General features: G+C 44.0%; 1 protein-coding gene across 1 annotated transcript; it reads left to right on the forward strand.

Annotated features, from left to right (window-relative positions):
• Window positions 1-462: 462 nt before the first annotated feature.
• DNAJB14 (DnaJ heat shock protein family (Hsp40) member B14) lies at window positions 463-183,776 on the forward strand. The gene is made up of 8 exons (XM_069230231.1): window positions 463-732; window positions 48,616-48,790; window positions 58,868-59,013; window positions 73,195-73,380; window positions 139,865-139,962; window positions 141,259-141,368; window positions 143,144-143,316; window positions 182,274-183,776. The coding sequence occupies exons 1-8, from the start codon at window positions 600-602 to the stop codon at window positions 182,396-182,398; spliced, it is 1,146 nt and encodes a 381-aa protein (XP_069086332.1). The 5' UTR covers window positions 463-599; the 3' UTR covers window positions 182,399-183,776.
• The last annotated feature ends 88,688 nt before the right edge of the window (window positions 183,777-272,464 follow it).

Genomic DNA, 272,464 nt, shown 5'->3' on the forward strand with positions numbered 1-272,464 from the left:
TTCCACAGAATGTTGATAAAATACTGAGAAACACCAAGTTTTTTGCAATAAAAGAAGGGAACCAACTGTAACTGCTAGATAGAGTCAATTGGCATCCCGTAGTGAACGAATTTCTTACTGATATAATACATTACGCTGTACCGATACATAGGTTGTGTTTGTCACACACACGTCATTTAGAATTATTTCACAGTCTGCGCTATAAATTAAAAACCTGAGGTATTTTGTGTTTTGATTTATGATATTAGCCATGCGTATGCATCGAAACTGAACGGCGTGCACTGCAAAATGTGTCCTTTATTACTGTAACTTGTAGGAAGGACGAAAGAGAAGGCTAGGGCTGACTGTGATGCCTCCAAATAAAACGATTGTTTTCTCCACACACAAGCTCTGTGCGTGCGGCCGTCTGCAAATATCCGGGGCGGGGCCCTCCGCGCCCCTCCTCCGGGGTTCAGGCGAGGATCTCTTCCTGCCCGCTCCCTCCCCCTCCGTTACTGGGCTGGCTCACTCTGACAGCCGTCTTCAGCCCTAGGAGGAGAAGGCAGCCGGCCCTGGCGACAGCAGGATGGGCAGCTAGGCAGCAGGACGGCCGCGGGAGGATGGAAGGCAACCGGGACGAGGCGGAGCGCTGCCTGCGCATCGCCCGGGAGGCGCTGGAGGCCGGGGAGCGAGAGCGGGCGCTGCGCTTCCTGAACAAGGCCGAAAAGCTCTACCCGACCCAGGCAGCCAAAGGTGAGAGGGGGCCCCGCTCCCGGGAAGGCCGAGATGGAGAGGATAAGTGTTGTTAAAACCACGGGCAGTTACGTGTTCCCTTACCAAAGAACGGCGTGATTGTGGGTGCCTTTTTCACGAGGGGGAGGATTATGTAGGGCCAACGTCGACCTCCCCACTAATAGGTATCTTTAAAACATTTAGACATCCAGGCTCTCTTAGTTTCAAAGAAATATAATTCTCTGCCCAGATAATAGTCGCAAAATTAGGTCTGTGGAAAAAAATGTGTGTGTGTGTATATATATATATATATATATATATGTTTTTTAAAGGACGTAAACCCTCGCCGACACAAGATGCCATGCTTTGTAGCAATGTCCCTTAGCCAGCACCAACCGGTACTAGACAGGCTCATCCGGAACTCTTGAGCTTGTGTCCTTTGGATGTGTGAAGCCTTGTGAGAAGACTTAAATTCATATTGAGTAAGGGAAAGGTCACAGTTGTATTTAACATAAACCCTTCTACAAGGTTAAAATGTGAGACGCAGGATGGAGTATATGCTTTTTATGGCATCCGGGGTAGCGGTATACGTCCGAGGTACTCACTGGGGCAGCAGCACTAGTGTCTACCCTACACGTACACCGCTGCAGTACAGTACTTAAAATCTGCATCATGTATACAGCCATTACAACACCTGCAGTGTTGGTACATTCAGCAAGTGTACAAACATTATGATAGCAACAGCATTTTTTGCAGCAGGTGTAAAGAGCATGACAGCGGCAGTATTATTCTGCATCTTATGTGTACATATTGTTGTAAGGATAGCTCCACGAGGTGTAGAAATTATGACTGTAGCAGTCCTGCTTCCACCAGGGACTGTAATACATGAATATGGAGCATGATCCTATGTGTGTCCGCGCGTGCACCTTCGCAGACCGTCACCATGTGCTGTATTGGAAAAATTAAATGCACTGTACCTATTGCATGTTTGACCCGGCGGCCACTGCTGTAATACAGCATAAGATTAGAAGTGTGATGTTCCTTCATTTGCATGGTGCTATGCTTTCATGCAAATTAGGGAATGTCTCCTTAGGATTGAGCGGATCCAAAATGTGCACTTAATCAATCCATATTACAAATGAGGCTGCATTAGTTTTGATGGCCTATTCTGTAGTACCATGACCAACGATGTTACAATGGTTTGAAGACTGTTAAGTGGTAAAGAGTTTCACTTTGGAAGGTGCATGTCCTTATGGATGCGATAATGGATTTAGTTGAGCTGGGACATGCTAGGAGACTATCCATTTTTTATAAAGACACAACTGTTAATCTTAGTGTTAGGCTGTCCTTGCATTCTCAAGTGGTCCATTTCTCTGTCAGGGTGTTTAAGAACCACACCAGAAAGATTATACCGGAACTTCAGGTGTAGCTCATATGTTTCTTTCTCTCTCTGTACATTTCGCATCATTTCATGCAGAGTAGGCACTAGGATAGGGATCCTGAGATTAGACCCAGGGTTCACTGTCCTGATGAATTTCTGAGCTCAGGCTTTTGTAAGGGGAAATACATGTTGACCAATATAACAACATGGAGAATTTTCAGTAACACGTGTTTTAGCAGTATGAGAGGGTCATGATAATAAAATTACATATAACCTCCCACTGCACAATTTTTTAACAGTTGCCCCTCCCCCACCCCCGGTCAAAAAGTAGTTTATTTACTCTCAGTAAACAACTTCTACAAGAGTTCGAGGAGAGCCTGCCTCTGACAAAAAAATCATGTCTTCACCGGATAGCAGCACAGTAATGAAGCATGATAGCAAGTGTGGGTAAGGGTTACACCTTTCTTAGAGTAGATCCATTGTCACATCCTCAAAGGTCTGTCTAAGATGACATATTTTCGTGTAACAGTCCACATACAGTGGTAACATTTGTGGATATGAAACTTGTCTCGGCGGGGTTTACCACAATTTACAATTGAATTGCCTCTTAGCCCTTTTTCTGTTCTAGAGACCCTTCTGTTGCACTGAAGCGCATCAGGGGTCAATAGTAAAGGTGTAGATACTGTAGCACTACTGCCTGCATCTGACATACAGGAACAGTGTGACCGCAGAACTACTACCTGTATAAGATACAGACAGTGTAAGACGGCAGTATTGCCTGCACTAGAAGGTGAGTTATATTGTGATCACAGCAGTACTGTGTGCAAAACATGCTCATCTTCATGGCTGGTACCTAGAGGTCACAGATGGTGGAAATTACATGTGCCATTTCTTAGTATGAGTTACTATTTCTCATACATCATCATGCAGCATTTATCGGTGCTCATTCCCCCAGAATGAAGACATAATTTCGCTGGATGTAGGTTTACGTGTTCCATTTTCACAGAACAATTGCTTTTGTGGTTCCATTTGTTATGGATGAGGAATTATTGATCCTGTTTCCAATGTGATTTTCTTTTCTCCAGGATGGCGGGTTATGTGTGCCTGTTTCACAAGGTAAAGGTTTGCATGTTTCCAATTTGCCAGGAAGGGATGCTAGCGGTGTTAAATAATACAATTGCACAGGACGGCTGAGTTACTTGTTCACATATGGATATAAGGGTTATGCATCTCATTTCACTGGATTAGGGGCCATGTTTTCTGTCTCCCAGTACGTGGTTACATTTTCCCTGTTAGTCACCCATTCACACTCCGGATGGAGTAAGCTGCACGTTTCCCTTCTGAGAGGTGTTCAGTGTTTATTTTTTTCTGGGTCTATAGCTGCGCGTGGGGAGCTGTGGTTGATGACGGAAAGAAGAGCGAGGTTGAAAGAGGAAGAGGTTAGATAATGACTGTTTGACAGGGAAGCTCAGTTTAAGCCAAAGGTGGTCTAGGGCAAAGGAGAGAGAGAGAGCAAGCAGATGGTTAGAAAGGCCGAGGTAATGAAAGAGGAGAGTTTAAATTGAAGTAGTGTGAGCTGTGTTCAGAGGAAGGAAAGAAGACTTCAGATGGAGACCTAGGCGCTTCTGTGAAGGATGAATAGTTTTGAGGCGGTTCAACTGAGGCTGAAGGAGAGAAATAAGAGTTGGGTTTAAGGAGGGAGAAAGTTTGAAAGGAGGGCTGGGGTAAAGGTGGTTGTAGTGAGTTGGAGTGCACCATATGTATGATAGAAGCTGTTAAGCTAGGGTGGAAGGACGGAACTGGGAACTAAAATGAATTGGGAGAATCGAGTTAAGGTGACAGCATTGAAATCGGGCAGGGTTTTGTACAACCTGCCCGGGAAGAGGTTTGTTGCGCCGATTGTTTGCTTATTTTTCTCCTGCCCGTTCATGAAAAGTTTATCTAGGTTTTTGATTTCCATTCTCGTATATGTAGCAGTGGCTTTATAATGGCATAAACAGAACTACATGACTCACACTGCAAACCAAATAACATTCCCTGGATGAGCTGCTCACACAATGAGCTGGGAAACCTCTGTATCTAGTTGTGAGCTTTGGTACTCAGAGGGTCTGACCCAGCTATCTTGTCAGCTGTTCTCAGAGCTCTAGATAGCTTTACACATGAGGGGAGGAAAAAAGGAGGTATTGGACATCCTGAGATTGGTTTTGTTTATGCCTTTGTAAATGCACACAAAACGGTTGTTAAACCTTGCAACGCCCAGCTTGCACTCTTGAGTGCATCATCACCCTGGAGAGTCTCTAGTTTGAAAGAGCCACTGTGTGAGGAGAAACTCTGACGTGAGGTGCTTCACGGCTGTATGTATCTCATTACTCCGTGTTTAACAGCCCCTTCATACGTTGGGAGTAAGAGTAGGTGTAGAAGGAGTGAAAGAGATGGTACACCAATGTACTATGAACATCCCCTTCACCAGCTACTTCCACAAATATACCTTAAGGTAAAAATCGGGAGTCCTCCACGTAAACTAGGAGTATTGCATGTATGCTTGAGTGAGCTTTAAGCAATTTGAGTTTTAAACAGTGCTACTTGCATATGGATATTAACATTCTCTGTTGTTCGCAGCGTCTGATAAGTTCTTTGTAACGTGATCTTTAAACCGCATCAATTTTAACCAGTTACTGCCCAATGAGTTCTAGCTTTCGCCATTTCCCACGAGTGTAAAAATTCCTCGGGGAGGCCGTCCTTCTGTGTTCCAGCTCCCTTTTACCTCCACAACCTGCTGATGATAATGTTTGCAATACTGCACTGATTTTGCCCTCATGTTTGTCTTGCAAGTTAATAGGTACGCAATTAGCACAACCCCGAACCACACACAGAAGGAGCAAATCAGAAACAACACGAGTGGACAGTTACCAACAACAAAACCTCTCTTAAAAGCTGCACACCAAACTTGACCTTCCCAGAACGAGGTTCACATGTTTCAGCATTGCCACCAGACCCCAGAATTTTCATTATTGTCATGTCTATCACTGTGCTGGTTTCCCTCCTCTTAAATTGGAAGAGTGAGTCAGATGCTGCCAGCATTGTATTCCAAGACCAAGGGATAAATAAGATACTGAAAATCCGTTCTCAGGACTTACTTTAATCGCTAGAGTTGAGTTCTTGAGGGGAAAACACGTAAGATGCCTGTGAGTGAGTGGCTCTTGTCTTTGCCAGCCACTGTCTTTTCTTCAGCCACCAAAATTTACTACTGGATATCTGGCCTTCAGTATAGAATACTGCTAGAGGAGTGCTGTTTCCTCGCAACCAGAGATATTCTGTAGGGTTGTTACGTTATCATTCACAAAGGGAGCACTGGACTATTTGGCATGCTAATTCCTATTAGCCTGTACGGGTACAGTCATCGAAAAAAGTGTAAAGTTACTCTTTCACCAGAGGTCATGAGTAGTGCAAGTGTGCACACGGTGTGATCTTATTTATTTATAGTGCCTGCAGGACCCACACATTTATTTGTGTGTTCGCCTTCACTATAAAACTGGCGACAAGTCACAGCGCTGGCATGCTTTACATGTTTGCCAAGACTTGTGCCACTCTCACAATGGGAGGTGACAAAGGAGCAGTACCTCACCTGTGTTGTCCTTAACTTAAGCCAGTCGCGTATTACTTACTAGTTTTTAATAATCAGGATTCACTCTCTTCCTTCCCGGGGCTACCATTGAGGCCGAAGCGCCTTGAGAATTACTTCAGTGCTGCAAAGAAGAGCGACCCTGCCAAGAGAAGATCACTGCTGCTGCATTTTGTTCATCGAATTATCTGCCAAAAACTGGTACTGTGGTGATTACTGAGTGGCTAGATTGTGTAGTTTCTGCCAAAGTTGCCAGCCTTGATAGTTCTTTCACATTCTTCCTCTTTCATGAGGTGTATTCGTTTAGCACTAGACAATAATACAGAGATAAAATAAAATGGGGCATGCCTACTGCTTTTGTTACTAATTACCATGCTTGCCCTTTCGGTATCCTTTTTCTCATTCAACAGCATCTCTGCCTGGTACATGTCATTGTATGGATTACTGGGCCTTCTCTGATTAACCTCCTTTTTTGTTAAGGTGGTTAGTCCTTACTGTAATTCTAAATTGCTGAAAATCTCTCATGGACTGTCGCCCATCACCCTGCCAGTCGCTTCATCCCATAACACGATAACCATAACTCAGTGGTCATCACACCCTACATGACAACACTTTTCATATAATCACAAAAAGAAAAAAAACACCCTCCCAATATCGCACCCTACACAATGTAGTTTACTGTTCTTGTGTGCTGTTCTTGTGGGTAAGTGCTTCAGCACCCCACAAAGGGATGGTAAGTACTGGACAAATGCTACAGTACCGTGTGGTACCCAAGTCAACATGCATTTCAACCCCTGAAGAGCCAAGCGGCACTAAAATGAGCCCGAGGACCCCTTTCAGAGGAGGCTCAAAAACCCTGCCCGACATAGATGCTGATTTCTGTGACATCGTCATAGAGGGCTGCATCACCACACATTTTCACCAGCTTGCTTTAGGAACCTGGGCAGTGGAGGGTACTACCTCAGCCTTCGAGTGCAGCCTTTTTTGCCTTCCATGCAAGCCTGTCTAGAAGGCAGGGGACAACCATGGTGTCTGGGATACAGAGTAGTACAGTTTCTGTGTGGCGTATCACTGTACAGGAAGTTCACCAGTGGTGAGGTGACCTGCCCCATGCTGATTTTGCATTCGTTATTGGTGGTAAACAATGTGTTCAAGCTCTTTTCTGCTCACTGAGGTGTAACATGAGACACTTTAGGGCTGTGCTCTCATTCATGAGGTTATGCAACCTCAGTGAACTGAAAACCACCTCCTTGCATGAGTACAACAGTGCCTTCCAGCACGCGAGCTCCCTGAATGGAAACCTAGCAGATTTGAAGGCCGATACGGCCTTGCAAAACAGTTTGCTAGTTTTCTACTGCAAGATTTTCAAAACTTGACTTGAGTGTGTTGAAGTAACGAACGTTTTCGCACAAGTTAATTTGAAGTTTATAAATGGATTACCGGAAATGGATTCCCTTAGCAGCCCTGGTAAGTGACACGCTGTGTTGTGCTTTAGCATCCGGTTGCCAGTGCCAAGGGAAAGTGATGTGCGGATAGAACGGAGCATTTGTACTCCCCGCCTCATCCTCGACATACCCCGCAGCAGCCACATCTCCGCACACCTGAGACATCTGCATTGGCTCCCAGTCAGCAAAAGGATCACCTTCCGACTTCTCACTGTAGGAAAGTACCATCTTGCCTGGCATGTTACCCCCATTTTTCACTGTATATATGTTGTTTTAGTTGTATGTGTCACTGGGACCCTGGTAACCCAGGGCCCCAGTGCTCATAAGTGTGCCTGAATGTGTTACCTGTGTAGTGACTAACTGTCTCACTGAGGCTCTGCTAATCAGAACCTCAGTGGTTATGCTCTCTCATTTCTTTCCAAATTGTCACTGACAGGCTAGTGACCATTTTTACCAATTTACATTGGCTTACTGGAACACCCTTATAATTCCCTAGTATATGGTACTGAGGTACCCAGGGTATTGGGGTTCCAGGAGATCCCTATGGGCTGCAGCATTTCTTTTGCCACCCATAGGGAGCTCTGACAATTCTTACACAGGCCTGCCACTGCAGCCTGAGTGAAATAACGTCCACGTTATTTCACAGCCATTTTACACTGCACTCAAGTAACTTATAAGTCACCTATATGTCTAACCTTTACCTGGTAAAGGTTAGGTGCAAAGTTACTTAGTGTGAGGGCACCCTGGCACTAGCCAAGGTGCCCCCACAATGTTCAGAGCCAATTCCCTGAACTTTGTGAGTGCGGGGACACCATTACACGCGTGCACTACATATAGGTCACTACCTATATGTAGCTTCACCATGGTAACTCCGAATATGGCCATGTAACATGTCTATGATCATGGAATTGCCCCCTCTATTCCATCCTGGCATAGTTGGCACAATCCCATGATCACAGTGGTCTGTAGCACAGACCCTGGTACTGCCAAACTGCCCTTCCTGGGGTTTCACTGCAGCTGCTGCTGCTGCCAACCCCTCAGACAGGCAGCTGCCCTCCTGGGGTCCAGCCAGGCCTGGCCCAGGATGGCAGAACAAAGAACTTCCTCTGAGAGAGGGTGTGACACCCTCTCCCTTTGGAAAATGGTGTGAAGGCAGGGGAGGAGTAGCCTCCCCCAGCCTCTGGAAATGCTTTGTTGGGCACAGAGGTGCCCAATTCTGCATAAGCCAGTCTACACCGGTTCAGGGACCCCTTAGCCCCTGCTCTGGCGCGAAACTGGACAAAGGAAAGGGGAGTGACCACTCCCCCGACCTGCACCTCCCCTGGGAGGTGTCCAGAGCTCCTCCAGTGTGCTCCAGACCTCTGCCATCTTGGAAACAGAGGTGCTGCTGGCACACTGGACTGCTCTGAGTGGCCAGTGCCACCAGGTGACGTCAGAGACTCCTGCTGATAGGCTCCTTCAGGTGTTAGTAGCCTATCCTCTCTCCTAGGTAGCCAAACCCTCTTTTCTGGCTATTTAGGGTCTCTGTCTCTGGGGAAACTTCAGATAACGAATGCATGAGCTCAGCCGAGTTCCTCTGCATCTCTCTCTTCACCTTCTGATAAGGAAACGACCGCTGACCGCGCTGGAAGCCTGCAAACCTGCAACATAGTAGCAAAGACGACTACTGCAACTCTGTAACGCTGATCCTGCCGCCTTCTCGACTGTTTTCCTACTTGTGCATGCTGTGGGGGTAGCCTGCCTCCTCTCTGCACCAGAAGCTCCGAAGAAATCTCCCGTGGGTCGACGGAATCTTCCCCCTGCAACCGCAGGCACCAAAAAGCTGCATTACCGGTCCCTTGGGTCTCCTCTCAGCACGACGAGCGAGGTCCCTCGAATCCAGCGACGCTGTCCAAGTGACCCCCACAGTCCAGTGACTCTTCAGCCCAAGTTTGGTGGAGGTAAGTCCTTGCCTCACCTCGCTGGGCTGCATTGCTGGGAACCGCGACTTTGCAGCTACTCCGGCCCCTGTGCACTTCCGGCGGAAATCCTTTGTGCACAGCCAAGCCTGGGTCCACGGCACTCTAACCTGCATTGCACGACTTTCTAAGTTGGTCTCCGGCGACGTGGGACTCCTTTGTGCAACTTCGGCGAGCACCGTTTCACGCATCCTCGTAGTGCCTGTTTCTGGCACTTCTCCGGGTGCTACCTGCTTCAGTGAGGGCTCTTTGTCTTGCTCGACGTCCCCTCTCTCTTCAGGTCCAATTTGCGACCTCCTGGTCCCTCCTGGGCCCCAGCAGCGTCCAAAAACGCCAAACGCACGATTTGCGTGTAGCAAGGCTTGTTGGCATCCTTCCGGCGGAAAAACACTTCTGCACGACTCTCCAAGGCGAGAGGGATCCGTCCACCAAAGGGGAAGTCTCTAGCCCTTTTCGTTCCTGCAGAAACCTCAGCTTCTTCTGTCCAGTCGAAGCTTCTTTGCACCCGCAGCTGGCATTTCCTGGGCATCTGCCCATCTCCGACTTGCTTGTGACTTTTGGACTTGGTCCCCTTGTTCCACAGGTACCCTAGATTGGAAATCCACAGTTGTTGCATTGCTGGTTTGTGTCTTTCCTGCATTATTCCTCTAACACGACTATTTTGTCCTTAGGGGAACTTTAGTGCACTTTGCACTCACTTTTCAGGGTCTTGGGGAGGGTTATTTTTCTAACTCTCACTATTTTCTAATAGTCCCAGCGACCCTCTACAAGGTCACATAGGTTTGGGGTCCATTCGTGGTTCGCATTGCACTTTTGGAGTATATGGTTTGTGTTGCCCCTATCCCTATGTTTCCCCATTGCATCCTATTGTAACTATACATTGTTTGCACTGTTTTCTAAGACTATACTGCATATTTTTGCTATTGTGTATATATATCTTGTGTATATTTCCTATCCTCTCACTGAGGGTACACTCTAAGATACTTTGGCATATTGTCATAAAAATAAAGTACCTTTATTTTTAGTATAACTGTGTATTGTGTTTTCTTATGATATTGTGCATATGACACTAGGTGGTACTGTAGTAGCTTCACACGTCTCCTAGTTCAGCCTAAGCTGCTCTGCTAAGCTACCATTATCTATCAGCCTAAGCTGCTAGACACCCTATACACTAATAAGGGATAACTGGGCCTGGTGCAAGGTGCAAGTACCCCTTGGTACTCACTACAAGCCAGTCCAGCCTCCTACATTGGTTGTGCAGTGGTGGGATAAGTGCTTGAGACTACTTACCACTCTTGTCATTGTACTTTTCATAAGAGAAAAATATACAAAACATGGTCAGTGTATATACACATAGCCAAAAAGTTTTGCATTTCCTCTTTTCACTCTTTTCTAAGTGCTGAAAAGTACTCCTAAACTTTCAAAAAGTTCTTAAAAGTTTAAAAAGTTTTTTTTCTGTCTTTCCAAAAAGTTCTGAAAACTTTTGTCTCTTTCTCTATCACTTTAACTCTCTCTAAAAAATGTCTGGCACAGGCCAAAGTGTTGATCTGTCCAAACTTGCATATGACAACCTTAGCTGGAAAAGAGCAAGGAGTCTCTGTATAGAGAGAGGTTTGAGTGTAGGGAAGAATCCTGCCTTAGAACTATTAATTAATATGCTTAGAGAACAGGATAAGGCCATAGGTGCTCCATCTGTTGAAAAAGTACCTAATAGTTCCCAATCAGATTCAGGGACTCCCCCAGGAAAAGATTCAGGAAAGAAACTTCCTAGCCTGCCCATTACTAGACAATCTAGCATATATGGTAATGATGATGAGCCACACCATAGAAATAGTGTTGTCTCACATCATAGCAAAAGCATTTATTCTCACCATACTGGTAGTAATGTTTCTGTAAACCAAGCTGTTAAGTTGGCCTCTGTAAGGGACAGGTCTCCTTCTGTTCATTCCCATCATAGCTCTGTTTCTAGAAATGTCCCTCCCACCAACCCTGATGACAGAATGTTAGAGAGGGAACTCAATAAGTTGAGGGTGGAACACACCAGACTGAAGCTTAAAAAGCAACAGCTGGATTTGGATAGACAGTCTTTTGAATTAGAGAAGGAAAGACAGAAGTTGGGTTTAGATACCCATGGTGGCAGCAGCAGTATTCCCCATAGTCATCCTGCAAAGAGCATGATTCCAGGAATCTGCACAAGATAGTTCCCCCTTATAAGGAGGGGGATGACATTAACAAGTGGTTTGCTGCACTTGAGAGGGCCTGTGTTGTACAGGATGTCCCTCAAAGGCAGTGGGCTGCTATCCTATGGCTATCATTTAGTGGAAAAGGTAGGGATAGGCTCCTTACTGTGAAAGAAAATGATGCTAATAATTTCCAAGTTCTTAAGAATGCACTCCTGGATGGTTATGGCTTAACCACTGAACAGTACAGGATAAAGTTCAGAGAGACCAAAAAGGAGTCTTCACAAGACTGGGTTGATTTCATTGACCATTCAGTGAAGGCCTTGGAGGGGTGGTTACATGGCAGTAAAGTTACTGATTATGACAGCCTGTATAACTTGATCCTGAGAGAGCATATTCTTAATAATTGTGTGTCTGATTTGTTGCACCAGTACTTGGTAGACTCTGATCTGACCTCTCCCCAAGAATTGGGAAAGAAGGCAGACAAATGGGTCAGAACAAGAGTGAACAGAAAAGTTCATACAGGGGGTGACAAAGATGGCAACAAAAAGAAGGATGGTAAGTCTTCTGACAAGGGTGGGGACAAATCTAAAAATGAGTCTTCATCAGGCCCACAAAAACACTCTGGTGGGGTTGGTGGGTCCAAATCCTCCTTTAATCAGAACAAGGAAAAGAAACCATGGTGCTATTTATGTAAAATAAAAGGCCATTGGACAACAGATCCCAGTTGTCCAAAGAAAGGCACCACAGCTCCTACCACTACAACCCCTACTGCTACACCTAGTGTCCCTACTAATAGCAGTGGTGGTGGGAGCAAACCTACTAATAGCCAATCCAAGGGAGTAGCTCGGCTCACTTTTGGTAATTTAGTTGGGGTTGGTCTGATTAGGGAGACCACAGAGGCTACTTTAGTCTCTGAAGGGGCTATTGATTTAGCCACTTTGGTTGCTTGCCCCCATAACTTGGAGAAGTACAAGCAACTAACCCTAATAAATGGTGTTGAGGTCCAGGCCTACAGGGACACAGGTGCCAGTGTCACAATGGTGATTGAGAAACTGGTGCACCCGGAACAACACATACTTGGACACCAGTACCAAGTAACCGATGCTCACAACATAACACAAAGCCACCCCATGGCTGTTGTAAATCTCAACTGGGGGGGGTAACTGGTCCAAAGAAAGTTGTGGTAGCTTCAGATTTACCTGTAGACTGTCTATTAGGGAATGATTTGGAGACATCAGCTTGGTCAGATGTGGAGTTGGAGGCCCATGCAGCAATGCTGGGCATTCCAGGGCATATTTTTGCTTTGACAAGGGCTCAGGCCAAAAAGCAAAAAGGACAGGGAAGCTTGGATCCTGGAACAATGGACCAAGTGCTCCCTAAAGCTAGGGCTAGTAGAAGCAAACCACTTCCTACTATCCTTCCCTCTACAGTGGATTCTACTTCTGAGGAAGAAGAATTCCCTCCCTGTGCAGAACCTACACCAGAGGAGCTGGAAGCAGACACTGCTGAGCTTTTGGGTAAAGGGGGGCCTGCCAGAGAGGAGCTGAGTGTGGCACAGCAAACCTGTCCCACATTAGAGTGTCTCAGACAGCAAGCTGTCAAACAGGCTAATGGGGATGTCAGTGACTCTCACAGAGTTTACTGGGAGGACAACCTCTTGTACACTGAGCATAGGGATCCTAAACCTGGAGCTGCCAGGAGATTAGTGATCCCTCAGGAGTACAGAAAGTTCCTCCTAACACTGGCACATGACATTCCCTTAGCTGGGCATCTAGGACAAATGAAAACTTGGGACAGACTTGTTCCCCTGTTTCATTGGCCTAGGATGGCTGAGGACACAAAATAATTTTGCAAGTCCTGTGAAACCTGTCAAGCCAGTGGCAAGACAGGTGGCACCCCTGTGGTTGGGGTTCCCTTTGAAAGGGTAGGGGTTGACATAGTTGCCCCCCTTGACCCTCCTACTGCTTCAGGCAATAGGTTTATCTTGGTGGTAGTGGACCATGCCACAAGATATCCTGAAGCAATTCCTTTAAGGACCACTACAGCTCCTGCAGTGGCAAAGGCCCTCCTGGGAATATTTTCCAGGGTGGGCTTCCCAAAGGAAGTAGTATCAGACAGAGGAAGCAATTTCATGTCTGCATACTTAAAGGCCATGTGGAAGGAGTGTGGTGTAACGTACAAGTTCACAACACCCTATCATCCACAAACAAATGGACTGGTGGAGAGATTTAATAAAACTCTCAAAGGCATGATTATGGGTCTCCCTGAAAAACTCCGCGGGAGATGGGATATCCTCCTACCATGCCTCCTTTTTGCCTACAGGGAGGTACCCCAGAAAGGAGTGGGCTTCAGCCCCTTTGAACTTCTTTTTGGACACCCTGTTAGGGGTCCACTCACACTTGTAAAGGAGGGTTGGGAACAACCTTTAAAAGCTCCTAAGCAGGATATTGTGGATTATGTACTTGGCCTCAGATCAAGGATGGCTGAGTACATGAAAAAGGCCAGTAAAAACCTTCAGGCCAGCCAAGAGCTCCAGAAGCAATGGCATGATCAGAAGGCTGTTTTGGTTCAGTACCAACCAGGGCAGAAAGTGTGGGTCTTGGAGCCTGTGGCCCCAAGAGCACTCCAAGATAAATGGAGTGGACCCCACACAATTGTTGAAAAGAAGGGTGAAGTCACCTACTTGGTTGACTTAGGCACTGCCAGGAGTCCCCTTAGGGTGCTCCATGTCAACCGCCTGAAACCCTACTATGACAGGGCTGATCTCACCCTGCTCATGGCAACTGATGAGGGACAGGAAGAAGACAGTGATCCTCTACCTGATCTCTTCTCTTCCACAGAACAAGATGCTCTTGTGGAAGGTGTAGTTTTGGCTGATTGTCTTACTGCTGAGCAGAAAGACAATTGCATAAATCTCCTAGGACAATTTTCAGAACTCTTCTCTACTGTGCCAGGCACCACTTCTTGGTGTGAGCACACTATAGATACTGGAGACAGTTTACCTGTCAAAAGTAAGATCTATAGGCAGCCTGACCATGTCAGGGACTGCCTAAAGCAAGAAGTTCAGAAAATGTTGGAACTAGGAGTGGTTGAGCACTCTGACAGTCCATGAGCTTCTCCTGTGGTACTGGTACCAAAACCCAATTCTAAAGATGGAAAGAAGGAAATGGGGTTTTGTGTAGACTATAGAGGTCTCAACTTGGTAACCAAAACTGATGCTCACCCTATACCCAGGGCAGATGAGCTCATAGATACACTGGCATCTGCCAAGTATCTAAGCACTTTTGATTTGACTGCAGGGTATTGGCAGATCAAATGGTCAGAAGATGCTAAACCTAAGACTGCATTTTCTACCATTGGAGGACATTACCAGTTTACTGTAATGCCTTTTGGTTTGAAAAATGCACCTGCCACTTTTCAGAGGTTGGTGAACACAGTCCTGCAAGGGCTGGAAGCTTTCAGTGCAGCATATTTGGACGATATAGCTGTCTTTAGCTCCAGCTGGGATGATCACCTGGTCCACCTATGGAAAGTTTTGGAGGCTCTGCAAAAGGCAGGCCTCACTATCAAGGCTTCAAAGTGCCAGATAGGGCAGGGTAAGGTGGTTTATCTGGGACACCTTGTTGGTGGGGAACAGATTGCACCACTTCAGGGGAAAATCCAAACTATTATTGATTGGGTTCCCCCTACCACTCAGACTCAGGTGAGAGCCTTCCTAGGCCTCACTGGGTATTACAGGAGGTTCATTAAGAACTATGGCTCCATTGCAGCCCCTCTTAATGACCTCACATCCAAGAAAATGCCTAAAAAGGTATTATGGACAGCAAGCTGTCAGAAAGCTTTTGAGGAGCTGAAGCAGGCCATGTGCTCTGCACCTGTCCTGAAAAGCCCTTGTTACTCTAAAAAATTCTATGTCCAGACTGATGCATCTGAATTAGGAGTAGGGGCAGTCCTATCAGAACTTAATTCTGAGGGCCAGGATCAACCTGTTGCTTTTATTAGTAGGAGGTTGACCCCTAGAGAAAAGCGTTGGTCTGCCATTGAGAGGGAGGCCTTTGCTGTGGTCTGGGCTCTGAAGAAGTTGAGGCCATACCTGTTTGGCACTCACTTCATTGTTCAGACAGACCACAAACCTCTACTTTGGCTAAAACAAATGAAAGGTGAAAATCCTAAATTGTTGAGGTGGTCCATATCCCTACAGGGAATGGACTATACAGTGGAACATAGACCTGGGAGTAGCCACTCCAATGCAGATGGACTCTCCAGATATTTCCACTTAGACAATGAAGACTCATCAGGTCATGGCTAGTCTTATTGTCCTTCATTTGGGGGGGGGGGGGGTTGTGTAGGAAAGTACCATCTTGCCTGGCATGTTACCCCCATTTTTCACTGTATATATGTTGTTTTAGTTGTATGTGTCACTGGGACCCTGGTAACCCAGGGCCCCAGTGCTCATAAGTGTGCCTGAATGTGTTACCTGTGTAGTGACTAACTGTCTCACTGAGGCTCTGCTAATCAGAACCTCAGTGGTTATGCTCTCTCATTTCTTTCCAAATTGTCACTGACAGGCTAGTGACCATTTTTACCAATTTACATTGGCTTACTGGAACACCCTTATAATTCCCTAGTATATGGTACTGAGGTACCCAGGGTATTGGGGTTCCAGGAGATCCCTATGGGCTGCAGCATTTCTTTTGCCACCCATAGGGAGCTCTGACAATTCTTACACAGGCCTGCCACTGCAGCCTGAGTGAAATAACGTCCACGTTATTTCACAGCCATTTTACACTGCACTCAAGTAACTTATAAGTCACCTATATGTCTAACCTTTACCTGGTAAAGGTTAGGTGCAAAGTTACTTAGTGTGAGGGCACCCTGGCACTAGCCAAGGTGCCCCCACATTGTTCAGAGCCAATTCCCTGAACTTTGTGAGTGCGGGGACACCATTACACGCGTGCACTACATATAGGTCACTACCTATATGTAGCTTCACCATGGTAACTCCGAATATGGCCATGTAACATGTCTATGATCATGGAATTGCCCCCTCTATGCCATCCTGGCATAGTTGGCACAATCCCATGATCACAGTGGTCTGTAGCACAGACCCTGGTACTGCCAAACTGCCCTTCCTGGGGTTTCACTGCAGCTGCTGCTGCTGCCAACCCCTCAGACAGGCAGCTGCCCTCCTGGGGTCCAGCCAGGCCTGGCCCAGGATGGCAGAACAAAGAACTTCCTCTGAGAGAGGGTGTGACACCCTCTCCCTTTGGAAAATGGTGTGAAGGCAGGGGAGGAGTAGCCTCCCCCAGCCTCTGGAAATGCTTTGTTGGGCACAGAGGGGCCCAATTCTGCATAAGCCAGTCTACACCGGTTCAGGGACCCCTTAGCCCCTGCTCTGGCGTGAAACTGGACAAAGGAAAGGGGAGTGACCACTCCCCTGACCTGCACCTCCCGTGGGAGGTGTCCAGAGCTCCTCCAGTGTGCTCCAGACCTCTGCCATCTTGGAAACAGAGGTGCTGCTGGCACACTGGACTGCTCTGAGTGGCCAGTGCCACCAGGTGACGTCAGAGACTCCTGCTGATAGGCTCCTTCAGGTGTTAATAGCCTATCCTCTCTCCTAGGTAGCCAAACCCTCTTTTCTGGCTATTTAGGGTCTCTGTCTCTGGGGAAACTTCAGATAACGAATGCATGAGCTCAGCCGAGTTCCTCTGCATCTCTCCCTTCACCTTCTGATAAGGAAACGACCGCTGACCGCGCTGGAAGCCTGCAAACCTGCAACATAGTAGCAAAGACGACTACTGCAACTCTGTAATGCTGATTCTGCCGCCTTCTCGACTGTTTTCCTGCTTGTGCATGCTGTGGGGGTAGCCTGCCTCCTCTCTGCACCAGAAGCTCCGAAGAAATCTCCCGTGGGTCGACGGAATCTTCCCCCTGCAACCGCAGGCACCAAAAAGCTGCATTACCGGTCCCTTGGGTCTCCTCTCAGCACGACGAGCGAGGTCCCTCGAATCCAGCGACGCTGTCCAAGTGACCCCCACAGTCCAGTGACTCTTCAGCCCAAGTTTGGTGGAGGTAAGTCCTTGCCTCACCTCGCTGGGCTGCATTGCTGGGAACCGCGACTTTGCAGCTACTCCGGCCCCTGTGCACTTCCGGCGGAAATCCTTTGTGCACAGCCAAGCCTGGGTCCACGGCACTCTAACCTGCATTGCACGACTTTCTAAGTTGGTCTCCGGCGACGTGGGACTCCTTTGTGCAACTTCGGCGAGCACCGTTTCACGCATCCTCGTAGTGCCTGTTTCTGGCACTTCTCCGGGTGCTACCTGCTTCAGTGAGGGCTCTTTGTCTTGCTCGACGTCCCCTCTCTCTTCAGGTCCAATTTGCGACCTCCTGGTCCCTCCTGGGCCCCAGCAGCGTTCAAAAACGCCAAACGTACGATTTGCGTGTAGCAAGGCTTGTTGGCATCCTTCCGGCGGGAAAACACTTCTGCACGACTCTCCAAGGCGAGAGGGATCCGTCCACCAAAGGGGAAGTCTCTAGCCCTTTTCGTTCCTGCAGAAACCTCAGCTTCTTCTGTCCAGTCGAAGCTTCTTTGCACCCGCAGCTGGCATTTCCTGGGCATCTGCCCATCTCCGACTTGCTTGTGACTTTTGGACTTGGTCCCCTTGTTCCACAGGTACCCTAGATTGGAAATCCACAGTTGTTGCATTGCTGGTTTGTGTCTTTCCTGCATTATTCCTCTAACACGACTATTTTGTCCTTAGGGGAACTTTAGTGCACTTTGCACTCACTTTTCAGGGTCTTGGGGAGGGTTATTTTTCTAACTCTCACTATTTTCTAATAGTCCCAGCGACCCTCTACAAGGTCACATAGGTTTGGGGTCCATTCGTGGTTCGCATTGCACTTTTGGAGTATATGGTTTGTGTTGCCCCTATCCCTATGTTTCCCCATTGCATCCTATTGTAACTATACATTGTTTGCACTGTTTTCTAAGACTATACTGCATATTTTTGCTATTGTGTATATATATCTTGTGTATATTTCCTATCCTCTCACTGAGGGTACACTCTAAGATACTTTGGCATATTGTCATAAAAATAAAGTACCTTTATTTTTAGTATAACTGTGTATTGTGTTTTCTTATGATATTGTGCATATGACACTAGGTGGTACTGTAGTAGCTTCACACGTCTCCTAGTTCAGCCTAAGCTGCTCTGCTAAGCTACCATTATCTATCAGCCTAAGCTGCTAGACACCCTATACACTAATAAGGGATAACTGGGCCTGGTGCAAGGTGCAAGTACCCCTTGGTACTCACTACAAGCCAGTCCAGCCTCCTACACTCACCCACGCACACAAAGCCCTCCATGACATGGGACCGGAATACCTCCACAGACGCCTCAGCTTCTACGTCCCCACCCGCCTCCTCCGCTCCTCTGGCCTCGCACTCGCTGCTGTCCCTCGCATCCGCCGCTCCACGGCGGGTGGGAGATCTTTCTCCTTCCTGGCGGCCAAGACCTGGAACTCCCTCCCCACCAGCCTCAGGACCACCCAGGACCACTCCGCTTTCCGGAGACTCCTAAAGACCTGGCTGTTCGAGCAGCGATAACCCCCCTTTTTCCCCTAGCGCCTTGAGACCCGCACGGGTGAGTAGCGCGCTTTATAAATGTTAATGATTTGATTTGATTTGTGATCGGGTTTATTTGTGGTGTTAATTACCATGTCTGCCTGTTACACAGTGCCACTACTAGGTAACGAAAACACCAAGGATGTGCAGCAACCATGCACAGGTTGACCTAGATGGTACTTTCTGCTCAAACCATCCCGCAACTCGGCTCAGTAGCCTTTACAACATATCCGTACCCCTGAGTCATTGTTGATGGCCTTTGACAACTGACAGTCTGTCCTTTGACTCCGCAGTATAGCCTTCTTTATTTGTTAAAGTTGCAAGATTTCTTTTTTTCATAATCAGAAGCGGAGGGAAGATCAGTGGATATTCACTAAGTTGTTGTTATTTAATTATTACATTTCTTCTTTTTATGTTAAAGGAGCAGGAGGTGTTTTCTAGCAAAAGCTCGTCTCGAATTCAGTTTTCCATTCGGTGGCTTCCGATTCCTCCTTCTCTGTGGTGCTTTTTGGTAGAATCTTTGGTATGTTGGAGAGGAGTACAGATTTCTGTTTCAAGGAAGACTCATTACTATTGGACTACAGTAAAGACAAGGACTTGATTCTGGCCAATTCTTACGATATTGGTAGTCACACACCATTCCTTTAGCATACTCTGTAACATTCACACTGATTCTCTTGCTTGCCTTGTGATCAGATGGAGAAATAGAAAAACAAGCATTTGTAATGCAATGGGTCTCACGTTTGCTCGAGTTGGAGCTATTAGCACTGTAAATTCATATCTGGACTTTTGTTGTCACATAAATTGAAAAAGTTGACAAAGCACCATGACTGCCATGAGCCTGACCACGAAGGAGAGACACAAAAGGAAAAAGAAGTTTACTCGCAGTCAAACGTATTGGCAAATGTGCAGTTAGCCGTGTAACGGGGTCGATGGCCAAGACGTTAACAAAACTGCTCCAAGGATGGACAAACGCAAAGCATTTACCAGTGTTAACAAAGGATTTTTGAAAGGCAAGCCCATGAGCCAGTGATAGTGATGGGCGTGCGGTGGGTGTGGTTAAAAGCCCACAGAGATTACAACACATCAGGGTGCTTGTGCGCTCGACCTAAAGGCACTATGATGTAGCCAGCACTAATGTGCTCTTTTTAAAAAGAAAGCATATGAGCGCTGGCTGCTTAACAGCCGTTTTTGAAACATTAGTTTTAGCTGTATTGTCATTGCCAAACAGGAGCGTCTCTCCACTGAAAAAATGCCCCAGAGTAGCTGAAAAATAAAATAATAAAACTTATTTGTTACCATTTTATTTTTCAGCAACCCATCCTGAACAGAGTGTCATGATGGGGCAATTGCTGCTGAGTGGTAGTAGGGAGCTGTGCACTATATTTAAAGTGTGCATGTCCCTTTGGCCAGCCGTCTTGCGATGGCCATTCTGACATGCACGTTTTAAACTTCTGTAACCCTGCTGTCTTAACACAACTGGGTTAGAGAAAGCACAGGCCTCCAGGGCTCTTACGAGTGCTGAGGGAGGCCACTCCCTCCAATCCTGGCACTTCTCTTATGCTGTTTATTAGCATGAGAGCAGCTTCAGAATTGAGTACAGCAATTACCTAGGTCTGGATCTTTGAAGACAGGAGACACTGGAGCAGGTAGGACGTTGTGGCAAGTGAAGAAGGTAAGTGCCTTTAAAAAAAAAATATATATATTATTATGTTAATGCTGCCCCACCACTCTGTATATGGCAGCCGCCACTGTTGCCAAGGCCAGTAGCTCTTAACAGATAAACTTATTGGTTTTGACAATGCTTGTTTTAAATATCTCACAGTGTTCAGGAACGTCGATAAGTGTCGGGTATTAAAATAATAACTACTCGACATGAATTATGTGACGTTGTTTAGAAGAATTGGTGCTTAAGGCAACAAGAATTTACAATAATGCTTTTCGATGACTGCATTGGCACAGCAAACGTTATTTTTCCAGAATTGCTTAAGTTCACTTGTTTTTTCATGCATCATATAAGGTTTTGTCACACACAGTTTTTCCTGTTCCGTTGTGGAGCAAGCTGTTACTGCGTTCATCCCTGCCACATAAACAGAATACAGAACGTTAATGCACGATGGAAACATATATTTTGGGCTATTGCTCAGTCTCCTCTCCCTAGGCGATGCAACATGCGTGATTCTTTGCGACTAGGGAGAGCATGCAACACTGCAAAATTCATGAAAGATTTGACCCCCCTCATCAATCCTACTCTTATTTATTATCCGTATCCTCGCTCTTTAAAAATGCCTCGCAATCCAGCTCTCCTGTTTCCATAAATCGCTACCACGGTGGCAGCTGACTGATGAAACCTATAGCACTCTGTGATTTGACAGTTTGCTTTTTATGCCTTAAAAAATATTCCAAAGTATTTTCCCTTTCATGATATCCCAAGTGCCAGGCCGAAGGAAAAGGGGCAGCTTTGATTTATCTTGCTTATTTGTTGCTCCCCCAGCTAACTTTATGGCTTGTTGATTTCCTGCAGAAAATAGTTACTTAAATTAAAAATGTTTCAAATTGGCGTTTTGATGCAACATACTTCAGTCAGTTTTAATTCCCTTGATAAATTCCACAGGCATTAGGTTGAATGTGTTAAATATTTCTGAAAATGAGGTGACCATTGTGATCTGTTTCTCTGATGGTTCATCACAACCTCTCTAAATTTGATTTTCTTTAGGCCAGGCTAGCTTATAAACGAATGTCTGCCGCCCGGAAATATTGTGCAGATTTTTTTAAAAACGCAAATAAGTAAACAGCTGAATCCTTGCCGAAATTCTCCTTATTTTGCAGGACTTTTTCCTGTGCTGTCACCTGGTTGTCACCTAATGAAGCCCAGTTAATCTGGATGGGTAAGGGTCAGCAGGAATAAAGACTTGCTGCAAGGATTCTGGTAAATAGCTTAATTCAATGATGAACCTGCACGTTTCAGGATCTTTCCCAGTTTTGTTATTCATTTTTTAGGTCTCACCTGAGAAAGCTCCTTGCAACATCTTTCGCTAACTTTAACTTTAGAGCCACCTATTACTTAACATTAGTTGGCTTCATCATCACTCTAATTTCCTTGCTTTGCATTGGTCAGCGCATGCTGATTTTACTTCTCTTTGTGTGTTTGTCTTTTCGACGTGGCATAGACTAATTCTGACTAATGACTTTATTAGTGTTCTTCTGCTGCTCACTCCCTGATTGAGGCTATTTGACACCGCAGCAATTTACTTAGTTAATTTTTAAAAGCTTGGGGGTGATACTACAGTGATGGTCTTATTTTATATTTAATATACTCTGTTCATTTTCCAAATGCCATCTTTGCTACAACATTGTTTTTTAGCTGTTTTAGAGTGACACTGCACCCACAGACTTATTTATTGTTTAAAACACTTCCTTTTTTTGAAAGTGCAGTTTCTGTTTTTTATTAAAGCAGTCCGTGCATGTGCAAGTTCTTGTCAGCTGTGCCTCTTCTCGAAGCTAACACTGTAGCCACATACCATGCTATATAATGACGAACCGCGCCATACCACGCAATGACAGGACTCACCATACTATACCATCTCGTACAATGATAGGTCATACTGTACAATGCAGTAACAGGCGTAACTATACCATACCATCCCTTACATTGATTGGCCATACCTTACCCTATATGGCATACTGTACAATACAGGTCATGGGCCATAACATCCTTCACAATCACCGGCGATACCATACCGCACAATAACAGGATATAAAATACCACACTATACAATGACAGACCATACCGTAAATGACCTACCATACCATCACACACAATGACAAGCCATATAATGCCATAACGTACCATTCTATTCAATGACCAACCATACCATACTATACATTACCCATATCCTAGTGTGCCATACCATGCTATGCTATACTATGCAACAGTATTTCTCAAACTGTGGGCCATGACCCACTGGTGTGCCACAAACTGATTTTTGGTGGGTCGCTAAAGTCCAGGTCTATATGTAAGTAATAGTTAAAATGACAAGCCGTGTTTGTGCACCACTACAAAGGAGCTGGACAATGTCCCTAAGTTCAGTTTAAAAAAAACTTGCTAGTATTCCAAAGAAAGGCTGGTTGAACCTGCCAGTACTTGTTGCTGCTGTTTTTTAAAACTTTACAAAGCAATTTCAACAGAGAATGTGCTCAGTATAAGTGATCATACACAACTACATCACATATGTATGACTTTCAGAACTGATTTGAGAAATATGGATGAAAGGTGCCAACTTTAGATCTGGGTAGCCATATTTGAGTCCTGGTGTTGTCTCAACATCCCTTGATCCCTGGACAAATCAAGTAATCTCCTATGCTTACATTAAAAATGAAACTGACCTTGTGTAATGCAATCTGGTGCTCATGTAAAGTGCTGTTATGCCGTTGGCCAGTGTTCATGCTACATAAAACTCCTATATTAATCCTAAAATGCACACTGGGCTTGGTTTTAACACAAAAAGTGAAAAATGGATATGAGACCATACCCCATACTCTGCTAAAGATTGTGTTTCTCAAAATTTCTAAGATCATTTGTATCAACAGCAAGATTTTTCAGAAGCTTTGTAAGTGTAGTGAACGGGTGCCATACCCCACCAAAAGTGTTCATTTCAAGACTCTAGTGAAAACCAATACTTTGGCCACAGCCCGATATCAAAGAGGATGGACCAGGTTGTGACGTTTACAAACAGTTGCTGTTATTACATTATAAAAATCATCCCGCCTCATCTCTATTAAAGCAAGGGGGATCGCAAGAGTTTTTCGTTAAACACATTGGGTGGTGGTTCTAAAAAGTTTCGGAAGTGCTGTTAAGCAGCATAACAAAAAATTAACACCAATTGATCTCGTACAGGTGCGACCTATTGGCTTTGCCATTGCTTGTTTAGTTTAACCCTGGCTATCATTCTCATCCTACTAAGGCGAACAGAGGCCTCAGTCTGCTTGCCCCATATTAGGCCTTTAAGTGCATCCCAATGGGCACTCTTATGAGTTTCAAATGGATAATTTTTTGTTATAGTGTTCAGTCCTTTGCCTTATATGTCTTGCTATTCCTGTTGCACAGGGGTGCCATAGAGTTTGAACAGTGATCCACAGCTGTCCATCAGAATGACCTGGTTTGGGGAAAAAAGTTCTGTAGGAATATTCTCAGTGTAAAGGAGAGAGGGAATATAACATCTGACCCTGTAAGTTCATGGGGGTACCTCAACTCGTCTGTCTGCCTAGTTGATAAATGAGGGCCTTCAAAGCCAGTCATGTAAAATAATAACTTATAGCGAATTAAGTATTAAGGATAAACTTACTATTCAACTCGGAGAGTCTTTAAAAATCTAACATACCTATGTCTTTGCTTGAAACTGCCCGAATGATTTTACTTTAATTTTGGTCCAAGCTAAACTGTAATTGAGAAAAACAGAACTAAGCCTCTAGTTGGTTACGTTAGGGGCCCCAGTCACATATCCTCTTTAGATAAGGTGACATACTTTTCTTAAATAGCTAGAAGCACGCAGTATGATGACTAGTTCACAAGTGAAAATCTGGCACTATTAATGTACAGTGTCAGCTAAACGAAATACAGACCAACATCAAAGAAGGAACCTAAGACACAGTGCACTCCCTATTTTTCCTCTTCATCTTGAATTCTCTCGTAGAAACACTAGCAAAGGTCTATATTTGGTTCAGTGTAGTGGACGCATCTTTTACCTGTCTTTCTTACTCTTTCCTTGCTTTCCATAACTATGTCCTACATTCCTCTCCTGTCTTTTTTGTCAAAGTAGATGTCTGTTTCCTGAGTTCCTCCACCTGGATTACGTTTGTCTATAACATATTTTTAGGGCCAGTATGGGGTATAGGTATTTGAGTCTTCTTGTTTGCCAAATATTCTTTAGTACATGGCCGAGGTGACATGAAAATCTCTTACATAATTGGACTATGGGTTGAGCCTGTCTTAAAATCAACTGAGGTGGACTGAACTCCGTTTTTTGGTGATTCACTGATTAAATAATTGTCAAGCCTCACACAGTTGTTATGGTGGCACCCTCAACAGTGAAAAACAGAAATAACCAACAAATGAAGAATACTGGCCTAGTGGTCACAGGGACACTCTCAGAACTATCCTTGTAAGAATTCCTACCAAAATACAATCTGCCTAAAAAAACACTGTGTTATCTTTGGCTTGGCAAGGATGTTTGTGAGAAACCCTCATCCTGTAACTTCATTTTGGTCTTTAACTTAAGCTTACACTCGGTATAAGAGAAAGTGATTAAGGTGGAAAAGTCCCTCGTTAAAGAAAGTTTTTGTTTAAGGTCCTGATGCCATAAATTAAAAAGAATTCAGATGAACAAGATTTCAAAAAGACGTTGCTGGTGATCCAATATTTCCTTATTTATTAAGTTATGAAGAAAAACGAGATATTTCCAGAAAGAAGGTACATCAATAAATGAATCCAGAGGAGAGACAAAGGAGTCAGCCAACACATGTTTCGCCCCTACCAGGCACGTAAGCCGGGGCTTTCTCAAGGCTGAAAGGAGAAGGAAACAAAAACCAACTAAGAATAATATAATATTTGATGAGAAGAGTGATTAGAATAACACCACACCGAAAGGTGAGAAATTGCCAGAATACGTGCGATGGTTTAGTATTCTCAGTTACAAGTGAATCCCAAAAAGACAATGCTGAGGAACATTATTGAAAAAGGATAAAAAATAGAAAATATGTAAAAATAAGCGAAAAAAAAAGTGGAAAAAAATCAATCCAAGGCTTAAGATGTTTCTAAGCTCTTAAAACTAATAAAGATAAATTAATATAGAGTTGTGAGTATGTGAATGGATTAGTAAGGTCTAAGAGAGTCGTGATAAACGTGACCTGAAAGTGAGAAACAGTTGATTTTATAAATTAGTAAACAGTAAATGTAGAGTAAACGATACGGACCATAAATTCCGATATGATTCCAATGATTAAGATAATAATGTGAATAAATTGATATATTTAACGTGAAGAAGGGGGAGTGAAAGAGAATGTGCGAGAAAATGGTTAAAAAGGTAATAAGATGAGACAAAAAACCAGAGGGGTGTGATATAAGATCAAACATACCCTTTGGATAGTATTCAGCATTGTAATACAGTTGTACATGATTAGAAATGTTCTTAATCTGCAAAGGATATATACAACAAACATATAACTTGTGCCATAGGTATGAGCATGAAAAAACATGAATGATATAATCTATATAACAATTGATAACTGACCATCTACCTTGAAAGATTAAATGTAGGGAAAAGGAAAAAGTATAACATGCCAATGTGGTAAGAATAAAAAGGAAAATAGGTGACTCGAAGGAACAGGTATTTAATTTGAGAAAGGTAAATGATATATATGTAATTTAGTGATGGTTGAAGAACGGGGCTCCTATAGTTCAAGCTACCAAAATCCCGTACTAGTAAGCAAAGTGACTGCAGAATTCGGCAGTTAAACAAGGATGCAAAGTATTAATACTAATATTATTAGTACAATAAAGTAGAAAGTTGGTGCATGAAGTGCAACCAACAGGCTCACCGAAAAAGGGCATCAGATTGCGAGACATCGCGTCAGTCTCCTGTGAAAAACGGGACGGGCGCGAGAGCGTCAGCATGTGTATTTATACATTGTGCCGAGCACTGAGAGAAACGGAAAGTCCTACCTCGATGGTGTAGGCGTGGTATGGAAAAAGAAAAGGGACTGCCTCGGACACAGATGGGTAGCGCCATCTTAGGCCAAAGGCAAAAGGAGCCGCCATCTTAAAGTGAAAAACGGTCCATATTGAAAATAGAGTTGGGGACAGAAAATGGAAAGTGATGGATAACAAAAGGAATTATAGGCATGAAGGTAGAGGAGGAAATATAAAGATTAATAAAGATGTAAGATAAAGAGATAAATAAAAGTAAAAATAAGGCTGAAAAATAAGGAAGTAAAATAGAGAGATAAATATAGAAAGATAGAAATAAGGCTGAAAAATAACGATAGAAATAAATATAAATATTAAAAATAATAAAAAATAAATAATAAATAAATAATAAAAATAATAAAAAAATAATAAAAGGAGAGAAAGGCTTCCTTGTAATTGTGCAAGTAACCTGAAAAAGGGATTTAAGGTATTATGAGTCACTAGTAAATTAAATTGAGAATTAACCATGTCAAGAAAAACAGTGGGCACACTAACCCGACTAACATAGTAATCAACAATAATATATAGAACCTTACTTATGAGTGTAAAGAAGAGGCATTAATAATCAAGACTAAACAAGTTAAAGTAAATACTGTGCAGATTACATTAGCCAGAAGTGCCACTCATGATCTTTATTAAGTCCATTGTTCACTGTGTCATGCTTGATTATAAGACGACTTTCTTCCTGACGTAAACGTACTAGTATGTTACCACCTCTTGGGGATGATGTAATCCGTCGGAGTCCACAGAAAGTAAAAGTACGTTGGTGAGAGTGAAATTCCATAAAGTGTTCAACTAGTGGAGCTTTTGAATCCAACTTCTGTATATTCCGATAGTGTTCTTGGATTCTAATTTTTAAGAAACAGGTGGTACTGCCAATATAGGCTAAATTACATGGGCACCAGATAGCATAGACAACATGGGAGCTATCACAGTTAATAAAATCATGATTGTGATGAGTTAGGTTGTTGATAGTGACGAATTTGAATTTAGAAAGACCCAGCTTAAAGACTGAACATTTACTGCAGGTATAGAAACCTTTTGGTTTGGATGGCAGAAAGGTAGAAGCTGGCTTCTCTTGGAAAAAAGATGAGCATAATTTGTTGCGGAGGTTAGGGGCCCGTCTGAAGCCAATTTGAGGATGATCAGTAATGTATTGATTAACGGAAGGATTGTTCAATAACAGGTACCAGTATTTCCTCAGTAATTTTCGAATGCGATGATGGCCATTATGATACACTGTAATGAACCGGATAACTTGATTTCTGCCGGTCTGTTGAGATTTATTGAGCAACTGATTGCGATGCATGTCTCATGTTTTTCCTCATATTATTAAGTGAGTTACGGTTGAAGCCCCTGAATGTAAGTCTCTCTGTCGTTTCAGAAGAAATAGCATCATAGTCAGAGATATTAGTGCAGTTGAGTCTGGCTCTTCTAAATTCACCTTTAGGGATATTACGGATAGTGCTAGAAGGATGACAACTAGTAGCATGAAGGATTGAATTAGCTGCTGTAGTCTTCCTGAAGAACTTGGTCTGAAGTTTGTTGTCACTCATTATAAGAACCTCGCACCCACTAAGGAGGAAGCCAAAAACTGATCTGCAGGAGTCCATCACTTTGCCTCCAGCAGAGTGTGCATATAGTATGATACACCCCAAAACTATTCAGTGCATTAAACGCTTTACATGAATTTGCAACATTTGTAAGTTCCACCAACTCTCCCACCAATTTGCTTTTGTTTACTCCTGTCAAGAAAATTTGACTTTTACAATGATGTAAATTACAGAGAAATGGTTGATGGATGAAATGATTGAATTCATTTAAGCCTCTGGTAATCACTCTTGGGAGCATTCCAGTCCATTGATTTTGGCTAATGTGGGCCACTACAGGTGGGACCAACTTATGCAAATCAGTCTTGCCCGCTCCCCAAACGAAATACTTTTTAGCTTGACCTGCTAGGTCCCGCACACTCTGAATGGGTACAAAACAACCTAAATCAATTTTGGCCTTTTGGACCACATCACAGAGCGTAGTGAACTCTACATCCAAGTCTGAGTATACTCTTTCTAGTTAAGGAAACTCACCCAGACAACACATAAGATGATGGATAGAATGCTTGAACTAATCTTCTCCAGTCATGATCAAGTTGACTGCACTCTGGTCCGTTTTTTTTTTTTTTTAAGCTCATCTGTCATTACAGAAGGAAATAACCATATGAAACATGTACCTTTTGTAAGTTTGATGTTGTTTTTAACTTTTCTCTGTAGAGTATGCCAGGAAAATTAAACTCTGTTTGAATTCCGGATTGGGAGGATGGTTGTGATAAGTTGAAAACAATCAGCAAGCCTTTACACCAAGCTAAATCTAGCCCTTAGAAATAATGCCAGCAAATGAAGTCGGGTCAAATGAGGCAAGCATCAATTTAGCTGTGAATGCTGACAAGAATGGGTCAGTCTCTAAAGCATATATTAGATTGTTTAGCTTAGCTCTGATGACTGTCAGATGTCTTTGGTTGCCCCTTTCTCGCTAAACTGTACCCTTATGTAGTTGTACTCATCCCTTCGCTTAGTCGCATTATTTTCAAAGTAGTGATGTTTCTGTCTCTCAGCACTCCTCCCGAACAATACCATTTTTGATTTAGAAGTGTTCACAACCAGTTTGTCGCCGCTGTATATTGCAAAAAAGCCTCAGACTTATTGCTGTATTATCTGATGTGGTTTGCTGATCTGGTACCACTTCTTGGTCTGTGCGAGGTCCTTCGCAGGGGCATGGTAATTGGTTTTTGTGATTTGTTGTGAAGATATTTCTATAATCATTGACTTTTGTCAGGCCATCCAGTGAATTAGGATGGCAGTTGCTCATCCCGTCTGCCTTCTGATTTGTGATTTTCTCTGTTTTTTTGTGTGCCTCAAAGGTACTAATCTGCATAAGAGCCTATTTTACTGCACCACCAATTAGGTGTTATTTTGATACATAATCTGGATCACATACTCGTAAGAGAGATTAAACACACTTTTTTAGTCTTATCAAGTCACTAATGTTTTCATTTCTTTGATAAAATAGTACTTTATTGGTTTCTGCACCGACCACCCTGTGGCCTTTTGTCATGCCCATTGCATTTTAACATGTCTCTTCTGCAGGGGCTATTTAGAATATTAGAATAACTTAAATAAAATAAATGATATTTGCAGTGAATCCATGTTCATTTGTCTATATTCTTCTTAACCATTGTATTATCTGATTTAATGAATGGTTACTAGTTATGAGTTGGTGTCCTAACATATTTTTTGTGTGCCCTTCATATTACATACCCCCTGTACCGTTCATAATTGCAAAATAAATCTATTTTCAACTCTGTTGGTCTACTTGACCAATTAGCCCATCCTTTCAAAATTGTTCTTACAGGAAACCATTCTGCCTTGTTACTTAACCATTTATAGGGTTCGCCTGCTCAGAGCTGTGCTTGCAAAGTGTTTTGTATTTATGAAAAAAACCTTAAAAGGGGCTTAGAACCTGTCCCCATACTTACCCAGGGGCGTGGAATTTATTAAAATATCTACTTGTCCAGGGTACAGGTTGCTTCTCAAATCTACTTGTCCTGTAAAAAGATCTACTTGTCCCTTTGGTGCCATGTAGTGTGGCGACAAATTATGGCAGCAATCTCATTATGTAAGAGCTCTGATAATAGCCTCTCTGATTATGCCCGGGCTACTACCATAGTAGGGCTTGAATACTTGCAGTTTCAATCCCTACTGTAGCAATTTCCTTATTTTGCCACCTTTCTGCAGATCTGCATACTGGGGCTGGAAGAAGCAGTAAGCAATAGTTCCAGGGCTGGAATGCCTTTGAGTCTGCAAACCTACTAACCTGCATGTCTTAAAGATTTTCACCAGCTTCTCTCTAATATTTTCCCATAATAAGAAAGGTTGGACATTTACTCCGGACAATGGCAGAATTAGAACTTCTTCCAGGGTTGGGAAGAAAGTGGCCGGAGGGAAAATGAACTTGCAAATGCCCAATAGATTTTCACATGAGCAAATCTACACATGCGTATTAACCCATGCTAAAATACAGTTCACAAATATTTTATAGGGGTACGACATATACCAAGGGTGCACTTTTGTGACTTTCTTTAAGAATTTGGGGCCACATGTAGGTAGCTTCAGATTTGCGACCCGCAAATTGCGAGTCGCAAATCCGAATGTAGGATGGTGTCCCTGACACCATCTGTGATTCGCAAGGGCTTCGCAAATGCTCACCTAGTGAATAATCATGAGGTGGGTCGCAATTTGCGACCCCCTTGCGAATAGCGGCCCTCACAGGGATGGTGGCCTGCTGGAGACAGAAGACCACCATGTCTGTGACTGCTTCCTTAAAGGAAAACGAGATGCATTACAAAAACGAAAAATGAAACGTTTTCGTTTCATTTTTTCAGAGTAGGCAGTGGTCCGCAGGTCCGCAGGACCACTGCTTGCTCTGAAAAAATGGTTATGTTTACAGTGACATTCACAGTGGGGAAGGGGTCCCATGGGGACCCCTTCCCTTTTGCGAAAGTGTTAGCACCCATTTGAAATGGGTGCAAACTGCGATTGGTTTGCGCCCGCGTTCGCGGTCACAAAACAATCCTACATTGCACTGCGAGTCGCAATTAGGAAGGGAACACCCCTTCCTAATTGCGAGTGGCAAACCCGTTTTGCGATTCGGTAACCAGGTTACTGAATCGCAAAACTGGGTTTGTGCATCGCAATGTGCTTTTTGCACGTCGCAAACAGCAAAAGTCGCTGTTTGCGACATGCAAAAAGCTACCTACATGTGGGTCTTGGTCCCTAATTAGGTCTGGTGTTAACAAAGACATTTTGTTTTTATTAAACTTCTATTTCTCTCTCTTTCGGCTGGCTTTACTGTGAGTGATCGCATTCTGCTCTTCCACAAGGAGCATATTGGCACACAAAGTAGTTTTGTTCAGTGTCAGGAACTACAGTGGCAATCAGTGACGTAACAAAACTGGAGGGTGCCCCTTTTCAAAGAACATGGAGGAGCCCCCTCTCCAGACTCACTCAGGGCAGGTGCTGTGCTGAAGGGGACCACTGGAGGGCGGCTGCGGGGCCTTTGTTATGCCACTGGTGGCAACGTGTGCTTTTAGAGTTCAAAAACTTTGGGGGGGGGGGGGGGGGGTTTGCCAGTGTTTGTTACAATGTTGAGGGCCTGGTAGCTCCCACAACAATAAAGTGTTACAAAAGCCATGTCAAAACAAGACACGCATTGATGAAACTAAAAGACTTCTAAAAATATGTCAGACCAGTTGGCTTTGTCAGTGTTTGTTTATTTTCATGCTTCCCATATTCGTGTTGAAAATGGTTACACTGATTTTCCATTAGAAATATTTTTGGGAAATACTAGCATGCATCAACACATTTTACTAAATGACACTTCATTTGCATCTAATCAGAGAGCATTCTGGGAGCATTATACTTAGCCACATAGCCTAAACTTTTCAAACATGTGTATACACGTTTTTTTTTTTTTTGTACTGGAACCAACGTCAGTAGTGAAGTGTGACCTTAAAACATTTTATTTACAGCACTCACCCTAATAATGAAGGCTTTCAAATAATGAACCATAAATACAAGTTCGAACAGCATTATTTTTTGGAAACACATTACCTCAACTACAGAGAGTTCCACTCTCTGTAAACAGGCAGCCAAAGGGTTTGTGCTGCAGAGGGTTGGGCCTACTTGTCCCAAGGACAAAGTAAACACAAAAACTTGTTGCCCTTGACCCCAAACAAGGTGTCCCGGGCGTCGGGCAATAGGAATTCCACATCCCTGACTTACCATTTGGCCACGCACATTTTCTGGCTTCCCATAGGTCATTAGCTTCGGGGTCATGTCATAAAGATGTACTTCTGCTTTCTTGAGCAGCTTTGACTTGGTGCATAGACAAAGTACAGTTTCTGACTGGTAGCCAGCGGTTGGCAGCCAATGTCCTTTCACAGCTGCACGCTTCTCAAGGTACTACCTTTTTTTTTTTATCACTTTCTATCACTTGGCGGGCTGTCTGAGCAGTGGGTGGCGCCAAGGGAGATGTTACTTAGGCACTGGGCCTGAAGCATAATTTTCTCTCTTTATAATGTCTCCCTCTTTTATATCACTGCTTACTGCAAGTGGGACATGTGCACGTTCTTCACCGTAGTATTGCTCAGTGAGCTGAAAGATCACCAAGAACAATATTTTGTTATTGATTCTGCCATGTTCGCAATACTTATGTGGGTTGTGTGGGCAGCTAAAGGAAAATCCTGCTTAACTGAAAGCACTGAGGCCAAGGCCGCTCAAGGCATGTGCGAGTGCGTCAAGAATCATGTTCCTGTGTAACTTGTCGACTCCTTGGTGGTCACTGTACACTTCTGATGCTAGGAGAGGTACATGCACAGTGCGCGGGGTGATTTGAGAACCAGGAAGCAGTGAGTGTCCAGAAAGGAGGCTTAGAATGGGTTGTCACCCAAGCTCGGGAAGACACTTCTTTTTCAATTACTTTCTAGCACTCATAGCCATCTGAGTGGTGGGTAACAACAAGAGACATGTTATATTCTATCTGGGCACAGGACCTGCTGCATAATTTTCTCTCTTGATAATGGCTACTGCTTCTTTATCACTGCTTCACTGCAAGTAGGATATGTGCACCTTTCTCATTTGAGGACTGCTTAGTGAACTGGAAGATCACCAAGAACAATATTTTATTAGTTATGCAATGTTCGCAATGCGTATTGGGGTTGTGGAGGGCAGCTACAGGAAATTCCTCCTAAACTGAAAACACCTAGGCCAAAGCCGCTCAAGGCACGTGTACGAGTGCAGCAAGAATCATGTGCCTATGTAACTTGTCAACTCCTTGCTGGTCACTGTACACTTCCAACACTAGGAAAGGTACATGCACAGTGAGTGTGGTGATTTGAGAAGCAGGAAAAAGTGAGTTTCCGGATTGAGGGCTTAGAAGGGGCTGTCTGTCACTCAGGCTGGTGAATACACATTTTTTTCCATTCCTTCCTAGAACTCCGGGCTGTCTGAAAGGAGGGTAACACCAAGGGAGAAGTTACTTTAACTCTCCGCACCAGGCCTGCTGCATAATTTTCTCTATAATGGCTCCCTCTTCTGTATCACTCCTTCACTGCGAGTGGGATATGTGCACCTGCCTCACTGGATGATTGCTCAGTAAGCCGAAAGATCACCCAGAGCAATGATTTGTCATTAGTTTTGCCATGTTCGCAATACTTTGTGGGTTGTGTGGGGTAGCTGAAGGAAAATCCCGCAAAACTGAAAGATCCCAGGCCAGGCTGCTCGAGGCATGTGTACAAGCGCAGCAAGAATCATGTGCCCGAGTAACTTTTCAGCTCCTTGGTGGTCACTGTACACGTCTGATGCTAGGAGATACATGCACAATGAGTGCCGTGATGGAAAACCAGAAGACAGTGAGTGTCCTTAGAGGCGGCTTTGAAGGGACTGTCACCCAGGCTGGTGAAGACACATCTTGAGTGACTTATAAGCTCTTTGGTGGTCACAGTGAACTCACTGTATTTCCTGTACTCCATATTCTGTCCCTCCCACTTCCTTTTCACTCTTTCCCACTCTTGCTTAACTGCTCTTCAGTGACGAAGAAGCAGGAAATAGTGTGTGTCCAGAGTGGAGCGTAAGGAATAGGAAGGGGTGTCCGCAAGGTTGCTGAAGACACCTCTTGAGTGGCACATCAGCCACTTGGCAGTCGTTTTCATTAAGTACACATCCCACGCTAGGAGAGGCACATGCAAATTGAGTACAGTGATGGAGAAACAAGGAATAGTGTATCTGGAATTGAGTGTGAGGAATAGTAAGCAGAAGTCACCTAGGCTGGTCACTTGTCCGGTCTGTTTATATGCGAGCGTCGTACCCGGTGCAGCATTCACACTGTGCAGTGATGAAGGAGTATAATATGTGTGTTTGGATTGGGAGATCAGGAAAGGGCCACCACTGAGGCTGGTGAAGACCCTTCTTGAGTGACTTGTCAGGTCGATGGTGACCACTTGCACTCTCTGTACACACACTTCTCACAAGGCATGGCACTCCACCCTGCACACCCTGGAGAGGATGAAGCGCAGCGTTCAAAGCAACCGCCCAGGGGGCTGGAGATCCAGGTTTGAGTCTCTGGGTCGGCACAACATCCTGTGATTCTGGGCAAATCACATAATCTCCCCATGCCCACGGACAGTGCTTTGAGACAATCAAAGGGTGATACGCTGCGCTATATGAATCTACGTTTCATTTTGTTTCGCCCTGGATTCCCTTCCACAGTTGTTGCTTTTTTTCCCCCTAGAGATTCCGTTTTTTTGGATTGTTGCCTAAAGCCCACATGCGCTGTCACCTACAGGGTTCATGCTCCAACACTTAGGCCCTCCCTCCTGCTGTCCATTTCCCTCATCCCTGCCCTCCTACCACTGTATGTTTCCCTTGCCCCCTCCCTCTTCCCGCTGTTCCTTGCTTGTTTCCTCAACTCCCCTACCCTCCTGCCTGTGGTGCTTGGCCCACCACCACTATGCAGTGTTTGTACACATATTGCACAGCAGCGTGGGCTGCAGTGCAACATGGCTTATAGGAAGAAGAAAAAGAGATATGCCACATTCAACACTGGCTGTGCAGCATGTCTATAAACCAAAACCACCAGATTTATCATAAACTGAACCCATTGGCTTTCCCAGTGCTTGTTCCCCACTGCATTGTCCAGTGGGTGCTGAATCTTAGCTTAATGTTCCTCAGTAGGACTTTCTCTAATTTCAAGTAAGTTGGTCCTGTTGCTCAAAATGTTCTCCAATTTTTTTTGTTCTCTTCCCCCCCCCGCCATTATCGCTATAGCATCAGTCTTATCCGCATTCCTGGTTACAATATTTGGATTTGCTTTCACGTGTTTTAATGTACACAGTTAATTTTGTACTAGTTTAAATCTTTTATCAAATTTCTCATAATTCAGCGGTGTACATTCTTTCACGACAATAGTTAAAAAAAAATCCGTTGTTTTCTAACCTATTGGTGCATTTAATTCTGGTTTATTTTTGTGTGAAGTTCATATATTTTGTTTCTGCTGAATTATTCCCCATTCCGGTTTATTTTCAAAAACGTGTGAAATTGTACCTGTGCTTTAAGTTTTGATGTGTTGCATATTTGGGTAAACGTGGTTCCTTCCTGTAATACTCCTTCATCTAGTTTAGTGTATGATTTAATATTTTAATCACTGTTGTTTTCTTGAGCATATGCTTTTCCCCTTTTCCTGTGTTTTCGGTCTTTTTGTTTGATGGCCTACTACTAAAATGTTTTCTGTTATTGTGGTTTTGTTACTGCTGATATTGACTTATTTAAAGATGTATCTTCAGAAGGATCTGAGATGGGTTCCTTTTCAACTAACAGTGTGTTATCCTCTGAACCTGAGGTTTTGATTGTTCAGTCCTGTCTTTTTGTTCATTTTTTATAGTGTTAGTTTATTATTCTCCATTTTGCATATGCTTTGATCCAGTTATAGGCTTAATATTTTTAGGTCTGGAGTGACAGCACAGCTGTTGTGTGGCCTTATGCAGACAGCAGAAAGAGCTTTCGGAAGCACTACTCTATTGGTTGTCTTGAGTACAGCATTTGATTGGGGAGAAATGATGTGTTTCAGCTGAAAACGAGTGCTTTTGTTGCTATTTTTGTCTTTTGGGAAAGTTTATGCTCCGTACAGCAGTACTGAATTGGTTATAGTGATAAGCTAATGATCAAGGCTATAGGTCTAACCTGTTTACTGTGAATGGTTATAACAATAACAGGACACGTAAAGAGTTTTTATTGTGAAAAGCTTATGCTAAATCCAAATGTTATTTGTGGGTGGCTTACTGTTATTCTTTTTTTAAAGCCGGTTGTCATATGAATTACCATACCACAGTAGGTAAGGGTTTTGGTTACCCCCGATAAACCCGGGGGATAGAAGATTTTCCCTCTGACCATTCTTACAAGGCCCTCTTGAGGGGTTATATTTTGTTTTGCCAACTGGAATGTTGTATATATTTGTAATTGTATGACATTGGGCTGGATGGTCGCCATATCGAATGCTTATGTTCAGTATATTAAGGCCTGAATTGGTTCTAGTGGCGAGCTAATGAGAGAACCTGTGTGACTGATTTGTTCACTAGAAAACAATATGTCCAATACCATAGGCCTGACCTGCTTATTGTGAAAAGTCATGAAAACAGCACTATGTAAATTGAATTTGTTGAGAAAACAGTTTGTTAAAGTCACTAACCCTATATGGGTGGATTGGTGTTAAAGGCTGTAGGCAGGTGTTATGTGACATAGACTCTCACTTTTACAGATTACCATAGTTGGCAAGGTTTTTGGTTTTGGTTGCCACTTGTGGCAAACCGTGGGGAGTAGAAGATGTGCATCATGAGAATTCTTGTTGGGTTCTTTAATGTTAATTTTTCTTCCTTTATAGGATCCCTTTAATTTTGCTCTTCCCCCTTTTTTTTTTTTTTTTTTTTTTTTTTTTTTTTACAGTGCTTCCTACCTGTCAGATTGATTGTTATTCATTTAATCTGCAGTGCACTCTCTCGCACTTGGCTATTTCTTCAGGTTCGGACTGCTGTTAGCCCAAGTGTATCATTGTTTTTTTGTCCCAGAACAATAAGCCAGTTGTTTCTAAATGTGGCAGCCATGTTGGAACTTCAAAAAAGTACATACAGTAACATTGAAAGACTGCCAGTCGCTGCAGTGTTTAAATTTATTTTTTACTATTCAACATGTTTACATAAAGCATGGTTTCGTTTTTATATTTTTGTTTTAATTTACCTTGCATACGCTTGTTATGTTTAGGTATATTTTATTGTGGATTTAGGAGTGCAGAGAGGAGAAATAGTAGTGAGGGCCTAAGTTCACTAGTGACTAAAGAGCTGCTTTCAAGTTAAAGCCAGACCTATTGACATTGCAGGCGCTTGGTATAACCTGTGATCTCACTTTTAAATGTATAAATTCTCTTTTTTTTTTTATGGTAAGAGTCCGTTTTCCTATTAATGCTATTCAATGTCAGTTTAAATAGTTCTGCCACAATTTGGGAAGGAAGTAGTTCCTTAAATCTGATTTCATATACTATACTGAGTAACGGTTTGAATGATCTTCAGAGGTGAGTAAAATGTGGTCCTGTAATCGTTTGCTGAGCATTTTATACAATTTCTGTTAAGAATTCTTTGATTTCCTACAGTGATAATTTTAATACGATGGGAGGACTCTCTAAGGCGGTGTTTATCATGTTGAATAAGAGATGAATCTTTTTTTATTCTTTCTGGTATAGTAGTCTAATTGTTTCCATTTATGTTCTGGATTTTAAAGAAGTTATGATTTACAACCTCTTACCAACAATATTATATATCCTGTCTGTTCTTGTATGAGATGTGGGGGTTTACTGTCAGGGAGACCTCTTAAGTCTCCAGGAGACGTGATGATTGGAGCAATCTGTATTTGACCGGAACTTGTGAATGAAACAAATCAAATCAAATCAAATCATTAACATTTATAAAGCGCGCTACTCACCCGTGCGGGTCTCAAGGCGCTAGGGGGGAAAGGGGGGGTTATCGCTGCTCGAACAGCCAAGTCTTTAGGAGTCTCCGGAAAGCGGAGTGGTCCTGGGTGGTCCTGAGGCTGGTGGGGAGGGAGTTCCAGGTCTTGGCCGCCAGGAAGGAGAAAGATCTCCCACCCGCCGTGGAGCGGCGGGTGCGAGGGACGGCAGCAAGTGCGAGGCCAGCGGAGCGGAGGGGGCGGGTGGGGACGTAGAAGCTGAGGCGTCTGTTGAGGTATTCCGGTCCCTTGTTGTGGAGGGCTTTGTGTGCGTGGGTGAGAAGACGGAAGGTGATCCTTTTGCTGACTGGGAGCCAATGCAGGTGTCTCAGGTGTGCGGAGATGTGGCTGTTGCGGGGTACGTCGAGGATGAGGCGGGCCGAGGCGTTTTGGATGCGTTGCAGGCGGTTTTGGAGTTTGGCGGTGGTCCCGGTGTAGAGGGTGTTGCCGTAGTCCAGGCGACTCGTGACAAGGGCGTGGGTCACGGTTTTTCTGGTGTCGGCGGGGATCCAGCGGAAGATCTTGCGGAGCATGCGGAGAGTGAGGAAGCAGGCGGAGGACACGGCGTTGACTTGCTTGGTCATGGTGAGAAGAGGGTCCAAGATGAAGCCGAGGTTGCGGGCGTGGTCTGCGGGGGTCGGTGCGGTGCCGAGGGCCGTGGGCCACCAGGAGTCGTCCCAGGCGGACGGGGTGTTGCCGAGGATGAGGACTTCCGTTTTTTCAGAGTTCAGCTTTAGGCGGCTGAGCCTCATCCAATCTGCGACAGTATGATAATTAATCATCCAATGCTCTTAATGCTTTGTGATTTTCATTGATTCATTCACCCACCTTTTTTTCCAAATCACCAATTTACCAACATTACTGTCTCAGCAGTTGGACCAAGCATTCCCATATTTGATTCACTGGGGTTCCTCGTCAGTTTTTCACAATTTTGCATAGCAAAACTGTAAAAAAACAAGAAAACGGTGCAAATTAGACTCAGAGCAAAAAGGCCTAGGGAATAAGAGAACCATAATTACAATGTCACATTTGGCTTTTAATAGACATGCACTGTGCATTACATGACTATTGGGTAATATGTTTATCTATCTACATTTCCGCATGAAGACTTTTGGAAACCTTTTCTTAGTTCTCTGTTCGAAAATCAGGCAATCCTGGCTTCCTCTCTCCCAAAGGTTTTCAGTTTTAGTGGATAACTATGAATGCTGTAAGTGTAGGCCCATAATAAAAATATAAAGTCATAGCGAAAAATAATCTTCCCTTGCCGTTTCAGGAAATTCGTGTGGTGTTACCTGGATCTGAGCACAGGGAATTTGTCTTGCTAGAGAGGGATTGCCAGTCGTTGCTTGCTCTGTCATCATAGTCCCATCGGTTACAGAAACGCTGCAGCTATAGAAATAAACGACCTTGTCACAGTTAGTAAAAAATAAACTGTAATTGGTATCCAGGCTGACAACTTTTAATTGGTCACAAATAAGTTTGTCCGAACCATTCTCTTTCGTGCATATGTGAAAATAATAAACCACTTGCAAACAGTAACCTTAGTCACCCGTGTGGCTGTTAACACATCTATTATTAGTATTTATAAAGTGTTATTTTGCTTACAAGGATAATCTAAGGGATTAAAGGGTGAACACAATTTAAAAGAGAAAGCCTGCAACATAAAAACAGTATGCTTCAAATTCATGTTTCAACAGGGTGAGGAAAGAGGTTGGTGTACACTGAAATTGAGTCGATTGGCAAAAAGAGGAAACGTTAGTCTGGACAGGGACTTCTAGATTTGAGCAGACGTATTCTTTTCTGATTGTACACTCTTTCTTTTGGTTAGCAAAGTAATACTGAAAAATACCCGAAGCAAAACCAGTTCAGGAGTGAAGAAGCAAATGTATTTTTGGAAACTGGTCAATGACTGCCTTTTATGCAGATTTACATTCAAAGTCAGATTTAAGTGGTATAGTGAGTAAATTGGATTTATTGATAAATTGTAGGTTATTTGTACTTCACAGAGAATCTCTTGCTCGTGTGTTCTCTTTCGTGTAATAAATACTTTACATATATAAAACTGGGGTAGATTCTGCTTTAAATTCTGATATAGCATGCAAAGCTACCAGGGCTACTGAGAGGATGAGTCTCTATGGAGCTCCAGCTTTAGAACCCCATATGACCAAGGTTGGAAGGTGGGCAGCCTGCAGGAATCTTCTATGCTACAGGGGATAGGAGTGCCTCCTGCAGTCCACTTCCGAGAGGAAGAGCAGAAAACATGCACTGCAGAAACAGAGTGGCATGAGCTGTGGAGATGAGCGGCCTGGCCCAGAGAGGATCAGGTAATTGAGGGATGAGGAGGTCTCGCCTAATCCACTGATGGAGTAGGATAAGGCCATACTTCAGAGGTGAAAAAAATAATGCCTTCCCAGCAGCCAGTAGCTAGATATAAACAACTTTTTTGGAGGCGAGGCCTAACTGGCGTCAAGGTTCGATGGCAGTCTACACCAGGGGTTTGATGATTAGCCTCACAGCACCCCGGACACTAGGTGTACGGTGTCCATGCAAAAACACATTGTTTTTCTGTTTGATCTACTCTGGCTCGATGTGAATTTTGGTCTGTATTCCTCCAAAGGAGGTTACGTCAAAAAGGAAAAAGAAGTTTATCTTCCCATGACCACTGTCACCGAAGGGAGATGCCAGTGGCTAAGGTATAGAAATTGTAGTTGAGTACAAACAAAGAAGGGCTGATATGTCGGGAGTGTTTAGAGAAAAGTTGGCCCTGTGTACTGTACTCCCATCATAATACCAAAAACCCAAAAGTACACAGTTCCAACCAATAGACTAGTACAAATGTAAACAGTAAGTAATAGAGCCTATGAGTCTGCCAAATGGTGACATGCTTCATCATCGGGCTTTTGCTCCTCGTCAGGCCGGCACTGCAATGCCTGATGGGCCCTTCGTGGGGGCTCTTTGCCGGATTATAGCAATACTTTTTAAGCGTGTAGCAGGTGCAGGACAAGGAAAGTTGAAATTAATTCCAGTCTCCTAAATCGTTGCAGACTGCACAGTGGTTGGATCTAGAGTACCCGGTACCCCATTTTTAGGTCAAAGCCTATTAGTTCTTTAAAAGACACTGTAGGCAGGTTTGCAAAGTGAAACTTTGCGTACAGAAGCTTTGAATGAATTGTGCAGTCCAATCAACATTTAATTGATGGTTCGGAAGTAGCTTGAGAGGAAATGTTCTGTGAAAAGGCCACTTTTGGGTATCACAAATTGTACTGTGACCTTTTCCAAAGCGGGAAATCTCAGGTAGCTGTGGGGAATTGAGACTGCTGACAACTTGAGGCTAAGCCACCAATATTCATGACCTCAAATGAAACAGCGCCGAGCAGATAAAACATCTCGTGCTTTGGTTCAAAAACAAATGTTATGGTTTACTTAACTCTGCCACCATTCTGTAAATGCACCTATTCTATGGGTTGCTGTTGGTAACATTTTTGTAACTGTTTATGACCCTTGGAGTATTCAAGAAGACTCTTTAGTAGTCTTCATTAACGACTAAGGAGGAGAACCATCAGAATAGACTGATGGGTCTCCTTTGCAGGGAACCATTGCATAAACCTATCGAACTGTAATGTGCAGTGCCCCGGGTTGCATTCAGGATTTAAGGAACAGTTGGGAGGGCGATCTGGACACACTGGCGAAAGATTGGAGAGGGGCATGCGTGGTCACCTATGAGCAGACCATCTGTGGTATACTGTGACTTATATAACTTTACAGGTTGCTCAGAACTATGCACACGCCATCACCTGAGTGCAGTACATGCCTTGAAGAAGTTGACAGCTTCTTTCATATGGTTTGGGATTTCCCCATAAATCAGATCGAGTGGCACATCGCACAAATTCTGACTTACATGCAAAAAATGACCTGTATTATGTAGTGCTATGCTCCTGGTAATGCTGCCGGAAATGGGATGATGTAGTGCCGAAAGGATCCTGGTGGGTATGCTGTGTTTATTTGCTGGAAGCGACATGATGGTCTGACGCAGCCCCTCCAAGAATACCTTAGAGGCATGGACAGATTTTCACATATGGAAGAGACTATGGAAAACCTGTAGCTATTCTCACAAACACCAAAACATATGGCGCCATTGGTGGGACTACTTTCCCATAGTCACATCCTAGATCGGATACACCGGGAACAATTGTAAATACTTAAGTCTTTATTGACTATACAAAATGAATATTCTGTAGTTTGCCATACCATGCAGCTCTGTATGTGTCCTCCTGTTCTGCAGCATACTTTATAACAATGAAGAATGTATAAAAAAAATTAGCTGCGGACTTAAACGACAGGGTTAATTAAAAAAAACTCAAAATATGGAGAATATGGCATTTCTTTCCTGCGGAATTAAAACTCGTTAGGTATTTTGTTTCTTGCAGTTTTGTAAAATGCAAACAAGGCCAAACCAGGCACCAAGAGTGCCTTATAGAGAAGTATCGTAACAAAACAAGTATACGTTGCATAGCATCAAAAGACATAAGGCGTAATGATTACAATATTGGGACCTATATGCATGAAACAACTGAACACATTGTTTTGCATAATAGCAAAGATTTGCATAAGAACACATTTTAGTGTTAGAAGCGAAATGTAGCACTAAATAGCAAGACTATATAATGATTAACAAAAAATAAGTCATAGATTGAGAAAGAGAAAAACAGAAGTAGATGATTATAGACGAGGAGTATAAAAATAGATTCTGTATCAAAAGTGGAATGAGAAACATTTTGGTTCATTTTTCAATTGAATGGTAGAATGATGTGGTCCGCTGAGGACAGGGTGCAGTGCGACATCTTAGGAGCACTCCTGGAGAAGGACTGACCTAGGGTGCTCTGCTTTTAGGTCGAGCGTAAGTGTACGACCTCTTGTATATTTTTATGTATACTTCTTCTGTGGACTTCCAGTTATTTAATTTGTTAGTTTCAGTGTCATTGACAAATCCTTGCTTGCAAGTGGTCAGTTATGCCTCTTTGGCCCTCCTTCATCTGTGTGGGAACAGGGACCAACTACTGTATAATTATGCTTTGTCTTGATTATCTATTCTGTAGGGGACTTTTTTTTTTTTTTGTACTTTGTTACCTGCTCCTGTCCAGGGAAGCTTCCATTTTCAATTGCACAGCATTCTTCCTCTGAGCTTATCTGTAAACAAGGCTATAAATCAGGCTGTTCTCTCAGTCACATTCGGTCTTTGTGGGCTCTCTGCACAGTGTCTCAGCTGCCTTGCTCCCCCCTTCCTTGGCTTGGATTTTCTTTACCCAGTGTGCTGAGAGCAAGGGCTTGAGGATCACTTGTAATTGCTTAGAGCCTAGGCACCCAGCTCTACCAGGGCTCCACAATCCTTAGAGACAGTGCCTGCTTTTCCTCCATACTGGGATCCCACTCGCAGCTCCTTCAGTGCACCTCTGTTCACACACTCCAAGCCCTCAACCATGCCAGTGCCTGGAACCCGACACACGCTGTCTGCCAGAGCACCTCAGTTCTTGAAGTCAGTACACTGCTGCTCCAGTACTGGGACCTCAGAAGCAGCTCCATCAGTGCACCCCAGTTCACACACTCCAAGCCCTCAGCTGTGCCAGGCCAGGAACCCCACACATGCTGTCTTCCAGGGCACCTCAGTTCTTGCAGTCAGTACACTCTCCTGCTCCAGTACTGGGACCTTGGGCTCTGCTCCATCAGTACATCTCAGTTCACACACTACGAGTCCTCATCGGTCCCAGAACCCCACACACACTGTCCGTCAGAGCCCCTCAGTTCTTACAGACAGGACCCTCTGCTGTTCCAATACTAAGACTTCGGGCGCAGCTCCATTACTACACCTCAGTTCTATCTCGGCGAGGTCACTTCCTTTCGGGTACTAGGATCCTGCTCACATACAGTTCCATTACAGCAACTCAATTCTAATATTCAGTCCCACTGGCAAGCCAATACTGGACCCAAAAGAGTAAAACACAGCTCAGCCAGTGCACCTCAAGTCTAACACCCGCCACTGTGTATGGGGAACCATCACAGCTCGGCTATAACCCATCAATTCTAACATTCAGTGCACATTTCTTCTCGGTGCTAAGGCTCACACACATACCCTTCAGGACTCCTCGCTTCTGTGGTTCAGAGACAATACCACCCCCATACTTGGGCCAGACTGCAGTTTCACCAGGACACCTCCAGGCTTACATTCGGCGACACAGGCACACCAATACTAGGTTCCAGACAATGCTCCATTAACATACCTCACTTCTGACCTTGTGTGCCTGTTACTATTCCAGAAATGCAGCCCACATATAACTGTCAGTGCACCTCAACCCTTACCTGCATGCCCCGTTATTCCAATACCAGAAATTACATGGCGCCTACATTTCTCTATCCTCACCCCCCTGCCTTTCTGTTATTCCAGCACTGGGCTGCGACACAACTGCGTCTATACCCCCCAATCCTGATCTGAAGCTCCCCAATATTGCTGTATTGGGGTTCACATACAACTCTGCTAATGCACCTCCTGCTATTCTGCAGTGTCCCCTGCTGAACCTCACTCTGACTTCTGTTTGAGGATCTGAAGGAGCCAATTAAATCTATTCTTAGCTGCCATCTTTATTTTGTTTTTTTTCCTTTACTCTGTTTTCTGTGTTTCCTTTCTCCCCCACTTAGCTCTTTCCACCTCTTAAAATCGACACGTTAACAGTGTTGCTCTTTCTTTCAACTGTTTATTTCTATTCCTCTCCCTTTTTTAAAATGTCCATCTTCCTCTTGCTACCGCCTCTTTCAAACTCACAAAAACACGGTTATTTCTTTCCTTGTTTCTTGTCTTTTTTTTTTTCTCTTCATCATGCATTCATTCTTTCACTAGTTTTTTTTTTTCTCTTCCCCTCATTCTTTCTTTGTCTTTTTTTATTTGCTCTTTCCTTTGTCTCGGTATGCGTTATTTCCCTTTTCCTTTTTTCTTTTTTTTTTTTTTTTTTGATCTTCCTTCCTTTCTCTGGTTTTTATCTTATATTTATCAGTCAATTCAGGTTTTACAAAAAAAATCCTTTTTCCCATCTGTATGTGGAAGCCACAAGTTACTTGTCTGGACCTAAGTGTCAAAGTGGTTTTCCCATTCTGTGTCTGTGGGGAAGGTGTCAGTACATACATGCCCTTGTTCTTTCACTGCTTGTTTCCCTCTCAATCTCTCTTTTTTCTCTAATGTTAATTTTTCTCTTTCTTTTCACACTTCTTTCATTATTTTTTCCTCTTTCATTCGCTAGCTTCCTTCCCTTTTTTCTTTTGTCTCATACGTTTGCTCCATTTCTTCTTAGTTGTGTTTACATTTTCTCTTTCTTTCTTTCCCTTTCTTTTATTTCTTTGCGACCCCTTCTCTTTCTCTCTTTTGTCTGTTTTATTCCTTTTGCTTCTCTTTTTCTGCCCCGCCTGCTTTCTCTCCTAAGACATAGTTAACAATAGAGCATTAGGTGCAGTGGCACTAGGGTCCAGAGACCCATGAACGGCATTCAACTCTGCTGCTGTATTTTTCTGCCAAAATTGCAGTCAACCATTTTCCTTTCTTACTCCAAGGCCCATGACACATTACGATGCCATTTATCCTTTCCATCTTTACTCCCGACTCCCTCTTTCCTTTCACCCTCCAATCCGTCCCAAATGATATTTGTTTTATGTTTTGAGCATTACACTCTAGTGCCAAAAGTTAATTTTTGATAAAGGTTTATATGATAATTGTATACATTTTAAGATGGAGGAAAAAGGCAAACGAAAGTGATTGTTAAATGCTGGGCCACTGGAATAATATGTGAGGAGAAGACAAAATTATGAGGCAGGGTTGACCACTTTATGTGGCAAGAAAAGTCCAGTTATGAATTTAGAACGCCAATAGCTCTAACTCAAGAAAATGTGAGACCTATTGCATTGCAAATGCTTATTTTAAAACTGTGTCTCCTGAAGAGAAGGCTCCCAGCTGTGTAATATGCGGGTATCGCTATATAAATAAAGTGAATTTCTGAGTTGCATACGGGCGTAGACATAAGGCGATATGTGTAAGACAGCCAATTATGTACATCTATCTTGCTTTGTACAGAACCCATTGTAACGTGGTGATAGTGAAGAAACCAATGTGTTAATGTCTTACCTTCGCTCCTTTATCTCCACTCCCTTCTCTTCATTAACCCTTCCCATTGCCTTTTTTCCCCTTTCTCAAGAACCCGATAACACTTCCAAGAACAAGACCTAGAAATCGTTATACCTATGGTGTCATGGAAAAAGAGCTAGAGAACCACAAATGAAACCCAAGAACTAGTAGTCTGATAATTGTTCAACAGCGACCACATGTAATGGGGAAATGAAAAACAAAGAATTCAATAATCTGGGAACGTTGCTGGAGACATTCGTTGAAAGTTTGGGTTTTCACGCAAAGAAAATATTTACCCTTATTTTTGTGGTCACACCCACCCCGTGGCCCCACCCCACCCCTTTTGCAGGAATTTTGTGGAGGGAACCTAGAAGGCATGATGGGGATGCTTGCACAGTAGGTGAGCAATGACCTGGGAGGGGGATGAAAGGAGAGGGGGGGCTTCAGAGCTGTATGTGGGGAGTGCATGCTTCTGGTTTCTGTGATGATAGGTAAAAGTAATTGTTAAATGTAGTGCTAGCGCGCCTGGTCCTTAGTAAGTAAACTTACAAGGGGATGCGTATAGGTCGATGAACCTTTTGAATCGCATGGAGTATCCTAATCATGCAGTGAATACTGAACCAATAATCAACATCAATAGATCAATATCAATCACTTAAGGAACCAAAAAGAATACCATATTAATCCGAAATAAGCATCACTCATGGAAAAAGGTTAACAAGTTGTATTCTCTATAGATTACAATTCTAATCAAAAGTTAATTTTTGCTTGTATTAATCAATCTTTATTAATGCATCAAAGAAAACAGTATTCTCCAAAGAAAATCATAAGCAACAATGCAGATCATAAGACAATGATTATCAACATTAATGGAATAATTTAGCAAATCAATTTGTCAGTCATTTGACACCGTCAACGTCTCCCCTGTCAGACTACCTAACCAAGATTAGCAGCAGCACGTGGGTCTTCATGCAAAAACAATTTAGATAAAACATTAATTTGGAAAAATCTATCTAAAGTGAGAAAATCTATTCAGAAACAGCGCAGTTGGCACCTAAAAGAAAAGGCACAAATTTGTCAGTCACATTTTCATAGCTACCTATCCAGGATGGATCAGCAACGAGTCAGTCTTCGTCCCCAGGTCATCAGTGGTCAGCTAAGTATCAGACTCACATAGTATAAGCCCAATTATCAGCACTTCGGACAGCGTCTCCTGACTTCATCAACTTTCTCCTCGCAGTCCTGATTTCGCTCCCCTTGTCATAACTTTTTATTAGGGTCTCCTAGTTTGTCCCACTAATTGCTAATTGGTCCGTCTGTCGGAAGTTATGACTCTAACCTATAGTTTTTATTTACCAAATCTCTATTTCTGCATAGGCTTCAGGCCCCATAAATTTGATTGGTGATGATAACATAATCCGTGTCTTCAGGTAACAAAGTTGTTGCATACATAGTCTTTAGTCAGTGCCTCTATTGTTCAAGTCCTGAGAAAGTACATTTAGCCTACACTACACATAATTGTATCAAATTGTCTTCATCATCTCCTGTCTGAGGGTACATTGCAGAATGTTCGAGCAGAGCCGTCTGAACTCGTAACTTGAAGAAAGGACCTTGAACTGTTCAAAGTCCTTTCAAAGCTTTTCGAAGTCTCCACGTTATGAGCAAGCAGGGCCTAGCAAAACCAGGCCTTTAGTCCGGCTAATGAAAGAATATGAATTTACATAAAACATATGTTATACATGTAGTTATGATATATTAATATGTTTTATATAGATCTTCTCATTATTTAGCATCTGTTAATACTTATGGTGACCACTCCCCGTGGGCACATTTTCGATTTATACAAGTTATTTTCTAATATTAATTTCTCTACACATTTTTCTCAATAATCACACATTAATCATTAGAAATTTCTTGAATTAGCATATCTGCTCCATCAGTAGTTATTGACTATTACTCTGATTGAGAGATTGTTATTTGAAAAGGAAACCTCGAAAACATAAATAATTTTATAAAGCTACATTTCTGAGCATATAACCTCATGCTTGACGCCCGTGTAGACGAATAAATAAAAACAAGAGAACACAAACTCGCTGTTTGACTTTAAATCATTTTCTGAGATTTGTTGTTTTGTGTTTGGAATGACGTAATGTCTTTTTTTTCTTTTTCTTGTGATTCTTTTGCAGTGTTGTTGGACGCAATTACAAAAAACGGAAGTGCTACTGGGAATGGCCCTTACTGTCGAAAACCGCCCAGTGGCTGTGAGCAAACCCAGCATAGTAGCGGAAAGTCTGACAATGCGTCAGCCGCTGGGGAAACTGGGAAGAGCTACATGAAAGAGCAGCTGGACGGAGTCACTAGGTATGTGTTTCTGTAGGACTTGGTATCGGCCATCCTTGTCCATCCTTGTTCATCGTTAAAACCCTTTGCTGCCAGGCCTTTTCCCCCTTTGCTGCCAGGCCTTTTCCCCCTTTGCTGCCAGGCCTTTTCCCCCTTTGCTGCCAGGCCTTTTCCCCCTTTGCTGCCAGGCCTTTTCCCCATTTGCTGCCAGGCCTTTTCCCCATTTGCTGCCAGGCCTTTTCCCCATTTGCTGCCAGGCCTTTTCCCGACTATTTGGGGCAGGGTGCGCTTAGGCCCTCATAACTTTTTGTCCGCATAAGCTACCCCCGCCAAATTTGCGTCCTTTTTTTCCAACATCCTAGGGATTCTAGAGGTACCCAGACTTTGTGCGTTCCCTTGAAGAAGACCAATAAATTAGCCAAAATACAGTGAACATCTTGTTTTTTTAAAAAAAAGAATGGGAATAAAGGGCTGCAGAAGAAGGGTTGTGTTTTTTTCCCCCTGAAATTGCCATCAACAAAGGGTTTGCAGTTCTAAAATCACCAGTTTCCCAGCTTTCAGGAACAGGCAGACTTGAATCAGAAAACCCCATTTTTCAACACAATTTTGCCATTTTACTGGGACATACGATTTATTTGTGCTTTCAGCCTCCTTCCAGTCAGTGACAGAAATGGGTGTGAAACCAATGCTGGATCCCAGAAACCTAAACTTTCTGAAAAGTAGACAGAATTCTGAATTCAGCAATGGGTAATTTGTGTAGATCCTACAAGGGTTTCCTTCAGAAAATAACAACTGAAATAAAAAATATTGAAATTGAGGTAAAAAAAGACATTTTTCTCTACAATTTACTCTATCTTTTTCCTGCAATGTCAGATTTTTTTAAAGCAATATACCGTTACGTCTGCTGGACTCATCTGGTTGCGGGGATATATAGGGCTTGTAGGTTCATCAAGAACCCTAGCTACCCAGAGCCAATAAATGAGCTGCACCTTGCAATGGGTTTTCATTCTATACCGGGTATACAGCATTTCATTTGCTGAAATATAAAGAGTAAAAAATAGGTATCAAGAAAACCTTGGTATTTCCAAAATGGGCACAAGATAAGGTGTTGAGAAGCAGTGGTTATTTGCACATCTCTGAATTCTGGAGTGCCCATACTAGCATGTGAATTACAGGGCATTTCTCAAATAGACGTCTTTTTTACACACTGTCTTACATTTGGAAGGAAAAAATGTTGAGAAAGACCAGGGGAAATAACACTTGTTTTGCTATTCTATGTTCCCCCAAGTCTCCCGATAAAAATGGTACCTCACTTGTGTGGGTAGGGCCAGTGCCCGCAACAGGAAATGCCCCAAAAGACTATCTGGACACATCAAAACTATCAAATAGAAAATACCTGTTTTTGCGGGGGGAGGGCACCTGCGTTTTTGGTCGTGGGCTCAGCAGCCACCTAGGGAAACTTACTAAACCCAGACATTTCTGAAAACTAGACACCTGAGGGAGTCCAGGGAGGTGTGACTTGCGTAGATCCCCCAATGTTTTCTTACCCAGAATCCTCAGCAAACCTTAAATTTAGCTAAAAAATCAAATTTCCCACATTTCTGTGTGGGATCACCGCACCAGGACAAATTTCCTACCACCTAACGTTCCCCTCAGTGTCCCGGTAAAAATGATACCTCACTTGTGTAGGTGGGCCAAATGTTTTTGACAGGGAAGAGACAAAAACACGTCGAAATTGAGGGGGAACTAAAGTCGGTCCAAAAGGGCAGTTTGAAAAAACTCATTTTTAGGCTGACAAGTGCAGCAGAAATGTTATCGGTATAGATGAGACAATGCTGGGTGGTAGGAATTTTGCGGATTCCTGCAGATTCCGGAAGGTTCCATCACAAAAATGTGGGAAAAATATGTGCTTTCCAACAAAGTTGCAGTTTGCAGGGCATTGTGGGTAAGGAAATGGTGCGGAGTGCATGTGAAGCACACCACTCTGGAATCAACTAGATGTTTAGTTTTCAGATGTGTCTAGGTCTTGTGAAGTTTTCTACATGGCAGCGTTTCAAAGTAAAAAAAAAAAAAGTGCAGCCCTCACCATTCCAAGTGGGACGTTTTTGAGAGTTACCAAGCTCTCATGGCCCAAATGTAAAACAAAAACCAGAAATAATCAAATGTCCTCTTGCTTGCCATGGGATAAGATGTTTTGCTGAAAGACTGTTAGCCCCTTCAGTGTGGGTGGGGGCATAACCAGGCCCAAACTGGTTGGTAACCACCACCCCACTATTTTTTTTTTTATATATTTTTTTTATTCCCTGGCATCTAGTAGACTTTCCCAAAAATATTTTACCCTCCCTGGGGAGTGCCCCCCCCCCCCCCCCCCCTTTGGGGAAGAACGGCCTAATTATATTAGGCCGATCTCCCCCAAGGTGGGGCGGGCAGAAATGGCCTAAAAATAATTTGCTCCACTTATGCGCAAGCACGAAAAACTAATAATCCCTGGTGTCTAGTGGTTTCTGCCCCCCCACCTGGCAGAAATGGCCTAATAATAATTTGCCCCCCTCTGGGGCGACCCTTGCCCAAGGGGTTGCTCCCAAAACATAACATAATTTTAAAAAACAATAAATCAAATTATCCCTGGTGTCTAGTGGATTTCTACCCCCCCCGGGGGCAGATCGGCAGATATGGCCTAGAAATAATCTGCCCCCCAGGGCCCGGCCCCCTTATTTTATATAACAAAAAAAAATAAGTCTAGTGGGCATTTCTGCTGCCCTATCAGCAGAAATGCTCAGAGAGACATGAAAGGAGAGGAAAGGCCTTTCCTATCCTTTCATGCCTCTCTGCCCCCTCCACGTGATCGGAGGAGAAATGCTTTTGCATTTCTCCTTCGATCGGCGCTGGAAGCTTAGCTTCCAACGTCAGGGGGGGGGGGGGTCAGGATGACCGTTGGGCTGTTTGTGAATTCTTGCTAAACAGTCACACGTGGTGGTGGTGGGTTAGAAGGAGAGAGAGGGAACACACACACACTCTATCTGAGATAAGCCTGACTGCTAGCAGGAGGTTTATTAGCTGTGTGACTCTTACCCTGACTAGAGTGAGGGTCCCTACTTGAACAAGGCGCAGACCACTGACAACTAGAAACCCCATTTCTAGCAGCACTTTACTTGTTTCAGTCGTCGATGAGCAGGTACACTGTATCTGTTGGATGGCTTCAACTTGTTGCAGGTTGAAGTGATTCATGCACACACATTTTAAGCAGAAGGAATCTCTGCTGTGAGGGGTGGAAGAAATGTGTAAGTCAGAATTAACCATAACAAATGATTAAACTAACTGAGCAAAAGCCCCTCTATGAATATTCTAAGTGATTTTTCAGAATAAAAAATAGTCTAGCTAGGGAAAATGCAGCAGTTTGAAAAGACCTAAAAATGAATTTAAAGTAATCCAATCAAAATGAAACAATATGAGAACAACCAGATGAGAACATTTAAAAAAAACAAAAAAAACAAAAATCCCTGCTGGCTACATGTTGAGCTGCTTATTATATAAAAAAAAAAAGGCTAAAACCAATTGTTCGAGGCATGTGTAGCTGTAGATACACATGCTTAGCGTGCACCTGGCAACTAGGTTTGACCCGGATGTGTGAAAGTTCGAGTGACTCCTCCTCTTAGTGATAATGCGCATGGGCAAAGACTCCATTGTTAGATTGTTTTCTTTTCCCCCCATCATGTTCGGACATGTTCCTGATCTCTCTTTGGTTCCTAATACACTATAACCCTCGCCAGTGCTGTTTTCAATCGAGATTTACTTTTCTGCATATCGTGTTTCAATCGCTCGGCGAGTCGATGCACTTCGACCGCAGCCCCTGCAGGGCGTGGCCCTTCCGGGCTTTCAAATTCACTTTACACCAGGTCCTCCACAGAATACCCTGCTGGTAATGGAACAGACACCTTTCTGTTGCTGCACTCTCTGCCATGCCAAATATCCACAGACTGACTCCCACCAGGTCTGTAACCTGCGTTTGTCACCAGAACACTGGAAGGTGGATTGCCAACCTTGTTGCTCATTCCGCTAGAAGAAAACACTCTGAGACTGTCGGGCACGCCAGATCGAGATGCAGCAGAGGAGCACCGAGGACTATCCAGACCTCTTTGGGCATGAAGATGTTGGTGAAGAAGAACACCATCCAGAAGCCTTGGTAACGAAAGAAGAGGCGTTCTCCATTGAGGGCACCTGAATTTGAAATAACTGTCGTACTGGAGGCTCAAACAATGTGTACTGTACACCCTGTCCCTCAGCCTCATGTTGAACATTAAAAAAAAAAATGTCATCTCTTGATCGAGAGGCCTCCGGACTTCCACTGTCTCTTGCCCATGGTCAGTACTGAGCGACTGATTAAGACACCTGACCCTTCAACTGGGTGCCAAAACACCAGCTGAAGCCTTTGACACCAACAACACTGGCACCCACTTGCCCACCCATTCAGAGCTGACCGTCCACATACACTGCTTCGATGCTGAGTGGAATTTCGGAACCAAAATACAAATACCTCTCGGATCCAAAAACTTCGAGCCCGACTCCTAAAAAGCCCAACTAAAAAAACAGTGGAGCCTGTCCTTCATAAATTATAGGATAAATTAGACGCTCAACAACAAAAGATACAGCTTCAGGCTTAGACTGAATGTATCCTCACAAGGCCGTCAGCTCGAATACTGCCATCATCCAAAAGACAGCTGTCTTTCAAAAGGCACTTGATTCACCTACTCCACCAAAAAGGAAGAAATTGGACAATACCTTTAGTCCTTTTCCTCTTTCACGCCCCTCACTGCCTCCCCTTCCACCTCTACTACCACCACCACTTTACTCACCATCTCCACTTCAGTCTTTTGGAGATCACCTAGAAATCACCTTAGGGATCCCCTGGTAACAGTACAGGTGGACACGATTCACAGGGTGACACTTTTGGGAAACCACCACATAATGACCCCTATGACAGCTATGATGTAGATCCTCCAGGGGACAAGGATCCCTGCAAGTCCTTTCACTCCTGATGATCCAACAGGAGCTCATAAGTAGGGCTGCTACCTTTCCTGATCTGGAGCCCACGAGGAAACCCCAGTAGAGGATTTCCATTTTGAAACCCTGTCATCTACCCATAGGGGCACTCAGTACTTACCTACACTTAAAGGCATGTTGCGCCTAACAGACAACATTTTCAAAGACCCTGCTAGAATAATCACACCCAGGTGGATAAAAAAATATAAAGCCTCTTCATCAAGTCCCATATAAATTAGAGGACAGTTATCATCATACTGGCTAGTCATCACCACCGCTTGTAATAGAGCTAATTCACAAGCGAGTGGTGATGCCCCACCTGAGAGTAAGCTCATTGAAGCAAACCATTAGCGTATCGGCAACTCAATGGGCTTGCTTGACAGATATGACTGTGCTCACTGGGACAGAATGGAGGAGCTCCTCCAGCATCTTCCCGATAAGTACAGAAAAAGGGGACAAGAACTTGTTGCAGAGAGAAAACAGATATCCATACGTTGGATAACTGGTATCCATACGTTGAGCCCTCAATGCTGCCAGCACTGCTGCAACAAGAGGAAATAATGCCTGCATTGACAGGGAACATCTCTTTGGATCTCATGTAGACGAAGCCCTTGAGAAAATGAAAAAAGGGACAATGAAACAGCAAAATCCATTGGGGCCTTCCGAACACCTACACCTCAAGGCTAGTTTTGCCACTCCAGCTATCGTGAGGGTTCCAAAACCACTACTTTAGAAGCCTCCACCTCCTACCAACATAGTCAGAATCACTATTTCTATGCCAGAGGTTACAGTAGAGGGTCTTACAGGGACAACAATGCCAAGGGTAGAGGCAAAGGCGATTCCCCATGCAATGGAACACTCACAACAAAATCATGACTTCCCTAACCTTCCCCTTTACCATGCAACACCTGTCGGGGGTCGTTTACAGAACTTTCTACCCACATGGCAGTCGATAATATCAGACCAGTTGGTGTTGGACATTATCCAACATGGCTGCTGTCTGAAGCTCGTTACCACACCTCCCAGCATTCCACCTCACACCCACAGGTTATCATTGGAACATCAGATACTGCTCAGACAGGAAGTTGAAGCTTTTGTTTTCCAAGAAGCTCTAGAACCCATCCCTCCTCACAATCAAGGGTCAGGAGGATACTCCCTATACTTCCTAATCCCCAAAAAGGACATCTCATTCTGGATTTACACCATTAACCACTAATCCTGTCAGAGCACTTTCATATGGTCACACTCCAAGATGTGATCTCACTCCTTTAACAAGTCACCTTTCTCGCAGCTCTCCTTCTAAAGGACACCTATTTTCACATTTTAATATACACCCAGCTCATCGCAAATACCTAAGCTTTGTCATAGCAGGAAAACACTAGCAATTGAAAGTACTGCCCTTCGGGGTCACTGCTTTGCCTTGTGTGTTCACCAAGTGCCCAGCAGTAGTTGCGGCACATCTGCGCAGACAAAACCTCTATGTATTCCTTTGTCTGGATGACTGTCTCATAAAAGCTATTACTCATCATCTATGTCAGCAACTCACTTAAGCTACCACAGATCTCTTCCATCGATTTGGCTTCAGCGTCAATGTAACCAAATCTCGCCTTCAAACTCAACAAATTCAGCCGTATCTGGGTGCTGTCCTGAACTCACAACTAGTGTTAGCTTATCCCAATACCGCAATAATTCAAAATTGTCAAACATTAATATCCTGTTTTCAAATTAGTTACCAGCTCCCAGTAAGAACAGTCATGCGCCTACTAGGCATGATGGCTTCCTGTATTGCCATAGTACCCCCATGCTCGCCTTCAGATGCGTCCGTTACAGGAATGCCTAGTGTAACAGTGGTCTCAGTCACAGTTCACTTGGAAGATGTAGTGTTGATAAAGAGCTGCACACATCACTCTGCAGAGGTGGAACACCGACAACCTGTTAAAGGAGCGGCCTTTTCTAGACCCTGTTACCCACATCACTCTGACAATAGATGCATACCTCACAAGCTGGGGTTCACACTTACAAAACCTCACAGTTCAGGGTATTTGGGATTGAAAGCACCAGACATCAACTACCTAGAGTGTCAAGCTGTTTTCCTAGCATTGAAAGCGTTCCTATTTCACCTGATCGGCAAAGTTGTCCTAGTCTGGATAGACAATACAACAACCATATGCTATCTTCACAAATAGCGGGAGGACATTTGCCAAAGGTCTCACACCTGTCTCAGACCATTTGGTGCTTGGTTTACATCACAACATTCATCTGTTGGTGGAACACTTTCCGGGAACAGAAAACGGTTTTGCTGAAATCCACAGCAGGATGCAGCATAAGTCCACGAATGGGAACTTGACCCCCAAGTCCTCTGCACTTACTTCCAGAAATGGGGATTTTCACAAATAGATCTGTGTGTAACTGCAGTCAATGCCAAATGCCTACACTTTGCCTCCAGGTTCTCACACCCACTATCCAAAGGTAGATGTAGTGTAGTGAACAGAAGTTCCCCAACAGGCTAGACCTTCTCACTCAGAACCATGGAGAAAATGGGGAACCCAGATCCCAAAGCACTCAACCTGGCAAGATGGCTCCTGAAGTCATAGAATTCGGCTACCTCAATTTCCACCTGAATGTATGACCCTTCTCAAAGAAGTACATACACCTACCACAAGGGCATGCTGCACTACTAAATGAAGAAGATATGTTTGTTATTGTTACAATAAACAAATTGTCCATTAATTGTCACTATACAAAATATTATTTGTTACCTGCTGTATTTACATCTCTCTAGACTTGCTTTCACATCCATACGATTACATCTCGCTGCAGTAAGTGCCTGTCAACAAAAAAAAAATAACTGTCTTTTTTCATAGTACCACTCACTAAATCCTTCATGAGAAAGGCTTAAAAGAGTGGTTCCACCACGGGTTCCCCCTGCACCTCTCTGGAATTATAACATTGTTCTCACAAGACTCATGAGTCCTTCATTCGAACCCCTAGGTAACTGCTGCCCCCTCCCCCAAATTCTCTCCTGGAAGGTGGCTTTGATGTGTTAATGAGCTCCAGGCATTAACCTTAGAAGAACCCTTCTTCCAGCTTCACAGGGTGGTCCTTTGCACCAGTTTCAAATGCCTTCCTATGTTCATCTCCCAATTTCATCTGTCAGCCATTTGAGTTGGCAGTTTTCTTTCCACTACCAGACTCGGTTGCAGAGAGAGCTCTCCATAGAAAAGATGTCAAAAGAGCCCTCATGCACTGCATCGACAGAACTGAAACTTTTAGGAAAACAAAACAACTTTTTGTTGCATTTTTACATCCACAGAAAGGAAAGCCTATTTTCAAATCCGGCATCACCAGATGGATAGTTAAATGCATTCAAAAGTGTTACGTTACAGCCAAAAGACTTTTACCTACACCCCTAGAGTGCACTCTACTTGAAAAATAGGGGTTTCTAAGGCTTTCCTGGGCAACATCTCACTAGCTGGCATATCAAAGCAGCTACATGATCTACTCCTCACACTTTCACAAAGCATTATTGTGTGAATGTTCCAGCACGCCAACAATCTGATGTAGGATTGGCAGTGCTATGTACACTTTTTCAAACAACTGCAACGCCCACGTGTTAGCCACCGCTTTGGGGACTACTGGTTTACAGTCTATAAAAAGCAAGTGTATCTACAGTGACGCGTGCCTCGATTATGTTACTTATCCTGTAAGCATTTGTTCATGCCAATGATTGCTGTAGATTCACTTACACCCACCCTCCTCCCTGGACACCTGTGGGCATTGCAGTTTCCTTTACCTTTTCTATATGCATGGACATCTCTATCCAAGACCTGCTTGACACTCCATTCTCATCTGCATATGGGAAATAAATCTAACAATGGAGTCGATGCCCACGCTCATTACCACCAAGAAGAGGTGTCACTCATGACTCGAAAGACTTCTTCAAAGAAAAACAGATTGCACACATCCTGATCCAACACTAGATGGCAGGAGTAAGCAAAGCATGTGAATCTACAGCGCTACATGCCACAAACAGGTGCTTACAGAGCAGGTAACATAATCCCTCTTTTGAGTTTGCCTCACCCTCCGCCCACCTGCTACACAAGTTGCTTTAACACTGCAAGTACTGCATACAACAATGCTGTCCATGTCTGGGTCGTAGCACTTATTAGACAAAATTCACGCACCTTTCCAAGTGCCTGTTGGCTGTCCTCTAGGTTGTGCTTGAATCTTAATTTGTGGTGCAAGTTCATGTGTCTGGGCATATTTATTGTCAAATAATTCTGACGCTCCCTGTCTGATTGAAATTTGAAATATGACTGCTGGGTTCTCATGTATTTGCTGTCTCATCCAGTTGCAATAACTGTCTTGCCATATTTTTTTTTTTATTGGGAGAACCACAAATACTGCATACCTCCTTTCGAGCTGTTGAGGAGGTCTTGTAATTCTTTCAAATGACAGCAACCTATTTATTCGGGTCCTTGTGGGATTTCTTTTTCTTTCGGCCAAATACGGCTCCAGTACAACTTACAGTGGTTTCAAATTATGCCAATTTGTGGACTACAAGTCAAGCTCTGCTCTAAGTGGAATTTTCCCCTCTCCCCTCTTCCTTAGCCCCCACCTCTCAGTGCTCCTGAGTATTATGAGAAGTGGTTCTCAATCCTTAGATTTAATGTATTTGTACGTGGCCCTTAGCTGAGCCCCATTTATGGTTACCTGCAGCCATATATTTTATGGTTGAAGAGGCTGTTTGGGTTCAGCGACTCTTAAATTCCTTATGTAGTTTTACTGTTTATTGAACATTGTTGTTTAAATCAGTATTTTAGTTCACAATAAATTGGCTATCACATGTAACTGTCTGGCATTAATGAATTTAAAGATACACCTTTAGGATCTGAATGCGCTTCCCTACAATATAAGCATAATATAATATATTTGTTCACTGTGGATGGGTTAATGCTGGAATTTGTTGTTACGTTGGGTAATCAGTAATGTTGTTGTGCTTTCACTGAGCGCTCACTCTAAAGTGTCAACTTGTTGTTCTTCGTTTCTGCTTTATAGAATAAAAAAGTGCAAAAATTATTATGAGGTACTTGGCGTCAGCACTGATGCTGGGGAAGAAGACTTGAAGAAGGCCTATCGAAAGCTCGCCCTGAAGTTTCATCCAGATAAAAACCAAGCACCAGGAGCAACCGAAGCATTTAAAAGTAAGTGAAAGGCACAAGTGAACTTGTGAACATGCAAGTGTGCAGGGTAAAAATTTGCATGTTTTTAAGCATACATTGCAATCAACAATATTGTGTGCCAAACCTGTCTCCTGGGTAACCGTTTGGCCTCCATAGTCTATTGTTAACCAGCTGGAATTACTATTTCATGTTGTTTGTTGACCAAAAGACAACATGTCCTGAAAAGATGACACTGTGCAGAAAAAAATAAAATGGGTTTGATTTTGTGTATTGCTGGAACATTGTGGATTCAAAAGTTTAATTTTTGAGGGAGATGAGAAGCATTCACCATGTTCGTTTAGATGCTAATTGCCTTGGAGACTGGCTTCAGAGGTTGCTATCCTATAAATTAAGACACAAGCAGAAGCTATGGATATTCACCTTTTTATGGAAAAAGCCCACGTTTTACCTACGATTACGTCCATAAAAACTTTAAAATGCCATTATCTAAAGAGAGTATCAGTTTCAACCATGACCATAACCAAAGACTTCTCAAATATTTTTGATCTATCAAAAATGAAGGTACAGTGGATGTTTTCAGCTTATTTATCTAGGCGTGCTATTCCAATAGTTCAGTGTTAGTCAGCGCTTACGCTAATAGTTTAATGTTAGTCATTCCATAAGCCTCCTCATTTATCCAAGATGGTCAAATCTGTGCCACTGACAACCACAAAGAGGTTTGTGAACATCTTTGAGAGATCTATCTTTTACTGGCAATATCACGTTTAATGTGTCTGAGTGTTTTGGTGCCATCAACTTAATTTTATTTTTTGTTTGTTTTTTTGTTAAGGACTTCCATATTTGTGTTTTTTTTTTTTCCTCTGGAAAAGCAACAACTTTTTTTGTCTTTGCTTCAGTTAATGTTTTCAGGAGCAATACCCCAAAAGCTTAGTCAATATTAGCACCATTTTTGGCACCTAATTTTTCTCTTGTCAAAGATCTTTTTCTGTGTAAAACATGTAACGTCAGTCTTGAAAAACAACTTGTCCAGCCTCAACCCTGATCTAACATCGAACGTCAAGAAATACACAGCTATGATTACATCTTTCAGTAGAAGGCAATAAACCATTTCTGTATTCCGTTGTTTTAGAGCGATGTTAAAGTTACCATTTGTAGCTAAGATCTTGTAAGAGAAGTTGTCTGTTAGCTGCCTGGTTCATCGTACTACCCCGCGTAGGGTCTTGCATAAATTAGAACAGAATCTTTGTGGCTCCCAGTGGACTCTGTGTCAGTTGGAATAGAATGTAATGAAAGCTTGGTTTAGAATGTTGGAGTTCACAGGTACATGCAGAAGAATAAAGATGTTTGATTTACAGCTCTGTGTGTGGTCTAGTCATTGGTCTACTTAGGCTGGTGAAGATTCTACAACCGGCGATGAGATAGGGGATGAGTAACTCAAAGAAGAAAGTGCTCTCCTGGAGAGTTTGCCATGGTCCAAGTAAACTGCTTGTGCGGGCCACGTGTGCCTTCGTTTAAGTGCCCAGTCAATGGTTGACGTTTGTGGACGCAAAGGGCAACTCAAGCCGGTGTGAAGCACAAGAATGGAAAGAAAGCTTCCCTAAGAAGAATATACATTGTTAGTCAAGAAGCTATATAACCAAGATCATACAAAAAGTTACTGCGCTACCACATAAAATAAAGTTAATAATTGTAAGGAGCGTTAAGCTAGAGGTGGTTTCAGCCAGGTTTACAAAGTGCAGTTAAAGACCATTATTCGATACCAAATAGCGTTGGAAGGCAGAGATCAACCAGGTGAAAGAAAATACAAACTGAAGTGTAAAAATAAAATAAAAAACAAATAGATGACTTACCAAGCTCTTTAAAGAGTCATTGTGCCACAGCACTCACCTAAGTGGCTCACGGAGAGCTCCAGGATGTGCTTACAGAGCTGCCCATACCCGAAGCAGTTGCTCATCAAGCTGCCAAGTGCTGGTCAGAACAACTTCATAGGTCTTTTAAGAGCTAAGCATTAATGGCAAAAGTTGGTTCTGTGAAGCTTGAAAATGGCAGCTCAGAAAGAAAATACCATTCCAATTAATATTAGGGTCGATCCTGAGGGGCACATGTCAAAAGACTTTGAAGAGGGCTAGCACAAACATGATCATCTTACAGATTGAGGGAGCATGCTACTCTCAACGTCAGTAAGTTCCCCACTGCTCTATAGTATTGCCGCCTTCCTGAAACCACCACCACCACCATTATTCAATACTGCCAAAAAGCAAAATATTGACCAAAGATGAACTGCCTGTATAGAGACATTTGAAGATTTACTTGATGCACATGAAGTGACTTACAACAGAAAGATTATCAAATATCTCACAAATCTTGCTGGTGATGGTGTGAGAGAAGTCATAAAGAAAATGCCAAGAACTGACAAAGTCGTCACATAGTCATCAGATTAAGTTTGCGTTGAATCTCAAGTTCACTCCAGTACCAAGTGTCAATTCAATTTCAAAGAAGCTTTATTGCGGCTACAAGAGCCAAAAAAGCGCGAGCAGTAATAAATACAAATAAATGCACATAATAAAATAAAATTGCAGGTAAATATGGTGATAAAAGGGAGTAAAACATAAATAAAAATTAAAATGGAATAAAAATGAGATATAATAAAATGGAATGAAATTAGATGAAATGAAATGAAATGCACTGTGCAGGATGTTGGGACAGTCTTATTTGGAGTCTTTGTCCAGGAGAGTTTTCCCTCTAATAAGCCAACTAGCTCAGAGGAATTTGTCGATAGCGATCACTAGCGTTGGCCTGGTGTCTGATCTAAGGATTCGCAGAGCTAGCGCAGAGCAGCGTGCTCCCAGTAGTCTGCATGCCGGGGCCAGCCATTTCCTACGGGGGGCAGTATACGCGGGGCATGCAAAAAGGAGGTGAGGGAGATTCTCGACGGGGGCTTTGCAAGCAGGGCATGCAGTGGATTCGTTGTGTGACCAGCTGCTGGTGAAAAGTCTTACAGATTGAGGGAGCATGCTACTCTCAACGTCAGTAAGTTCCCCACTGCTCTATAGTATTGCCGCCTTCCTGAAACCACCACCACCACCACCATTATTCAATACTGCCAAAAAGCAAAATATTGACCAAAGATGAACTGCCTGTATAGAGACATTTGAAGATTTACTTGATGCACATGAAGTGACTTACAACTGAAAGATTATCAAATATCTCACAAATCTTGCTGGTGATGGTGTGAGAGAAGTCATAAAGAAAATGCCAAGAACTGATAAAGTCGTCACATAGTCATCAGATTAAGTTTGCGTTGAATCTCAAGTTCACTCCAGTACCAAGTGTCAATTATGAACGATACATTTTCAGTTAAAAACGTCAGAGTTAGTGAAATATTTGAATTTGTGGAAAGACTCAACACACATCAAACACTGTAATCTCAATGAATTTAACAATGAAGAAGCCATGTGGCTTAGAGTGATTGATAGATGCTTGTCCGATTCATTCAGATTACGAATGCTTAGGGAAACATTTAGTATGGAGGGAGTGTTGATGGCTGCCAGAGCTGAGGTACGTACTGAAAAACAAGCTCCTTACATAGGCCTGGGAGTGCCCTGAATGACTCAGTCATGAGTGTGAAAAGTAATTCCAAACAAAAGATTGAAGAACAAGTGATGGCCTCACGTAAGAAGAAGTTGGGTTTCAGATGTGGACTTTTGTTTCAGTACGAAGGAAAGTGTCCCGCCATTGGACAGATATGCAAAGGCTGTGGTAAAGGATGTGTCTCATGGAGCTAAAGCAAAATGGTCGCCAGAACGTTCCAGAAGCAACATTTGACCCAAACCACAAGGCCAAGAGCCGACATCAGTTGAGACAAATAGATACTAAACAAAGTTGATTGTCATCTAAATGACTGTCAAACAATTCTTCCGCCTCAAATAAGCAAAAGTGGAGAAAGTGATTGTGCCATGTTGAAGTGTACCTCAGAAAAACGTGCACATGTAGAACCGGTCGCATTTGAAGAAAAATGGCAGTCAAAGAAAAGTCGACATGTCAAAGCAACAAAACCATACAGTCACTGTCCAAAGATTACATTGAAAATGAACGGATGTTCAGTAGTTTTTGTTTTTTATTGATAGTGGTGCTTCGATAAATATAATGCCTGAAGAGAATTACAATGAACTGTCTCCATTACTGCGACTGATGCCATCGAAAAACACAGTGTGTATTTGAACTGCATCAACACCCATGAAGAGTCGAGGCTCATTTGTGGCAACAGTGAATCATGAGAAAACACAGATACAAGCACCGATCCATGTGCTTCAAGGCACAGTGGCAAGTGCCTGTTTGCTCTGTTTCAACACAGCTGCTGACATGGGACTAATTTCTGTGAATTACAACATGAATGCTCATTACAAAATTGTAAGTCAATTACCTTTGTTGTTTAATGGTTTAGGAAAGTTAAAGACTATGAAAGTAAAACTGTATATTGATGAGAATGACTGTCCTGTTTCTCCGAGACATAGACGGGTTCTATTTATTTACAAGAAGCTGTTGAAAAAGAACTTGAATTGTTACGCAAGCATGATATTATTGAGCTTTCCACTAATCCAACACCAGGGGTCTCTCCCCTAGTAGGGGTGCCTCAAAAGGACCGTGAAGGAGCTGTGTGGATATGGGTTGACATGCACCAGGCAAATAAAGCATTTCAACAAAAATGACATCTAGGTTCACACTTTGCTGACATGACAACACAATTCAATGGTGTCAAGGTCTTCTCCCAGTTTGATTTGAATAAAGGCTATCATCAGTTGGAACTTGAAGAAAGTTGCAGGTACATTACATCCTTTCCTACACATGTTGGGTTGTTTCGATATAAAAGACTAGGGGCCTTTAGAGTTTGGTGGAGGAATTACTCCGTCACAACAGTGACGGATATCCTGTCTGCTGAAATATAAATCCCATTACATAATGGGATTTATATTTCGGCGGATGGTATATCTGACATCGTTGTGATGTAGTAACCCCTCTGCCAAGCTCTAAATCAGGCTCTTAGTTTTGGTGTGTCATCAGCTGCAGACCTTTAAAAAAAAAAAAAAAAAAAAAAAAATTTCATTCAACGTGTCCTACAACCTTTTGTGAATGTTTAATTTTAGTGATGTCCTACTAAATTTAAAGCGATGCACAGAAGAAGCGCAATAGTGCTCTCACACAAATATGCCAGTTACTCAGTAATGCAGGTTTGACTTTGAATTCAGACAAGTGTGAGTTCAATAAGGCAAAACTGAAATTCTTTGGTGATATCTTTTCTGATGGGGGCATTACGCCAGACCCTGCAAAAGTACAAGCTTTGACAAATGCTGAACCCCACAAGATGTTTCTTTTGCATGTTCTTTTCTTGAAATGGCCAGTTACTGTTGAAGGTACATAAACGACTTTTCCACTGTTATTGCTCCATTACAAAAGTTAACAAACAAAAATGTTTTGCTTCAATGGTCAAAATAACATGAGAAAAGTTTCAAGAGACTCAAACATGCCATTGAAAGTGCTGTGGAAATTGCGTACTTTAATCCAAAGCTTCATAGACAGATTGTGATCAGCATTAGCCCAGTTGGTTTAGGTACTGTATTTGCACAGCATAGCGGATGCCCAAATGCTAGACTGCATTTTGTGGCCTATGGTAGTAGAAATTTGTCTCAAACGGAACATGCTTACTCTCAGCCTGAGAAACAATGTTTGGCTGTGGTATTGGCTTGTTAACACTCCCATGTGTTCCTGTATGGAAAACCGTTTATGCTGGTGACTGATCATCAAGCTTACCTGACCATCTTTGGCAATCCAAAAACCAAGATGTCTCCTCAAATTTATTAATGGAGATTGAGATTGCATGAGCACACTTACACAGTTGTGCATCATCCAGGAAAGGATCAGAATCCTGCTGACTGCTTTACAAGAGTGCCTATAAAAGGTCATGGTACTCCATCCAAGTCTGCTGAGGGCCTACATCAATTTCATTGTCAGTTCAAGTACACCAGCTACTGTATTGTTATCCCAGATTGTCACTACCACGGGCATGATAGTGACCTGCTGAAGTTACAAAATATAATTACTCATCAGTCGTGGAACAAACACATTTGACTCAGTAATGATGGAGGATATCAGAAATACAAAAATGTCAAAGATGAATTGTCCATAACTGGGGGTCAAGGATTCTGATTCTGGAGAGTGTGCGACAAGGAGTGATTGAAGTAGCTCAGGAAGGACATTATGGTATTATTGCCAGAAAGAAAGTTCTCTGAGACAAAGTTTGGATTCCATACTTAAATGAAAGAGTTGAAAAGGTACCCAAGGCTTGCCATATATGCAATTGCCTGTCAACCAAAGTTAATCAGCATTCTTTGAATATGTCAGAACTCCCTAAACATTCCTGGGAGAACATAACCATCTATATTTTTGGTCCACCTGATAATGGACATCATCTAATGGGGATTGAAGATGAATACTCATTTTTTCCTTTGGTTGAAGATCTCTCATCCACGACTCATGAATGAGTAATCCGAAAACTTGATGGCATCTTTGCAACGTGGGGCATACCAGTCATGGTAAAGTCTGGCAGTGGTTGTCCCTTCAACAGTAAAGATTTTAAAGAATTTTTGGAGCATCTGAACATAAAGCATCAAAAGGTTATACCTTTTTGGCTACCGGCCTGCCGACTTGTTGAGCGTTTTATGAGTACACTAAAGAAAGCATTGCAGCGTGCAGCTCTTGAGAAGCTCAATTTGAAAACCGTATTGAATTCTACTCTTCAAATGTATAGTTCAACACCCCACTCAAACACAGTGACAACCAAGTTTCCCCACTGGACTACCGAGAGGGATAAAAATGAAAACATGATACGTACAAGGGACTTGGTTAACAAACAGAAAATGAAAGTTTGTGCAGAAAAGAGGCGACATGCAAAAGACATCTCATTCAGAAAAGGAGACTTGGTGATCGCTAGACAAATATGCAGAAGAAAATGTGATGCTCCATATGAGGCTGAGCCTTTTCAAGTGGTGTCTATAGAAGAACACATGTTGACTGTCCAGCACGTTTGGAAGTCCACTACTGGAGACTCTTGCCACTTTAGGCCAGAGTTGAGAGCAAGACTGACTCTGAAAACTCAGTGACTGTTGCTGAGCCTTTACCATCTTCAACAATCCATGACCCTGAAGATGACAGTCTACAGGTTCCAGTAACCAGATCAAGTTGGATGATCAAAGCACCAAGAAGATTAATTGAAGAGATATAATTGTGTAAATATTTATATTTAATGATTTTCTAAAACTGTAATTTTTCATTTAACGGAGGGGGAGATAAAGTGATTTGCATGATTTAGAATGGAACCTTTCTGGTTCGCAGCAGATTCCTTATCAGTGTGATGTAATTGCTAGAATAGAATACAATGAAAGCTTAGTTTCCAGTGGAGTTCACAAGTACACGCAGATGAATAAAGACGTGCGATTTACAGCTGTGTGTGTGGCCTAGTCATTGGCAGGTACAGCGACTGGAGAAGGCGGTACACCCTGGACAGTGCACAGAATCATTTTAAAGTCTTGTATAGGTGGTGGCTAATGTGTAGGAATATCTGGCGGTTCAATGTTTTATTCAGATTTGGAACAACAGATTACTCTTTTTCAAATGGAACATTTTCATTTGGGCTGATTTGGAGGGTGTTGGCAGAAGGTTGATGATTTCCGTTTTGAAAGACAACACAGATGGTTGGACCGGAAGCATTTTTGTCACCTCTTTTTAATAGTTTTGTCACTGTTAGAGTGCACGTTCCCACTATTGATGGCGGCCCTTTTGCATTGTCCCTTTTATTAGATGGTCCAACCAGACTTCAAAATAGCTCTCCTGAAGTTACACAAAAGCTGCAATATTGTGAGACTGCCGGCATGCGATCAGGCCATCCACACATCCTCCATTGTGTGATACATCTGTAGCTGCAGTAGCTGGAGTGTCCTATTAACACATTTTAATTTGTAGCTACTGGTTGTCAACAAAACTGACATCAGCAGCCCTGTTTTACAAAAACACTGAAGAGTGGATGCATTCTGTATGTATTCTATATGATGTGTTGACATCCTTCTTAGCAGTACCATGCTTTGAAAAGCAAGAATGTTTTATTTTGATGGCAAAACTTTGTGATTTCTGAGATCCATTTTTGAAAACTTTACATGTTTATTAGACTTTATTAAACATGCTAACAGTGAAATATTTGTCAGCTGGCTTGAAAATGAGCCACCTTATTGAAATCTGATCTGTTTGCTATATCAAGCTCTGAACGATAAATTAAAGAGACTCTTACTCTGGACACTAGTTAAAATCGGAGAACAATTGTGTGGTATTTTTCTACTGTACTAGGTCACAACTGCCGAATTGCTACATTTTAGTGTTTGGTTTCTGGCAGTATAACTATACCACTGAGGTAGCTGGTGTTGTGAGGATTTTTGTGCCAGGCGTAAACTCCCGGCACCCTGGTATCTAACATGTACCAGTTGCTTGAAACTACAGGGAGTTGTAGCAAACAAGGAACACTTCCAGTTCAAAGTCCTACTCTACCTTCTAAGAACCCCATCTCCAAAAGTATGGGCCTGGTGGTGTCTCATGTCTGAAGAAATGAATCTTCATCTTTGTGCTAAACTGCAGTTATTGAGGCAATGTATGGCAAGTTTCCCAAAAAACAGTGACAATCATGGAATTTTTAGGCTTAAAATCAACTGAGACAAATTAATTTCCATCCAGACATGTCCACTACGAAAATTTTATTAAGTGGTTTGACCAATTGTATTTGACCTCAGATTAGCCGCTTTGTGCATTTTCACAGCACCCAATGAAATGTTGCAATAGCAACCTCTGCAGGAGTGTGCACAGGACCAGTGTCGTATGTGCTCAGTAAATATGTTACACAAATTGATAGTGTTGATGAGAGGTTGCAGTGTTCCCTCTATTGAGTTGAGTCCATAATAAAAGAAGTGGCATTCCTCAACCCCTTCCATCTTTTACCATATTGCCATTCTCCCTGCTTTAGAATTAGGAGTCCATTTCAGAGAATTGCTAGTTTGGGGATGTGGTACTGAAAACAGTCGCCATATCACACAAACATGTTAGAACTGAGAGGCAATCACTGGTCCTTAAATCCTTTTGTCCAGCGCTAAAAGACAGCTCTGTTCTGAACGAATGGACCCAATGGCTGTGTGCTACTTGAAAATGTAGCGAAAAATGAGATTGAGGTCTTTCTACCAGGAGACGCAGGCTTTGTCCAAAAGCCTTTCCTCCACTGCAGTACATCTCTTGGGAATGCAGCACCAACAAGTAGATACCATAAGCAGAATCATCATTCCTCCTTCTTGACTAAGGGCCATAACTCAGAGTTTGGCAGACAGTTTACTCTGTTATGAAAGTGGCAGATATCCCGTCCGCCATATTACAAGTGCATTATAGCCTGTGGGAGTTGCAATACTGCAGAAAGCATGTCAGTATCCTTTAGATGAAATATCCCAAGCACCAAATTCTAAATATGGCCAGAAGTTTCCAGCCGCTTTATAAAAATCTCATCTGGACCCAGTAGGACAGGAATGTATTTTTGATGGTTTGATCAAAGACCTTTCTCCTTTCTCTATGCTTTTCCACTGATCCTACTGGTCTTAAAAGTGATAACTGAATGAAGACTGGACAGCAGTGATGTTCGTTGCACCAAAGAGATCTCTGAAGTGGCGATTTTGTTTCTTCGTCAGATAGCTGGTCCTATATAAAGTCTTAATGCTTTTGAGCCCCAAAACATATTGGCAGTCGAAGCTTTTTGTGAGTGTTGTATTTAGTGCCAAGCTGGTATAAAGCATCATACTGCTGTACATGGATTGAGCAGCTGAGGGAAAGTTGATGGGGTCAAAGATTTGTTAAGGGAAATTAGAGGTGTCCGAGTCAGCAAAAAGAAGGGGAAGGAGGAGAATTGGGCTACAGCAATTTGAGGGGTCCTGTGACTGAACTGTGACAATGTAACGCAGGGTTCCTTGAAATTATAGATTTTCAGTAACTTCACGAAGTGAAGAAGAGAAAACATTTGCAAACAGATTTGTGTCTTCCGTTTTCAAATAATAAAGGCCATACAGACTTTTACGAATTAAAACAAAAAAAAGGGTTATTTCATAAAGTTTTCTGGGATCTCACAAATACGCTGAGCGATTTAGTGTTCATAAATTCAATCATGATTTTTCTAATAGAGAAACAGGATATAGAAGTATATGGCCTTTGCTCACATATGAGTCCTTTCTGTGCGTATGCAGGTAGCATGACAGTCTGCTTCTGTTTTTTCATTTGATAGTGCTGATGGAAGCCGAACACACTTCAGAGTCAAAATGACTTGAGAGCTACTGTGGCTTTATTATTTCTCTCCAACCCTTGCAGTGCACTGCTGATCATGTTTGTGTGTTGGGGAGAGGAATAGCATGCCAAGCTTACTGAAACCACCAGATGTCCACTGACCCTGGCTGAGAAGAATAAAGCACAAGATACAGATTGCTTTTTCCTTTTAAAATTTGTGTCCTCTCCCCAGACTTTTTTGCCACTCAACCCACCAGACCTATTGTGTGACCAGAATTTTTCCTTTTGCGCCCACTCCTTCAAGATAAAGTAAGCATGAATGAGGGCCTGTATGGAGTCTGGTTGACAGTGTGTGGCAGAGAGTATATGCAACCCGGATGAAGTTGTGCGTAGCCTTGCTAACCATGGTGATTGGTTGAGTTACCCCTAAGATCGTCCCTCAGCCCCACACTGTTCAACATCTATATGACCCCCCCGGCAGACATTGTCGGATCCCACGATATCAACATCATATTCTACACAGATGATAGACAGCTCATCCTCTTGCTCACCCAAAACCAGCCCACCTCCAGGACTAACTTCAGTGACGCCATGACCAACCTAGCCAACGGGATGAAATCGATCTGACTCAAACTCAACTCTAACAAAACAGAAGTCCCAGTCTTTGGTAGAAACACATCCATCTTGGACCACAGCTAGTGGCCATCTGAACTTGGACCACCCCTACACCTACAGACCAGGCACGCAACTTGCTATCAACCTTGACAGCGAACTGACTATTGAGTGACAAATCAACGCAGTAGCCGCCTCCTGCTTCCTCACCTCCACCGCATGCTAAGCAGAATCTTCAGATGGATCCCATTCAACTCCAGGAAAACTGTCCAAAGGCCCTTATCACCAGCCCCCTCTACTACTGCAACACACTCTACTCCAGCATCTTCACCCAACTCCTCAAAAGACTCCACACCATACAGAGCGCAGCAGCCCTACTCATCCTAGACTTCCCCAAACTTGCCCACAACACCTCTCACCTCAGATCTCTATTGGCTCCCAATCGAGAAGAGATGCCAGTTCAAGATCCTGATGCACACCTACAAGGCCCTGCACGACCAAGGACCAGCCTACATCAACTACTGACTGAACTTCCGTCCTCCTGCAGACCTCTACGCTCCTCCTCGCTAGCCCTCGCACGCACACCCCGAATCCGCTGCTCCTTCTCCTACATCGCCGCCATGGCCTGGGACAACTTGCCCCTTCACCTCTGCACAGCACCTTCACAATAGACTTCAGGAAGAAACTCAAAACTTGGCTCTTCGACGGAGACCTCTGACCCCAGCACCTAGATACCCCCAGGGGAGATAGTGCTGCGCTCTACAAATGATTGAGTTTGTGCCAAACTTGTATGGTGCTAAATGGAGGCTGGATGGTCTTTAATAGAATGCACGTGGTTTATTTAGAATGCATGTAGATATTAAATCGGTTGCAGGCTCAGTTATAATTATCCATGTAGCATAATAGTGTGTGCTTCTTAATGTTGATTACGTCTCTTATACTATGTTGAGTAGGCTGTAATGTTAAATGAGGTACCTTATAGCAAAGAGAAAATACCTAGTAGTGCTTATAAGTAGTAATGAATACCACTGGGCAAGGATAGACGGGAAAAATATTGTCCATAGTTTTTAAGCTAGTGTATAAACTAGGACTCGTATATGAGCAGTGAAGGATCCAACATGTTTCCTATCTTAGTTATATGTGAATACAAGGTAAATGTATTGTGAAATATGCACCCCAGGGAAGGTTGTTTCTTACCAAGGTTTCCCGGGTTACCAAGGGAGTGCAGTGGAAATTCCTGCAGACTCTCAGATAGCTGCTCTTGTCACCAGGTGACTCTGCATGGCCACCAGACATAAGTGGGACTTCAGTATGATCATGCCTGCACAACCATGATGGTGTCCACTTCTCCATAACCATTCTTTTGTCACTCCTGTAATCAAGGGAAATTACTGCTGGTGACAGTGGCGTGAGAATGGCAGGCAGTGGCTGAGATTAAGCAGTGGATCAGCCTATGTTTAAATCAATGCCTTTGTTTCTTGAAGGTAAGGGACTCCAATCCCAATGAGATAGGTTGAGTGTCTGCTGCAGTGATCTGGGCATAATCTGCAGGTCAGAGATCCAAATGCCAGCAAGATATTGTTTACATTTATTACGTGTAAGTGTGTCTGAGTTTGTCTCTCACCACAGGATTAATTTAGTTTTGTGTTTGCTACTTAATGTAGCATGAACCTGGGCACCTCCTTTTACAGGGATTGTTTTTCTGTAAGAGTAAACATCTCACAATTAAGTTGTTAAACATCTCACAATTAAGTTGTTAAACATATACCAGAATATAGTGTGGGAGAGTCTGTGTGTGGTGCACTTGTGTGTGTATGTGTAAGGGACGGGAAGTGGTGCAAAATAAATATATTAAATATTCAAAGGGTTGTCTTCATTGCTGCTGCTCCCATGTGAAATCTGACCAACATTGCCAAACCTGAACCAGACTACCAACTGTCAAACACTAACTCCTAGTCTCCTGTTGCCATGTCTGTGTGTTCAGTCTAGATCTTTGTTCAAAGAACATTGATGGATAGAGGCTGGAGAACAGCTGGAGAAGTAAGAGGGCTAAATAAAGAAAGGTTGTTTAACCATTGAATGAAAGTGAGATTGAGATGATGTTGACAGAAGGAAAGGCATTGGAGAAGATGAGGTTAGAAGTACTTAGTAACTAAGACCCCAATTACGAGTGCCCTGTTAAATTCTGATATGTTACTGAACATATCGTGATTGCCCCGTTCCTTATATGTTTTCCTCCTGTAAATTCCGACAGGCTAAAGCTTCAGAAATGTACCCTGTAAGTTCTAATACATAGGAAATTTGGTGCTAGAAAGCATAAGTCCCATATGCAATTCTCCATTTGTTGTTATTTTACCACACTTGTTAAATACCTCACCCTGGCATAAAAGTATTTGCTAGGTGTGGTAAATACCTCTTCTAACTCCAGAGCAGGCTTGCCAGCCCATAGTTTCTGCAGTGACTTTTAGGGAATATGACATAGGCAGAAAGGAGCTGTGTGCTTTCATAAGGAAGGACTCTAGCAGATGTGACAACAATCTATAATAAAGAAACCATTCTACACATATCAGTGTCTGCTTGATATCGCTCAATGCCACCTGGATGTGGCTGGGCCTTGAAGAACGACTGACTGCAGATGTAGAACAAATAAGGGGTCAGAGAACGCTGTTCTCCTGTTAATTGTCAAGAAATTCAACATGAGGGGCAAGGAACCAGTCAGAGTATGACATATTTCTAACATAGTAACTCTGTAGACGTACCCTCATTTTAAAGTTGTTTTACTTTGATCCATGCTCCAATTAGTTCTGTTGGTAGTAACTGTTACATTGCAGACACAGAATCATCCCACCTGAGAAAGGGGATTTCTTCATCTCAAAACCATTGATGTGTGAAGTGTCAGTGTGAGAATGGATTAATAAAAGTTCACGTTGGCACCCAAAAACTGACTGCATGATCCCATGTTTTCGGTTCTTTTACAAAGTGATAATGTGCAGTACTTTGAAGGTTGATTGACTGTTTAAGGTGTACAAGTCTCCTTTGATTCTTTTATTGTACAGTCTATGTTCTTTTCAGGTTTTCCTGACGAGCATTTTTGTAATATGATATGCGGGTACACACTCATAGTTCATACTTTCCATGCCAAGGATCAGTGCAATAAGTATGAATACACTCTTTACCCTATATGTTATGTTGTATTTTCTGTTGCGTCCCTAATTATTCTGTTGCCTTCTTCTCCAGAAATTGGGAATGCGTATGCTGTACTGAGCAATCCAGAAAAGCGAAGACAGTATGATCTGACTGGCGGCGAAGAGCAAAGTAATTCACACCAAAGCAATGGAGGCTTTGATTTCCACAGGGGCTTTGAGGCTGACATTACTCCGGAGGATCTTTTCAATATGTTCTTTGGAGGAGGCTTTCCAACAGGTAAGTCAGTGAAAATATCTATTGCCGTCTTCTAACGTTAGAAAAAAACAGAATGTAAAAGCATTTGGTGCAGCCCTGCCGAGTATCACACATCAGGCATAAAACTAATAAATGTTGGTACAGGTGGACGCATCACCGCACTAAAATGCATTAGTCACGCATATAGAGCACCCTGACACACTGCAGGGATCGTGAGGTGCTCCAAAAGCAACACCGTCCACAACACTGCATCTGTGCACTGTTGGACTTGGCTCTACCTGTCTGGCAATTTTGCCTGTTAGTCGCCTGGAAAACTTGTTGCTTTGGAGACCACTGACGGAGGGATACACTGTTTCAGTCAGTAGGCTGCACAGCAAAAACAAATTATACTCTTTGTGGCAGCCCCGCACAGATGCTCTGAAACACACTTAGCTGGCTGCTGGATCATCCGGCAGTCTGGAAAAGTCATGAGTCTGACTCCATTCTTCCATACTGGTGTACTGCAGCAGGCAAGACCACATAATTTTTCCATCCTGAGCTGTGTACTGCTGCCGTTTCCTCCCAGACAACTAGTGGAAGTGCCATGCAACACACGTGACCCCTGGTCTCTCCTAATAGCAGGCAGGTGGTTGGAGCGCTTCGTGCAGGCACTAAAGTTAATTACTACTGGCTGTTGGGAGAATTCTTCCAGCTCTCTATTCCTAGTCCCCAGCTGGCCTGTGCAGCCAGGTGAAGATCACTACAGCACTGTCCTGCAAGACAGAGCTGACCCAGGGTAGCTGTGCACTTGCAGCAGATGAGGCGGCATAGAGAAAAACCCAATCCCAGCTGTGGAGAATGACCCCTGGATGCATGTGAGAGTTACTGCCGGAGAGCGGATTTGGAGCTAATAGCTGCTGCCCTCAGTATGTGCTTTCTGTAACTCATATCAGCATGTGTTCTTGAAGTGAACCTTATATCATTGCTTTACTGTCACTAGAAAATTAAAATATATAGTCCACTATGAACTGTATGCTGCAATCTGACTCAAGACAACATCAAAATGTGAAGCTGTCAAATTCAAAACGTTTGTGAATGGTTCATCTAATTATGTTTTTTCTCTTTCAGTCGAGGGACCTTTAGTTCTACCATGCCAAAAAGGCACATTTAATTTACTGCAATTCATAAAGTAACTGCTTTTAATAGTGTCAATATATATATATATATATATATATCACCAATGACAGATGTACATGTCACACATAGGTACTCAACAAACATAAAAATTTACACACTGAGAGCTGCTACATTGATGGGTGTCTTTTCCTTCTGCGCACCACTTTTCTTGCGGAAACTCTTTATTTGGGTTTTCCAATTTCCTTTTTGCTGATGGAACACATATTTTGTTTTCCTTGCCTTGTATCAGTTACCTCCAAGTCAATATTACTGATTGCCACATTGTATCCCAACACTGGTTGACTGGATTGTTAGCTCATCCAAAGCTGATATTAAGTACTTTCCATCATCTGTGTTGTTCTTAAGCCTACCCCTGTTGTTACGCCAGGAATTTTGGAACACCATGTTCGGTGGCATGTGTTGCTGCAGATACACATGCTGTGCATAGTCCGCCGTCTGGTGTTGGGTCGGAGTGTTACAAGTTGTTTTTCTTCGAAGAAGTCTTTTCGAGTCACGAGACCGAGGGACTCCTCCTACTTTGGTTCCATTGCGCATGGGCGTCGACTCCATCTTAGATTGTTTTTTTTCCGCCATTGGGTTCGGACGTGTTCCTTTTCGCTCCGTGTTTCGGGTCGGAAAGTTAGTCAGAATCAACGGAAATTTCGTCGGTATTGTTTAGTTCGGTATCGGGTTAGATCAGAATCGACACCGAATCTTGAAGAGCTCCGGTAGCCCTTCGGGGTAATTTCGATCCCCCGTCGGGGCCTGGTCGGCCCGACCGCATGCAAGATCGAGACTGATGGAACGGACCCCGTTCCGATTCTGTCCTAAATGCCACAGTAAATATCCCTATACAGACCAACATTTGGTCTGTAACTTGTGCCTGTCACCCGAGCACAAAGAAGAAACGTGTGAGGCCTGTCGAGCGTTTCGGTCGAGAAAAACGCTCCGAGACCGAAGAGCCAGAAGGTTGCAGATGGTGTCCACGCCAACAGGACAACAACGGTTCGAGGAAGAGGGAGAAAAAGAAACATTCTCCATCCACGAATCGGATTCCGAAGAATTCGACGTCGAAGAAACCGTGAGTAAGACGTTGAAACAAGCATCACACAGAAAAACAGACAAAGCCCAGGGGACGCCACTGCCGACAGGCCATGGCTCAACCCATAAAGTAGGTGACCGTCCATCGGCACCGAAAAAGGGCGAGCTGATGCCGAGATCGTCCGACTCAGGTCGAGACACAGGCACGCAGCAATCTCGGGACCGAGAAACTGCCGCAGAAAAGGGTCGACACCGAGGCAGCGGCACTGAAGCTGCTCGGCACAGAGACAGCGGCACCGAAGATGGTCGACGCCAAGAAGGTACGACACCGAAAAAGAGGAAAATCTCTTCGGAGCCGAAAACAACAAAAGACACGGTTTCGGTGCCAAAACGCCCAGCAACCGAACCGAAAGCCAGTTCCTACTCAGAGGAACAATCACTGTCCTCCCAACTTCAAAAACACAGATTTGAGGAGGAATTACAAACAGCAGCTGTAGATCATACGCAAAAGCGGATCTTTATACAAAGTGGTAAAGGGAAGATCAGCACTCTTCCCCCCCAATCGGAAGAAAAAGGAAACTAGATTTCCAACAACAAGAAAAAACACCACAAGCAAAAGTGGTGAAGAAGGTAACTCCACCACCGGCAACTCATATATCACCGGCACAGACTCCGTCACAATCACCAGCTCATACCACCATGAGCCAAGATGACCAGGACGCATGGGATCTCTATGACGCCCCAGTATCGGACAATAGCCCTGAGTCGTACCCCACTAAGCCCTCACCACCCGAGGACAGTACAGCGTATGCTCAGGTGGTAGCTAGGGCAGCAGAGTTTCATAACGTATCGCTACATTCAGAGCCTATCGAGGATGACTTCCTTTTTAACACCCTGTCCTCCACCTATAGCAATTATCAAAGCCTTCCTATGCTCCCGGGAATGCTAAGGCACGCTAAACAAATCTTTAAGGAGCCAGTTAAAAGCAGAGCAATAACCCCAAGAGTGGAGAAGAAATACAAGGCACCACCCACAGACCCTGCTTTTATTACCTCACAACTGACACCAGATTCAGTTGTCGTAGGAGCAGCTCGTAAAAGAGCCAACTCGCACACATCAGGCGACGCACCACCTCCTGACAAGGAGAGCCGAAAGTTTGATGCAGCCGGGAAAAGGGTTGCAGTACAAGCTGCAAATCAGTGGCGCATCGCCAACTCGCAGGCACTCCTAGCGCGATATGACAGAGCCCATTGGGACGAGATGCAGCATCTCATCGAACACCTCCCCAAAGAATTCCAACAACGGGCAAAACAAGTGGTTGAAGAGGGACAAAACATATCCAACAACCAAATCCGTTCTTCTATGGATGCAGCAGATACAGCTGCAAGAACTATAACTACTGCTGTAACAATAAGAAGGCACGCATGGCTGCGCACATCCGGCTTCAAACCTGAGATACAACAGGCAGTGCTCAATATGCCGTTCAATGAACAATAATTGTTTGGACCTGAAGTGGACACTGCAATTGATAAATTAAAGAAAGACACTGACACAGCTAAAGCCATGGGCGCACTCTATTCCCCGCAGGGCAGAGGCACATTTGGCACATTTCGCAAAACTACTTTCAGAGGAGGGTTTCGAGGTCAAGCCACACAAGCCAGCACCTCACAAACAACACCGTCTACCTACCAGGGACAGTATCAAAGGGGAGGCTTTCGGGGCCAATACAGAGGGGGACAATTCCCAAGAAACCGGGGAAAATTTCAAGGGCCCAAAACCCCTCAAAACAAGCAGTGACTCACAAGTCACTCAACCCCTTCACACAACACCAGTGGGGGGAAGACTAAGCCAGTTCTACAAATCTTGGGAGGAGATAACAACAGACACTTGGGTCTTAGCAATTATCCAACATGGTTATTGCATAGAATTTCGCCAACTCCCTCCAAACGTCCCACCGAAAACACACAAGATGTCCAAACAGCATATAGACCTTCTAGGACTAGAAGTTCAAGCATTACTGCAAAAAGACGCAATAGAATTAGTACCAAAAACACAAAAGAACACAGGAGTTTACTCACTGTACTTTCTAATACCGAAAAAGGACAAAAGTCTGAGACCAATATTGGATCTCAGAACACTAAACACCTACATCAAATCAGACCACTTTCACATGGTCACGTTACAAGACGTAATACCACTACTGAAACAGCAAGACTACATGACAACGTTATATCTAAAAGACGCGTATTTCCATATACCGATACATCCCTCGCACAGGAAATACCTAAGGTTCGTATTCGAAGGAATACATTACCAATTCAAAGTGTTGCCATTCGGAATAACGACAGCACCAAGAGTCTTTACAAAATGTCTAGCAGTAGTAGCTGCACATATCAGGAGGCCGCAAATACACGTGTTCCCGTACCTAGACGATTGGTTAATCAAAACCAACTCGCTAACAAAGTGTTTACACCACACAGATTATGTTATACAAACCCTTTACAAACTGGGTTTCTCCATCAACTATGCAAAGTCACACCTTTTGCCGTGTCAAACACAGCAATACTTAGGAGCGACAATCAACACAACAAAAGGGATAGCCACTCCAAGTCCACAAAGGGTTCAAAATTTTCACAAGGTGATACAAGCTATGTATCCAACACAAAAGATACACGCAAAGATGGTCTTAAAACTCCTAGGCATGATGTCCTCATGCATAGCCGTTGTCCCAAACGCAAGATTGTACATGCGGCCCTTACAACAGTGCCTAGCATCACAATGGTCACATGCACAGGGTCACCTTCTAGATCTGGTGTTGATAGACCGCCAAACATACATCTCGCTTCTATGGTGGAACAGTACAAATTTAAACAAAGGGCGGCCTTTCCAAGACCCAGTGCCACAATACGTGATAACAACAGATGCTTCCATGACAGGGTGGGGAGCACACCTCAATCAACACAGCATCCAAGGACAATGGGACGTACATCAAAGAAAGTTTCATATAAATCACCTAGAATTGTTAGCAGTATTTCTAGCGTTGAAAGCATTCCAACCAATGTTAACCCACAAATACATTCTTGTCAAAACAGACAACATGACGACAATGTATTATTTAAACAAACAGGGGGGAACACACTCGACACAGTTGTCTCCTCACACAAAAAATATAGCATTGGGCAATTCACAACCACATTCGCCTAATAGCACAGTTTATTCCAGGGATCCAGAACCAGCTAGCAGACAATCTCTCTCGGGATCACCAACAGGTCCACGAATGGGAAATTCACCCCCAAATCCTGAACACTTACTTCCAAATGTGGGGAACACCTCAAATATATCTATTTGCAACAAAAGAAAACGCAAAATGCCAAAACTTCGCATCCAGGTACCCACACCGGCAATCTCAAGGCAATGCTCTATGGATGAATTGGTCAGGGATATTTGCATACGCTTTTCCCCCTCTCCCTCTCCTTCCATATCTAGTAAACAGATTGAGTCAAAACAAACTCAAACTCATTCTAATAGCACCAACATGGGCAAGACAACCTTGGTATACAACACTACTAGACCTGTCAGTAGTACCTCATGTCAAACTACCCAACAGGCCAGATCTGTTAACACAACACAAGCAACAAATCAGGCATCCAAACCCAGCATCGCTGAATCTAGCAATTTGGCTCCTGAAATCCTAGAATTTGGACATGTATGGAGGCCATAAGACAAGCTAGAAGGCCATCCACTAGACACTGCTATGCAAGTAAATGGAAAAGATTTGTTTGCTACTGCCATAATAATCAAGTTCAACCATTGCATGCATCTCCAAAAGATGTTGTAGGGTATTTACTACATTTGCAAAAGTCAAATCTAGCTTTCTATTCCATAAAGATACATCTCACAGCAATATCTGCATACCTGCAAATTACTCATTCAACTTCCCTATTTAGAATACCTGTCATTAAAGCATTTATGGAAGGCCTAAAAAAGAATTATACCACCAAGGACACCACCTGTTCCTTCATGGAACCTCAATATTGTCTTAACAAGACTCCTGGGTCCACCTTTCGAACCCATGCATTCTTGCGAAATGCAATATCTAACGTGGAAAGTTGCATTTCTCATTGCCATTACATCTCTAAGAAGAGTAAGTGAAATTCAAGCATTTACTATACAAGAACCATTTATTCAAATACACAAAAATAAGGTAGTTCTAAGAACCAACCCAAAATTCTTACCAAAGGTCATCTCACCGTTCCACTTAAATCAAACAGTAGAATTGCCAGTGTTCTTTCCACAGCCAGACTCAATAGCTGAAAGAGCACTACATACATTAGACATCAAAAGAGCACTAATGTACTACATTGACAGAACAAAACTAATTAGGAAAACAAAACAACTATGTTCGATGGCATCTGTCGCTGTAGATACGCATGTTCTGCAATAGCTCGCCATCTGGTGTTGGGCCGGAGTGTTACAAGTTGTTTTTCTTCGAAGAAGTCTTTCGAGTCACGGGACCGAGTGACTCCTCCTTTTGTCTCCATTGCGCATGGGCGTCGACTCCATCCTCGATTGTTTTTTTTCCGCCATCGGGTTCGGACGTGTTCCTGTCGCTCCGAGTTTCGGAACAGAAAAAATAGTTAATTTCGGAAGATTTTCGTCGGTATTGTTGCGTTCGGGATCGGCATACTTACATTCAACACCGCATCGAAGATCGAAGAGCTCCGGTGCCCTTCGGGGTAATTTTTCGATCCTCCGTCGGGGCCTGGTAGGCCCGACCGCGTGCTGAAGAACGCCGATGGAACGGACCCCGTTCCGTTTCTGCCCCAAATGCCACAATAAATACCCCTACACAGACCAACACTTGGTCTGCAACCTGTGCCTGTCACCTGAGCACAGCGAAGACACCTGCGAGGCCTGTCGTGCGTTCCGGTCCCGAAAAACACTCCGAGACCGTCGAGCCAGAAGACTTCAAATGGCGTCCGCACCGACAGCCCGACGGGAGTTCGAGGAACAGGAAGAGGAAGGTACCTTCTCGATCCAAGACTCAGACTCCGAAGGATTCGACGATACACAAACCGTGAGTAAGACGTCGAAAACCACACAAAGAAACATTTACAAGGCCCAGGGGACGCCACTGCCACCAGGCCATGGCTCAACCCATAAAATCGGTGACCGACCGTCGGCACCGAAAAAGGCCCAAACAGTGCCGAGATCGTCCGACTCCGGTCGAGACACCGGCACGCAGCCTTCTCGGGACCGAGAAAGTGCTGGAGACAAGCCTCGACACCGAGATGCCGGTGTGGACACGGCTCGACGCCGAGACAGCGGCACCGAAACAGATCGACGCCGAGAGGTTTCGGCCCCAAAAAGGAAAAAAGTCACCTCGGAGCCGAAAAAACACGCAGACAAAGTTTCGACGCCGAAACAAACTGCAAGCGACCCAGCTTCAGGCTCTTATACAGAAGAGCACTCGCTAACCTCCCAAATGCAGAAGCATAGGTTTGAGGAAGAGCTACAAGCAACTGATGCGGACCATACGCAAAAGCGTATCTTCATTCAGCAGGGGACAGGAAAAATAAGCACCCTTCCCCCCATTAGGAGAAAGAGAAGGTTGGAGTTCCAGACGGAACAAGCACCACAACCAAAAGTGGTGAAAAGAGTTACACCACCACCCTCTCCTCCGCCCGTGATTAACGTTTCACCAGCACAAACGCCATCACACTCCCCAGCTCACACCATGAGCCAGGGTGACCAAGACCAGGACGCATGGGACCTATACGACGCCCCAGTGTCAGATAACAGCCCAGAGGCATACCCTACAAAACCATCTCCACCAGAAGACAGCACCGCGTACTCTCAGGTGGTGGCTAGAGCAGCACAATTTCACAACGTAAGCCTCCACTCAGAACAGGTCGAGGATGATTTCTTGTTCAACACACTCTCCTCCACCCACAGCTCCTACCAAAGCCTGCCTATGCTCCCTGGTATGCTCCGGCACGCAAAAGACATATTTAAGGACCCGGTCAAAAGTAGGGCAATCACACCAAGGGTGGAAAAAAAGTATAAGCCGCCTCCTACAGACCCGGCTTTCATCACAACACAGCTGCCACCAGACTCTGTTGTTGTAGGAGCAGCTAGGAAAAGGGCCAACTCTCACACATCTGGAGATGCACCACCCCCAGATAAAGAAAGCCGCAAGTTTGATGCAGCTGGTAAAAGAGTCGCAGCACAAGCTGCAAACCAGTGGCGCATCGCCAACTCCCAGGCACTACTTGCGCGCTATGACAGAGCCCACTGGGACGAGATGCAACATCTCATTGAACATCTGCCCAAAGACTTCCAAAATAGGGCAAAACAAGTGGTTGAGGAGGGACAGGCCATCTCCAACAACCAGATCCGCTCCTCCATGGACGCTGCAGATACAGCTGCACGGACAATTAATACATCTGTAACTATCAGAAGGCATGCATGGCTCCGAACGTCTGGATTTAAACCAGAGATTCAACAAGCAGTTCTCAATATGCCTTTTAATGAAAAAGAACTGTTCGGTCCAGAAGTGGACACAGCGATTGAGAAACTCAAAAAAGATACGGACACTGCCAAAGCCATGGGCGCACTCTACTCCCCGCAGAGCAGAGGGAATTACAGCTCATTCCGTAAAACGCCCTTTCGAGGGGGGTCTCGGGGTCAAAGCACACAAGCCAGCACCTCACAAGCCACACCGTCCAGTTACCAAGGACAGTATAGAGGAGGTTTTCGGGGACAATATAGAGGAGGGCAATTCCCTAGAAATAGAGGAAGATTCCAAAGCCCCAAAACCCCTACTACTAAACAGTGACTCACATGTCACTCACCCCCTCCACACAACACCAGTGGGGGGACGAATAGGTCATTATTACAGAGCATGGGAGAAAATCACTACAGACACTTGGGTTCTAGCAATTATCCAACATGGTTACTGCATAGAATTTCTACAGTTCCCTCCAAACATACCACCAAAAGCACAAAATTTAACAACACACCATTCCAATCTCCTAGAGATAGAAGTGCAGGCACTATTGCAAAAGAATGCAATCGAATTAGTGCCAAACACACAAATAAACACAGGAGTTTACTCACTGTACTTTCTGATACCAAAGAAGGACAAAACACTGAGACCAATCCTAGACCTCAGAGTAGTCAACACTTTCATCAAATCAGACCACTTCCACATGGTCACACTACAAGAAGTATTGCCATTGCTAAAGCTGCACGACTACATGGCAACTTTAGACCTCAAGGATGCTTATTTCCATATACCAATTCACCCATCGCACAGGAAATACCTAAGGTTTGTATTCAAAGGAATACATTACCAATTCAAGGTACTGCCTTTCGGATTAACAACCGCACCAAGAGTCTTTACCAAATGTCTAGCGGTAGTCGCTGCACACATCAGAAGGCAGCAAATACATGTGTTCCCATATCTAGACGACTGGCTAATCAAGGCCCATTCGTTAATACAGTGCTCAAATCACACAAATCATATCATACAAACCCTCTTCAAACTAGGGTTCACCGTCAATTTCACAAAATCCAAAATTCGGCCACGCAAGGTACAACAATACCTGGGAGCCATAATAGACACATCAAAAGGAGTAGCCACTCCAAGTCCACAAAGAATTCAAAATTTCAACACCATCATACAACGCATGTATCCAACACAAAACATACAAGCAAAGATGGTATTACAACTCCTAGGCATGATGTCATCATGCATAGCCATTGTCCCAAACGCAAGACTGCACATGAGGCCCTTACAACAATGCCTAGCATCACAGTGGTCTCAAGCACAGGGTCACCTTCTAGATCTGGTGTTAATAGACCGCCAAACTTACCTCTCGCTTCTGTGGTGGAACAACATAAATTTAAACAAGGGGCGGCCTTTCCAAGACCCAGTGCCACAATACGTAATAACAACAGATGCTTCCATGACAGGGTGGGGAGCACACCTCGATCAACACAGCATACAAGGACAATGGAACGTACATCAAACAAAACTGCATATCAATCACCTAGAACTTCTTGCAGTTTTTCAAGCACTAAAAGCTTTCCAACCAATAATAGTTCACAAATACATTCTCGTCAAAACAGACAACATGACAACAATGTATTATCTAAACAAGCAGGGAGGGACGCACTCCACGCAGTTAAGCATGTTAGCACAAAAAATTTGGCATTGGGCAATTCACAACCAAATTCGCCTAATTGCACAGTTTATACCAGGGATACAAAATCAACTCGCAGACAATCTCTCTCGAGATCACCAACAGGTCCACGAATGGGAAATTCACCCCCAAATACTGAACACTTATTTCAAACTCTGGGGAACACCTCAGATAGACTTGTTTGCGACAAGGGAGAACGCAAAATGCCAAAACTTCGCATCCAGATACCCACACAAACAATCCCAAGGCAATGCCCTATGGATGAACTGGTCAGGGATATTTGCTTACGCTTTTCCTCCTCTCCCTCTCCTTCCTTACCTGGTAAACAAACTCAGTCAAAGCAAACTCAAACTCATATTGATAGCACCAACTTGGGCAAGGCAACCCTGGTACACAACGCTGCTAGACCTATCAGTGGTACCCTGCATCAAATTGCCCAACAGGCCAGATCTGTTGACACAGCACAACCAAAAGATCAGACACCCAGATCCAGCATCGCTGAATCTAGCAATCTGGCTCCTGAAATCCTAGAATTCGGGCACTTACAACTTACCCAAGAATGTATGGAAGTCATAAAACAAGCAAGAAGGCCATCCACCAGGCACTGCTATGCAAGTAAATGGAAGAGGTTTGTTTGCTACTGCCATATTAATCAAATACAACCATTACACACAACTCCAGAACATGTAGTGGGTTACTTGCTTCACTTACAAAAATCTAACCTAGCTTTCTCTTCCATTAAGATTCACCTTGCAGCAATATCTGCATACCTGCAGACTACCTATTCAACTTCCCTATATAAAATACCAGTCATTAAAGCATTCATGGAGGGCCTTAGGAGAATTATACCACCAAGAACACTACCTGTTCCTTCATGGAACCTAAATGTTGTCCTAACTAGACTTATGGGTCCACCTTTTGAACCCATGCACTCCTGCGACATACAGTTCCTAACCTGGAAGGTGGCATTTCTCATCGCCATTACTTCCCTGAGAAGAGTAAGCGAGATTCAGGCGTTTACTATACAGGAACCTTTTATACAACTACACAAAAATAAAGTCGTCCTAAGGACCAATCCTAAATTTTTGCCAAAGGTTATTTCACCGTTCCATCTAAATCAAACAGTGGAACTTCCGGTGTTCTTTCCACAGCCAGATACCGTAGCTGAAAGGGCACTACATACATTAGATGTCAAAAGAGCATTAATGTATTACATTGACAGAACAAAGAACATCAGAAAGACTAAACAACTCTTTATTGCATTTCAAAAACCTCATGCAGGAAACCCAATTTCAAAACAAGGTATAGCCAGATGGATAGTTAAATGCATCCAAATCTGCTACCTTAAAGCTAAACGACAGCTGCCCATTACACCAAGGGCACACTCAACCAGAAAGAAAGGTGCTACCATGGCCTTTCTAGGAAACATCCCAATGCAAGAAATATGTAAGGCAGCCACATGGTCTACGCCTCACACATTCACCAAGCACTACTGTGTAGACGTGTTATCCGCACAACAAGCCACAGTAGGTCAAGCTGTATTAAGGACATTATTTCAGACTACTTCCACTCCTACAGGCTGATCCACCGCTTTTGGGGAAATAACTGCTTACTAGTCTATTGCAGAACATGCGTATCTACAGCGACAGATGCCATCGAACTGAAAATGTCACTTACCCAGTGTACATCTGTTCGTGGCATCAGTCGCAGGAGATTCGCATGTGCCCACCCGCCTCCCCGGGAGCCTGTAGCAGTTTGGAAGTTACCTTCAATTATTTATATATGTATCATCTCAACCTTAAATAAGTGCATACTTAGTCACTCCATTGCATGGGCACTATTACTACAATTCAACTCCTACCTCACCCTCTGCGGGGAAAAACAATCGAGGATGGAGTCGACGCCCATGCGCAATGGAGACAAAAGGAGGAGTCACTCGGTCCCGTGACTCGAAAGACTTCTTCGAAGAAAAACAACTTGTAACACTCCGGCCCAACACCAGATGGCGAGCTATTGCAGAACATGCGAATCTACTGCGACTGATGCCACGAACAGATGTACACTGGGTAAGTGACATTTTCATTATTGCATTTCAAAAACCTCATACAGGAAATCCAATATCAAAACAAGGTATAGCTAGATGGATAGTTAGGTGCATCCAAACCTGCTATCTTAAAGCAAAGAGACAGCTACCTATTACACCAAAGGCACACTCAACCAGAAAGAAAGGTGCTACCATGGCCTTTCTAGGAAATATTCCAATGAACGAAATATGTAAGGCAGCAACATGGTCTACGCCTCACACATTTACTAAGCACTACTGTGTAGACGTGCTATCTGCACAACAAGCCACAGTAGGTCAAGCTGTACTAAGAACTTTATTTCAAACTACTTCCACTCCTACAGGCTGAACCACCGCTTTTGGGGAGATAACTGCTTACTAGTCTATGCACAGCATGTGTATCTGCAGCAACACATGCCACCGAACTGAAAATGTCACTTACCCAGTGTACATCTGTTCGTGGCATTAGTCGCTGCAGATTCACATGCGCCCACCCTCCTCCCCGGGAGCCTGTAGCCGTTTAGAAGTAGATCTTGAACATTTGTACATTTGTAAATATATTACATTAAGCCTTAATTTTGTACATACGTATTTGTTCCATTGCATGGGCACTATTATTAGCATACACAACTCCTACCTCACCCTCTGCGGGGAAAACAATCTAAGATGGAGTCGACGCCCATGCGCAATGGAACCAAAGTAGGAGGAGTCCCTCAGTCTCGTGACTCGAAAAGACTTCTTCGAAGAAAAACAACTTGTAACACTCCGACCCAACACCAGACGGCGGACTATGCACAGCATGTGAATCTGCAGCGACTAATGCCATGAACAGATGTACACTGGGTAAGTGACATTTTCATTCTTGCTGCTTTGTACATGATGAAGCTGATAATGGTGATATGGATTTGGAAAGGCAGACTTAACGACGTGGATAATGTTGTATACCCTTAATCCTTTGATGAATTTGGAGGTGGGATGTGGTGGTGGTGGTGGTGGTGGTGGTGATGCTGCTGCAGAGGAAATTTCCATCTGTCCAAGTGGGAAAATGACCAAGGATGGAGGATAGGTCTGTGACTAGTAGCTTATGCATTCTTGAGGTCTCCATCTGGATGAATTGGTGACTTTGGACTCCCATGCATACGTCCATAATGAGAGACAATGCCTTAAAGTCAACTATGTCAAAGGTGGTAAAGTAACCAAACAGTGACAAAGTGGCATGGGCAGCATCCATTGCACTGTTGCTTTTAGACTTGTAGCCAGACTGGAAACCCATCGGTGATGTGGTTTCAGTTAATTTCGCCTTGCAACTTGCTAGCAACAGCCTTCTTAATCTGTACGTTGGGCCTCTTGTTGGCTAAGATGTTTTTTTTCACTAGAAGTATAATTTGTACCGTTTTGCTTGTGTCTATGAAAATGCACCAAGAGCGATCATTAAGGCATGAAATATATTGAATCCATGTAATAATATTTTTAATATGATACTATGTATCTGTTGCAGTTGTACAACCATAATGAACTGTCATGTTGTTTCCTGTCCAAAAGTTCTCTTTCTGCTCTTTATGTGTACTACTTAAGTTTTACCAGTTGCTTAGCCCTGAACTGTACAGCATTGTTTAATGGGAAGTTTTAGCAATTTCATAACTACAAACACAAGGCACAAAAGTATCCTGTTCCCAGTCGGAGAGTTAAGGTTCTAAAAGGAGAATTGGTCTGCTTAGTTTGAAGCTATGAGAGTTGTAAATGGTGTTGCATGCACTTGTGCATTACTTGTGAGCTAACAGAGGAAGGGAAATGCTTACAGAATAGACTTCAGCTCACTTATCAGAAAGGCATCCTGTGTGACGACTTGGCTTGTTCTTGTTAAATATTTATGTAGTTGGTCCACTGAGTTATCTGATGATGGGTGTTCATGTTTAGAAGCTACAGTGTAATGGAAACCTGTGCAGGCACTTGGTTATTGTTTTCATCTGTGTTGGACCTAATGGGGCCTAATTAGTTTATCTGCCTCCACAGCTTTGTCGTTCGACAACTTTCGTAATCTATCTGGTCAACAGGCTGAGAGGATGTAATTTGCTGTGACGTATGATTTCACATAAAAGAGCCTCATAACCTAACCTCCTGCCAGGGTTTTTTCACACTGGAGCCCTCTGCCACGATTGGTTGCTGGGTTGTTGGCATGAGTGCCCCCAGTAGTTTGGAAGCATGGGGCTCATTGGAGATAAGCTGAATATGCAGAAACGCAAAGTGATGCACTCGGCGGCCTTATGGCTCTATGCAATCGGGGCTATGGGAGACAAGGTAGTGAATATGAACACATGGGGTCTCAGCCCTCTGGCAAAGTGACAGGTAATTTCAAATAGGTTCCATTCCTTAATAGGGGGTTATATTTCCATGATAGGTCATAGAGTACTGGCATGGCGAGCTGAGCAGATCCCTTATTATGGATCTCAGAGTGACCTCCCACAACTTCTTGGTGGCATTCTAGTACTCCCCAAATTCTAGCTAACTCTAGCTAAGCAAAATTGTTAAGATACTGTCACTGAGATAATGAACAGAGCTTAAGGGGACATTATCAAAGGGAATGATTTGAAGTTGGTCACAACTGAGACATGAGATGGATCCAGAGATATAGTGGGGGAGGTTTGCTATTGCATGAGGGAACAGACTGGCTGTAACAAATGGGAGGACACTAGGCACACACAGCACCTAGTTTTACTCAGTGGACCACTACACCTGCACAGAGGTAGGGCACATTTCACTCTTAAACAATGCTCCAGTCATGGTGACAGTACAGAATTAGCGATAGCCTACTTCAAAACAAAGAGGGGGTCGAAGCAGTGGAAAAATACTTTAACCGCTGCCCAGAGGATAACAGTTGGGGGGACTTGGACACCAACACTCGTTGGTATGCTTTAATGGCCGTGGTATGAGGATATTTCCTCTTCGCCTCAGCAAGGCCAAATAAAGAAAGGCGAGAGCTGCAGGAAGAGCTGGACATCCAACTGGTGGTATGGTGGTTATTGACAAATACATCAGCTCTATAAGAGTATAGAGCAGAGGTCTTCAAACTGGGGAGCGGGCCCCCCTAGGGGAGCCTCACGTGATCCCAGGAGCCATGCCAGGCTTTGGCCAAAAGAAGCATTATGCTAACAACATGGCTTTGTTTTACATTGAAAAAATTAGCAGTAGCAAACCACTATGTAATGGGCCATCACTAGCCTGTTTAGTCATTTATATCCAGGTTGAGAGTATGTGTCAAAAGGGAAGTGACTCCAAATACTCTTAAAAACCCTCATCCCCACTTCTAATAATCACACTGTGGATACTTTTACACATTAGTAAGGCCTGACTGACCAGAATAGTATGTTTGCCATCATGTAGTTGATTGCATTTTTAAAACAGCAACAAAACTTAATTGCAATGTTTAGATAAGTGGAGACATATTTACACATTGCAATTTAATAGAATAAATATGAAAAAAAAGTTTGAAGACCACTGGTATAGACCAGGTAATCCACTATTCAAACACTGGCCAGAAAATTGGCTACCAACAGGGTGTAATGTGCACTACTGTGAGTTAAACGGTAAAAATTGTGAATAGAGCAAACAGGTTGGTTATCTGCTTGTTTGTAATCTGAGAGTTAAAATGACAGGAAGGATTGCAGCAGTTAAAGATTGGAGAGAGATTGACTGTATACCAATGATTTTGATATAGCTGACACCTTTTGAGAATATTTCAAGCTGTTGTAGTCAACGGAGAATGGGTCCACTTCTGATATATACAATTAGCTCTGATGCCTCTGACCAGAAATGTACAAACGAGCAAATGCAATAGCTGGAGAAGCTCATTCCAAGTCACAAGACATCAGTGCTATATTTAGGTTAAATACAAATAAATATCCCTGCCTAGATGGCTTCATGCCTCTTTTACAAAACATTCTACCTTTGACCCACCTATTTACCGCATTTACTGAACACACAGGCATAACTGACCCAAAATTTCAGGCCATGATATTGGTCCACTCTTTAAAAAAAAAAAAAAAAGATTTTTAAATAATAACAAGCAGCTGTGTAACTTATAGAGACCAATATTACTACTTATTATAGACACCAGCCTCTGCACCAGTATTTGTGTGAGCATACCCGCCAGAGTTCTCCCAGCCGTGATGGAACCAGACAAGTCAGTGTTTGCCACAGGTAGGCGCTTTATTGAGCACAGTAAATAATGGGTGCACTTGATTGATAACATCCATAGCACCCGCAGAAAAGTTCTGATTTTATTCATTGTCACTGAGTAGGCATTCTGTTGGGTGTATTGGCCTTTTTTGGACTTCACAACTGCTGTCTTTAGTACAGGCCTCAGGTTTATAAGCTGGGTCCTCCGAAGCAAGAAAAATCGAACGCCATCAGTCCGAGTTAACACCCTGAATAAAGTAGCAAGTGATACCAGACAGGACTGCCCACTCTCCCTATGCATGTCTGGACATCATGGTTAAACTGATGGACCCATTTGTATCTATCCTCTTGTTAATGGCGGAGCTCATAAACTATGTCTGGGTTTAAAATGAATATTGCTCAGTCACAGATACTAAATACCATGATCCCATTTTGACAAGCTATGGAATCGTGAAGGAAATAACTTCAGTTGACTGAGGCTTGAGGGAAGACGGCATTGGCCTGCCTAAAATCGGGCAATATTATCTCGTGGCACAGCTATGTTACATGGTTGAGTGGGAACTCCTGAATCCGAGAAGCTCTGGTGCTTCATGGATCATACCGTCACTGGTACCTATATTGGTCAGGTACCCCAACTACCAAAAAATAGTACACCTTGGGTACTTTGTTTTTTCTCCAATCACTCAGGCCATGTTTGTGTGAGGGGTATGGTGGCAGTAGAGAACGGTCTTACATCATTGCCCTCAGTGCTAGCTCCCTGAATTCATCAGGCAATCAATAGTAATTCCTTGTTGTTGTGACATTAGTGGGATATAGAAGAATCAAAGAAATATATAACACAAAGAGAAACGTTTTCATAGCATAATGCAAATTTTCGATGTGGTGAAGGGGGTTCACCAGGTGACATGTTCTGTACCTCCACCCCACAGCTCCTGACGTGTCCTACTCGGCCAGGGCCAATAAACCTACCCCTATGGTCTTGTCATGAAAAATGTATATTATACTATTATGTGCTGCAAAACAAGCCATCACAACATTATGGATGAAGTACAGACCACCAAATATAAGACATTGGTGCCTGCTAGGTGTGGAATAAAATCACATACACTCTCTTCTGGAAGACTGCCGGACTGGAAGTCACTTTAGGCCTCATTTGTAGGCTTCTTTTGATCTTACTTGAGAGTACTCACATGTCTGCATTATCTTACAGTACTTAGAATTGCAACTAGCGAAGACGAACTTGAATAGCTTGCCCAAAGGGTCTACACTGCCAACTGCTTACACATATTTTAACCCCACAACATACATGAGGACATGAATGCCTGATTTGACTGCCTCTGGCTTGATGACTTTTTTCGGAGGGGCAGAGTGAGATGTTACCATTTGGCTGGTAAATTAGTTATTCCATGCTAGTGTTTGTTTGCAGGACAAAGTATGTGTTATCTTTAAAATAAAACACATTTGACCCATAAAATGATTTGTCCATGCCTAAGATAACATAATTTAGTAAAATGTTGAAGCAGTGATCAGACCCTGATCTTTGCCATCCAAAATGACAAAAGAATCCCCAGGCTTCACTTGTGTTTCTTTAAGTGTACATGAGTTTTTGTTCACATATCCTTTCAGTCAGCAGCAAGACTTATAAGTTGACTAATTGCACCTTTCCAAACACCATCTTTACTTGCTATATCCTTATCAGGAAGATACAAATGCTAATGAATTTAATAGCAGTAGGCAAACCACAATATACTAGGTTGGTTCTGGGGAGAAGACCACAATTACTTCTTGGCGATACTGTTAAACACATGCTTACACTGTATCCATTGGGTCACTTGGTTCCTACAAAGCATCCTATTTTCTGTTAAAATATTGCACCTAACTAGCATTGAGGCATTTTTGTCTGAGCACTTCTATTCGGAATCTAGACACAGATAGATAAAATGAATATCTAGTTGGAGAGAGTGCCTAACATCAGATTGATTCATTTAGGTGATTTACCTTACTATGGAACAACATATTTTTGTTATATATATTGAGTGTACTAGTTCACCTTTTCAGTTTGATAGCACTGTAAATACCAAGTGCTTCTGCAACACACCTCAGTGCTACTTACTTGCTATATTTGAAAGAATAAAAAAAGTTGAATCAAACTGCTGTGGTGCAAATTCGTAGTATACAGGTTGATACAGATCTTTACTACAATCACATTAACCTGCTGAGCTGTTTGTTTACTTTTAACTATTGTACAGAACATTCACCTATGAAAACATAATTAAAATTTTTCTTGGCTAACATCATTATTATTACTATTATTAAGTATCACATTTGTGGTTTAGTCGAATGCCACAAGGTTTGCTGAAAGGAAAGAGCTTAGTGAGAGCAGCGCTATGAATGGATGTCGGTGAGCAGAATGCAAGTTTGCTTTGTTCTCTGCAGAGGTGGGTCTTCGTCCGAGGCTTCTAGGGTGAGAATATCTCTGCAAGTTCCTAGAAAGCAATATGGTATAACCAACTAAAGCATCACCAACTAAAAAGGATGGTGTGACAAATGAAGGGTGTGAATGGTGGAAGAAGTAGGTGCCATGGTTACTCATTCTAAAAAGTAAACCAAGTTTGTAGCTTTAATGTACAGAAACATAAAATTCAACATAGATAATTGTAGAAATCAAATTACCTATTGTATTGTAAAATGCCTTATAGCCAGCACTAAAAGGTGTACTTGTTAATTGCCATTTTAAAACGTTTACTCTACCGCCATGGTCGGATTATAGAAACAGTCACCAGTTTACAACTCAAACAGATTCACAGTGCCCATTTAGTTTGGGCAATGATATATATCTCAGTATTTAGACTTTCTCAGAATGCTCATCTACTCTGATCTGCAACATGCACAGCCATCTGACAACTAACAAAATTAACACAACACAGCTCTGTTCAGACCTGCTATAGGCAGGCGTAGTCCAGTACTGAGACACTCACAGGAATTGACTTGCACCATCCACTGTAATGCCAGGACATCTTGACGCTCTGCAAATCTATCACAGTCCTCACCTGTCAGACTCTTCTGACCAAATGCTAAGCTATCCATAGAGTTCTTGTAACTCAACCCATTCAGCCCTTCACCAAGCTTTGTCTTGAAGTAATGAAAGATCCACCAAACTCACATAAAATAGTTTGTCATTTCTGTGACATCAGATGATGTCAGTACCAACCTGATTTTACTTGCACTGTGCACAAATATCCCTGTATTTGAGACGTTCACAAGGGCTGCCACATTGCACCTACGCAGTGACCGACAATGTACAATAATACCCCAGTACAAAGACATTTGCAGGACTATCATGGTGTGCCTTTTCACAAACACTTATTATACCTTGCTACACACTCCTGAGATATTCATAGGACTTACCTTTGTACTTCGTAGACGCAGCATTATTGTAGGAAATCCGCCTTTTCTTTGTAGTCACCCTGGATTTTTTGCCCTTTGTTGGTCCTGATATTTTTACTGGCTTTAGAACGATGTGCATTTTACCCTTGCAATCCAGTAGTAAAATGCCTGTGTTCTCCTTCTAAATATTGTTTGATTTTGAATACTCTGAATTGGCATAACGAACTTGACTATACATTCCGTTTATATAGTACAAAGTGTAAGCTGGGCCTGGAAGTTAAATATCTACTAGTGGACTGCAGCACCTATTGTACCATCCACTACAGTGGCAGTGCAAACATGGTTTCAGGACTACCATTGTAGCCTGACTGTGGCAGTGTAAAAACTGGAATTAGAACTGTCAGAATATACCATTTTGATGGGTCAAAAACTCTTACTTAAATATTAAATCACTCTGATGTAGGTCCTATAGCCCACGAGGCAAGGTGCATGGTATTTAAAAGTAGGACATGTAAAATCGTAAGTGTTACCAGATCCTTAAAGTGGCTAGCACCCAAAACCTATTTTCATCGTAGAAAGCTATCTGACCCATAGAGAAACAGTGCGAAGCCATTTTCAATACTAATACCTTATCTCCAGAATTAAGCTAGCTAAAAAATAAAAAACACATTTTTTATTAGTTATTGAAAATCTAGTTTAATGTTGGTTAGATTTTTAATCAATATTAAGGAAAATATACTTTTGGAAAGGTGCCTTTTACATGCCTATTGTTCCTGAAGGCTAATTTGTGTCAGCGCTCCAGCTTCTCCCAGCCATTGGCTGGCCTTGAATAGGTCTGAAAAAGGTATGAAATGCCTCCAAGGAACAGACAGTAGGCCAACTTGAATGGGCAGAGATGGCTCCTCTTAACTCCAAGGAGTAAACATGGTGTGGCTGTGGGCATCCCTGTGGAGTCTACAGTGTAAAATTCTACGGGTTGACGGGTCTCCTGGATTTGCATATAAAACTTGGGGCACACATAAAAAGGGGAAACAGGATGGCAAGACCATTCTTGTGCATCTACTGTCTGATTTCTGGAGGAAACTGATTTTGGACTACCAGACATCTGTCTCTGGATTTGTTATGAGTACAGTACCTGCTCCAAACTGTATTTTAGTGTTAGATGTGGGAGGACACTAGGTTTACTGTAGTATACTCCACTCTCTTCCCCCCCCCCCCCCCCCCCACACACACACACACACTCCCTCAGTCCTCATAGCCCAAGTTGAAGGTGGGCAAAGACTTCTGTCAGCTTGAAAATGGCCTGACACAAGGCATTTTTGGCCTGTTTGCAATAAGGCAAACACAAACTACTGAAATAGCGGGTAGAGTTGGTTCTGGGAACTTTTACCCCATTGGTTAAGGCATGCCCAGGAGTCACCCTAGCCCCTAGCTGGTGCCAAGCATAAACGTTACAACTCCCGGCCACTTCAAAATACCTTCTGGGCCTGGACTTTCTGGACCAGAGGAGTGGACATGCTGCCTGTGACCCTAGAGGAGCTCTGAAGGACTGGACCTGCTTCCTCTTGCACCCAGGACAAAGAAGTTGACTCCACGGGTCAGTTAGCCGACCTCCTGTGTAGCCACAGAAAGAAAACAAGAAGTACCCAGTTGACCAATTGCAAATAGACCTGGACTGGACCCTTCTATTGGCCTCTGTCTACCACTCTGTGATTCTTTGTGTTGCCCTGTGTTCCTGGAGGGCTTTGGAAATGTACATCTGTGGTGGATTGCGTCTTAAAACTCTAAGTCAGAAGGTAAAACCTTTGACCAGGATGAGCCTCATTAGTGTATCCACTGCAGATGTGAATCACAGGCTATAAGAACAGTGGGAGACGGAGAGGGCTATAGTCATGGTAAATTGTTGTTTTTGATCCAGACCAGTACATATAGTGTGTGCAGGTGTATCTCCTCTCTGAATGATTTTCTGGTAGCACCAAAAGCAGCTGTACCTCTGACCCATGCTTGGTGAGAAATTGACTTGCCCTGAGCCCTGACAAAACTTTCTATTTCTCTCTCTCCCTGTGACATTTCTTTTGATCCCAAACCCTAATTGTGATAATTTCCTTGACAGAAAGCATGCAAAATGAAAATGAATGAATAAATTGCCTTAGACATAGCACTTCTTTTGTCCTTACTACAGTGTCCACACAGCTCTTGGACCTTGAAGAACAATTCAAAGTCAGTTTTAGAGATTTAGGGAAGTGTTTCTGCAAAAACTCAGATATTTCCCTTGTTAAGCACCATCTGGGAAACCAACAATTCACAAATTATTTACTATAAAAATAAATTATTTTCCTTAAAATCTGCCAGTCTAAAACTGAGATATTTTCTAGCTCTAAAACTTGTTAACAGATGCATGTTGAGAATCTAGGTATTAAATAATCCCTGAAAGATGTTAAGTACTTGGGAATACTTTTCCTATCATGCATTACAAAAAGCCTCCTTTAGGATAAATAAAAAAGGGTCAGGCAGTCTATGATAGATTGTGATTCTTGAACTCACATTTTGAAATAAGATAAAGTTAGTAAAATAAACGAATGGTTTACGTTCACTCATCCTTTTTTGTTATTGCTTTATAGCAAATATGATTTCACAAAAGATTTAAAGAAAATGTATAGGTTACCTGGGAAAATGTAATTGAGCTTGAGGGCGGAATGCAAAATTCTGTTTGAAAACAGAACTTGAGATCGAAAAGATTTTTATTCCTTAACCAGTTGATATAGTTATAAACTCTGTATGGCTCTTGAACAATTTCCTGAGTGGCTCTCTAACAGTGGATGCAGTTTTTTTAAAATGTTTTGAAATAGAATCAAATACATTGAAGCCTTTAAGTATAAATGTACTGCTGCATGTAGACAAAATATACCCTTCAGCTAAACTGAGAAAGCCTCAGTTTTCAAGTAATAATATTTGTAACCCCTTCCCTGCCAAGGATGTAATGGTTATGTCCAGTGGCGCGCCTCTGAGTGGCCACGGACCTAACCACTATGTCATTGTACTGGCCCTCCCACCCCCGGGCAGGGCCCCCCACCCCCGGGCAGGGCCCCCCACCCCGGGCAGGGCCCCCCACCCCCTAGTGACATCGGATGGCGTCCGCATGCAATCGCGCGCTGACATCATCAGCGGTCACCTCCCAGCACGCTGACCGAGGAGAAGCCAGCGATTTATTTTCTTTTTTCTTTTTTTTTCTTTCCTTTTCTTTTAAATATAAGGGGAGCATTATTTCTAAGCCCATTTCTGCCTCCCCTGGGGGCAGTTCAGACTATAATAATTTGGCCAATCTACTCCCATCTAGACACTAGGGATTTTTCTGTTGTTTTTTTTTTACATTGATAAGGGGAGCGACCCCCTGGGCAAGGGTTGCTCCCCAGGGGGTAATTTGTTTTACTAGGCCATTTCCGAATCCCCCCCCCCCCCTCTCCCCCCTGCTCCCGGGGCAGAGCTGCCTATATTAGTTAAGCCGATCTGCTCCCAAGGGTGGGAGAAACCACCAGGGATTGTTTGTTTTTCTTTTTTTACAGATGGGGAGCAACCCCTTAGGCAAAGGTTGATCCCCTGGGGGGCAAATTTATTTTAGGCCATTCACCCCCCTCCCCTTTGGGGGCCGATTGGCCTATTTTTGCAATGCCCATCTGCCCCCAAGAGGGCAGAAAGCCCACCAGAGACCATAGAAGATTTTTTTTCAAAAAAAGAGGGTGGGGGTATGGCCATATGCCCACCCCAAATAAATGGGTGAAAAAAGTTGTTCTGCCCACCGGTGGGCAGATGGGGCAATTACCCCGATCCACTCCGGGGAAGGGGGTGGAAGCCTACTAGATGCCAGGGAATTTAAAAAATAGTGGGGTGGGGACTACCAACCAGTATGGGCATGGTTATGCCCCCACATCAACTGAAGGGGGTAAAAGTCTTTCAGCTCTTCCCCCGCATACTAAAACATCTTATCCCACGGCAAGCAAGAGGACATTTGATTATTTTGGGTTTTGGTTTTACATTGGGCCATGAGAGCTTGTCTAACTCTCAAAATCGTCCCACTTGGAATGTTGAGGGCTGCACTTTTTGGACTTTGGGACGCTGCCATCTAGAAACATCTATGAGCTCTAGACACATCTGAAAACTAAACATCTAGATGAATCCAGGGTAGTGTGCTTCACATGCATCCCGCACCATTTTCATACCCACAATGCCCTGCAAACTTCCAACTTTGCTTAAAATCACACATTTTCCCCACATTTTTGTGATGGAACCTCCCGGAATCTGCAGGAAACCACAAAATTCCTACCACCCAGCATTGTCACATCTACCGATTCTGCCCCACTTGGCAGCCTAAAAACGTTTTTTTCCAAACTGCCCTTTTGGACCCACTTTGGTTCCCCCTCATTTTCAACCTGTTTTTGGCTCTTTCCCGTCACAGGCACTTGGCCCACCTACACAAGTGAGGTATCATTTTTATCGGGAGACTGAGGGGAATGCTGCGTGGTAGGAAATTTGTGCTGGTTGCCAGTGCAGTGATCCCACACAGAAATGTGGGAAATGTTTTTTTTTTTTTTAAGCTAAATTTGAAGTTTGCTGAGGATTCTGGGTAGGAAAACACTGAGGTATCCACGCAAGTCACACCTCCCTGTACTCCCTCGGGTGTCTGCGTTTCAGAAAATGTCTGGTTTTGGTAGGTTTCCCTAGATGACTGCTGAGCTCAGGAAATTTGTGGCTCCTCTCAGATTCCAGAACTTTCCTACACCGAAATGTGAGGAAAAAGTGTTTTTTTGCCAAATTTCGAGGTTTGCAAAGGATTCTGGGTAACAGAACCTGGTGAGAGCCCACAAGTCTCCCCATCCTGGATTCCCCTAAATGGACGGGTTTGGTAGATTTCCCTAGGTGCCAGCTGAGCTAGAGGCCAAAATCCACAGCTAGGCACTTTCCAAAAAACATGTCCGATTTCAATGTAAAAATGTGATGCGTCCATGTTGATTTTCCTGTTGCGGGCATTAGGCCTACCCACACAAGTGAGATACCATTTTTATCGGGAGACTTGGGGAACACAGAATAGCAGAACAAGTGTTATTGCCCCTTGTCTTTATCTACATTTTTCCTTCCAAATGTAAGACAGTGTGTAAAAAAGATGTCTATTTAAGAAATGTTCTGTAATTCACATGCTAGTATGGGGACCCCGGAATTCGGAGATGTGCAAATAACCACTGTTTCTCAACACCTTATCTTGTGCCCATTTTGGAAATACAAAGGTTTCCTTGATGCCTACTTTTCACTCTTTACATTTCACCAGATTAATTGATGTATACCCGGTATACAATGAAAACCCACCGCAAGTTGCAGCTCCTTTATTGACTCTGGGTACCGAGGGTTCTTGATGAACCTACAAGCCATATATAGGCCCGCAACCAGAAGAGTCCAGCAGTAACGGTATATTACTTTTGAAAATCTGACATCTCCGAGTAAAACGTGGAGGAAAATGGCTGGTTTTTTCACCTCAGTTTCAGTATGTTTTCATTTCAGCTGTTATTTTCCGTGGGAAAACCTTGTAGGATCTACAAATGACCCCTTAATGAATTCAGAATTTTGTCTACGCTTTAGAAATGTTTAACTGTCCGGGATCCAGCATTGGTTTCACACCCTTTTCTGTCAGGCTAAAAGCACAAAAAATAGTAAAAATGGGGTATGTCCCAGTTAAATGCCAAAATTTTGTTGCAAAATGTGGTTTTCTGAATCAAGTCTGTCTGTTCCTGAAAGCTGGGAAGATGGTGATTTTAGCACCGTAAACCCTTTGTTGATGCCATTTTTAGGTTAAAAAAACACAAGTTTTCTTTTGCAGCCTTTTTTTTTTTAAACAAAAATGTTGCTGTATTTTGTCTAATTTCTTTCTCCTCCAGGGGAACTCACAAACTCTCAGTAGCTCTGGAATCCCTAAGATGTTGGGAAAAGAAAAGGACACAAATTTGGCATGGGTAGCTTATGTGGAAAAAAAGATATGAGGGCCTAAATGCGAACTGCCCCAAATAGCCAAAAAAAGGCCTTGCACCTGAGGGGGAAAAGGCCTGGCAGCGAAGGGGTTAAGCAAGTAGTCATTAATTTAAAACAGAGCAGCTAAACTGTGAAAGCCTCTGTTTCCAACTAGTAATATTTTTAAACAAGCTGTGGTGTATTTAAAACAAGAGGAGAACTTTCATGTGATCTAGCATCATTAAGCATTTAAATGAAAGGTTTTCTTTGTCTATTGTGGGTTTGAGATGTAATAATCAAACTAGATCAAAATAGAAGCCAATAGTTTTTTTTGTTGTTTTTTTTTAAAAGGTTTGAACATGTGAAGTTCTGATACAAAACTTCAACCCTCAGTATCTGAAAGCCTTGATACTGCACAGGCTGTAAGACTGCAACCCCCCTCCCAATTCTCCAAGTTTGTTTAATGGAGATTTCATATATGCCTACCTGTTACAAATTTGCGAAAACTGTATTGAGGATATTTTCTTAAAATCTCTGAACAATGTTAGGATTTCGACCTTGAGGTACAAACAACACATGCTGTTTGGTATACAGTGCAGAGTTAGAATTTCACCATTTACGTTAACTTGGGACCAACATGAAATGAAAAATTCTGCTCTGAAAATATTTGACTCCATTGATACTTTTCAATTTGGATTTGTCTGACAGGCGCAGATGTTGTACTTGTATTCTCCTTGGCAGTGGTTTGATGCTTTATGAATGAAAGATGGTAGTTCACGCTTAGAGAGAAGTCTTAAGTTTTCAAAATAGACTCCTTTGTTTTGGAACAATATCAAACTGTTAAGTGTCCTAGGCTTAGATGATAGACCATATCAAGAACTCTCAGCAACATTTCAGTAAGAACTGATGATTTCAAAGACAATCAACATAAGGATATCTCTCCTTGAATGAATACTGATGTCTTGTCTATTTGTTTATTGATTGCATACCCAGTACATACCCAGTAATGCATAGCAAAATATAATGATTATATGACTTTAACTCACATATAGATTTTTTTTTTTTTTTACAAAACCACAGTCTGCCCAACTTAACAGCACGCATTTAGTGTTCTTAGGAGCTAATCAATTACGAATTGCGAAGGATCACGAAGTACAGAACAATCAACCAATAATTCTCTCTACACAAGTGCAATCTTAATCAGTCAACCTTGGAGAGTGAAGGGGTAGTTAGACTCAGCTCTCTGCATTGAGGAAAAAGTTTAACATTAGTTTTGAAAAATAATTTCTGTAAACAACCAGACTGGGCCAGATGCAGAGCAAGTGTTGTAAAGATGTGTTTCATGTCCCACAAATACAACAAGCAGTCTTTAATGCTGCTGTACTTTAAGCTGCTGTGAGCCTTAACTTACACTGGTGAAGGCAGTACCCCAGCTACTGGTATAAAATCTTCAAGGATCTTAGTACATTCAAAAACACTTTGTGGGATCAAGGAGGAATAAGTAGGCACCAACATATGCCCCCATTTAGTTCTAAGAGAGGAACTAAGAACTTGTTTAAAAGAACAAGCTTTACTATCTTTTTTATTTTCAGTTTGAATTATGTAAAGAGATATTCAGACATGATCATGTCATATCCAACTTGTATTTTCAAAGTAGGTTTGTTAAAAATAAAGTAAGACTGCACTTTTGGTTTCTTCAAGCTCCTTCCATAGTACTGAGTGGACAGATGAAAAATAAAAGGAGTAGACACCGCACATTCTATCAATGGTAGTTAAACCAAATTCAAGTTGTATGATATCACATGGGGTACTCTCTCATCCTAAAAGTGCTTCTAAGATAAGATGCCTCAACTTGATGAATTTTACCATTGTATATAACAAAAAAATGAAATATAGGGGCACTCTTGGAATTAAAAATGAATGTAGGCCTCACATTGGTGATTTTTGGTATCCAGGAGGGAAGTGGGTCTATGGTCAAATTCTCTAGGAAAAGCAAACACTGCCCCCCAAGTCACCTTCTTGAAAAATTAGATGTCCCCAAACTTCTAAAGAAAATACATGTCTCCTTGTTGGGGATGCTTTAACATGGATCACAACATTAAACCTGTCTGTAATTGGCCTGTAACAGCATTCTGATATTTTTCAACTGAAATGCCCAGCAGTGAAGTTGGATATCTGGCACTGCTATACTTCCCTTCTCCTGCAGAGTTTTTTTCACGCAATTCTAACCCCTCTAGAGGCCCAGATGGAACTACTTACTGCCCCCTGCAATTTATTGAAGCACTTGCTTTTAAATAGTAATGGTATCACATTGAAGGGAAAAGTAAACTTGGGTAATATTGACATCTTTACTATGTTGAATCTCCCATAGAATGTTAGAGGGAGGTTCATCCATGATCTTAAGATTCTTTTCGTTTCCATCATAACTTTATTTCATTTAGATTTTTGCCGTCTTTTCCTGCTCTTGCACCACTTGTACACCAAGATACTTTGTCTCACTTTTTAGTAGAGGGCTATCGCATGGAGAGTTCCATAACATGATTTCTGTTTTTGACGTGTTCACCAGATAACCTGAAACTTTGTTGAATTTCTCCATTACCTGCTGTATAGTGGGGTATAAGCCCACTAAGTCTGAGTTATATTCCATCAAGTTACCAGTGTATAGCACATCCTTCCATTCCCATCCATTACATACAACAGGCACCATGCCTGGGCTTTTCCTCATCCTTCTAGCTAGTGGCTGTATGTACAAATTGAATAATAAGGCCAACAACAGACATTCTTGCGAGTACCTTTTCTTATTTTGACCTGTCTAGTCAGCCTCAAATTTAAAATAATTTTTGCCCAGATTATCCCTGAGCAATTAGTATAAATATGGCCAACTCACCCTATCCATTGCCTTAGTGCTATTGAACATTGACAGCTAATGGTAGCTCCCGTACTGTTGTCAACTCATGTAGCTGCCGCCCCCTGATGAAGCCCTTTGGTCCAAATGCACCAAGCCTCCATTCACTTTGTCCAATCACTTTGCTAGGATGCGTGTAAAGATTATATAGTCACAATTCAGCAGAGATCAGTCTATAGAATTTACCAAATTTTGGGTGCTTGTTAGGCTTTAAAATCACACTTATTATGGCTTTATCCCATGATTTTGGATAGGGGGGTGTTGCCCCTAGCGAAGATGTCCTCTACCAGTCTAACAAGAACAGGAGTATTTGTTCTTCAGAGCAATATAAAACTCATTTCAGAGACCATCGGGCCAGATGTCTTGCCCTTTTTTATTTTATTTGTATTCCCTCAACACTACATTCACTTTATCCTTTCTTATCTTCTGCTTTAGGGCAGCTTTAAGCTCGTTCTCAAGCTTTGGGAATGGGGCCCGCTTCACCAGTCTTCTAAGTGATCCTCTGACACCTTTACTTCTTCAGTGTACACTTCTTGTTAAAAAATGGCAAAGGTGTGTTCTGTGTCTCCCTCATCAGTGCGCCATTTCCCAATCTTGCTAACCTCTATCCCCCGATCAAGTTCCTTGTATTGTTGACCTTTGTTTTCCAAGCCAGGACCTTCCTGCTTCTTCCCCATACTCAAATGAGCTAGCTTACTTTGCTCCTGTCTCTTGCACCAGACATTCTCCATATAGCCTTCTGAATCTTCTCTAGCATCTTGCAACCTGCGGTCTACATTGGTTGAGTCCTGTGCCCTGACCTGAGACTCCTTTGCCGCCAACTGAAGGCTTGTAATTCTCCCCTCAAGACGTAAAACTTTTTTCCTGGGCTCTTTTTTTCTCACACACAGCTATGCTCATGATCCTTCCTCGTATAAGTGTCTTAAAGGAATCCCAAATTATGTGTGGGGGAGCTAATCAGAATCGTTCATCTGAAAGAACCACTCTGTATCTGCTCTCAGTTGATCTACCACCATCCGATCAAGAGTCTATCTTGAGAGTTGGCCCCACACTAGAAAAATAAAAAGATCCTGGAGAAGTAAATTATTTCATTCTAGTAGGTATATCCAAAGTGGGATCGGGTAGGACAGTAAAACTCCCCCTTATAATTATTGGTGGAGTAACTTCTAATAAGTGAAGGCAATAGGTTTGATGGGGGCTGCGGTCATCTATATTTGGGATGTAAAAGCCAAGAATGCCATACCAAGAGCCATAAACTAAAACATTAGCTGTTAACCATCTTCCACCACTGTCTGCTAAGTATTCTGTATGGTTTCCTGAACCAAGGTTTTAACTGAAATGGCCACCCCCTTCGTGCAACACATCTGGTCCCTGCAGACAAAACCCCTAATCCATCTCTGCGTCTTCAGCAATTCTTCACACTCCTTAAGCAGTTGCGTCTCTTGCAATATTATAAATCTGGGCATCTGAAGGCTTTAAATACTCTAGAATATTTCTCCGCCTCTTCCTCACTCTGAGCCAATTCATATTCCAAGACCAAACGTATAAGGGGCGTTCCCTATTTATGCCTACCATTCTTTCCTTACTACTGGGGTGTCTCTCACGATGCGGCACAAGCAGCAGTCTAACCTCATGCTTTTTTTACATCCAGATGTAACTAAGGGTACTTTCATTATACCAATTTGAGTCGCGTCCTCTAGTGCTAATCTAAACTTTGTGGGACTTTATTCACTTAATTGGACTCTCAACCTCCTTGCTCTCTCAGGTTATGCATACTAATGTTCCATATAGCTTTGAGGGTAGCTGGAAATCTAAGATGAGTAGTGGCTCACAGTTCGCTCAAATCATTAATTAATATACTTCCCCAGCTCCCACTATCAGTTTTGAGTAACTCTTGAGGTGTTTGATCTGCCGCCAACTTATCAGCTTTTAGAGCCACTGACGAATACTGCTGCTTAAGGGAATATCTCTTGAAGTTCACCAAGATATTACTTGCACTCTTCCTGCTTGGGGGTCTTGTAAACAGGTCTCAATGCACTCTGTATATCAGATGCAAGATCTACACCGCAGTCTAAACATAGAATAGACTCTTCAGTTGAGTTGACCAAATATTCCCTCACATTGTCACCTTCCATCTCCTCTGTGATATTCAGCACCCTCAAGTTATTTTGTCTATTGTTGTTTTCCAGGGTCGCTAGTGTTTCTAGGATCTTCCTATCTCTATTTCAGTTTCCAGATTTTCTCGCAGTTAACCTCAACTTTGTGTCTTAGCTCCTCCAGCAAGTCCTTCAGGGCTTTCGTCCTCTGCATTAGCATGTCCAATTTTCTTTTCAACACTTCGCAGGTGCCCTGGATCCCTTTCTGATTTTTTTTTTTTTCTCTGGAAGACCACGAAGATAGGTATGGAGGGAACACGGTTGCCAGCTAGAAGAGCCGGTCAGAAGCATTCCTCTAGTGCATATGATTTAGGAGGTTGGAGGCAAGATTTGCATTCATAGGGCTTACCTGCAGGCAAGATTAGGGAACAGAAACTCTGGGGTGCAAAGATGCTCAGGAGGCGTGCGGCAGCATGCCTGTTTGGAGATAGTTGGCAGCAGGACTTTGCAGGGTCGCCGGGCCTCCGCTTGAATCTCTGTCTCTAGGGCATTGGAAGCAGAGTCATTACTGGTTGACAGCTGCTTGCGGTCACATGGATGACGAAGAGACTTCCTTCAGGAAAGGAGGAGGAAGGCTCTGACAGGCTCATGTATTCTGTGTGGAGGGCTGTAGCAATAAAGAGCTGGAACCACCCTTCATAAGGCAAAAAAGAACAGAGGAAAGAGGCCAGTACATTCTACAGGGGTGGATGGTGTGTTACGTGGCGTAAGAGGCAAATACTCTCATAGGAATGGAAGACCAGAGGAGGATAACTCTGGGCTGGTTTAGGAGCCTGGGGATGAATGAGACTCTAACATTTACCACGATGCTTCCAACCGACATTACCATTAGTACCAGTGCAAACATCACCCAAGCTTTGGAGTTAGTCCCAGCTGTGTTTGTATTCTCCCCTTGTCAAAGTAGAATGAGATCATCTAGATCTGCACCTGGAAGGTGGAGCAGTTTAAAAAAAAAAAAAAAAAAAAACTCCCTCACTGAGGTCATATTTCAGGGTTCAGTCTTCAAAGGAAGTCTGTGAAGAAAACTACCTCTTACAAGAACACATGGAGCTTAGGCAGCAGTATTACTATTATGGAGGTGGGGGGGGGGGGTTGAAGGAATGCAGGATTTGGGAAGAACTGAAAAGGATACAGCAGGAGTGCCAGGGGTGATGGGGGATGAGCAGTTTTCAGGTACTAGCCGAGGAGTATTCCGAGACCTGCCAGGAAGGGGAGAGCACTAAGTCACAAGAAAGAGGACAGTGTGCACGGACATACAGCAGCTCAGAGCAGTGTTGAGTTAATGTTGATTAAGCTGATGTAAGTGGTCTAGTTACAACTTGCCATTTCAGAAACTGTTGTATTTTGAGAGTGTTGAATTTTTATTTTTTTTTTCTAGCTAAGCCGCTTGAGACCAACATAGATATGAATACATTAGTGCCACAATAGTTGGAAGGTTCAGTGCTCTGCAGACCGCTAACTTCAACACACCAAATAGACCTTTGGGTTGACCTACCAAAGATCAGAATTTCGGTTTTGGTTAAATTCATCCTGAGATCATTTACTTTTCAGTTTGGAGTAATGAAGTCCAGGGACCGTTGAATCCCAAAAAGGGTTGTATTTAACAGTACATCCTCATTGGCATACATCATCACAATTGGTACTTGTTAATGCCTAATATAGGTAGAATGCAATTAACCTTCACAACAAAAGAAAATGGATCAACCAGATATGTTGAAAAGTGTAGGTGCTGATATGCAACCCCAGTACTGGTTGTTAGCACTGGTTGGCATCTGAAGTGTCTATTTAGAGACGTGACCAATTTGTACTAGCATCCAGATTGATTCATTTTACTTTTTCCAATAAAGTACAGTGGTGTGGTCAATATTGAAGGCTTCCATCTTTATTCAGAGTGTCCTAAGATGAGCTCTGTCAAAAACATTACTAAGGGCAATAAAACAACAATAGACTTCATTGGCACACCACTGTCAAAGACCCTTAGTGCTGTGATACAGTCACAGTTTATGTTTGGGCTCTAAAGCCCACCTATGACATTTTTAAGACCTGTTCCCTTTTGAAACCCGTTCTTGAAAGTGTTTAGCTAAAATGTAGCAAAAACTTTACATTCAATATCCATCATAGCTAGAGATAATAATTTTTAGTTAACTCCTAAACCTCTTTTTAAAAACTGTAATTAGCCTGCTATCAGACTAGGAGAGAGGAGTGTTTATTTTCATCAGCATAAATGTGCGAATTAAGTCTTTATCTGTCGAGCCGACATGTTAGACTTGAGAAATATTACAGAGGGGTAATTTGGCCTAGGGCCCAGAGAGTTGAGTGACTTAATAAGCAGTTGAATCTGTGAGAGTAAGGTAGTTAATTGTTTGGCCAGGTCACCATGGAAGGACTTTACCGTTGAATGAGGACTGCCACCGTAAAGATCATTGATCGAGGCACACAAATCTTTTTCACTTTTAGTCGATCAGAGCGGATCTTTTTCACTGGGTCGGTTTTGTAAACCTCATTGCACAGGTCTTAAGTATCCTTTCTTTTGTATAAATCAAAGTGAGCTGGTTATTTTTGTTTCTCATAAGCTGTTTTGGTGTACTTAACAGTAGCTTTATACATCTTTCTAGCAATCACTAAAGCATTTTTCTATGATCTGAGTTGGAAGTTGTATTTAAAGCTCAAAATGCAGAGTAAGAAGACTTATTTTTCGCAAAGTCACCATTAAACAAGGGTCTATTAGAAGAATAACAAATAGTCACTCGGGTGCCTACTTCGAGTGGGTATACCACTCTCCGAAGCACGATGGTCATAAACAAGCAGGGTGTGGTGCATCATATTCAGGTTCTATTTTTATGTCCGGAGAAAGGAAATAAGATGATAATCAAAGGACACAAAGGACAACGTTATCCTAAGATCAAGCCCCCCGTTGCATTTTGTTTTGTGGGCCCATATTGGCCTTCCGGAATTTCACCCTTTCTTCTGTGACTCGTGTTAATATGTGAGATCCGATAACAATTTTAGTTTATTTCCCTGCCTAAGACTATTGTAAAGGCCTTCAGCCTTGAAAAGAAGAATAAATATTAATTTCTAGGACTTGCTGTGAGGGCTGCCTTCTTTCTGTAATTTCTGTAAAATTTGGGGAAGGGCAGTATGAAACCAAGGGAAGTGGCATTGAAATTTCTGAGGAGAGAGAGCTAATGACATCTTGATTTAATTAGCATTAGCTCACCCCTCTCCCCACTTTCCCCAGTTCTATGGAAAGGATGCTTTTGATCGTTGTAGTAGTCTTGGAGAATTTGATGGCTTAGTTTGCTTAAACTGTAGCCCGGTAAGCTTTGATTCAAAGTTTGATAAGTTGGTTAGTAAATATATTATATATCTTCACTGAAAAAAACTGAGGTTACACGGATGTTCTAGTTAGGCTCACATTTTAAACATAGAAAACCATAGAAATTCACCTCTTATAGTTAGTTATCTTGGGTAACTATAACACGTACCCTAAGGTAACTATAACTCGCACCCTCACCATTCACTGCTAATAACCCCACAAATTATGGCACTCATGACATCTTTGATAAAATCATTGATATTATCAATGTAGTATTTGCAGCAAAATTGTTGACATAAAAACTGTGCATATCGGGAGCACGAGTCATAGTTACCTTAGGGCACGTGTTATAGTTACTTGAGATAACTCTAACTATAACAGGTGAATTTGTTTATGGCTGTGTACGTTTAAAATGCGAACCTAACTATAATGTACCTGTAACCCTTGTTTTTTTAAAGTGAATTTCTATGGTTTATTAAATTCTATTTCCTAACTATAACGTTCCTGTACCCGTTTTTTTCCCTTTCAGTGAATTGATATATATTTGTGTGTGTGTGTGTGTGTGTGTATGTATATATATATATATGTTCGATGGCATGTGTAGCTGCAGATACACATGCTGTGCACATCCCGCCATCTGGTGTTGGGCTCGGAGTGTTACAAGTTGTTTTTCTTCGAAGAAGTCTTTTCGAGCCACAAGACCGAGGGACTCCTCCCATTTCGACTCCATTGCGCATGGGCGTTGACTACATCTTAGATTTATTTATTTTTTTTTTTCCGCCATCGGGTTCGGACGTGTTCCTTTTCGCTCCGTGTTTCGGGTCGGAAAGTTAGTTAGAATCTCGGAAAAATCGTCGGTATTGTTTGCGTTCGGTATCGGGCTAGTTACAACAGATCAACACCGAATTTTGAAGAGCTCCGGTGGCCCTTTGGTTTTTTTTTCGATCCCCGTCGGGGCCTGGTCGGCCCGGCCACGTGTGACTTCAAGGCTGATGGAACGGACCCCATTCCGCTTCTGTCCAATATGCCATAACAAGTATCTGTATACGGATCAGCATCTGGTCTGTATCTTGTGCTTGTCCCCAGAGCACAAGGAAGATACTTGTGAGGCTTGTCGAGCGTTTCGGTCCAGAAAGACGTTAAGAGACCGAAGAGCCAGAAGACTGCAGATGGCGTCGACGCCGACAGGACAAGAGCGTTTCGAAGAGGAAGAGGAAGCTTTCTCTATCCACGAGTCAGACTCGGAAGAGCTCGAGCCCGAAGAAATGCCGAAAACCGTGAGTAAGACGTTGAAACATAAGACTCACGAGAAGTCAACAAAAGTCCAGGGGACGCCACCGCCAACAGGCCATGGCTTAACCCAAAAACTAGGTGACCGAGCCAAGGCACCGAAAAAGGGCACGCTGGTGTCGAAGTCATCCGACTCCGGTCGAGATACCGCCACACACCAATCTCGGACCCGAGACATCGGCTCTGAGAAATTTCGGGGCCGTGACAGCGGCACCGAACAAATTCGGCACCGAGACACCACCACGCCGAAAATTACAAAGGTTTCTTCGGAGCCTAAAAAGACGTCCGAAAAAGTTTTGGTTCCGAAACATCCAGCCTTGGAGCCGAAAACAGGTTCCTATACAGAGGAACAAGGATTGTCCTCCCAAATGCAAAAACATAGATTTGGAGAGGAACTTCAAGCTGTAGAGCCAGACTATACTCAAAGGAGGCTCCACATTTATCAAGGCACAGGGAAGATAACCACTCTTCCCCCAATTAAAATAAAAAGAAAACTTGCCTTTCAAGAGAAGGACAAGGAGCCACAGGCAAAGGTGGCAAAGAAAACAACTCCACCACCGTCTCCACCACCATCAGTGCACACATCACCAGTAGCAACTCCTCCACTGATGCACTCCCCGACTCATACTGCTACGAGTCAAGATGATCCCGATGCATGGGACCTTTACGATGCTCCAGTATCGGACAACAGCCCAGACTCGTACCCTGCCAGGCCGTCCCCTCCTGAGGACAGTACATCTTACACACAGGTGATCGCAAGGGCAGCTGCTTTCCATAACGTCACCTTGCATTCCGAACCAATTGAGGATGATTTTTTGTTTAACACGCTATCCTCCACTCATAGCCAATACCAAAGACTACCTATGCTCCCAGGAATGCTAAAACATTCGAAACAAATCTTTCAGGATCCTGTTAAAGGCCGAGCCATTACAACGCAGTTAACACCAGACTCAGTAGTTGTCGGGGCAGCTCGTAAGAGAGCAAACTCTCATACCTCAGGGGACGCACCACCTCCAGACAAAGAGAGTCGCAAATTTGATGCTGCGGGCAAAAGGGTTGCAGCTCAAGCAACGAACCAATGGCGCATTGCCAATTCACAAGCACTTTTGGCAAGATATGATAGAGCTCACTGGGATGAGATGCAACATTTGATAGAACACTTACCCAAGGAGTTCCAAAAAAAGAGCACAACAAGTGGTGGAAGAAGGACAAAGTATCTCTAATAATCAGATACGGTCTTCAATGGATGCAGCAGATACGGCTGCAAGGACAGTAAATACTGCAATATCAATAAGAAGGCACGCATGGCTGCGCACGTCAGGTTTCAAGCCGGAAATTCAACAAGCCGTGCTAAATATGCCATTTAATGAACAGCAGTTGTTTGGGCCGGAAGTCGAGACTGCTATTGATAAACTCAAGAAAGACACTGATACAGCAAAAGCCATGGGCACACTCTACTCCCCGCAGAGCAGAGGCACATTTCGCAAAACACCTTTTAGGGGAGGGTTTCGAGGACAACCTACAGAAACCACAACATCACAAACAAGGCCCACTTACGAAAGACAATATCAGTGGGGAAGTTTTCGGGGCAATATAGAGGGGGACAATTCCAAAAAAATAGAGGAAAATTCCAAAGCCCCAAAAGTCCTCAAAATAAGCAGTGACTTACAAGTCACACATCCCCATCACATAACACCTGTGGGGGGAAGACTAAGCCAATTTTACAAACATTGGGAGGAGATCACAACAGATACTTGGGTACTAGCAATTATCCAGCATGGTTATTGCATAGAATTCCTCGAATTCCCTCCAACAGTCCCACCGAAAACACACAGTATGTCAAAACAACATATAAATCTTCTAGGATTAGAAGTTCAAGCATTGCTCCAAAAAGAAGCAATAGAATTAGTACCAAAACAAGAACTAAACACAGGAGTTTACTCACTGTACTTTCTGATACCCAAAAAAGACAAAACTCTAAGACCTATACTAGATCTCAGAATATTAAATACATACATCAAATCAGACCACTTTCACATGGTTACATTACAAGAAGTAATCCCACTGCTCAAACAACAAGACTACATGACAACACTGGATCTAAAGGATGCATATTTCCATATACCAATACATCCTTCACACAGAAAGTACCTAAGGTTTGTATTCCAAGGGATACATTACCAGTTCAAAGTGTTGCCATTCGGAATAACGACTGCGCCAAGAGTTTTTACAAAATGTCTAGCAGTAGTAGCTGCACATATCAGAAGGCAGCAAACACATGTGTTCCCTTACCTAGACGATTGGTTAATCAAAACCAACACGCAAATACAGTGTTCACAACACACAAATTATGTCATAGAAACCCTACACCAACTAGATTTCTCAATCAATTACTCAGTCTCACCTTCTGCCGTGTCAAACACAGCAATACCTAGGAGCAACAATCAACACAGTAAAAGGAATTGCCACTCCAAGTCCACAAAGAGTCAAAACATTCCACAATGTAATACAAGCCATGTATCGAAACCAAAAGTTACAGGTCAAATTAGTAATGAAACTCCTAGGCATGATGTCCTCATGCATAGCCATTGTCCCAAACGCAAGGTTGCACATGCGGCCCTTACAACAGTGCCTAGCATCACAGTGGTCACAGGCACAGGGTCAACTTCTAGATCTGGTGTTGATAGACCGCCAAACCTACATCTCGCTTCAATGGTGGAACAGTATAAATTTAAACCAAGGGCGGCCTTTTCAAGACCCAGTGCCACAATACGTAATAACGACAGATGCATCCAAGACAGGGTGGGGAGCACACCTCAATCAGCACAGCATCCAAGGACAATGGGGCATTCAGCAAAGACAGTTTCATATAAACCACTTAGAACTGTTAGCAGTGTTTCTAGCTCTGAAAGCATTTCAACCCATAATAACCCACAAATACACTCTTGTCAAAACAGACAACATGACAACAGTGTATTACCTAAACAAACAGGGAGGAACACACTCAACACAGTTGTGTCTCCTAACACAAAAATATGGCATTGGGCGATTCACAACCACATTCGCCTAATAGCACAATTTATTCCAGGGATTCAGAATCAGTTAGCAGACAATCTCTCTCGGGATCACCAACAGATCCACGAATGGGAAATTCACCCCCAAATACTGAACACTTACTTCAGAATGTGGGGAACGCCACAAATAGATCTATTTGCAACAAAAGAAAACTCAAAATGCCAAAACTTCGCATCCAGGTACCCACAACATCAGTCTCAGGGCAATGCACTATGGATGAACTGGTCAGGGATATTTGCGTACGCTTTTCCCCCTCTCCCACTTCTTCCATATCTAGTAAACAAGTTGAGTCAAAACAAACTCAAACTCATACTAATAGCACCAACATGGGCAAGGCAACCTTGGTACACAACACTACTAGACCTTTCAGTAGTACCTCATGTCAAACTGCCAAACAGACCAGATCTGTTAACACAACACAAACAACAGATCAGACATCCAAATCCAGCATAGCTGAATCTAGCAATTTGGCTCCTGAAATCCTAGAATTCGGGCACTTAGACCTCACACAGGAATGCATGGAGGTCATAAAACAAGCTAGAAAACCTACCACTAGACACTGCTATGCAAATAAGTGGAAAAGATTTGTTTATTACTGCCATAATAATCAAATTCAACCTTTACACGCATCTGCAAAAGAGATAGTAGGATACTTACTACATTTGCAAAAATCTAAACTAGCTTTCTCTTCCATTAAAATACATCTTACAGCAATTTCAGCTTACCTGCAAATTACGCACTCAACTTCATTATTTAGGATACCAGTCATAAAAGCGTTTATGGAAGGCCTAAAGAGAATTATACCACCAAGAACACCACCAGTTCCTTCATGGAACCTCAACATTGTCTTAACACGACTCATGGGTCCACCTTTTGAGCCCATGCACTCTTGTGAAATGCAATACTTAACGTGGAAAGTTGCATTTTTAATTGCCATCACATCTCTAAGAAGAGTGAGTGAAATTCAAGCATTTACCATTCAAGAACCATTTATTCAAATACACAAAAATAAAGTTGTTCTACGGACCAATCCTACATTTTTACCAAAAGTAATCTCACCGTTCCACTTGAATCAAACAGTAGAATTACCAGTGTTCTTCCCACAGCCAGATTCTGTAGCTGAAAGAGCACTACATACATTAGACATCAAAAGAGCACTAATGCACTACATTGACAGAACTAAACTAATTCGAAAAACAAAACAACTATTTATCGCCTTTCAAAAACCTCATACAGGAAATCCAATTTCAAAACAAGGCATTGCTAGATGGATAGTTAAGTGCATTCAAACCTGCTATCTTAAAGCTTAAAGAGAACTGCCTATTACACCAAAGGCACACTCAACCAGAAAGAAAGGTGCTACCATGGCCTTTCTAGGAAATATTCCAATGAACGAAATATGTAAGGCAGCAACATGGTCTACGCCTCATACATTTACCAAGCACTACTGTGTAGATGTGTTAACTGCACAACAAGCAACAGTAGGTCAAGCTGTACTAAGAACATTATTTCAAACTACTTCAACTCCTACAGGCTGAACCACCGCTTTAGGGGAGATAACTGCTTACTAGTCTATGCACAGCATGTGTATCTGCAGCTACACATGCCATCGAACGGAAAATGTCACTTACCCAGTGTACATCTGTTCGTGGCATTAGTCGCTGCAGATTCACTTGCGCCCACCCGCCTCCCCGGGAGCCTGTAGCCGTTTAGAAGTAGATCTTAAACATTTGTACATTTGTAAATAAATATATTACTTTTAACTTCATTATGTACATACGCATTCACTCCATTGCATGGGCACTATTACTAGCATACACAACTCCTACCTCACCCTCTGCGGGGAAAACAATCTAAGATGGATTCGACGCCCATGCGCAATGGAGTCGAAATGGGAGGAGTCCCTCGGTCTCGTGACTCGAAAAGACTTCTTCGAAGAAAAACAACTTGTAACACTCCGAGCCCAACACCAGATGGCGGGATGTGCACAGCATGTGAATCTGCAGCGACTAATGCCACGAACAGATGTACACTGGGTAAGTGACATTTTCCATATGTTTGATGGCATGTGTAGCTGCAGATACCCATGCTTTGCACATCCCGCCATCTAGTGTTGGGCTCTGAGTGTTACAAGTTGTTTTTCTTCGAAGAAGTCTTTTCGAGTCACGAGATCAAGGGACTCCTCCCCTTTCGGCTCCATTGCGCATGGGCGTCGACTCCATCTTAGATTGTTTTCTTTCCGCCATCGGGTTCGGACGTTTTCCTTTTCGCTCCATGTTTCGGTTCGGAAAGATAGTTAGAATCTCGGAAAATTTGACGGTATTGTTTGCGTTCGGTATCGGTTTAGTTACAACAGATCGACACCGAATTTTGAAGATCTCCGGTGGCCCTTCGGGGTTTTCGATCCCCTGTCGGGGCCTGGTCGGCCCGACCACGTGTCTTTTCAAGGCTAATGGAACGGACCCCATTCCGCTTCTGCCCCAAATGTCACAACAAGTATCCTTATACAGATCAGCATCTGGTCTGTAACTTGTGTTTGTCTCCAGAACACAAAGAAGATACTTGTGAAGCCTGTCGAGCGTTTCGGTTGAGGAAGACATTAAGAGACCGAAGAGCGAGAAGACTACAGATGGCGTCGGCGCCAACAGGACAAAAACACTTGGAGGAGGAAGAAGAAACCTTCTCCATTGAGGAGTCGGACGAGGTCGATCCCGAACAGGCGCCGAAAACCATGAGTAAGACGTCGACACACAAAACTCACGGAAAGACCGCTAAAGCCCAGGGGACGCCACCGCCAGCAGGCCATGGCTTAACCCGAAAAATAGGTGACCGATCAGAACCGAAAAAGGGCACGCATGGGTCTAAGACATCCAACTCCGGTCGGGATACCGGCACAGAGCAGACTCGACCCCGAGACAGCGGGTCCGAGCAAGTTCGGCACCGAGAGGGCAGCACCGAAACGATTCGGCACCGAGAGACCGGAACGCCGAAAATTTAAAAAGTGTCGTCGGAGCCGAAAAAGACTGCTGAAAAAGTTTCCATTCCGAAACATCCGGCCTCGGAACCGAAAATAAGTTTCTACACAGAGGAACAGGGGACTGTCCTCACAAATGCAAGGACACAGGTTCGGACAAGAACTAGAGTCAATGGAGCCAGACTACACTCAGAGAAGGCTCCACATCCAAAAGGACACAGGGAAGATAAGTACTCTTCCCCCAATTAGGATGAAAAGAAGACTTGCCTTTCAAGAAAAAGACAAGCAGCCACAGGCAAAGGTGGCAAGACAAGTAACACCGCCACCATCTCCACCACTCTCAACGCACACATCACCGGTAGCCACTCCACCACTGATGCAGTCCCCAACTCATACTGGAATGAGTCGGGATGATCCCGACGCATGGGATCTATATGATGCGCCAGTGTCAGATAACAGCCCAGACTGTTATCCAGCGAGACCGTCACCACCTGAGGACAGTACAGCCTACACACAGGTGGTGTCAAGAGCAGCGGCGTTTCATAATGTCACCCTGCATGCAGAGCCTATTGAGGATGACTTTTTATTTAACACACTATCCTCCACACATAGCCAATACCAAAGCCTCCCTATGCTACCTGGAATGCCAAAAACACTCCAAACAGGTGTTTCAGGAGCCTGTGAAGGGCAGGGCCATAACTCCAAGGGTGGAGAAGAAATACAAGCCACCGCCAACAGACCCTGTATACATCACGCAGCAATTAACACCAGACTCTGTGGTAGTAGGGGCAGCTCGCAAGAGAGCGAACTCGGGCACCTCGGGAGACGCACCACCTCCAGACAAGGAGAGTCGCAAGTTCGACGCTGCGGGGAAAAGGGTTGCAGCACAAGCGGCCAACCAATGGCGCATTGCCAAATCACAGGCATTGCTGGCGAGATATGACAGGGCTCATTGGGACGAAATGCAACATTTCATTGAACACTTACCCAAAGAGTTCCAAAAAAGGGCACAACAGGTGGTGGAGGAAGGACAGAGTATCTCGAACAATCAGATACGCTCGGCAATGGATGCAGCAGATACAGCTGCTAGGACAGTAAATACAGCAGTGACCATAAGGAGACACGCATGGCTGCATACATCAGGATTCAAGCCGGAAATACAACAAGCCGTGCTGAATATGCCATTTAACGGACAGCAGTTGTTTGGGCCGGAGGTGGACACTGCTATCGAAAAACTTAAAAAGGACACTGATACGGCCAAAGCCATGGGCGCACTCTACTCCCCAGAGAGCAGAGGTACATTTTGTAAAACACAGTTTCGTGGGGGGTTTCGAGGACAAAGCACAGAACCCACAACCTCACAAACAAGGCCCACTTATCAGAGCCAATATCAGCGGGGACAATATAGAGGGGCCAATTCCAAAAGAGTAGAGGGAAGTTCCAAAGTCCCAAAACTCCTCAAAACAAGCAGTGACTTTGACGTCACAAATCCCCAACACATAACACCTGTGGGGGGGAGACTAACCAAGTTTTACAAACATTGGGAGGAAATAACAACAGACACTTGGGTCCTAGCAATTATCCAGCATGGTTATTGCATAGAATTTCTCAAATTCCCTCCAAATGTCCCACCGAAAACACACAATATGTGAAAACAACACATGGATCTTCTAGGACTAGAGGTCCAAGCGTTGTTACAAAAAGATGCAATAGAACTAGTACCAATTCATCAGAGAGGAACAGGAGTTTACTCGCTTTACTTTCTCATACCCAGAAAGGACAAAACTCGAAGACCTATATTAGATCTCAGAACATTAAATACCTACATCAAATCAGATCACTTTCACATGGTGACATTACAGGACGTAATCCCACTGCTCAAACAACAAGACTACATGACAACACCAGACCCAAAGGATGCATACTTCCATATACCGATACATCCTTCACACAGAAAGTACTTAAGGTTTGTATTCCAAGGGGTACATTACCAATTCAAAGTGTTGCCGTTCGGGATAACAACTGCGCCAAGAGTTTTTACAAAATGCCTGGAAGTAGTGGCTGCACATATCAGAAGGCAGCAAATACATGTGTTCCCGTACCTAGACGATTGGTTAATCAAAACCAACACGCAAGAACGGTGTTCACAACACACAAAGTACGTCATAGAAACCCTCAACAAACTAGGTTTCTCACTCAACTACACAAAGTCACACCTTCAGCCGTGTCAAACACAGCAATACTTAGGGGCGACAATCAACACAACAAAAGGGATTGCCACTCCAAGTCCACAAAGGGTACAGGCATTTCACAATGTAATACAGGCCATGTATCCAAAACAAAAGATACAAGTCAAGATGGTGATGAAACTACTAGGCATGATGTCCTCATGCATAGCCATTGTCCCAAACGCAAGGTTGCACATGCAGCCCTTACAGCAGTGCCTAGCATCACAATGGTCACAGGCACAGGGTCAACTTCTAGATCTAGTGTTGATAGAACGCCAAACATACACCTCGCTTCAATGGTGGAACAATATAAATTTAAACCAAGGGCGGCCTTTCCAAGACCCAGTGCCTCAATACGTAATAACGACAGATGCCTCCATGATAGGGTGGGGAGCACACCTCAATCAACACAGCATCCAAGGACAATGGGACACTCAGCAGAGACAGTTTCACATAAATCACTTAGAACTACTAGCAGTATTTCTAGCGTTGAAGGCATTTCAACCCATAATAAGCCACAAACACATTCTTGTCAAAACAGACAACATGACAACGATGTATTATCTGAACAAACAGGGAGGAACACACTCTTCACAGTTGTCTCTCCTGGCACAGAGAATATGGCATTGGGCGATTCACAACCACATTCGCCTAATAGCACAGTTTATTCCAGGGATTCAGAATTGAGTCAAAACAAACTCAAACTCATACTTATAGCACCAACCTGGGCAAGACAACCTTGGTTCACAACACTACTAGACCTCTCAGTAGTGCCTCATGTCAAGCTTCCAAGCAGACCAGATCTGTTAACTCAACACAAACAACAGATCAGGCATCCAAATCCAGCATCACTGAATCTAGCAATTTGGCTCCTGAAATGTTAGAATTCGGACACTTAGGGGGTCATTCTGACCCCGGCGGTCAAGGACCGCCGGGGCCGGGGTCGGCGGTAGCACCGCCAACAGGCTGGCGGTGCTCCGCCGGGCATTCTGACCGCGGCGGTACAGCCGCGGCCAGAAACGGAAAGTCGGCGGTGTACCGCCGACTTTCCGCTGCCCATGGGAATCCGCCATGGCGGCGCATGGGGATTCCGACCCCCTCACCGCCATCCTGTTCCTGGCGGTTCCGCCCGCCAGGAACAGGATGGCGGTGAGGGGTGTCGTGGGGCCCCTGGGGGCCCCTGCAGTGCCCATGCCAATGGCATGGGCACTGCAGGGGCCCCTGTAAGAGGGCCCCACTTTGAATTTCAGTGTCTGCTCAGCAGACACTGAAATTCGCGACGGGTGCTACTGCACCCGTCGCACATCCTCCACTCCGCCGGCTCCATTCGGAGCCGGCATCCTCATGGAGGGGTGTTTCCCACTGGGCTGGCGGGCGGCCTTTTGGCGGTCGCCCGCCAGCCCAGTGGGAAACCCAGAATACCCGCGGCGGTCTTTTGACCGCGCAGCAGTATTCTGGCGGTTCCCTCCAGGCGGGCGGCTCCCGCCGCCCGCCGGGGTCAGAATGACCCCCATAGACCTTACACAGGAATGTATGGAGTTCTTAAAACAAGCTAGGAAACCAACCACAAGAAATTGCTATGCAAATAAGTGGAAAAGATTTGTTTATTATTGCCATAATAATCAAATTCAGCCATTACACGCATCTGCTAAAGACATCGTAAGCTACTTACTACATTTGCAAAAGTCAAAGCTAGCTTTTTCATCCATTAAAATACATCTTACCGCAATTTCAGCTTATCTGCAAATTACGCACTCCACTTTATTATTTAGGATACCAGTCATAAAAGCATTTATGGAAGGCCTAAAGAGAATTATACCAGCAAGAACACCACCAGTTCCATTGTCTTAACACGACTCATGGGTCCACCTTTTGAACCCATGCACTCATGTGAGATGCAATACTTAACATGGAAAGTTGCATTTCTAATTGCCATCACATCTCTGAAAATAGTAAGTGAGATACAAGCACTTACCATACAAGAACCATTTATTCAGATACACAAGCATAAAGTAGTTTTACGAACAAATCCTAAATTCTTACCAAAAGTCATATCACCGTTCCACTTGAATCAAACAGTAGAACTACCAGTGTTCTTCCCAGAGCCAGGTTCTGTAGCTGAAAGAGCACTACATACATTAGACATCAAAAGAGCGTTAATGTACTACATTGACAGAACAAAACAAATTCGGAAAACAAAACAATTATTTGTTGCTTTCCAAAAACCTCATACAGGAAATCCAATTTCCAAACAAGGCATTGCTAGATGGATAGTTAAATGCATTCAAACCTGTTATCTCAAAGCAAAAAGAGAACTGCCTATTACACCAAGGGCACACTCAACTAGAAAGAAAGGTGCTACCATGGCCTTTCTAGGAAACATTCCAATGACTGAAATATGTAAGGCAGCCACATGGTCTACGCCTCATACGTTTACCAAGCACTACTTTGTGGATGTGTTAACAGCACAACAAGCCACAGTAGGACAAGCAGTACTACGAACTTTGTTTCAAACAACTTCAACCACCGCTTTTGGGGAGATAACTGCTTACTAGTCTATGCAAAGCATGTGTATCTGCAGCTACACATGCCATCGAACGGAAAATGTCACTTACCCAGTGTACATCTGTTTGTGGCATGAGACGCTGCAGATTCACATGCGCCCACCCGCCTCCCCGGGAGACTGTAGCCGTTTCGAAGTTGATCTTGAACATTTGTAAATTTGTAAATATATCACTTTAAACTACATTATGTACATACATATTTACTCCATTGCATAGGCACTATTACTATAATACACAACTCCTACCTCACCCTCTGTGGGGAAAACAATCTAAGATGGAGTCGACGCCCATGCGCAATGGAGCCGAAAGGGGAGGAGTCCCTCGATCTTGTGACTCGAAAAGACTTCTTCGAACACATACAACTTGTAACACTCCGAGCCCACCACTAAATGGTGGGATGTGCAAAGCATGTGAATCTGCAGCGTCTCATGCCACGAACAGATGTACACTGGGTAAGTGACATTTTCCATATATACACACATATATATATATATATATATATATATATATATATATATATATATATATATATATATATTTCTCCTACTAGCAATCACCACTAGGTAGTTATAGTTAGGACCCAGTTTCCATAGCAAAAACTTTTTTGTTTTGCCATTAACTTTGGCACCGTTTGACAAATCTTCAGGAAAATTTCAGAACTAGTTTGCTTCTCACTTCTGCTGCTGTCTTGAAAGTTCCTGGTAGATTAATCAAGTGGGGGCCAAGAAAAAGGTGGGGAAGGGTCCCATAATGCTTTTTCCCTATGCAGTTTCCATAGCGATTTGTTTTTTTATGAACGACTAAATGTAAATCCATTTAGCATATCTAGGGATGCAGAAGCTCTGTGTATCTTAGATCTTGTGCTGAGATCTGATTGACTGTCAACACTTCAACCACTAAGTGTTGGTAGCCATTTTGGGACTCAGACTCTGCTGAGTCCCAAAACAAAAGTAAAGAACAGAATAAAAGAAATGGGGCAGGTTAGGAGTGCCATGACCCCCTAGCCCTGGGGCCCCTAGGGGCCAAGCCAGGGCAAAAAAGCATTGCTTTGTTTTTTGGGCCAAAATGTGAGCAGGATCTGGGAATTGGGCGAGAAATCCAAAAAAACAAGCATAGTCTTCCTCACTTGTTTAAAGTCTAGCCCCCAGGTGGGCCACGTCCTGTGGCTGAGCAGCAATGAAAAGAAAACGGTGGGCTGTGCACAGGGCCCCCCTCCTAGGGCTCTTTTGAGCCACAGGGACCTCTGACTACCGGGAGCTTGATTTTTATTAATGAGGAGGGAGCGTGGATACCCTTCCTGTGGCTCTTGGGTGCCCTGGGGACCATAATCTCTCTGGGGCTTTATTAAATTGTTTGTAAGAAGGCTGCACAGACCCTCCAGGCCCTGGGGACCACCACCTCCCTGGGGCATGTAATAAAATGAAAAATGCACCAGGGCATGCTGACCCTCCTTCCGGGCCATATACGGCCCTAGGATCGCCGCCTTCCCTGAGCTAGTCCTTACAAACAAAAGGAGGAGGGGTTGTGCGCTGCCCACCTCCTGGAGCCTACTCCCTGAGGTGCCCAGCTGGAAATCTGCTCCCACTCGATGGGAGCAGACTTTTCATCTGTTTTCCTTCCCGCTATCATACAGTTTTTTCTTCAATAATTTGACTGCTAATGTTTCATTGAAATTTTAATTGACGTTAAAAAGTTGTCATGGGTGCTGTTGTTATAGCTGGGGTAACTAGCAGTGCATGGCAAGGGTGCGAGTTACAATGACTTGAAATAACTCTAACTTTAACAGCTGAATTTTTATGGTTATGTCCGAGTATATTCAGAACCTAACTATAATATCCCTGTAACCTTTTTTTCTTTTTTTTCTTTTCTTCAGTGAATTTGTATGTTTTTTTAAAAATTCTATTTCCTAACTATAACGTCCCTGTAACCTTTAATTTATTTCAGTAAATTCCTATTTGTTTTTTGTTTTTTTTAACATCAAGTCATTTTAATTTTAATTTGGGGGTGTGCCCTGCTGCCAACCCCCTATAGTTACCCAACTGTGTGCTGCACGTGGGCGAAGGGTCTGTCTCTCTGGTTGTGAGAATAGGTGTGAGAGGGTGTCTCTAGGTGTGAGAGGGTCTGAGTGGTTCTGTGAGTGGATGTGTGACCTTCTGAGTGGGTCTGTGAGTGGGTGCGTTATTGTCTGAGTGGGTCTGTGAGTGGGTACGTGAGGGCCTGAGTGGTTCTGTGACTGCATGCACGAGTGGGTCTGTGAGTGGGTGCATGAGGGTCTAAGTGAGTCCGTGAGTGGGTGTGCCAGGGTTTCAGTGGGTGTGTGAGTGGGAGAAAAAGACAAAGCGTTTTTTAGGATTTGATGAATGTTGTACTTAGAATGAGATATTTCTAGACAAATTGAAAATAAAAACGTATCTGTCAAGTAAAAATAGTGAAATGACCTTTCAGAATGTACCTCAAATATTTGAAGTTGAAGAGGATTGACCTCTGATAATCCTAGGCTGGAGCCTTCAAGATTGAGGTTAAGGGTCTGAGAACTTAACTCACTCTCTCGCACTCTCTACCATCCCAATATGGGATGGAAGAGCAACAGAGAGCGAGAGAAGGTGTGTGTGACAGGACCGCAAGAGGAGCCTACGGGAGCCGACATTGCTCCCACAAGCAGGGAGCTGCTTTTAGTAGACAAGATGAAAACTACCCTTTCTGCGAGGGTGAGCTGTTTGACTATGTCCCAGAGGAGGGCACCCTGGGACATAGCAGGAGCCGGCCATGGGGGGTGGCGATCCTCAGGGCCATCATTGGCTCCATGAGGGGGGCCGGGAGGTCCCCTCCAACTGTGAATTTTGGTCAAATACAGTCAAGTCCTGGGAAGGTGACGGTCCATGGGGCTGCTAGGGGAGGGCTGCGTGGCCACTTGCATTAAAATGGAAGGAAGCCCCGGGGATGTGACGTCCCCGGGGCTGCGAGGGGAGGGGCACAAGGCCCCCCTGCATTAAAATAGAAGGAAGTCCCGGGGAGGTTGCGGTCCCTGGGGCTGCAGGACCTCCCCGGGGCTGAGGTGGGACTGCAGGGGAGGGGAGGGGAGTGCACGGGGCCCCCGCATTAAATGCAAAATAAGCCCCGTTGAGGTGGTGGTCCCCGGGGCACTGAAAGGCCCAGGAGGGGGTGCCTGGTGAGCACCCATCCGTTTTTTTTTACTTTGTCCCAGGGACCTGGCCCACCTGGGGGCTTTTAAAAAAAATGCAAGTGCGGGAGCCCACACTTTTTTTTAGTTTTTAGTTTTTTTTTGCCACAAATTTTGCAGATTCACTGCAAAATATATTTTTTTTAAATGCATCTGATAGAGCCAACTAGCCGCAGAGTTCTTACCTTACAATTCGCCCCCAGCGCCAGACTGGATCCCAAAAAATACTTCAGCAGTACCTCTCCGTGTCGGTAGAGGGTGTTGTGTGACTCCGTATCGACATCATCTTCCAGATATGACATAGACAGAGTCCATTTAATCCCTCTTCCGATACGGTGACGTCAGTTTCTTTTTTTTCGTGCTTCTATGCATATCCAGAGAAGCGGTCATCGTTGGAACAGTGTTTATGCCGTCTGGCTTTAAGCCTTGTGGGTCCTGTGCTTGACAAATGTTGGTCATGGACCCCCATTCTGTTTGTATGTGGTGCTTAGGCACCCACTGCGACACTGAAGATTGGGACGCCTGTCAACAGTTAACGCCTAAAGTATTGCAAAAGAGGCGGATGAAGCTCCTGGCGGCGTAGGTGTCAGTCTTCACAGGACTCTCGTAGACGTTGTAGTCTTTATTCCACAGCTCATCCTAGCGACCGTTCTAGGAGGCGCTCGCCTAAGGCTCCTTTGATGTCTTTAGATCCTGCGACATTTCATGGTAAGCGGCGTCCGCGGTTGAAGTTGCTTCCTCCTCTGGCTTCACCGCCCCCTCTCAGCTCCTCCCATTCCTCTGAGGAAGGCTCTGAACAGGAGTCAGCCCTGTGTCTCCTGCTTTATCCCAGTGCGACTCAGGCCCGAATGCGGGACTATTACTCGTCCTTGCATGCTGTTTTTGGGCCTATCCCTTCTTCGGAAGTGCCTTCTGGCCCTAAGAAGGTGACGGGTGCCATGATGGGATCTTCACCGGCGGCTTCGTCCTTGATGCCCGGTGGGCCCCTCGACTCCCACTTCATCCTTGGTGCCCGTTGGGCCCCTCAACTCCGACTCCAGAGTTGGATCGGCACCCATTCACAGCCTCCTACGGCTTCCATCTTCCACACTTGTCTCCTCTCTTACGACTCCATTTTTGGCATCTGGTTTGGACTTGTGGACTTCAGAGGTGGTGGCGCCTGCGACTTTCCACGACACCCCGATTGTTGTATCCCCGGAGTTGGACGACACCCCTTCCGTTGTCGAGGTCTTTCCCTACCAACATCGACACCGATGCCAGAAGCGACTCTGTTAGAGTCGGCTATTCAATCTGTGCTTCTATCTTCTGGGGCTCACCCTCCAGTTCTTCCATCGGAGGGGCCCAGCTTCCATTCTCAGATTCCCAAAGCCAATGCCATGCTGCTTCATCAATCGGATTGGTTATTTGACTTGGCCCCTGCTAGCGGTGTAGACTCCTCGCCTGCTTCCAGCCTCCTGTCATTCCCTGGGTTGGCTTCAGAGGCTAGTTGTGCTCTAGCAGACATGTTGAAGCGTGTGTCGGAAGTGTTACACTTACAACTTCCTACTGTTCAATTGTCCATATACCCCTTTGCTTGATGTCTTACATCTTGACTAGTCTACTGTGGAGCCGGTCCTTCCTTATTGTGAGGCTCTTCATAATATCCTCTTGGGAGTTTGGACCCAACAGGTCTCTGGTTCTCCTGTGGCGCGCTCTATCTCACATAGACATAGGCCAGCCCTGGAGGATCCGTCTTGCCTCTGGCGGCATCCAACTACTCAAAGCTCCCTTTTTTAGCGCACGTGCCGACTCTGCTTTACTCCGCTTTAGAGATGTTCATGGTTGAACTCAGTTTCGAGGCCTCTTCATGGTACACAGTCTTCCTCTGGCTTGGTTCCTTCGTTCAGGGGCAGTAATATTTTCCCGTCACACTTTTTTCTACCGCCCTTACGGTGGTGTGCTTCTTTTGTTTGGTGTGACACCTGGCATGATGTTCCAGCTCCTCCCAGTTGCTTTTCTTCTGGCACTCAAGATGGTGTTCCTCCATTGCAGGTATTGTGTTTCTATTTACCACTATTGTGGACAGGTTTCTTTATTTTTCTGACCCTGTTTGGGTCTAATACTTCTAAAAAAGGGGTCTTCTATTGTACTCTGCTGATAGGCAGGTCGCCTAAGCGATTGTGCTCTCTACCGGGTTCTTCCTCGTGTTAATCGTTTTCAGTCCCTGCTCTTCGGAGCAATTGGCGTAGGCTTTTAGCCATTTTTTATAATTACCTGTTCCCTACTTGGAACTTGCTAAGTGCTGCTTCTGGGAGTAGTATAGTACCTTATGTCAATAAGGATTCTACTGCTGTTTTTTTACAGATGTCCTGTCCCATTGGTGCAGTGCATGCTGGTATATTTGCCTCTTTTCCATGGTTTGCCTCTGTTGGGGATGTTGGTACCTCTTCGATTCCAAGTGCCCCTTTTCTGTCTCTATTACATGCGAGATGTATGGAGCGTAATCTGTCGCCCTTAAAGGGCACTATTTTCAAAATCTTGGATTTGTTTTCACATGTTCTCTTGTCTGACCTCATGCCACATTCAACTTTTTTCTTCTTCATGGACATCTTTGTCCTCCTTCTGAGCTTTCGGCCTGGTTATATATTAATATATATATATATATATGTTCGATGGCATGTGTAGCTGCAGATACACATGCTGTGCACATCCCGCCATCTGGTGTTGGGCTCGGAGTGTTACAAGTTGTTTTTCTTCGAAGAAGTCTTTTCGAGTCACGAGACCGAGGGACTCCTCCCATTTCGACTTCATTGCGCATGGGCGTCAACTCCATCTTAGATTGTTTTTTTTCCGCCATCGGGTTCGGACGTGTTCCTTTTCGCTCTGTGTTTCGGGTCGGAAAGTTAGTTAGAATCTCGGAAAAATCGTCGGTATTGTTTGCGTTCGGTATCGGATTAGTTACAACAGATCGACACCGAATTTTGAAGAGCTCCGGTGGCCCTTCGGGGTTTTTTCGTTCCCCCATCGGGGCCTGGTCGGCCCGGCCACGTGTGACTTCAAGGCTGATGGAACGGACTCCTTTCCGCTTCTGTCCAAAATGCCATAACAAGTATCCGTATACGGATCAGCATCTGGTCTGTAACTTGTGGTTGTCCCCAGAGCACAAGGAAGATACTTGTGAGGCCTGTCGAGCGTTTCGGTCCAGAAAGACGTTAAGAGACCGAAGAGCCAGATGACTGCAGATGGCGTCGACGCCGTCAGGACAAGAGCGTTTCGAAGAGGAAGCTTTCTCTATCCACGAGTCGGACTCGGAAGAGCTCGAGCCCGAAGAAATGCCGAAAACCGTGAGTAAGACGTTGAAACATAAGACTCACGAGAAGTCAACAAAAGCCCAGGGGACGCCACCGCCAACAGGCCATGGCTTAACTCAAAAACTAGGTGACCGAGCCAAGGCACCGAAAAAGGGCACGCTGGTGTCGAAGTCATCCGACTCCGGTCGAGATACCGCCACACAGCAATCTCGGACCCGAGACATCGGCTCCGAGAAATTCGGCACCGTGACACCACCATGCCAAAAATTACAATGGTTTCTTCGGAGCCTAAAAAGACGTCCGAAAAAGTTTTGGTTCCGAAACATCCAGCCTCGGAGCCGAAAACAGGTTCCTATACAGAGGAACAAGGATTGTCCTCCCAAATGCAAAAACATAGATTTGGAGAGGAACTTCAAGCTGTAGAGCCAGACTATATTCAAAGGAGGCTCCACATTCATCAAGGCACAGGGAAGATAACCACTCTTCCCCCAATTAAAATAAAAAGAAAACTTGCCTTTCAAGAGAAGGACAAGGAGCCACAGGCAAAGGTGGCAAAGAAAACAACTCCACCACCGTCTCCACCACCATCAGTGCACACATCACCAGTAGCAACTCCTCCACTGATGCACTCCCCGACTCATACTGCTATGACTCAAGATGATCCCGATGCATGGGACCTTTACGATGCTCCAGTATCGGACAACAGCCCAGACTCGTACCCTTCTAGGCCGTCCCCTCCTGAGGACAGTACATCTTACACACAGGTGATCGCAAGGGCAGCTGCTTTCCATAACGTCACCTTGCATTCCGAACCAATTGAGGATGATTTTTTGTTTAACACGCTATCCTCCACTCATAGCCAATACCAAAGACTACCTATGCTCCCAGGAATGATAAAACATTCGAAACAAATCTTTCAGGATCCTGTTAAAGGCCGAGCCATTACAACGCAGTTAACACCAGACTCAGTAGTTGTCGGGGCAGCTCGTAAGAGAGCAAACTCTCATACCTCGGGGGACGCACCACCTCCAGACAAAGAGAGTCGCAAATTTGATGCTGCGGGCAAAAGGGTTGCAGCTCAAGCAGCAAACCAATGGCGCATTGCCAATTCACAAGCACTTTTGGCAAGATATGATAGAGCTCACTGGGATGAGATGCAACATTTGATAGAACACTTACCCAAGGAGTTCCAAAAAAGAGCACAACAAGTGGTGGAAGAAGGACAAAGTATCTCTAATAATCAGATACGGTCTTCAATGGATGCAGCAGATACGGCTGCAAGGACAGTAAATACTGCAATAACAATAAGAAGGCACGCATGGCTGCGCACGTCCGGTTTCAAGCCGGAAATTCAACAAGCCGTGCTAAATATGCCATTTAATGAACAGCAGTTGTTTGGGCCGGAAGTCGACACTGCTATTGATAAACTCAAGAAAGACACTGATACAGCAAAAGCCATGGGCGCACTCTACTCCCCGCAGAGCAGAGGCACATTTCGCAAAACACCTTTTAGGGGAGGGTTTCGAGGACAACCTACAGAAACCACAACATCACAAACAAGGCCCACTTACCAAAGACAATATCAGCGGGAAGTTTTCGGGGGCAATATAGAGGGGGACAATTCCAAAAAAAAGAGGAAAATTCCAAAGCCCCAAAAGTCCTCAAAATAAGCAGTGACTTACAAGTCACACATCCCCATCACATAACACCTGTGGGGGGAAGACTAAGCCAATTTTACAAACATTGGGAGGAGATAACAACAGATACTTGGGTACTAGCAATTATCCAGCATGGTTATTGCATAGAATTCCTCGAATTCCCTCCAACAGTCCCACCGAAAACACACAGTATGTCAAAACAACATATAAATCTTCTAGGATTAGAAGTTCAAGCATTGCTCCAAAAAGAAGCAATAGAATTAGTACCAAAACAAGAACTAAACACAGGAGTTTACTCACTGTACTTTCTGATACCCAAAAAAGACAAAACTCTAAGACCTATACTAGATCTCAGAATATTAAATACATACATCAAATCGGACCACTTTCACATGGTTACATTACAAGAAGTAATCCCACTGCTCAAACAACAAGACTACATGCCAACACTGGATCTAAAGGATGCATATTTCCATATACCAATACATCCTTCACACAGAAAGTACCTAAGGTTTGTATTCCAAGGGATACATTACCAGTTCAAAGTGTTGCCATTCCGAATAACGACTGCGCCAAGAGTTTTTACAAAATGTCTAGCAGTAGTAGCTGCACATATCAGAAGGCAGCACATACATGTGTTCCCGTACCTAGACGATTGGTTAATCAAAACCAACACGCAAATACAGTGTTCACAACACACAAATTATGTCATAGAAACCCTACACCAACTAGATTTCTCAATCAATTACTCAGTCTCACCTTCTGCCGTGTCAAACACAGCAATACCTAGGAGCAACAATCAACACAGTAAAAGGAATTGCCACTCCAAGTCCACAAAGAGTCCAAACATTCCACAATATAATACAAGCCATGTATCCAAACCAAAAGATACAGGTCAAATTAGTAATGAAACTCCTAGGCATGATGTCCTCATGCATAGCCATTGTCCCAAACGCAAGGTTGCACATGCGGCTCTTACAACAGTGCCTAGCATCACAGTGGTCACAGGCACAGGGTCAACTTCTAGATCTGGTGTTGATAGACCGCCAAACCTACATCTCGCTTCAATGGTGGAACAGTATAAATTTAAACCAAGGGCGGCCTTTTCAAGACCCAGTGCCACAATATGTAATAATGACAGATGCATCCATGACAAGGTGGGGAGCACACCTCAATCAGCACAGCATCCAAGGACAATGGGACATTCAGCAAAGACAGTTTCATATAAACCACTTAGAACTGTTAGCAGTGTTTCTAGCGCTGAAAGCATTTCAACCCATAATAACCGACAAATACACTCTTGTCAAAACAGACAACATGACAACAATGTATTACCTAAACAAACAGGGAGGAACACACTCAACACAGTTGTGTCTCCTAACACAAAAAATATGGCATTGGGTGATTCACAACCACATTCGCCTAATAGCACAATTTATTCCAGGGATTCAGAATCAGTTAGCAGACAATCTCTCTCGGGATCACCAACAGATCCACGAATGGGAAATTCACCCCCAAATACTGAACACTTACTTCAGAATGTGGGGAACGCCACAAATAGATTTATTTGCAACAAAAGAAAACTCAAAATGCCAAAACTTCGCATCCAGGTACCCACAACATCAGTCTCAGGGCAATGCACTATGGATGAACTGGTCAGGGATATTTGCGTACGCTTTTCCCCCTCTCCCACTTCTTCCATATCTAGTAAACAAGTTGAGTCAAAACAAACTCATACTAATAGCACCAACATGGGCAAGGCAACCTTGGTACACAACACTACTAGACCTTTCAGTAGTACCTCATGTCAAACTGCCAAACAGACCAGATCTGTTAACACAACACAAACAACAGATCAGACATCCAAATCCAGCATCGCTGAATCTAGCAATTTGGCTCCTGAAATCCTAGAATTCGGGCACTTAGACCTCACACAGGAATGTATGGAGGTCATAAAACAAGCTAGAAAACCTACCACTAGACACTGCTATGCAAATAAGTGGAAAAGATTTGTTTATTACTGCCATAATAATCAAATTCAACCTTTACACGCATCTGCAAAAGAGATAGTAGGATACTTACTACATTTGCAAAAATCTAAACTAGCTTTCTCTTCCATTAAAATACATCTTACGGCAATTTCAGCTTACCTGCAAATTACGCACTCAACTTCATTATTTAGGATACCAGTCATAAAAGCGTTTATGGAAGGCCTAAAGAGAATTATACCACCAAGAACACCACCAGTTCCTTCATGGAACCTCAACATTGTCTTAACACGACTCATGGGTCCACCTTTTGAGCCCATGCACTCTTGTGAAATTCAATACTTAACGTGGAAAGTTGCATTTATAATTGCCATCACATCTCTAAGAAGAGTGAGTGAAATTCAAGCATTTACCATTCAAGAACCATTTATTCAAATACACAAAAATAAAGTTATTCTACGGACCAATCCTAAATTTTTACCAAAAGTAATCTCACCTTTCCACTTGAATCAAACGGTAGAATTGCCAGTGTTCTTCCCACAGCCAGATTCTGTAGCTGAAAGAGCACTACATACATTAGACATCAAAAGAGCACTAATGCACTACATTGACAGAACTAAACTAATTCGAAAAACAAAACAACTATTTATCGCCTTTCAAAAACCTCATACAGGAAATCCAATTTCAAAACAAGGCATTGCTAGATGGATAGTTAAGTGCATTCTAACCTGCTATCTTAAAGCTAAAATAGAACTGCCTATTACACCAAAGGCACACTCAACCAGAAAGAAAGGTGCTACTATGGCCTTTCTAGGAAATGTTCCAATGAACGAAATATGTAAGGCAGCAACATGGTCTACGCCTCATACATTTACCAAGCACTACTGTGTAGATGTGTTAGCTGCACAACAAGCAACAGTAGGTCAAGCTGTACTAAGAACATTATTTCAAACTACTTCAACTCCTACAGGCTGAACCACCGCTTTTGGGGAGATAACTGCTTACTAGTCTATGCACAGCATGTGTATCTGCAGCTACACATGCCATCGAACGGAAAATGTCACTTACCCAGTGTACATCTGTTCGTGGCATTAGTCGCTGCAGATTCACATGCGCCCACCCGCCTCCCCGGGAGCCTGTAGCCGTTTAGAAGTAGATCCTAAACATTTGTACATTTCTAAATAAATATATTACTTTAAACTTCATTATGTACATACGCATTCACTCCATTGCATGGGCACTATTACTAGCATACACCACTCCTACCTCACCCTCTGCGGGGAAAACAATCTAAGATGGAGTCGACGCCCATGCGCAATGAAGTAGAAATGGAAGGAGTCCCTCAGTCTCGTGACTCGAAAAGACTTCTTAGAAGAAAAACAACTTGTAACACTCCGAGCCCAACACCAGATGGTGGGATGTGCACAGCATGTGAATCTGCAGCGACTAATGCCACGAACAGATGTACACTGGGTAAGTGACATTTTCCATATTGTGTATATATGTACACACACATATATGTATATGTATATGTATATATATATATATATATATATATATATGTTCAATGGCATGTGTAGCTGCAGATACACATGCTGTGCATTATCCTGCCATCTAGTGTTGGGCTCGGAGTGTTACAAGTTGTTTTTCTTTGAAGAAGTCTTTTCGAGTCACGAGACCGAGGGACTCCTCCCTTTCGGCTCCATTGCGCATGGGCGTCGACTCCATCTTAGATTGTTTTCTTTCCGCCATCGGGTTCGGACGTGTTCCTCTACGCTCCGTATTTCGAATCGGGAAAGTTAGCTAAATATCGAAAATTCAATGGTTATTGTTTGCGCTCTGTACCGGTTTAGTGTTAGAATATCGACACCGATAGTAGAAGTGCTCCGGCGGCCCTTCGGGGCTTCCGCTCTTCAGCGGGGCCTGGTCGGCCCGACCGCTTCCATCGTCGAAACTAATGGACCGAACCCCCTTCCGCTTCTGTCCGGAGTGCCACGCGAAGTATCCTTCTACAGACCAACACTTGGTCAGTAATCTGTGTCTATCACCGGAACACAGGGAGGATACTTGCGAGGCCTGTCGGGCATTTCGATCTAAAAAGACCCTACGTGATCGAAGAGCCAGAAGACTGCAAATGGCATCGACACCAAGAGAAAAGATCGACGTCGAAGAGGAGGAAAGAATCTCCATCCAGGGAACGGACTCCGACGACTCCGAAAGTGAGTGACCGGGATCAACGCAGAAAACTGTGAGTAAAACTGCCCCGTCCAAGACTCACTCCAAGATCATAAAGGCCAAGGGGATGCCACCGCCAGCAGGCCATGGCTTAACCCATCGAAAACACGGTGACCAACCATCGGCACCGAAAAAGGCCACACAACTACCGAAGACATCCCAATCCGGTCGAGATTGAGGCTCCGAACGATCTCGGCACTGAGAGTTTGACACACCGAAGGTGAAAAAAGTTACCTCAGAACCGAAAAAGACTCTTTCGAAACCTTCGGTACCGAAAAAAGCAGCATCGGAGCCGAAATTAGGCTCTTACACGGAAGAGCAAGGACTTTCCAGCCAAATGCATGAACATAGATTTGAGCAGAAAATAAGTATGGGGGAACCAGACCATACCCAAAGGAGGCTGCATATCCAGAAAACGACTGGAAAAATTCAAACTCTTCCTCCACTTAAACTCAAAAGAAAGCTGCCATTTCAGGAGTCAGAAATGCAGCCAAAGGCTAAAGTGGCAAGAGACAAAACACCACCACCAAGGTTTTCGCCACAGCCTTCGCCACTACATTCACCACAGCTGTCCCCGGTAACAACACCCCCAATGCAGTCACCTACACATATGGGGATGACACAGGATGACCCGGATGCATGTGACTTATATGATGCACCGGTCTCCGACAACAGTCCAGCTTGTTACCCAGCAAGACCGTCACCTCCAGAGGACAGTACTGCATACATGCAGGTACTATCAAGGGCAGCTACATTCCACAATGTAGCAATGCATTCGGAGCCAATAGAGGACGATTTCCTATTTAACACATTGGCATCCACCCACAGTTCCTACCAAAGTCTGCCAATGCTCCCAGGCATGCTCAAGCACGCAAAGCAGGTCTTCCAAGAGCCAGTGAAAGGAAGGGCTATCCCGCCTAGAGTGGAGAAAAAATACAAACCTCCCCCTACGGACCCTGTGTTTATAACACAGCAACTGACACCAGATTCGGTGGTTGTGGGAGCAGCAAGGAAGAGGGCAAACTGTCAAACATCAGGAGACGCACCACCGCCTGACAGAGAGTAGGAAGTTCAATGCTGCGGGCAATCGAGTGGCAGCACAGGCAGCCAATCAATGGCGGATCGCCAACTTGCAAGCCAGAAACGTGCCCAACAGGTTTTTGAAGAAGGACAAACAATTTCCAACAACCAAATAAGGTCCGCATTGGACTCGGCAGACACAGCAGCACGGACAGTCAATACTGCGGTAACCATTCGCACACATGCATGGTTACGGAGCTCAGGATTTAAAACGGAAATCCAGCAAGCTGTGTTAAACATGCCTTTTAACCAGGAACAATTGTTTGGGCCGGAGGTGGACACGGCAATTGAGAAATTAAAGAAGGACACAGACACGGCCAAAGCAATAGGCGCGCTCTACTCCCCTCAAAGCAGAGGCACAATTAGAAAGCCACAATTTAGAGGGGGGTTTCGTACACAAACACCAGAGCCTTCCACCTCACAAACCAGACCCACCTATCAGGGACAGTACCAGAGAGGAGGGTTTCGAGGCTCATACAGGGGTGGACAATTCCCAAGAGCAAGGGGAAAATTCCAAAGCCCTAAAACAAGATAAACCAAACAGTGACTCCAATGTCACAAACCCCCAACACTTAACACCAGTGGGAGGGAAACTTACTGCATATTACAAAAACTGGACAAACATAACTACGGACGCATGGGTCCTAGCCATTATCCTACATGGTTATTGCATAGAATTCAGAAATTTCCCACCAGATGTGCCCCCAAGAGCACACAATATGTCCAAACAACACTTAGACCTGTTACAACTAGAAGTCCAAGCATTGTTACAAAAACAAGCAATAGAATTAGTACCCAACCATCAAAAAGGAACTGGTGTCTACTCACTATATTTCCTAATTCCAAAGAAAGACAAAACATTGAGACCCATATTTAACCTCAGAACGCTGAATCTCTACATAAAATCAGATCACTTCCACATGGTAACACTTCAAGACGTGATTCCCTTGCTAAAAAAACAGGACTACATGTCAACATTAGATCTCAAGGATGCTTATTTCCACATACCCATACATCCTTCGCACAGGAAATACTTAAGGTTTGTAATCCACGGCGTGCATTATCAATTCAAGGTGTTACCGTTCGGGATAACAACAGCCCCAAGGGTATTCACAAAATGCCTTGCAGTAGTAGCCGCTTATATAAGGAGACAGCACATGCACGTATTCCCATACTTAGACGATTGGTTAATAAAAACCATCACTCAGCAACAGTGTCTTCTTCACACGCAATATGTTATAGAAACTCTACACAAACTAGGGTTTTCTATAAATTACAAAAAATCACATCTACAACCATCCCTGATACAACAATACTTGGGAGCAACACTCAACACACAAAAAGTGATTGCCACTCCAAGTCCGCAAAGGGTACAAGCGTTCCAAAATATAGCATTAAACATGCAGCCAAACCAACACTACCAAGTGAGGTTTGTAATGAAACTCCTAGGCATGATGTCTTCATGCATAGCCATTGTCCCAAACGCAAGTTTACACATGCGGCCCTTACAACTGTGCCTAGCAAAACAATGGACACAAGCACAGGGTCAACTCCAAGATCTAGTGTTGGTAGACCGCCAGACACACTTCTCGCTTCAATGGTGGAACCCTATAAATTTAAACCAAGGGCGGCAATTCCAAGACCCAGTGCCTCAATACGTGATCACAACAGATGCTTCTATGATGGGGTGGGGAGCACACCTCAACCAGCACAGTATATAGGGACAATGGGACAATCAACAAAAACAACTGCACATAAATCATTTAGAACTGTTGGCAGTGTTTCTAGCATTGAAAGCATTTCAACCACTGATAGCCCACAAACACATTCTTGTCAAAACTGACAACATGACAACAATGTATTACCTCAACAAACGAGGGACACACTCGTCACAACTGTGTCTCTTAGCACAGAAAATTTGGCATTGGGCAATTCACAATCACATTCGCCTAATAGCACAATACATCCCAGGCATTCAAAACCAGTTAGCCGACAATCTCAGTCGAGATAACCAACAAACACACGAATGGGAAATTCATCCCCAGATCCTACAAGATTACTTTCTACGCTGGGGAACACCAAAAATAGACCTATTTGCAACAAAAGAAAACGCAAAATGCCAAAACTTTGCATACAGGTACCCACACCCTCAGTCCAAGGGCAATATGTTATGGATCAGTTGGTCAGGGATATTTGCTTACGCTTTTCCCCCTCTCCCACTCATTCCTTATTTGGTAAACAAACTGAGTCAAAACAGACTCAAACTAATACTCATAGCACCAACTTGGGCTCGCCAACTGTGGTACACAACACTGCTGGACCTATCAGTAGTACCTCACGTCAAATTGCCAAACAGGCCAGATCTGTTAACTCAACACAAACAACAGATCAGACACCCAAATCCAGCATCGCTCAATCTAGCAATCTGGCTCCTGAAGTCTTAGCATTTGGACATTTAGACCTTACACAAGAATGTATGGAGGTCATTAAACAAGCTAGAAAACCTACTACAAGACATTGTTATGCAAACAAATGGAAAAGATTTGTTTACTACTGTCCCAATAATCAAATTCAACCACTACATGCTTCCGCAAAGAACATTGTAAGTTACTTATAACACTTACAAAAGTCTAAAGTAGCATTCTCTTCTATTAAAATACATCTCACAGCCAAATCTGCCTATCTGCAGATTACACATTCAACATCGCTTTTTAGAATCCCAGTTATCAAAGCATTTATGGAGGGATTAAAGAGAATCACACCCCGAGAACATAACCAGTACTTTCGTGGAACCTTAATATTGTATTAACACAACTCATGAGACCACCATTTGAACCCATGCGCTCTTGTGAAATGCAATACTTAACTTGGAAGGTAGCCTCCCTAATAGCTATCACATCTCTTAGAAGAGTAAGTGAGATACAAGCATTCACTATACAAGAACCCTTTATACAAATACATAAACATAAAGTGGTTCTCCGTACAAATCCCAAATTCTTACCAAAGGTTATATCACCATTCCACCTAAACCAAACAGTGGAATTCCCAGTCTTCTTTCCACAACCAGACTCGGTAGCCGAAAGAGCCTTACATACATTAGACATAAAAAGAGAACTAATGTATTACATTGACATAACAAAACAGTTTCGCAAAACAAAACAATTGTTTGTAGCCTTCCAAAAACCTCATGCAGGAAATCCTGTATCCAAGCAAGGCATTGCCAGATGCATAGTGAAATGTATTCAAACTTGCTATATATTATCTTTATTAAAGCAAAAAGAGATCTACCTATTACACCAAGAGCGCATTCCACTAGGAAAAAATGGCGCCACAATGGCTTTTCTTGGAAATATACCTATGACAGAAATTTGTAAGGCAGCCACCTGGTCTACGCCTCATACATTCACAAAACATTACTGTGTAGATGTGTTAACAACACAACAAGCCACAGTAGGACAGGCTGTCTTACGAACATTATTTCAAACAACTTCAACTCCTACAGGCTAAGCCGCCGCTTTTGGGGAGATCACTGCTTATTAGTCTATGCACAGCATGTGTATCTGCAGCTACACATGCCATTGAACGGAAAATGTCACTTACCCAGTGTACATCTGTTCGTGGCATGAGACGCTGCAGATTCACATGCGCTCTCCCACCTCCCCGGGAGCCTGTAGCCGTTAGAAGTTGAATGAAAATTGTAAATTTGTAAATAAATACTATTTTAATACACATTATGTACATACATACTTACTCCATTGCATGGGCACTTTTAGTATATTCACAACTCCTACCTCAAACAATCTAAGATGGAGTCGACGCCCATGCGCTATGGAGCCGAAAGGGAGTAGTCCCTCGGTCTCGTGACTCGAAAAGACTTATTCGAAGAAAAACAACTTGTAACACTCCGAGCCCAACACTAGATGGCAGAATAATGCACAGCATGTGAATCTGCAGCGTCTCATGCCACGAACAGATGTACACTGGGTAAGTGACATTTTCCATAGATAGATAGATAGATAGATACACTTCCTTGTGTGTGCAGAGTGATAGCTCAGTGAAAATATCTAGTCCCTCATGGGTACTCAGTGGCGAGGATGGGGGTTCAATCCTGCCCATGGAGCAACAGTTGGCTGTTCTTTCCACCACACTATTAATGTGCCTATTTATTGTTTCCCCTGCCCTGCTCTTGTAGGTTTGGGGCATCATCCATTGTGTATGGGTTCCTGTCCCATTAGGGGTTTTGTTCCCTTCCTGGGATTCTTCCCCCTTCTGTGTGTCCTTGGTCATACTTTTGACCACTATATTCAGCCCTTTCATGTGTTGGATTTCAATCCTAGCATTTGCTTAATCCTTTCTATGTCCGCTGCAAGAAGGCAGTCCTATTTCTTCCTTCTGTCGGACATTTACTCCTTCCTAACCTCATATTGTTTTGGTGTTTGACTGCTGTCTACTGATATGGACAATCACATTTGGCCTTGCACACTTCTGCAGGCCTGGTGTCTGACTCCCGTTCTGGGGGTCAAAGTCAAATATGCCTTCAGAATATTTCATTATTGGATCCACATTTTGGATTGCTTTCTTATACACTGGCTGTCCCTCTGGGATTCTGCCTCTTTTTCCTTTGGTCCTTTCTTCAGCAACTTTTTTTCTGTGTACTGGATTGTCATTGCCGTTGTCTTACCCTTTCTATGGCTGGCATCTACTCACATGGCATTTGTGTGCCTCGTGTTCATCCTTTTCATGTACTGCAAGGTTTCTGTTTGTTTCTATCAGCAGGTGGTTCTACCAACCTCTTTTAACTTTGTCTGCTAGCATTTCTTTTCCTGCTTGGCGGGCTATTGTTTCTTTGGAGTGTACTCTTTCTCTCACCTCTTTTCTTTTTCTCCTGTGTTGTTGTTGTTGATCAACACTTTTTCTTTCTATGTTCCTCTATATATTATATATGTTGGCATGTACTATGTATCATTTCTGCTTCATACGTCTTTGTCTCTATTTTTGTCTCTGCATATGTGTCAACCTGGCCCTCTGCATATCTATAAACAACATATGTATGGACACATCCATGTCTCTATATCTATATCTGTGCGTATGGGTGTCTGGACACGTATCTTCCAGATCTCCTCATTTAACCATTGTATGTTATGCATATGGCAAACCTTTCAAGTCTCTTGTCGACTGGCTCTATGTGTCTCACCGTTCTGTTACACCCCTCTTCCCCTTTGGTGTCAATGGAGATGTACATTCTGTCTTTTGAGTTACTCTCCCTACCAGTGTTAGGCTTTCTGCTTCTTGCAGAGAAATAGACTAGCCACAGATTCCCTCCAGACCCACCCATCCACGGGGCTCTGCGACCCATTTTATATTATCTCAGTCTTGCTTTCTTGGCATTGTATTGCCATGCTTTTAATTATGGTAGTTGTACATCAAATTTATATCCACCTCTCTTGTTGATACACTGTTTCATTGCCAGTTTCTGTAGTGGCTTTGCGTTGTTGCGCAGATTCTAATCACAGAAGAAACTGACTTCAGCGCATCAGAGGAGGGATTATATGGACTGCGTCTACGTCGTATCCGGAGGATGACGTTGATACGGAGTCGCACAATGCCCTCTAGCGATGTGCAGAGGTACTGCTAAACATTTTTTCCGGATCCAGTCTGGCACCTGGGGAGAATTCGAAGGTAAGGAATCTGCGGCTAGTCTGTGTCTCTACCAGATACGGTGTTACCAAAAGTAAGTAACTTGTTCTTTATTGCCCTGGCAGGGTCCCTCTTGGTGGCTGCCAACTCTTCATGGTTGAAGTGTTGGCAGCCAATCAGAGCTCTGCATTTCCCTGCACAAGCTTGTCATTATTAGCAAAGTCATCACGGCCAGAGATACACAAATTTCGATTTCTTTGTTTTTTTCAAAAACTATTGAACAGATTTACACCAAATAAGTGAAAGCATAATCTGCGTACCAAAGCTAGCTTTCTGCCAAATTTGGTGTTATTCCATCTAGTGGTTCGGGCTGTAGTCATGTCTAAAGGTCCTATGGGAACTAACATGGGAAATGCAGCTTTTTTGACCCCCTTTTGTATATATCATTCTTTTATTGTTCATATTTTTTGGTAATGCATACAGATAACTGACAAATGCAACAAGCATGTCATACCATTATAATATATGATCAATATTCCAAGTCTAAGGTACTACATATAGAAGAATACAGAAAATTGTTTATTGTTGTCCTAAAAAGTAGTGTAATGCGTGATCAACATTAAGCCATTCTTTAACCGCTTTAATCTCCATTATCCTAAGAGCTACTTGTTGTCTCAATTTGATTTCACAGTTGCCACCCCTCTGGGAATATTGACCAATAGTATTATAAATAAATTACCCATTGCGAGTTGATCCAACTAACCTGTGTCTCTTGCCATTATTGAGTCTAATGTTCTGTTTGTAGTATTTGGATCTTCAAAGATGCTTTTGATTTGTACGCAGGTATACATATTCTGTGAGTCACATTCAAACATTTTTTAATTGGATTTACTTCAATCTTTTCAGGTACTGTACATTCCTTTTCAAATGGGCGCAACCGATACAGTCACAACCATCAGCATCACCATCACAGCGGACACGAGAGAGAAGAGGAAAGGGGCGATGTAAGTGAGAAAAATCTGTCAAAGTTTATTTTCTCTTTATTCATGAGATTGTTCACACTTGGTTACCTAAGCAGTATTGCCCGGCTTCATCTTTTTCACCATCCTCCACGATGGTTGACACCGTACCATGTTTGAGTTTCTCTCTCTCATAAAAATATTTGTGAGGTTTATGAGGTTGTGTGACATAAAAATACATATAAATATTAAAAATAGGAAATTGTTCTTTTATTTTTAATATTTGTATATATTCATGTCATACAACCTCATGAACCTTGCAAAATCTGCATATTTCCCTCCGGCAGAAACATAGTACTGGTACTGAATGTATGTATGTTGGTGGTGTATGGTTCTAGTCAGGGAAGTAACTTAGGGATCCTGGTCCTGACGAAAGCCTAGAAGCCCCTTTAGGGGCCAGCTAGAGGGCTGAAACACGTTGACCTTTTGGATGCAGGAGTAATCATCTACTTGGTGCATCCCACTTGGTTTTAATGATCTCATTGCCATCCCATTAAATGGGAAGTTCATTGGGTAGGCTTTTGAGATTTTTATTTCTTTCTGAATCATCTTTCGTCACTTCTGTGCAAAAGTACCCTCTAATTAATAAGAGAGTCCACCTGCCACTGGAGGGTTCTTTGATGGGAAAGAGATGACTAATCATGAGACACCCCAGCAAGCATTCCTCCCCCTGCACTCCACATAACTCATTATAGTTCTTCATATCCTTTGGAGCTCCTCCCCATTCTGAAGATAGCCAAACTCTTCTGTGCTTCCATGACCCCTTCAGACCCCAAACCATAACATCTCTGACTCGAAAAAAAACACAGCAGTGCCTCTCCCCGGCCAATTATCTGCATAATCCTGCATTATTAAAAGGGCAGGGTATATTCTTCTGCATGTACTAGTGGAGGGTGCTGATTAGGGATTGGTGTTTTGGGTCACGAGGTTTTTGTAGTTTTCTAGTCCAGTCTTCTGCATACTGTTGGTTCTGAAAGTGTGTTATTTTATTACCTGTTAATCCAGAAGTAAAGGAAGTACCCAGTAATCCTAATCGTCAGTCCTGTCAGAATCACCCATATATATACCATGCCAATTTCAGTTCAGTCTAAGCTACTAAGGAGACATTTTTAGTTACTACCATCTTCTGCCTTCCTTCAAAGTCCACTGCTGGTTTTGTTCGGTCAAACAGGAGTTCCATTGCCCAATGAAAATGGAAGGATCATGTTTCATTTGGTTTGGAATATGGTTTCCCAAGGATTGCAGTGTTTATAATTCTCTTTGCTCTTTTCTGCTGCACAGGGAGGCTTCTCGATGTTCATTCAACTCATGCCGATAGTTGTACTGATTCTCGTCTCTTTGTTGAGCCAGTTGATGGTATCCAACCCACCGTACAGCCTATATCCTAAGCAGTAAGTAAAATATTGTGTGTAATGCTGAGGGGATGTGGGTGGGCTATTGTGGAAACACATTTCTGTGAGGTGGAACTGATTGCTGCTGTTTCAAAGGTTTTCCTCGCTTGCAATCATTGAAGATTGTGTAGTTTAATCGGTAAACACTGTTCATGTAAGTCTTTACTTACTAGTGCTTCATGTAATGTGACCAAAATATAGATTTGTCTCTTAAGACATGCTTATCATGTTTTAAAAAAATCAACAGTGTAGAAGGACTGGAAGGCCAGAAGTTGGCATATGCTGAATCAGCAGAAAATAGAAGAAAGTAAGGCGCAACAGGAAGTTCTGATCACAGTAATGATTTTCTTTTAGGATATGGACCAGGAAAAGATAAAATAATGACTTCAGTAAAATGAAAAGTCAATAATCTTAACCTCATCAGCTTCCAGACTGTTTTACAAACTTAAGAGTGTGATGTTTAATAAGCTTACATTTAGGAAAAAGAGCACACTAGGTGGTACAAGGCTATGAATCCTACATGAAAGTTTGATATCTAAGTGAATATGGCTGAAGTGGTGAGAAATAAAGCAAATACTACTACATTGTGACAAGATCACTTGGCAGTAAAGAGTAAACGTGACTTAAAAAATTGATTCATCATCTTAGGAAAACAGGACACAAGCCGAATGTTAACACACGACTGGAAGGGATGTCTAAGTTGCAATTTGTGAAACATAATTTAATTGTTTGTTTTCGATTTTACACAAATACAAGCGTATGTGGAATTGCTTTGAGGATTTCTCCTTGCGTGTGTAGTACATGTGTGTAATTGGAGTGGGAACAATTTGCTGTTCCTTGGGCCCGTTGGCATGGAGGCAGGGGTTAGTGAGGAAGATAATCAGAAAACTTTAATTATATTTATGAGGCAAATAGTAAACTTGTTTTTATGTCAGACTCTCTTGGCAGTGAGAGTTTTCTGATGATTTAAATGTTGGCGTAATCAGAAATAAAAATAAATCACAGTGACAAAGCTGCATTCCAAATTTGGATCGAAATCCTCAATTACATCTACTTGAAATGACCACCCTAAAAAGGTATGGTTGGGTTTTCCCACTTATGTGAGGATGCAAACCTGATATTTCAGATTTGTTAGCTGTTAGCCATTTCTCTTCCTTCCACTGAACCGCATTAGACAAACACTCCAAAGTGCTAGTGAGACTCTGACATGTATTTATTTTGGGCATTGTAATGTGCAACTATTACCTAAGATGGCAAGGGAAACAATACAGCTAATACATTCTAAAGAAATGCTTTTGCCAAAAGCCAGGTTTTCAAGTGCTGTTGAAAAGTGAATAGGCTAAAAATACTTTTGACCTGAAGTTAATTTTAGGAAATGGGCCTCTTCCGAAGATTTCTGCTTGATTTTGCATGTGGCTTTAGTAACTGTCACAGATGAGCCGTACAGTGTGAGGAGGAGAGAGGTATTACTAAGCCAATTCTGAAGTAGCTTTAGTGTATTGATGTTACTGCTTCTACTTAAGCTGTTGATGAACTTTGTATGTCTTTTTTAGAAGATCTGGTGTTTGTGAGCCAGAGTGAGGGAGTTTATTTTGATAGGGTAGAGTGCAGTGGAGGGAAATTAAAAGTGAGTGGATAGACTGATGACGTTCTGCAACAGGATGGAGTCATTGTTATTGTTTAAGTGAATTTAAGTGAAGCAAAGAGAGGAGATCCATGTGTGATTGCACAGCAAAGAGGGATAACGCTGACTTCTATTTTTCTATTTTACACAGTGGTTCCGGGCACAATATTAAGAGACAAACGGAGAACCTGGGTGTTAATTATTATGTGAACAAAGACTTTCAAACTGAATACAGTGGAGTGCCATTGCAAAAACTGGAAAAGAACGTTGAAGAGGACTATGTGACCAACATCAGAAACAACTGCTGGAAAGAAAGACAACAAAGTAATTAATCATGACTGTTTGTTTTTGTTAAGCATAGCTGTGGTACTCAAAGAATAACACAAAATAATTCAGGCAAAAAGTGAGTTGTAATGACCGTTTACATTTATTTTGGCAAAGAAGAAATATTAAAATCTTTAAGAATATATTATTATATATTTCTCTCGTAGGGGTTTTCCATGTATAGTCATAAGCATGGAATTGTTCCATCGACCTGCGGGATTCCAGAGCACTTTCTCCAATATAACTTAAGTGTCCTGAAGTAAGTGTTAGCCTTACTTCAGGAAGGCCTGCAAAGTCTCTTAAGAATGTCAATATGCAGCCTGAAGGAAAGGCTACAGTGTCTGAAATTCTTCATCTTGTTTGCTTTAAAAAGGACAAACAGCTAAGGCACATGCATTCAAATGCATGACTGTGTTGAAAGTTTAGCAGAAAAAATCCTTCACAAACCTTTTTGCAATACAAAGTAAGGATGAAGGAGTACATGGCAGTGCAGTCCATAGGCTGCCCTTATACATAATGAAAAAGGAGACTATGTCTTTAAGAGCAGCTAGTCCTCCGGTATCCCTAGAGAGGCAGTTACCTCAGTTCATTTTTCTGGCTCCTACTGACAGGACTGTGGCGCAATTGTAAGTTTTGTTCCTTCAACAATTGAGTTACAATCTCAGTGACAGCTGTTTTACTCTATGTCTTTAGACTTTCTTTCTTGATTTGTGTCTTTTTCTGACAGAAATTAGGGCATTTTCCCAGAGAAAAATGCCTTCTCTGTCTGACAAATGCACACAATGTGGCAGCAAAAAGGCAATACAGACTCTCATAATGTCTGTACCATCTTCCTGCCATCTTCACACCTTCCTGCCTCTTGTGATATGTGCAAGTCATTTTCCAGGTGTACCCTGCATGACAGGGAGAAGATTTGCCTTCAAGGGAGAGCAGGGAGATGATGCCAGCAAGAAGCTAGTGGGACCTCTGAGCGAGGGAAGGTTGGTCTTCCACCAGGGCTCTTCCCTCAGTCTCCAGTGGACGTGAAAGGTCTCAGAGGCGTTTTTCTGGAAGAAAACGCTTTCGGTCCTGGTCGACTTCGAGGATATTGATGTCGAAAGGAGGTATGGTGCCGACATGTTCACCGTCGAAGACTGGCTTGACGTCGAACAAACGTTGCCGCTCAACGTCAAGATGCCGCATTACGTCAAGGACTCCAGCTACTCGACACACGACGTCGAGGACTCGCCATCTAGGCGAAGGAAGTGCTGATTTCCCAGGTTGAAGTTGAGGTCTAGACGTCAGAGAGCGAGAGATCGTTGTTGAAGAGTACCTCGATGTCGAGGAGGCAGAAAACTGCAAAACAGAGAAGGATCTATTCCTCATCGGAGTTGCAGCGTTCCAGAGAGGTTTCTCCTTCGCTGGTGCTCCTCCCTTTGTCGTGTTCTCCGCCTCCCCCACCACCTTTCCTCCGCTGGCTGCAACACCTCCTCCTCAGCCTCCACCTCAAGGTCTGCCTCCGCTGCTGCCGGCTTCTCCGGTTCTCCAGGCACCTGTACCACCACCTCTTCTGGTGCCACAAGTACCTAGCACAGCTCCAGCTCCCAGACCGTGCTCAAGGTTGCGCCACCATTCACGCCATGGCCATCACACATCTGGCCATTCATCAAGGTTAAGACACTCCCATCACAGATCGTGACAAAGATCAAGATCTCGTTCTTATCAACGCTACCACAGAGATTCCTCATCGTCCACCAGAGGCCATTCACCCCCACTATCGGACTCGCCTCTACTTCATACCTCACCAGTGGACGTTATCAACACCTTTCAGGAAGTTCTAGTTTGAGATGCAGCAAAACTAAAAATGTCTATGGCTGTTGCACCTCCAACCACTTCAGTCATATTTGAAACACTCCAACAGCTTACAGCCTCCAGACCTTTACTACCTCTATTGCCGGGTCTTTTGGAACCTGCCATGAAGTCTTCCTTACGCCGGCCACGACTAAGTCTGCAGCTTCCAGGCTACTAAAAAAGTATTGTCCTTCGGAACAAGACCCTTTGTTTCTGAGGTCTGATCCTCCACCTGATTTGGGCTGCCCACAAATCTCATGCCACATCTCCGTCTGCTACCTCTCCACCTGACAAAGAGAGTAGAAAGGTGGATTTGGTAGGCCGCAACGTCTGTAGTTCGGTGGCAACATCCATAAAGGCAGCAAATGCAACAGCCCTCTTGGGCAGATACGATAGGGCCCTGTGGGACTCCCTACCCCATTTTGCGGACCATCATCCAAGGGATCAAAAGGAGGATTTTGGGGATATTGTCCAAGAAGGTGCCATGGCCTCTAACCAGATAATCAGTGCAGTGGCAGACTCATTCTTGCTGTCAGCACATGCATACTGTCATAGAGTAACCTTAAGGAGGCATGCCTGGCTGCTTGTAATGTCCCTGAAACCAGAAGCTCAGCAATGCATTCAGAACTTGCCATTTTCAGGATCCACGCTGTTGGGCTCTCATGCCGACGATGAAATGGCAAGGATGAAGGCTGAAGTAGACACACTGAAGGCGGTAGGCCTTGAAAAATCTAAAGAACAATGAAGATCTTTCCATCCTTTCTAGCGACGCTATTCTTCACAGAGGGTTCAAACCCCTCAGTGGCTGCCTAGTAGATCTCAGCAGCATTTCCAACCTTCCTACCAGCCTCAGTGGAAACAACAAGGAGGATGGGCGGCACACCAGCTTAATCAGGGTACTCGACAATACCTAGCCTCAAAACCCTGAAAACATCCTTCCCCTGCGTCTGTTAACCACTCCGGTGGGGGAAATCGTCACCAATTATCTGGAAAAGTGGCAATAAATTACACCAAACGCTTAGGTCTAAAATATTGTGCAGAATTGGTATCATCTCAGATTTTCCACCCCACCACTGAGTATTCTGCCAAGGTCAACCACTTCTCATCTCGACCTCCTAAAGGCCGGAAGTCTCCATCTTGCTGGAAAAGAAAGCAGTAGTTCCTGTTCCCCCAACCAGTGGGTAAAAGGCATTTACTCACTGTACCTCCTCATCCCGAAAAAGGACAAAAAAGAGTTTACACCTAAAGGTTGCCAACAAATGGATCAGAAAGGAAAAAGTTCAGGATGCTGGCCTTACACCGAATATATCCCCAGATTCACCAAGGGGCCTGGCTTTGCTCAGTCGACCTACACTATGCCTACTTTCATATCCCCATCGCGAAAAAGCATTGGAAGTTCCTGAGATTTGTCGTGGGGCAACAACACTGGGTATACAATGTTCTACCATTTGGTCTCAAGTCTGCAAACAGAACTTTCTCCAAGTGCATGGCTGTGGTGGCAGCACATTTTCGGAGGCTAATCAAGGCATCCACCTTTCCAGAAGCCCAGCTGCACTTGGAAATGCGATCTCTTATATCGCCTAGGGCTGCATGTCAACTTCCTCAGGTCCATGACAACACCAGTCCGGAAGCTGCACTACTTAGGAGCTACCATAGACACGCTGTGGGGAAAGGTGTGTCCTTCGGAAGAACGGCGCTCATCTATTCTCCAGAAGTGCTGTGCACTGAATCGCCTGACCGTATGCACAGTCTCCTTACTTCTAGGCTCCATGCCCTCCTGCATCTTTGACACCCAACGCCCGCATCCACGTGCGGCCTCTCCAGGAGTGCCTCGAGAACCAATGGAATCAACTGTTGTGAAACTGAGAAGACAAGGTTATTCTGTCCACCCATGCAATCGGATCCCTTAGTTGGTGGTGCTGTCTAACTCATCTCCTACAAGGGTTGCCATTTTGTCCACAGGCTCCACCGCAGACCATCGTGACGGATACCTCTCTCCTTGGATGGGGAGCTCATATGGATCACCTACAAGGGCTCTGGTCACTGAGGGAGACGTGATATCACATCAGTGTCCTTTTGCTCTGTGCAGTGCACCTAGCTCTCAAGGCGTTTCTGTCATTGTTCAACACGGACACCCTGCTTGTCCAGATGGACAATACAACCACCATGTACTACCTGAACAAGCAGGGGGGAACCAAATCTAGGCTCCTTGTCAGGAATTTGAAGTTAGTATCAACTCACCTTCCAGACGTTCAGAATGTCCGAGCAGATGCCCTCAGCAGGGTTCTAGACGAGAACCACAAGTGGGTACTGAACAGAGACGTCGTTCAAGATATCTTCCGTTTGTGGGGCGCACCGCTTCACCACAGCGGACAACACTAAACACTGTGGCTTTGCTGCCAGGTTTTACCATCCAGAATCATTGGGGAGTGCTCTGTGGATAGACTGGTCCAACAAATATCTGTACACCTTTCCACCAATTTCCCTGATCCCAGCAGTCCTAATTAAGCCAGAATGATCCTCATTGCACCAGAGTGACCAAGACAAAGGTGGTTCCCGGACCTCCTTCACCAGTCGCTCCAACCACATCTCAGGCTCCCATCCAGGCCAGACCTCCTGACGAAATTCGGAGGACAGATGAGACACCCCAACCTCTCCTCTTTGAGTTTGGCAGCATGGCTCCTGAGTTAGTACAGTATGGACACATATTTCTCCCACATGACTTTATGGAGATTCTAAAAGAGGCAAAACGGCCATCCACCCGAGCTGCATATGCTTTCAAATGGAAGAGATTTTGCATCTGGTGTTCCTCCAAGGAGTTGGACCCTACATCCTGCCAAGAGGGTGTCATTCTACCATATTTGTTACACCTAGGAAAATCTGGTCTGAAATTCTCTTCCATTAAAGTCCATCTGTCAGCTCTGACTGCATAGAGAAAAGGTCCTTCACAAACCTCTTTCTTTAGGATGCCAGTCAAAAGATTTCCTAGAGGGGTTAAAGAAGGTTTTTCCTCCAGAAGGGCACCTTTCTCCACCATGGGAACTTAATGTGGTCCTTTCACGCCTCGTGCAAAATCCATTTGAGCCCAAACACAAGTCATCCCTCCAAAACCTCACATGGAAAACGGCTTTTCTTGTGGCAATTACATTAACATGCAGTATTAGCGATATTCAGACTCTCTGTGCTTACGAACCTTACACAGTATGACACTCCTCTAAAGTAGTATTGCAAACACATCCTAAACTCCTGGCTATGGTTCTCTCTGATTTTCATGTCAACCAGTTGAGTTCCTTGCCACTTCCTTTCAAAACCATTCTACTCCAGCTGAGAGGGCTCTCCACTCTAGACGTAAGGAGGGTTTTAAAATTCTACTTGGATAAAAACCAAATCTATTCGAAAATCTCCACAATTGTTTGTTAATTCTGGGCTGGTTCGCACCTGTCCGGCCGCCTCCAAACAATCATTCTCTAGGTGGATTGTCTCCTGTATTCAGTTTTTCTACCAACTAGCTAACAAAACCTTTGCTGGTAGACCAAGAGCACATTCTACCAGAGGCAAGTCTGCCACAGCTGCCTTGATGAGGAATATTCCCCTTGTAGATATCTGCAGAACTGCGACCTAGATCTCTGTCCACACATTTACTAAACATTACTGTCTTGACTCTGATGCCAGGATAGATGCTCAAGTAGGACAGGCTTCTCTCAGGAACTTCTTTGCTTGATAGTACATTTCATTATGGTTCTGTCTACTCCCCTGCTGTTTATGGGATGGGCTCATATTCTATTCAACGCTTATGACCATACATGAACATCCCCTACAAGAGAAGAAATAATTTCTTACCTGTAACTCCATTTCTCTCGTAGGGGTATTTCCATGATAGTCATGAGCAACCCTCCCTCCTTCCCGGTAAAGTAGACAAAATAATATCTCGGGTATAACATTACTCTCCGCTAGGACTGCCTCCAAAAAGAACTGAGGTGACTGCCTCTCTCTAGGCATGATGGGATACTGGAGGGCTAGCTTTTCTTAGACAGTCTCCTTTTTCTTCATTTTATAATGGCAGCCTATGGGCTACACTGCCTTGCACTCCTTCATCCTTATTTTGCCTTACAAAAAGGTTTGCAAAGGATTTTTTCTGCTAAACCTTCAACTCATTCATGCATTTGAATGCATGTGACTTAGCTATTTGTCCTTTTTAAAGCAAACAAGATGAAGAATTTCGGACACTGTAGCCTTTCCTTTAGGCTGCATATTGACATTCTTAAGTGACTTTGCAGGCCTTCTTGAAGTAAGGCCAAAATGGACACTTAATAAGTTATATTGGAAAAAATGTTCCAGGGTCCCCGCAGGCGGGCGGAACTATTCACTGCTTATGACTACCATGGAAATACCCCTATGAGAGAACTGGAGTTACAGGTAGGAAACTATTCCTTATTTATTTATTTATTCATGTATTTATTTATATATATATATATATAGATCATCCAAAGGAAGGAGTTGTGGTAAAAATGTGTGTGTGTGTGTGTGTGTGTGTGTGTGTGTGTGTGTGTGTATATATATATATATATATATATATATATATATATATTAAATTCATTAATCTTTACAGAACTGTTAAAGCTTTGTCAGCTGTTGGACAGTAATCTTCAAGTTATGTCAAAAGGTTTCAACATAAACTACTGGCAATCAATCCTGTGCAGGCTTAAGCTTCACATGTTGTCAGTCCTTGGCCTGCTATAGGACCCTCTTGCCAAATCCTCATATATCTACTGGAACATGAGAAAAGCCATGCAAACTAAGAAAAGTCACTGATACAAATGTTTAATAATAAAACAAAAAGGGCTACAGTCCTTTATTTTCATCACCCATCATGTTCAACATCTGTGGAACCTTTCTGAATCTTGCTTAGTGACAACATGGGGATCTGTCAATATGCCATTGACGCTTAACTTTTCTTTAAAATCTCCTTCACCACTAAAATTCAGGGACTCAAGACCTGCCCCTTGCTCATCCAAAACTGAATGTGATACGTAACTTAAGCTCAACCCGATGAAATCCTTGTGGGCCAAACTCACCTCACAGCTACTGATTTATGCCTGTTTTTCCGGACTTGAATCTTGATGGTTTCTCCCAAAAGTTGACAGACAACGCAAAATCACTTGGACTCATCCTATACACAGACCTTGCATTCAAGGAACACATAGCCAGCTGTCCCTCCTGCAGAATGTGAAACACATCTTCCCAGAAGCCAACAATAGAACAAAGGTTAAAGTCTTCCTTTCCCTTCGGAAAGTAAGCAACCCCGTCTGTATGACCTACAATGTAATTAGAAACAACATCCTGACAATACCTTGCCAAGAATCTGGCAGACCGCACCACACCACGATCCAGGGCATTTCCAGAATGGAGACAGAAAAATGCAAGAAGTTAAAAACACAGAAGAAAGAGCTTCTCCATCTTTGCACCCAGGATCGCAGGCAGTCTCTCAATTGACATTGAAACTTCTCTTGCGCTATCTCCTGTTTATTTCTTCTGTAAGGGACTTTTTTTGGGCATTTGCCTGTTTCACCTCAACAGTGTGGGTGCTTGTTCAGTCCCTCCTACCCACCAGCTCCCTCTATAAGCATAAACCAACATCAGAGGGGCTCTCTTCCTCTTGTTATTTTCCGTCTGTGTGGCAATAAAAGTCCAGTCAGTGATTTACAAAGCTCTGAGCTGTAACTCGAGCAAACACGAGACTATTGCATTCCAAATGTTTGTTATAGTTTAATTACCACGCCTAACTCGTCAACCGAACATTTTACAAAACAACTCTATGCCGCTGAGCCCCGGTGTCACGAACTATGAGTTATCAGAGCCCTGGGGGCGTCCACTGCCCTTCCCTAAGTTTCGGGGTCTCCCTGGAGTCCCCGGCCGGCAGCATCACCGCCTCCTACGCACAGCCGCTGCAGCCGGACGTCACATGACCCGGCTTCCGCAAAGCAGCTCTTTCCCACCGAGGAGCTGCGTGACAGCCGCGACACCGAGCTGGTTTTATTTCGGCACGGGGCACTGTAGAGTTGCATTTTCCCCTGTGCGAATTTTAATTAATTTCAATCTGACCATCAATGCAAAGTAGGGCGAAAATATGTGACATGAGTGCAGGAGCATTTTAATTTTTTTTTTTTTTTTACTGCCAAAGTATGTTAAATAGGCAGAAAAGATGCTGAAAAAACAATGACGCTTCTTAGACCACAGATAAAAAATGGGAAAATCCTGACGTCACTGTCTTACTCCCACGTTGGCTCCCCCACAGCACCCTGATGTTTCTTAGGCTGCTTGGTGTATACTTGCCCCGAACAAGTGCTCGCAGGGGACCTTAGAGGACCGCAGACCCTGGAAGGATGAAGAGCTGGGCTGGTCGATCCCTATAAAAACTCGCTGTAAGGACGCCCTCTGCTCTGTCCAGCCTGCTATGGAAATGATGAAGAGTAGCTCGTCAAAACACAAATGTCCGAAAAAATCTCTATTAGAAATTTCGACGTTCTGCTGTTTTGAAGCATCCCTTAATTTGAATATTTTAGAAACTGTACCCTTCATATAAAGGGATTTTAAGAATGTTCCAAGCATGTCAAGTCATATGTCTCAGTCTGCGTTTTTGTGTTTCTAAAAGAGCAAATAGTCCATTTGATATCACAATCTTCACATACATTTACTGAAACACCATAGGTACAGGGTGGGAAATGTAATATTTATAAAATATTCCACAGTTTGTATGGCGTACGAAGAAAACCTGATCTTCTCATTATGTTTTCGCTACCCTAAAAAAAGAATATATAGAAAATTATGCACTTTCCGAACGGCTGCCCCCAAAACATCTAAAGTAAGTACATGGTGCAGGGAGCTTAGACAATGTATTTTCATACACTTGCCATTCTTTTATATTGCACATCTTTACATTTATCTGCTGCAGATTCCAAGAAAATCTCACAATCTGCCCTCAGCCGGCCACACTTAGATGGGTTTTACTGGTGCTGTCAGAGAACTCTTGTAAAAGTGACTTCGATATTACAAGTTTCAGGAAGCAGACAAGCTATTGGCTAAGGCGTCGAACCGCCCTAGTGAATAGTCAATAATCCACTTTAAACATACACTTCGAAATACAGTGATGTTGTCTCCGAACATCAGCTTCTCAGCTCTTGGAAAAAAACAGCAAAAACAAGCTTTTTAATTTGAAAACATGAACTAAATTTCTCAAATAAAAACGTGTGGCATCCATTAAAAAAACCACTGTTTATTCTGATGTACGAGATTCTCATTTTTTTGTAAGTACAAGTTTAGGGTTCAAACAACATGTTGACAGCCAAGGATAGATTATGCTTCAGTGCTCCTTTTTTACAAACCAGTGCCATGGTGGACCACAATATCGCACTGCCATTATGAACGCCGATATGATACAAGATAAAAAGAACCATCAGGGCACCAGTACCCACCAAGAATTTCATCCTGCTACTTGTATTGTGTGGGCATGCGCATCACACCGATGGGCAAGCTCACCTTTGTGCAGTGCTTAATTTGTAAATAAAAACATGCCGGTGCCCAAAGCCCTCCTCTTAAACATGTGGCTGCTGCAATTAAATGTGAGCACGGAACACTGAGGCCGCGTAATCTTGAAGCCATCTCGGGCCTCTTTAATTCATTTACAGTCACTCCCTGCCCCTTCATCTCGCTCTTGCAGCTTTGTGACGCTTTTTCGTTTTTCTCTTCCTCCGTCTTTCCCATGTTTCTTTTGCTCGCAGTAAATGCTTGAGGTAGAAAAAGAAGCGCCGTCCGTCAAAAATAAGTGCCAGTGCCCGGCACCGGAAACAACAAGCACAAATTAAGCACTGCCTTTGTGGGTACTGGGTCGGGGAGGGAAGGGCATTTTTTAATTTATTTATTAAGTGTTTAGTGTTGGAAATCAAATGCTACTAGTGGGCTGCTGCACTACTTGTTCTACCCACTAAAGTAGCGCTATAAAAGCATGCCTCCAAGGCAGCTCGTGCAACGTGGATATACTGCTTTTGTGGGCAGGTGCTGTTCAGCATGACCGGCTCTTTCTGTCTAGCTCATCTCTGGGTCCCCCACGCTAGGATGAGGGGACCCCAAAATAATAATATAAATAATGGCAATATTTTCATTTTTTGCTGCAGGTAGAGGAAGAAGGCAATGGAAGTGCTGTAGTTATATGCAGAGCCACTGGAATTATGTGGCAGAGAGAACCAAATTATGCTGCAGGGTTGACCAATTTATGTGGCAAGAAAAGTTATTTTATGCATTTACAGTGCCAGTAGCTCTAACTCAAGCAAATGCGAGACCTATTGCATTGTAAATGCTTGTTTTCTCATTAAAATCGCCTCCCACCACAAGCAAAACAGCCAGATAGTCCAATAATAATCTTTTAACATCATCGTCCAAATTAAGTAGTTTACATTCTGGTAGGTGGCGAATTGGAGGAACATATATATATTAAAACATATCATCTGATTTAGACCCACATCATTAGGAAATAGGCCAGTTAGACCAGCAGGACCCCATACACAAAATGTTGGGAGCTTAGTTACCTTCCTCACAAGACAGAGACCAATACTAACAAACCACCCACTACTTTACCTCTTGCCAAGGCCTTAGCACATTTTTCTACAGCAGCAAACCCCTCAATTGCTGGGAATTCAAGCAGCTAGGTCTCCTGAAGGAGCAGCACTAAATGATTGGTCAGAACCTCTCAATGGTTTTCTGCTTCCAGTAATGATTTGAACCCATGTACGTTCCATATCAAGACTTGACCTAGAGTAGAAGCCCTGCCTTCTACCATCAATATCCTCTGCCCCTCCCCCATTCCTGGTTGAGAAATAGCAGCCTTGCATATCATCAAAGGGCTGGAAGTCCACTCCAGTGGGAAAATATCCCTGCCTCACCTGACACTCACATCTCCTAAACTCATCATAATCTGATGGGTATGATGACTTTTGGTTTCACACTTTTGGGACTCTGTTTATTTTGGAATGTGCTAGTTACTATTCTTTCTTGGGACCCATCCCGAACCCACCAGCTTTTCCCAGCCCCTGTTCTCTGAGCTATATCCGGAACCTGGAAAAGGTAATTTGATTGTGTTTTAACTCTCCATGTTCACATAAAGGTTTTTTCTGATGGAGACTACTCTCCCCTGGTCTCCTTAGGAGCTCCCAATTATCCTCTATTCCCTCACAGAGGCAGATTCAGTTTGTTGCCAAGGAAGATAGAGTTTTCCACTAGGTTCTTGATCTCCTTCGAGGTAAACAGTACCCAGGTTAGTTCTTTTCCTGCTATAATGTTCAAAACAGACCTTTGCGAAGTCCTTTGAGGTAAAAACTCTTTTAATGTTAGCAAATGTGCTTAACAACTGTGATCTATTCAGGGGTCGACTAACTGAGCACCATATTTTTCTTTTTAGAGTGTTACGTTAGGAATACCTTCAACTGCACTCTTTACTTAGGATCACCTGTTTCTTGGCCGGGAGGAAGCTTTTTCAGACCAGCCTTAGGCTCCCCTCTGTCAGGGTAACAACTACGCTCTGCTGATCTGGGACAAGGTATCCCTTTAGTACTTTTGCACCCAGAGGCCGCTTTTACGACCTTCAAGCAATCCTTTGATTTCCCAGTGCCTGGTGATTCCCTCAGCCTCCCCATATTTTCCTTAACAGGCCTCCCCCGGACACTGGACTTCTTCTTTTCCACAGGAATCACCACGGTAGTTAAAGGCACAGAGTAATGGGTTGGCGACCCTATTCCCTGCTGTTTTGATGGACCTACACCTTTGCTACTTCCCTTCCTTCCATGAGCCTTTTTGTCCACTCGTTTTCTATAGAAGGGTATAGCTGAATCTAGATAAAACTCTTCTTTGCTCTAAAACATTTCCCCTTTTTATTAGTAGGTAAGGATTTCTTGAGGTATACGTCCCACCATTTGCCAAGGAAACAGTAGGAGGTGTCGCCTCTTGAGAGGTAGAGGGGAGGGCTAGACTTAATAGGAGCCACTTGAGGATCACCACCCAAAGTTACTTCTTTGACCCCACCCTTGAGGGTATGACTGATAGCTTCGAGCAACTGGATTAATTCAACATTTGGGTGTTGTTCAGCACAAGGGCCTTTAACATTCCCTGGAAGGTTACTTGCTAAGGAAAAGCAACTTCAACACTGTCAGGTCCTGGGCAATGTCAGAAACGTTCCCCATGGAGATAGTGTAATTAGATGGTTTGTAGTTAGATGGTTTATGCAATTTACGTAAAAGCTAAAAATCCCTCTGCTGCTACAGCAGCCAGACCTTCGGACCCGGGGAGGGGTGTCTGTTTCGCATTTAAGCTGCAAGTTGGAACAGTCTGGACAGTCCCATGACAGACTTCCCTCCAGCTATTGGTGAGGATGAAGACTTTGGAGGTCTGGCTCCTAGCTGACGGTTTACAAGATTACAGCAATCTGGGGGGTGGGAGGAGTCACCTCTATTATGAGAGGTATGCTGGGGTGACCACTATGAGACATCCATGGGTTGCGGCATGGTTACTACCACCTTCTTGTTTTCTTTATCCTCTGGTAGAACAACCACCCCATCTCTGGTAGAACAACCACCTCATCTACCCGCAATCATACATTGAATGAACTACTACCAGTTCTGTTAATTGCTCAACGGAGACGTTCAACCCTACCATCTGGATTTCTTGACCCTTAGGACCCTCCTAAAAATCTTCCTCTATGCCAACTGTGTAGTACAGCCTTTCTACATTCACAAGATTAGTTCCATCCTTTGCAGCACCAATTTAACTCAGTTGCGGCTGATTTTACCCCTTGTTCTGGGGCACCGTGGGCTGGACTTCTTACTTTAATATGCTTTGTGACAAAGTCTCTTAGAGAGGAGGGTAACCAAGCAAAAGATGTAATTGATTTAGCAGCCTTATGGCTATGACTTGCTGCTTGGGACCTTTTTATCTCTGGAGGATGGACAAGGCTGGTCTCGGTAATGAAAGAACTAAATGAGGGCTTCTTTTGAGCTGACTCTAATAGAGGATCCAGGGAAACATCCCAAGAGTCTAACGGATGGAGGGAGAGAGTGGACAGTGGAGTTGCAGGTGAAATTTTAGATGGCGTTCCAACAGACGGACCATGAATTGTGGAGACCACTTTGGCACTAAAACAGCCCTCAGTTACCCCTTCTGGTGTAGAGTCCTTTGTAGAACATAAAATAGTATCTATAAGGCCAACCCTACTGCATTTAGTAGCAGGTACAAACTGTGAGCGTAAAGCATTGGTACCCATGATGTCTCTAGCAGCATTCTGACTGGGCCCTCTTGAGCAAACCCTTGTGCCTTTCCTCTCGTAGACAAATTCTGTAGCTTGACATTGAGCAGAATCCAAATGGCCACTCAGCAGGGCATAAGGGTCAGGCACCAAGAGAAGATGCCAAGCACAGCACTGGTTTGCTCTTTGCTTACACTTTTTGATCCCTTACAGTGGGTGGGACTGTCTACCCCAACCCCCCTGCCTTTCGGTCTTAAAGAGCATTCTGACATGGCAATGTGATAGAGACTTCTAGTTGCAGATTTCTTACCTTAAAATTTCCCCAGGCGTCAGTCTGGATCTGGAGATTTTTCTCGAACAGTACCCCTGCGTTCCGTTTGGTGGTGTCGGTCGGCTCTGTGCTCAGCATTGTGCGCGCCATATATGATGATGCTGACATATTTAGGTGCTAGCCTGGTACGCTGACGTCAGTTCTTTTCTTTCCGCACCAGCCAAGCACTGATCCGAAGAAGAGCTCCCCCCCCCTTCCCCCCAGTCACTTTTTAACTGGTCTTTTTTCCATGTCTTGTAGAACATTTTTTGAGTGTATACACTCCTGGTGTATTGAGGATGTTGTCACGCAAGATGGGGTTCGAGCCCTGCAGATTCTGTCATTCGCAATGTCCATGACGGATCCACACCTCGTGCTTGTGGTGTTTGAAGTGCAACCACTACCCAAAGTCATGCTCCAAGTGCCAGGCCATGAATCCAAAAGCTTTGAGGGAGCGGTTCCTAAAACTCATTGCAGCCCGGCACTCTGCTCCGCGTTGCTCCTGATCCCGGTCGAGAGGAAGGTCCCGAGAACAGCTGTGTAGCCCCCATTCTTCATCGTCCCAATCCAAGTCCTCCGGGTGGTCGGGTAAGTCAAGGTACAAAAATAAGTCAAAGATGAACAAGCATTTTCGACTTCACCCTGTCCGTCGGCCGACACAACGAGGGAAAAAGGAGCATCGTCGTTCAAGGCCTCCATCCTCGCAGCCTGCGTCTGAGTCGACTTCGCACCTCCCAGAGTTTCCAGGAGCCGGAGCAACCCATGCCCAACTCAGCAAGTTCTATGATGCAATGCACCTCATATTTGGGCAGTCCGATGGCACCGGATCGCACTTGGGCCCTGTGGACTTCACAAGGGCCCCCTTGTGTTCCATGCTAGAGGCTTTGGCGTCTGCTCTGGGGGTGGGGGGGTGCCCATGGATCCGTTCCTAGAGCTGAACCGGCTTTGGTCATACCAACTCAACCTTCCCAGGTGACGGTTCTGACGTTGACGCTCCTGACGTCGCCCGTGCCTACTGCGTCAACCCCATCCTCATTGCCGACACTGAGCTGGTCAGACTTCGTCATGTACCTTGCTCCCTAGGTCAGATCCTGACCCTTAATTTCTTGGGTTGGGGTACGGTGAGGATTGGGAGGAGTCGCTGGACTCTTTGGAATACCAGCTAGAAGATCCCATGGACTGGCGGACGGACCTGTCTGTGGCCAGTTGTTTGGACACTTCGCCTGACACTGGCCTGCTTTCTCCCTTTACTTCTTTGGAGGAGGGAGCATCCTACTCCATGGACATGCAGAGAGTGGCCGAGGTCCTGGGCCTCGAGCATCCTTTGGTGGCAGTCAGGACTAATGTCCTGACAGACGTGCTTGTGCTGAGGCTTCCACTTCTGAACCCCCTTTTGCTCTTTAATGAAGCCCTCACTGATGTCCTGCTGAGGACCTGGTCCAAACCTAGCACAGAGTCTCCTGTGAACAGGACAACTGCCCGCCGCCATAGACCAGCTTCAAATGACAGTGTTCCTAACGCAACACCCGACACCTGGGAGCTTGGTTATCCAAACCTCCATGTCCCTGGAAGAATTCCTTTCCGCACCCCCAGAGATGGAACCCAAAAGGCTGGATCTCCTTGGGAAGATGTTTTCTTCCTCCAGCGCATGCATTTTGAGCCATTACACCCATACCTTATAGGACACTGTTGCGCAGGTGCTGCCACAGGTCCCGGACTAGGCCCAGGCCATTCTCTCCCAGGCTGTTGCTGACAGGAGAGATGAAGTGAAGTTCACAATATGAAGTGGGCTGGAGACGACCGACTCACTAGGCAGATCGGTTGCATGGACAGTGGCCTTAAGGCACCATGCTTGGATGAGGACGAAGCAGCCTCCAAACCTTCCTACTCAGGCGCTTCCTTACCAGGGACCAGTCAGAGGCATGATTTGCCATCACCTGCCCCTCTGGCAGTCCATGACGTCAGACTGGTGGGTTTTGCGAATATTCCTAAGGGGCTTCTCCCTCCCTTTCAAGACTAATCCTCCATCCATGCCACCACCCTACGATCAGACAGAGGATCACCTGGCACTTCTCTACAAGGATATTATGTCTCTCTTGACCAAGAGAGCCATAGAGAGGGTCCCAGTGCCAGAAATAGGTTGTGGTTGTTACTCCCGCTACTTTCTGGGAGGACAAGGGACTCTGCCCTGTCCTAGATCTCCTGTCCCTCAGTCGCTTCCTCAGGAAGGAGAAGTTTGAAATGCTCACTTTGGCTAAGGTTCTACCTGCCCTGTACCAAGGAGACTGGATGGTAGCGTTAGACTTGCAGGACGCATTTTCCATATTCCTATCCTTTCTGCCCAGAGGCGTTACTTGCGATTCACGCTAAGCCATGAGCATTTTTCGTTCATTGTGGTCCCCTTTGGCCTTACCAGTGCCCCTCGGGTGTTCACCAAGGTGATGGCGGTTGTCACCACTCATCTGCGCAGATCAGGGGTCACAATCTCCCCCTATCTCGACAACTGACTGTTGAAGACTGGCTCGCACCCGGCTGTCTCCCACCTCCAGACTACGGCAGACCTCCTGCATTTGCCGAGGCTCACTATAAACGTACCAAAGCCGCACCGGACTCCCTCTCAGATGCTTCCTTTCAGTGGAGCTAATCTGGACACAGTGCAGTTTTGGGCTTATCCTCCTCTGCAGCTGGTCCAGGATATTCCGGCTATGATACCGAAGTTTCAGCCTCTATCCTGGATTTCAGTGAGACTGACTTTGAGGCTGCTGAGCCTCCTGGCCTACTGCATCCTGCTGGTGTCACATGGCATATGCGTGATCTGCAGTGGGACCTGAAGTTCCAGTGGTCGCAGCATCAACGGAATCTCTCTGAGATGGTATAGCTCTTGGAGGGACCTACGCAAGACCTGCAGTAGTGGCTCTTGAACTGCAATTGTCAGTGGCCGATCCCTATCCTTCCCCAGCCAGTTCTGACAGTAGCACCCTATGCTTGACTCCTGGGATTGGGTGGCCACATGGGAGAAGCGGAGATCAGAGGCGTCTGGTCTCTGGCGGTGTCCAGGCTCCATATCCATCTTTTGGGGCTCAGGGTAATCACACTTGCACTGAAGGCATTCCCTCCCTCTCTCAAAGGGAAAATAGTGCAGGTGTTAATGGACAACACCAACGTTATGTAGTACTGCAACAAGCAGGGTGGGATGGGGTTGTGGACCCTTTGTCATGAGGCTCTGCTCCACTGGACGTGGCTGGGACATCAGGGCATTTCCCTGGTGGTTCAACACCTGACGGCTCTACGAATGTCAGAGCGGACAAACTCAGCCGACGATGGCTGGTCGATCACGAATGGTGTTTCCATCTGGAGGTGGTGGCTGAGTAGTGGGGAGAACCTTGGCTAGATCTGAGCATTGTCAGCAGTTTTGCAGGTTAGAGTTTCCATGGCACTCGGCGACGCTTTTCGTCTCAAGTGTAGCTCGGGCCTCCTGTATACATTTCCACCCATACCACTTCTACCCAGAGTTCCCAAGAAGATCAAGAATGACCGACCCAAGTAATCCTTATGGCTTCGGACTGGGCACGAAGCGTCTGGTATCCCGAGCTGTTGAACATGGCCGTTGATCCTCCGATCAGACTGCCCCCCTAGGAGGCTGTTCTGTTGCAGCACCAGGGGATGGTTCTCCACTAGAACCTGTCCAATTTCTGCCTTCTTGCGTGAAGATGGAGCTGCGGCAGTTGACAGCTTTTGACATTCCACCTGAAGTCTGTAACGTTATCGTTCGATGGCATCTGTCGCTGTAGATACACATGTTCTGCATAGCTCGCCATCTGGTGTTGGGTCGGAGTGTTACAAGTTGTTTTTCTTCGAAGAAGTCTTTCGAGTCACGGGACCGAGTGACTCCTCCTTCTGTCTCCATTGCGCATGGGCGTCGACTCCATCTTCGATTGTTTTCTTTCCGCCATCGGGTTCGGACGTGTTCCTGTCGCTCCGAGTTTCGGAACGGAAAGTTAGTAAATATCGGAAGATTTTCGTCGGTATTGTTGCGTTCGGGATCGGCGTAGTTAGATTCAACACCGCATCGAAGATCGACGTGCTCCGGTGCCCTTCGGGGTAGTTTTCGATCCCCCGTCGGGGCCTGGTCGGCCCGACCGCGTGTCGAACAACGCCGATGGAACGGACCCCGTTCCGTTTTTGTCCCAAATGCCACAACAAATACCCGTATACAGACCAACATTTGGTCTGTAACCTGTGCCTGTCACCTGAGCACAGTGAGGAGACTTGCGAAGCCTGTCGCGCGTTCCGGTCCCGAAAGACACTCCGTGACCGTCGAGCCAGGAGACTTCAGATGGCGTCCACGCCGACAGCGCACCGAGAGTTCGAGGAACAAGAGGAAGAAGAAACCTTTTCGATCCACGAATCGGACTCCGAGGAATTCGACGATCGAAGAACCGTGAGTAAGACGTCGAAAACAACACATAAGAAAAGTGACAAGGCCCAGGGGACGCCACTGCCACCAGGCCATGGCTCCACCCATAAATTCGGTGACCGACCATCGGCACCGAAAAAGGCCCAAACAGTGCCGAGATCGTACGACTCCGGTCGAGACACCGGCACGCAGCCTTCTCGGGATCGAGAAAGTGCTGGAGAAAAGCAACGACACCGAGATAGCGGTGTAGAAACGGCTCGACGCCGAGACAGCGGCACCGACGAAGATCGACGCCGAGAGGTTTCGACTCCAAAAAAGAAAAAAGCCACCTCGGAGCCGAAAAAAGATACAGGCAGGGTTTCGGTGCCGAAACAACCCGTAACCGACCCAGGTCCAGGCTCTTATACAGAGGAGCAATCACTGTCCTCTCAAATGCGAAAGAATAGGTTTGAGGAAGAGCTGCAATCCACCGAAGTGGACCATACGCAAAAACGTATTTTCATACAGCAGGGAACAGGAAAAATAAGCACCCTTCCCCCTATTAGGAGAAAAAGGAGACTGGAGTTTCAAACAGACCAGGCGCCACAAACAAAAATGGTGAAAAAGGTAACTCCGCCACCCTCTCCTCCACCTGTAATTAACGTCTCACCGACGCAAACTCCGTCACATTCCCCGGCTCACACCACCATGAGCCAAGGTGACCAGGATCAAGACGCTTGGGACTTATATGATGACCCAGTGTCGGACAACAGTCCGGAGGCATATCCAACAAAGCCCTCACCACCAGAAGACAGCACAGCATATTCTCAAGTGGTGGCTAGAGCAGCACAATTCCACAACGTAAACCTCCACTCAGAACAAGTCGAGGATGACTTTTTATTCAACACCCTCTCCTCCACCCACAGCTCCTACCAAAGCCTGCCTATGCTGCCAGGTATGCTTCGGCACGCAAAGGAAATCTTCAAGGAGCCGGTCAAAAGTAGGGCAATAACGCCAAGGGTGGAAAAGAAATATAAGGCACCTCCTACAGACCCTGTTTTCATCACCACACAGCTGCCACCAGATTCCGTCGTAGTAGGAGCAGCTCGGAAAAGAGCCAACTCCCACACATCTGGGGATGCACCACCCCCAGATAAAGAGAGCCGCAAGTTCGATGCAGCTGGGAAAAGAGTCGCAGTACAAGCTGCAAACCAGTGGCGCATCGCTAACTCTCAAGCACTACTTGCGCGCTATGACAGAGCCCATTGGGATGAGATGCAACACCTCATCGAGCATCTACCCAAGGAACTACAAAAAAGGGCAAAGCAGGTGGTTGAGGAAGGACAGAACATATCAAATAACCAGATACGATCTTCTATGGACGCAGCAGACACAGCTGCAAGAACAATTAATACATCTGTGACCATTAGAAGGCACGCATGGCTAAGAACGTCTGGGTTCAAACCAGAGATACAGCAGGCAGTGCTCAATATGCCATTCAACGAAAAACAACTGTTCGGTCCAGAAGTGGACACGGCAATCGAAAAACTTAAAAAAGACACTGACACTGCTAAAGCCACGGGCGCACTCTACTCCCCGCAGAGCAGAGGAACCTACAGCACCTTCCGCAAGACACCCTTTAGAGGGGGGTTTCGGGGTCAGGCCACACAAGCCAGCACCTCGCAGGCAACACCGTCCAGCTACCAGGGACAGTACAGGGGAGGCTTTCGGGGCCAATACAGAGGAGGGCAATTCCCTAGGAATAGAGGAAAATTTCAAAGCCCCAAAACCCCTACAACCAAGCAGTGACTCAGATGTCACTCACCCCCTCCACACAACACCAGTGGGGGGAAGAATAGGTCATTATTACAAAGCATGGGAGGAAATAACTACAGACACTTGGGTCTTAGCAATTATCCAACATGGTTATTGCATAGAATTCCTACAATTCCCTCCAAACATACCACCAAAAGCACAGAATTTGTCAAAACAACATTCCGAACTTCTGGAAATAGAAGTTCAAGCACTATTGCAAAAGAATGCAATCGAATTAGTACCAAACACACAAACAAACACAGGAGTCTATTCACTGTACTTCTTAATACCAAAAAAGGACAAAACACTGAGACCAATCCTAGACCTCAGAATACTAAACACCTACATCAAATCAGACCACTTTCACATGGTCACGCTACAAGAGGTGTTACCATTGCTAAAACTACAGGACTACATGACAACCTTAGACCTCAAAGACGCGTATTTCCATATGCCAATACATCAATCTCACAGAAAATACCTACGGTTCGTATTCAAAGGAATACATTACCAATTCAAAGTATTGCCTTTTGGTTTAACAACCGCACCAAGAGTCTTTACAAAATGTCTAGCAGTAGTGGCTGCACACATCAGAAGGCAGCAAATACATGTATTCCCGTATCTAGACGACTGGCTAATCAAAACCAATTCACTAACAAAGTGCTTACAACACACAAATCAAATCATACAAACCCTCTACGAACTAGGTTTCACCGTCAACTTTGCAAAATCCAACATTTTGCCGTGCAAAGTACAACAATACCTGGGAGCCATAATAGACACAACAAAAGGAGTAGCCACTCCAAGTCCACAAAGAATTCAAAATTTCAACAAGATCATACAACGCATGTATCCAACACAAACAATACAAGCAAAGATGATATTACAACTCCTAGGCATGATGTCTTCATGCATAGCCATTGTCCCGAACGCAAGACTACACATGAGGCCCTTACAACAGTGCCTAGCATCACAATGGTCACAAGCACAGGGTCACCTTCTAGATGTGGTGTTGATAGACCGCCAAACTTACCTCTCGCTTCTATGGTGGAACTGTATAAATTTAAACAAAGGGCGGCCATTCCAAGACCCAGTGCCACAATACGTAATAACAACAGATGCTTCCATGACAGGGTGGGGAGCACACCCCGATCAACACAGCATACAAGGACAATGGAACGTACATCAAACAAAACTGCATATAAATCACCCAGAAATGCTAGCAGTTTTTCAAGCATTAAGGGCTTTCCAACCAATTATAACTCACAAATACATTCTTGTCAAAACAGACAACATGACAACAATGTATTATCTAAACAAACGGGGGGACACACTCAACGCAGTTGAGCCTTCTAGCACAGAAGATATGGCGATGGGCAATTCACAACCACATTCGCCTAATAGCGCAGTTTATTCCAGGGATCCAGAATCAACTTGCAGACAATCTCTCTCGAGATCACCAACAAGTCCACGAATGGGGAAATTCACCCCCAAATTCTAAACACTTACTTCAGACTCTGGGGAACACCTCAAATAGACTTGTTTGCAACAAGCGAGAACGCAAAATGCCAAAACTTCGCATCCAGATACCCACACAGGCAGTCCCAAGGCAATGCCCTATGGATGAACTGGTCAGGGATATTTGCCTACGCTTTTCCTCCTCTCCTTCCTTATCTGGTAAACAAATTGAGTCAAAACAAACTCAAACTCATTTTAATAGCACCAACTTGGGCAAGGCAACCCTGGTACACAACACTGCTAGACCTATCAGTAGTACCCCACATCAAATTGCCCAACAGGCCGGATCTGTTAACACAACACAACCAACAGATCAGACATCTAGATCCAGCATCGCTGAATCTAGCAATCTGGCTCCTGAAATCCTAGAATTCGGACACTTGCAACTTACCCAAGAATGTATGGAAGTCATAAAGCAAGCCAGAAGGCCGTCCACTAGGCACTGCTATGCAAGTAAATGGAAGAGGTTTGTCTGCTACTGCCATCATAATCAGATCCAACCTTTACACGCAACTCCAAAAGATGTAGTGGGTTACTTGCTTCACTTACAAAAATCTAGCCTAGCCTTCTCTTCCATTAAAATACACCTTGCGGCAATATCTGCATACCTGCAGACTACCTATTCAACTTCCCTATATAGGATACCAGTCATTAAAGCATTCATGGAAGGCCTTAAAAGAATTATACCACCAAGAACACCACCTGTTCCTTCATGGAACTTAAATGTTGTCTTAACAAGACTCATGGGTCCACCTTTTGAACCCATGCACTCTTGCGAAATACAGTTCCTCACCTGGAAGGTTGCATTTCTCATCGCCATTACATCTCTAAGAAGAGTAAGCGAAATTCAGGCGTTTACAATACAAGAACCTTTTATACAACTACACTAAAATAAAGTCGTCCTAAGGACTAATCCTAAATTTTTACCAAAGGTTATTTCACCGTTCCACCTAAATCAAACAGTGGAACTACCAGTGTTCTTCCCACAGCCAGATTCCGTAGCTGAGAGGGCACTACATACATTAGATGTCAAAAGAGCATTAATGTACTACATTGACAGAACGAAAAACATCAGAAAGAAACAACTATTTATTGCATTCCAAAAACCTCATGCAGGAAACCCAATATCAAAACAAGGTATAGCCAGATGGATAGTTAAATGCATCCAAATCTGCTACCTTAAAGCAAAACGACAACTGCCCATTACACCAAGGGCACACTCAACCAGAAAAAAAGGTGCTACCATGGCCTTTCTAGGAAACATCCCAATGCAAGAAATATGTAAGGCAGCCACATGGTCTACGCCACACACGTTCACCAAGCACTACTGTGTAGATGTGCTATCCGCACAGCAAGCCACAGTAGGTCAAGCCGTGTTAAGAACATTATTTCAAACCACTTCCATTCCTACAGGCTGAGCCACCGCTTTTGGGGAGATAACTGCTTACTAGTCTATGCAGAACATGTGTATCTACAGCGACAGATGCCATCGAACTGAAAATGTCACTTACCCAGTGTACATCTGTTCGTGGCATCAGTCGCTGGAGATTCACATGTGCCCACCCACCTCCCCGGGAGCCTGTAGCAGTTCGGAAGTTAGCTTCAACTTTGTATATTTGTATATATATTATTTTAACCTTAATTAGGTACATACTTAGTCACTCCATTGCATGGGCACTATTACTACAACACAACTCCTACCTCACCCTCTGCGGGGAAAACAATCGAAGATGGAGTCGACGCCCATGCGCAATGGAGACAGAAGGAGGAGTCACTCGGTCCCGTGACTCGAAAGACTTCTTCGAAGAAAAACAACTTGTAACACTCCGACCCAACACCAGATGGCGAGCTATGCAGAACATGTGAATCTCCAGCGACTGATGCCACGAACAGATGTACACTGGGTAAGTGACATTTTCATTAGCAACCAGATGTCCTCCAACAAAACGTTATACGCCTGTTGATAGAACAAATTTGTGGCATGGTGCACAGACAAGGCCTTATCTTTGCACCATGCCACAAATTTGCCCCCCCTCTCTGCCCCTCTTTCCGAAGTCCTTTTGTTTATTCTTCCGACCCTTTCTACCCTCAAAGGTTATTTGTCTGCTATCTCTACATTTCTCAGATTACCTGACCAATCCTCTTTGTTCAAATCTCCTTTTGTTAGAAGTTTCCTTAAGGGTCTTACCCATATGTTTCCTCCATCCCCATTCATAATGCCACAATGGAATTTGAATCTTGTTCTTATTTTTTTTTTAAGGTGCCCTCCTTTTGAGCCGCTCCATAACCGTCTCCTCCCCCCCCCCCCCCCCCCCCCCCCATCTTTGGACGTTAAAAACAGCCTTCCTTGTGACCATTACATCTGTCTGCAGGGTGAGTAAGCTACAGGCATTGTCATCTAAGCCACCCTACTTTTCCATCTGTCCTGACAAAGTGGTACTTCGCACAAGAGCTTCCTTTTTGCCAAAAGTGGTCACACTCTTTCATGTAGGCCAATGCATCACATTGCCTACTTTTTATGTACCCCCCTCATCCTTCTAAAGAAGAGGAGAGACTCCACCGCCTGGACCCAAAAAGAGCATTGGCGTTCTACCTTGATCATACCAAAGAGTTCAGAGTGTTTGTTGGGTACATGGATGCGAAGAAAGGTCGGGCAGTGCAGAAGAGAACCTTCTCTAGATGGGTGGTTCTCTGCATTAAAATGTGCTACGCAGTGGCTAAAAAGCAACCCCCAGAGGGCTTACACCCCCATTCGATCAGAAATGAAGCTGCAACCACTGCGTTAGCACGCTGAGTTCCAGTTCTGGGCATCTGTCAGACAGCAACATGGGTGTCTCCGCACACGTTCACCAAACACTGCTGCCTGGAGAGTCCGGTCCGAAGGGATGGGTACTTTGCCTGTTCAGTCCTGCAGGACTTTCTAGCATGATCTTGGTTTGCAGATCCACCTCCAGGGATGGTATTGCTTTGGGTATGTATTCTCAGGTAAGGAATCTTCAACTAGTAGTCTCTATCAAATGAACAAGTTACTTACCTTCGGTAATCTGGTAGAGACATATTCTAGTTGCAGATTCCTTACCGACTCGCCCATCCTTCCCGCTCTGTGAACTGATTTCTAGGGACGGGGACTTCCTCTTCAGGGCCCTAGTTCTGACGCACCAGTGGTCAGTGTTCTTCATGGCTCCTCCCTTCTGTCGTGGAAAGTCATGAAAAGAAACTGACATCAGCACCCCGGGATGACGCCTACGCCTATATAGGTGTTGCAACATCATATCCGGCGTGCACGATGCCAACGCAGAGCTGACCGACCCCACCTAACAGCACGCAGGGATACTGTTCGAGAAAAATCTCAGAATCCAGACTGACGCCTGGGGAAATTCTTAGGTAAGGAATCTGCAACTAGAATATGTCTTTACCAGGTAATGCGTTACTGAAGGTAAGTAACTTGTTCAAATAGCACAGTGGGGAAGTAGTCTATAAGTAGTATAAATTTCTCATACAGCAGCGCCGCACTCTGTTCTGATGAACCATAGCCTGACTCCTCTAATCTTGTTACTAAAGGGAGGAAATCACAGAGGTCAGTTGTGACAGTATTGTGTCCAGGAGCTCAGTAGCCACAGACAACAGGCCCTGCGATGACACCAGACAGTTACTTAAGGAACACAGGAGAACACAACAGGAGGCCCAGTGCACAAGCTGCACCAACTCTCTAGAGCGACAGCCTCCGCACACTGGGCCAACTGTACTGCTGCACCTAACACGCCCTCCATTCCCCCAGGTTTCTTTCCCACTTTCCAGAGGCCTTAGGTTACACAGCTGGCAGTTCAGTTTTAGCCACTGCCTTCAAAGGCCTTCAAGCGGACCCAACCAAAGATAATGGCGTAGTTTCCTCCCATGCACCTCCAAGATGTAGCTGCGTCAGGAAGCCATGACCTCCTACCTCCTACCTCCCAGCTCACCAGCACCTCCTCCATGCGCTTCAGAGCAATGCAGTGGTGGTAGCACGGGGTACAGGATGGACCAGTAGGTTGGTGACCCGTGTGCAAGAGAGGCAATAAGGGGTTGTAAGAAGGGGTAAAGCTGGCGGGAGTACAATGCACCCGCTGCTGGCCACTAACGTGGATGCAACCTGCACCAGCCACTAGGCTGGTTGCTTCTGCCCCTAGGGTTGGGACAGCTGTGCCTGATGCACTACAGGTCTGTTGGAGTGCATGCTCACCTTACTGCCACTCTTGATTGAGTGCCCTCTGCGCCGCTTGCACCACTCCTCCAATGCTGCTATGCTGCCCCTCCAGCCCTGACGCAACAGAACGGGGGGCTGGGGTGTCAACACCAAGTTGCTCCGCCAGGGGCGATAATGCAACAGGGGCAGCAGTGGAGTTCAATATGTTGTGCCTGAGGTGGAAGGTGCAGACAGGTTGGAATCATTAGCCCTCAGACTCCGACGGCTCCAGCAGCTGCTCGGGCAGTTGACTCCTCCTCACGAGCATGCATAGTGCGTGGCATCTCTTATGTAGAGGTGTGTTTAAAGAAAGAATGCAAAGGTGTCTAAACTCACAAATTCTTCCAACTGTTTCTCTTCTACACATCCTACCAAGCAGGAGTAACGACCGCATAGACTGGAGCCTATGCATCTGGTGCCTACTACATTGACTGGACTTGACAGAACAGACTGGGTTATTAGTTTTCCCCAGTTTTGCATCTTTCATAGTTTCATATGCTTGAATCATCCTTGTCATCAGTCAGAGTCGCGCAGGGTACATAAACATAGCAGTATATATCATTACCATAGGCCCTAATAGCACTGAACAGTCTCTTTAATAACATATCATGTTCTTTTTTTTTTTTTTTTTTTTTTTTTTTAAGGATCAAACGTGACTTATGACCAGTCAGGCAACCACACCCTCTACAACACTCCCAAGAGAGGCTGATTCCCACAGAATTTCTACTGCATGTTGTATGAAGGGAGTCTCACTGAGCTCTGTTCAGTTTTTTCCTTACTTCAGCTTCTGAAGTATCAAGATGTTGGATATTTAAAAAAAAAGGCTCTGTATCCTACAAATCTTGTGGGTGACCCACATAAAGACTGCCTTTATCCTGACCACAAAGCAATGGATTCTAAGGTATGCAGTACTTTTTCATACTAGAACTCTAAAGGACAGGGATGCGGGTCTTCTTTGGTGGTTGCAAAAGATCAAACCACAAAGACTTCCTCACAGGAAGAGAGGAGCACCTCAGCTCACTCTCACAAGAGGTCAAGATCCCATGACCAAGGGACTTCTGAGGCTGCCAGAAAGGCAGTGAAGATATATCATCTTGGGTCTCTCGCAGACAGTCCAAAAAGGAGAAACCTTCAAAAGTCTCCACAAAAACTGTCTCCTCTGAGCCGACGACTCCTGCTGTGAAAAAAACATGCTTTCTCTGACCCATTGTCGACCTCAAAGATCCACATACCTTCTACTCAGAACTCAAGGCCACAAAGACGATTAGCTGCCAAACGTGCAAACAACCATACAACCGACAAGGGATTGTAGAAATCTGTTCCACAGGTTGGGACTTAAAACCTTCAAAAATCAATTACTGTATCCCTACAAAAGATAACGTTCATAGTCTTCATCCTAGATACCAAACAGGACAAAGCTTTTCTTACCCTGGAAAGACAGCAGAAATTAACTCTGCTAGCCTGCAAAATGTCCATAAAAAAGTCAGTTTTGGGGTGTCTATACAAGTCATTACTAAGGATGATGCATTCAGCTATAAACCTTATTCCCCTAGCACGCCTGAAAATGAGACCTTTGCAGGAGGAACTCCAAGAGCAATGGATTCAGTCACAAGGGTCTTTTTGGGACTTGATCAAGATAACCCCATGAATGATTCAAGCTTTGGAATGATGGTCTCACATCCCTCATGTTTCCAAGGGGCTCATGTTCCTACCATTAATACCAGACTTCACCATCACACATTCCTCTCTGGAAGGTTGGGGTGGTCATCTCCAAGCACTGCAAATCCAGGGCAAATGGTATACCTCTCAATGGTCCATACATATAAATCACCTAGAACTCAAGGCCATCTTTCTCACTCTCCAGGCCTTCTTACCTAGCATACAAGCATCTTCAGTACTAGTACGCCTGGAAAACACCACATGCATGCACTATATAAATAAACAGGGAGGTACAAGGTCACTGGCTCTCTCCCAAGAGGCACAGGACTTGTGCCACTGGCTGGCAGCGCACAACATCACTCTGAAGGCCAAACATGTGGCAGGCAAAAGCAATACGTTGGCGGACACGCTCAGCAGATCACTGGAAGGTTGCCACAAATGGGAGCTGATCTGAGGTATTTGCATGTGCTTTTCCTCCCATCCCCATGATCCAGAGAGTGCTCAGAAAGATAAAGGTGGAGAAGTGCTGCCTGATCCTTATAGCCCCCAGGTGGCTCACGCAACAATGGTTCATGGAACGCCTCTTGCTGTTGGAGACCAACCTGGTTCGTCTTCCCACCAAACAAACTCTGCTGAGGACGAACCAGAGCCAAGTTCTTAATCCGGATCCAGGCTCTCTTTGTTTATGAGCATGGCTTCTGAATTCCATGAATTCCAGAATATAAATATTCCTCAGATACGCAAAGATTTATCCTTGCAAGACCAAGAGCAGACTCAACAAACAAATTCTACAGACTGAAATGGAAAAGATTCTGCTTATAGTGTCAAAAAACTAACTTGCACCAACTGAAGGTATCACCGGAGCAAGCGTTGCCCTATCTCCTTTCCCTGGCTCGCTAAGCTTTAGTGCATGCGTCTATGAAAGTACACCTCACAGCAATATTCAGATATAGACTGTCTTCGCCGGATCCTTCCTTTTGCTCTTCAAGGATAGTCAAGTAATTCATGAAGGATATTTTCCGTGTTTTCCCTCCAGTCTGACCACCTCCTCCAAATGGCATCCGAACGTCATCCTTGCTCAGTTAATAAAACAACCCATAGAACCACACTGTTGGCGTTAACGTCCACTAGAAGGAGTGAGATCCAGGCATTCATAACTCAACATCCTTGTCTCAGATTCACAAATGAAGGAGTTATACTAAGAACTAACCCAAAACGTATTCCAAAAGTCCCTACACAATTTCATCTTAATGAGCCGGTCTGGTTTTTAAACTTATCTAGAGTTGGTACATTTTCCCTAAAGAAGACGCGAGCACGCTACCAAGACTTTTATTTTTACTTTTGTGATGTTCCAAACACACAAATTCTGAAAAGAAACACCCTTAGGTTTTGTTAAAAAGATCCCTCACCCACCAACCTAGTTGGTGGCATGCTTTATCATACGGGTCCCAAACAAGACACCTAGCGTGTCACAGGTGTGCTTCGACGCGTGATTACAGCAGCAAGGGTTTTTTGTTTTTTATTATACCACACATATGCTGGTTGGATTTGGCACGAGGGTGAGTGATGGTTCAATAGGTCAAATTTTATTAACAAGAGATTTCACAAAAATGTAATGCACTGTTAATAACTGAAAGGTAAAAAAACTGACCTAATGACTCACAGCTTATGAGCTGTAAAGCCACGTCAAGGCACCAACCGCTTTACAGTCCATTCACACACCTTTTATACGTGACATGCACAATACCATTTCACGCCACCAGCCACGGGCCCAGCACATTACAACACTTTAATCAACAGACAGCACCATTCAAGGGCCCATCACTTTCATTCACCCACATGCCTGACACAGCAATCACACCAGCTAACGGAGTCTATGGAGTGGCGTTTGGCTAGCAGTGTGTTGTATTGACCAACAGCAAGTCACTGTTTACATCGACAGCCAAGCGCTAGCTCACACACACCACCGGCCAAGCGCCACTCCACGCATACCGCCGGCCAAGCGCCACTCCACGCATACCGCCGGCCAAGCGCCACTCCACGCATACCGCCGGCCAAGCGCCACTCCACGCACACCGCCGGCCAAGCGCCACTCCACGCACACCGCCGGCCAAGCGCCACTCCACGCACACCGCCGGCCAAGCGCCACTCCACGCACACCGCCGGCCAAGCGCCACTCCACGCACACCGCCAGCCAAGCACCACTCCATGTATACCACCAGCTAAGCCTCACTCCACACACACATCACTTTTTTTTTTTGTTTAAACAAAAAAGAAAACTAATTACAGTACAAAACTACAAACACAAAAAGCTCTAACTAAATACATTACAGTAATGAAAACCGTGAAATTGAACAAAGAATATGAAACAATACAGAGCAGGTAGTTCACTTTTATGGTATTTCCCATTAATTCTTCTGGGTGTGGTAACTTCTGAAACAGCTGGCCGCACACAGCCCAAGCTTAGAAGGACAATTGGGGCAGAACACACCTGTGGCCTATTCTTCCCCCGCTAAAAATATAAGGCTCATCAATGGGCAAAACATTCACCCCCAAAAGGGGAGCTATTCTAGCCCGGGGGGGGCAAAACATTTTGTGTCCAGGGCTGCAATCCTTGCCCAAGGGATTGCTGCCCTAAATGTAAAAAAAAATTATAATCTCTGGCGCCAAGTGGGTTTCGGTCCCCGAGGGGCCAGATTTGCCCCCAAAAAAACAAAACAGCTGATCTAGACCCAGGGAGCGGAAAGACGGAGAAACATATTGCCCCCAGGACAATGACCCTTGCCCAAGGGTCATGACACTCTACTCATCCTCTCCCTCTCCAACGTGAACAACACCACCAGGACTAAGTTCACCTCCTGCACGTCCAGGGTGGCTACTGGATATGAGATAGCTGCCTTCAACTTAGCACAGACAAAATGGAGATGTTTGGGGAAAAAAGCTCCCCGTAGGACTCCTCATGGGCCATCCAATCTAAGTCTCCTGCCCACTCCCACAGATCACACCAGAAACCTTGGTATCATCATAGACTACAAGCTCACAGTGAATAAACTGGTCAGCGCTGTTACCGTATCCTACTGCCTCATTCTCAGAATGCTTTGCAAGATTTGCAAATGTCAATTTTAATGCACACAAGTCACACGGTCACCCCGGACCTCATAACAGCAGACTTGACAATGGCAACGAACTCTACATCAGCCTCTCCATCTAGCTCGCACAAAGACCCCAGACCATTCAAAACACCGCCACCAGATATATCCTAGATGTCATCAGTAGTGTTCACATCACTCCCTACCTCACTTATCTGCACTGACTACTCATTTACAAACGTTGCCAATTCAAGCTGCTCATCCACACCTACAAAGCCTTTTCCAACACTGGTCCAACCTTTCTCAACGACTGACTTCTAATCTACCAACCTTTCAGACAGCTACGCTCTACCTCTCTCAGCCTTGCATTGGTACTCCGCATCCGATGAAGCATGTCAGGAGGGCGTACCTTTTTCTTCATCTCCACAAAGAACTAGAATGAACTTCCTCAACACATCAGGACAGCCCCTTCACTTCTCAACGTCCGCAAGAAGCCGACGACCTGGCTGGTCGGTTAGGGGCTCCGCCGGACCTACGTTCCTGCCTCAGCCCCTGGACACCCTTGAGGGTGGTAAGCTGTGCCATGCAAATCGACATAACATCCATCAGTAGTGCTCTTTCCTACTTCCTAGGGAGCTACTGCTTTAGGACTTATTCATAAGGAAGGGAATCTGTCCAGAAAAAGGTATCTTTGGTAACAGTTTTTATGGTGGAAGCATAATGTTTCTTAAGGTTCCTCATCGCCCTCCCTCTTCCCCTTCAAGTTAGTGCTTCACCTAAAAGGATCCCAAGGTATGCCAAAATGTTATGTGCTGCATTTGTCACTGTCTTGGTGGATCTCTCAATTGGTGGCTAATATACCCCTGTAATGAATGTCACATCCAGAAGTGGAACCATGTCTGAAGCTGAAGGTATTATTTGGCGATGCTGGATAGTCATTGCTGGGCGAAGGTTTTCAGGACCAGTTTAAAACCTGGGAGGAGTATTCATAATTTACTAGAACATTATGTATCCCCCCAGGAATTTTGTTACAGAAAGTATGCAACTTTTTGTTTTTAAAAGTGATTAGTTCTGCATGAAAGAATTAATGTAGGAATTCTTGTACAGGGGGATATGCACAGTACAACCGCTTTGTTTTTAAAATGTGTTTTTAATTTAAAAAAAAAAAAAAGATTCTAGATAGTTGTTAGGATGAGTGAAACAATGTTGGTGTGTTTTTAATTCCAGGTGACATGTTAACCAAAGATGAGAAGGGTGTGTAGACTTTCTTGGCTCTCAATCTCCTGCTCTGAAGGGGCCGGGGAAGCATGCTGTTGTGAAACACAAAAATAAATACACGAAAAGATAGTCAAAATAGGTATGGGTACCCTATTAGTATGACCTACATTGGCTATGAGACAGGAAAGTAAACCTGACATTGCAGGACATAAGCAAAGAGAGTCAATTGAGAAATTGATTTGCTATGGCATTAAAGGATCACCCCCCCCCCACCCCCCCCCACCCAAAAAAAAAGCTAAGCTGATCATCTAGTCCAGTGGTTCCCAGCTTGTGGTTTGGGGAGCCTCCTCAGGGGGGTCCGCAAATGCTTAGAAAATGTAAAAGGTTTAACAGATTAGGTCCCCAGCTGTCAGTAATGACATAGTGGACGGTCCCCAGATTCCTGTAATGATTCAGTGTGGGTCTCTGGGTTCCAGTTTTGATAAAGTGGGGGTCCACAGAAGTCAAAAGGTTGTTAACCACTGATAGTCTCCTCCCCTGCCCCACATTTGTTGGAAGAGTCCAGATTTTGAGACCTGGGCTCTGTCCCTCTTAACAAAAAAATAGTGTCAAAACCAGTCTTATATGAAATTCCATGGTATTTTTCAGCTACTGATTTGGTTTCTAAGCTGGAACCTATAATTACCCTGCTCAGATTTCCTGCTATTGCCCTTATGGGGTGTAAACCAAACATTTCAAAAAAGCTTTAAAATGAGAGGTTTGGGAGTTAATAGACTCATTTTTTTTATATTGGTGAATTGGGCAAATTACATTTTCGTAGGTACATAGAGAAACTACAGTTTCTAAGTAAAAACACCAGCAAAGAAAAATAATTTGGAACTAATTTGCTATTGTAATATAAGGCCTCTAATGAAGGAGTTGGAAAAAAAGACCAGATTAACTGAAGGCTACCTCTATCTGCAGATTCCCCTAAAAAACGTATTCAAATATTAGACTAGTATTGTTGTGCTTTAGGGACAGTGCCACAAAAGAAGAGGTTAGCTTGCCATAAATGGAGAGGCTCTTCTTTGAGTTCACAAAAATCCTGCTCATGGATTCTGGACCTTGTGTGCCCCTCAGGGCCCGTTGATGACCACATCTGTTTGCCTTCTTTGCCTGTCGAGGGTCAGTAGATCCTTATACATCTGTGCGTGCTGACAGAGCAGGTTTACTGGACACACCTCTACTAAATCTTTGGCACAGACTCAGACTATGTGGCCGTTTCTGCCATATGACAACCCAGGCCACGATCCCCTCCAGGAATTTCAAAGCCTGTCATTGGCAAGTGGCCTGAATACCTCACCGGAATTGACCATGGAATTCCCAAGGGGGCTACCAAGACCTAAGGTGGTGTTGTTTCATAAGATTATGCTACAGGCCGTGGAGTCCTTGGATTTGCATCTCCCTTCAGCAGAGACCAAGACCAATGTTCTTACTGAGATGCTCTTGCCATCGTCAGTCATATTAGAGTCTTTGCTACACCTATTGAGGCCTTGCTGGCGGGAAACATCCCGAACCACGACTCCAGAAGAACGAAGTTGTGAACAACAAAAGCAGAACAACGCTTTCAATAACCACGACTTCGTTCTTCTGTGCCTTAACCATGCACGTGCTGAACAGTGCACATGCGTGGTTAAGGCACAGAAGAAGGGAGTCGGCTTCAGAAGAGGACATGGTCAGGTAAGTGGGGCTGGAGTTGTTTTAGGGACGGTGGTGGGGGGGTTGGGGTATTTTTAGTTTTTATGGGTGTGGGGTCGGGACAATTTAGGTTTTAGGAGGGCGGGGTGGCTGTAGTTTCGGGTGGGGGTCGGGGTATTTTTTAGGGGTAGTTTTAATGGTGTGGTGGGGGTTCTGGGTAGTTAAGGTTTTAGGGGCTGGGGGTTGTGGTAGTTTTAGGGGTGGGGGTGGCGGGGGTCATGGTATTTTTATTTTTTAGAGGCGGGGTGCGGGGTAGTTTAGGTTTTGGGGGGTGGCGGTAGTTTTAGGGTCGGGGTATTTTTCGTTTATAGGGATGGGGGTCGAGGTAGTTTAGGTTTTAGGGGGTGATGAGGTTGCGGTAGTTTTAGGGGGTGGGGTGGTCAGGGTATTTTTAGTTTTTAGGGGGGTTGGAGGGTCTAGGTAGTTTTAGGAGCAGCGGTAGTTGTACGTTTTAGTGGTGGGTAGTGGGGTAGGGATAGAATTGTTTTTAGGGGTGGAGGGTTGGGGGTTCGATTGTTTTAGGGGTGGGGGGGGTCGCATACTGGAACCGCACATGCCCAACACAATCTTTTACCAGGATTGCCTTCACAACAAAAAATCGTTCTTAAGGCATTCGTGGTAAAGGCATTCATGGTAACAACGGAGTTGTTGTTCCAACCGATTTGTTTAGGCATGTGTGGATCCAGCATTCGTTGTTCCGACTTATATTCCTTGCTGGCACCTGATCTGGCAACTTGGGAAAATTCCAGGAGTTGACAGGCTTGTGGCTGCTGCTACCGTTCGGCGCAGGCAACACACTGTTTCCCCTTAATGTACCCATCGCCAGAGATCCTGGTTATTCAAGCTTCTTTCTCCAGTACGCAGTTGGGTGGTGCCTTTCCTATTGTGCCTTTAGATAAGGAGTCTAAAAGACTGAAGGCATGAGGCAAATAAGCCTTCTTGGCAGGGAGTATGGCCCTGAAGTCATTAAACTTCAACTGCCTTCTAACCCATTATACCCATGGCTTATGGAACATGGCCCAAATGATGCCACACATCCCGCAGACATGAAGAATTTAGGAGGTAATCGCAGATCAGAATGCTTCTTGCCGTATCATTGAATCCTCACTTGACACAGCTTACTCCTTTGCCTATGCCATGAGGACCTCCATTTCCATCCCTCGCCATGTTTGGGTTTGGACATCAAGCTGCCCCTCAGATTTCCAGTCCTGTCTGATGGACTTTACCTTTGACAGGGTAAGCCTTGTTGACTTTGGCGATAGTGTGTTCGGCACTGGAGAAATTTAAGACTTCAAAAGCCAAGGCACAGTCACTGGGACTTCAGCTTTTGCCAACATCCAAGGATTTGCGGTCATTTTGTTACTTTCCTGGCTTCGGCAGAGGTTTCTCCTTTTGTCCCAGGCAGTACCAGACACTCAAGCAGCAATTTAACCTCCTCATTCGACAGTACAGGGACCGCTCCAAATGACTTGGCCGTAGATCTGCATTACAACCTTCTTCCTCCTTTTTGCACCTCCTGCAGCAAAGCAGGCCTAGTTTGTTTCTCCGACCTCACACATAGCTTACTTTCCCATTTTGTTCTGGCCTGGAAGACCTTCATTCGGATCAGTAGGTACGTCAGATCATAGAAAGGTGGTACACCTTCCCTTTCTTCAGATTTCACCCTCCATCCCATCTCCTCTCTTTCCCCACCTCCTGATCAGTTGACCATTTTGCAGCACTTGTGATGGATGTTCTAACTGCAGATTCCTCACCGACTCGCCCTCCTCCTCGTTTGATGGATGACTTGTAGGGAAAGTTAATAAGATCCCTTGTGGCAAGTATGTTGATACTGTAATTTCTCAATCTCCCTTTCGCCCCCAAAAGCTTGGAAAAAATGGAGGGAAACTGAGGTCAGTGCACTAGGGCGGGCTCTTTGTGGCCTCAGAGACGTCGCCTGATGTCCCTTCTGGCACCGACTGAGTCTAGTATTCTGTACTTGCAATATTGTTGCTTTAAAGTTTTTCAGATCCAGTCTGGTGCCTTGTGGTTGTTCTACAGGTGAGGAATCTGCAGGTAGATAGAATATTCTCTAGAAAGTGCGTGACAGCAGGTAAGTAACATTTTCATCTTGATTGTGGTGGATCATTCCACCAGGCACCCTGAGGCAGTACCTCTGAGGAGCATGGCTAAACAGGTAATAAATAGCAAGATATGTCTTAGGGATCTTTTAAGGATTGGATTTCCAAGAACGGTAATTTCTAACTAGGGACCCAACTTTATCCTCCTACCACTGCGTACCACCCACAAACAAAGGGTTTGATAAGATCTAGTCTGTGAGTGAGTAGGAGGTGTCAAGAATCAAGACTTGTGTGAGGGCCATTTTAGCATGAACTGTGGAAGCATAGTTGGCCTCCAAGAAGCAGCCTGAGAAAGTGATCTGGACTGATGAGTGTTGGGGGCTTGAAAAGCTGCTGAAGATGTAAGGGAATGCACATGTGCTGAAAGCACCTGATTGCAGTCGGCCTTTCATCGTACAGACTGATGCCTCTGACCAGAGAATTAAGAGCTGTGTTAGCTCAACTGGATGACCGGGGTAGTGGGTGCCTGGTGGCCTTTATTAGTAGGAGTTTAGGGAGAGGAACTGAGCAGCCATTGAGAAGGAGTGCTTTGTGATAGTGTGTAAGTTCCGCCCATACTTGTTTGGCATTATGTTTGTAGTGCAGACTGTTGAATTGGTTTATGGCTATGAAGGAAGAGAATCCCAGGTTGTTGAGATGGAAAATATCCCTGCAAGGATTCCATTTTGATGCAGCACAAGTTTGGTTTAAAGCACTGGAATGCAACTGGACTTTCTTGTAGGTTTAGCCAATCTGATGACCCAATCTTTCCAAGTTAGGAGTTGGTCCTGGGCAGTCTGAATTAGGAGGGGTATCTGTTGGAACCAGTATGTCCCCTGTCTACCTGAATGCCCCAGAAGCATCAATATCTGAATTCCTTTTACTGATTTGTGGTCATGGTTAACACAAATAACGCATTCACCCCATGACCAAGTCTTACAGTAATGAGGTCTGTTTAGATCTGGAGGGGCACACCTGTAGATACCCTCTTGAAGGTAGAGGGCTACTGCCATTATCTCGAGTAATGACACAAGTGCAGTGGTGGCAGCATATCTGTTTTGTGTTCCATAGAATCAGTAATGTAAACAGGCCTTTTTACCTTTGTCACTGGAGTGAGGTCTGCTAGTCCACTTGTAAAGATCTGTGGCTGTGTACTTCACTCACCCTTGCCTGGAAGGATTGTCTGTAGCGTCAGACAGCTCATGATACTTGTGTGTATGTGCTGGGTTGAGAGTGAGTGAGTGAGTGAGTGTGTCTGTCTGTCTGTAGCCCTGTGGGTTCCATTTTTGAATGCCACAGCCTTGAGAGGCTGGAGAGGTGAGGACTGCAACCTTCCGCCAAAAGAAGTGTATTGCTGGCATTCCTGGGGACTGGGAGGAGTCACACACACTGAAGGGAGAGAACCAGAGCATCCTCGTGCACATAAAAGGGCTCTTTGATTCCAGGAACATTTATTGACCAGTCGGGATTGGGCGCTTTGTCATTTGTCAGTGAGATGGTAGTTGCCACTACTAAGTAATCTTGAGTGATACGAAAGCTTAGTCCTTTGAAACTTTATGGGGCATATTTCAGTGGAGTCTGAAAGCAAGGTGTGATTCTCGGTTACTCCCTTGGCCTGTGTTGTGGGTCACTCCGAATTAGAGCCATTCCTCTCTGGCAGTCTCTCCCTTTGACAAAGGGCAGTGTAGAGGAGAGAACACTCAAAAGGAGCTGACATTCCCAACATGAATTTGAAAGGTCAGACACTAATTTACATAGATGTGGGGATTTGACTTGTAAAAGGAGCATGAACCCCATTCTTTATTGAACAACACTGTCTCATTAGGCGAGGGAAGATAAGCAAGGCTTCTCGCTGCTGGAACCAGAACTCTGGACCAAGAACTGCCAGTCTCCCATCCTGATTGGGGCCTATCATTTGGGAGCCAAGAACACTTGCCCCGTTCCAGGAGCACCAGCCTTCTGTCTACCTGCCAAGACCAGTGTGCCCTGTGAGGAAGAGAAGAGAGGCCCAGCAAGGAACCTGATGAGTGGATCCTGGCAAGCAGGGTGCAAGGTGTCCGGCCAAGGACTGGTTTTGCAAGAGAGCTGTCTGCTCTCTTGCCAAAGCCAGCAACCCCAGTCACTCCTCTTGTGAAGCTTTTGGCTGACACCCAGTGTCATGGATCGCATTGGGGCCATCACCTGTGACCCCCGCGTGCCAGGAGTGGACCACTTGCACTGCTATGGCTATTGCCTGTGCAACTGAGACTGAGGGTCATCCCTCATATTTGTGCCACCCATATGCCAGAAGGGAACCACTGAGACTGTTAGGCCATTGCCCAGAGGATTCTACCTCATTGGGAATGTCTCTCTTATCTTTGACTCCTGCATGCCAGAGGGGGCCATTAGGACATCTGGGGCAATCACCGTTTTGGCAGAACCCCGTGGCCAGTGGAGAGTCTCTGGAACAAATACAGAAGCCACCTGCAGGGGCACCACTCCTTTACAGACTTACAGGCAGGAAATGAGAAGGAGCTGCTGCACCTGGAAGCCATTGGCAACTGAAGGGCACAGTGCAAGCTGCTCATTGTGAGTGTGGGGGAGAGAAAGGTGCCCTGGCTCCTGAACACTTCTGAAGGCCATGGATGAGGTAAGGTGGAAGCAGGGCCAAAGACCCTTGTGAGACTTGTTCGAGTCTGGTGGTTTACCGGGAGGGGGGATCATGCAGGGGGGGATGCAAGACTTTGTGCAGGGGAAAAAAGCAGGACATTGTGGACACCAAGTAAGTTTCAAGAAGTTAGATGCCTTTGACATGCTAGTTAGTCTCCTCTTTTCCCGTTTGTGAGTTGTTGAGTAGAGGTTAGTGTCTCCAAAAGTCACAAATCACATCTCAAAGGGGACAGTTACCGGATAGAGGATTTAACAAGCATTGCCAAAGTCAGTAGGTTTTTCACCGATGTGAAATCTATTGCTTTATCAATATGTTTTTTTTACGTGTTGCATAGCAACGTGAGCTACTGTGCAGCATGGCCTGAAGTTTAAAAAAAAAAAAAAAAAAAAAAAAAAGAAAGAAAGAAAAGCGCTATTACATGTTGACCACACATTATCGTGTTTTTTTTTTTCCCCTCCTATAAGTCATATTGCACAGCAGCACAAGCTACTGTGTGGCATCTAAAAATCAGTGAGGTGGGTGTTTATAGGTGGGGTGGCAGTACATCGGAGAGCACGGGGGGTTGAAAAACAATGGTGGAAAGGGGTACTGGGAAAACACAGCGGGATGAAGAAGTTATTTTTGGACATGCTCTTAATAAGAGTGCATGTTCAAAACTATCAAAAGAGTAAGTACCTGCAGGAGCCTGCAGCCTGTAAAAAGGAGACTGGCCACAGGAAGCTATACTTGGTTCATGCTCCACAGCATGGGCACGTAGAGAAGCCCCAGGAGGAAACTGAGGGAAGGAGCAGATGTTGACCAGTGGTACATAAAGAAATGCGAGTGATGTGGGAGCTTACCAATTCTAAATAAAAGTAAATAATGTACGGGTTATAAGCCCCTTTTAAGATTTTATATATGTATATGAACAATAGCTTTCGAAGACAGTCCATGAGTGCTGTAGGTGAAACCTAAAAACCGTTGGGACGAGATAGGTGGAGCCGGCACATATAGAAAATGGTGGATGGCTGTATTTTAAGACGCTCTGCCCCAGGTGCTGCAGAGGAACAGGTTACAGTGTAGCTTATGTTGTATTTTAGGTATATTCTCTAAGCCCTAAAACTAATTTCTGAATTGTTCTTTTCTAGGATCTGATTTGATCTATGCATCAAAAGTGTACCGTGATGACCGTCTCAAACGGAAGGCGGACTCCATGACGATGGATAACTGCAAAGAACTAGAGCGATTGACCAGCCTCTATCGGGGAGGATGAGGTGTCAGACTGGACTGCTTGCACCTTTGTCTCTCTGCATTGTGTACATATAGATATATATATATATATGTGTTTGTATATTGATATAAATATATGTATATGTTCTCTCCACCCCCTATAATATAGGAGGAATAGTTTCATCACAAAAGGTGGATATAGCCGAGTTGGGAGTGAAAAATGAAAAGTGCTGCTGGGTAGCCCTTTTCATAAACCTTAATTTGTGATGTTCCAAATAAGTTTCTGATTCCATGAACTAATTATTAAGCACTCTGGAAGGAAGTGACGTTTCACATTTTAATATGTTTGTTTTTATTTAGATTGATAGTTTGAACTTGCTCAAACTCATTGGATCGCTTTTGGAATGACTGTCACTTGTGAAGAGATGCAAAACCAGTGCCTGTTTGATATGTAAATTTCTCAGCAGGGATCAACAATATTTTTGTTTTTGTACCGAATGGTCCAGTTTTTCTTCATGTATCCTCACAAATGTATGTTGATTTTTAGGCAGCGAGATGGCTATATTTTTCACTCACTTTTGTGAAATGGCAGCCAGAGAACATGGTGTTCAGTGTACAATCTTTTGTCGAGCCAGCTATCTGCAAGCATCCCGCAGCGCTGACTAGTTTAATTCTGGCCTTGTTTTACATTAAAACTGTTAGATGCAGAAAGCTCTCAAAAGTATGTCTTACTATCCACCATGTCTCTGTTGCGGTCCCATTTACTTAATCAGACTGAAGACAGATAGCCCAGCAAGAGACGCATCCCATGGCTGCAATGGGACACGGATACTGTAGTGAGTCAATAACACTGGTTTGCCACCGCAAGAGACTTCAGTGGCTTATTTCTCCTTTTACTCACATGGTTTACAGTCCTGCATTTCTGTGTTAAACCGCTCAATGCAAATCAGTGTTGCTTAGGTCCTCCTGCTGTTATGAAGAAAGGATTTATTTTGTGTGCATTACCCTTTCAGCCAAGAGCACCTCACCCAAAACTTATTAAATACTTGCGCCACCCACCACAAGTCACACTTCTAGCCTGATTAGTCATTGTTTTTAGCAATCTGATGCACACAACCTTTGACACATGCCACACACTGTAGCTTTGAATGCTTGGTAGCTAACACAAACGTTAAATGCGTTTGGGTGTTTAAGATGTTTTATTGTACATTCCTATGATCTTGAGTTTCCGAGAACAGTAAACGGCGAAGAGAATAGCAGAGCATTGTTAGCGCATTACCTCAGATGAAGATGTTTGGGGACTGCTACTTGTCGAAAATGAACACAATTTTTCTGCTTATTAGGACAGGAAAACGATTTATACAACCATCTGAATGCTGACAAACGGAAAACCGGAGAATAAAGTTTGAATGTTATTTAAATGTGGTTGCCCTGATATTTATCTTCTAGTACTGCAGTGCTATGAGTTCCTTGTAGCATTAAGTCATGTGTTGATCAGTACGCTACGACTACATTTGTTTTTCTCATCTTAAGAGAACTGTGACTGCCATCTACATTGCATCTCCAGAAAAATATTGCCTTATAATTTGTATTTGTTTTTAATGTGTTACTTCAAGTCTGTTGGATAAAGGCTACATAACAGACAATGTTTTCACTCTAATTTATGTAATGGTGCAGAAATTCATTTATATACGTTTATGTAAATCTAAACAACAGTTTGCCGCTCTTAATATATTCAGAGGGATCTGATGGTCTAGCCATCAATGTAAATTTTGACTACGGTGTGGTGATGCTGGACCAAAGAAAACAAGCAATTTCATTAGTTATTTTTTCAGCAGTTGTTTTTTATATGGAGGTTTTGTTAAGGAATTTAAATACCTATAGTTCTCCCTAGTCCTCTCTCTTTGCACCACAATATAAAATTTCCTAGCTATTGTGAAGGAAAGTTTCAATTCTATTAAGGACACGGAGGCAAGGATTATGCTTGTTTAAAGCTTATTGACCACCAAAGACGCCATGTCCACTACTGGTTTAAAATAAAGCCTCTTAAACATGGAGTCTGATAACCAATCTGTTAGCATTTATAATGTCCTCCAGTCTAGAACCCAGTGCAAAGGCTTTTGAGGCCATAGCTCCCGAAAAGGGCCACATTGATGCCTGCTTCCTGCATGACCCAACGGATCCAGTGCACAATGTTTGCGGTGGGCACCGCCTTAAAAGGCGTTTTTATGGAGATGAGTTGTCGCTCTCCCGGGGGACTGAGTTTCTCAGTCATGTTCTCATACGCGTTTAGACAACAGGCTACACACAATGTTGGGAGCTTGTCAAAGCCTGGGTAAGATATAGTCCTAGAATTCGTCTTTGTTCTCTGAGAAATATGAAAAGTAACCCAATGGGGAGAAAAAAATGTGATTTGAAACATCCAGGGCTCTGACATCCAAGACCCTACAGCAGGAAATCAGACATAACAGCTTTGCCAGTGTTGCCGACAATTCCTTGTGTGACAAGTATTTGTTCTCCTACTGGAAAGCCCTGGACTGGGAGATGTCCTGCGGAAATGGCAGATCAGTATGAATTGACCGTACAATATGTCATGCCTTGTGAGGCCATAGAAGCCAAGAAATTTAAGATGGGAACAACATTGCACCCCATGGGCTCCTCCTTATGTTGAACACACCAATGTACCCACCTGGTCCATGCGGATCGTTTGAAGGTTCCTTCTGTCCATGCTGAGGCCAAAAGGTGTTCATAGTCTCGTGATAACCTCGGTCTCTCCATCTCTCCCTGTAACCCTCCAAGCCATCAGAGGTAGGTGACCTATGTGGTGTCTATGACCTGTTGGATCCCGAAGAATATCTGGATCGCGGAGAAGAGGGATTGGAGGATCCCAGGAAAGTTCCAGAAGAACTGGAAACCATGCTTGAAACCTCCAAAACGGATAATGACCACCACCTGGGCCTTCTGTCTCTGCTGCTGTGTCATTAATTGTGTGATCATGGCAAATGGAGGGAACGCATATCCCTTCTGCTTGGACCAGTCCTAAAGGAATGCGTCTGTTGCCGCTGCTTGTGGGTCCAGTTCCCAGCTGAAGTATTGAGGGAGCTGGTGACCCAGCCTGGAGGTGAAAAGATCTACCATGAAAGGGCCACCATGAAAGAGAGTTCAGCTAATCGAAAACACAAGAATCCAGTTGCCACAAGCATGTGTCGGGCCATTCCCTCTAACACCAGTCTGCTCTCCGGTTGGAGGACCCTGGAAGATACTACGTTGAGACAGAAATATTTTTGGTCAGACTCTGACCAAAACTCCTTTGCCAAATCTGCTAGGATCTTGGACCTGAGGCCGCTCAAATGATTTATATAGCAAACCGCTCAGCAATTGTCCGCTTTCAAAAGGACACGAGTTCACCTTGTCTTTGGTCCAGCAACGGACGGCTAAGGAGCCCGCCATTAACTCCAGAGGTTTATGTGTAGAGATTGTTCACAAGCAGACCATTTTCCTCCTGTGATGGAGTCTCCTCAGCATGCCCCCCCTCCCCACCCCAGGCCAGAACCGATGGCATCCGACTCGATAACCAGGTCCGGGTCGGATCCGAAAATGTCCCACCCATTCCAGGCCTCCACCTGGTCATCTCGGCCTTGACCTCTGCCGCGAGGGGGACGTGCTCCGAATACTGGAGGCCCCTTCAAAGGTGGAAGGCCTTGAGTCTCTGCAGAGTCCTGTAGTGCAGAGGGCCCCGTAAAATTTCCTGAATCGCAGAGGCGTGAAGCCCTACGATGCTGGTCACCTTTCAAAGCAAAATCAATGACCTCGAGACTGACAACCACAGTTCTCTACGAATCTTGGCTATCTTCATAGGTGGTAGGCTGAGAGTCCTGTTCAGAGTCAATGAGAAACCCAGAAAAGTGAGTTGTCAGGATGGAGATAGAAGAGACATATTTGGCATTAAGAGAAACCCTAGACACTGAAATCACAAATTACAGACCCCTGTGGGTTGTCAGGGCTTTCAGGGCGCCGGTGCTGAGGCACATAGGACAAGCATCTCTGAATGAGGCGCTCATCCTATGCAACAAGAAACAAGCATTTGCAATGCAATGGGTCTCGTGTTTGCTCGAGTAAGAGCTATTTGTGTTGTAAATTCCAAACTGGACATTTCTTGCCACATAAATTGAAAATAAAAAGTAAAACAGAAGTTCACTCGCAGTCAAACGTATTATCGGCAAAAATTCAATTATCCATGTAACAGGGTCGATGTGATGCAAATCGCTCGACTGCTGCGAGATCGCTCTGCGTAGGAAATATAAAAAAGTAGTCCAGAAACGTTACGGAAAACACGGAGTCTTGTATGTTTTCAGAAGTTGGTTGGTGCACTCGAGGCGGGCTAAACACCAGAAAAGGCATGACGTATACATGCCTTTCACTAATGAAAACAAGCGAATTTTAAAAGGCAAGCCCACAAACCAGCCAAACTCGTGGGCGTGGTTATAAGCCCATAAAGAGATTACAGCAGGGACAGAGCGCTTTGCCCTCGAGCCTAAGAAGTTAAATGCTATGTGAGCGTGTCCTGGCTAACTGCCCTCTAAGGGCCGCCGGGCATCACCGTACTCCCTACTGCCATTAAAGCACCAGGAGGGAAGGTTGCAGCCGCACATTGGGGCGCCTGACAAGATGTCACTCCAAGGCGTGGTCTCCACTGCAAAGCAAAACGGGGGAAAAAACAAATACATTAAAGCAATAATGAAAAGGCACTTACCTCTCTCGTAGCAGGAAAGAAAGAGGAAGAGCACCGATGCAAGCAGGCATATTTGGACACAACTGGAGATACGTTATTGGTTGTTGTCTTTTGTAGTTTTTTTTTTTGCCAGGGACTCGTTGGAGATAGAATTCTTTTAACCTTGACCTCTCAGACTGCTGATGGCGGCTAAAGGCTGTAAGCATCTTGAACTGGAAATAATCTACAAGTGTATTCTATACTTGTCGGCTGGCAACGACCAGCTACATATGTCTACTTCTCTTATTTATGCTTTGTAACTTCCAATGTGTTTTGCGTTAAGGGTACACAGCGTATTTGCAAGTCACAGATCAACCACTATCGTCAGTTTCAAAGGGAAAGGAGCGATTTGTTGAGCTTGACCGATATAGTCATACACAGAGGTGTAAAAGTTATTTTCTCACAGAAGCCCATGGGGGTTCAAAACTCCTCTTCAGTGCTTGTTAGTGGGATATTTGAACTTTCCTTATGCTTTTACTTGGAAGCTGAGAACTTCAGCCTGCACTTAAAAATAAATACAGTAAACTTATTTTTGGGTTTGATTTCGAGCAGAAATGTTCAGTCTGATTGTAACAAAGCCTCAAAACATCCCATCGCCATGCCCCAGTTGGTATGCACAGGATGCGCACCACGGCGCTTGCCGACTGTCATGTTTTGCTCTTGTTTGACACATTTTTTTCCATGTCTCATCAGCATCTTCGTATATCGGTTTGGCAGCATTGTGTGTTAAGGTGTGAGTTGTATTTGTTGCATGTGTTGCTTACTATAACTGCAAAATATAAGGGTTTTGAGCTCATTGAGCTATAGCTGACCTTAAACTGTTTTTTCCCAGTGAAATTATGAGTGAAGGGTGGGATTATGATGTACTCATTCACCTCCTATTTTCCCAATCCACACTACTCAGTATGTGGCTGTGCACAATAGGTATTTGGCTGTACTGCAGGACCCAACTTCAACTCTGCCCAGTCCCCTATGCCCCCCTTCTCTGATCTGAATGAAACCTAATATTTTTTCACTGGGTTTAACGTTTTTTAACTTGTTGCTATGTTTAAGATCGATTCTTCAAAGAATGCCTAAATTATTAGAGGATAAAACCATAATTGCCCCCATTTATTTTTGCCCCTTCCTTTAACTAATGGGCTCCAAAAATTGACATACCCACAGAAAGCTAAACCTGCTTAATGTCTGTCATATTTCATGGAGATTCATCAAACAGAACCAAATTTACTAGCAAACTGACACTTTTTGACCTCACTTCATAGTCAGCGCCCCCTCTCTTTTATTGGACCTGTATGAGTTCAAAAATAATAGTGTTGAAGTGTCCTCTCACATGCCTACTTGAAGGGCAGGCCCATTTACTTAACAAAAATATGAAAAGAATGATATCACAAAATAAAGCATCAAAGGCTCCCCCTTGCTCACAGTGAGCATCTAACGCTGAAACCACAGCCCCCCACCTCCCAAGAACTTGGAGGTTCTGTAGACTTTTGCATACAGGTACCAACAGAATAAATGTAACAGAACCGGAAACAGATCATTGGTAGTGTCATTGTTCTCATGAGAAAGGTGCTAGTGACATAAAAAAATACAAGGAATGTAAACTCCTTGATGCTAAGTTGACTAATTGTAAATCGTAGCCTAGAGCTGCTAAGCAGAATAGTGAGGCCAAGTATATCAGAAGTGGCAAGACTGTACAAGTACAGTTAATATGGGCAAACAAAATGCTGTTTGCTACCACAGTAATAATGAGAGTACTTGAGCAGTCCCTTAATCCCCTCTCTTTTGCACTATTAAGTGCAACTCTTAGAACAATTCTATTACCAATTTACTGACTTCATGCACACCTTGTTACATTTCACTTAATGTGTATCTCTATTTCATAATCAAGGTCAATATCACCATCACTTTCAGAAATACTGAGTGGAAAGGACGGGGTTAAATCTTTATTGTTAGTGAGGCGATGAATAGTACACGTACAGACTCCTGTAAGAGTTAGAGAAAAACAGGGACAACAAAAGTAGCTTTCCTTACATGTTTTGCTCCGTAAACAAAAATCACAAGGGGCCATGTTTTTTTTTTGTGTTGATTATTGAGATACCTGCATTCATTATATGGTTTCTGTGTGCACCAACATGCACAGCAGATATATATATATATATATATATATATATATATATATGTGTGTGTGTGTGTGCGCACTGCACCTAGGTTGGCACGTCAAAGCACAATGGTAATACGTAGGAGACCGTTCTAGGGGTTTGCAAGCACCCACAACAAAAGGGAAATCCTAGAGACTCGCACCAGCACCACAAATCTATGAATCCACTAGCAAGGGAACCCACGGCATTCCCCTTTGTTGGGCTTTGGGATGTCATTTGACAGCAGCATCAGGACAGTGCAGAACACGGGCGGCACAAAGGACGAGTCAGCAGTTCAGAATTAGTTAGGCATATTAGTACTGAGCAGCATAAATGAATAGGGCAATTAAGACTGAGGGGAAATTCATCAGGCGACTTGGAGAAAACAGAGGCTTCAGACGTAAGACAGGAGTAGGCTCTTGAACCAACTCCAACATGAACTCGAACTAACTAACTTCAGATTTCTAAAGTTCTTTAATAATTAGAAATATGCACGATCCATTCATTAGTCCTTTAAATTAGCTAATTTCTACGTACAAGGTTCAGCGTCCAAGTTGCTGGTGGCACAATCAAATTTGCGACTATTCTGGATTTTCTCAGCAAAAGTGCATTGTTATTTCAATGATTTCTCACAGTTCTGACACAATGTTACATTATCTAATTATTTGCAACATCAGGATTTTCTCTTACTGTATACCAAATGAACTAATTTCATTTTGCATGGGAATCATATGTTTCCTGTCTTGTTCGACTGCTAGAACAAATATTGTCACATACTTAATACTAAAACATGTTCTTCGCCTTCAATACAATAGTACATTCAATATTACTTTGGCAGCCTCGGTAAAGAATTCAGGTCAGAGAGAACAGAAAAGGAAGTAATTTTCGTCTACCTCTGCAGAAAGTCAAGCTAAGAAAGACTTAATACACATTAATACAATTAATAAAACCTATTGCATACCTTACAGTTCAATTCAAATATGCAAAACAAATTATTTAATCCCAAACATTATTAACAACATGTTAAAACTGATTTAAAAGTGCATTTATGTTTCTACACACGTCACTCGCAATAATAAAATCCACTTAAATGATTCTAAGTATGATTAATTCATGTTCATTTAATTCTTCAATTCTAATATTCATCTTAATAAAACATTCGTAATGGTAGCTCTTATTAATATGGCTTGAATATAAATGCAAAATATATCATGTTAAAACGTGTTGATTAATACGAATGGCGGCCACGTGGTCCACCATAATTCAAACAAGCACATTTTACAACTTGTGTTATTTTCTCTGTTTAGGCTTTTAAATGCAATTTAATTAGTTACCATATGCCAACTTCTGTGCCACTAATGGATTAATACCATTTGATATCTCTGTCCCTCCTTTGACAGCAATCTATGCTGTCACAAAATAACTTTCTAATTTATGAGACAAATCAAAACCCTGTAGTTTGATAAAGCATAGATCTAGGTTTGCGATAAATATCAATTCTCTTCATCGTCTGATAATACCTTTCTTGTATTCTCCATTTCTTCCCTCTTTTGTCTACTATGTACTCTGTCTTTTCCAGAAATTGTAAGCCTTGGAAAATGCAAGTGCACAGATTATACATGCTGTCACAATCAGTCAAGGTTTCAGGATCATTCTCACAAATCCATTTCCTAGATCTCCAAACCAAGATCCTACCTTCTACAGGGAGTGCAGAATTATTAGGCAAATGAGTATTTTGACCACATCATCCTCTTTATGCATGTTGTCTTACTCCAAGCTGTATAGGCTCGAAAGCCTACTACCAATTAAGCATATTAGGTGATGTGCATCTCTGTAATGAGAAGGGGTGTGGTCTAATGACATCAACACCCTATATCAGGTGTGCATAATTATTAGGCAACTTCCTTTCCTTTGGCAAAATGGGTCAAAAGAAGGACTTGACAGGCTCAGAAAAGTCAAAAATAGTGAGATATCTTGCAGAGGGATGCAGCACTCTTAAAATTGCGAAGCTTCTGAAGCGTGATCATCGAACAATCAAGCTTTACATTCAAAATAGTCAACAGGGTCGCAAGAAGCGTGTGGAAAAACCAAGGCGCAAAATAACTGCCCATGAACTGAGAAAAGTCAAGCGTGCAGATGCCACTTGCCACCAGTTTGGCCATATTTCAGAGCTGCAACATCACTGGAGTGCCCAAAAGCACAAGGTGTGCAATACTCAGAGACATGGCCAAGGTAAGAAAGGCTGAAAGACGACCACCACTGAACAAGACACACAAGCTGAAATGTCAAGACTGGGCCAAGAAATATCTCAAGACTGATTTTTCTAAGGTTTTATGGACTGATGAAATGAGAGTGAGTCTTGATGGGCCAGATGGATGGGCCCGTGGCTGGATTGGTAAAGGGCAGAGAGCTCCAGTCCGACTCAGACGCCAGCAAGGTGGAGGTGGAGTACTGGTTTGGGCTGGTATCATCAAAGATGAGCTTGTGGGGTCTTTTCGGGTTGAGGATGGAGTCAAGCTCAACTCCCAGTCCTACTGCCAGTTCCTGGAAGACACCTTCTTCAAGCAGTGGTACAGGAAGAAGTCTGCATCCTTCAAGAAAAACATGATTTTCATGCAGGACAATGCTCCATCACACGCGTCCAAGTACTCCACAGCGTGGCTGGCAAGAAAGGGTATAAAAGAAGGAAATCTAATGACATGGCCTCCTTGTTCACCTGATCTGAACCCCATTGAGAACCTGTGGTCCATCATCAAATGTGAGATTTACAAGGAGGGAAAACAGTACACCTCTCTGAACAGTGTCTGGGAGGCTGTGGTTGCTGCTGCACGCAATGTTGATGGTGAACAGATCAAAACACTGACAGAATCCATGGATGGCAGGCTTTTGAGTGTCCTTGCAAAGAAAGGTGGCTATATTGGTCACTGATTTGTTTTTGTTTTGTTTTTGAATGTCAGAAATGTATATTTGTGAATGTTGAGATGTTATATTGGTTTCACTGGTAATAATAAATAATTGAAATGGGTATATATTTTTTTTTGTTAAGTTGCCTAATAATTATGCACAGTAATAGTCACCTGCACACACAGATATCCCCCTAACATAGCTAAAACTAAAAACAAACTACAAACTACTTCCAAAAATATTCAGCTTTGATATTAATGAGTTTTTTGGGTTCATTGAGAACATGGTTGTTGTTCAATAATAAAATTAATCCTCAAAAATACAACTTGCCTAATAATTCTGCACTCCCTGTATAATATTTCAGCTATTGTCTCTCGAACATTTGTCTGCTTCAGGACATTTAAGTCATTTTTCAGACTTGTCAGACTAGATAGGTATCTCCATTTCTACTTGATGTTATCAGGAATGTAAGTGCAGCCGTGCTGGGACTTTAAAACTCAACAGACTCCAAATTTTTCAACTAAAAGCTTTCAAATTAGTTCAAATGTTCGTTTTCAAAAGAACGGTCTGATGATCGCTTATGGTCACTCCCGCAGTGTAATGTCTTTGTTGATCAACTGGCAAGGTTATCGCAAAAATCAGTTCAAATACAATTTCAAGTTCCAGAATGTTCAACTAAATTCTCACAGTCAAAAACAAAAGGCCATAAACCTGTTCTTCCATTCAATTGTGACAGGGTAGACCCATTGAGATGAAGAGTATCTACAACTTGGCACTCTTTTTCTTTTCGTTCTTCTTAGAGCATCACCTTCATCTTCACTCTGATTTCAATCTTCAGCTGTTTCTGTTATTGATAGGAGTTTATCAGCAACCAGCTCATGTGCACCTCCAGGCCACTTCTCTCCTCTCTAAGGCCCGTATTTATACTTTTTTTAGCGCTGCATTTGCGCCGCTTTTTGACGGCTAACGGCGCAAACCTACAAAATACAATGGTATTTTGCAAGTTTGCGCCGTTTTTGCGTCAAAAAACGACGCAAATGCGGCGCTAAAAAAAGTATAAATACGGGCCTAAGTTCTCTTTTCTCGTGCAACTGTATTCACAACGTTTGCTGTGCTGGTATGGATCAGTTGACTTTGCTCTCCTGCACTTTTGTCTGCATACAGGCTTCTTGAACCTTCACTACTTTGCTCAATTGTTGCTTCAGCCACTTGTTCAGTTCTTACAGCCTGTTCAAGCCAAACCCAGTATTCTGTGTTTCCGCCACTTGTTCAGTCCTTACAGCCTGTTCAAGCCAAACCCAGTATTCTGTGTTTGCTCTTGCAGGATCAGACTCTGTGTTTTCAAGAGAACAGGGCACTTCGCTCGTGTGGCTTATATGTACCCAGTTCGCAAGACCAGCACACTTCACTGCTGTTGTCACCAGGATAACTTGAAATGGTCCTTTCTACTTTGGCTGCAGGCAAGTCTTCCTGACATGCTTCTTGACTAAAATCCAGTCTCCAGCTTTCAAGATGTGACACGGTTCTTGAGCCGTTTGAGCTGTTGCTGCTTCAACCTGATGAGATAGAGTGAACTGCATCAGCCAGACCTTTACAATAATCCAGCACTAAGTCATCTGTTATGTTGACAAGTTCATTTGCAGGTACTGCTGGTAATCTCATCGCATGACCCATTATAATCTTGTGGGGGAGACAGTCCTGTCTTCCTGTCAGGGGTGCTACACATGCTCATCAGGACAAGTGGTAATGCATCAGGCCATTTCAATGCTGTAGACACACAAACCTTTGCCTCTCAAGCTTTCAGTGTTCCATTTGTTTGTTCCACCAATCCAAATGCCTCTGGTCTGTAACTGCAGTGCAATTTTTGCTCAATGTTCAGTGCTGCACACAACAACTTTATAATCTCATTATTAGGATGAATTCCTCGATCTGATTCCAAAGAAGTCGGGAACCCAAACCTGGGTATCAGTTCCCTGAGCAGCAGCTTAGCTACAATGAGGCAATCATTCCTGCATGTTGGACAAGCTTCGATCCATTGAGAAAACGCATACACATTGACCAATACATACTTCAATCCATTATAAGCAGGTATCTCCATGAAACAAAGTTGCATTCTGTTAACTGGACCTCCCAATCTGCCTATATGGCTCACATGAAGCACTGTTCATTTCCCTACATTCATCTGTGGACAAATAACACATCCATGCCAAACTGCTTCTACAATTAATCTAAATCTGGGGTTGTACCATGTTTGTTTGAATGTGCAAAACATTGCTTCTCTGCCTAGATGAACGTGAACATGGTAATATCTAGCCATTTAATTAGACAAGCTATCTGGCAACACAACTTCCCCTTCATTTGAAATCCAGACATCAACTCTCTCTCTTTAAACACAACCTGCTTTATCCAACCTCTGTGTTCTTCCTCTGTTGCCACTTCCTGCAACCTCTTGACTTCATCCCAGGTATTAACCATTGACATTGAGAAACTTTGATTTGTCTTACCTCCACCACTCCACTCTTCTTTGAAGGTGGCCCAATGGAGTGCAAAATATCTGGCAATTTGGTCAGCATAGGCATTGCCCAATGATAAATAATCAGTTGCGTTTTGGTGAGCAGTGCAGTTTACAACCGTAATCCTCTCTGGTAACTGCAAAGCATTCAATAAGCTATTAATTCTTCCACCATTTCGAATAGGTGATCCTGACAAGGTCATAAAACCTCTCTGGTGCCGTAACCTCTCGAAGTCATGCACAAGACCAAATCCGTAATACCGATCTGTGAATATTGTCACTTTGAGTTGCTCAGAAACGCAGCATGCTCTTGTAAGAGCAACCCTTTCAGCTTCTTGGGCAGAAATTACCCCTTGAAGTAATGAAGCTTCAACTACTCCTGAGATGGTACAGAATGCATAACCAGCTCTCAGAGTACCTTTGCTGTCTCTTAAACAGGGACCATCAACAAATACACCTTGATAATTCTCCTCTAAAGGAGTATCCTGAATATCAGGTCAGGGTTTGGTGCACAGTTTAGTGACATCAAGGCAGTCATGTTCCATTTCATTAACATAATTTGAATCATTATAATTCGCTGGCAATAATGTTGCAGGATTTAATACGGCACACCTTGTGACAGTCCTATTGGCTGACCCAAGGATCAATAACTCATAACTCGTGAGACCAGCACTGATCATATATTGGGCTTTGGACCTGGTGAAAAGTACTTCAACTGAATGCGAGACATCAACATTTAAAGGGTGTCCCTTCGCATTGACTTAAACTTACACTAGCAACAGCCAATGCTTTTAAACAACCAGGCAAGGCAGCAGCGACAGGATTCAGTGTGGCGGAAAAATATGCCACCTGTCTGCTTGTTCCTCCATGCAACTGTGTCAAAACAGAGAGAGCACAACCACCACTTTCATGACAAAACAGTGCAAAACATTTCATATAGTCAGGCATTCCCAAAGCTGGAGCTCTGCACAAACTCTCTCTCAACACAGTGAAAGCTTTCATGTATTCTTCATTGAAGGGGGCTGTGTTTGTAACGTCTTTGTGTGTTAACTTCTGCAGTAGTTTGGAAATTACTGGAAAATTCAAGATCCATTGGCAACAGTAGCTCACCATATTTAAAAACATTCTGACATCTCTGGGTAACAGGGAATTTGATTTGCATAATTGCTGCAACTCTCTCAAAACACTTTCCTTGCACCCTTCTCCCCTTCTGGCAATACTGCAACTTGGTAGGTGTAACCTTCTGTCCATTTTCACCGTAATGATTCAATAACGCTATGGTATCTTGTCTGCAAGCTTCACGTGTATTGGATGCAATCATCAACGCACTGCACTAAAGCAGACTCAAATGACATGTTCAAAGACTCCAAGTTTTTCTTCAAGAACTGGTTGAAAATGGATGGAGATTCCGAAAAACCCTGTGGAGTACAGCATCATGAATATACACAGTTGCCAAATTGGAATGAGAAGAGGAATTGACTATCCTCACGAAAAGGTACTGAGAAGAATGCCTTTGACAAATCAATAACTGAAAACCATTCTGCTTCACATGGAATCTGATATAAGAATAGTGCTGGATTTGGCACTACGGACAACAGGATACCAAAACTGTGTTCACATTTCTCAAATCCTGAGCTGTGCGGTATTTCCCACTTGGCTTTCACAGTCCAATAACTGGAGAATTACATGGGCTGCCCATCACTTCTTTTAACACTCCCTTCTCAACAAAGTCTGCAATTACTGGGGCAATAACTTCAATCCCTTCTGGGGTCATGTTATAATGTGGCATTCTGGGGGAAAGTGCATTTGGCTTTACAGTCACCAGAACCAGTTGCTCCAGTGTCAACCAGTAATGAAACATCATAACCCATAACACTTGCATTTACAAAGGTACCATGCTGATCTACTTCCAGTGAGGCAACCAATACACATTCTTCCTCTTCTGAACTCTCACTCATGTATTCCTCTCATTTCATCATCACTGAAATCATTCAATGTGTATTATGTGATTAACTGATTTACATTTGTTATTTGGTTTGTGTTCTTTTTAGGAACCATTACCTGCTGCTGTGCCATTGGAGCTTGTGGTATCTGCATTTGATGTGGAACATGAATCTGCTGTTGGGTAAACTGTACTTGTTGCCGAGGAACCTGCATTTTCAGTGCTCCAGTAGGAACATCCATAGTTTGATTTCGGGGCCTTTGAACTCTTTGATTTTGAAATTGACTGTTGTCAACCATCTGCGCAACACAACCACCTTGCACTAAATTATTTACATTGCTAAAGGGACACTCCAGTTTCCAATGTCCGACGTTACCGCACGCATGACAAGGAGGCCTCTTCATGTTTTGAACATCAGCCACATTAGCATTCGGATATATTTGAATCCCTTGACCTCTTCCTAAATATTAAGGCACCATATTTCCTTGCTGCTGTGTTCCCTTTACTCCTGATGCACTCACTGTTCCCTGCGAACCCTGCAAACTTGCTGCTTGGGCAGACTTGACTTGCATCACCATTGCCTTTTCCCTTAACCTTTTCTGCTTTAACTGTTTCATCACTACATTATTTTGCATAAATCGGCTTTTCTTGCCAGCAAATGAAGTGATTCTGAATCGTACTGCTAATTTCAGGCTTCAGTCCTTGAACGAAACTAAACACATAATGAATCATGTCTCTTGGTTCAATAATTTCCGTGCCACTGTATTGCTTTGATGCTTGCAACAATCTCTCATTATAAGCATGAACAGATTCCTTTGTTTCCTGAGACGCCTGTCAATTCTTTGCCTATCAATATCTTTAGGGGAACCCCTAGTTTTCAGAAACTAAATCACCTTTTAATAGTTTTTTATCACCTCTTCAGAAAGCGCACGTGTTAATGCATCCCTTGGTGGATCATGCGTTGGCCAATCAACACTCCGCTTGTACTCCCACAAATCTGCTGGAATCACAATCTCAAATAAAGTGTTCAGATCATCCCACAAACACTTCGTAAGCATGACAAACCTGTCTGTTTGCTGGTACCATTCCACTGGTTTCTCCTTCAACTTTGGGTAATCATTTGTAAATGACAGTATGTCCCTCCTGCTCCATAGGACATGAACAACATTCTCTCCCGGAATTTCTCTCATTGGCTTCATTTTCACAGCTTCCTCGGCCTGCTGTACATCATTTGAAGATGCATTCAGCTTTATCTTCTGATCTCTTTTCTTTGCCCATCTGCCATACCATTTATGTAATGCTCCCCATGTTCGAATACTCTGAATCAACTCCTTAATGGGAATTTTCATTCCAGGTGATCTCATGTTCGAAATGTGTCTCAAACCGAATTCTAATCTTTAACTCTTCTTCAACTTTTTGGATTTGTTCATCCCGATTTCATATTTCTCCGCCAAATTAGTTAATTTCCTATAACCCTGTCCTGCTCGAAGGCTAACATCCTTGCACATGACCCAACCCTTACTCATCTCTCCAACCTTGGAGCGGAAGCACTTGCGTAGCGGAGACCCAGAAGCAGAAGACTTCCAGCGATGTGCAGCACACTCTGAGCCATACTCCCCTGGCCTCTCCCCGGCATTTTCCTGTGCCGCGCTGCGTCACTGCTTTGCTGGCGCTCGGCCCAGCTCCTCCTCTCCCTCCACCTCATAGAGTCTCAGCCACATCACCCATGCCACCTGAGACACCTGGGATCCCATTTTGGGGAGTGGGGGCAGGGAGGCTGAGGGCTGTAGGCCCCTCCCACTGCCTCACCTGCCCTGTCTGCCCCGTCTGGCCTTCCTGCAGTTCTCTCGCCTAACAGAGTCACTAGCCACCTGTGAAAGGCATAAGGCGGGGAGAGTCACTAGCTACCAGTAAAAGGCATAAGGCAGGGAGCCCGGGCACAACGCTGCAGCTATACTGTTAGCCAACCAGGCCTCGGAACAATGAGCCCTGGTGTCCTTTGGACTTCAAGTCCCTTCTTCTCTGCAAGGTCCTGCTGAACTCCTTCCTTCAGCATCTCCCACAATCAGGCTGCAATCACTATGCCCCGCATAGTCACAAACTTGATTGCTGGGGCAGTGTCGCCCAGCTTCATCTTGATCTTCGCCTCACATCTGGGAGCAACCTCAGGATCGTCTCTGTCTCTTTTTACTGCTTTCTGAACGCCTCCGAATTTAGCAACTAGGTGCTAAGGAATAGCTCAGTGGACTCCATAAACCAGGTGCCAACAGTAGGCAAGTGTGGTGACTGTAGGCAGTCACTGTGAAGGATGTGCCCCGGACCATGGCAGAAGTAGCCCAGCTAAATTGGGTGCAGCTTGTGGTGGCCTTGTGAGCCTCACTTCCCTCGACTTCAAGCCAGGCGGCAGTAGCAGGCAAGTGCAACGACTGCAGACAGTCGCCGTGAAGGGTGTGACCTGGGCCTTTGCAGAAGCAGCCCAGCTAGGCTGGGTTCAGCTTGCGGGGGCCTGGTGAGCCTCACTTGCCTGACTGCAGTCCTCCCCATTGAGGGGTCAATTACAGTGCTCCACATTTCCATCATCTTGCAACAGGGGAACTAATCAGAGCAGGTCTATCAACAGGGCCACCAATTCCACAAGTCCGACAACATGATCCACATGAATCACAAGGAAGCAAAAGAAGAAAGGTAGCCATGCGGTCTGAAAAAACAAGGAAATCCACTCCAGAAAATCTGCAACAACGAAGAGGAAGAGGAAACTCCAAGAATCAGAAAATCATCTTACTCTCCAGGCAGCACCATCACTCATTGAGATTGAGACAGAAGTGGACCAGGAAGCAGCGAGTCTCCGCGTTAGTCATAATTTAGAACAAAAAAAAACCGCAGTACTGCTGATCTACAGCCAAAAATCTACCTAAAGGTCTTCCTGTAAAACGTCGAATCTGACATTTTCTCAAGCAACAGTAACATTCAGGGTCTGCAGCCACCGTTACAACCCTCAGCCTCCACTAACTGCATGGAAAGCGGTTCACCTCAGCAAGATCTCACCACAACGGAAGTAATCACATGTCCAAGCCAAAGGAGATATGCAAACACAAACAAATCTCTGCCACCTTGAGGGCAATATGAGCAAACTATCCTAGCAGATATCTACGCAGCACCCCGGCAGGACTCTGCGGACCAGGTGACGGTCCCCACCCAACAGAATGTGAACTGCAAAAATGCCTCAGCCCTTAGTGAAACCGCAATGGCACTGACCACGCCTTCCAAAGAGAGCCAGCTGCTTACAGACACACAGGTCTTGACTTCACACACCGACCTTGCTTTGCAAGGAACTTTAACAATTGGCGTAAACCAAGGCCCTCCATCAGCGTTCTCAGGGAGCCCAAAAGTAGGGGATGCCCCAACAGCGGAGGACGAAGAGATACTATTTTATCTAGGCACGCAAGAATGGAAGGATATGCTGGCTGCTTACTCTCAAGACTCTCCTCCAGCCCACAGACCCACCTCAGGCACAGAACTTAGTGCAACATCTCATAAGAAAGGTGCAAGGATCAATGCGAGCCCAAACAAGAGGGCTACAACACCAACAAGACTGAACCTCAGCGCAAACTCCAGGGAACTACACACTGACGGTGCATGGGCTTCCTTACTAAAAACCATGCAGCTTCTAGAGATGCTCTTCAATATCAATCGGATAAAATGGATGTTCAATTAACACTGCTTAACACACTGGCAGTGTTTCTAGCAGGTATGAACGGGAAACTAGGAGACCTGAAATCCAGCTAGTGCAACTGCCAACTGTACATGTGGCCCAATTATAGATAAATTATCCACACTACCATCTATGCTTAGCAACCTATGTGCGTCCCTAAAACTGAGTTTCCAGCAACCTTCCCCCCTACCCATCTCAAAGTCAACACCCCAGGTCAAGACCTGTCAGAAAGTCATCCACACACAGTAAAGAGCGTAGTGCACGGCCAGGGAGTAAGGAGCCAGGATCGGGAAACAAGGTATGACTTGTCACCACTTGCAGCAGCGGCACCAACCACCCTGGCCCTGATGGCTGGCACTGCCAAACCTCAGGGGAACAGGCAACCATCTGGCAGCCCCGCAGACAGAAAAAATAACGGAAAAGCAAATGCCAATCAAAGACGGGCCCACAGGAGAAAGGGACGCAAGAAGGAACTTGCAGGAAATGTCAGACATTGTTTTCATCCTTAACCTGGCAACTGGCTCTAAGTCGGGATCCCCAGCAACCGTGACCTGCCACTAAGTAACAACTCCACCGACTCCAGGGTCAAAGGGGAACACAGAGCAACCTTGCTCGAATACAGTCACACATCGGGGGAGAATGATTAATACTGATTCTGCTCCTGCACTTCTTGCAACAAAAGTACAGAAGGCCTGTACAAATTGGCCCACCAGGAAAGAGCAAGCAGGAAGCAAGATGGGAGAGGGGGCGACTACTACAGCTATAACTGTACCGCCTGTATTAGTCACATAGTCAGAGGAACAGGTGAGCAACAATGCTATAATCAAAACTGTGCAAACAACAGCGACCCCTAACTATACAAACCACAATCCACTTCCACCCCTGACCTCACCGGACTTCACAGCTGAACCTTTGCAGGAATTCTCACAACCTAACCACTGCAAATCTCAGAGTGCGACTTGTACACAAACCAGACCTACACAAGATGCACAAGCAGGGGACAGCTGGTATGAGCAAAACAGCCATCGGGGCCAGAACAGGGGTGGAGTGCTTAACCAACCTCTATAAAAACCAGAAACATCCTCTGAGTATCTAGACGACGACACACTTATAGTACACCCACACTACAAATCTAAGGGCATGGGAGACATCCTGAATAGGGTCAACATTCTCTGGCTGCTATCGCATATTCCAGCTACTCGTGTTCTGTGCACAATGGACCTTCTGGCAGTAGAGTTTATTCGCCCAAACACATCCTCAGCACTTGAAGTGACTAAGGCCACGTGGACGTCGAGCCCAATAGCCCAAACAATCATTGTGGAAAGAGCAACTTTCGAGCGTTGCGGTATAAGCATCACCAAGTACTGCTAAGTTGGATACCCACTCCCTCTACTAATGGCTGGCCCCATTATCAAACTAGAGCCTCTGATTAAACAAACTCGCTCCATACTCAAGAGTGCCCAGGGTCGCTTACGAAGGACTTTAAGATCACTGACAATTACATCCCCGATTACCTCCGGAGCTGATCAACTTCAACACCAACAGACTTCTTTCACCCAAATAATGACCTAAGGTGGATCTCAAGAATGATCAACAATTGTAATGGGACTGGGTGACAAATATTAGATAAAAGTAGGGGTGCCTCACCAACAAAGGATGCTCTTCTCCTCTGCTCTTGGAATGTGAATGGCCTCCTTGCCAAAACCTCAGATCAGGACTTCCTCCACTACATCAGCACCTTCGACATCATACTGATGCAAGAAGCATGGCTAAATGTATCTTTCCACCTGCAGGGTTACACGTATGTCTTCATGCCAGCAACCAGGAAGGTGAGGCATGGTCACCTGCAGGGCAGCCTCGTCACTTATGTCTCCCTAGCTTTGGCAGTCAAAGCTACCCCCCTTGACTCCACCTTCCCTTTCATCAGCAAGTGCCCAAAAGTTCCCGCAATTACAGGTTTAAATTAATAAACTTCTACATCTTTCACCTAGCATATCTAAACCCTGATAGACTCAATAAGATGCTCATGATGTCAGAAATCAAATGTTCCAGATGAGCAGAGGATGGGGCTGGGTTTCTACATATGTTCTGGAGTTGTCCGTGGCGCCATCAATATTGGCACCCCATAAGAAGTCAATGTGAGGTAAAGTGAATAAGGAGCTGGGGACAAGGCAAAGTACAAGTAGGTTATATTAAATGGATAGGCTATGGACCATTGATTGATCTCTGTAGACCATTGATTAAAAAGCACTGCACAGTTTGGGATGAAAACAGGCGGGGGAGAGGGTGGGAGACAGGGGGAGTGGGGTTGAAGAGGGGTTTTTTGGTGGTATAGTACATGGGCATTTGCAAGCTCAATATGAGAAGATAATGAACTGTGATATTCCTCATGTCAAGGGTACTAACCCGATAGTGAAATGTTAAAAGCAAAGTATGGTTAAAAAAAACAAAAAAAACAGTGTAATAATCACAATTTCTGAGCATGTGCCCACAGCAGAGATATCTAAAGATGTCTCCCAGCTGGTGGAACAGCTCGAGAACTACATAAGCAGTGGAGAAATAGCCGAAACTGCAAACATCATTGTCTCAGGCGACTTCAATTTGCATCTACTTGGAGCCTCCGCGAACGAAGCTGCAATCGATCTTTCCACAGCTTGGGGATTTCCAAGGTAGGGGATTAATAAACACAAGTGACCCACAACAACAAGCAGGATACTACTTAAAGGCCTGGAACAATTACTACTAAGAGCCTTGAATGGAAGATTCTGGGAAGACTCTTCACCAGCCTCATCATACTCTCAACAAACGCTTCTACAACAATCAACAACTCCTTTGTCTCTTTGCCACTGTTGGAACAAGTAGCCACCTACCACCTAGAGGACAAGGGCGAGAGTGGCCTTTGCCCACAAGAGTTGGCCCTCATTCTGACGATCTCTAAAATGGATAGACTTCCTACACTACAAATGGGTTAAATGTGCTCAACCAAAGATAGAGCTTGTATCCCACGTAGCAATGGACCTGGCAGCCGAATTAGAAGTGACAAGCATTAGTGAGGTGGTGAAGTGGGAACTACTAACCACCAGGCTACGTGATAATTTTGGGGAACCTGGCTCTGCCCGTCCATCTACAGCTCTTTCAGTGACAACACGCTTGTCGCAGGAACAAAGAGTCAAGCTACGAGAAGTTAAAAGGAAAATCAACTTCATTATAAGGCATCTCCGAAGCAGGCCTGGTAATTTTAGACCTGCTAGGAGCTCTAAGGCACCAAAAACGGACACTAAACAAGCTTAAGTGATGAATCAATAGGACTCGAAGTGAAGACCTTTGGGCTAAGTTATATACAGATGCAAAGAGCAACAACATTGCTCCCTCCTTGGACACAATATGCAATCTTTCACGTCCCGCACATGGTGGCATTACATTGCACATACCAGAAGACGTTTGGGCACAATATCTTGGTGACCATTTCAACTGTCAACATGCAGCCCCAGCACACTTTTATTTGTCTATACGAAGTCCAAGTGCAGGAACTTCCTTTCTACACAAGTGCCCACAGAAGCCATCACTCACAATAATTGCTGCAACTGCCACAATAAGTGATCCAATAGTCAAGCCCAGGAGGGAAGGAGCCCTGGGACCAAATGGCCTTCCCCCTGCAGTCTTTAAGCACAACAGGTCTTTCTTGGGATCCATTTTTTAACATCTCTACTTAGAAATTGGCCTTACCAGCACTATACCACAGTCTTGGAAGGGATCCATAATCTCACCCATCTTCAAAAATGAGGACAAATCGCTCCCAAAAAACTCTCGCTTATGCCCTAATAGATAACGAAGCAAAGTACTTTGCACGTCTCCTTTTGGAACACCTGTCTGCCTGGATTGCCGAAAAGAGAATTATTCCCAAGACCCAAACAGGATTCTCTAAACTAACCGGCATAACAAACATCATGGCTATTGCACTCCTCATCGACAAAGTAAAGGCACAGAAACAGCAGCTCCACCTATGTTCCATCGATTTTAGGGCTTCCTTTGACCATGTGGAGAGGAAACTGCTTTGGAGGAATTTGACAATCTAGGGCATCCCCCAACCACTTTTAGACCTGCTAATAGCCCTCCACACGGACACCTAGGTTCAGATGAAACTGGGTACAGGTACGCATCTCTCGAGGAGGATGCCAACCACCAAAGGATTGAACCAGGGCTGCGTCCTGGCCCCCACACTTTTTAATCTATACTTAGCAGAGCTGGCGGGGACTCTTGGGACTCTTGCCCTCACAAACTCACATGCACTGAAAATTGGGGATCTGGAGCTGCCATGTCTCAGGTACGAGGACGTCTTTGTGCTGAACAGCCACACCAAGATAGGGCTCCAGCATCTGATAAACGCCACCCAGCAATACTCGGATGCCAACATCCTGTCCGCAAACCTTGAAAAAACCGCATAATGTCAATTAGTAGCAAGAGGATGCCCCCTCAGGCGTGATACTGGGGCAAGATACAGCTCCTGCAAGCACATAAGTACAAATACCTCGGGGTCACCATTGATAAGTCAGGGAACTTTGTGCATGAAAGAGGTTGCCTTATGGGGAAAGGCCTGGCCCTAGCACTATCTTCAAAAAGACTGAAAGCAGATTTGAATGGACCATCACTCACCCACCTCTTACAGGTATTAAAAGCTAAGCTCCTGCCCACGATAACCTATGGGAGAGAAATACAAAGAGATAGACTTTCAGAAATTCTAAACCGCACAGTTAGTAAAGTTTATCGGGTCATCTTCAACCTTCCAAAATACGCTTCCCCTGCCCAACTTAGTCTGGAATTCGGCCTACTAAACCAGTCTTTGGCAAGATGAGGTGCATACATAAACATCTGGAGTAAAGTCCGGGGAACTACCTCAAACTCCCTTAACTACCACTTATGGCAGGAGCTCGAGCGCAAGAACGCCTCACCATCCAGAGTTTACCTAGAGGATTCACTCAAGAAGTCAGGGCTCACTGACCTCAACTTCGCACAGCATATTCAAAAAAGCAGTCTGGGGGTTAGTTAGGCTCCATTCCTCGCTGGAGGTCAAAGCAGCCTTTACAAGGAGGTCCTATGCCTGGATGATACTGAATACCTACACAACTCCGGGCCCACAAGCATACATTGGCCTCGTTTTTTCAAGGCAATCTACAGAGCAATTTTTAAGGTTCTGGATGGGGCTTCTACCATGCGCTCTAAACGCAGCCCACTGGGTGAAAGATTTGGCAAATACTACCTGTTGTATGTGCGGCGCTGGCATAGAAGATCTTCAACATCTGCTTTGCTCTTGTGAAAAACCTGCACTTGAAAGGAAAGTTCTATTAAAAAACAAATTTAACGAAAGAGGCCTATGAACAAGGAGGCAAGCTGTGCTGGCATGCTTTGCTCCAGGGGACCTACAGTTGAACTTTCATCTGGTCAAATTCTTATCCCTGGTAACAAACAAGCAGCAGGGGCCATCATGATCACACAGTGAGGCAACCTCCTTTATGCACCATTTCACTCCAACCCTCCACAATGTTTTTATGGCACAAATTGCTTGTCACTATGTTGGACAGGGCCCTTAGCCGATGAACATGCCTAGACTAACTATGTAGCAAAAGATAAAACAGATACAGATAATACAATAGTTCAGAATCTGAAGAGATTTTTATTTTATTTTTTAAATGTGTACAAATGTGACTATAGTTTTAATGCAATGGTTTTAAGTAACTATGCAAAAAATTTATCTATCTATCTATCCATCCTTGTGCATGTGGCGTGTTTCGAGGAACTGATGCTCTGCTCAAATTGTCTAACCATTCAGTCAATTGTTGTGCTGCTAGCCCTTGTAAACTAATATTATTACCTCGATGTAGGGGCTGTGGATGAATACAGGATGTTCTCATAGCCTGCTCCTGAGCTAATACAGATGAGCCTGTAGAGCATGTGGTCTCATCAATCAGTGGACCCGCTTTATCATATGTTTGATTTGAACCAAATGAACTCATACGTGTCATGGCTAGTGCAATAGTGCTCAGTCTCTCCATTTCTGCATTTGTTCCAAAAGGTGAATTCATTGCTGACACTGGAACTGGAATCCAATGCGACTACTGAACCTATTGTCACAGAAACTAGCTAGAATACCTTATTTCTCAGTTATTTCGCACCATTGATTTACCCAAAGACATGCTGAAACCCCTCTCTCCTCCTTTACCTCAAATGCTGGTGTACCTTCAGGTGGAGTAGGCTCACTCTCTCTAACTGGAATAAAAACATCTCCTCTCAACGCACTCCTCAAAGCTTTGAAAAACGTCATTCTTACACAAATGTTATTCACAAAGCGCAAACGTTACAAAACCAGGAAGTAATTTCGATCCCACAACCCCTTTCACAAGCTGTTCTTAACCTGTAGCAGTGCAGTCTTGTCCACCAATCTGTGCGCTGCTTTTCTCACCAACTGGCCTATCCCAGCGCGGACCAAATGACGTCGCACACATTTCACTCAGCAGCTGTGACTCGCTTCAATGCTGTCTCATATACCTCTCACGCAAAACCTAAATGCAAATGTTGCAAGCTCAAATAACCAAAATCTGTCTGCTCACTATGGGTAGGGCTCAAACGCTTTGAAAGCTGTACGGAACTTTCGACTGTGGCCTTTCGCACAAACAGCTACTCTTCCGGCCATGGCTTTCTCACAAACACAAGTAAGATTTGACCCGCAAACCTCACTCAGATTGACATGGTCACTCAGGATTCACCTAATACCAACCATCAACTCACACACTCAAGGGAATTCTACTGGTATTGTTGACAGCGCTCAATCGACCAACACCACACTGCAGACAAATTAACCAAGTGTCTTCATACACTTGTTCAATACTCCGGAGTCTTAGGCCTCTTAAGACCCATAAACAACAACAACCACATGGGCAATTTTTGGCACAAAGTGCAACATTCACTTGGAGTATGCCAACTCCTCACTCCAAACTCCCTACTCAATTACCTGGTGTACGCAAACTCCTTATTCTCTTCATGCTTCACACTTCACCGCAAACTAGCCAAAGCATTAAAAGCGCAAACCCTACTCAAACTCATACCGTACACTTATAACTCAATGCTTACACTACACGAAGAACAACTCACAATGTGGGAAAATTCTGACTCTCTTCCTCACAAGACCAAACCATAACTCTGCTACCAAAACTGGTGGCGGGTTGTGCTGGGAAGATTTTCTCCCCGCCTTGGGTTCAGAAACCACAAATGCCCTGGTGAGACACCATCACTATTCTCACCAATAGAGGTCAACAGGATCTTTGGACTTGGCGAAGAGTGTAGTAGTCAGATTCATTCAATTACAAATCAATAACATAAAACCATTAACAATTCTGGACCCCATTAACAATTTAACACTAAATCAAACTCCAACCTGAATAATGTTTCAAAACTTTATTACAATCCCAAAATCAAAGTCACGTATATGGTACTCAAAACTAAGCTATAAACATACATGAAAACCATAGGCTAACCAAATTGTCTGAAAAGATTCAACCTACTAAACATCACTACTGTTAAACACTCCAGAAGAATAATCTAGATTAGCATTAACACAATAAAATTAAAGACACAAAAATAATTTGGAAAAATCATCTAGCTAGGGTTACTCTCTATAAAAAAAAGATGCTGATGTAATTATCTAAGTAGAAAGGGGAAACAAGAAACCATATTTAATTATACCTCTACTCATGGGACAGCAGACAGCAATACTTCATCAGCCAGAACGGTCACTTCCTTCCGACATCAGTTGGCAGCAGCATCAGGACAGTGCAGAACACAGGCTGCACATAGGACGAGTCAGCAGTTCAGAATTAGTTGAGCATATTAGTACTTAACAGCATAAACGAATAGGACAATTAAGACTAAGGGGAAACTCATCAGGTGGCTTGGAGAAGACAGAGGGTGACAGCAGCAGACTTAAGACAGGAGTAGACTCTTTTGAACCAACTCCAACATGAACTCGAACTAACATCAGATTTCCGAAGTTCTTCAATAATTCAAAATATGCATGATAGCATTCATTGGTCCTTCATTTCCATGTACAAGCTTCAGCGTCCAATGGCTGGTGGTAGCACCATCAAATTTGCAACTATTCCGGATTTTCTTAGCAAAGTGCATTGCTATTTCAATGATTTCACACAGTTCCGAAAAATATTACAATATCTAATTATTTGCAACATCAGGATCTTCTCTCACAGTACACCAAATTAACTAATACATTTTGCATGGGAATCATGTTTCCTGACTTGTTTGACAGCTAGAACAAATATTGCTACATACAGTACTTAATACTAAAACATGGTCTTCACCTTCAATACAATAGGACATTCAATATCACAACAGCAGCCTAGGGAAAGAATTCAGGTCAGAGAGAACAGAATAAGCTAGTAATTTTCCTCTAGTGCTGCAAAATAAATCTTTCAGGTCTAGTCAAGCTAAGAAAGCCTTAATACACATTAATGTATTGCACACCTTACAATTCAATTCAAATATGCAAAAAAAAAAATTAATTGCAAACATTGTTAACAGCAGGTTAAAACTGATTCAAATGTGCATTTATTTTTCTACAGACATGTAACTCACGTTAATAAAATCCACTTAAATCATTACAAGTACGATGAATTCATATTAATTTAATTGTTCCATTCTAATATTCATCTTAATAAAACATTCTTAAAGTTAACTCATATTAATACTTCTTTAATATATATAAAAACTATCTTTCATGTTAAGTTAAAACGTGATGTTTAATATGAATAACAGCCACAGGGTCCACCATAATTCAAACAGGCACATTTTACAACTCGTGTTATTTTCTCAGTTAGGCTTTTAAATGTAAGTTAATTAGTTTGCAAATGCTAACTTCTATGCAACTAATGCATTGATAAAATTTGATCTCTCAAGGTAAACTCATTTACTGTCTGGTGTACCAACCTACCTGCAATAATTTTCCCCTAGGATGTTGGAAAGTTACCTACCCCAGTATGCTACTCACCCATTTACCAAACGAAAAACACAAGTAAAATTAGCTGTTTTCTTATGTATCCATTTTGAAAGTTTACCAGCATAGCCTGTCTAAGTCAAGCATGTCCTGGACTGTTAGCCTGCGTAAGAAAGCGTGAACCCAGCCTTAACATGGAAATATGGTCCACAGCCAAGCCTGGTTTCTGTTTTATTGGTCTTTCTTTTGATGTAATACTAATCATAAACTCCGAAATGTCACATTTCTCTACTGAAATCAAAACTGCTCTCAACGAAAATCCTTGGGCACTTCTTTCTTTAAAGAAAGATTGCAAGGCTTTTTTCTATTGCTCCACTTTGGGGGATGAAAGGGGCAGAAAGATTCTGCAATACACACTGAAGTGGATGGGTTAAACACAGTTCCCATTGAAAGACATCAGTGTAAGAATGGGGATAATATGACACAGTGTATGGGCCGTGGAACAGTGGCAAGAGACTAGGAGGCAGGGTCTTCATGAAGGAAAACCGTTTCACACACAGTGAGACGGCCACTTGTGAAACAGATCGGGGCCTCCCATTAAGAAACAAAATTGATGGAGTCTCTGTGAACTATCATTTGATTCCATTACCCTTTAACAACATGTTTAATAGTCAGGACCATTCATTGTACTAAATGTGATGTACAGCTTGTGACAACAAACACGCGGGGAGAGGTGGGATGGAACAAAGCACGCTGGAGACTATGCATGGCTTAATTTAGGTCTGGCTTCTCCATTTCAACAGGTAGAGGACATTGGGGAGAAAAGCGAACATTAGAAGAAGGTCCAAGCAGTGTTGTGGTCTTTCCTTTCATACACAGCAGAGGATGTGGTTAATTGTATGGGGTACTTGACTCCTAGAGCAGGCGGCCTGCACAGCCATTGAAGGGAAGACAATTGCACTTAAAAGCAAAACTATGGCACTTGGAAAAGTTGGTAGAAGTAAAGTAAAAACAAAAGTGCAGAACATTACATTCTACAATTTGTGACATTCAGTGAGAATCCTTACAGTGAGGGATCTGCTCTGTGTACGGTTTAGAATTCACAGAATTGTGTCAATTGAGGGTTCACTGGATACCTCCTAGTTTTTCAAAGCAGACACACCCTTCACATGCAGAACAGAGACCGTATGTCATGTTTACAAGGTAATCTGTTTGATGAGGGTTCTCACTGTTCCATGCTACTAGTGTCAAATGCCTTCTTGTTGAGACACCACTGGTTTTACTGATTAAAAACAAGTGGTGCATCCTCAGACAAGTATTTTTAATTTTCACAGAAAACCCTCCAACTCCCAGTATAATCATTGTATGGTAATAGCTATCTAGTCCTCCCTCATCTCTCAATGGTAGAAGTACACCTTATTCTGAAATGGAACGGGAAGGACCGTATGATGAAGTATGCCACCAAGAGTTAAACCTGGTGGGTGAGGTTTCTACCAAAAAAGCCATGCACTTTTTCACCTGAAATGGATATATAACAAACATTTGTTCTGATAAAATACAAAAATATTCATTTGACACAGCAGAGCTCTCCTTTTTTCCAAAACCTGATACAAAGAGGTGTCTGAATTAAATATCCTGGGATTACTTTTTCTAACTTGTGTGCAGAAATATAATGTTGTAAACCTGTGAGTTGAAGCGGTCCTCCAGCCTACAGTTGATTCACCTGCCTTGAAGCAAGCCTTCAAGAGGCCTTCAGCCAACTCTGCAACTATAGACACAGCGGGCGAGCACCACACTATGTTCTGCAACACTCTGCTCTCTTCTGCTAAATCTTTGTTTGCTCAATGCCTTATTTTCTCCTCTGTTTATCCCAAAAACTGGAGTTGGAGCTATATTTATACTGCTTTGACACATGAGGGTGCCATAGCAGTATAAGTGAAGTAAACTGCTGTGTTTGCCAGTTTAAACTGGAAAGCATATTTTAACTCTCAGCAGTGTTTTCTCAGTTACAGCCAGTTTGAACCGAGATCTGGAAACCCTAATTACAGATATCTGTGCTTCTAGCTTGTCTGAGATGTATTCTAAAACGAGACTGGTCGTTTTAGCAACTTCATCTAGGTTTTGGTGAGGGCATAAAATTCAGTTATAGTTAGTCCGATCCCCCACATTAAGACTAGGATAACAAAAAATCTTAATCTCTGAAATAGTTCTTGACAGTCTCTGTATAGGGATTTAAAAAGTGTTAACATTAGAATTGTCGAAGTTGATGCACACAACGATACATTGACATGTAAGAACAAAGTCGCATCACCACCATTAGGTTCCTCTGTCGTGAACTTCATCAATGCCCGCATGAAGGTATGTGGTCAGGTAACCTCTGAGACCTAGACCTGAGGTTAATGACTGATATGTCACAGGTGTGGGGTGTGTAGCCAGCAGACAAACACTCAAACAGGAGATTGGCCCCAATAAAACACATGGCCAGAGGGATACGTGCATTCCCAAAAACACCATTACGTTAGATGCCATATGTAGTTTGCAACACTTAACCAATCAGAACACAGTGCACACAGCGACACGCAGTGACCAGGCACCCCTTAGGCCAGACATCTGTACACATACTCGCTGGCCCACATTGTGTCCACACAAGGTCGAGGCCAACCTGCATTTGTTATCATGACCTTATTTATGACTCCATGACAACTTTTCTCAATCTTTACCAAGAAAGGAATGGTTTAATCACTTTATGGCACGCAGAGAAATGTATATAATACCACTCCAAATTGATGTACATCAGGAGACAGTCCTCAGACCCTATTTCTGTAACTGCTCTCCCAGCCGTAAAGTTTATTTAAACAAACTGTTCCGGTTTTGCAAACGCCTCTTGTCTTCTGTTTTTTAAGGTAAATTCACATTCAAGCAACATTTTGGTGCACCAGATAGGAGCTGATTGGTTCCTTGAGCCCGACTACGACCAAAGGATGGGGACCCCACCTGGATGGATTCACATTTGCGCAACAAGAAAGGTGAGCAGATGCCTCAATTGAATGGAAGTTCTGCTGAATTCTCAGGGTAGAGGTCCTTCCTGAAGCCACCGTCAGAAGGGTAAAGAGACTACATCAGAGCCTTAGTCCAGTGTTTGGCGTTTGGCCAACTAGGAAAAACGCAAGCTCACGGAAATCACTTTTTCCATAGTCAGTGCGCTAGGAAAGGTGAATGTTGTTTGATTTTTTTGCTTGGACCGCTGGGCGTGACACAGATGGTACACATAGGCCCTGGGTTTGATATAGGGCCACCACCTCTGTTTTAAGAGGTGCCTTTCGCTTGGACCACTGGGCGTGACACCTTTGATACACATAGGCCCTGGGTGTGATATAGTGCTAAGGCCTCAACGCTTGCACCACTGGGCGTTAAACAAATGGTACGCATAGAGCCTGTGTGTGATATAGGGTCTACACCTCAGTCTTGCTGTCTAGTCTAAAAGGGTATCTCAGTGCCACCAGTTTCTTAACACTGTTGTTATCTGAAAGAAGAGAGGGGTGTTGTCGTTCGCTTGGATCGATGTGTGTGACACAAATGGTACGCATAACCCCTGGGTGTGATATAGGGTGTAATTTGTGAACAGAATCGATTGGGATCCAGGAGATTAGGCATAACTAAGGCCTATGGTTGTTGAAGTTATTCCATTTTTCTTCGCATAAAATTGTTGTTATCTTGACAAGCTTATCAGGTACACTTAGTCCTGGTACTGCGCAGAGTTTCCCCTCCTCACAGGAAAGCATGCACTATGAGAGGGCTAAGTTATTTTTAACAAAGTCACCACTTGGTGCTTTGCCAGTTATTCTTTGTGCTAGTGAAATGGTGTCATTATGATATTGTGGTGCTGGTAAATTAATGTAACTGTGTTTTGTCTTGAGTATTATGTTTTGTTGATGATTTAATGTGCTATGAAGATGTTATTAATTCTCACAAATTGCTATTTGACACCATAGTAAAGGCTGCTATTTTGATGCCAAATTTCTAAGTCTGAACTAACAACTGCACTTTCTACTAGGTTGTGATCCTTCATATGCATTGTTATTGGGTTTGTTAAATGTTTATTTTGATGCATATGTAAAAAATGCTGAGCTTATTAAATCTAGTGATCCCGTGTATATATTTCCCCACTAACAGAGTAGAACTTGTAATCCCTGTGTGCATAAATCCCCACTACCAAAGTAAAAGCTTAAGATTCCCTGAAAACCAGAAAAGTTACACGCATATAAGTTAAGATCCTCTAAAATCATAAAAGCTAGAAGAGTGACTATTACCTAAAAAAACTACCCAAATTTAGCATGGAATTGCCACTAAAACATGTGTAAAGCATGTTCCCCACAGAGGCTTAAAAGCTTGACAAGTTGTGCCACGAATGGCATGCACACACTAATGCACACACTAATGCACACACGTTCCCGTGGCCAAAGAGGGAATCTTTGACACTAACATAATTGAACACACAAGAACAAACATACATACAAAATACACAGGGTAAAAGAAGGACAAGAGAGAGTCATTACTAGAATTATGGGTCGTTTCTGAGGAGGCCCAGACCCATGACACCACCCCACAGTCAATAAGCAAGGCCATAAGTAGGAATGGAGGTGCTGTCCCCAATGCCTGCTATCCCTGCATTAGGTTACACCAATCCGCCGGTCAAGGGTGTCCAAGGGGCACCTACTGAACAAAAAGCTTTTAGGTCTAGACATCGCAGACTAACAGGCAAACAAGCCCAGGCAATCCCAGCACCACCCCAGTCCAGTGCCAGAGCTCCCGAAAGCTAGACCCCCTCATAAATCATGTTCAGGCCACCGAACCTCAGTGGCATGGAGAACATGCTCTCTCCCTGGTTCCAGGGAACACACCTGAGTGACAATGAGATTAATAGTAGTACTGGACAGTGCGATAACTGGCGGGGTGAGGAAAGGGGTTCCAGTCCTCCGGGATCCAATGACGGAGGACATGGACGGGAGCCACATGGTACGCTGAGGTAGCTGAGAAAGCAACAGAAAGCGAGTTTGAGGGCAGATCCCAACTTAGAAGAATATCGCATAGCTCAGAGAGAAGGAGGCAATCCAGGTAGGGTTTAGAGGAAAGGCTCAATTAAGGAGAGCGAGAGAGGGCTCATACTTTGGGAGCGCGGCGAGAGAGTAGAGCAGTGCGCACTCCACCTGAGCATAACAGTGGCAGGGATGGAGCCCAGGTTGAGGAAGAATCTAAGGTAGAATCTGAGGAAAGCTTTTGAGTGGGGTCCAAGCCTCACCAGAGCACCAGCATAGGAGAGGGGCTTACCAGAAGATTAGAGATAAAGGTAGCCTGGTGCAAACTCAACTCAGATGTAGGAGAACCAAGATGGCACCTTTGAGTGCGCACATGGAAGGCAGTGATGAAGACGTCTGCTGCTCCTTTTGAACTCACAGGACAGACAAACGCAGAGAGATAGTGGTTCGAAAGGAAGGCAAGATCTTTGTGTGATCTTTTTGTCACCCGCTAGCTTGCTAGACCGAAGGAGGTGGCCAGTATAATGGCCCCTGTCCGGAGGAGGGATCCTTCGAACCAGAGGACATAGCTGTTGTGGAATATTGCATCCGGCATGGATGGGGAGATCCCTAGTGAAACTTCCATTAGGTGCAGGATTGTCTAAGGAGATAGGAACGCTATGCTGAGGAGAAACATGTGGACCTGCTCAATGAATATGCCCGCTACTGAAGAAGGGTATGTTGAGGACCATCTATGTGCCATGGGCTTGGATGGATAAGGAAGGCCTTAGAGCCAAAATGCCACCATTGTTGGATGAAGCGGGGAAATGGATCTCATGCTTTGAGTTGAACACTGCGGGAATAACCCTAACGATAGCTGCTATTAATAGTCTGCTAAGTAGTATTAACGGAGAGCAGACCAACACCAAGCCACTAGAGGGTGGAGGTCTCACCAGAACTGCCAGCCATCCCGGTCCATTACCATCAATTGGGCAAACCTTGGCCTTGCACTGGACTCTCCATGCAGTGATGTATTGCCTCCTCCTTTCCCCCCAAATTTTTAAGTAACTGCCGGGAACCGCAGGTCCAGAATAAAGATAGTCCAAGGGAGAGAGGGGTGCCAGGGTTGAGGGAGTCCAAAAAGATCCATTACAACTCCAAGCAGAGTACAACGCAGAGATATGCCCACCCCCCTTTCAGGCCTAGCAATAAGCTAACACAAGGCCTTGCAGTCATCATCCAGAGGAAGCAATAATACCAATTTCGTAAATCGCAATACAGCTCTCCAGTTCTCCAGTTCTCTCCGGTTCATGACAATTAAGAATAACAGGTCACTAAAAAAATGAAGGGAAGCGCCTAAATACCAACAAAAAAGCCCATAGCTGGCCCGAAAAAAGCCTCTAGAAAAAGGGTGTAATTAAGACACCTGAAGCAACGAGGGTGGTTCACGTTGCACGTCACATGCTGGAACTCGAGGGTATACACGTGACCACAGGCACATTGTGATGGGCAACCAACATTCAGTGTGACATGCCTCCACGTTCTACAACCCCGCACACGTGTAGGTTGATAATCCCACCCACACTGATGACACCCCATGCACACACTAGGGTACTGGAGGGCTAGCGACGCCGACAGAGCACCAGTAAATAAATAAAATTACCCTCGTGCTCACAAGAGCACCCCATAAAACATACTTAGTCATACACTTGGTCAGGCACGGAAAGGGGGGAGGACCAACAACCCATAAAATAAAAATGTTCATGAACAATATCCATTTTTTTTCCAAATTAGATACCTGGAAGGGGGGCACTTCCATGTGTCTCAGTGAAATGACAAAAATAAAGGAAATGTCTAGGAAATAATTAGCGACATGTAAGGATTCAATGTTTTTTCAAATAACAAACCAAACCTACCTCTTGTCCAACAGGTCTACAGTCGAGCCTTCAGATGCACCACCTTTACAGCACGCCATCACCGATTTCTACAGCGACCACATAATCTCAACAGGACCACGTTACTGCGACTCGCATCGTGAACATTTTTCCGAACTGTACCACATCAACAATCCCAAATCCAGAGCCATGAAGTACACCACAAACTTTTTTGAACTCCCAAAACTACAACCACCAGAGGGCTACAGACATCTCCCCTCACTTCATCCCAAGATTTTCAGAAAGTTATGTATTTTTGCACATGTGTACATTCTCTTTCTATTATGGGTACGGCCTTCATTTGCTAAGGAACAGCCTAGTCTTAGGGAGTCCATTCTGAAAATGTCACAGCGCTTGCATAGGGATCTCTCCCATATTACTTACAATTACAACAAGCACAACTCCAGCATTCCACACACACTATACAGTGCCCTCTTCAACAACACATGGTATCAACCCATGACCGCCATAGGCTCAAAGGCATCAGCTCCTTTTGCTGATACCACATGCAGTAGGCACAGATAAGCTTTACTTACCCTAGAGGTAGCCCCTGAAAAGCAAAATGCCTTCTCCACCTATACCTATATAGGATTAGGGCCAAGATACAACCCCACAGAGTTGACCCCACAGGGTAGTAGTAAATATGACCCGCTATGAGATCAATTGTACCTTCTCACCAAGCCTAGCGATATCCCAATTGAGCTAAATAGGAAGCACAGGAAAGGCACCCTAGGAGAGGATACCATTTGGCCATGGGAGTTTCCAGAAAAGAGATTCTTGGAGTTAGCAAAATCGAAAACCAAAGCCTAGCCTGTGCACAAACACATCCACTGCCATCTGTTGTCCGAGGGTGGCTCTTAGAGTATCTGGGGCTGTCTTCGTTAAAAACAAGTGGACCCCAGCCATGGAGTTTCAGTGCAGGGGCACCCACCTAGATGATATGAAAGGGAAATGGGTCTTATAGGGGAGGGTTCAATAACAGCATAGATACCCAGTGTCAGGAAATCTGGGACATTGAGATAGGTATATGTGGATAGAAGGGAAGGGGCAACCCCTAATTGTAAGGAAACTCACACTAATTCCTTATGTTTTAAAGGCAAAGGAACCTGTCTGCTGGGTACGAATCAAAACTTTGGCATAATCCTGCACATTCCAGACATGCAATGGGGCCCTCGACGGTGATGGACACTTACTTTCAATGCAGTGAGTTTTCATACACTCAGTGTGTCCCTGGGTGGTGTGGCCTCTGCTCCCTCATCAACATACATACCCCAATCTTGGACATTCCCGGAGAAGATCTGTTAGACACTGTACTAACACCCGGTAAGGTAGAAGGCAACTCTGATGCATCAGGCTCGAGAGAAAATAACTGCTGATTATTTTGGCTTGGCTCAGTACAAGGACATTCCAGAGAAATTCAGACTGTTCACCGACACCCAAGTATTGGTGAGAGGGTCCATACCCTTCTTCACCTTACAGACAAAAGGGAATGCCCTCTGGTTGCAAACAATCAGGTGGGAAATGTTCAAAATGATGAACAGCACTGAGCTCGGCCTTAATGTAATCAAGGAAGAACTTAGAGCCATCCACTTCATGGTGATGCAACATTGGTATGTGTTGGACTTGATGACCCTAATAGAGGGTAAGATGTGCACGAAGATCAGTGCTTTTTGCTGTACGTTCATACCTGGCAATGACCTGGACAATGGAACTCTGACTATTGCCATCCAAGCATTGCACCGACTACAAAAAGACATGTGTGGCAAGGGAGATATTCCTGAGCAGGAGAGGTTCACGAACTGGCTCCCCCGGTGGCTGACCGGTCTGTGCACACCATTGTTGCCTGTTTTCATGGTATCATTATTTTTGTGTGGTTTCCTACAAGTAGGAGGTTTCCTGCTGTGAAAATGCAGTCCTTAAATTGGTTAGAATGCAACTAGCTAGGGAAGTGGGACAACAATCCCCCAACAATGTGACTGTCATGACATATAGGTTAGATGGTGTAGTTCAAAAATCAACAAGGGGGAAATGTCAGTATTGGAATAGTCGATGCTGATGCACACAGCGATACATTCACATATTAGAACGAAGTTGCATCATCACTATTAGATACCCATGTTGTGAACTCTCCATCAACTCCGGCATGAAGATACGTGGTTAGGGATGCTCTGAGATATAGGCCTGAGGTTACTGATGATGGGTCACAGGTGGGGTGCAGCCGGCGGATGAATGCACAAACAGGAAACATAGATCAGATTCCACCAATAGGTGCAGCAACACCATTATGGTCCCAGGAGATTGGCCCAAATAAAACACACCTGGCCAGAGGGGTGCGTGCATTCCCCAAAACACCATAAAGTTAGATGCCACATGTAGTTGGGAACACATAACCAATCAGAACATGCAGCGACCACGCGCCGCACGCCGGACATGTGCACATGTACTCGCTGGCCCACATTGTGTCCGTGCAAGGTTGAGACCCACCTGCAGTTGTCATCAGGTGACAACTGTTCTCATGCTTAACCAAGAAAGGAATGTTTCAAATAATTTTATGGCACTCAGAGAATTGTTTATAACACCACTCCAAACTGATGTACTTTGAGAGACAGTCCTCAGACCTCTCTCTCTAACAATGTATATTGTTAAATCACTAATTCAACATCAATTTACCCAAAGTTCATTTCAGAAGAATTTTATTTTATATGTACCCAATAGGTTATTAATTAATAACATATTCACTGACGAGGATATGTATGTCACCCACAAAACATTGCATGGCTATTGTAATTAGCAACATGAATAATTGGTATTATTAACTGAACTTTGTGTTATATGTTGTCACTGCCCTTTTGAAGTCTAGAGGGAGATTTCCCTGACTAAACACGTGTTGGCTGTTTTGAGGAATATAAGAATGATGTAACGTGGAGACTTTATTATAATGGACACTCTAAAAACTGTTACTGGATTGTAAAGCACTTACTACAAGGATCAAGGCGCTTACTATATGGATATGTGTATGGACTATAGGAATTTGAAATATAAAATAAAATTCTTCTGAAATTAACTTTGGGTAAATTGATGTTAAATTAGTGATTTAACAATGTACATTGTTAGAGAGGGAGGTTGAAATTGTGATATGGTGTAAAACAAAAAGAGTAAAAGTATAATATATATGATGGCTTAAAATTACTACTGGATGAGTGCCTGAAAGTAAATGTTTGCTGCAAACAAAACTATCCAGACCCATCACAGAATCCGGTAGCAGGAGGTCGGCCAACTTATGCGGCTGGAGTTGGTAATAATGAGAAGGAAGGGTTGCATTCTGAAGTTGGTGGGGTTGTGGAGGCATAGCAGCTGAGACCACTCCCTGCATCTTTGATGCATGCCAGAAGTGGAATTTGGGGGAGTAGCAGAGGGAACAGCATTGCAGAGACACTGGAGTTTCAATAGTTGTCTTGCAATGGCTGGAGCGGGGATCACACAGCACTTCATTGTGGTGTTTATTGAAGCGGCCGATGACATTGATATTTTAGAGTTTGGTGACAGAGCAGCTTTCCTTGTGGTCTAATCAAGAGATATGTTACCCTAAGACTCCTAATCTTGGAGAGTCGCACATATAACAATCGCTACTTTATATGGTTACATGAGAGCATCTAATGCGTTACTCGCATAAGTACCATATTAACAGGTGTTCTGGGGCAGAGGGTAAATAAACCACCTTTTAATCCATCAAAAAACAAAGTTGTTGGCAAGGCCAAAGTTGTGGGCATATTTATAATCAATGAACATGGAGGTAATCTTTCATGTGGAGCAGGCTGTGCTGAGAACGATGAGCTCCACTTCCTGGGCAGCACCTTCATACAGTGGTACTGGGCACTAGATATTCAACATAATTTCTGAGAAAAGAGCCGTCTACATAAGTTTGCTGTTGGGTATTAACTCGTCAGAAAGGAAAGTTCGGGATTTGGTCAAATTGTTAGTTATGATCAAACAGCCATGAGAGTCACCGTCTCTTGCTGTGGGCAGTAGTGAGACCTGGTTCAAAGTGGGGCAGCAAACCAAGGTGATGTGTGAGACAGAGAGTAAAAGGATATCATAACTAGACAGTCTCACAGTAGATAGATGTTTGCAATGGGGCGCCTCCACTTGAGGGGAGGGCCTAGGACAGTGCTTTCAGAGGCTTCCTCCAGGTGGGCAGGAGCAGATAGGGCTCACGAACAAAGTGGAAGACCTGTGGCTACAGAACCGAGAGCAAATGAATAATAAAAAGCAGTTCATTTTGGTTCTTTCATCCCTGTCATCCTACGCCAATACCCAAGACTTTAACCATCTCTTTCAAGGGTGCACAAAGTGAAAAGATGGCATAATCGGACAGGCTCAGTTTAGGAGCCAAGGAGAACGCCTTTGTATCCCTAGAAATGCTTGCTGTACCTCTCAAGTGAACTGCAATGGCTTGATGGGTACACTTTTTAACATAGTGTTAAAGGGGTTTGACTAGCATGGTGAATCCCAATATCCAACGTCTGTAGTAATCCTCCTTTCCCAAGAGGTGCATACCTAGGAGACTGTGACTGGGTGTAGTAACTTCCACATGGCTTCAATCTGCTCAGCAGACAGGTGGCACTCGCTAGCTTTGATGTTGTGACCTCAATATCTAACACGGAAATACAAATTTTAACTTTTCTCATTAAGCCTTGTGCCAATTCAGTGAGATGATCGAGTGAAGTCTGTTTTTGCATTGTTTTAAAGAGGCAGAAGCAAGTAGAAAATAATTTACATATTTAATCAAAGTAGAACATTCAGGAAAGACCAGAGCACAAAGGTCACACTTCAGAACTTAGGAAAAGATGGATGGTGGCTTGGTAAAACCTTGTAGGAGTTGACGACACATGAGTTGACCCCCCTAGAAAACTGGAACTCAAAGAGGAATTGACTTTCCTCAAGTAAGGCAAAGGAGAAGAAGGCAAAACAGATCAACGACAAACGAACCATTTTGCAGTAATGGGAATGCATGAGAAGATGACAGCTTGAGGGGGGACCTGCACAGGTCATGGAGGGCCCCCTCTTCCGGACTCAGGCAGGGCTCTCAAGCCAGCTTACTGTGCTGAGGGGGGCTCCTGGAGCTTGGAGCCCCTCTCACCACAGGGGCTGTGGGGGCCTTTAGTTACGCCACTGGATGGCAACAGGCTTGGATACAACAGGAAAACTTGGTATTACTGCAGAATTTTTCACTCTCATGTTTTGAATGAGCCTGTAGCCTGTGTTTCTTTACTGGCAAAATCAATGTATTACACACAAGGTGGACACCAAGAACCTTTGCTATATTAGGGCAGCAATGACCTCCCTAATCTTTCTTCAGCTTCCGGGCATAGAGAGTACTGTGGAATACGGGGTAGTTTCTTCATGGTGTTCATTCTCATTTCGATTGGTTCCACTGAGTGAACACAACATCATTCACATTTTCAGACCGCAGCAAATAGGAAATCAACCTAAGTATTTCATTAACAGATTCTAGTTCACTTGGAATGTCTTTCCCCAGCCCACTTCAACTGCACTTAAGATTTCCAAATCTTTCGTTCTTATTTGTCCTGGGCCCATTCAAGTAGACACCATCATTGTACAGTGCAATTCTGGTTACATAACAAATCACTTCCTAGAAGATTTGTGAGTAATATGGGGATTAGGAAGAAGGCATGTTGGTTTGATTATGGGACCCAGGGTACTTTAAATAGGTTCAGTAAAGGGCACCCTAGCGTTGGAAATGCCAGCTGCATTAGTAGGGAATTCCAAAAGGGGAAAGAAGATACTTCAGAGATATTAAGAATTTATGGCTAGTGTCAAGGAGGAAGAAGTGTTGATTTACCATTAATTACACATTTCACATAAAAACAGTTCTCTTCAACTAGGATTAATGCATACCCGTCACAGTTGACAAGCCTCGGGCTATTTTATTATTTAAATTACTGATTGTAGGATAGTTGGGTAGATTCAGACTGATCAGCTTGCATGGATGCAGCTGCAGTCAAGCTGGGGCAATCCCTTTTCCAAAGTCCCATTTGTCAATAACTAAAATATGAGCCAATTTAAGGACCAGTTTTCCTTGCCCACTTCCTGAGTTTCGACCCACTCGCCTTTCCCTCTGACAAATCCTGTCTCCAGGACGATTAATCACTCCCATGCTTCTCCCTTTAACCATGTGTTGAAATTATTGCATTTGTAAAGACAAAAAAATAAAATTAATTCAATTCCTTTTTCCTTTCTTGCACTGCCACAATAGCTGGAGATGGATGGTATACAGTTCAGCCAGACTGTCTGTTTGCCAACCACTACTTACGGTGCTCAGTTCTTCCTGAATCTGGCATCAGTTCCTGAATAAAAGCAGCACTCACTGCCTCCTCAACTTGGTCCATAAGCTGAGTGATACCAAAATACATTTAAAACAGATCCCTCAATCGATCTTAATAATCTGTAGGAGACTCTCCTTTGTTTTTAGAAAGTCATTACCATCCAGAAGAATCTGACTCAGTCAATTACCTTCTTCTATCAATCGGTTTCTAACCTCACTTTTTGCTACTATGTGCAATAGCTAAGTCATATTAGTCAAGTAAGGTTTGTAAAATTCACACATTCTGAAGTTCTTTGAGGAATCTTAAGGGGGTTCTCATGAATGTTAGGGAATTGCTTCTTAATGTTGATTAGACCATCCAGGCATCATGTCACATTAAAGGTAATCCTCCTGCCAACCTTCACACCCCAACCCCCTCGCAGCCCTAGAGTCAAACGGAAGAGGTATCATGAGGATTGTCGCTATCTGTCATTAGAATGGAGTATTTCTCTCACTTTCCCTAGCTCGTTTGCCCACAGAGTGTCTCACGCTATACCAAGTAATAGAGTATGAGTCCTGGCAGAACAATGCACGGCATTGGTTTGTTAGGGTGGTGAACGAGGTCAGGAGAGAGTATGCAATGTCTTGGAGTCTGGTTCTCACCGTGCAAACAACATACCACCCTCTGATGCTTGACCGTCAGCAGCGCTGCCAGTTGTGCATCTCGCTTTTTTCGCTTGTGCATTGGTTGCCTGTCCCCTATAGTTACTGGTTAGCCAGCACTGCCCCATTTCTGGGTGCTTCCTTTGATGCACACGGGTGTCCCCTAACGGCCTAGGGAATCTTCAAACATCCATGACATCCTCCCCTGTTTCCCCATCTGGTTCTAAATTCTCTGAAGTAACTTTGGGAAATTAGCAAGGAGTAGTAGGGTTTCAAGCCCAGACTCTCTTTCTCAAGTGGCTGACCTGATATTTGAGTGTCTTGCTAGTCTGTTTCATCCTTCTCACCAGTGACTCTCGTTTTTTTTTTGCTTCCTTGTACCAGTTTAGGAAGAAAGACTGACCACTGTAAAGAATCTTAGTTTGTTTTAATGGGATAACAGGAGTTAGCTTAGCCTTTGGCTTGCAGACTCGTGCCCCCGTCACCTAGTGACTTTTAACCTACTTAGTTTGCTCTGTCTTAGACCATTTATTTAATTAATTCTTCTAAGATGGCTGCCTTGTTTATAGTTAGCCCTTTTTGTTTAGAGTTATGTTATCAGTGTCACCGCGCTAAGGCGTCAACTCATGCAACTAAGACAAACAAACTGTAGGTGCTCACATTAGAAATTATTGTCCCAAGCATGCAGCGTTATCTATTGTTTTGGAACAACCAACGTCAGGGGTCCAAGTAGATCTGTAGGAATACATCACACTTTAGACAGATAATCAGAGGGATTCCGACCAGATACCATCGCTGCTATTGATGCTGCACGTCGCTTTGACGCTGACCCGGACTTCGTGTTCTTCCGAAGTCTGAGCTCGAGACCTCATTCAAGGTAACCAGGGTTGGGGGCTCCTTCCAGGGACATGGCATTGGCAGATTAGGTTTAACATTCCCAGCTCTCCTCCAGGTAGAAGGTTAGACCTATCATGATAGGGTACTAGGACATACTACATACTTTATGTCTTTTCATGCTAACTAAAGATGGTGGGGGTCTTCACAATTATGACTCTCGTCTTTACAATCCTATTTCTTGCACTGTTCATTATCTTAATCATTGCAGCCCATGCGATTTGCCGCATTGTATTGAATAAAAATTATTGAAACAGTATTGCATCTTCGTCATTGTCTGTGTTTGGTTGAGACATGATATATCTGTGAGAAAGGGGTAATCTTCGTTTAACCTCGACACTCCCTGAGATATCATACTTCTGAGTCCATGCATAAAGGCTGCCACAAATCACCTTTAACTGTTTGGGTTGTTGGTGAGGTAGTGCTAGTGAGCTGGAATGGTTGGGACTACAGTTGCGTACAGTATACGGAGACGTCTGTGGTCTTTGGGAAATCCTCCTTAGCTGAACAGGGAACATCTGATTAGGCTGGTTTGAGCTCAAACTCATAAAAAGGAGTAGACTCCCCACTTGGTGTTCCAACGCTCGAAGAAAAAAAAGGTCTTCTCTCTTTCCTCTTTTTACATATGGACATAGGCATTCCCGAAAATGCTAGACAAGCATTAACATTACACCTAGTAGTGCATGGCTTAAGAGAAGAGGGCGGGGACATCACTTTCATAGTAGAAGCTAATGAAGCTTACCAAACAGAGACGTTCTATGCCTGGGTCACCTTTCCTGAGGAAGACGCCAGGTCAGTCACATTTCACACATTTAGAATTGCTAATGTACCTCAACGGTACTGAGCATACCAGTATCACGAAATACCGCTCACCTATCAAGAACATCATAACTGGTTTGAAGGCACCCTACCACATGTTATACAACGAGTGAGATTAGGTCCTTTACTTAATGACGGACCAATATGGCCTATGTTTGCCACATACACACCTCACCCAGATGTACAAAATATGCAAGTAGCAGATCTGCGAAACTTATATAAAGAAATTGTAACATTATATAGACGGCTTGTTCAGTTCGTAATGCGGACTTTGAACACAACATCAGTGCGTCCAGCACCACCAGCACCTGCTGGATTCCAATTGACTACTGGGATTAATCCACAAACAGTACATACTATTATGGGTAAAATACCCACAGAACGGGAGAAAATACCTTATTGGATAGCCCAGAAAACAAATCAGCTGGAAGCTGTGTTTCCCCATACGGGACCACAGGAGAAACATAGAATACTAACAAAGTGCTTGTCCTTTGGGATGGTTCCCTCTGTGGATGACTGTGCCACATGGGGTACAGTCTTCACTGCAATATATACTAGCACACATTGTACCCCGACACTTGCCAATTAATCGGAAGTGTGAAAACTAATTCAGAATGAGCATTGGGCAGCACCTGCCCTAGATTTGGGGATGAAATTGATGCTCAATTTTGAAGCGGTATCCTCGATAATACTCAGTAACATTAATGGGGAAGTGGTAGCACTGGCTATACGCCAGCATCTCCAAGAAACTCCACATTTGGAACAAGAGAGACAGCTACCAAACATTATGTCCGATACCTATACTAGTATAGGATGGGATAGTTTGGGAGCCAAGCCAAAAAAAATGGAAGTACACAGTACCACCCCTAAAGAAGGTACAAAACAGACACAAGAGAGTTCAAAAAAGCACTGGGAGAAGCCAAAACAAGTTAAAGAAAGACAGAATCACAGAGCAGATTCTCCACACCCGGAGAACTCCGAAAGGAGGTATACTTTCACAAATAGGGAGAATATTAGAACTCCTGATAGATATACTGATTCACACCCCTCTCGCTCCTTTCAGGGCGCTCCGGATAGGCGTATTGAGAGAGGGGGCCGTCCCGACCGATGTATGTGGATGACATTTATCTCACAGACGACGACCTGAACATTCACCTTGTGAGAGTCGATCAAATAATTTTGGGGTTTGCAGAAGTCGGTTATAAATTCAACTTTAAGAAAAGTAAGATCGCCTTTCTCAGTGTACTGTTCCTGGGATATGAGCTATCAAACGAAGGAAAGAGCCTGGCCCGCACTTCCTAGAAAAGTGTGCACAACTGCACCCACCAAATATGCTAAAGAAACGACAGTCTTTACTAGGTTTCTTCAATTTTGTCAGACATACTTTCCTGACTATGCACAACGCATCAAGCCACTATACGACTTAATACGTCCAGATTTTTCTAGCAGACACTGGACAGTTGAACACACACACATCCTTAGGGATTTGCAACAGGACATGCTAGAAGCCAAACATTTACACACCTGTGACAACAAGAAAAATTTGGTCATCAGAATAAATGCTGGTGCCCTTGGGTTCATGTATGTCACCTTCAACGAGGATGACACGGTGCCCATAGCATATAAATCTCATTTATACTTGAATGCAGAGCAACGCCTTGCGCCCATAGAAAAAATTCAAACTTCAGTTCAGATGGCTGTCATAAAAGAGAGACCACTTGCCCATGGGAACCGCATCATTATCGTTACCCCCGGTGCCGGCACTGGAGGCCGTCACCAAAGCGAGCGTTCCTAACGCTAAAGCATTACACCCACGCTGGATTCAGTGGGCAACTTATCTGACAGCTACTGATGTTGATTATATTTTTGATCCAAAACTTCAGACACAAGAATTTCTGCAATATGAACAAGAGTGCCCCGCTCCTCTACATCATTTACCTTTAGACAACTACAATACTGTCATTTATACTGATGGTTCAGCCCAACCAGCTGTAGGTACTGAGAGAGCTTATATGATTAGAAGTTAACATGAAATGCTTATGAACTAATGTGTAATAATGCTGCATAGAAAATGTATTAATGTATTTTGCTAAATGTGCGCTTGAAATGTGCCCACGGGGAGTGGCCGCCAATATATACAATGACTAATAAAACTTATTAATAATGATGAAAATGTTATGTTAAGAATATCATTTTGCACTAATAATAAAAGGTTATATGTTAAAGTTCTGCTAATAAATAATTAGGCCTTAGTTAGCATGAGTCGAGGCCTAGCTGCCTGGTTTCATATTAAATGTGTTTCTCTAACGTGCAGTGTGCTGACTTACTGAAGGACATGAACTCTTGTTTTTCCATAGCTAGAAGATGAATGTAACTGTAGTAGATCCGTTCTCATGAAATTCGACTTGCTTAGTGAAACATTCTTGCTGAATGCAACAGTGTAGACTACTTGCAGGTACAAGGTCGCCTGAACCGGTACAGACAATGGAGCTACTGACTAATGATGCGAAGAGGACCACGAGAGTATGAAATCATACCGGACATTCTACCCGTTGAAGACATCAATCATAAGGACCAATAAACTACGTGAGAATTGTTATGGGGTGACAAATTTTATGAAACCATTGAAACTCTATTGGAGGGAGATAGTGGGGTATTGACCCCAACCAATTATCTTTTAGGGGATTGTACAACAGAAAAGGGATAAAAACCCTTGACACAAGGAAGTAAATCAGAATAGGAGACTAGGAGATAGATGAGAGGGGGATGCTGTCGCGTTTTGCTATGACCCAGTCACTTTGTCACTCTGCGTAGAGACTTTGCTGTTTGGTTCTTCAAACTGATCTTTGCCCTTATATTGCCCATTTACACTTTACATCCTTTTGAGGGAAGTGCCCTTTTACCCGAATTGCTGAATTCCTGATGGCGAATCAACTGATGTCCTGAGGACGAAGACCGAACCTGAATGCTGACCCAATACGGAGGGTAACTATATGACAATTAAATTGTAATTGTCTGTTTGCTTTTCCTTTCTAGGTACCAACTGCTTCTTTTGGCAGAGACCATAGTTAGATGTTTTTCTAAATTGGTGTTGCTAAATTGTTTTTCATGAAGCCCAACATGCCAATGCTAATTCGAGGATGATAAGGGGGTTCACTAAACAGACGCAAATAGACAAATGACTGAATCTATGCTTTGTTGAATAACGTGATAATGATTCTTTGATAACCTATGTTGACACTGTGCTATATTCTAATATTCATGATTCTTGCTGTGATGAAATCTTATCAGAGTTGCCATATTGTGACTATGCTAATGTGCTTATTGGTTCTGAGATTAATAACCTTTCTAGTAGAATTGTAATCAATAGGGAATAAACTTCATATAATAGTACTAAACTGGTGTGGTTATTCATGACCGAAAGGTCATGGTAGTTTCTGAGTTTTATTAATGTCTTTGACTAAATTGAATTATCTTATTACAGTAAACCTTGATGACGTTATTGATTTATTGATTGACATGCTGATTAGTTATCTCATCCTAAGGTGTCTTCAATCAGGGTCAAAAGATTAATTGGCCTAAAACTAGTCCCCAAAGTGAATACATTAATCATAAAGGGACACGTTAACTGTACCAAACATCAATACTCGGCCGCTTGCTCAGCCGTGAGTGGAGTGATGAAGGATGGAATTTTCCACCCTCACGATACCTACACGCAGACCCTAGGGGACTGCACATCTCAGTCGGCTGAACTTAAAGCCCTTAGTCTGGCGCCAGCAAAATACAGAAACAGGAAGACTGACTTTGATAGTCTGTGATTCATATTACTGCGTTCAGTCTTATAATGATTATCTTAATCATTGGAAACTGAACGGGTACAGAGATTCTAAAGGGAACACCATAAAACACAAGACATTGTGGGGGAGGTTGGCTGATCTTAAGGATAAGTTACTGTGTGTCCATCTAGTACATACATTGGGCCATCAACGTGAAGGAGTACACGTTATCGGTAATACTTTGGCTGACGAGGCAGCCAAATGCGCAGTAGCTACGGCTTCTATGGCTGCACTGACTCGTTCCCATACGACACTGGAAAATGAAATAATGACTGCTGTGAAAGCTCCGGCTGAAGGCAAGTCTCTCCCGAAAGGATACCCTACAAAATATTCATACCACATCAGTGCACACAATGTTGCTTATGCAGCACTTCCTGGGGTTGAAGATTGAGCAATCACCAACGAAGACCAGAGATTAGATCTAGTGAAAGCCGCGCATGAGGGTGTAGCTTCCGCTCATGCTGGTATCTTGGCCACAGTAACACCCTTACAGAAAAGATTCAGGTGGCTGGGTCTGTACAACAGACAAAGTAATAAGTCCTTTGTTGTGACATCTCCCAGTAAATAAAGGGCTCTAATATTAAACGCCCACCACAGACGTCCCTCGTAGTGTCCAGTAGGCCATTACAATGTGTGTCCCTAGACCACTGCGGTCCACTCCAACTGGATGGTGTATACAAATACATTCTAGTCGCTGTAGATTCTCGTTCTAGATTCCTGTGGGTATGGCCGCAGCGGTGGGCTGATGCTCGAACTGTTAGAAAAGATTTGCTGATCTTTATTGGTACATATGTGGTTGTAGCATTCCACTCGGATTAGGGACCTGCATTTGCCTCTAAGGCATTCAGGGACACCATGGGGACGGTGGGTGTTGAACTCCATTACTCCTCACCATACAATCCCAAGGGAAATTCGGTCGTGGAGAGGCGGAACCGTGATCTAAAGCAGTCCTTAACAGCTAGAGTATTAGGTTCTGGCTGCAGCTGGCTTCATCACCTATATGGGGGTCCAGAGAGTACTGAATAATCTGCCAAGACGGTCCTTGGGGGGGACGAACTCCCTGTGAGGTTCTCTTTGGGATACCTATGTATGTCCCAGATCTTGATGGTTCTGGTATGGTGGCAGCAGAAACACATTTTGACATAAATGAACGTCTCACTGTCTTACAGGAGCTTCAACAATTTCAGGGTGAAAAATCATCCACCAGTGCTGCCACCTTAGGAATAAGGGATATTCCAACAACTTCCACTGGCTGGATTCCCAAAGTCGGGGATCTGGTTTGTGAAAAGATTGCTGTAAAGAAAGAATTTGGTCCATCCTACAGAGCAGCAGTCTCAGTCTTGGGAATACAAGGTACCAGAACTGTAATCTTACCACCGTTGCCTGGTTGCAGAGGAAACAAATTTGTTTCAATTGACAATGTCAAACTACACCATGTGGCCGATCCTGCACAGGAGACCCTGAGGTCCCTTGGGTGGTTCCCGATCCCCTCTCACTACCCAACAGGACATTCCTCTCCAGAACAGAGTAACCAATACTACTATGGACTATGCTACAATGTCCAATAATGCTATAAGTTCCTCCTCGACCATGGTGAGGGCAGAGAATGAGCTCTTGCTGGTTCCAGTCACCACTTCCACGACAACACCTGGTCAAGAATTGGCTGTCGTATACACCAATACAACACAGACTGACGGCACTGTTTACTATGAGCCTCCTCAAGAAGTAAATACCTCAACAATTACTGAACATGCTCCTGTTTTTGCAGAGACTGGCTCTGGTTACTTCATCGACATTGATGACATTTCTTCAAACTCATCCACTCAAGTGACTGAAAATTATTCGAAGACACGCAAGCTATATCAATGGCTCAAAAACAACTACTTGATATATCCTTGGAACTTTTTATGGTTCTGCCTAACATTCTCAATATTATTTTTATGGATTGGCTTTGTGACTGTTTCTTATAAATGGTCATTTCATCCCTGAAAGCACAATTGTGGCACTAGAAGATGAAGTTTTAACTCCATATCACTCCTCACACAAGGTCCACAGAGACTTGTCCCCGGTGAACATTTCAGCTGTACCCATTTCTGATGGGATTGTGTGGGACAAAGTTCCTTTTGAAATATACAGGCCTACTGAGGTCATTCAAATTCCATATGTATCCAAAATATCCATGACAGATGTTATCACACCCAGTGTTGTATCTGATGATTGGGATGTCCAGACAGTTGATTCCATGTTAACTGAAATGAAGGACTGTTCAGTATTTGAAAGTGATGATGTATATGTAAACACAATGAACTATAGGGAAATGTTCTGCTACAATAATTGGGGACATTACTACCTGCACCGTGCAACTAGACATAGACCGGTACTTAATTACACACAGTGGGAACATTGTTCAGTGCCACCATTGGGGAGCCCAAAAAGTTATTTAGAAAAATTCACTTATTTTTCTGGGCATGACAAGAAATTCTGAGTCATATTTTTTCAAATTGCCTCCTTCAAATATTAGGAACATTTTGCTAACAGATACAAAACTGATATATTCAGATGCCTTTGTTTCCCGTCTTACCATTGAAGGTTATGATCACTGGAAGAACAATATTGATTTAAAGAGTATATGGGGGACACAAGATTGGGAAAAACAGGGTAGGGAAGCCTTGTTTAGAGCATGCCTGATTCCTGTACAAATTATTTTTTTAAATGACACTGTTCAACAGACATCCTGCCTCGGGTTAGCAAAAATAAAAGAAATCAACATGCCCAGTATCCCCACACCAGCTAAATTAAATTGTTGGCGATTCTTTCTGGATAACACCGAATAAGAACTAGATGCAAAAGTTCAGTCTGGTACCTATAATTCTTCACTTTCCAGTCCCGACGGGTGGTTGGTTTGGCCGATTGACACCAATGGATGTCAGGCTTGTTTTTTAAACTCCTCGGGGGTTTTAAGATTAGCCGGCCAGATCCTCGCTTCATCTCAGGTGAACACACGGGGATAGTTACTACATACAGTGTGGGTAAACTGTGTCAACAATGGGTACAGTCTAACACGTTAGCCGCAGTTAAAGAACACCTGAACACACTTTCTGAAGATGTAGACTTGCAGGACTTCCTGTTAGGTCCTAGTAAACAGCGCTCTAAAAGTTTTTTATATGCTGTGTATAATGAGATATGGAAACTTTCTCAGATAGAAGCCGCTGCACGCTTAAGGCAGATAGATAAGGAAAACTTAGAAAAGGCTTTGGCGGTTGTCGATAACGGCATGAACACCCTGTCCAACAAAATGTATTCACTCACAAACATAGTGATGTCTATGATTGATATTATTCAGTCGGACATATCCCGTTTATACCATGGACAGAGTCAGCTGTGTTCGATTATGCAGCTTGGTTGGATGTTACAAACATTGAAAAATGGCCGTGTTCCATGGAGATACATTAACGGTAGTGAACTGTTCGCTGCTTTTAATCTAGCCGAGAAACAACAGACAATGGCTAAAAGGGAAGCGAGTTTCACCATGCTTCATATAGAGAAGTCACGGTGTCCTTTCCTCTGGATCTGCACGTCGCTGAACAAAAGGCCCACCTTCCGGCGTCACCAACTCAGAAAGATATTATAGCACAGAGTTATGATGAAGTTAGTCGGGGGGAAGGGAATTAGGTTAGGGAAAAGCAGGGAGAGAAATCGGAAAAGTAAAGGTTAGAACAAATATGCATTTACTCATTCATAGAAATGTAACTCATCAATGTACTCTTGACTAAATGCGTCTCCAAGATATCAGATGGAGACCTCTTTTGAAATGAGGGCAAAGCCCCTTCTTTGATATATGGAACAAGAGTAAACTACGACCTCAGAGTCAAGAGATGGCAAGAACTTTGAACTAAGATTATACACAGAATATCAATATGTAACATCTATGTATTCACAACATAAACCTTTGATCATGACTTAGAAAATCTCAAAGAATTAAATATGCTTTTCACACCTTAAGCTTTTCAAAGAACAATGATTCGCTTATCTCCAGAAATACTTTCACATTCACAACAATAAATGTACTCATTGACCTTGAAGTGCTTTACTCAATAATGCCCGGAAGTGCTTTTACTCAAGTAGCCTTAATCACTTAGATTACTGTGCCAAGAACCTTTTACTCCTGTGAATTGAAGCACTTTGATTGTCGTGCCAAGAGCGCTTTAAACCTGAGGACTGAAGCGCTTGAATTGCTATGCCAAGAGCGCTTTACATCTGTGAACTAAAACGCTTTGAATTGTTGTGCCAAGAGCGCTTTACATCTGTGAACTGAAGCGCCTGAATTGTCGTGCCAAGATCGCTTTACATATGTGAACTGAAGCGCCTGAATTGTCATGCCAAGAGCGCTTTACATCTGTGAACTGAAGCGGTTTGAATTGTTGTGCTAAAGAGCGCTTTACATCTGTGAACGGAAACGCTTTGAATTGCTGTGCACAAAAGCGCTTTACATCTATGAACTGAGACGCTTTGAATTGCTTGTGCAAAAGAGCTCTTTACATCTGTGAACAGAAACGCTTTGGATTGCTGTGCACAAAAGCGCTTTACATCTGCGAACTGAAATGCTTTGAATTGCTGTGCAAAAGAGCGCTTTACATCTGTACTTTGACAATGCCTTTGATCGTTGAGCCAAGGCCGCTGTACTCTAGAAACTGGAAAAATCTTTGCTTGTTATGCTAAGGGGCGCTTTACCTTTTGGAAGTAATGACTTCCTCCAAACTTGGATTCAGCAAGGCCTTAGCGCTACGAGTACAACCTACTCATTTTTTAATGCACCATGGAAACAAGGATTCTTTGGTTAGACGACCCTTTGCCATTCAGGAACTCTGTTCTTCTCCAGAGAAACCCCCACGAGGTATGGCTGCATCGAAGTCTTCAAAATAGTGAGCAACGTGCTTGGGTGTGGCTGGGCTTTATAGGCCTGCCACACCCCAAGATGGCTGCTGCCTCTAAAAACATGGGAATTGTAGACCCTTCATAGAATAGCACTGATAAGTGCATCTTGTCCACCAATGTCCTGAACCTGCAGCTCTATGAGCTTTGCCACAGGGCAGACGACGCTGATGGCCACCTCTGAAACAAGAGGGGATGACAAGTGGTGGGCATAAAGCGCTGCAGAGTCGCGCAGCGGAGTTTCGGGCGAGGCCTGGCCTTATTCCTGACAGAAGTTTAAAAAGTTGCCTTTTATGATTGCAGAGAGTCCTTCGACTGTCTGGCTCATACATGGCGTTATTAATCTGCCCATATCCACCTTTCATTTTTCAAAATGCTTGAAACATCTTGCAGTGGGCAGGTATGAGCCTTTGGGTGATAGCTATATTAAGGAAGAGTGGGAGTTGACTTTTGATTATAAATGTCTGAACGGCGAAGCAGAGGTCTTTCTTTGTGGAAGCGAATGTGAGACTACTGTTAGTCATTCTATGATCTCCAAGCGGGTGTTCCTTCACGGCCACTGCAATGCGGGGGTCGTGAACTTGGCCTGCTTTCTGAAGGGTACTCCCATCTCTTTGATTTGACCAGCATTTCATGTACTTTCCAATGGCAGTTATGTGGTGCTGAGCGATCAAAGCTGTTGCGGTATGCGACCGGGCACAGCCTACACAATTTCGGTCTCTAAGGCTGTTATGCGTTGTGGACATGTTTTATTCCCCCCCACACAAGAGATAAAGGTATCAGAAATGTGGCCTCACATTCATACTATTAATGTAAATTATGACAAGCTGAGTAGACTAAAGGCGCTACTGTTTCAAAAACAGGTCACGTTGACATCCGCTAGAGAGACGCATGTTCCCCAGATTGCTGGATCATCAGCCGAGATACAATCCCTATTAAATACCAACTTCCCCAAGCACTTTGGTGAGCTGGTATCCAGAATATTCACCGCCTCGAGCACTACTGGGATTGTCCATTTCTATAAGGCTGTCAGGTGTAGATTTGTGTCCGTCTTCCAGGCTATCTTTGGAGTCATCCCGTCGGCCATCCATTCACTCTTTTCAAGTGTGTTTGGTGGTTTTCCTGTAATTTTGGCATTATTTGGCGGAGTACTACTGCTATTTTTTCTGATTCACAGTGGTTGTTTTTTTACAGCTACAAGGAGCGATGGAGCCACTGCCACCAGCACAACTGTGCAGTGAACGCATGGTTCAGATCTTCGATGCTTCCTTGCTGGAGGAACAAGAGTGGAATTGGTCATTGTCATTTCGACCACTCCTCTGGTGCGTGCAGCCTGTCTTTCGCTGCATGTTGTGCTTCTTTGAACATTTGCCAACTGTGTGTCTTGCCGTCCTGCCAGTATCTGTTGTGGACCAAGAACGGCTGATGTCCACGATGAGGGTTCATACACGGTTGTGCCCCATGAGACTAAGGCTGATCCGCGAGGCCACTTATGAACACTCAGAGTTGGTTCTTCCATCTACGGACAATGGCACTGATGCAGGTGGACCTGCACATGAGACTATTGCGCACTTTTGCTCCGTGAATCCATCCGCCCAAGTGATTGATCTTACATCAGACGATTTGGCCTCATTTTTTGATGCATTTTTACAAGGTGACTTGGAGCTAGTCTTCAAGATCATGACTATAGTCCACGCCACACTGATTTACTTTGGCCTGCTGTGCTTGTCATGGTTGACTTTAAGTCTCTTTAGTATGTTGTAAATGTTCATTTTCAATTATGTTTTTTAATTTGGTTTTTATGCTTCGCTTTTAGTCCAGAGCAGTTTTTTTAGCCTTTTGGATTCCCTCACCTTCGGTGGCGTCCTGTACTGGTGTCAAACTTGTTACGGCAATGAGGAGGGTGTAGTGAATCCTAGTTTGTTTTAATAGGATACCAGGAGTTAGCTTAGCCTTTGGCTTGCAGACTCATGCCCCCGTCGCATAGTGTCTTTTTACCTACTTAGCTTGCTCTGTCTTAGACCATTTATTTAATTAATTCTTCTTAGATGCTGCCTAGTTTATAGTTAGGCCTTTTTGTTTAGTTATGTTATCAGTGTCACTGCGCTAAGGCGTCAACTCATTAAACTAAGACAAACAAACTGTAGGTGCTCACATTAGAAATTACCGTCCCAAGCATGCAGCGTTATCTATTGCTTTGGAACAACCTACATTAGGGGTCCAAGTAAATTTGTATAAATACATCACACTTTAGACAGATAATCAGAGGGATTCCGACCAGATACCATCGCTGCTATTGATGCTGCACATCGCGTTGACGCTGACCCGGACTTCGTGTTCTTCTGAAGTCTGAGCTCGAGACCTCATTCAAGGTAACCAGTGTTGGGGGCTCCTTCCAGAGACATGGCATTGGAAGATTAGGTTTAACATGCCCAGCTCTCCTCTAGGTAGAAGGTTAGACCTATCGTGATAGGGTACTAGGACATACTACATACTTTATGTCTTTTCATGCTAACTAAAGATGGTGGGGGTCTTCACAATTATGACTCTCGTCTTTACAATTCTATTTCTTGCACTGTTCATTATCTTAATCATTGCAGCCCATACGATTTACCGCATTGTATTAAATGAAAACTATTGAAACATTATTGCATCTTCGTCATTGCCTGTGTTTGGTTGAGACATGATATATCTGTGAGAAAGGGGTAATCTCCGTTTAACCACAACACTCCCTGAGATATCATACCTCTGAGTCCATGCGTAAAGACTGCCACAAATCACCTTTAACTGTTTGGGTTGTTGGTGATGTACTGCCAGTGAGCCGGAAGGGTTGGGACTACAGTTGCAACTTGTTGTAGGATAGGCATAGTCACCTACAAACAAAAGTACTGTCATCCTCGAACCAGCAGTCTTGCCCAGAGCAAGAGTCCAAACTACAACACCACTGCTCTACATCTATTTTAATCTTGGGATCTTTTAGTCTCAAATTGTTCAAGTGCTGTAGATCGAAGGTACCTGTATCTAGAAAGGACTTCTTCCTAGCCATGTTAGTGAGTTCCAGCCACTGTTTTATACACTTCTATGTGCTATTCCCACGCTGTTGATACATCATGTCGATGGGAGTTCCTTTCAATGGGGACTCCTCCTGTTTAGACGTTTTCAAACCCATCCTTGGTTTCTGTTTCTCATTCACTCTTAAGAAAACATTGAGGTGCCTGCCAGCCTCATCCCATGGAGTGAAGTAAGGTAGAAGGATAACAGGGTATGTGGGGCCATACTGTTATTTATACAACTGTTCTCAAGGAGCGAGGTAGGAAAGCATCTTCGGTCAGGAACACATGACCCATTTGCATTCGGAATTCTCTGGTCTCAGCTGTGAAGCTTCTGGTGATCCTTGGGCAGCTGGATCAGTAAGCCTCTTTTTAATACACTTTCAACCCTACAGTGCCTTGACACCGGGAACTTCTTCCTATCACCCCCTTTTTGCACTACTTCTAGAGACATCTTGATCTATGCCATGGCCACTCTTGGGATTCTTACTGTACTTGCCTACTTAACTGGTCTGACATACTCAGGTGACAATCTTGAGTTTCGTCAAAATTGCAAAAAGAGAATAAACATGATTAGACTTCACATGTCTTAATTTTAACCATACTAATGCTGTCTGATCTGGTTGGTGGGTCATTTGTTGGGTTGGACTCCACCCCTTGTTCCCTGGAGAAGTCTCTGTCTTACTTAGTTGCCTAGGGTCATAATGTAAAGACCAGTCTAGCTATTTCCCCACCACAGCCACGTTTAGGTGGTTCCTAGCTGATGCAGCATATTTTTCAAAAACGAATACTCTCACATGCCTACTTGCAGTCTGCTCACGTTTATTAAGCATACATATGAACTTTGTGATATCAAAATAGAAAGCAACAAAAGTGACCACTTGACTACAGTGAGCATCTAATGCTGAACTCCCAGCCCCACTAAATAGAATTGTATAGACTTTAGGATACATATCCGACAGAACACATGACAAAAAACGAAATAGATTATTGCAGGGGTACAGCGTTCTCATGAGAAGGGTGACAGTGGCCTTCAGAAAAAATACAAGAAATATAAACTTAAAGACACTGAGTTGATTTCTTGCAAGTCTTCACTTAGACCAGCCAAGCATGAGACCGATAGGTTAGAAGCTACATGACCTATGCGACAATGCTTAACATAGTAAAACAAAATGGTGTTGGCTATCACGATGATGGTAAGAGTAAATTGAAGCGGCCACTCACAAGCTAAACATGCTAGGGCTCTGACAAATTTTGTGGAAATCCACCAGTCGGCGCTAACGCTATTAGTGAATCACCACTCTTAACTTTGCCCTTTCATATTGCATGTTAACGAAGGCTGAAAGACCTGAACTGAGAGTCTGTTCCTGCCACATTTCAAGCAGCTCAATAAAACACCGCTAAAGTTAACAGCAACTGAAAATTATATTGCTCCCCTCCTTTAACTTTACCCATGTCCCGCCACCCTCCATTAAACTGGCACAGAACTTCAGATACCAATAAACAACTTATCTTCCTAAACCTTTGCCAAATTCTGGCTAAATTCGTCAACAAGTGCCAATGGAAAACAAAAACATTTTTTGTGCCCTCCTTTTTAAATGGGTTCCCCATCATAGATATGCACGAATTTGAAAATCCCAAGAGTGTGCGAAAGAAATGTAACTTTGTGCATTTTCTTCAAAGGTGCAAAGCAAATGAACACATGGCTTTTCATTTGTAAAGATATACTGAAACGTTAACTCTTTCAACCCACACAGAATCCTTTTCACACCCTAACATTTCTAAAACTACTGGACAGAAATACACCAAATCGCAAAAGCACAGTTTCCGAGCAAAGTTCTACTTTCATGTCAAGTTTGGCGTACATCCATTCAGTGGTTCGGTTCAGCACTTCTTTTTTGGGCCACCCTCTTCCCTTTCACTTTTTTCCGTTACACAGAACTATATAAAATGGACAGGCCGGTCCTTAGCATACACTGAAAGAGTGCCACATTTTTTGCAGATGCTCTTAAGGGGACCAAATGTATAAGCAAAGGAAAAATGTATTTTCGATGGAAAGTGCAGCTCAACTATAACTACACAATGGCAACTGCCACTGTGTGTGTGTGTGTGTGTGTGTTTGTATGTATGTATATACATATTTACTGAAAAAATCAAAGGTTAAAGTTCAGTTATGGTTAACTCTGGTTATAACATGTCACCATGTGTGTAAAAAAAAACTCAGCAATTCCCATAGAAAACCACACAATTAAAGTGCAGTTATGGTTACAATTAAAGCTTAAAAAAACACTGAAATCTGCAAATTATATTTAGGAACACAATTCCTAACTTGTGCAACAGCTATGCAAACCATAACTCGCACACCAAATGTAATGTGTATTGCAGGTCCAACATTATGGCCCTCATTATCACATTGGCAGTCAGGTGACTGCCACGCCAGTGATGGCGGTAGTACCGTCGCCAGGCTGGTGGTAATGACTGCCAAATTATGACCATGGCGGTGATCCCGCCCATAGACAGCCAATGTACCACCCCAACTGCCAGTGCAGTACTGCCAGTGCAGTACAGCCTACAGGCTGGTGGAAGACGAGGATCTATCTGCCCCCCATATTATGACATAGCAGACCACCAGGATTTCCAGGGCGTTAGCATTGCCACCAAAAGCCTGCTGGAAACACATCATATAAAAGGAGACACTCACCTCCAGGGACACAGAGGAGTCTGCGGCTGCTATGGAACCTGAACTCGAAGTCTTCCCGATGCTGTACCACGTGATGGCCGTCCAGGAGCAGCAATGCCGCCGCCGCCGGTGAGTACAGCCACCTAGCACACAAGGGAGGGAGGGGAGAGTGACACACACACGCACAACACACACCAAACACACACCAAACACACATACCACACACCCAGAAGAATCTGCAGAGTAAATCAACAGCAACAAAACCCAGGAGCAAAGAAAGTGAGGACACATACCTGTTGTCCAACCACTGTAATTAGGTGAAAACAGTGACCTTGTAAAAAGAGATAACTATGAATAAATATATGTACAGAAAGGGCCTTTAGCCAGTTTAAAGTTATTAATGGCCACAGGTTAATGTCCAAGGCACAACTCGACTCCTGATAGTCTAGGCACTCCACTGGGCAGGGGCATCACGGAGATAGCAGGCAGGCACCTTGGGGGGGGGAGGGATGTGCGGGGTGGAGGAGTAGCCTTGGGACAGGGGCCGGAGTGCCACTCTTGTTGCCCTTAGTGGCGGGGGAACTCTTAAGGGGAGGGACAGGAGTCGAATGGGAGCAGGAGGTACTGGGCTGGGGGGGACTTTCCTCTTATGGACAGGACAGGGGGGGGGGAGGGGTCAAGGCGGGAAAGGAAAAGCTTCTTAGGACCAGTGGGGCGGGTGTGGGAGGAGGAATGGGAGTGGAGGTAGGAGAAGGAGGAGGAGGTGAGCTGGACTTGGGTGCAGGTGCATGGACAGTGTGCGTGTGTGAAGTGGATGGCTGTTTGGTGTCTGAGTGGGAGCGTTTATGTGTCTTTGGAGGTGGACAGACAGGGTGGGGGAGAGGACAAACAGGACATGTGGAGGTATGTTGTGGTGGTGTCTGCAAGTGAGGTGAGTGTGCTGCATGAGGTGGTGATGGTGGAGGTGGTGACTGCGCATGTGGTGTGTGGGATGCATGTCTGCGTGTCTGCTGTTGTGGTGACTGGCAAGGCTGTACAGGTGGCAGGATCTGGAACTGATGATGCAGTGCATGCAGGTGTGAGTGCTGATGTGACTGTGAGGGAGGAGGTGGAGGGGGAGACAGTGGAGGCAGTGGCTGTTGTAGTATGTGCATCTGGGTGTTGGCTGTGTGTTTGTAAATGGGGACAACATTAAAAAAACTCAAAAGGGGGAAGCCCTTAGAATACAGGGAGACCACCTTCCACTCTACACCACGCTCCGGCAAGAGGGTCGTATCTCATGTTGGAGCTGAGTTCATGATCATGAGCTGCTTTGAGACCACAGAGAGAACCTTAAGAGTCAGTAAGCAGTATAATCATAGGACAAACCGAGCCTCTTAACAAATACCAGTTACCTCCTATTCGGTTCTATCCAGCCACACTCTCAAATGGGCCCAGAATTTCTGCTCCTTTGTCCCCCTCTTATTATCCATATTTAAATTATCAAGAAGTGCCTCTTTCCGTTCCTGTATTGTTGGGGGGCAAGAGCTCACCCATTCCTCACAGATTTCACATGTGGCCAACAGGATCATATAAAAGAGTAATTTCGCAGACTCACTCTTAGTTGTCAGCTGGTTCTGATTCTGCAAAGATCCAAAAATCAATAAAGAGGGGCTTACCTGACAATCCATAGAGAAAACTTCCTCTATTACCTCCTCCACCTCCTTCCAGAAACAGGTATTCTGGGGGCACCTCAAAAACATATCCCGCACTTCTTACACTCCTTCCTTTGTAGTTCCATGCCCCATCTTGGATAACTTATCTGGAGTCCAGTAGGCCCTATGGATTGAAAACAGATGATTCCTTCTTAAAGACGTAGGCCGAACTCTGTTGTATAGAAGAGTGTTAGATACTTGCCTTTGGTCAATTATCCGCTGTCCTGGCAAGTCATCTCCCCAAATCTCCTCCAGAAGGGTGAACTCTCCGTCCACAACCTCTACCCACGGCCAGCCAGTACAATTTTGTGACCTCCTTTCTGGGGGGGGAACTTATGTGTGGAAATTCCTCCAGATCGTTCGAGACCACTACCTTCTCTGTTACATGTTGTGGTCAGTTGGTTATTTGAAGGTATTTAAACCGTGAAAGATTGGCCCCCCATTTCCCCACTGAGGGACTCACAGGTAACCAAACTCCCATCCTTGAGTAAGGCTCCCAATCCAAAAAAGCTGCCTCCCTCAGTGGAAGAGCCAACTTATCCTTTGTCCATTCAGGGGAGCCTGGAGAATTCCATATTGGCTCATACTTGCTGTAGTATGGTAACTTAGTGGCTTTCCTCACACTCCACCAGATTTTTACCGAGTCCAAAAGCATCTTCAATTTTATTTTTTTGAAAAATTTAGGATTACCAAACTTATATAAAAAAGCTTTCCTGGGATACATTGTTTATTTTCATCATAGCTTTAAAGATTTGTCCTTCTCAGATTCTCCAGGCTCCTTCATTAACTCCCTTGAATTCTTCAGAAAGAAGGCCTACGCATAATAATTTATATCTGGTAAAGCCAGCCCGACCTTTGTCTCACCTTCGTCTCAACTTTTTCCACGCAATGCGAACCCCTTTTAGGGCTCAAACGAAGCTGCTAATTTCTCCTTGAAGTTTGCTCAACCATTCTTTTCCAGAGCAGAAAGGATTGCATTACAATTAATAGAAACTTAGACAGGATAACCGTTTTGACTAAGTTAATCCGTCCTATCATAGTAAGAGGGAGACAAACCCATTTCTTCATTAACTGGGTGGACTCTCTCAAAACCTTCTTGAAATTAATTTCAGCAATTCTGCTTATATCTTGGGCTATTTTGATCCCTAAATATTTCACCTCTTTCTTAACAGGAATCCCATTCGCCTACATATTCCATACTATAAATTCCGACTTTTCGCTGTTAACCGCAAACCCACTGATTCTCCCAAACTCCATTGTGAATTCTTTCAGTGCTACCGATGCTTGACCTAAGTCTGCTGTGTAAACTAACAAGTCATCCGCATATAGGGAAAGCTTTTTACTTCAATTCCCACAGTGGAACGGGAGAATCCTCTGGTATTTCCTAAGCTTACACTCTAGGGGCTCTGTATAAATATTAAAAAGTAATGGGGACAACGGACATCCTTGTCTAGTTTCTCTTTGAATTTTACAAGGGTGAGTTAACACACCATTAACCAAGAGTTTTGCAACAGGATCTTAATAAATCTTCTGCAGCACCCCGATAAAATTTCTGCCCAATTTAAGAAACTCGCAGACCGCTTTTAAATAAACACAATTAACCCTATCAAATGCTTTAGTGGCATCTACCATTACTACCGATATCGGATCCTGGCACGTAGCGGCCAAATCGATAGAGCCAATCAAAGTGTGCGTCAGCTCCTGCATCAGTCTGCCCTTCATAAAGCTCTTTTGATCTATATGAATAAGCTTACCTAGAACCCCACTAATCTATCTGCCATAATCTTTGAAAAAATTCTGTAGTCACTATTTAATAAGGAAATTGGTCTGTATGGGTCACAGGATCTTGGGTCTTTCCCTGGCTTCAAAATCACTGTAATACTTGCTTCCTTCCAGGATGACGGCATCATACTCCTGCCTTCTAGGATGTCATTGCAGAGCCCCACAAAAAAAGTTATTTACACTACTTTTCAGGGCCTTATATACTTCCAAGGGGAGACAGTCTGGGCCTGGAGCCTTCCCGGCCTTTCCTGATTTTAATACCTGATCCCATTCCTCCAACCCAACTTGCTCTTTTAGGCCTCTGCAATCTTCCTCACTCAAGGACTCCAGGCCTAACTCTTCTAGCTAAGCCAGAACACTTCCCCTACCTCCTCGTGACCTCTCTTCACACTTCCTGAGACCGGATCTTGTAGCTCAACCACACTGTTCCTTTCTCTATTAGCTTTTAATTTCCATGCCAACAATTTACTGCAATTCTCACCATACTCATAATGTGCCAGCCTATTTGCTTCACATCTTTTCTTAATCCTGTTCTCACCACAGCATTCAATTCAGATTGCAGCCACCACTCATCTAATAGCAAGGTTCTATCTAGAGTCCACCTACCCCGATCTCTATACCCTGTTAGACCAATATTAATCCAGATAGTGGAGTCATCGGATAAATGAGCTCTCATATGAGTTATTTCTTTCACACTTCATGCAAAGTTCCTGTCTATTAGAATATAATGAATCCTGGATTGATGCCTGTATTTTTTGTTGTTAAATGTGTACCCCCAAGTTAACACCGTCCTTTCTCTCCATATATCGCATAATCCCAACTGGAAAATTATAATTAGTACCTGACTTCACATTTTCCCATTAATTCTAGAGCTACTCCCTGATGGCCTATCTAAATCATTTAACACCACATTAAAATCCCCCATCCAAATAATAGGATCTGACATGAGCAATAAGTGCTGAAATAATTCCACTAATGATGCAATATTATCCCTATTAGGCCCATAGTAACTCACCATCATGAATGCCCTATTGAATGCAACCAGTCTCCCTATGACCCATCTTCCAGTCCTATCTACCGGTCCCTCCTGGCGGGAGATATTAGGATGATTTTTTATAAGAACCACAACCCCTTTACTTCCTCCAGTCTGGCCTGAGCACAATATCTGTTGCACCCATCTACATGACTTGAACAGCTTAATACTCTCCTGTCTAGAGAGGTGGGTATCTTGTAAACTACTACATATGTTAGCAGCCTCAATTCCTTTTGCTCCATCATCCACCCCCCTATTAGTGTAAGAGCTGTTATCCCACTTAAGCTTCTCCTAACTATCATCACTCAGCACATTTCTTTTTCTCCTTTTTTCCCACGTGCTCCCCATCCTGTGCCCCGTTCCCCTCAGCCCCTCCCTAGCTCTCATTCTCCCCCACCCCCCTAGTAGAACCCCCAAACTACTTCTTCTAGGCATAATGCCTCGGAGGGAGCCCCGCTGGGACTTTAAAACTGTCTAAATACAAACAAAAAACATCAACTGAGCAAGTGTGGGGGGGGAAATCGAATAAAGCAGGTGACGAAAACCCCCAGTTTAACTGGGTTCTTCCAACGTTTTTATCAGGTCATCGACCTCTCTTCCCTCTATAAAGTTATACATTTTGTTGTTTGCCATCACTCTCAATAAGGCTGGGAATTTTAACTGGGCTGTAGCGCCTAATCTCCTGAGGGCGTCAGTTCTCTTGCCAAGCTCCCACTGCCTACTTAAAGTTGTACTTGAGAGATCTGACCTGATTTCATAGGAAACTCCCTCTGCCATGAGTACTTTCTTTTTCAATGCTGCTATCAATATGTTTTCTTTAATTGCACATGTATGGAAACAGACCAGAATTTTCCTCGGAGCCTCTCTATTTGGTGATTTTTTTAAAGGGGTCTCGGTGTACTCTTTGTATAGCCTTCATAATGTCAACCTCTGCCTCTTCTAACTGTAATCCTTGTTTAATCAGGTGAACCACAACACCCTTCAAGTCACTACCCTCTGTCCCTTCTGGGACTTTTAGAATCCTCAGATTGTTCCTTCTCTTGTGATTCTCTGAAGTCTCCAGCTTGCTCCTAACACTTTCCTCTCCAGCTTTCAAGCTTTGGATAACCTCCTTATTTTTCTTCACAGCTACCTTCAAGCCACCTGCTTCCTCTTCGAGTACAGCCATCCTACCTGCCAAGTCATACATTTTTTCCCCCAGAGTCTCACATAGGCCTCTAATCTCTCATTGATTGGAGCTTGATTTTTCAACCCCCTCCTTAATTTCCAGTGCCAAGTTTTTCAGCATTTTTTAGATAGATTGACTCCGAGGGCTATATGCCTCCCTCTGATGCTGATTTTCCTTGGTACCAGCTGAGACGGGGGGCTCACCCGACAGAGACACTTGCTCTTGGGTTCACCCCACCAGCTCTGCTAGTTCCTCCTTCGTAAATTCCAGAGAGTTATTGTCCGGAGCCCAGCTCCTCACTGACACTGGAGGACTTTCCTCATCCCCCCTCCATCTTTTCCTTATCAGCCAGAGGTCAAAATCTATTTGAAGTAGATCCAATCAGGGTTGTACAGAGCTCCCCGGCACTCTCATCGGCTCTAAAGGTAGCCATTTCCATGCCAGCAACATGTCGCCCTGCTTGGTCTAGGAGGCCCTGCTCGTCTATTTGATTCCTAGGTAGTACCCAGAAATATGTTCTTAGTGAGGGAGTGACTTTTGACCTATTCAAGCTAATAGGGCATGCTCTCACACCTTTAGCACCCAAAGGGAATTCGCCCTTGTCACTATTCTTATCACCAATGCATTTTGGGACCTCAGATGTTTTGCCCAGTGTCTCTTTTACACGGGGGGGTCACTCCGTTTCTCCTTAACCCCATAAACTTTCTTACCACTCCTTAGAGAATACACAGGGCTCCTTCCAAACCTCCTCCTTGCCACTACCTCCCTTTTTAATCTTATAGGTGCCAGCCTCCCGGTGGGCCTTGCTGTGCTCTGCCCCCCAATAGATTCAGTGTGCCCTAAACATTTCTCCCCAAGACACTCAGGGGGTTGTATAGTGCCTTGACCATCCAGCAGAGAGCTTCCAGCTCTTCCAGCCTCTCCAGCCTTCCTCAATTTCACCCACGTGCTAGAGTCACTTGTGCTGACTCTGGCTACTCTCCCCCAGAGCGCTGCTCGCCCGGACTTCCATGGCTCCAAGCCCCCTCCACTGCAGCTCCTTTACTGGCACCTCCTCGAGGTAAGGCTCCCTCCAGCAGTCATGTCGCTGTCCGCCTCGCTCTCTCTTCTTTCCCTCCCTAGCTCACGCAGTCCCGCAGAGCTCCTCCCACGCCCGCTAACTAATGGCCACTATGTTCTCCCCCGTGTGTGTGCTTGTGGAGTGAAGTGCGGTGCCTGTGTTTGTCTGTGCGAGTCATGTCTGTTGTTCTGTGTGCGTGCGTGTCAGATTGTGTGTGTGGGATGGTTGGGGGAGAAGGCTATGGGACTGGGAATACGTAGTTGGAGGGAGGACGGAAGAAACAGGGACACTGGCTGCCATCAGAGAACAGGCCAGAGCCTGAAACGATCTCTGTAGAGCTGCCAAGCCACAGCTCTGTGATTGTGGCCATGACGCCTAACGCCAGCGGAGTGAGGTCACTTCCACCTGTCCCTGCATACAGGACAGGCGGTTGCCATTTCCTACTGTTAGTACTCATGCTTTGAATTTATATGTGCGTCATTGGTGTCAACTGTACACACCTAAACAATTCTAGTGTCCTACATATATACGTGCTCTGTGTGCTATGATGTTGTGTGTCCATAGGTCCTGTTGTCACACCCATTTTACTTTTGACTCACTTAGATACCAACCACTGTGGAGGAATAAGAGGAGGAGGCAAGCACTGTACAGACCCCCTGTGGACTTGGCTACACTGGAAGACCGGCACTTCATACTCAAATATCGGCTGGATAAGGCCACAATCACAGAGCTGTGTGCACAATTGAAGCCTGATCTGATACCTGCTATCTGTAGCACCACAGCAATTCCCCCTCTTGTGCAGGTACTGTCAGTGCTCCATTTCCTAGCAACTGGTTCTTTCCAGGTGACTGTGGGCTTGGCTGCAGGAATGTCACAGCCAATGTTCTCGATTGTGCTTGGAAGGGTTTTGGCTGCCTTGCTCAAACACAGGAGCAACTACATCGCATTCCCCCAGGTTGAAGATTTGCCCACTGTAAAGGCTGGATTGTATGCAATGGGACACATACCACATGTGAGTGTGGCCATTGACGGGACCCATATTGCCTTAGTCCCTCCCAGGGCAAATGAGCAGGTGTACAGGAATAGGAAGAGTTTCCACTCTCTCAATGTCCCGATGGTGTGCCTTTGCTGACGAGTACATCTCCCACGTCACTGCCAAGTATCCTGGATCTGTGCATGATGCCTATGTCTTGAGGAATAGCAGCATCCCACAGGTGATGGTACGACTACAAAGGCACAGAGTGTGGCTAATAGGTGAGCTTGAGTCCCCACCCCTCAATGTATGTCAGTGTATTCCTACTGGAGTCATACCCCATGCCATTGTGCAGGGCTAATGTGTGTCCCTCACTTCTTCCAGGTGACTCCGCAACCCAAACCTGTCCTGGCTGTTGACCCCTGTTAGGAATCCGAGAACAGGGGCTGAAAATCAGTACACTGATGCACATGGGCCTACCAGGAGGATTGTGGATTGCACTTTCGGGCTCCTGAAAGCTAGTTTCAGGTGCCTCTATTTAACAGGTGGATCCCTATGTTACTCCCCTGAGAAGGTCTGCCATATTGTGGTGGTCTGCTGCATGCTGCACAATTTAGCCCTCAGACGCCACGTGCCCTAGATGCAGGAGGAGGGGGGTGACAATGCACCTGTGGCTGCAGTGGACACTGAGAACAGTGAGGAGGAGGAATAGGAGAAGGATGTGGACAACAGGACACATATCATTCAGCAGTGCTTCCAAAGACACTCAGGTAAGACTGTTGATCTATACATGTCTCCATTTTAGTAAAGTACTATGTGGCTCTTGTGTTGTGCCAGTCACTACCTTTGCATCATAACTGACTGTCACCTATGCCTTCCGTTATTGCAGATGTTGGTGTGGTTATAACAGTGTACTGATGTCATGACTACAGACTGCAGAGACACATTTGTTGGATGGATTCACACATTACAGGACATTTGAACAGGATAATGCAGTTCAATACAGTTCAATATGCACATTTTGTTCAAGGGTGTTTATTTGAATAACAAAAAATACAATGGAAAGTGCAATAGAGTGGGGTTATGGTTGGGAAAAGTCCAGTGTAGTGGCCCAGTCTGTTTGTAGCACAGGTCCATTGTCCATGGGGCCATAGGAAGAGGAGGAATGGCAGTCCAAAGTGAACAACGCGAATCAGTGGAACAGATGGGGCACATTCTGGAGGGGATCATTTCCTGGCGATGGCTTTGGCAACTGTCTCTGGTGTCTGTCTGGGTCGCAGGGAACGTTTACTGGGTGGTTCACCTTCTGCAGGGGGAGGGGTACTTGTGGCCTGTGAGTCCTGTGACATGGCCTCCTGTCCACTAGTTGAAGCAGATGTGGAGGGCTTATCAGTACTCTGGCTAGTGGAAGGGGCCCGCTGAACGGTGTGCCCACTCCCACTTACACCAGGACCTTCATCGTCTTGCCTGTGTGGTGTCGACTCGCGTCCCTGTGCAGGTGAGCACACTACTGACTGACGTGTCCTGGGGCAGAGGTTTGGGGGCACTGGCTGGCTGCTGTGGTGTTTGAGTTTGGGGGGCTGTGGTGGACTGGCTGTGGGATGTGGTAGCCGACTGACCAGTGGTCTCAGATGGCCCAGGGAGTTCATCCAGATCAAGACCTTCAGAGTTGCTGTCATCACTGAGGGCATCTTCTGGTGGAGGACTGGGTTGCCTTGGCACCTGCTCGCTGCTGACATTGACTGGGGCACCTGTGGGGATGTGAGTGATTTGTTAGGGCCATTGTCTGTCACATATTCCGCATTTCTACCTTTCCCTATGGGTTTGGTGTTGTCCTCCCACCTTTGGTAGTGTATGGTGATGGATTGTAGGATTGGTAGTTCTACACGCTGTCCATGCATTGCCGGTGGGTGTGCATACAGAGCTGGGAGGGATGTGCTTTCAGTGGGTATAGCATGCAGGGGTAGACATTTAGGTGTGGTAATTGGGGTGGTGCACTGTGTGGGATGGAGTGGTGTGAAGGGAGTCAGGGTGACGGAGTGACATGGCATGCAGATATGGGTGGTGGTAGGTTGGTAATGGTGACTCACCAGTGTCCAGTCCTCCGGCTACTGCAGTGAGGCCCTCAGGATACAGTATTGCCAGGACTTGCTCCTCCCATGCTGTTAACTGTCGGGGAGGAGGTGGGGGTCCACCGCCAGTCTTCCTGGTGGCGAGCTGGTGCCTTGCTCCAATGAAACGCACCTTCCCCTATAGGTCGTTCCACCTCTTCTGAATGTCTTCCCTTGTGCGTGGGCATTGTCCCACGCCATTCAGACTGTCCACGATCCTCCGCCATAGCTCCAGCTTCCTGGCAATGGACATCTGCTGTACCTGTGCTCCAAACAGATATGGCTCTACCCTGACTATTTCCTCCACCATCACCCGCAACTCCTCATTGGTGAAACGGGGGTGCCTTTGTGGGGTGTTGTGTGGTGTGTGTAATATGCAGAGGGTGTTGAGTGATGTGATGTGGTGGGGTGTGTGGTGCGTGACAGATGAATGGGTAGTTGTGGTGTGTATGCAGTTATCTCTGGGATTGGCCTGGCAAGGTGTAGAGGTCTTCTTCTGTTTGCAAACAATTGTGGGTGATGTGGTGGGGTATTTTATAGTGCTGTTGGTGGGTGTGTGGGGTGGGTGTATTTGTGTCAGGTGTGGGTTTTTTGGACTGACCAATGTTGGCTTGTTTTGGTTTTGGGTGGCCATTTCTGCGGCGGCAGTGTGCACCGCCAATGGTTTACAGCAGTTGAATGTCCGCTGTGATGAATCGTGGGTCATTATTTGGAGGGCGGTGTTTTGCTGGCATATCGGTATGGGTACTAGTTATGACAGTTTAGTTTTTCATGTTCGTTGGGCCTGGCGGATTTGTGGTTGTGACTGGTTTCCGTCGGTTTTGTGTGTGTCATAATCTGGCAGGTGGATGATTGCTTCAGCTGCAGTATATTGGCAGCCGTCACCATAGCGGTTTTCAGAAAATACCGCCTATGTCATAATGAGGGCCTATATGGGCAGCCAACTCCAGCTGCGTACAGCATTTGGTCTTGTGCAGCAGGAGTTGGTTGCAGAGCCTGGTCTACATTTAAGCCCTCTTTTTAAATTGTTTATTTGATCCACTGATCTGAAATTGGGTCCACTAAACCAAATGCAATCTTCTCAACCTTGTACTGTGAACCCTGAACAAGCTCAATGGACCTGTGCTGGGGCCATGGCTTCAAATCAGTGAATCTACCTACAGTGGCCTGTGAAGCTTGCCTCAGAGTTGTAGTACAAGGGTGTAATGGTTGTCTGGATACCTCAATTTGCAGCCATGGTTAGCAGAACCCTGGGCCTCACTGGGAACTGCGACTGCAACGGTAGGATCCATGAATCCTACAGCAAAACTAAAATTTAGTTTTGTTAATTTTAAACTAAAGGAGCATCCCTTTGGGGCCACTCCACACTGGCCTGAGAGTCAGGGTATGCTCAATCTGTCCATTGTCTGCTCTCTTGTTAAGTTTTAAGTTTTAGGACAAGGAGGCTCAGTCTCTGCATATTGTAACGGCAATAGCAACATCTTCTCCCAGTGCCTCAGCTAGCCAATTGGGCTGGCTCACACCACCCACCCTTATTTGTATAAGCAGCACTAAAATAGGCGACAGTAGAAAAGGCTTTCTGAGCCCATCATGTCTGAGTATTCTTTTTATATTTGTAGCCATAGAGGTCTGAGATATCAGTACTGCAGTTCTACAAATGAACAATCGAGATATCTCTCAAGTTTTAACCTCTTCATGCTCACTCTAAGCAACTTTTTAAAAGCTAATTTCTCAAACTACTGAGCTGATTTAGTCCAAATCTACACACACAAGCCTTGATAAAGATGTACCGTCATGCCAAATTTGGTGTAATTTCAATCAGATGTTTTTTTTGTATGGGGAAGCCCACTTTAGTTTTCCTGGCCCTCTTTTGAAGAATACAAAAAATATTGGTTCTATAGAAACTTCGACCTAACCCTAGGGCTACGGGGATCGACCTTCTTCCCAGGAATTATCCACACCAAACTCTTTAATCACATAAACAATCACACTGAAGAATTTCAACCTTGCCGGTCTTCCTCACGATTGGTAAGCCCTTTGTTCATTTTCACTAATATACAAACAGCCCATCCTGCCCATTATAAGGCATTGTGGGAAATGTAGTGCAGTTACAACATGTACCAGATGTACAAAAAAATACAGATTGAGCACTTTAAGGCATTCAACACAAGTCACTTCCAAATTACTTTCTTGAGGCAGACTGCCTAAATCCCTCTTCATACTTCCCTGTGAGTGTTCTCCACACTGTGGTGTCCCCGAAAAGTGCAGCCTGCTTGCAGTTGTCCTTACATGGTGCCCAATCTTTCTAGTCCCTGGCCAACACTATTGCACTGTTCTCCCATGCTCATGTCATAAGTGATGCCCTATTTGAGGTCGCAAGCAGTGCATGGTGGGAGCGCAAATTATAGCTAGCTCTGCTAATTATAACTGGTGAATTTATGTGTTTTTTAGTTTGAAATGTTCATGTTGTCACTGACAAATTCACCTAGTTATGTTACTTTAAACTTTGACTTTTTCAGTGAATTTCTAAGGTTTTTTAAAAATAAAAAAAGATTTTTTATCTGACCTAACTATAAAGTTACTTTAACCTTTGTTTTTGTTTAGTGAATTCTAGTTTTTAAAAAGAAATGTAAAGTACTATTTACTTATGATACATTAATCCAGCCCCCGCAGCTCACGTAGCGGGGGATTGGCACTTGGGGCTCATTCCGACCCCGGCGGGATGCGGGAGCACCGCCAACAGGCTGGCGGTGCCCCGCAGGGCATTCTGACCGCGGCGGTTTGGCTGCGGTCAGACCAGGAAAACCGGCGGTCTCCCGCCGGTTTTCCGCTGCCCTGGGAATCCCCCATGGCGGCGCAGCTTGCTGCGCCGCCATGGGGGATTCCGACCCCCTCACCGCCATCCTGTTCCTGGCGGTTCCGACCGCCAGGAACAGGATGGCGGTGAGGGGTGTCGTGGGGCCCCTGGGGGCCCCTGCAGTGCCCATGCCGATGGCATGGGCACTGCAGGGGTCCCCGTAAGAGGGCCCCACTTTGAATTCCAGTGTCTGCTCAGCAGACACTGGAATTCGCGACGGGTGCAACTGCACCCGTCGCACCTTCCCACTCCGCCGGCTCCATTCGGAGCCGGCTTCCTCGTGGGAAGGGGTTTCCCGCTGGGCTGGCGGGCGGCCTGCTGGCGGTCGCCGGCCAGCCAAGCGGGAAAGCCTGAATGGCCTCCGCGGTCTTTCGACCGCGGAGCGGCCATATGGCGGTTCCCTCCAGGCGGGCGGCTCCTGCCGCCCGCCGGGGTCTGAATGACCCCCTTAGTCTGTGGCCAGGTCCTGTGGTCAACCCCTCCCACTCAGAGACAGCCAACCCCACACTGCACACTGTCTTCGGCCGTGTGCGGCAGGTAGTTGGGCAGAGGGCCGGGGTCCCCATGCCCCAAGGCTGTTTTTTTTTAAGTGAGGGAATGCGTGCTCCCAGGGCCCAATTTCATTAGGCCCTGGGTACCCCATCCCCAAGGGCCTCTCTTTTTAAAGGAGAGGGGGTGGCACTGTGGACCCCTCTCCGAGCCTCATTAGGTCCTGGGCACCCCATTTCACAGGGCCTTATTTATTTTACAGGGGAAGGGGCTGCTTGGCCCTTCTCCCTGAGCCTTATTAGGCCCTGGGGACCCCCCATCCTCCAGGGCCACTATGCAACATAAAGGGGAGGTGGGGGCTGCACCACTCCCTGTCTGAGCGTTATTAGTCCCTGGGGATCCCATCCCCCGGGGTCCAGCGTGATATTTAAGGAAACGGGGGCAAGCAACCCCTCCTCTCCAGGCTGATTTCAGGCCCAGGGACCCCACCCCCCAGGGCCAGCTGACAGTTTTAGGGGAAGAAGGGCACGTGGCCCATCTCCCCAGTCTGATTTTGCCCCTGGAACTCCATCCCCGGGACCAAGCATGATATTTAGGAGGGGGGGGCATGAGGCCCCTCTTCCTGGGCTAATATCAGCCTCGAGGACCCCATTCCCTTTGGCTCGGTGACAGGGGTAGTGGACCCCCCCAGGCCGATTTCAGCCCAGGGGCTGTATCCCCCAGGGCCCTCTATTGTTAAAGGAGGGTGCACTGGTTTTCACACACGGCACCCACCATATTCTTTATGGAGAAGCCCCAAGGCCTCCGAAGCCCTAGCCCGCTCATCACATGCAGCAGGAGCCAGCATTGCTCCCGTCCTGAGGGAGCAGCTACTAATGCTAACCGTCTTCATTTTGCAACTTTTACTGTCCAGGGCTACATCATAACTGAGAGCAAACAAATGATGGAGGTTCTGCAAATGTATGATGTGGGTCATTGCCGGATAAGGTTTGGACATCGCCAGTAGGGAATATCGCAGTCTGGAGTACAAAAGTATATACAAAGGGGGAGTTTCCTGCATGTCTTTATATTTACCAAAAAATGTATTGACTATAAAGTGGTTCAAAGCCTTAAGGCCAGTCTTGATAATAAGAGATTAGCTTTATGATGTATCATCAAAGGAAAGACTAGATTATGCAGCAAAGGCAAAGCCAGTGAGCTAAAACAGCCTTATAGTATCTTTTTGCCCAAGGTCGCACATCACTGCAGGTAGGGAAACAGATATAAAATCAGCTCCCAGAGGGCGGGAGCATTTTTGTGGCTATTGCCCACTGGGAGCCGATTTTGTGTTTCCAGGAATTAGCAAAGTCACAATGGAGCTCAGTGCAACCCAGTTTAGTGGCAGATTTGAAAATGTTCCTGGGAAGCGAGAGAAAACACAGGGTGAGCTCCCCGGGTCACAGCATCTGAGCTGGCTCAGGGGAATGGGGCTCCGGGGGCGATTATTAGCCCCCTCCCCCTCCATGCAGTTTTTTTAATGAATAATTTTACAGTAAATATTGCGGTGATATTATCAACGATGTTATAAAAGATGCCATGAGTGCTGTAATATCGGGGGTAATTAGTTGTGCCTGGCGAGGGAGTGAGTTGTAGTTACCTTAGGGCACAAATTATAGTTACTTGAAATAACAGGTGGATTTCTATGGTTTTGTACATTTAAAATGTGAACCTAACTATAATGTCCCTGCAGCCTTTTTTAAGTGAACTTTTATGTTTTTTTAAATTCTATTTCCTAACTATAACGTCCCTGTAACCTTTGGATTATTAAGTACATTTCAATGTTTTTTTTTAACGTAAAGTAATTTTAAATACAATAAGTCAATCCAACCACCGCCATGCCCAGCCTTTGTTCATCTGAAGCTGGGATTGGCAGCAGGGCATGGCCTGTAGCCAACCCCCTATTATAACAACCCAATTCCGCACTATGCACGGCACGGCGGGGCCACAGGCCAGGCCCTGAACCCAACCCCCTATAACCATCGAATTCTGGTGTAGCAGGATTGAAGTGCTTCTTTGTGCACTCATGAAGTGCTTCTTTGTTTGGTGGAGTTGTGATCATATTCCTGTTCATGAAGAACGTGTCTCCAAAATTTGTGGGAAATGCGTTGGGGGGTCTTTTTAGTAAGCTGTCCATCTTCCTTGGAAAAGAGATAACACAATGTCTAGTATCAGCAGCAAATGACAAAAAAAGAACCCATACATCACAGTCACTACATAACATATTGCGCTCAAAAAAGCAAGGAAGCAAATACCTCCTTCAATGTTTACTCATAACTTTTCATGGTTGAAATGCAGCTAAAACACACTTGCTTTGCCTTGTGCACGAAGTTAGGATAATTAGTACTTTACAAAAGTGGAGCTTCAACTTGGGGACCTGCTTTGTTTATATCTTTAACTGCTTCCCGTTGAGTTTTTTTTTCCTGTGAATTGAGCATAACGGCTGAATGAATTCTGCCCTGCATATTTATGCAGGAAGAAGCCAGTGCTTTTAGCACAGTGTCTACCCAAATTGAGTACTTTCTACTGGCTAATTTGTAAATGCTGTCTTGTTTGTTGCAGAGTAAATAAAAACTTAAACACTGGAAAAAAGGCAAACTCTCCTTTGGCAATAAAAAGACAGTTCTTTACTGTTGGGACAGGGAGATGAACCCTCCTCATACAGGCAGGCAGCCGATCTCAAACTGCTTTGGCACAGACAGCCTCTAATATACAAAATCACACAATACTTTATTACAAAACAGTAAATAATGATTGACTGGCCAGTCATAGATTGAAACAAAAAAACATTTGAACACCTGTGAGCTCATTACTAAACTAATATTGTACACATTCTTTACATGTGCCTTTAACAATGCTTTACAAACTACCCATTGTTCACTCATGACTGCATACATTTCTACAACAAATAAAATTTTAATACCTTGTGTGCCTTATCATTGTAACCCTAAGACCTCAGTGTAGTCTAGGCTGATTAGGTTTCCTGCACTCATTGTCTAATCAGGTTTACGATCTATTTGGAAACACGAAGTACATGCCAGTGAACCTGTGTGCTTTTAGGCCATACACGTCTCCTAAACATGAGTTAGCTTTTAAATGCAATCTTGTCCTCGAGTGAACTTTTCACCTTATTCTGGTCAGCACTGGATATGGGCTTGCAATGTTCTTTTATTTCCTACATCATGAAGCGTTCTGCCAATGCCTGTTGTTACACTATATTTTCGCATACATATTCTACATCTCTTGTAATATACCCCTTCTAGTTGACATGTCAAGTACTAAATCTAGGTCTTGGTCTTCGTTTGGCACTGAGTGCTGCACATTACCCTGAGAATCTACCACACGTGTTGGTGTCATAACTGTAAACATCCTTCCGGCCTTAGCATCTACTCTTCTACAACATGCTATAATCAACTGCAGAACACAATATATTAAGAATAAGGCTACAATAGATGGAATCAAAGCACCCAACAGTCCTGACATCCAGGATGGCAGTAATGACAACCACCCACTAAACCAGTTATCTAGGGCACCTCCTCATCTACATTTTCTATTGTCGATTAAGCAGTGTCTTTATAGCTTCTAATAAAGTTCTATTATCTGCATCGTTTGCTGGAATGAAAGTACAACACGCGCTCAGCATCTCCCAGCCTGACCTTTCAACGAACCCTAACCAAGCTACAGAGAACTTCAATGCCTGGATTACCTGCACCACGGTCCGACTCACCCCCACCAAACTAGTCAGTACGAATGGACCCACCAAATGAGACAGTTGGTACACCCCAGAACTCAGCGCAGCTCAACACAGATGCAAACAACTGGAAAGAAAATGGTGTTAAAGCAGAAATTACAGCGATTGAACGACCTTCAAGTCTGCCCTTAACAACTACCACCTCCTCCTCAAAGGCGCGAAAAAGAAAGATCTGACACACCACATAGAGGCCAAACCAACCAGACTATGGAACTCTTCACCATCATCGGAGAGTTCACCCGCCCTTCAGCCACAGAAAAAGCAATCCCTCCCTCACAAGAACTCTGCAATACCCTTGCAGACCACTTCCACAACAAGATAGTCACCATTTACAAATTTTCAAGCCCCAAGCAACCCGATCTCCTCAGCATCCCAACCTCCCCAAAAACAGCTGGTGAACACCCGCTCAGCACAAGGGAACAACTCAATACTGAGAACACAAAAGCCCTAATGAACTCCGTCCACTCGGGAGCCCCCAGTGACCCCTGCCTCCATCGACTCTTCAACCTCAGAAGCGACTATATCAGCCACCAGCTCATCACTATCCTCAACACATCCATCGCCACTTTCCCCAAAACCTGGAAACACACAGAGGTCCAGCCCCTCCTCCAGAAACCCTCCACAGACACCAGCAATCTACAGAACTATCGCTCAATCTCAATGCTCCTGTTTCCCACCACAGTCCTAGAGAAGTACATCAACCTCCAACTCACTGAAAACCTGGAGAGATACAACCTGCTAGACCCCTCCCAATCAGGATTCATAGCCAACTACAGCACCAAAACAGCCTTACTTGGTGCAATAGATGACATCCACACCCTACTCGACAGAGGATAATCTGTCGCACTGATCCTTCTCGACCTCTCTGCTGCCTTCGATTCCCACCACACACTCATCAACCGACTACATCAGAGTGGAATCAAAGATGGATGGTATCCTCTTAACAAAAAGCACAATATCTGCGGCGTCCCGCAAGGCTCGTCCATCAGTCCCACCCACTTCAACATCTAAATGACGGCACTAGCAGACATCTTGAAATCCCACAACATCAACATCATCTCATACTCCAATGATACCGAGCTCATTCTCTCACTCTCAGCAAACCCAGCTACCACGAAAACCAACTTTCACAACTGCATGAGGAACATTGAAGCCTGGATGAAGGAAAACTGCCTGAAGCTCAACACGGACAGAACCGAAGTACTGATCTTCATCAGCCACTCCTCCATCTGGAACGACTCCTGGTGGCCACTGGAACTGAGGCCCACCCCCACTCCGAAAGATCACACCTCGCATCAACCTAGACAGCGAACTCTTCATGACAAAAACAGGTCAACACCATACCCTCAGCCTGTTTCCACACACTCCACAGAATTTTCAAATTGTTTCCCTCTGACACCAAAAAAACAGTGAGTGATGCAGGCACTCATCACCAGCCATCTGGACTATGCCAACGCACTTTATGCAGGCACTTTATGATGGCACCAGGATCATCTGGAGTCATGAGATGAACTCATGACTCCAGATAATCCAAAACACCGCAGGCAGATTGATCCTCATCTTGCCCAAAAGGATCCATATCTCCCACCACTCGAGAGACCTTCACTGGCTCCCCATCCAGAAGAGATGCCATTAGAAGCTGCTGTCCCACTCCTACAAAACCTCCCACGACCAGTCTAAATGAACCACTGCCTAAAATTCCACCAGCCACCCAGAAACCTCGACTCCTCTCACCTTCGCACAGACACCTTGCTTCTGCCGTTGCCGCACCAGAGGACGATCCTTCTCCCACCTCGCTGCCAAATCCTGTAACACCCTTCCCCTCCACCTTTGTAGATCACCCTCACTGGTGGACTTCAGGAAAGGACTCAAGACCTGGCTCTTTGACTGAGACCCTCAGCCCAGCACCTGGATACCCTCACAGGTGATGTCACACTATATAAGAACAGATTGATTGATTGTCCCAATCAGTTTCCAGATACCCCCTTGCATGGCCGTCATAGGGATGTGTACAAAGTGGTGCTGCATCACCATTATTCTCATCGTACGTAGCTCTTCCTTAACTCTGTAGAACCCATCCTTGGTAGTGTTGATAATTTTTAAAAGTTTCCATCAGGTTGCATGCAACCATTGAGCTGTTGCTTTGGCCTGAATAAACAGCTGAATACTTCCAAAAAAAGCTTTGCATCATGAACAAATGGTACTCCTGAGGAATGTCACCACAATACTTGTACCATAACACTCTGCAGTTCTTTTCCTTTAATAATGTTGCAGTAAGGTTGTTGGATGGCTTGTGGGGTCTTCATGCAAAGCTATCAGATTAATTCTAGGAATTATCAAAACCGGAGCATGCAAAGTCACAATGGAACAGAATCCAGCCCAGTTAGATGGCAACTGGGCATACAGTAGTTCTCCACACTGCCAATAATATTCCAGGAGGTTGGATGTGCCCCCCTGAATGTCAGTGTTATCTATTGTAGTCTTACAACCAATATTTCGGCCCATATCAACAGTGCAATTTTCTCTGAAACATAAAGAAAGAGATGTCAATCTCATGACAGTCTGAGAATTCGGTGTGCTATCAATGCAGGTGTAATATGATATGTTCTTATCCCAGATATGTGCAAACTTCCTTATCATACCCTGATTAACATCAGTACCCTTCCAGGAGACCCTTCAAAAAAATCCACTGTCAGGATGCCATTGATCATAGGCAAAGACTGATCCGGTGAGTCTAAATCCTGGTCTACCAACATAATCTAGGGGTAAAGGATTTATTAAGTAATTGTTACACTCTGTGGGCACGCGTGTTACTCCTCGAAACCCTAAATCTAGGACAATTTGAACCCAATCTGTAACAGTAGGATGACCTGACTTCATGCATGATTTCTCTTCTTTAATGCCCTGTCCATCCGGGAGATTGTACAATACTTCTGCTAAGGAATCATATTTTGTGATGTTAACAATGAAAAGTGCTACTTTAACATGTGTTAACTGTATTTGCACCTTAATCTTGCATAAGTAAAGATGTAATAAACATATATCAGTATTTGGGGGCACTTCTCTTGTTAAGTATAATCCAGTGCCATGAGTAATTTGGGAGCACACAAAACAAGACTCATTAGTATTCTCCAAACCTATGTCTAACATATGCTGATACCACATACTTTCTAACAAATGAGTATGGGCATTACGGATCACTATCATGATAAGAAAGTTTCCTTTGTACATATAAAATATTATGACTGAAGAACTCATTTCTGTAGAAAAATAGAAAGGATAGAATCGAGAGACAAAAGAGAAACAAAAATACATAACTTTTGTGTTGTTCTTTCAAAAATGAATTGTCCAAAAGCAGAGTTGGAGGGAGGTATTTATAGAGTGGCAATTTTCCTCCCCCTTCTTCTTCCTTTTACATGGTTCATAGGCCTTAATGAGATGCTGGACTTAGACGAATGTGGGTGCAGTGAATCCAGGGCTTTCTGCCATCCACCTTGAGGGCGGTAGGGGTCACTGTTGTCACTGTGTACGGTCAGTCCACACATGGATGGCTCCTTCCATTTTCAGCGGAAATTCCTCACAAAGACTATGTCCCATATGCACAACTGGAAAGTCAACCTCAGCACTGGTGCGCTTCTCCTTTTTCTTCGTTTCCTCGTTAGAAATGAACTTTGCAGTTTTGATTAGCTTAAAATATATGCTGTACTGTATGCATCTGTGGTACTTCATCTTTTTTATTACTTGTATCTACGGTGTTAGAGAAATTTGTGTATATTTATATCCATTATATTTTTATTTGGATCAGCCCTCCTGCTGGGTAAGGGCTACAAGAGCACACCTTTCAGATTCATGAACAAAGAAGTTAAGATTGTTAGTATAGTTAAATAGACCACAAGTGGGAGATTTGTGCAGAGCTTTACGAAGTGCAAGAAATCTGGTTACATGATCTGATGTCTATAACAGTAGCTCAGGTGTGTCCTTGCAGGTAAATGACAACAATACTTTTATCAATAAGAGAAATCTGGTACCCCAATAAATTGTTTTCATGTGCCTTAAATCCAATTATACCCGCCCTTTCAGCAAGAGGTCACCATACACAATTATTGAAGAGTAGCCATATCAATACTATTACAGTCAATAATTTTCCCTTCAATGTCTTCAAAATGATAGATGGGTCAGAAACAATTGAAAATTCTGGTACCACTACATTGTTCAGGGGGCATACCAAGTGTTACCCTGAGACTCCTTAACCGAGTAAAACGGGGTGTGACAAGGACACACTCCAGGGCAAATTATTCCTTGAACTAGTAACGCCTGTATAGTAGGGCCAATGCCTTTATCTGCTTCTTTTAGAAAGAGGATACCGTCTCACTCTAGGTAAGATAGCACTTTCCTTTAATGTAATTCAAAATGGTGTAGCAGCACGAATGAGGCCTACATTGTGAGGACCCACAGTCTATAAAATGTTTGGTACTTGGGAAAGATCAGCTTTCCTAAGAGAAACAAAAGCTCTCCCTGGTGTGGGTGTCCTCACTTCCAACACTGTCCTCAATGGTATGTAATTCTGAAAAACTACAACTGTTTTCTTACAACTGTCATCACATATTTGGTCATTCAATATGTCTCTAACCATTTCTCCTGGTTCTATGAAAATAATACATGTCATTATAATTTATTAAGACATGATTATAGTCACTGGCTATCAGAGTGCCAAAGATTTCTGTTACTTCTGAGGACTTTATTTGCAATATTAGTTCATTATCAGGCATCCAGGAGTCTTGCCCTTGCTGCTGAAAAAGGAATTCTTTAGGTAACTGAACCTCCTTTCCCAATAAATCTGTTGTCTCTGCTATGATTCTATACACCGCTGTCCATATCAGCAGGTCATGCTCTAATTTGATCTCCAGTAGAGGAATCTACTTTTACTGATTTCACCCTGGAAGGTGAAACACCAGATGTTGAACAAATCATAGTAACATCAGGTTCAACATAGTCATATTTAATTTGGCCATAAGATCCCTTCCTAATACGTTAGCCATCAATGTACCTATTTCCTACTTTCATCTCCACTGATTTTGTAAAACTAGCCCTCCAGAGAGTCCCTGTGTGTCCATCACTCTGTTAGAAATCAGTAGCCCCCATCTTTAATACAGGATCTAATTGCTCTTGTATCTGAGTATTTCATACCTTTTGTCATTGATAGCTACCATCACAGTGGGTTCCTCATCTTGCCTGTGAGTTACTGACAATACTGAACACACAGAAATGCTCTATGCTTCATTCTTCATATCCTCCCACAGAATTCATCTGAAAAGGAGTCCCTTCTCTCAGAACTACACCTCCTTGTTCACTTTGGGGTGGAATCACCATTGGGGACTGTTTGATAATTTTGCTGAAGCAGCACCTGCTGTGCTTGTGGTATTACTGTTGGCTGCACGTTCTGTGATGGCGCCTGAAGTACATAGATCATTTGCGGATTAGATTGTGGCTGTACCGCTGTATTCTTTGGCTGATTATAAACTCTTACTCTTCTATTTTGTCATCCCAACTTAGTCCTACAATCTCTAAAAAATGTCCATACCTCTGACAATAATGATATACCTGATCCAGTCTTTGAGGAACCATCCTTCCTCTTCCTATTCCTTCTTGTGCTCCCTTACTACTTTACTGTATCCTTATATTGTCCTGTTGATGTGGTTATTATTGTTGTGGTGCCTGGGACCGATCCCACAAATCATCTGAGTGGCAGTTGCCGCTACAGTTCCTCCTTCTGCTCTTTTCTTTGCCATCTTCTTCTGTACTAATTTGACTGCTCCTTTATCTATCACTTCCAGTTTGTTCTTTTCTTTTTCTTGTTTCGTCTTGCAAAAATGAATTATGTGCACTTGTGTCTCTGTCCAAGGCTTGGCTATTAACGCCATTATATTATGTATGCTATCCTGTACATCAGAGGGTTACCCTTTTTTCACCAGATTATAAAATAATACAGTTTTTCCTCCTGTTACCTCCCAACACTGGTCTACTTCTTGGATCCATTTCTCCCTCTTAAGGAATTTTGCAGGATCCTCATTTGGCTGCATTGACTGAGTCATAAGAGATCCATTTCAGGATACATCTTCCTAACTGGTTCCAAATCTCTGTTCTTAGTAAATTAAATTGAAACCTATCATATCTAGTTTTAGTGAGTATAGCATTTCTCACTCCAGCCTTCTGAAAAACATTGTGTTTCATCCCCAATAAGAGAACTTAGCAGGCTTTTTATATCCCCTGCTGCTAAGGTGACACCTTCGGTTTGTTTTTCAAAAGCTCTAATACACTTCCCTGCTTCCTCTGTAAGCAACAGCAACAATTTCTTATGTTTTCCTTGGTCATTTGTGGCCTTGGAAAATAATGAGGTGCCCCAGGTCCCTTATGTATCAGGGGCATTTGATGTAAGGGAATGGTAGAACTCTGGACATTATGCTGCCTAGCATATTTCTGCCATATGTGCAAACATTTCCGCATGTAAGGATAATCCCTGTCTGTATCTCCCTCTCCATAAAGAATACAATCTTCTGCATTTGCCAATCATGTGGATCAAAAGATCCTTCTTGTGGCCATGGATTCATCCATGTTGTTAATCGTTCAGTCCAGCACACTAATTTATCTACATAAACTCTGTGCCAGTTATTCTCTCTTTTTGCAACTATCTTACTATGGGTGAGATCTGTACTGTGCAAAGCGGATTGAATACTCATTTGCTGTACTGATCTATCCTATAGTATCAGATCTCTCATACCTTCACAAGATCCCATCCCTGGGTCTGGTTGGCCATGTGTTCCCTGAAATTGCAATCTCTCAAGCTCTATTGCTCAAGCTTTCCTAACTCTGGAAAAGTTCTCCTTTTCTCCTTCTCGAATACCAACATGATCAGATAATCTCTTTGCACTTTTTGTATGATCCAGTTTAATAAGGGGTCTTTCTTGATTATCAACATCATGGATATGGTGCCTAACTCTTGAAGGTCAAAGTAGATCACCTATACTATCTGCACGCTTATCTATAGGCTCTATCTTATTGTTACTTTCCCAGAGTCACCCCTATTCTCACTTTGCAATAACCACTCTTGAACACTTTCTGGTGACTCTATTATGTTCCCCTTCTCCTTCTGCCAAGGTGGTAAACTAACTTTAGTCCTATCTTTTTCTTGGGATGCTGGTCATTGTGCCATGCTAGCAGTTCTATCCATCTAGTCAATCCATCTAACATCATCTGCATTTTTTTGCTATGAGGTAGACATTAGTTCCCTAACTATCCTTCCTGTTTTGTCTCTCCTCTGCAACCAATGCATTGTTGCTGATGAATCATATATCTGGTCATCACTATCCCCTGAACTTTGTTATTCACTTCTGTCCTCCTCAGGAGAGGCTGAGTCTAAACTTAGGGTGAAATGTGTTTCTAATTGTCCTGAAAAACAGAGATTAATTTGTCTTTGCTTGCTGCTTAGGTATACTCGTATATTTTGGCTTTGGCATGCATGAAGCAACATTAAGGGTAGCTTTTAAGGATTGTGAGGGGTCTCAATTTCAGGGTTCTCAATTTCCTCTGCAGCTTCTTGTAGCTGTACTAGTGAGTAAATACTGGATACCTTGGGAGAGGTACTCATAGAATTGTAAGGGAGTCAGGAAACAGAGAAGGTATTAGGGGTTTAATTTTTTAAGGGATCGTTAGATTTCTCACAAAATACTTGCCACAGGGCTAGAATAGTTTCTATTTTTGTTGTAATTTGGTTCCCTCATACTTACTCCTGAGGTCAGTAACAGTATGCTCAGTTATTTTAACATCGAATGCCCCTTCTTTTGGCCAGGGATATGTATGTGTTTGGGTGGCTTTAGACCATTCTAAACAATATTGTTCTAATTGTCTCTCATTATGGGGAAAGACCTACGGCATATGTGCTAAAGGAGTCTCCATAATTACTCGTCTTCCCAATACGTCCAAATTTAACCTTCAAATATTACACCTCTTTCAAAACTTACACAAATGTTTTTAAAAGCACGGACATTAACCAATTTTCGTCTTTCCCAATTATACAATACATATTAAAAAGAACATTATGCAACATTACACAACAACATCACACTGTGGCCACTTCATTCATACATGCATGCACTCACAATCAGCATAAAAATATGAACACATTAACTATTTCCTATGTATGAATCACCATTATTCTAAATTTAAATGGTAAATGCACCCAGTAACCCTAGTCACTTCCCTCTTGCCCTAGAGAATATAACATTTTCAAACTATGCATCCTTCAGACCATAGAGTGACTTCTAGATATTAGATCCAGGGCAGTAATTTGAGTGTACAGATTGTGTTTAGAGGTGCATTTTGACAATACCAGCCTTCCCGCTGTCCCTCTGCCAACTTTTTAAACAGGTATAAGCAACACAAGGTTCCAATTAGCCAATTTGACTACATCTAACATCCTTAGGAATAACAAGTTAACCAGTTATGCAGCACCCAGTTAATCAACAATATTCTACTCTAATCAGTTAAATGCAGCTGGTCACTACTGGTCCCTTTTACCACACTCGGAGAAGATAACCTTTTCAAACCATGCATTTCTCAGACCACAGAATTACTTCCGAACATCAGGTTAAGGACAGCAATTTCAGTGTTTTTAGTTCTTATCTGGAGGTAAAGTTTAGCGACATCAGCTTTTCAGCTCTCCCTCTCTGTCAACAAAAACCCCTATTTGGCTACCCCGACTTTCAAATTACCCACATTGACCACTTCTGACTTGTCACTAGGAACAACAAGTGAACAAGTTATGTAGTGTTTTTCCTGATACTGTGCAACACATGTACATAATCTTGCATGTGATACCCGTATACCTCTTATTATCTTATGTCTACATCTGTTTTTACCACTGCCAAGGAAAATAAATCATACATTAGATAAAAAGCATGGAACGTCAGTCTGCATTTGCCCTCAACTTTAAAAGATGGCAGTCACCAGAATCTTCCCAGGCCCTGGGCACTGGCAGAACTTCAAAAACCAAAGCATCTGCTTACCCAATCAAAGATACACAATATCTATGTACGGGGTATGGGATGGTCCTCCGGTGTCAGCAGTCAGGTGAAAAGGGCAGAAATGAGACTCCTATGCTGGGTTGATAACTGTTGCAGGGTAAATAAAACTTAAACACTAGAAAAAAGTCAAACTCTCCTTTGGCAATAAAAAGACAGTTCTTTACTGTCGCAACAGAGAGATCGACTCTCCTCACACAGGCAGGCAGGCGGTCTCAAATTGCAATGGCACAAACAGCCTCTTATGTACAAAATCACACAATACTTTATTACAAAACAGTAAATAATGATTGACTGGCCAGTCATAGATTGAAACGGAAAACATCTGAACACCTGTGACCCCGTAGCTCCTTAACTACAAACTAATCTTCTACACATTCTTTACTTGTGGCTTCAACAATGCTTGACAAACTACCCATTCTTCACTCTTGACTACATACATTTCTACAACAAATACAATTGTAATACTATGTGTGCCTTTTCATTGTAACCCTAAGACCTCCATGTAGTCTGAGCTGATAAGATTTCCTGCACTCAATGTCTAATCAGGTGTACAACCTTTTTTGAAACATGAAGTACATGCTGGTGAATCTATGTGCTTTTGAACCATAAATTCCGACACATTGCTAAACACGAGCTAGCTTTTAACTGTAATCTGGTCCACGAATGAACTCTTCACCTTATTCTGGTCAGCATTGGAATTGGGCCTGCAATGTTCTTTTATTTCATACACAGTGACGCTTTCTGCCAATGTCTTTTTGCATAAATATTATACATTTCCTGTAATACGTTGGGTAAATAAATAGTGCATCTCCTACACTACAGCTGCCTAAATGGCCTAAATGATGCCAATGTAAAGTCTCCAGTGTCCTTGTGTATCTACTTTGCTAATGTGATTGTCCCTTGAGTGACTCCATCAGATAACTTTACAAGGTGGAACTGCAGAGAAAACATACTTGGATGATTTGTACTTTACAGGAGTAAGTACTTCTTTGTTCATGTAAAGGGACCACGGGGGGTCTCAAGGCCCTCGCAGTCCCAGCCAGCTCCCTGTGTGCTGGAAGCAATAGTTTAATCTCTTTCCCTGCCTGCATGTTGGCAGGCAGGGAAAGAAATGAAAACTTTGCATTTTCACAGCTCCCGCCAAACAAAAGCAGCTAGCTCCTGAGTGTGGGCACCTCAGGAGTTAGCAGGAGCTGGCCCAGAGGGGTGGCAGTCCCCAGTGCCATATGTGGCTCCAGGAGGGGGGCTGTGTGGGACCTTTGTAAATATGTATTTGGCCCTCAGGAGGTGATGGTCCCGGGGCTCCACACGGCTCCCCCAACAATTTATATAATTTAGCTCTGGGGAAGTGGTGGTCCCCGGGGCCTGGTGGGGTCTGCGCAGTCACCCCCGTACACGTGGCCGCCCATACACATTTCAAAATTAGCCCAGGGAGATGGTGGACCCGGGGGCCAAGGGGCGTTCCTTGCAGCCCACCCGCATAGTTAGTAAATGTAGTCCTGGGGAAGTGGTGGTCCCTGGGGCTTTTAACAGCCCTAGGAGGGGGGCTCCTTGTGTCCACCTCCTTAACAATAATAATATGTATGCCCCCCGGGACCTAGACCACCCGGGGGCAAAATTATAGCAACCGCGGGAGACTGTCTTTTTTTTATTAAACTCACAGCGAAATTCACAAATATTTGCAAATTTCACTCTGAATTTAAAAAAAAATACTTTTTGCCCTGGCGGGATCCCAGGGGGACCTGTGCACCAAGGCTTGGGGGGTTAGGGTAAATTTGGTCTAATTCCATCCAGCAGTTTGGGCTGCAGTCAAGTCTAAAATCCCTATGGGAATTAACACTGAAAAAACACTTTTTTTGACCCTCCCCGCTTTTTTCTCAGCCCCTGCTTGACAGATCAACCAAAAACTTTCCATGCACAACAGGACCCAACTTTACACTTTTATGGAAAATTTTGTGAAGATTCGTCAAGCAGTGTCAAAGATATAGCCAAGTCAAAAAATATTTTTTCTATAGAAACTAGGTCCTAAATAGAACTACCTACTGTCAGTAAGAAAGATATATATATGTATATATATATATTTAGTCTTCTATGGGAGGTTGGAGTTACTTGCAACTTTCAGTTTTTTAATAGGACCGCACTGGTTTCATTTTTTTTTAGCTGTTTTACCTTGTTATATGCATCTTTTTCCGCTCTTTCTTCTTTGTTAGTTATTTATACCTTTTTTCAGTGGACCTTATTCTTAGCCTCAAAGTTTCATGCTATTTAATCAGATGCTCTCTGCCTTCAAAGTAATTGTGCATACATCCATGCCCGGGATGTATTTTCTTTCCATTTACACACCCACTACAACTAGTATGAATACAATAAATAAATGTTTCCCAAGTCACTCATACGTGTTTCTGTCACTACCACACAGTTCCCTAATAGCTGCAAGAGCACTTTAATTGTTTATAGGCAAATACTTTAATAATTGGAAAATGAGTACTTTGGTTGCAGCAATACATGTGGGTGGGTGGATTGATAGTGATATTATTTGACTGTATGCTCTCTGCCTTCAAAGTAATTGTGCATACATCCATGCCCGGGATGTATTTTCTTTCCATTTACACACCCACTACAACTAGTATGAATACAATAAATAAATGTTTCCCAAGTCACTCATACGTGTTTCTGTCACTACCACACAGTTCCCTAATAGCTGCAAGAGCACTTTAATTGTTTATAGGCAAATACTTTAATAATTGGAAAATGAGTACTTTGGTTGCAGCAATACATGTGGGTGGGTGGATTGATAGTGATATTATTTGACTGTATTGAGATTTTTTATTTTCCCATTGTTCTGTTCAATCAATTAAAAAGATTTATACTGAATCTTGACCTCAACTGTTTGCAGTAGAGTTTAAGCGGCTTTCAGCCAACTTGAAGCACAGCGGTATCTGACACTTCTGTTACCAGTCTCTTACATAACAGACCTTAACTCACAAAGCTTATAAACATTTGAGCTAAATTAGCTGGTGTCTCGTCGTGCAAAAAAACATGCAGTGAGTTTCGGATATCTTTTGGGCGTGAAGTAGATGGGATAAGGAAAGTAAACACTTTGCCGTATCCTTGCAGAAAGCCATATCCAAGATCCATTATTAGCTTGACAGTCAATCGATCAATCAATCAATCAGGCATTGCTTATATAGACCCACAATGGCCTCAAGGCGCTTGGGGAGGGGGGGCTGCATAGCTACTATCAGTGATGTGGTCCTCCAAAAAGCCGTGTCTTCAGCTCCTTTGTGAAGTTGAAGAGGGGGGTAGTTTGTCTGAGGTGAAGCGGGAGGGTGTTCCAGGCGTGGCTGCAATGTGGGAGAAAGCGTGTCCCCCTGTTCATCATCTTCAGAGTGGCTTCGGTGGTGAGAGGGTCCAGTTAGTGATCATTGGTTTGTTGATTTCGGGTTCCGGTGGAGGGGTTTCTGCACGTGAGTTGTTCTCGTTCAAGCTGTCATAGATGGTCTTGATTTTGTGGTGGAAGTAGGTGTTGAGTCTGTAGCAGAGAATTTGTGAGGGTGGGGTGTCTTTTGTTTCACTGTTGGGCTGGGCGAGCTCCTTGATGATGCTGAAAAGTTCCTTGCTGTTGTGTGCGTGTGAGAAGATTCTGTCAGGTGCGTCTGGATTCCCTGAGTTCTTTGGTGAATCAGCTGGCTTTCTTGGTGTGGGTGCTGTGTTTTTCTTGAGGGGGAGCTATGTTGTTAGCGCAGTCGGCGATCCATTTGTGCAAAGTGCGTGCTGCGATGTTTGGGTCGTCGTTGTGTGTGAAGGAGGGGGCAGAGTTAGTGAGGGTGTTGGTGAGCTGGTCGTCGATGACTCTTGCCCAGTTTCTGCAAGATGGTTGGTGCTGAGGTCTGAGGATGGAGGGTGTGTTGAAGGTAAAGTGAATGCAACAGTGGTCTGTCCATGGAAGTTCGGAGGTGTGGCTGAAGGTGATTGATGTTCCTATTGTGAAAATGGGGTCGAGGGTGTGTCCTGCTGAGTGCGTTGGTTCTGTCATGATCTATCGGAGCCCTAGGCTGTGGAGGTTGTCTAGGAGGGATGTGGTTTTAGGGTCTTGTAGGTTGTCGAGGTGGAAGTTCAGGTCTCCTAGCAGGGTGTAGTTGGTGGCTGCGATGTCTTGTGCGGTGATGCAGTCTGTGATGGATTCGGAGAAGGGTGTGCAGGGTCCCTTTGGGTGGTAGATGAAGGTTCCTCTGAGGGTGGAAGTCGGGTTAGTCTGTAGTTTGAAATGGAGGTGTTCCATCATGCTAGTGGGGTCTTCGGAGTGTGTGCTCAGCTGGATTTTGGATTTGTGGGTGATGGCGATAACCCCCCCGGGACGGCTGGGGCAGTCCTTCCGGGTGATCTTGTATCCTTGGGGAATGGCGATGGTGATGTCCGGGGCTGAGATGGTGTTGGTCCAGGTCTCCTGATGGTGAGCTTCAGCCTCTTCCCATTGCACCATATCCCTGGCACACCATTACTATGGATTTGATTGTAGATTCACCTTCAAGTCAAGGTTTTGAAGATAGGATATTCAGTGTGTGTCTCTGAAAACCTACACATTTCTTCTTATTGGGATTTCTTTAAAGGAAGGACCTGCAGTCGGATGATAAGAGCATAAATAAGTACATTCCTACTGTGCATTCAACTGTTCAGCCATTCACATTCAGCCAATTCTATAGTTCTCCTAACCTGGATCTTTTGAGAGACTAGCATCTCTCTAAGAGAAAAACTTAATATTTTCTTTTCTCCAGGAGTCAAAGGTTTCCAAGGTTCTACGGAGAACAGTTCAAAAATTCACAAATATACAAACTACTAATGGCTTTTACAGGAAACGAAAACTCCTTCTTAAGGTTCAGTTTTCTCAATCACAGTCTCTAGGAATTAGTCTGAGGACTGAGGTTTGTCTCTAAGACTGACAAGTCTGCAAAGCAAAGAGTTCTTGAATATATATGTACACATATATATTGGCAAGTCTGGAAATCATACAAAAGGATTCCTTACTGCAGTTGCTTGAAGTTCTGTTAAGCCAAAACAAATTCTCCTCAGAAAGCTGATAGCCAGTTGTTGGAAGAAGGAAAAAATGCAGCTTCTTCAAAAGGGAAAGAGGCAGAGGGCAGCCCAGTAGAAGAGCAGAGCTCTCCCACTAGACACCAGGGATTAGGCACAGGCAGAAGCCTGCGGGTGGAGGAGGCCCTCGAACTTCTGACCAAGGTCAGAGTTCAAGTCAGAGGGGCTTCACTTGCTGGTGGAGCTACGTGGTGGCAGAGGAGTTCACTGACTAGGCAGTCCATTCGGCAGTCCATTCATCCAACCTTCACTTCACCAACACAAAGGCAAGGGAGGACAACTTGTAGTCTGGTTTAATGTTATCCCTCAAGCATTCTTTTAGAGTTAACAGAAGGGTTACTATCAATCCAACCACAATACACAAGACATTGTTATGAAACCTCTGTCAAAAGTGTGGAACCCTCTAGGCACATCCTGATTAGGTGAATGGTATCAGCCATAGGGTATCTGCTTCTAAGTTATTTTACACAAAAGGGTAGGTATTGTTGACCTTCCCAGGTGTGTAATAAACCCAATGGGGGGATTTAAAATGTAGTACCTCACATCTGTTGGTCATAGAGACTTGCAGTCCGGGAACAACAAAATGGCTCCTATTCTTCTGGTAGCTTGAGATTCAGTTCTGCATCTGTTGGCTCCCTAACCCCCTTCATTTGAAGTGAGTCATTGACGTATAAGATTTTGATATCACCAGTAGGGAACATCGTAGTTGAAGTACAAAAGTATATTCAATGGAGAGTTTCCCCTTGCCTTTATATTTACCAAAAAATTTATTGACTACAAAGTGGTTCACAACCTAAAGCCCACTCTTGATAATAAGAGATGAGCTTTTTGCTGTAGCATCAAAGGAAAGACTAGATTATGCAGCAAAGGCAAAGCCAATGAGTTGCAACAGATGTGTACTACCTTTTTGTCCAAGGTGTGCCATGCCAGATTAGTGCATATACCGTTTTTATGAGCCTGGGCCTACAAAGTCTCCTCTCTAGGGACGACTGTAATGCCTGCTCTATTACAAGTCTCTCTCAATGACCATATGATAAGACACAAATAGGCATTGTACCTGTAGCCTGAAATAATGTACCTGTGTTGCATAGTAAGAGCTCTAGATCCAGAACCACCACACCCCTTTTTCTCCTAAGGAAATTGCAACATTGTGCATATTTATGTTTCTTAAATTTCAAGATAAAAGTTTTAATTTCAAGGAAAAGGTCTTGCTAAGCATAAAGAAGACACTGAAGTGTGATTATTATAACTTACCCAGTCCGTCTTGCCATCAAACAGTGGAAATGGAAGCCATCTGTCTATTTTTGAAACTAAATTATCTAATGCAAGACCAAAAATGTTCCTGATCACATCACGGTGTCATCATTTCTGTTCAGCACTATACCTAAGTATCAAATTGAGGATTTGTACCATGTCACCTGGAACTAGAGGTACAGCATCTGCTGGAGTAAAGTGAGCAGAAAAATCTAACTTTCCCAAGTAGGTACAAAATCCAAAGAAATGATCATAGGTGATCTTTTTGTGAATTATGGGTATTACATTCACCTTGGGTTCTCTGACATAAAGCAGGACATCTTCTGCATACAATGTTTTGGAACAGAGAGTACTATGCATTCTCCCCTGCCTGTTCTCAGTGTCAACATGCAGCAATACACTTGCACGTTGTTACAGAATTGATGTGCTTTACCATCATCCAGATGTGAAAGTACGAGGGTTTGAACAACAGTTCTGAAGTACCTTTCTGGAAGAAATGGTTCGACTTTCTACAGACGAGGGAATTGGTATCAGGCTGTCTTTGTTTTTTTCGCAGTGTGTTCCACGAGGGTGAGGTTGGTGACCAGGGTGAGTCCAAGTAACTT

The sequence above is a fragment of the Pleurodeles waltl genome, chromosome 1_1, assembly GCF_031143425.1.
Source record: "Pleurodeles waltl isolate 20211129_DDA chromosome 1_1, aPleWal1.hap1.20221129, whole genome shotgun sequence".
Lineage (NCBI taxonomy): Eukaryota > Metazoa > Chordata > Amphibia > Caudata > Salamandridae > Pleurodeles > Pleurodeles waltl.

Bases quoted from the DNA above. Each gene is read 5' to 3' on its own strand.
- DNAJB14 (XM_069230231.1), top strand. From the start codon at position 600: ATGGAAGGCAACCGGGACGAGGCGGAGCGCTGCCTGCGCATCGCCCGG. The intron at 733-48,615 runs GTGAGAGGGGGC...ATTCTTTTGCAG, and splicing joins CCCGACCCAGGCAGCCAAAG to TGTTGTTGGACGCAATTACA. The intron at 141,369-143,143 runs GTAAGTAAAATA...TATTTTACACAG, and splicing joins TACAGCCTATATCCTAAGCA to TGGTTCCGGGCACAATATTA.